Source organism: Peromyscus leucopus, chromosome X, assembly GCF_004664715.2.
Source record: "Peromyscus leucopus breed LL Stock chromosome X, UCI_PerLeu_2.1, whole genome shotgun sequence".
Lineage (NCBI taxonomy): Eukaryota > Metazoa > Chordata > Mammalia > Rodentia > Cricetidae > Peromyscus > Peromyscus leucopus.
The window spans coordinates 105,547,897-105,836,254 of NC_051083.1; the positions used below are offsets into that span (position 1 = coordinate 105,547,897).

Genomic DNA, 288,358 nt, shown 5'->3' on the forward strand with positions numbered 1-288,358 from the left:
CTTCGTGGGATTAAATGTGAGTCACCATGCCTGGCTGCTTCCAGTGTGGCTTTAAACTCACAGAGATCTGGATGTATCTCTGCCTCCCAAGTGATAGGATTAAAGGCGTGTGTGCCACCATTTTCTGGCCTGTATATCTAGTGGCTGTTCTGTTCTATGACCCCAGATAAGTTTATTAGGGTGCACAATATTTTGGGAAACACAATATCACTACAGTGAGTAGTTTCCTTTGACATGCTATTGTCTTCCATGACATACTATCTCAGCACAGGCTCCCTTTTCCTTTCCTCCATCCCCTCCCTTCCTTTACTCCTAGCCACTGTGAAATAGAGCAACAGCTTCTGCCCCCACATTCCCCTCTTTTTTTTTTTTTTTGGTTTTTTCGAGACAGGGTTTCTCTGTGTAGCTTTGCGCCTTTCCTGGAGCTCACTTGGTAGCCCAGGCTGGCCTCGAACTCACAGAGATCCGCCTGGCTCTGCCTCCCGAGTGCTGGGATTAAAGGCGTGCGCCACCATGCCCGGCCCCCACATTCCCCTCTTATGGTGGTATTTTATTTGTACTGAAATAATAAATAAATAAAGTTGCTTGGGGGTCAGAGCTAATAGCAAGCCATAGCAGAGCTGGACACACACACACACACACACACACACACACACACACACACACACACACACATCTCAAAAAATTATACCCATAAAAATCAGAATTTAGTTGGATCAGTCTATAGAACAATTTATTCTCCAGAGTATTTAGAAAATAGTAGAACAATCAGGCAACAATTAGCAGCCCAATAGCAGGGTAGGTTCAGGGAAAGAGAGAAAGTGACCCCTGCCAAAACAATTTTTGTTCCAGTTGCAAGTGGCTCTGTACATGCCAAACAACTTCCTCTGAGAAATATCAGAGGCTTCACACTGTGGGAAGCAAATACAATTCACTAAAATTATCCAGCTAGCTATCAAACAAATAAATGTGCAAATAAGTATAACAACCCCCTCAGGGGGAAGAAAAAATACCAGTAACCAGAGTTGCTAGAACATATTATTCAAAATGTCTCGTTTTCAACAAAAATTTATAAGATATCCAAGATGTAGCCCACATATGTTGAAAAAAAGGAAGCAGCAACAACTGCCCATGAGAGCAAGCAAATGTAAAACTTAATAGATTAAAAAACCTTTTAAAAAACATGCTACGTTCTTAACTTAGATCTTCCAGCTTTAAAAAATATGTTTTAAAAGTATGTTCCAATGATCCTCTGGATGTCATTAGAATCTGTTTCAGCATTCCCCTTTATATTTAATTTATTAATTTGGGTTTTCTCTGTCATTCTTTTGACAAAATTGGCTACAATTTGCTATGCTAATCTTGTTTATATTTTCAAACAACCAACTTCATGTCAGGCCAGTTTAGTGTCATCCATATACTCATGGATATGGGGCATTCCACTGGAGTGTGGACCACACTTTTGAAGAAAAACGACTCTTCTTCCCTCATAAGCCATTAATGATTAACAATAGCTCTTCAGTTAGGGCTCACGAGTCTTTCCACCCTCCAGTCTAGAATGTTGATTGGTGTGATCTTGTTCCAGCTGTCACAGCTGCTGTAAGCTCATGAGTAGTTTTCCTGCCATATCCAGATGACACTGTTTTTCACTGGTCCTCCCTGACCTCTGTCTCTTAAACACTGATCCCCCAAGACTTGGTGGATGGTAATACATGTATGACTCATTTAGAGACAAACAATCCATAGTCTCTTATTCTCTCTGAACTTGGATAAGCTGTGACTTTTTATGTTAAACACTGCCCACTACACAATGAAACTCTGATGAGGTCTATGGGTATAGAGGCATGACTTTAGACGGCAATTTGACACTATGTTTATTTCACAGAATAATAGTAGTAATTTCACATTTGTGGCTTGTGAGTTCCCCAACCATGGGTTCTTGGCTAGATTTACTGTACCAGGCATGTGTTCAAATCTGTGGAGTGTAGCTAAAGTTTTCCTGTGTCCCGGCCAGTCAGCAATCAGAACAAATCTCTCCCACTCACATCCCCCAAGTAAACACACAGAGGCTTATATTAATTATAACTGCTTAGCCATTAGCTCAGGCTTATTACTAACTAGCTCTTACACTTAAATTAACCCATAATTCTTATTTTGTTTAGCCATGTGGCTTGATATCTTTTCTCAGTTTTGACTTGTCATCTTGCTTCCTCCGTGTCTGGATGGTGACTCCTGACCCAGCCTTCCTCTTCCCAGAATTCTCCTCATCTGTTTGCCCCACCTATACTTCCTGCCTCGCTATAAGCCAATCAGAGTTTTATTTATCAACCAATTAGAGCAACACATATTCACAGCATACAGAAAGACACCCACAGAACTTCCCCCTTCTGTCTAATCAAAAAGGAAGGCTTTAACTTTAACATAGTAAAATTGCATATAATAGAACAGTTATCAAGTAAGAATTACAGTTACAGAGACACTGCCATGACAAGAAGCATGTGAAGATGCTGGTAAGCCATGAGTCATGTGGCAAGGTATAGATTTATAGAAATGGGTTAATTTAAGATATAGGAACAGTTAGCAAGAAGCTTGCCACAGCCATAAAATTTGTAAATAATATAAGCATCTGTGTGTTTATTTTATAAGTGGGCTATGGGACTGCTGGGGATCAGCGGGTTCAGAGAGAAAACTCTCCAGCTACAAATGGCACCTAACGGGTTGGCAAGAATTTCCACCTAAAACCTGAGAAAAAAGATTCTAAAACGGAGCTAAAAACAGTTCCTTGTTGTCTTATCATCAAGTTCTGGTAGGCAACCAAAGCCATGAAAATAACCTGTATTGTCTTAGGAATCTCTGCAACACCCATAACTAACAACTCAAAATAAATTATCCTACACCTGGCACTGGACTTTTTATTTTACAACCTATTGCTTCTGGAATGATCATCATCCCTTGTGTCCAAGAGGACAGACTCTGCTTGATTGATTATGATTATGTGCATTGTTATTTAAATTATTTTTATTATATCTTTTTTTTTGTGTGTGTGTGCATGTATGTATGTGTACACGTTCTATGATATGAATCTGGTGATCACAGGACAACTTGCAGGAATCAGTTCTCTACTTCTAACATATTGGTCCTGGGGATTGAACTTGGGTTGTTAGGCTTGGTAACAATTGTCTTTATCTGTTGACACATTTAATCCATCTTATGAATCTCTATTTTAAAAAAATTATTTTCACTATTTCTTTGAGAATTTTATACAATGTTTTTGATCATATTATCCCCACCCCAACTCATCCTAGATCCAACCTCTTTCACTTGCAACCCAACCTTATGTCCCATTTTTAAAAAAAACCCAACAAGTCTGATTTATGCTGCCCACACATTTTTGGATGTGTGGCCCTCCATTGGAGTGTGGTTAACTTAACATGGGCTACACTCTTAAAGAAAATTGATTCTCTGTCTCTTAGGAGCTACCAGTTGTCAGAGATTCATAAAGTATTACTTTAAAAGTCTATATTCCACCAAACTTGAAAATCTAAAAGAAATAGATTAATTTCTAGGTATGTATGGATTATCAATGTTAAATCAAGAGGGGCCAGAGATAAGGCTCAGTGGGTAAGAGCACTGGCTGCTCTTCCAGTGGACCAGAATTTTATTCCTACATAGCAGCTCATGGCTGTAATGCCAGCTCCAGAGGCTCTGACCTCCTTCTTCTGTCTTCTTGAGCATTAGGCACACATGTGGTACACAGACAGGCATTCAGACAAAACAGTCATACACATAAAATAAGATAAAAATAAAATTAAAAACTTAAATTAAGTTGATGTAAACAATTTAGAGACCTGTAACATCCAATGATACAGAATCAGTAGTTTAAAATATGCTAATTAAGAAAATTGGCCAGCCTCAAGTTTCATGTGAGCCTTTATTTCTAATAGAAAATTCAAAAATTAAAACTAAAATTTTTCCTGCATCAAAACTGTTTTATGGAAATTGGGAGTCATATTTGTCATCTTGTTGATGGACCTGTCTCAAAGCTTAGTTTACAGACTCTTCTGGAGCAGAGATAAGCAGGGTCACTTGCTTTGGTTTTTTTTTTTTTTTTCTTTTCCTTTTTCTCTGACCCATGTACTCATCTGTAGAGAATATTGAAGAAAGTCAACAAAATTTTGAAGTCTTTTGTGCCCTGGCTTATACCATATTTGTTTGTTTTTTAAAATATCACAATCAGCCAAAAGCCTTTATAGTCATTAATTCATTTAATTCTTGCTATAGCATTCTCTAAAAGATGACCTATTTTGTCCATTTTCAGATGAAGAAAGTCAGGGATAGCAATTTTCTTGCAGGTCATTCAACAAATTTATAGCAGAGCTGGAGTTCAAGCCCAGATCTCGAGGTGGTGGTTTCTTTAGCACCAGCTTAGGTCTCCATGTTTCTTGTCTTACAGTCATCTTAAGCTCTCCATTTCTCAGTCTTGTGCTTTAGTTCCTGCCACCCTCCTTGTTCTGGCCAGTTATTTGCCTCCATGCCTCACTGGCAAACAATGAGATAATGTATGAAAGTAACAGAAAGGAACCCGACACATAATTATGTGCTCAATAATTGGAATTTTACTATTGTATCTCATTTAAGCTTCATTGCCAAACTATAAAATTGATATTATTTCCCATTTTGCAAATAAGTAAATAGGTTTAAAGTAGCTAAGAATTCCTAACAGCAGTGAACTCAGCCCATCTGTACTAAGGAACAGAAATTGTCAGGAACAAAAGATGAAGTCTTAAGTTCCATAGCTAATTCTACTCTGTGTGATGTAGATAAAAAGCAAATGGGATTTCAACAAAACTTTCTTCCTCGTATTACCAGCTTTATCCACCAAACCTTTAGCTCACAGTGACTCTCAAAACAATTCTATAAAGCCTCAAGACCCCAGGAAACACTTTGAAAAATCATTGCACTATAAACTAAGCTGCCTATCATAGAAAAAAAGAAAAATCAAAGCTTCATCTTTTCTACCTCCAGCAAGGTTACAATCTCATTGCCTTGGCATGGTTGTTTCATTTATGTCTGAATTATGCCCTCTTTAAAAATATACATACTGTAGTAGTTATTCTTGCCTGAACATCATAATGAGACTGACCCTAGAAAAAAATATAATCTCAATCCTTAGTGGATGTGATATCATAATCATTAGCAAACACCAATGATATGTATGATCCCTCAGTATCCTTGACAAATTTCCTATGATATAAAGATATGTAGATGTTTGAATTCTTTTCAAAAAGAATTATTTTATTTTTTATCTTATATACTACTTACCTTTATTTTATTTCTCTTTTAAATTTTTTTATTCATTTTACATACCAATCACAGACCCCCCTTTTATCCCTCCTCCTGTCCTCCCACCCCACATTCTCTTCTCCAAAAGGGTGAGTTCTCCCATGGAGGGGGGACAGCTTTATTTTTATTTTCATTAAAACAAGTGTTTTGTTTTCTTGTTTGTTCATGTACCATATGCATGCAGTGTCTGCAGAGACCAAGAGAAGGCACTGGATCCCCTAGAACTGGAATTACAGACAGGTGTGAGCTGCCATGCCAGTGCTGGGAATTGAACCTGGGTACTCTGGAAGAGCAGCCAGTGCTCTTAACCGCTGAGCCACCCCTGCCCCTGAATTTATTTTATAAAATTTCACAGTATGTACATTTAATTTTTACACATATTCTGTATACTTTAAATTATCTCTGGATAATTTTATGCATACTACAATGTAAAGGTATATAAATTATTGTCATACAATAGTATTTATGGAATAATGGCAGGAAAAATATCTGTACATGTACATGTTCAATATGATCCATATAGGCACATATCTTCTTCTCTTTATTTTCCAGTGCTGGGGTTAACAATCCCAGAGCTTTATACCCTTGTTCATGCTAGGCAAGCAATGTAGCACTGAGCTAAACCCCTAGCTGAGACAAATAGTTTTTCAAATGTTTTCTATATGAGATTGATTCACTCCATGAACATGGAACCCACAGATACTGATGGACAACCATGTTTAGTGATGATTTCCCAACCAAGCTCCCTTTAAGTCTATAAAATATAAACTATAACTTTGGATGAAAATATAAGTCATGGTACTGGATAAATAGATCCATAAAATATTTATTAAGATAGCAGCCAGAATCCAGTAGTATATTATAGAACACTTCCCTGCAACAAGAGTATCCAAAACAAAGAGGTTTTTATTTTCAATGTATTTTTGGAACTGATATTTATGAACCAAATCTATGTTGTTCATTGAAAAGCAATTGTTTGGGAATTTGTTACACTCTACTAAATGAGAACATAAAGGGAAAGAAATATAACCCGTTGTGAATGCAAACACTTTTCAGCTCACTTCCTATGGTTTTCCTTGTAGTGTTAGACAAGACCCTTGGGGCTACAAAAAGTTAAAGGAATTGACCCTGCCCAGAGATATTTCTTTGTTTTGTTAAAAGACATGTCTGGGAGGTAAAATAATACAATAAATATGACAAGGTTGCTGATGAAGTCTATAGGAACTGGGGAGACTGAGAGATCCCTGTGGGCTGTTTGGTAAGGGAAGTCATCAAAAAAGAAACTAGAGCAACACCAGGAATTAAGGAAGGGCTATCATTCAGAGAGGCAGAGATTCAAGACAGGACCTTGCTGCCAAATGGAGCGAAGTTATTAAAAGCCCAGTAGAGTCAAGAATTTGTAATGCATTTGGGGGACAATGTTTTAGAATGATCTATATTGAAAAATAGGAAAGATGACCATGAAAAGTCAGTATCATGATTAATACCATGGAGTTATGATATCCCATATTAAGGAGCTCTTTGTGTGGGTACATTTGGAGGTCAAAGGTCACCATCTGCTGTCTTCTTCAATCACCTTTCCTTATTCTTTTAAAATTTTATTTATTTATTTATTTAATGTATTTATTTATGTGTATGCACATATGCCATCTCACATATATGGAGATCAGATGGCAACTTTTGACAATTAGTTCTCTTCCTTCACCACACGGTTCCCAGGGATCAAGGTTAAGTCATCAGGCTTGGTGACATGCTTCTCCAGCTGCTGAGCCCTCTTGTCATCCCACCTACATTACTGAAGCTCACTAATTTGGCTAGAATGGTGAGCCAATAAGGCTCAGGAATTATTCTGTATATATCTCCCTGACCTGAGAGTTTAGGTACACATTTCCATGTCTGGCTTTTGAAATAAGGACTATGGATCTAAACCCAATTCCTCACACTTGATTGGCAATCATTTTATGGACTGAGCAGATTCCCTAGCCTCCACTTATGCATATCTAAAAAATATAACCAATCTCATAGAAGCAGACAGTAGCATGTGGGTAACAGAGGCTGGGACTTAGTGGGTAAGAGGGATATTGTACAAAGAATATAATATTTCAAAAAGATTTCTAATTGAGATTCTGAGTGTTCTTACCACCCACAGTAAGTATATAAGGTGATTTAAATATTAATTAGCTCAATTTTGCTGGTCAACAACATGTACTTCTATCAAAATTTCATGTTATTTACCACAAATATACATATATTTAATTAAAAAATTAAAATTCTAATGCAATACATCTTATGATTTTTATCAAAAATACAATAATGAAAAGGGAGAAAAACCCACTTTCATACCTAGTTTTGAATTTTTGAACTAGATGAGGATCCCAAACTTTGTACTAACTCATGGGTCACAGGTTGGATTTATTTCTGCATTCAGTGTTTGCTGACTTGAGCTTAAAGACAATCTTTGAGGAAATTATTTAAGGGATCCTTTCTCTTTGTTACAAGCCCTTTAACCATAGTTTATTCTCAACATAAGTTTTCCACACCTTCTTTTTCAAAAAAGAATTATGTAATTTCTCTACTATTTTATTTTTAACTTTTCTTTATTTTTAAGTTATTTCTTCATACAGTAGATTTTGATCATATTCTTTCCCCTTCCCCAACTTCTTCCAGATTCTCCCCACCTTCCTTCTCACCCAAATTCATGTTCTCCTCTCCCTTCATCTCTCAAAAACTTCCCTTATAGCTACAGGTCCTACCCGTTGGATTCTCATTGCCTTTCATATCTTCTCACTCTGTTCATTCTGCTAACTTCTTTGTTGTTCATTGAACACATCCAATGTATTATTTTATTTGGGCTATTGTAATTTCTGTTCTCTGGAACGTTCTCTCTACATATTTTCATGTAGCTTTCAGAACTCATCTCAAATTCCATTTTCTCAATAAGGCCATTTCTGACCATTCTGTCTAAATTACAATTCAATACATATACTCTCTGCTCATCTTCTCTGCTTTATATATTATTCAACAATTGTTGCTATATAATGCTACTTAAATTTTAATTATTTGTCTCTTTCCATTAGAAATGTGAGCTCTACCAGAGCACATATATTTTTCAATGGCTTCTTGCTATGTACCCACATCTTAGAATAGTACCAGGGCCACCATACATGTTCAAAAAAACTTCATTTAATGAGTAAAGGCTATGTATTAGTTATGTGACCATAGATAAGTAACTCAAAATGAGCCTTCATTGTCTTATCTGTTAAACCAAAAGATTGGATTTGCCTCCCAGTTTTGTGATGATTAAAATGAGATAATGTTTATATCTTTCACACAGTCTTAACCAGATCAAGTGGTCAGTAAATGTTAACAAGAATCTTCAGTAACTTAATTTAAACAACACTGTTCTACTTCCATAGATGGCTACGCTGTCTAGGCAGAAACTATGTAGTTAGCCCTGATCAAGGTAATTAGCAGAACTGCAGCTTCAGAAGCACCTTTCATTTCAGCTCTTGCCCCACTGATGAATGTTAATGAGTGCAGAGGCTGATTAGTTCAGTCTGGGAGGAAGGTGTAACACACCAGAGGCTTAGCCAGTACATGGTACCAGGCAGAAACTAGAATCTGTGTGTTTTTTTTCAGACAAGCCATGGAAATCAAGTAATATGCACATTTTGATTTACTTGTGAGGAGTCAATCACAGCAGAAATACAATTTAGATGCCACTCTTCTAATATATACAACACTCTGATGTGCATGTAACAATTGAGTATTCTTATAAGTCCTTAAGAGTGAAATCAATTTGTATTAGAGTCAGTTTACTCACACAGACCAATGGGAAACATAATTATCAACATCATATGATCATTACCCTTTCGATTTAGAGATACGACTATTCTTTAAGTTATATCTATTCCCTTTCACCTACAAACCCAGTGAATTGTCAGGACTTACTAGGGCCCATGCTGTTTTCATCACCGATGCCTGGACTCCATCTTGACTCTTCTTCACCTCACAGGGTGCTGAAATGGGTCTTCCTGAAATGAAAGGGGAAAGTCTTTCATACTGTCATGTTGCCATATGCTTCTAACAAATGTGTAGTTTCACCTTTAAGATTATAACTCTTGCTTCTCCATATTCTTTTACATCTATTAGCATGTAGTGTTCTGTACATACTGACTATTCCTATTACTTTCAATGTCATGTTATATCAGTGTGCATTATTGTGTACTATTATTTAATTATATATGCAATACCATATGTTTCAATTCAGAATCTTGCTAAATAGCTTGGCCTGGACACAAACTCAGGGTACTCCAAATGCTGAGATTAGAAGCATGTACCTCATCCTTATCCCAATAATAGGATCTTTATACTCACTGTTCTTAATTTTTATGAAAAACATTGTTGGATAGGATCTATTGTTCCAATTTTATGAAAGGGAAACTTGATTGATTCAGGAAAAATTTATCTTAGCTACTAATAAAAGAACAGTGATACTTATTTCTGGATTATGCACCCACCTTTGATTCAGCACTTCCAAGACTGTCACCTTCCCATTGTAGTTTCCTTCAATTTGGTGGCCAAAGGAAGGCCTGTCTGCTGAGTACAGCTAAGCAGCCACATTATTAGTATCAGTCTGGGTTCAATTAGGGGAAATAATTGACACAGTAATTTTAAATACACACACACACACACACACACACACACACACACACACACACACAGTCCTTAGAGCTGAGATATAGTGTGAAAGGGAAAGTTTCCCCACCTCTATTTCTGTATCTATACCCACAGCACCAGAGCTGAGATCCAGATATTGATGATTTGTTAAAGATGCTTTTATATTTCCATTGTACACTTTTGGCTTCTTTGTCAAAAAACATATGTTCATAGGTGTGCAGATTAATATCAGGGTCTTCAATTCAATTCCATTGGTCCACACTTCGGTTTTTATGCAATACCAAGCTTTTTTTTTTATTACTGTAGCTCTATAGTAGTGCTTGAAGTCAAGGATCATGATGCCTCCAGAGGTTGTTTTATTGTACAGGATTCTTTTGGCTATCCTGGGTTTTTTGTTTTTCCATATGAAGTTGAGTATTATTCTTTCCAGGTCTGTGAAGAATTGTGTTGGTATTGTGATGGGGATTGCTTTTGGTAAAATTGCCATTTTTACTATGTTGGTCCTGCCTATCCATGAGCATGGGAGATCTTTCCATTTTCTGACATCTTTCTCAATTTCCTTTTTTAGGGACTTAAAGTTCTTGTCATATAGGTCCTTCACTTGCTTGGTTAGTGTTACCCCAAGGTATTTTATATCATTTGTGGCTATTGTAAAGGGTGATATATCTCTGATTTCCTTCTCAGCTTCATTGTCCATTGTATATAGGAGGGCTACTGATTTTTTTTGAGTTGATCTTGTATCCTGCTGTGTTGCTGAAGGTGTTTATAAGCTGTATCAGTTCCTTGGTGGAATCTTTGGGGTCACTCAAGTATCAACTATCATGTCATCTGCAAATAGGGAAAGCTTGACTTCTTCCTTTCCAATTTGTATCCCCTTAATCTCCTTATGTTGTCTTATTGCTCTGGCTAGAACTTCAAGTACTATATTGAATAAGTATGGGGAGAGCAGACAGCCTTGCCTCGTTCCTGATTTTAGTGGAATTGCTTTGAGTTTCTCTCCATTTAATTTGATGTTGGCTGTTGGCTTGCTGTAAATTGCCTTTATTATGTTTATGTATGTTCCCCGTATTCCTGATCGCTCCAAGACTTTTATCATGAAGGGGTGTTGGATTTTGTCAGATGCCTTTTCTGCATCTAGTGAGATGATCATATGGTTTATTTCTTTGAGTTTGGAAAGCTCACACTTTTAATCCCAGGGTTTGGGTGGCAGAGAGAGAAAGTGATAAGGTGGGGCAGAGGCAGGATCTCAATCATTTTGGTCTGAGGATCTGGAGAGGTAAGAAGTCACTGGTGGCTGATCCTCAGCTTCTCTGATCTTTCAGGTTATTACCCCAATATTTGACTCCTGGTTTTTACTGATAAGACTAACTAGTTTCATGCTCAAAGAACCAGTAGTCTCTAAGTCTCAGGAAGTGGCTGTGGTCTCGGGCAGATAGGCGTGGGGGCAGGGCGTGGAGATTGCAGGGGCTGCTAGGGGTCTTGGAGAAGGGGATCCTTCCCGGTGGGGCTAGAAGGGAACCTGCCTGGTGGCCAGAACCTGGGGCCAAGTTGGGCAGGTCTTCCCTGGAGTGGCTGGTGCCCAGGGATGGGGGCCCGGATGAGGTAGGACAGTCACCTCTGGTCCAGAATGGCATATTTAATTATATTTTCATTTTTTGAAAATTTATACACTGTTTTGACTATATTCACTCTCCCCCAATTCCTCCCACATCAATCACCTCTACCTTTCCTTCCCTTCCCATCTAACTCTGAGTTTTGCTCTTTTTTTTGTTTTTTGTTTTTGTTATATATATATATATATATATATATATATATATATATATATATATAATACAATACCATTCAGTTCTACATATCAGCCATGGGTTCCCCTATTCTCCCCCCTCCCACCCCCTCCCCTTACCCCCAGCCTACCCTCCATTCCCACCTCCTCCAGGACAAGTCCTCCCCCGAGGACTGCGATCAACCTCGTAGACTCAGTCCAGGGAGGTCCAGACCCTTCCTCCCAGACTGAGCCAAGTGTCCCTGCATAAGCTCCAGGTTTCAAACAGCCAACTCATGCAATGAGCACAGGACTTGGTACCACTGCCTAGTAGCCTCCCAAACTGATCAAGCCAATCAACTGTTTCACCTATTCAGAGGGCCTGATCCAGCTGGGGGCCCCTCAGCCTTTGGTTCATAGTTCATGTGTTTCCATTCATTTGGCTATTTTTTCAGTAATTGAGTAAAACTGAAATTTATTATAAGCCACAGTCATCCTAGGGACCTCCATGCTATATATATAGCCTCTATGGTTCTATGGCTTGTGGTCTGATTGTTCTTTATTTTATATCTAGAATCCACCTATGAGTGAGTACATACCATAACTGTCTTTGTGGGTTTGGGTTACCTCACTCAGGATGATTTTTTTCTAGTTCCATCCATTTGCCTGCAAATTTCATGCTTTCATTGTTTTTCTCTGCTGAGTAGTACTCCATTGTGTATATGTACCACATTTTTTTTTATCCATTCTTCTGTTGATGGGCATCTAGGTTGTTTCCAGGTTCTGGCTATTACAAATAGTGCTGCTATGAACATAGCTCAGCATGTATCTTTATGGTATGAATCAGCATTCCTTGGGTATATGCCCAAGAGTGGGATGGCTGGGTCTTGAGGTAGTTTGATTCCTAATTTTCTGAGAAACCGCCATACTGATTTCCACAGTGGTTGTACAAGTTTACATTCCCACCAACAGTGGAGGAGTGTTCCCTTTGCTCCACATCCTCTCCAACATTGGTTGTCATTGGTGTTTTTGATCGTAGCCATTCTAACAGGTGTAAGGTGGTATCTCAGAGTCATTTTGATTTGCATTTCTCTGATGATTAAGGATGTTGAGCATTTCTTTAAATGTCTTTCAACCATTTGTAGTTCTTGTTTTGTGAATTCTCTGTTTAGCTCTTTAGCCCATTTTTTAATTGGACTGTTCAGTACTTTGATGTCTAGTTTCTTGAGTTTTTTATATATTGTGGAGATCAATCCTCTGTCACATGTGGGGTTGGTGAAGATCTTTTCCCATTCTGTTGGCTGTCTTTTTGTCTTATTGACTGTGTCTTTTGCCCTGCAAAATCTTCTCAGTTTCGACAGGTCCCATTTATTAATTGTTGTGCTCAGGGTCTGTGCTGTTGGCATTTTATTTAGGAAATGGTCTCCGGTGCCAATGCATTCAAGAGTGCTTCCTATTTTCTTTTCTATTAAGTTTAGTGTAACTGGATTTATGTTTAGGTCTTTGATCCACTTTGACTTGAGTTTTGTGCATGGTGACAGATATGGATCTATTTGTAATCTTTTACATATTGACATCCAGTTATGCCAGCACCATTTGTTGAAGATACTTTCTTTGTTCCATTGTATAGTTTTTGCTCCTTTGTCAAAAAAAAGGTGTTCATATGTGCATGGATTAATGTCAGGATCTTCAATTCTATTCCATTGATCCGTATGTCGGTTTTTATACCAGTACCAAGCTGTTTTTATTACTATAGCTCTATAGTAGAGTTTGAGGTCAGGGGTGGTGATGCCTCCAAGGGTTGTTTTATCGTATAGGATTCTTTTAGCTATCCTGGGTCTTTTGTTTTTCCATATAAAGTTGAGTATTTTTCTTTCCAAGTCTGTGAAGAATTGTGTTGGGATTTTGATGGGGATTGCATTGAATCTGTAGATTGGTTTTGGTAAGATTGCCATTTTTACTATGTTAATCCTACCTATCCATGAGCATGGGAGAGCCTTCCATTTTCTGATATCTTCTTCAATTTCTTTCTTTAGAGATTTAAAGTTCTTATCAAAAAGGTCCTTCACTTGTTTAGTTAGTGTTATCCCAAGGTATTTTATATTATTTGTGGCTATTGTAAAGGGTGATGTTTCTCTGACTTCTTTCTCAGCCCTTTTATCATTTGTGCATAGGAGGGCTACTGATTTTTTTGAGTTGATCGTCTATCCTGCCACTTTACTGAAGGAGTTTATCAGTTGTAGGAGTTCCCTGGTAGAGTTTTTGGGGTTATTTATGTATACTATCATAGCATCTGCAAATAGTGAAAGTTTGACTTCTTCCTTGCCAATTTGTATCCCTTTGATCTCCTTTTGTTGTCTTATTGCTCTAGCTAGAACTTCTAGTACTATATTGAATAAATATGGGGAGAGTGGACATCCTTGTCTTGTTCCTGAATTTAGTGGTATCGCTTTGAGTTTCTCTCCATTTAATTTGATGTTTGCTGTTGGCTTGCTATAAATTGCTTTTATTATGTTTAGAAATGTTCCTTGTATTCCTGATCTTTCTAAGACCTTTATCATGAAGGGGTGTTGGATTTTGTCAAAGGCTTTTTCAGCATCTAAGGAGATGATCATGTGGTTTTTTTCTTTCAGTTTGTTTATATGGTGTATTACATTGACTGATTTTCATATGTTGAACCATCCTTGCATCCCTGGGATGAATCCTACTTGGTCATGATGGATGATTGTTTTGATGTATTCTTGGATTCGGTTTGCCAATATTTTGTTGAGTATTTTTGCATCAATGTTCATGAGGGAGATTGGTCTGTAGTTCTCTTTCTTTGTTGCATCTTTGTGTGGTTTGGGTATCAGGGTAATTGTAGCCTCATAAAAAGTGTTTGGTAGTGTTCCTTCTATTTCTATTGTGTGGAACACTTTGAAGAGTATTGGTATTAGTTCTTCTTTGAAAGTATGGTAGAATTCTGCACTGAAACCATCTGGTCCTGGGCTTTTTTTGGTTGGGAGACTTTTGATGACTGTTTCTATTTCTTTAGGGGTTATTTGTCTATTTAAATGGTTTATCTGGTCTTGATTTAATTTTGGTATGTGGTATTTATCCAGAAAATTGTCCATTTCTTCCTGGTTTTCCATTTTTGTGGAGTACAGGTTTTTGAAGTATGATCTGATGATTCTCTGGATTTCCTCATTGTCTGTTGTTATGTCTCCCTTTTCATTTCTGATTTTGTGAATTTGGGTGCTCTCTCTTTGCCTTTTGGTTAATTTGGCTAGGGGTTTGTCTATCTTGTTGATTTTTTCAAAGAACCAACTCTTTGTTTCATTGATTTTTTGTATTGTTTTCTTGTTTTCTATTTCGTTGATTTCAGCCCTCAATTTGATTATTTCCTGGAGTCTATTTCTCCTGGGTGAGTTTGTTTCTTTTTGTTCTAAAGCTTTCAGTTGTGCTGTTAATTCATTGGTATGGGATTGCTCCTTTTCTTTATGTGTGCATTTAGAGCTATGAACTTTCCTCTTAGCACTGCTTTCATAGTGTCCCATAAGTTTGGGTATGTTGTACTTTCATTTTCATTGAATTCTAGGAACTCTTTAATTTCTTTCTTTATTTCTTCCTTGACCCATTGATGTTTCAGGTGGGCATTATTCAGTTTCCATGAGTTTGTGGGTTTTCTATAATTTTTGTTGTTGTTGAGGTCTAACTTTAAGGCATGGTGGTCTGATAAGATACAAGAGGTTATTCCATTTTTTTTGTATCTGTTGAGATTTGTTTTGTGTCCAAGCATGTGGTCAATTTTTGAGAAGGTTCCATGGGGTGCTGAGAAGTAGTATATTCTTTTGTGTTAGGATGGAATATTCTGTAGATATCTATTAGGTCCATTTGAGTCATAACATCTGTTAGGTCCTTTATTTCTTTGTTAAGTTTCAGTCTGGTAGATCTATCTTTTGGTGAGAGTGGTGTGTTAAAATCTCCCACTACTAATGTGTGGGGTTTGATGTGCGTTTTAAACTTTAGTAGTGTTTCTTTTATGAATGTGGGTGCTTTTGTATTTGGAGCATAAATGTTTAGAATTGAGACTTCATCTTGGTGGATTTTTCCCGTGATAAATATGTAATGTCCATCCTGGTCTCTTTTGATTTATTTTAGTTTGAAGTCTATTTTATTAGATATTAGGATAGCTACACCAGCTTGTTTCTTAGGTCCATTTGCTTGGAAAGCCTTTTCCCAGCCCTTTACTCAGAGGTAGTGTCTGTCTTTGAAGTTAAGGTGTGTTTCTTGTATGCAGCAGATGGATGGGTCCTGTTTTCTTATCCATTCTGTTAGTCTGTGTCTTTTTATAGGTGAGTTGAGACCATTGATATTGATGGATATTAATGACCAGTGATTGTTAATTCCTGTTATTTTTTGTGTATGTTGTGTTGTGTTGTCCTTTTGTGGTGTATGTTGGTGTGGGATTATCTATTGCTTGATTTTTCATGGATGTGTTTAGCTTCTTTGGGTTGGATTTTCCCTTCTAGTGCTTTCTGTAGGGCTGGGTTTGTGGACAGGTATTGATTAAATCTGGTTTTATCCTGGAATATTTTGTTTACTCCACCTATGGTGATTGAGAGTTTTGCTGGGTATAATAGTCTGGGTTGGCATCCGTGGTCTCTTAGTGTCTGCATGAGATTTGTCCATGATCTTCTAGCTTTCATAGTCTCTATTGAGTAGTCTGGTGTTATTCTGATGGGTTTGCCTTTATATGTTACTTGGTCTTTTTCCTTTGCAGCTCTTAATATTTTTTCTTTGTTCTGTGTGTTTAGTGTTTTGATTATTATGTGGCAAGGGGACTTTTTTTTTGATCCAGCCTATTCAGTGTTCTGTAAGCTTCTTGTATCTTCATAGGTATTTCTTTCTTTAGGTTAGGAAAGTTTTCTTCTATGATTTTGTTGAATATATTTTCTGTGCCTTTGAGTTGGTATTCTTCTCCTTCTTCTATCCCTATTATTCTTAGGTTTGGTCTTTTCATGGTGTCCCAAAATTCCTGGACGTTTTGTGTTACGACTTTTTTTTGTCTCCAGTGTTTTCTTTGACTGATGAATCTATTTTCTCTATCGTGTCTTCAGTTTCAGAGATTCTCTGTTCCATCTCTTGCAATTGGTTGGTTATGCTTGTTTCTGTAGTTCCTGTTTGTTTAGTCAGGATTTCTATTTCCAGCATTCCCTCAGCATGTGTTTTCTTTATTGTCTCAAATTCATTTTTCAGATCTTGGAATGTTTCTTTCATCTGTTTAATTGCTTTTTCTTGGCTTGATTTGATTTCTTCCCATTTTTTGTTCGTTTTTTCTTCCATTTCTTTAAGGGAGTTTTTTATTTCCTCTTTAAGGGAGTTTTTCATTTCCTCTTTAAGGGAAGTTTTTATTTCCTCTTTAAGGGAGTTTTTCATTTCCTCTTTAAGGAAAGTTTTTATTTCCTCTTTAAGGTAGTTTTTCATTTCCTCTTTAAGGAAAGTTTTTATTTCCTCTTTGAGGGAATATTTTATTTCTTCTTTAAGGGCCTCTATCATCTTCTTAAAGTCATTTTTAGGGTTGATTTCTTCTGTTTCTTCTGTCATGGTATGTTTAGGTCTTGCAGGTATAGAATCACTAGATTCTGATGTTGCCATATAGGTCTTTATGTTGTTGCCTGTATTTTTGCACTGGCGTCTACTCATCTCTTCCTCTGTGTGGTGCAGGTGGTGTCTGTGTCTGAGAGTGCCTCTCTTGTTCTAATTTTTAGTTTTGGTTTAGTAGGGGTTCTTGGTTAAATTGGTGCTATTGGGGTATTTCTTCAGGGGCAGCTGATTTCAGTCGGTGAATTATATATTTATGATTCTGGTGATCTGGTTTGGTGGCTGGGTAGCGCATTCTTCTGTGTTCCCAGGTCACGTTTTGTTCATTTGTCAACTCCTCAGCTGATCTTGTTTCTTCAGACTTCAAACTGTAGGCATCTGAATCCTCTCCCAGATGGGTTTCAGCTGAGCAGGGTAGTCTCACCAATACCTCCAAGTTGTTGGGTTTCACAGGATCAGCAGCTGGGCCCTGGGTTGTCCTCAGACGGAGTGTTCAGATTCATTCTGGTTCCGACCCATGGAGATAGCTTCTTCCCCAGGTGTTGGGTTTAGGGGCATCCCTGTTCCAAGCTGTGTCTGCTTATCTCCGTCCCTGGGCCTGTATGTCCCTGTCAGCTGCCACTGGGTCTGTCTGCCTCTGCGGGTTGCCAATGGGCCTGTATGTCTCTGCCGGCTGCCGCTGGGCCTGTATGTCCCTGTGGGCTGCTGCCACCGGGCCCGTCTACCTCCGCGGGCCGCTGCCACAGGCCTCCCTGCATCTGCTTGTCTCCGCCACCGGGCCTGTCTACCTCTGTGGGCTGCTGCTGGGCCTGAATGTCTCTGCGGGCTGCTGCCGGGCCCGAATGTCCCTGTCTGCCACTGTCGCCAGGCCCGTCTACCTCTGTGGGCCACCGCCGCAGGCCTACCTGCGTCTGAGTTTTGTTCTTTTATCTCTCTAGTCAAGTCCAGTTTGCATATGAATACTATTCTCAACATTCTTTTGACTTGGTAAGAGTGAACATTTGATATATCTCCTCTAAGAATATAAGGAAAGTATCTTGGTTATTCTCTACATGTGAATCCTTAATCCTTAACTATATGGTGGTATTTCATGGTGGTTAAGAGTAGAGTTGACAAACTATAACCCACAACCTATATCCTAGCAGCCACTGACTTTGTAAATAAGGTTTATTGGGACACAGCCACACGAATTCTAAGATATGTTGTATATATAACTTTTTTTTTTAATATAGCAGCAAATTGTAACAACCAATTGTAACAGAGACTATATGGCTAATAAAGTATAAAACATTTAGTATCTGGCCTTTTTATAGGAAATATTGACACCATCTGTTTAAGACCATGGAATTTATAGTTAAGCTATCTGTAGTAGAATTCCAGCTGTGTGCAAGCCTGGTGACCTAACTCATTCTTGTCTTCCACACACATGCTCTGGCATGCTAACACCTGCAGGCTCTCAGCACTTTGTCTGTCTGTCTGTCTGTCTGTCTGTCTCTTTCTCTTTCTCTCTCTTTCTTTCTCTCTCTCTCTCTCTCACACACACACAATAATAATAAGCAACAATAAATTAAAAAAAATTGATCATGACAAATTTCCAGCTCCCAAGCTGATGGTGTGCCTTAAGTAAGTAACTTTAAGTCTCTGAAGCTGTTTTCTCACTTTTATAAAATAGAAAAAACTGTACCTACTCCATAGATTTATTACAATAATTAAATTACATTTAACATGTTTATGACAGTTACAAATTTAAAGCCTAGTGAATGTATAATATTGTTACCTTTTAATAAACATGATGCATATCAAAGAAAACAATCATGAAAGCAATCACACATGGTGAATTTTGGTCCAGTACCATATGCTGAAGGGATTGGCCTAATCAACTGTATCTTTCTTTTATTTTTTGTTTCAGTGCACAAAATGGAGGTTTAGAGAAACAGAAAATTGGACTATTTATAAAAAAATGCAAGTGTGTCATCCATTTCCCTTAGGAGAAGCCATAACATAGAGGCTGAATCCCTCACCCATTCAGTTGGCAAAGCCAAAGAAAGAAAAGCCAAAAGGATTTGAAAGAAACCTAATTCCAGACATAAATACATAATATGCTTGAGTACATACAATCTGCTGGAATGTCCCCAATCTCTTATCACAGTTCCATTTCTGCACCAGTGAAGAGGATTTCTGTGCATCAGGATGATACCTTGCCAGCAATATTAATACACCAAAGGTATGGTACCCCACTACCATTATCTACTGACTCATTTCAAGTCAGCAAAGAAGTGATGAGCAATGCCAAATAAAGAAGGACGTTTGATTTGTGTTTAAATCACAATTTATTTACTCAAGCCTGTTAAAAACCACTTTTTAATTTAAATTTAGAATGTTCATTTTACTTAATATTTTGAGTACTACAGAGGTATAAGGAAGATTTTGATCATTGGCTTTTGAAAAACCAATTCAGGAACCCTAGAGATGAAATTGTTTCTGTAAAAAGGTTTTTTGATCAGCTGAGGAGAAATAAACAGGAGTTTTGTTCTCTTCCCTTTGGTAGCATGTTCTTCCCTATAGGCATAGGTAGGAGGAGCCTGGAGGAGTACAGTTTAGTGGGATGCTGTCTATAGTGGATAGTCTCTCCATAAGTTTATGCTCATAGTTTGCTTGTGGGTTTCTAGTTCCAAAAATTTGTAAATAAATTTTGTTTTCCCTGTGACTTTTTCATACACCTTTCATTGTGGTTGCCATTCATGTGTTTTCAATGACAAGACAAATAGAAAAACCACTTGTTTTACAATAGTAAATTCATATCTTTATGTCTCTTATGACTAGCATATCCAACCCCTTTTCTCTCTGGAATATGGGGATGTATGTACCTTTGGGCTACTTCAGGCTCAGTAATAGGTGGTACAGTAAGTTCTCTTTCATGAACTCTATGTTTAGTAACAGTCTATTTCTCCAGCATCCAGGAAAAATATGATCTTAAGTTATATTACAGTATCTATAAGATATTTCATGTGCACCCAAACAGCATCCTCAAAACACTGTTACACTGTTAGGCACACTGTACCTTTCCCAAGGGTGACTGTATTTTGTTGTTTGTCATGATCATCTAGAATTCCCTGTGCAATCATTTCTACCAATGCAAGTCTCGACTACATTTTAGTATTTCCATAGAGACTTTCTTGTTCTAGAAGCTATGAGATGGGTTAAAGTAAATAACTGAAGCTCAGGCATGCGCAGGGGAAACTAGGACAGATTTTGTGGGATAGATGGAGTTGCCCCCCCTCCTTTGCAAATGTATTCTGTATTTGGAAATATTATTTGGCATTAAAAATCTTTCTTTCTTTCTTTCTTTCTTTCTTTCTTTCTTTCTTTCTTTCTTTCTTTCTTTCTTTCTTTCTTTCTTTCTTTCTTTCCTTCCTTCCTTCCTTCCTTCCTTCCTTCCTTCCTTCCTTCCTTCTTTCTTTCTTTTTTAGACGGTTTCTCCGTGTAGTTTTGGTGCCTGTCCTGGCACTCTGTAGACCAGGCTGGCCTCAAACTCACAGAGATCCACCTGACTCTGCCTCCCAAGTGCTGGAATTAATGGCCTGCTCCACCACTGCCAGGTGGCCTTAAAAATTTCTAAGTGAAAATCTATAGTTATGAATTGGAATTGTCACTTGAACAAGGCTACTACTGTTCCAAGAAACATTAGTTCAAAACATTTCTTAGTGCACATTAATTGTATAAATAATGAATTCCTTGTTACATAGTCATTCATATATTTTGATTTTATCTACCCTTCCTACTAGCCGCTTATATTTCACTTCCCTCTTCACTATGATCACAGTCCCTTTCTTCTTCAATGTCTTTTCAGCTTTCTAGTCTTCTTTTCTAGATTCCACAGGAAAGAAAATGTACAATAGTTGTGTTTCTGAGTCTGGTTTGTTTCCTTTAATCTCCAGTTACATTCATTTCTCAGTATCAAAAGTTTTAGTTTCTCCTTAAGGCTGAATGATACTCCCCCCCTCTCTCTCTGTGTGTGTGTGTGTTATATTTTCTTTATTTTCCAATTGATGGGAGTGTGGGCTGACTCAGTTGTGAACAGTGCTGTGAAAAATACAGGTAGGCTGGTTTTTATGTTTTGAAAATGAAATATCTTCCACATTTCTATATACTATAGGCTGGGTCCGCAGCTTGTAGACCTATTTTGGGAGGTTCTGAAGTTAGGAGGTGGGTCTTAGATGGAGGCACTAAAAGCAAGTTCTTGAGCTAGCTTGTCTATGCTCTCCTCCCCTCCCCCCCTTTGCTAATTTTTGGCTGTTATGATGTGAATTGCACTGCCCTGCCAGGTCCTCCCAGCCATGATGGATTGAAATCTCTGAAACAAGAGGCCAAATAATCTATCATTTTTTAATTTGTGAAAAATAGTGAGTCTGGAATTATGGTTTCTTAAACACCTGGAAAAAATGAAAATGGCATATATAGCAAATAACAAAGTGACTATTTCTACATGTTGAGATTAATGGTGTTTTCTTAATTCAGGTTCTGCTCCTTACTGATTATATGATGTTTAAAAGGCTGGAGAGATAGCTCAGTGGTTAAGAAGACTATCTGCTCTCCAAGAGCACCCAGGTTCAATTCCTAGCATCCACATAGCAGCTCACAACCATCTGCACCTCCAGTTCTAAAGGATCTGACTCCCTCTGAGCTCTACAGGCACTGTACACACATAGTGCATAGACATCCATGTGGGCAAAACACTCATACACATAAAATAAAAATAAAAATGCAAGAAAATGCAAAGGATATTAAAACTCCCTGTTTTTATTTCCTTGTTTGCAAAGACAGATAATATAAATGCTTCTCAACTCAGGAGGGAACATGTCCTCCACTCATAAAACAAAGCAAAACAAAAGAAAACAACAAGAAAACATGTAAGAAATTAAAAGAGTAATTAAAAGTGTGCAAAATGGACTCAACATACATAGTGCACTGCAGAGTATGTGTTGTTTACCATGTGATCTCATGGCTGCCTGTGAGCTGTGGCTCACTGCCAGGGCTCAGCATGGGGAAAGCATAATATCACACCTCACTAGCCCAGGAAAACATCAAAATTCAGAATATGAATTTCACTGACTATGCATCAAATTTGCACTATTATAAAGCTGAGAAACCAAAGTAAAGCCATAGCAAATTGGAGACTATCTGCAATAGTCTCAATATTATAGGGTTGTTGGGATTGAAAAAAGTATCAGTTTTTAAACAGGCATAAAGTCAAAGGCATTCAGCACACCGTTTTGCACTTGAATTTCTGTATTTTGCCATGCCTGTTACTAATTGCTCACAAAGATTGCAATATTCAAACAAAATAGATACAAGAACCTGTGTCAGTTAAGAAATAATAGCACGTTAATTCCAAATTGACAATTTAGATCTCTTTAAAATTACTTGTTACAATGAAGAACCCATTCACCTAATCTGTTATTTCCTTTCAGCGTATTTATAGTAGAATCTTTTAGGTGCTTCTTTAAGCTTTAAAATGTTTTTCTTTTTAAGTTGTCAAAAATGTAACAGATTCACTTATGGAATTTTAGAGTGGACTTTGATTTGGTTAATCCTCCCTGCTTCCTGCTCCTCACTCATCCCATAGCTCCCCTCCTTGTATCTGCAGTATTCACCTTTCATGACCCATGTATTCTGTTATACATTCTGCACCCTTCTTCCTTAAACTTATTTGCCCTGGCTCTTGGTCCTTTTTATAGTTTCATGTCCTGTGCCCATATCATCTGTCCCATTAGCATACACACACACACACACACACACACACACACACACACGCATGCACGCACACACGCACGCGCACACACAAATACAAAGTAGGCTCCTCCTATAAGAGAGAACATGAAGTATTTATCTTTATGAACTAGAATCATCTCATTTCATAATTTTCAGATCTACCCATTTTCCTGAAATCAATAGTAATTTCATTTTTCTTATTGATAGCTGACTAGTGTTCCATAGTGTATATGTGTTATATTTTCATTATTTTTTCATCAATTGATGGACAGCTAGGCTCTTTCCATGTCCTGGTTATTGCAAATATTGTGACAATGAACATGGATGAGCAAGTGTCTCTGCAGTAGGCTATAGAGTTCTTTGCGTATATATCCTGAAGTGGTATTGCTGGATTATATGGCAGTTCTATTTTTAGGTTTTTGAGAAACTCTCACACTGATTTCCACATGGCTGTAACAGTTTTCACTCCCCCCAACACTAGATAAGGGTTCCATCTTCCCCACATACTTGGCAGAACTTGCCATTAATTTTCTTGATGATAGATGTTCTGAAAAGGTGAGATGGAATCTCAGAGTAGCTTTAATTTGTATTTCCATGATGGCTACAGAAGCACACTTTTAAAGATAGTTATTTGTCCATTGGTGTTTCTTCTTTTGGCCCATTTATTAAGAGACAGTTTTGGATTTCTACTGGGGTTTAATTTTTGTAGCTCTTCATATATTCTAGATATTTACATCTTTTTTTTTTTGGTTTTTCGAGACAGGGTTTCTCTGTGTAGCTTTGTGCCTTTCCTGGAACTCACTTTGTAGACCAGACTGGCCTCGAACTCACAGATATCCGCCTGCCTCTGCCTCCTAAGTGCTGGGATTAAAGTCGTGTGCCACCACCGCCTGGCATTATTTACATCTTATTTAAAGATAAGATGGCAAAAATATTATCCTGTTATGTCATCTGATTCCTTTGCTGTGAAGCAGCTTTTTACTTTCATGTAATTCTATGTGTCAATTTTTGAGGGAGATATCCTGTGCTAGTGGGCTTGTATTAATAAAGATTTCTTCTATACCTACATCTCAAAGTGTTCTTCTATACTTTTTGTCTAGATGCTTCATCACTCCAGGTTCTTTTTAAATGTGTGTGTGTGTGTGTGTGTGTGTGTGTGTGTGTGTGTGTGTGTGTGTGTTTGTGTGCATACATGTTCCTGTATGCATATGTATTAATACTAAAGACAACATTGAGTGTTGTGGTGTGAATACCTACCATAGTCTCATATATTTGAATGCAGTTGGTGGAAATGTTTGGGTAGGATTAGGAGGTATGGCCTCATTGGAGGAAGTGTGTCACTGGAGGGTGGTTTTGAGGTTTTAAATCCCATACCATTCCTAATCAATATTCTCTCTCTCTCTCTCTCTCTCTCTCTCTCTCTCTCTCTCTCTCTCTCTCTCTCTCTCTCTCCCTCTCTCTCTCCTCTCTCTCTGCCTTGTACTTATGGATTAGAAGTAAATGTTCAGTTACTGCCCCAGAGCCATGCTTGCCTACCTGCTTTGATGCTTTCTACCATGATGTTTATCTGCTTTGATGCTTTCTACCATGATGGTTATGGGCTCTATTACTTTCTGAAACTGCGAGCTCCCAAATTAACTACTTTCTTTTATAAGTTGTCTTGGTCGTAGAGTTTTGTCACAGCAGTAGAAAACTAAAGCAGGTGTCACATTGAGAAATATCCCCCAAGTAATGTAGACTAGCTGGCCAGCAATTTCCAGGATTTTCCTGTCTTATACTCGGTGCTGGTATTATTATATGTATGCAAGCCCTGGCTCTAGTTTTCTTTTGAAGTCTACTTCATCAGTTATGAGCATCACTATGCTACCAATATTAATGATTTCCATTGCTATGTACTTTTGATATCTTGATTTTGATATCGCCTGATGATATTCTTCTATGATCATATCCATTTGGGTTCTAAATGCTGCCTGTGTTTGGGTGTCCTCTAGATTTGGAAGATTCTTAACTATCACTTTATTAAATAGGTTGAATGAATTTAAAACTTCTTAGAGATTTTGCTCATGTTCACCTATCATCTATCTATCTATCTATCTATCTATCTATCTATCTATCATCTATCTCTGTATATTTGTGTGTGTGTGTGTGTGTGTGTGTGTGTGTGTGTGTGTGTAGAGCTTTGTTCTACTTGGTCTTATTTGCCTTCTGCTGTGTTTTCTTATTGAACTAGGTGATTATTTCCAGAATATCTGCATGGTGCTTTTCAGCATCTCAGTTTCCTTGCTAAATTGTTGTTCTCTGTATTTAAAATTTTCCTCCAAGTTGCTGATTATTTCATCCTCTTTGGTAAATTTCTTGTCTATGTCCTGAATTTATTTAGTAACTTTCATGTATATATCTTGAATTGACTTCTGTATCTGTTTGAGTGCTGTATGGAATTGTTGATCCCTTTTAAAGTAGGAATCTGAAATGTTTATCTTGCATCTCAGCTATCTCCTTATCTTTCTTTTCCAGTATTGAGAAGTTGTCACTTTATAGAGGTGTCATAGTAGAATGCTGTCTCATGGCTTTTTTTTTGTATATATTTGTTGTGTTATGCGCATCTGTTGGGATGCATGTGTCCTCTGATTTTTAGTTTTTCAGTGGGAAAGCCAGCTGCAGTAACAACTGTGATAGTTTGGCAGCAGTCTTAGTGTTAGCTACTTAACTTTTTATTCCCTATTGAGTTCAGAGACAGCAGCAATAGGGTACTCTGGTTGGAGAAATCATAGTTAACAGCCTTTTAAATAGGGCTAAAGGTATCAATGTCTAAGTTAGTAAAGTGAGGAGGGAATGTAAAAGGGGGGAGAAGAAGTAAAGTACGGATGAGAAGGAAAGTATATAGGTTAGAAGAATACAAAACAGCAGAGAAAATATTTGGTATTAGCTTTAGAGAACAACAAGGACAGATAAGAACTTTTTTTCTGAACAAGATACAGTTTAATACCCAACAACTGAACTTATAAAATGCTAAAGTGTATGTACTAAATCAACTTAAAATGTAAGTATACATTTATGTAATAAAAACCAAATAAAATCATAAATGTACCATATACTATCCTAACTCTACTATTACCTCAATGGGTGTTTTGAAGAAAAAGGTCTACTTTTCTGGGTAAAGATTTTAATGAAGAGTTTATGAACCCTTCCGCTTTAAAGGCCCATCCTACACTCTGCCCAATGCTCCAGATATTTTGTTATCCAGGACAAATATATGTGTGTGCACATCCCCTATACACACAACACAACACACACACACACACACACACACACACACACACACACACACACACCCCTCTGCCACTTTCATAATGCTTTTTTTTTTTTTAGCTCCAGCCACCTGTCACTTCTGTTTATTGCCAGCTGTGCTTCTAGTCAGTAAGCTGAAATGTCTCCAGCTGAGCACTTTCCTATACACCAAGGTATCTTTCTTGCAGGCCTCCCCACCGTAGCTGATCTTTCTTTTTCCTGAACACCCATAGCACATTGTCCTTATCTCTATTGGAGTGTTGGACATGACTTAATGTCACCCAAATGTCTGTTTTGCTCTGCAGAGCATGGACTAGATAGAACAAGCCATGAATCTTAAGTATGTTTGAATTCTGATCCATTGACTTTACTCCTGTGATCAGGACATGCTCAGTGAATGAATGAATGACTACAATATGGAGAATTTATCTTACAACTGCAAGTGGAGAGCTGAGCTCTTCTTGAAGTGGCAACATACTTGTATGGGCTTGGAATTTATATTTTTTATATCATGCTGACCCCTGTGAAGTATTAGTGGAGCTGTTGAAAGTTGCGAAGGAAGAATGATTGAACAGAGACAGAAAGGAGACATAGAAAGTAAGATCACTGATGATGTATTTAAGCATTGCTCTGTGGGTACTGAGTGAAAAAAAATGAGGCAATCAGGGATATAGCCATGTTGGAAGAACCAGTGTACTATTAAACACCTTCCTCACCACAGGATTTCCATCACAACCCTTTGTTCTAACACTGTGTCCTTTACTTCCCCCAAGTGTTAGGCTTTTGTAAGTTTGTGAGTACCTTATAAAAAACTATGCATAGAAAACATTTTTCCTCTACTATTGTCCTCACTTTGGATGTGTTATCCACATTTGGAGTGCAAGTTCTCTGTCCTCTGTGAAGATGGCCATGAGAAACGACTACCTATTTTGTGATATCTTCTGACTCATTGTCTGTGTTACCACGTTACAGGGTAAATACAGAAATGTGATTTTTTGGGGGGTGATTATTCTCTATCCAATACCTACAAGGAATATACTTGTAGTTGTACAAATTGGGTTGGCTACTCAATTCAGTAAGGGAGAATCAACTTAAAAAGGAAAATTAAATCAGAAGTTAAATATCTTAAAGATTTCGTTCCATCAACCCATCTCCCTGAAGTGACTGGGCACAAACTCCACTGGGGAATGAGCATATAATTCCACATGTCTGTAAGAAATGATTTCTCAAGAACCAAATTATGGAGTTCACTGAAGTTATGTAAATTTCCTTCATAGTTTCTTTCAAAAAATTCAAGGATAAGAAAAATTTCTTATTGATGCAATAATATACATGCATAGCATTGCACAGTGTAACATGTGTTTTCAATCCATTATTTTATACTCAGAATAATCTTTATTTCAATCTTTGGAGGTATAAACTGAATGTGGTAGGATTCACTAAACACTTTTCAGTGCATCATCATCCACCTCTTCAACACTGAAGTCTCCCTGCTCCTTTTCAACCGTGCCCTTTCTATTCAACGTGGCTTTAACTATATTACTTCATCAGAATCTCACTGTCTTCATGGGAACTTTTTACTTCTGCTGAAAACTAAATGTTTTTATGACTATTCCTGCCTGCAGGAGCCATTAGTAATTGAGCAATTAGCCATTGCTCAATGGGTCATGTCTACCTTGAACCACTATGCTCTTGACTGTAAATATAAAAAAGTGGTAGTATGGCTATGAAACTAATAGGTACAGCTGATGATAACCAAGGTTCGGAAGAAAAAGTAGCTGATTCTGAGTAATAGTAGAACCTGATGGCCTTGTCATTTATTGGTTGCTAAGTGTGTCAGTCTTGACTCTGGGGGAAGTCAGAGCTTGCTGCATATAGATATGATGACCATGGCTGGTGTAAACATATGGACTTGACAATGTGGTTTTGGATAGAAGGTCTCTGTTGAAACTTCACTATCTTATTCCATCACCTATGACACAGAACCCTTATAGGATTCTTCTGAGGCAAAGCCCAAGTTGGTTCCTGCTTTAATTGGGTCCTTGTTTTCCCTATGTGGCCTCTGCAGATCTACTATTGTTCTCTCATTGTTCAACCTGTCTGAGTTTTCCCCTCTCCTTATGCCCAAGTGTTGACCTGCCCTCTTATAGCAGCTCACTGGCCACAGTCTCTACAGTGGTGGGTAGTATAGTCATAGACCCTGGTTGTCAAATCCCAATTGCAGCTCTGTAGAAGGATCTATTGTCATGTCTCTCCCACAGGACCAAGACAAAACCCAAGAGTGTCAAAATGGCTGCATGAGCCCAGCAGTAACTTGAGTAGTGGGTGGGCAAAGGTGATGTTAGGAGAGGGTATGGGGTAGGTTGAGACGCTATCTTAAATGGGGCAGTTTATGGCCCACAGGTGTGAAAGGCAGCATCTGTGGCCAGAGAAGAAAACACTATCTTTTGGAGAACACAGAGACCAAGTAATAGTCCAGGAAGGGAGTAGATTAGCAGTCTTAGTTTTACCCAGAGACCAGGAGGGCAGCAATACTGATGAAGCCTGGGATATGGAACCCTCAGAGTAGGAGGAGGGTTGGGATCTGGCAGTAATAGACAAGACCTACTTTACATGTCTATAATTTCTCCATGTTTAGCTTCTTTTTATGTCTGGATCTGGTCTGCTTCCTTCTGTATTGCATCTGGACAACTACTACATCCTGATTCAGCTCAATGGTGATCTACAGTCATGAAACCCCACTTCCATAAGGTCTCGGGCCAGTTTCCCCAGAGGTGAAGAGTGAGGGCTGTCTCCCAGAAGGCCACTGTGCACGGCCTCTTCCTGTACATTATCCTGTTCTTTGGCCTGGGCCTGGGCTTTGGTTTGGGCCTGGGTTTGAACCCAGGTTTTAGCTTAAGCCTTGGCCTGGGCCTGGATATGGGCCTGAACATCAGATTGGGCCAGAGCCTTGACATACCCCAGATGACCTCCTTGGATACAATGCACCAGGAGTCAACTAACAATGTTGCCGTGGGGGCAGTTCTGTGGGATCTACCATGGAAGTGATAGATGAGAACCTTGGGCAGATCTCAGATGTAAGGAGTAAGAAATCAAAGGGGAGGCCTCCACCACCAAATGTGAAGTGGAAAGCAACTGTAGGAGATGGGAAGTGGGAAATGAGTTCACAGGATGGTACACAGAGGCAGGGATGCTGTGGGTTTTCTTAAGCAGTCTCTGTAGAGGTGCCAGGTATAGGTCATACCCAGTGTTGATCTCAGATGGGGAATTGGTGGGTGGGATCTCCACCAACGTAAGGCTGGATGCGCTGGAATAAATGCACAGTTCACTAAACACTTTTGCAGTTTTGAGGGAATATCTGCTGCTCTCTACGAACCCATGTTTAATAAGAGCAGAGATTCTCAGTGCTGAGAGATTCTCATGAGCCCACACATGAATGTCAGTGGGAAGTTGGTGTTCAGCAGGAAGCCTGGCAGAAAAAGGAAAAGAAGGCTCAAGGAAAATCAAAACTGCTCTGCCTCATTTTGGTTTATAACTTCTAAAAGGGCAAAGATTGTTAGAAAGTTGATTCACCATGTGATGAACTAGTTCAGGAACATTTAGTGGAAAGAATATGCAGCAGTTTGAGGAAACAACCAGCTTTACTGTAGAGTTTGTCATTGCCGCAAACATTTATCTCCCTACAACTTTCTGCCAAAGTCTAGAGATTAACAACCAGCTCCAGTGACTGATCCCTTCATCCTCAAAGGAGAAATTTATCAATGGTATTGACTGGGAGACTTACTGGGAACCATAGAGAAACATCACTATGGAAATGATCATGCAGCAAAATGTAATCATGCAGAAAAAAAGTTAGGGTAGGTAGTATCAACAGTAGGAAGGTGCTCATCTATTATTCTCTTAGTTCTGTCTCATTGCTTCTCTTGAGGGTAGAGTATGGATGCTGCTACTAGCTTTGAATTAGGTTATTTTGTCTATGATGAACTCTTCCCAAAGTTTATCTTATTCTTCACTCTAGCAGTCAGGAAATATGAGTATGACAATTGGGAGGATGTTCATGAAGATGCTGGAGATGAGGCAGTGAAAGAAGGAGCAGAAGATGGGCAAGGTAACCATCAGACCACAGAAACCTGAGAAAATCCAGCAGGACAGCAATAGCCCAGATATCTGTGTATTGCTTTGTGGGTTCTCAGTCTTCTTGCATTTGTTTGTTGCTTGGAGCTTTATTACTTATTAAATTCAAGTAAATTAAGAAAAATCTTTAAATTTGGAACACATTCAATTTAATCTAGATTATTTCCAGTGTGTAAAACAAATCACACTGTGTTCCAAAACATATATCGGAGCTACTCATTGGTTCTTCAGAGGTTGTTTTTCCTCTAGTCTTAGGCTATAAAAATGGTAAATACCATTGACTGAGCACCTCTATCAGTGTTCTCTAAAAATGGCAAACACTATAGACTGAGCACCTACACCAATATGTATTTAGCATAAATGGCTGGGTTAGGCACTAGTTGGGTCTCTTGTACTAGTCCCAGGTTGCACCTCAAATGACTCTTAAGACAGTGGCTCTTAAGAGTACCCTCAAAGAGCAAAAATGTTGAAATTTTAAGTAGAACCACATTTAATGGGTGATGAGTATGACTTTAGTCATAGATGTTTGTGTTTTATGTTAGTCAAACAATAGAAAGAGTCATAGTATTTTTAAATTAAGCATTTTAGTATACAAAATAATAGATTTCATTTTGATATTTTCATACATGTGTGTACTCATATTTTTCTCATATTCTGCCCCCCCCAATCACTCTCTCTTGCTGGTCACCTTCCTCCTCTAAATAGTTGTTTTTGTAGGGTTTTGAGGGTCCTCCACACTGGACATAGTGGTGGCACTAATTTATGTCCCCAGAATCAATGTTGTAAGGCTTCTTTGTTCTCAACATTCTCCCCAGCATTTGTTCTTTTGAGGGTAGCTGTTCTCACTGGGGGAGGGGGGGTAAGATAAAATCTCAATGTAGTTTTGATTTGCACTTTCCTATTGACTGAGGATATTGTACTTACAGGCCATTTGCATTTCTTCTTACAAAAAATTTCCTTCGCATTCATCTGCCAACTCATTTATTGGATGGTTTGTGTGGTTATATGTGTATCACAGTATTTGAGTCATTTACATATTCTAAATATGAATCACATTTCAGGTGTTTAGCTAGCAAAGATTTTCTCTCATTCTGTGGTCTATTTTCCATTCTTTAGTTTCCTTTGCAGTTCAGAAATTTTTAATTTTGTGCTGTCCCAGTCTTTTCAGTATTATTTCCTGAGCTATGTGAGTTTGTTTAGGAATGTACTTGCATATGGTTATATCTTGAAATATTTTTCTCTTGCAGTTTAAAAGTTCCAGACCTTAGACTATGGCTTTTGATATGTTTGGAATTGATTTTCATATAGGGTGTGAAACAAGGGTCTGTATTCATTCATTTATATGTGGATATCCAGTTTTGTAGCACCCATTCTTTTCGGTCTCCCCAAAGTCAACCCAGTGTTTGGCTGTGGGTCTGCATCTGTTTCCATCAGTTGCTGAATGAAGCCTCTCTGATGACAATTGGGCACCAATCTGGTCACAGGAGATGGCCAGTTCAGGCTACATATCCACTATCACTAGGAGTCTTAGCTAGGTGATCCTTATAGATTCCTTGGGAGATTCCCTTGTGCCAGGTTTTTACCTGACCCTAAAATACTCCTACTTGTCAATAGTCTTTTTCAGTACTCTCCCCCTTAACTACTTCCCAACCTGATCTTTCATGTTCCCATTACCATTCACTCTCAGTCCACTCAAGAAATCTCTTCTATTTCCCCTTCCCAGGGAGATCCACGTATCCCCTCTTGAGCCCTTGTTACCTAGTCTCTTTTTGTCTGTGGATTGTAGCATAGTTATCCTTTATTTTAAAGCTAATGTCCACTTATGAGTGAGTACATTCCATGTTTGTCTTTCTTGGTCTGGGTTACCTCACTCAGGATGATTTTTTTCCTAATTCCATCCATTTGTCTTCAGATTTCCTGGTGTCCTTGGTATTAACAGCTGAGTAATACTCCATTGTGTAAATCTTTATCCATTCCTCAGTTAAGGGGCATGTAGGTTGTTTTCAGGTTCTGGCTATTACAAATAATGCTGCTATGAACATAGTTGAGCAAGTGTCCTTGTGGTATGACTAAGCATCCTTTGGTTATATTCCCAAGAGTGAGGTAGATCAGTCTTGTGTTAAATTGATTCCCAGTTTTTTGAGAAACCACCACACTGACTTCCAAAGTGGCTCTACAGGTTTACATTCCCACCAGCAATGGAAGAGTGGTCCCCTTACTCCACATCCTTTCCAACATAAGCTGTCCTCAGTGTTTTTTATCTTAGCCATTCTGACAGGTATAAGATGGTATCTCAGAGTCGTTTTGATTTGCATTTCTTTGATGACTAAGGATGTTGGGCAATTCCTTAAATGTCTTTTCACTATTTGAGATTCTTCTGTTGAGAATTCTGTCTTTAGATCTGTACCCCATTTTTTAATTAGATTATTTAGTATTTTGATGCCTAGCTTCTTGAGTTCTTTATATATTTTGGAGATCAGCCCTCTGTCAGATGTGGGGTTGGTGAAGATCTTTTCTCATTTTGTAGGCTGTCATTTTGTCCTGTTGATGGTGTCCTTTGACTTAAAGAAACTTTTCAATTTCATCAGGTCCAATTTATTAATTGTCAAACTTAGTGTCTGTGCTATTGGTGTTTTGTTCAGGAAGTAGTCTTCTGTGCCAATGCATTCAAGAGTATTTCCCACTTTCCCTTTTATTAGGTTTAGTGTATCTGGATTTATGTCAAAGTCTTTGATCCACTTGGACTTGAATTTTGTGCAGGGTGATAGATATGGATCTATTCACATTCTTCTACATGCCGACATACAATTAGACCATCACCATTTATTGAAGATGCTTCCTTCCTTCCTTCCTTCCTTCCTTCCTTCCTTCCTTCCTTCCTTCCTTCCTTCCTTCCTTCCTTCCTTCCTTCTTCTTTCTTCCTTCTTCCTTCCTTCCATCCTTCCTTTCTTCATTTCTTTCTTCTTTCTCTTTCTTTCCTTCTTTCCTCCCTCCCTCCCTCCCTCCCTCCCTCCCTCCCTCCCTCCCTCCCTCCCTCCCTCCCTCCCTCCCTCCCTTCTTTCTTTCTTTCTTTCTTTCTTTCTTTCTTTCTTTCTTTCTTTCTTTCTTTCTTCTTTCTTTCTTTCTTTTTTGAGATATGGTTTCTCTGTGAAGCTTTGGAGCCTGTCCTGGAACTTGCTCTGTAAACCAGACTGGTCTTGAACTCACAGAGATCCTCCTGCCTCTGCCTCCTGGGTGCTGGGATTAAATGTGTTCACCACCACTGCCCTATGAAGATGCTTTCTTTTATTTTTTTCATTGTATAACTTTGGCTTCTTTGTCAAAAATTGGATGTGGATTTGCATCTAAGTCTTTGATTCAATTCCACGGATATACCTGTCTGTTTTTATGCTAATGTCATGTGGTTTTTATTACAATAGCTATGTAGTAGAGCTTGAAATCAAGGATGGTGATACCTCTGGAAGTTCTTTTATTGTACAGAGTTGTTTTAGCCATTCTGTTTGTTTTTTTTCCATATGAAGTTGAGTATTCCTTCAAGGTCTGTAAAGAATTGTGTTGGGATTTTAATGGGGATTGCATTTAATCTGTAGATTGACCTTGATAAATGGCCATTTTTACTATGGTAATCCTACCAATCCATGAGCATGGGAGATCTTTCCATCTTCCAATTTATTTTTTCAAGACTTGAATTTTTGTCATATAGGTCTTGAACTTGCTTGGTTACTGTTACCCCAAGATATTTTATATTATTTGAAGAATTGTAAAGAGCATTAATTTTCTGATTTCTTTCTCAGCCTGTTTATCATTTGTATATAGGAAGGTTATTTTTTTTTAATTTAATCTTGTATCCAGCCACTTGACTAAAGATATTTATCAGCTGTAGGAGTTCCCTTGTAGAGTTTTTGGCATTGCTTATGTATACTATCATATCATCTATGAATAATGATACTTTGACTTCTTCCTTTCCAATTTGTATTCCCTTGATTTCCTTTAGTTGTCTTGTTGATCTAACTAGAACTTCAAGCACTATATTGAATAGGTATGGAGAGAGTAAACAAACTTGTCTTGTTCCTGGTTTTAGTGAAATTGCTTTGAGTTTCTCTTCATTTAATTTGTTGTTGGCAATTGGCTTGCTGTATATTGCTTTTTATTATGATTAGGTATGTTCCTTGTATTTCTGATCTCTCCAAGACTTTTATCATAAAAGAGTGTTGACTTTTGTCAAAGGCTTTTTCAGCATCTAATGATATGATCATGTATTTTTTTTTTTTTTTACTTTCAGTTTGTTTATATTGTGGATTACATTGACAGATTTTCATATGTTGAATCATCCTTGCATCTCTGGGATGAAGCCTAGGTGATCATGGTGGATGATTTTTTTTTTTTGATATGTTCTTGGATTCAGTTTGCCAGTATTTTATTGAGTATTTTTTGCACCAATGTTCATGAGTGAAATTGGTCTGTAATTCTTTGTTGAGTTTTTGTGTGGTTTGGGTATCAGGGTGACTGTAGCCTCATAGAAAGAATTTGGCAATTTTCCTTCAATTTCTATTTTGTGGATAATTTGATGAGTATTTTATTAGCTCTTCTTTGAAATTCTGGTAGAATTCTGCACTGAAACCATCTGACCCTTGGCTTTTTTTGGTTGGGAGACTATTAATGATCACTTCTATTGCCTTAGGGGTTATAGGTCTATTTAAATTGTGTATCTGATCTTGACTTAACTTTGTTAAGTGAAATCTATCAAGAAATTTGTCCATTTCTTTTAGATTTTCCAATTTTGTGGAATACAGGTTTTTGAAGTATGACCTAATGATTCTATGGATTTCCTCAGAGTCTGTTGTTATGTACCCCTTTCCAGTTCTCTCTTTTTTTATGTGGATATGCTCTCTCTGCCTTTTGGTTAATTTGTAAAACGGTTTTTCAATTTTGTTGATTTTCTTGAAGAACCAACGCGTTGTTTCATTGATTCTTTATATTGTTCTGTTTCTTTCTATTTTTATTGATTTCAGGCCTCAGTTTGATTATTTCCTGCTTTCTACTCCTCTTAAGTGTGTTTGCTACTTTTTCTTCTGGAGCTTTCAGGTGTGCTGTTAAGTCACTAGTGTGAGATTTCTCCAAATTCTTTATGTGTGTGCTTGATGCTATGAAGTTTCCTCTTAGCACTGATTTCATTTTGTCCCATTAGTTTGTGTATGTTCTGCATCCATTTTCATTAAATTCCTGGAAATCTTTAACTTATTTCCTTATTTCTTCCTTGACCCAGTGGTAAATTAGCAGAGAGTTGTTCAGTTCCCTTGAGTTCGTATGCTTTCTGTAGTTTCTGTTGTTGAAATCCAGCTTTAGTCCATGGTGGTCTGCTAAGATACAAGGGGTTATTTCATTTTTTTGTATTTGTTGAGACTTGCTTTGTGTCAGTTTTGGAAAAGTATACAGTCAGTTTTGGAGAAAGTTCCATGTGTTGCAGCACCTATTTTTGAAGAGGTTGTCTTTTCTACGATGAATATTTTGGGTAACTTTATTGAAAATCACATGGCTGTAGTTCTTTTTTCCTACAAGCCTATTTTGTGCCAGTACCATGCTGTTTTTTGTTACCATGTCTTTGTAGTATAATTTGATTTCTCACATTATGATACTTCCAGTAACAGGCTCTTTTGTCTCTTTTGTACTTCCATGTGAATGTGTGAATTTTAGGATTTTTTTCTTCAGTTCTGTGAAGAACACCATTGGGGATTGCATTGAGTCTACAGATCGGTTACATAATATAGTCTCAGTTATGCTGATAGATGAGAATGGAACATCACTCTATATTACAGTGTTTGCTTAAGTTTATTTCTTCAGTCTTTTGTAGTTTTAATTGTAGATGTGGTTCACCTGCTTGTTTAGGTTTATTTCTACTTTTGTTATTTTTGTTTGAGGCTATTATGAATAAAATTATTTTCTTAATCAATTTTCAGCAAGTTTGTTTACTAGCATATAAAAACCTAACTGATTTGGCCATATTGACTTCGTATCCTGATACTTTTCTGAATGTATACATCAGGAGTAACACAATTCTTGTATACTCTTTGAGGGATCTTTTATTCATATAATCATGTCTTCTAAAAATATAGATAATTTAACTTTTTCCTTTGCTATTTGCAATTGTATTATTATAATTAAATTGGTAAAGAAACCCCAAGGGACAAATAGCCAAATGAATGGAAGCACATGAACTATGAACCAATAGCTGAGGAGCCCCCAACTGGATCAGGCCCTCTGGATAAGTGAGACAGTTGATTAGCTTGCACTGTTTAGGAGGCATCCAGGCAGTGGGACCGGGACCTGTCCTCAGTGCATGAGCTGGCTGTTTGGAACCTGGGGCCTATGCAGGGACACTTAGCTCAGCCTGGGAGGAGGGGGACTGGACCTGCCTGGACTGAATCTTCCAGGTTGAACTCAATCCTCGGGGGAGTCTTTGCCCTGGAGGAGATGGGAATGGGGTTGGGCTGGGGAAAAGGCGGTGGGGGTGGGGGGGGGAGCACAAGGGAATCCATGGCTGACATGTAAAATTAAATTAAATTATAAAATAAAATTAAAAAAAGAAACCCTAAGGTATATTTTGGCTTTAAGCATATTTAATGAGTCAGCATTTATTATTTGTTTTTTCCCCATTTTCACAGCTATGTATTTCACGACAGCCTGCTTTTCACATTGCAGATCTGGAAACCAAGAGTCTGGGAGTTTTCTTTTAATGACAGAATGAGCTTTCAAGAAATATCACCACACACACACACACACACACACACACACACACACACACACAGATCTTTCTAGTGTTTATCAAGAAGGAGACAAGTTGGTGTGATCACATGATCAAAATCTATAAACACCCTGATATTCAGTTATACAAGTTACAACTTATAAGAGGAAAATGTGTTTTCTATTGGTTCAGATTTACCACACAGTTGCATAGCTTACATGTCCACATGTATAATTTCTTACTGCTTTACATTTAGAAAATCACTGATCTTGATTAATGTATAATTGTTCTTTTTTTACCATTTGATTCTTCAGTTAGGAAGAGTGAACAGAAGAAGGAGAATGAAGAAGGAATATGTAGTGTTTACTGTTTTTTAAGGTTATCATTTCTTGGAAGGCCATGAAAATTTTAATATTGACATCATTCCAAAGTTCATCATATCCAAAATGGTATCCAAAGACAACTGCCTTTTCTCTTATTTGTTATAAATATACGTGACCTTGTTTGGCACTGTTAAAAATAATTTCAATTAATATAGGTATTTTATTTAAATAATCATTATACAAATATCCCTTTTACCCATTTAGCCAACCTTTTTCAATGAAATGTAAACGTATTTTAAATCATTTCGCCATTATTCAAAATACATAGAAATACCACATTTAAATGAGGTTTCTGATAAGAGAGATGGGGAAGGCCTTGCTAACTGAGCTAATCATTGCATTAGTGACTAATCACCTGTATTTACTAGCCATTTGAAATATGGCTGGTCTGATTTCATATGTGCTGTAGTTGTAAAAAGTATAGTAAGTTAATATACTGTAGACATGCTAAAATAATAGTAAATGTAATAAATAAAATGCAGCACTTCAATGTTACCAGTTTCCTTTTATTTCTTCAGATGGCTGCTGGAAGAGTTATATTTCTACATGAGAGTTGCATTAGATGCCTACTGCACAGTGTTACTCTAGTAAATAGTTTTGAAGGAATTGTTATAGGTGTCCAGGCTATCTGGAGGCCATACAGTGCTGCTAAGACTGATGGAGTCTTTAACTTAGTCCTCGTAGTAGCATTATAATATTTTCTGGGATTTCTTGGCCTCTATCCAAGATGTACTGAATCAGCCACTCTTGAACTGTGGGCTAGTCTCCCATGTTTTGAGCGGCTCCCTAGTGGATTTTGTGCACATTAAAGCTCGAGATTCTGGTTTAGAGTCAGAGAAGATTCATCTGAAACTCACCTAAGTAGGACCAGCTTTACTTCACTGGCCTGGCACTATGAAAAGCAGACTGGGATGGCAAGGGCTGGAATGGGCAGCAGTCCCATTGGGACCAAGATAGGCCAGGCCTGTGGAAAAATACATACGTTTCCAAAAGGGTATAGATGTGACATCACATAAATCAAATCTAAGGAAACAAACTATTCCTGTAGACTGACAATGGATACATGTAGAGAGACTGAAATGCATACCTAGAAATATAACAGAGAGGAAGGTGTATATTTATAAAGCAAAGTTATGAATATATACATGTATCTAGTAGTACTTTCTATAACTTAAAAATACTACCAAGGAGGGAACCGTTCTTCCTAGACTGTGAGGCAGATCTTAGAAGAGTCTAAGTATCTTAAAACCTACCATGTGTCATTTTGAAGACTCATTTGTCATTGGAGAATATAAACCATGAAATAAAACATATTGTATTGGTTAAAATAAGGATAGATCTTAAACTGAACTATTGTTTTGAACGCAGTTACATGTCTGTTGACCAAACAAAATATCTAATCGGTACCCCTTTTTCTTCCTTACTGTGTGTTATGGCTTATTTCTTGAGCACAGTAGCTCCATTCTGAAAGTGACTGATTTTGCAATAATTTTGGCTACTTACCTGTAGATGTGATGGTCTTATTAAATAAGAAACACAGAGCCAAATGCAGAGTTAAAAGCCCAAGAGGTCAGAGCAGTAGCTAAGAGCTTAACTTAAAACTGCCTTCTTATCCTTCGTTGCCGTCCTTCTCTGAGAGAGACCTACTTCCTGTGTGTCTGTCTTTTTATTGACTTTCTGTTCTCCTTTCTCATTGGTTGTAAACCCAACCTCATGACCTCCTTGTCACTGCCTGTCTGTACAGACCTCCAGATCTTCTATGGTTGGTATTGAGATTAAAGGCATGTGTCTCCATGCTGGCTATATCCTTGAACACATAGAGATCTGCCTGTCATGTGATTGGGATTAAGGGCATGTGCTACCACTGCAAGTCTCCTGCTATGGCTTGCTATTAGCTCTGACCACCAGGTAACTTTAATTATTAACATACAAATAAATTACCATACTTACCTTTTGGGAGGAGGGATGGTTGCGGGGAAGGGAGAAGGCTGGGGAAGAGTGTGAGGAGGGAAGAGAGGGGGATCTGTGGTTGGTATATAAAACGAATAAAAATTTTCTTAATTAAAAAAAAGATTTACCTAATCTGAAGCTGGTCTAGAGTATCCATGGAAACTTCTGTGTCACTTCTGTTCACTCAGCTGTACCGTCTTCCACCACTTGTCTCCCTTTGATCCCCACACACTAATGCAGACTATGTAACCTCAATATCAAGACTGACACAGAGGCTGTTAGTATGGCCAGGCACACTTGTAGAAGACCATTTCTGTGCAATGCAACCTTTGAAAACTATTTTGAGGGATGAAGAGAGAAAGTGGTAAAGTGCTTGTCATATAAGGATGTGGACCTGAGTTGAATCCACAGCATCCACATAAAGAGTTGGGTGTGGTGGCATGCAGTTTTAATGTCAGCTCTAGGGAGGTGGAGACTTGGGACTCATTGATCAGCCAGCCTAACCTGCTTGGCCAACTCCAGGTAGTAAGAGATCCTGTCTCAAAATAACAACAAAAACAGCAGCAAAACAAAAACAAACAAACAAAAAAAACAGAAACAAGTTGTATGGTGTCTGAAGAATGATATCCAACGTTGATCTCTGGTTTTCATATGAAGATACACACAATGAGAGAGAGAGAGAGAGAGAGAGAGAGAGAGAGAGAGAGAGAGAGAGAGAGAGACAGCTTTTTTTTTAGTTACTGTGACAACCTTCATTTATGAATTGTCAATATCCTATTTCACTTTATCTTCCCATGTAACAGCCTGAGATGGACTATAGAACTGTTTTGTTATATTTGTTTGTCATATCCTAAACCTTCAAGAATTTACAAAGACGCTGAAACTCTATTAGAGTGCATCTTTGAACATTAAAAATGTAACTTAACCTCTTCATTCTGGAGCAGAGTTTTGTTAATTACTCAATAAGTTGTTAATGGAAATTTATCCCAAAGAATCACCCACCATAAGACAAAACAGACGTGTGACAGCTTACCTACCAGCACTACCCAGGCAAAAGACATCTATTTAAATGAAATGGTCACTGTATGATTAAAAATGGAATAAAACCAATTAAAAATATAGCGTTGTGAAAAAGCAAATATATGGTATTAGAAAAAATAGACATTTTGTGTGCAAATGTGAATTGAAACATGTGTTTACTTACATCTATTATTCTATTATCATGAAAATCAAGCAGCTGTTGGCTTAAGTGAGGAGTTCCTCTCAGAATATAAAGGCATAATAAAATGTCTTAGAGTTGTATTTCTGTTCAAGCAAAGTAGGCCCACGGTAACAGAGGCCACTATCCTTTTTTCTCTCTAGGAAAATGGACTAGGTTTACTGTCCAGGCATGTATAACAGCTCTCCCTTACCTAATGCTGGTCTTGAAGAGTGGAGTTAGGGGAAGGGTGTGAGTCAGAAGACATCACTAACTTCTAGTCAACCTGGGTGAAACACTTTGGACATCAAGCCATTTGAGGAACTGGCTGCAAAGGTGCCCACATCTTAACCGCCAGTCTGGGAGTTCTTGGTAGAGGTGGCGACACCAAAGAGAAAGACTACAGCAGGATGGGCAGGGAGAGGTCACAGTATGCTCGTGGTGAGCAGCCCTCTTATACTGGCTGTCCTCTTCCTACTATCCCCTTTTAGCTTTTCTGCTTCCTTGAGGATGTGAGGAGGTGTTTCAATGGGGATATAGAGGCTCCCATCCTAGTAAGTGTAGGACAGTGTAGCTCTAGGAATGAGAGTCAGGGAGCCTGGTATCCATTACTGAGACCTCCATGGGGCAAAAAGTTCATTTCTAGGTGGTTGTGTTACAATTCGCCAGAGAACTCAACTTCAAACAATGCCTTTTAAATTATCTTTGCAGGATAACATTGAATCATACCTGTGTGGGTGTAAAATATCTTGTACCTGATTTGTGATAATAGCAGTGACTTTCTTTATCAGAGTAGTTTTTTTTTAATATTTACTGTGGTATGATTTTTTTCTAGATGATAGTTGAGAAACTAAACTATAGTGCCAGATATGACAACAGTAATAGAACTTTGAAAATCTTTTTTTTTTTTAACTTTTAAAAATATTTACTTTGAAAATTTTTGGAGGGTTTGTTCACCTGTTTGTATGTGTATAGTCCAGGGTTTCACGTGGAGGGGGGTTCTTCTTTAGTCATTCTCCACGTTAAATTTTGAGGCAGTGACTCCATGATCTTTTAGTGCGTTGCTTTAGATAGATTGGTTGGCCAGTGAGGTCTGAAGATGTGCCTGGTTCTGCTTCCCCAGCACTGGGGTTATAGCTATGTACTTTAATGTGAATGCTGAGGATATATATTTAAATAACTACAGAATCTCAAAAGACATTGCTAGATTCATATGTATCATACTGCTATTACTAATATTTTATAAAAAGTTTCAATAAAGTTTTGTACATTTATAAATATATTTACATATGTAATTTGAGGTTTTCAAAAATAACTGTGCCGTGGACATTGGAAAACAGTATCACAGTTTTCCTTTTGGATTGTACAGAAATTTAATAATCATGTTGTTAGAGAAATTAGACTTAATTTTTCTATTTGTATAGAGATAATACACTAAATTGAACACATATAGTCTTATCAACATTAGCTTGATTATAAAAAGTATTCTATCAATAAGTAAAAAAGGATTACATCTTCTTAACAACATGGACAAAGGAAACTGAGCTACATACCAATTTATTTAGTGGTTAGTTCTGTATAGTGAAATTAATGGTGATTGTTTTGTTGTTTCTTTTTTAAAAAGATGTCTTTCATTTTTGTGTGTGTGTGTTTGAGAGATAGATAGATAGAGTCAGCATTATCTAAAGGAACATAGATGTTAGAATGAACACTACACATACACACACACACACACACACACACAGGATTTATTAGAGTGACTTATAGGCTGTGGTCTGAGTAGTCAAACAATGGCTGTCATCTGACAGAAAAGCTAAAGGACGCAGTAGTTGTTCAGTTCAACTGAATGCCTCAGTAGTTCCAATCTAATGCTGAAGTCCCAGGCAATTCCCAGGGAGCTCCTGGTCTTCAGTGTATGTTAGAATCCAAAGAAGTAGGTACTAATACCAGTGAGGGAGTGCCTCAGGAACAGGATACATGAACTTGCCAGTGAAGATGAAAGCAAGCAGGCAAAGGCTTCATCCTTTCTTGTTCTTTTATGTAAGGTGCCACCAGCAGGTGTGGCTCAGATTTAGGGTAGATATTCTGACTTCATATGACCCAGGTTTAGGCATGGTATTCTCACCTCAAATGATCCAATCAAGAGAATGCATCACAGGCATGCCTGACTGCTTAGGTTTTAGTTTATTCCAGATGTAGTCAAGTTGACGACCAAGATTAGCTGCTAGAGCATATGACTATGAGTGTATGCCATGTGTACACGTCTTCTGAAGAGGCCAGAAGATGGCATCAGATCCTCAGTAGTTGGAGTCAGAGTCAATTGTGAGTTCAAGTCTTCTGGAAGAGTAGGAAGCACTCTTTACTGCTGGGCTATGTCTCCAACCCCCTAATTGCTGTTTGATCCTCCTATCCCTTCAGCCTCCTAAGCGCTAGCATCTACAAGCATACTCTACCAATCTTGGCTTTAAGAGCAATTTTTGTTTTCTTATACCAAGCCCTGTATCTTACTAATTCTGAATTTTTAGAAAGGTAACTAAATCTGTTGTTGTTTCTATGTTTCAAAAGATATATTATGCAGCAGTTCTCAACTCAGAATGGGTTTATGTCCTAGTCAACCTGTATAATCTAAAAATTATGAGTCAAATTTGTGTTTAAGAGACCTAACATAATGGATACCATAGATTAGTCATGCAATGCAAGTACAGAATATCTCTTGTTTTACTAATAAGATCACACTACTGACTGGTAGTTGTGGATCACTGCCATCACTCAGCAAGGAGAACATGTTACTGCACCTCACTAGCTCAGAAGGTCAAAATTCAAAATTCAAAGAATGATTTCCAGTGAATATTAATCACTTTTGAAAAAAGTTCAAATATCCTAAATCAAACCATGCTAAGTAGGCAACAGTCAGTAATGGTACAAGCATCATAGGGTCATTGTAAAGTCTTCCATCCTCTGGGAAGCTTGTATTAGGAATAGCTGATTGTTCTGTCTCCTAACTCACTCGTATGTATCAATTAATATGTTACAGGCTAATGACAGAGATGTTTACCTTATAATTGCCCTTCTGCCAAAGACTACTAGTATTATATCTGTAGTTTGTTTATTGCTCATTGCTTTAAGAGAGAACACACAATTTGTGTTTGTTTTAGAATCAACAAGTTGAGAAAGTAGGGGTAATTCTGATAGGTAGTTCAAAATAAATCTTGCCTATAGAGAAGAGGTCATAACTAGCTTATAGTTATATCTGCTAAAGAAGTGGTAGATACTTACTTGCCAAAGAGGAAGAAGTTTAGGGATTAATGGCCTCATTTTAAAAGACTTTATCTAGTGTTCATTTCTCATGGACACAGAGTGCTCTTGTTATGGTAGATATTGCATGAAGTTGTTTTGTCTATTGGGAGAATGAAATGGTCTAGTTGTGAGTGCCAGCCTAGTATTCCATGGCAAGAGCTGTTTGTCCTTCTTGTTCCACCCCCAATATGCACTCCTTTCTCCTAGTCAGTCTGTGAGTTTGCTGTAGCCAATATAGCTGTACCTACTAATCCATCTCTGGGAAGGTCTGGCCCAAGCTGCTACATTCAGGTATTTAAAAAGTTCTGGCTGATTGATCAGGAACCAGGATGAAAGGCTGGTCTCCAGTACTAGACACTGAATTCATGATCACTTACTTCCCTGGTTAAATGAGTTTAGGTTGTCAAGGTTCCAATAATGTTGTATGTACAAGAAGCAGGGATGTCTCCACTTCAGATTAAAGGTGAAAACATATCAGTTCTAGTCCTGGTCCTTCATTAAGTAGTATAACTTTGGCCAAATCATGAAATTCCTTTATGCCTTAGTTTCTCAATTGAAAAAAGAATGGGCTCAGACTAGATATCATCCCAGAAATTTGAGCGAAACATGAATTTTCTTTTGCATCATATCTACTTTTATAAAAAGTGCTAAAGAGATTGTGGCTGCATGACAGTATATTGATGGATGATGTCATTCTGTATGCTGTGAATATGTGTTGCTCTGATTGTTTGATAAATAAAGCTGTTTGGCCAATGGTGAGGAAGAATAAGGTTAGGTGAGACATTCTAAAGAGAGAGAGGAAGAAAGAAAGAGAAAGCAGAGGAGACGCTGCTAGGTGCCGCCAGGAGAGGTAATATGTAAAGATACGGGTAAGCCACAAGCCACGTGGAAAAGTATAGATTTATAAAAATGGGTTAGTTTAAGACATAAGAACTAGCTAGCAAGAAGCCTGCCATGGCCATAGTTTAAAAATAATATAAGCCTGTGTATGTTTATTTGGGTCTGAGTGACTGTGGATTGGGCAGGACACAGGAAAACTTTCAACTACATTATACAGGGTAAGAATGATTAAACAAATGGTATTATAGGTGAGCTGTTTAAAACAAAAATCAGCTGAAACTGTACTGTCACATTATGGATTAAGGAATTAAATGCTAATGTTCAGGGGTCACCCCAAAACAAAATATAACATAGAATTTTGCTGGATGCATAAGAGAAAAAATATTGCAGTTGGAATGAAGGTATAACTGTAGAGGATTAATATCTAAAATATATAAAGACTACAGAAAGATAAATATCAAGAATCCAAACAACCCAATCAACAAATGGGTACTGATATAAACAGTTTTCAAAGGATGAAGTACAAATGGCAAAACAATATGAAAAATATTCAACATGGATAGCAACTACAGTAATGCAAATAAAAACTACATTGAGCCTTCCTTTTACCCCATTCAGAGTGGTGGTCATTAATAGAGCAAATGGTGACAAATGCTGGTAAGCATGTGTGGAAAGGGGAATCATTATTCACTGCTGATGGGAATGTCAATTAGTCCAGCCACAGTGGAGATCAGTATGGAGGTTTCAAAACATGAAAAATAGATCTACCATATGACTTAACTATACCATTCATGGATATTCATTCAAGGTCCTCTATAACTCAATATTATCTCAGAGATACTTGCAAATAGATGTTTGCTGTAGCATTATTCACAACAGCTATGCTATGGAGCCAACCTAGGTGTTTATCAGAAGAAGATGGGTAAAAAATAATGTGATACATATATACAATGGAATCTCTATTAAGCCACAAAGAAAAATGAAGCTGTGTCACTTGGAAGAAAATGGATGCAACTGGAGATATTCATAGTAAGTGAATTAAGTCAGGCTCAGAAAGACAAATATTGTATGTTTTCTTTCATTTGTGGAGCCTAGATTTTATATAAATACATAAAGTGTGTACATGTGACATGAAAGTAAAAATGAAACTATTTAGGGGAGTGAAGTGGACTAGCAGGAGTGGGTGAGTGAGAACAAAGGAGGGAGGAAGAGTTATGGAGGAAACGTGGTCAAAGTATACAATGTACCTGTATGAAGATGTCCTTACAAAAGCCATTACTGTGTATGATGAATATTCACTAGTAAAAAAGCATGAAATAGAAAGCATTGTTAGATTTTTGAGAGAGAGAGAGAGAGAGAGAGAGAGAGAGAGAGAGAGAGAGAGAGAGAGAATGAGAATGAGTGAGTTGTTGCTCTTATTGCATGTATTATTTTTCTTGCTTTTGTATGGACTCCTCGGATGGCATAACATAAAAATTCAAAATGACACACTGAGAAACATTAAGTCAAGTAAAAGTAGGATACCATTTTCATCACATGGTTAATATTGTAAATACAATGTTATCTCTCTCCACCTACTTATCTCACTGAATTGACTGAAGGCAGAGTATAAACCCTGGCAGCGAGGCAATATCTAATCCTATGTGGAGAAAAAGCTCAGTTTTTTTCAGAAGCAAATTACAATGTTTTCTGAAAGACCAAGAAATTACTTGATAGCATCACTCCAATAATTTAAAGATAAGGAAAAATATTATTGATACAACAATATGCACATATAACATTTCACAATCTGCTGTTTACACACCATTATTTTTATTTTAGTCTGAAAGCAACCTTGTGGTGACAAGTTAATCATTTCCCTAACTTTATGGGTGATAAAACTGAGGTCTATACATAAGTAATCTCCCCCATAACACATCAGAGAATAGTTGCTAAGGCTACTTCTAGTCGCATATTATAAGTCTACCTTGAATTTGCAGCCTTTGTGGGAACATTTTGGATTTGAGATTTTCTCCATCGTGTTATAGATTTAAAACAATGAATTATCATATCACCATGTTTCAGTTTTGAAATGACACCAGAGGGAGAAGAAAAATATTGAAATTTGTTATGTCAATGAAAGGAAAATATTCCCTGCTTAAGTTGATAGGATTTAATGGTATTATCTTTCCTAAACATAAGATATGAGATCTTTTACTTGGTATGCTTTTCAAAAGCTAAATTTAGTGTTACAATTTTTGTAGGATGATAGAAAATAGAAGTGGATTTCTTCCTCCATCTCAGACTCAGATTTTGAGTATTCATTATGCCTCAAATCAACAGAAGTCTTGATGTGTTACTTCACAACCACCCTTGCCACCTTTACCATGTAATGTCCATTACAGTTACCTCTTTTGCGAACACTCTGCCTTTAATTTCTTTTTAAAAATTATTTCTTTTCCCACTCTTTGGAAGTGTGAACTGCATTGGGCAGAATTCATTAACTACCTTCTAGGGTATAACTATTCTGACAGCATTCTCTTTTTTTTCTAGGTAACTTTAACCATATTTAATCATCTGAACGCTTACTGTCTTTGGGCAGGGTGGGACTTTTTACTACTACTAAAGACTGAGCCATACAACACTTTTTAAAAATTACATCCCATCCATCCATCTATCTATCTATCCATCCATCCATCCGTCCGTCCATCTGTCCATCCATCCGTCTGTCTGTCTATCTACCTACCTACCTACCTACCTACCTACCTACGTACCTACCTACCTACCTACCTACCTACCTACCTACCTACCTACCTACCGTGTGTGTTTGTGTGGGTGTCCATGCATGGAGGTCAGAGGACAATTTGAGGGAGTCAGTTTTATCTTTCTACTGTATTATAGGGATTGTACTTAGATCATCTGACTTGGTTGCAAGAGCCCTAACCTGCTGAACCATCTTACTGGCCCCGCACACTTTTATGGCTATTTCTGCTTGCACTAGCCTTTACCATGTAGAGATTGTCAAATGATTGGCTGTAATCATGTCCCAGAGTTATGTCCATGATATACGGATATGCTTTTGCCAATGAATGAAAATTTAAAAAAATACAAAGGCAAGACTGGTGTGAACCAAAAGTGTTTCATTGGTAACCAAGGTATGAATGTAGTAGTGTTAGCTTCTACAAATCTCGATCATTTATTGAATGCCAAGCACATAAATCCTTCCTTTTGAACAAAGTAACCTATTGCTTGATGTATGGCAATGTGAGGACCTGAAGACGTCAATTTAGCAAATGTGTTTCTTTCATTGGTTACTGACTATACTAAAATTGACATTGTATTTTCAACAAATCAGCTTCGAGCTTGCTGTGCAAAGAGGAGGGGAAATGGCTCTTTGCTGATTATTCACAATCCACCTCCTGTCACTGCCACACAGTATCTTTCCTGCCTGTTCCAGATCTTCTCAGATAAGGATGGAGTGCTGGCATCTGAGATCACTGCCCCTGTTCTTTCTGTGGTACTCCTCAAGTACCAAAATAGACCCTTAGCTGTCATATTCTCTCCAGACCCCTTACTACCCTATAGCCCCCACTGTTCAGTTTTCCCTCAGAGGCCGCCAGCTTATCAGCCAGTATATTGACTGTGAAAACTGCCACTTTCATATTTGTCATTTCCCCGAATGAATCACATTCACTTGGGTAGCCCTTCTATATCTGTAAGGGTTTGAGATAGGAACCACGAGGGTCAGAATGGCCAGCTAGACCTGGTGGGAGTTGATTGGGGTGGCTGGAAGTGGTATGGGAAGGGCCCAGATTCTTGTACTGTCATTAGTAAGAAGCCATTGGTGACATGGGCAACTAAATCACAGATTGTGATGTCTAGGCTGGAGTATAGTTACCAAGCACCATGTTCCTTTTACTCACCTAACCACAGTAGTACACAAACTTAACAATAACACTTCTCCACACTAGAGCCCAGCTGGAGGCCATCAGCTCATCACCTACCCATGTGGAGGTTCCTCTGTGCAGTACAAAATCTTAAGAACAGTTTGCTCCTCTGATGCACTCAGTACTGAATTGTCAGTATTCTGTTTGACGTCCCTCCCATGTCTCTGACAGACTGACATAGAATACAGAATAGGCTTTGTTATACTGTATTTATTTGTAATACACTAAATAAAGATCAAGAAAGCTACAAAGGAGCTGAAAATCTGTCAGAATGTGTCTATGTGGTCAGCCCCGAAAACATACACACAAGTATTATTACATAGACTGAACAGGTTGTATTTATGCATTTAGGAATATGTATGTCTATGCATATACATATATGCATGTAACAACAACTAATAAACAAATAGGACATGCATTTGAAAGAGAGAAAGGAGGGATATATGTGGAGGTTTGAAGGGGGAATGGGAAGGTGGAAATGATATAATTATAATATCAAAAATAAAAGAAAATTTAAAATGTAACAAATCTTCATTTGAAAAGGCGGCTTTTGGGGCTGGAGAGTTGGCTCAGTGGTTAACAGCATGTGTTACTCTTGTAGAGGACCTGAGTTCAGTTCCTGGCACTCATGTCTGGAGACTCACAGCAGCCTGTTAATACAACTTTAGGGGATCCCTCTGGCCTCTGTGGTAACTTGTACTCAATGCATATACTCATACATAGACACACATGTCTAAACATTATTTTTTAAAAATAGTAAAACACAGCTTTGTTGACTACAGAATAAATTGTCAATGGAGTGTTCTCAGTGTGAGAAGTACCTAAAGGGCGAGTGAAGTGCATGATCTAACTTATGAGGTGTACCTGGTAAAGGACATTGATTCAAACTGAGGTTTTCTCAATGGAAATGAAAAGGGAATAAAATCTAGCCAACTGAAAACTTAATGTTATCAAAAAGACAAAAGCAATGGTTCCAGGAAAATAAACATTTCATATAGAAAATGGAAAATGTGTCATACGGTCAGTTGCATTTTGTCCTACTGCTGTTAGTAAAACCACGCAGCCATTGGTTATGTGAGAAGTTGCTGAGAGTGCAAAGGCACATTAGATGTCCAGGACTGCATGTCTCTTCAAGGAAAAACAGCCAATGACAAAGACACCTATCTTTTTGTGTCTCTAGGAAAACGGACTAGGGACTAGATATCGAAAGGAAGGTCTTCATTAATGTTTGATGGGCTTGAGGAATGTCGTAAAGAAGAGGGCATGACAAAGATTTGGTTAACTTTTAGTGAATCTATATGATACTCTAAAATGGTCTATTGCTTTTGGTAAGATTGCCATTTTTACTATGTTAACCCTGCCTATCCATGAGCATGGGAGATCTTTCCATTTTCTGACATCTTCTTCAATTTCTTTTTTCAGAGATTTAAAGTTCTTGTCATATAGGTCCTTCACTTGCTTGGTTAGTGTTACCCCAAGGTATTTTATGTCATTTGTGGCTATTGTAAAAGGTGATGTATCTCTAATTGCCTTCTCAGCTTCTTTGTCCATTGTATATAGGAGGGCTACTGATTTTTTTGATTTGATCTTGTATCCTGCTATGTTGCTGAAGGTGTTTATAAGGTTTATCAGTTCCTGGGTGGAATCTTTGGGGTCACTCAAGTATACTATCATGTCATCTGCAAATAGGGAAAGCTTGACTTCTTCCTTTCCAATTTGTATCTCCTTAATCTCCTTATGTTGTCTTATTGCTCTGGCTAGAACTTCAAGTACTATATTGAATAAGTATGGGGAGAGCGGACAGCCTTGCCTCGTTCCTGATTTTAGTGGAATTGCTTTGAGTTACTCTCCATTTAATTTGATGTTGGCTGTTCGCTTGCTGTAAATAGCCTTTATTATGTTTAGGTATGTTCCCTGTATTCCTGATCGCTCCAAGACTTTTATCATGAAGGGGTGTTGGATTTTGTCAGATGCCTTTTCTGCATCTAGTGAGATGATCATGTGTTTTTTTTCTTTGAGTTTGTTTATATGGTGTATTACATTGATGGACTTTCGTATGTTGAACCACCCTTGCATCCCTGGGATGAAGCCTACTTGATCATGGTGGATAATTTTTCTGATGTGTTCTTGGAGTCTGTTTGCCAGTATTTTATTGAGTATTTTTGCATCAATGTTCACTAGGGAGAATGGTCTGTAGTTCTCTTTCTTTGTTGCATCCTTGTTTGGTTTAGGAATCAGGGTAATTGTAGCCTCATAGAAAGAGATTGGTAATGTTCCTTCTGTTTCTATTATGTGGAACAATTTAGAGAGTATTGGTATTAACTCTTCTTTGAAGATCTGGTAGAATTCTGCACTGAAACCATCTGGTCCTGGGCTTTTTTTGGTTGGGAGACTTTTAATGACTGTTTCTATGTCCTTAGGGGTTATTGGACTATTTAAATAGTTCATCTGGTCTTCATTTAACTTAGGTATGTGGTATCAATCCAGAAAATTGTCCATTTGTTTTAGGTTTTCCAGTTTTGTGGAGTAGAGGTTTTTGAAATATGACCTGATAATTCTCTGGATTTCCTCAATGTCTGTTGTTATGTCCCCCTTTTCATTTCTGATTTTGTTGATTTGGATTCTCTCTCTGTCTTTTGGTTAGTTTGGATAAGGGCTTTTATATCTTGTTGATTTTCTCAAAGAACCAACTCTTTGATTCATCATTTTTTTGTATTATTCTCTTAGTTTCTAATTTATTAATTTCACCTCTCACTTTGATAATTTCCTGGTGTCTATTCTTCCTGGGAGACTTTGCTTCTTCTTGTTCTAGAGCTTTCAGGTATGCTGTTAAGTCACTAGTGTGGGATTTCTCCAAATTCTTTATGTGGGCATTTAGTGCTATGAATTTCCCTCTTAGCACTGCTTTCATAGTGTCCCATAAGTTTGGTTATGTGGTGTCTTCATTTTCATTGATCTCTAGGAAGTCTTTAATTTCTTTCTTTATTTCTTCCTTAACTCATTGGTGATTCAGTTGAGCATTATTCAGTTTCCGTGAGATTGTAGGTTTTCTGTAGTTTTTGTTGTTGTTGAAATCTAACTTTAAACCATGGTGGTCTGATAGAACACAGGAGGTTATTCCAATTGTTTTGTATCTGTTGAGATTTGCTTTGTGGCCAAGTATGTGTCGATTTTAGAGAAAGTTCCATGGGGTGCTGAGAAGAAGGTATATTCTTTCTTGTTAGGATGGAATGTTCTGTAGATATCTATTAGGTCTAATTGGGTCATGGGCAGGGTGCAGGGATTGCAGGGGCTGCCAGGGGTGCTTGGAAAAGGGGATCCCTCCTGGTGGGGCTAGAAAGGGACCTGCCCAGGGGCCAGAACCTGGGGCCAAGTTGGGCAGGTCTTCCCAGAGTGGCTGGTGCCCAGGGATGGGGTCCGGGTTGGGCCCGGATACTCACCTGTGGTCCAGAAGGGAAGTTGAGGGCCAGTATTCCCCCTTTAAAATGGAAGAAAAATATACCTCTTATAACAACAAGTTGGATGGATTTGGAGACCCTTTCACTAATTGAAATAAAGCAGGAAAGAAAGATACATTTTGAGTGTTCTAATGCATGTGTGGATAGAAAAAAAGATCTGAAAAGCAGAGATGTTTTTATGTTTTTGGGGGTGAGAGGGCCATAAAATGGGAAGATCATAGTCAATGCTATGAAAGCTCTCAGAGGAAGCATGAATTAGGTCTTCAGGTAAATTGCCATCATGATTACTGCAACTAGTAAAGGAATAAGGAACATCACAGTGTCTGTCACCCAGAGTCAATTTCAGATGTTCTCAGCGCGCGCGCACACACACATACACACACACACACACACACACACCCCAGCCAAGACAAAACAAAACCCCCAAACATTAAATGCTTGAGATGATGGGCAATTACCTTTATTTATTCATTCAATATTATATGCAAATATGATATCATCATCTTGTACACATAAATACATATTATAATTTTCAAACACAAAATTACAGTATTTCAACCTGACAAACATCTGAATGAATGCAGAAGGGGAAATGGTGCTAAGAGGCTGCAGGTACTGCCAGACTCCCACCTTTCTTCTGCTAAAAGTCACCTTAACAAGAAAAGGGAATTTGCATTCCTTCCTCCCTCACAGTGCAAACAAGTGATGGCTTTCATCTTCCCTCACAACCTGCATTCATCATCCTAAACAAACACACAACCCAGGTAGTGTGCGTTCTTTACAGTGCAGCTGCAATACACTGTGTCAACATTACCACCACCCCAGAGATTTCTCCAATAAAGACGTTTGGGAATCATTCTTTCCCCTCTCTTCAGAAACTTCCCTTTCTTATCTGATGCTAAAATGATAAAGAGATGCTTCCCAAGGAAGAACAAAGATGATGATTGCAAGGAAGATTCAAGAATCCTAATAATCATGAATCTTACCTCGGGTATTGATTGAATAAATAACCCCAGGTGTAAAGGCTTCTTTGTCATTTATGCTTCCTCAGAGGCTTCAGGGAATGATGGTGATTTTGATATCGATCAGTTAAACCACAGTTCCCAGTTCTTGCTTCATATTACAGTCTACCAGGGGACTTAAAAAAAATGCTTGATTCCCACCCTTAGCCATTCTGATGGAATTGGCACAGGTCCACAGCAAGTATTAGGAATTAAAAAAATTTCCCTGAGTTTCTATTATGGTAGTTTGGGGGTTTCTGACATAAATCCTCAGTTCTCTGTGTATAATATTTCCTGAATTGTTCTGCTTTGTTCTATATAGCTTTATGTAGTTTGTGTGTATGTACATGTTTGTGTGTGTGTATGTGTGTGTTTTGTGTGTGTTGTTTTCTGGTATATGTGTAGCTTTCTTTGATTTAAAATTAGCCTTACATCAACTTTCTATTCATTTGCACTTATTTTCATTATCACTTTTAGTTATTATCCTCCAGCACAAACACAGCAAGGCATATCCTTGAGCTAAATACCTATCCCTGGACATTTTTATAAGACAAAATTGCTCCCTCCTGACTTGCAAAGACCAATTTTAATTTTCTTTTCAGCGTTATGACCTTCCTTAAGGATGTAGATTTTGTGGACCACATCTTGGATAGGAACTCTGCAATGAAGCCCTCTTTTTGAGAGTATTCTCAGAGTCTTTGGCTATAGGAATACTCAGGTATCCTCAGCTAAGCTCAGGCTGCTCCCCATCCTTTTATTCCTTTATTAACCTTTGCTTTACTTTTGGTTTACATCAGGGATGCTAGTGCAAAGTAAGGCTATGAAAGAGTTTATATGCTCATAAATTACAAGGACTTTGTGCTGATTTCTATACAAATATGAGATTTAGAGTCGAAAGTGATTTCAGAGCTTATTACTCTAGTGCATCCTTCTCTTCCAAATGTGAAAGCCAGGACCCAGGTAGCTACGTAAATGAGCTCAGTCATTAAGATACCCAGCAAAATTTTGGAGGTCTTAGGATTAGAAGTCTCTCCAATATCCTTTTTCTGTAATAAATACTAGTTACTGTTTTCTTGCATTGCTCTGACTGCAATACAGGAAACTACATAGGAATGTGGACATTATAAACAGAGTTCTAACATTCCAATACTCACCCTCCAACAGAAACACAGCTAGACATATCCTTGAGCAAAATACCCATCCACAGACATCTTTACAAAACATTATTGCTCCCTCTTGACCTGTGAAGACCAATTTTAATTTTATTTTAGTGTTATACCCTTCCTCGAGGATGTAAATTTTCATTGACTGGCGATTGCTCTCTATTCCCTGTTTTACCTATGTCTCTTTTAGTCTGAATTTCCTTCCAGCTGCTACCTTTGGATACAGCTTACTTTTATTTTTCTGTCTTCTAGCCATATAAAATTAGATTATTGATTTTGTGATATAGCTTCTCTTTATGTACTTATTTCAAGCCACAGCTATAGCTGCTTTCTTGTCTATATTTTTGTCATGCTGTTTCCATTTTTATTTTTATGAAACCATTGTCTGATTTTACTTGTGAGTTCTTTGGACCCACTGATTGCTTAAGGTGTTTGATGGTCATCTCCAGCTTGTGCTTGGAACATAAAGTCATAGATGGATGGGCTATTTGGAGGTGGAGCTTACATGGAGGAAGTAAGACATTGTGGCATGCCTTGAAGAATAATATCTTGTGTCTGGCCCCTTCTTTCTTATTTATTTCAGGTCTCTCATGATGTTAGAAGCTTTTTTGAGTCATACCATTCTGTGAGGAAGTTTCTGCCTCCCTATAGGATTAGATGCATGTAGCCATCCAGCTGTGGACTGAAATTGGTTAATGTGTTATGCTGGTGGGGCTCAAAAGACTAGACTGATGATAGGAGTACATAGAAGTACAGACAGAAATGACTGTGCTCATGAGATTTCAGATCAGAAGGAAGATTCTATATTTTTTTGTTATTCATGTTACATTATTGCCATTAACTTATCTACATTTGTCCATACATTGAGGCTTTTTAGGATACTGAATTTAAACACAAGCAACTAATTAATATGGTGAATAAAAGTTACAGCACCATAGCCCTCAAGCTGTGGCATGTGCCTTTGCAGCTGTGTGTAGCAAAATTTGCAATGAAATTGAGAGCAAAATATAGTGGGCTGATGTACAAAACTTAGTTTGGCCAGAAAAAAGAGCATGTGTAATGTTCAAGGGTCAAGGAAAGAGTGTCTTTGCATCTGGGTAACAGGTATTAACTGTATACCAGCTGTTGCAAATTCAAAGATGTAAAGATGTAACCTTACTTGAATGGTTTTGCTTTGAGAAGAACACTCCAAGTTGCTCAGGTCAAACAGGATCCTTAGGGAAATATTTCCCCAAGTTTATTTAACCAGCTATACAGAAGCCATTGCAACTATGGTCCAAGGGGTCTCAATGCTGGTTTTGCAGACATGCAGAATACAATAATTATGGAACACTAGAAGCATCCATACAGATTAAAAAAAGACATGGAAAGTCAATCATTGTGTTCTAGGGTAAGAGTCCCAGGAATCAGCCCCCAGGAGAGCAAGGTCTGAAGCTATGAGATTTCATCAGATGATGCAATGTGGACTCCAGGAATTTAGAGATACCAGCAATGTAGAAAGCCTGCTAAGAAAAGCTGTAAGCATTCAGCAGAAGCAGTTCAAGGAAGAGGTCACAGGAATGAGGCCATGCCCTTTGGTGCTCATAGTATATCACTATGTACCCTGAATTCCTTATGTAGAGATTCAGGATTAAATGCCCTAGTGACTTTTAGTATTGCTTTGGTCCTATCCTTCTTTTATGCCCCTGTCTTTTCCTTTTGTATTGCTAATATTTTACTTTGTGTTCATCTCACCAGTGTATATTTTAGGAAGCTTCTACAGTAGTAGATTTTCATACCTTTCTCAGACATTCTTGAGGAAGGTAGAGATTCTCCGAGCCATCTTGGTATCAATAGCAGCAGATGCAGAATATTTTTGTTTAAAAAATATGTATCAAATCCAGAGCTTGTGTGTCTTTAGCAAGGACTCTACCATTGATCTACACCCTGAGACAGATAAGATTTTTGTAGAGGGGAATGGGACAAGGTCTTACTCTGTAGTCCAGGTCTGCCTGACACATACTATTTAGCCCAGGGTGACCTCAAATTCTCAGTGATCCTCCTATCTCAGCCTGAGTGATTATATATGTGAATTACCATACCCTTTCAGATGAGTCATTTTCTAAAACATACTACTAATGTGTCTTTTAATAGGTCTATTTTAGCAAATTTGTGTTTGAAGTCATTATTATTAATATGGAAAGATTATTTCTGTCATTTGGTCATTTTTTGACTGTTTCTCATGACAATTACCTTCCTTAGTCATTCCAATTTTGTCTTTTGTGATTCTTCCCTTTTATGCCATTTTGATGCCTTCCCCATTTGCTATTCTCTGTGTATGCTAGCTTATTATATTATTAATATTATTATTATATTTTGTTATCCTGATACTTGCCACTAAGTAGGCAGTTGAATGTACAGGCCTGAGTGAGGTTAGGCTTGGAGAAACCATTGATAATACTTGGTGCCCAGATTATATCAGTGCTATGTGACCTGGTAGAGAAGAGCCTAAAATGCAGTGCTAACATCTGAGAGCATGAAAGCATAACCTTCTTATTGATGGATGACTTTATATTTACTCATTACAACTGCTGTTTGGGTATTGGCATTAGTTCTCATTGCTAAAGGCTGTAAGGTTAAAAAAAGGCTTTCCTATGTTTTCTAAGTAATAAAACCAGATGAATCCTGTTACTTTATTATTTTATTTTATTTTTTTACCTGTAAGGTTCTCTTTTAACCTCTCCTTGATTATATCAATTCATTACTTACTCACTAGTTTCAAAAGCATTAATTTTCTTTCCAACTTAAAATAATGACCTTCTTTTTCCCATGGAGATCATCTATCTTTAGAAAAAGTAATAAATACTACTTTGTATTTCTTGATTACCTACATAGGCCAGATAAGGTCAAATATTTTGTTGATGAACTCGAAGGCATGCATATAAACCACGTAAGTGGCATATGTCAGCTATATATGTTCTATTGGTCACAACTTTTATACTTTCCTTGACCAACTTTCTCTCAAAAGTATATCTTTAATCATAGTGTCGGGGAAGTGGGGATGATTCTTATGGAGAATCAAGCCTATATTCACATTTTTTGAGAGAAGGCTGGAATTCTGACCTTTATGTCTAGATAATGTTATACCCTGACCCTTAAAACAGCAGTTTGTGGGAGGCAGATGAGTTATGAATAATGGTGCATGGCTACGATGAAAAATTGAAAATTACGTTGTAATATAAGCTGATGGAATACAGTTAAAATTTGCCTCTCTGCAATTGTCTGATTCTCATTATTTTCTCATGTAGCTACTTTAATCCTTACTTCTATGGTTGTTTACTGTCTGCAAAACAGATCTTTCACCAATTCTTGATATCTGACAATTAGAAATTTTACTTTGAATTCTCAATTGCATGGAGCAGAACTGAGCTGGTATGTCCCTCCAGTGGATCACAAGTATTTCTGAGAATACTTGTAAGACACCTTGAACACTGTGGATGACATGGCCCCTAAAATTTGGATAATCCTGCAGAGAAAATGTAGTTTTCTTGGACCATTTTCTCCACACTGATTTCTACTTCTACCTGACTTACAAAAGCTGAAAAACAAATTCACTAAACTTCTGTAAGTCTCATTTCCTAATTGCTTCACCATGGCAACCCTATTTGCCCAGACATACAAGGTATATAGTTCTTTTTGAGAAACTAAGCATTTGTTAAAGGAGCCCATACAAGTTTTCTGTTGGATTTTTAAAGACTGTACCCATGCTACTTTTTTTCAGGATTGGAAGGCGGCTCAGGCTTGGTCTCAGACTCCTAGTTTAGCACAGCAAGTAGACTAAAATACTCATAGCTGTTCTTAGCATTGTTTCACTGATAGTCTCTGAGGACCCTGTGAGCCGTCATAAATGTAAAGCATATGTATGCTTTTGCCGTACCCTCAGAAATTACCTTCAGAAATCTGCTCTGCTTCCCTTGTACCTTCGAGAGCTCTTGTTTTATCCCATCAGCTAGGTATCTCCAGAGTTTTCTGTGCCTCCTCTTTGAACTTCATTGAAATACTGTGAAGACAAAAGGATCAGATTAGGATTTAAACTAGCATTAAAACCCACAACCCACTTGCTGCTTTATCATACTGGTAACTGACAGGCCACACACCACCAACTGTGCCTTCCCATAAAGCCAATTACATTAAGTGGCACACAGTGTTCATTGGAAAAGGGTGCTGCCTTGAGCTTAGGAATGGCTGGAGGAAATGCTCATTGCTGTTAAGGGATTGATTTGACATTGACTCCAAACCAAATTATGAGTCTGGTGCTGTGCTGTGTAACTTCATAAACTAAACTCAATTTTCACAACCATTTTGTGACGTAAATATTGATATCTTAATTCCATAAGCTCAGAGGAGTGAAATGTCAGAAGTGAAAATGAATCTTCCTATTGCTGCTCTTGCCTAGGGTATAATGGGAGTACCAAAGGTGTCCCAAGGAGTGTTTGGGTCAGATTCTCCTCTTTGAACTTGAAAAGAAATTCACTTCCCATGACTTGATGAGAGGTGAAATAGTCTGCTCTAGGGTGCCTCAGTGACTTAGGAAAGTGCAAGTCCCATTGCTGGGGAGGCCACTGTTCTGTCCCCTGGTGCAGTTTGAAGTCTTTCCTTGTATGTTCTCTAAATAACACTGGCATTAGCCCACATTGAAACCACCTCCTCAGGATTCTGAAGTGCTGTGCAAACAGCTAGGAGAGAGCATTGTCTAAAGCCATATGAAAAGACTGGGATTTGTCTGGTGAACAAAAATTTTGCAATCATAACACCTTTTACTCCCACAGCAAGCAGAACTTTTTCTTTGTGAAGCAAGCAAGCAAACATTTCATTTTTGGGATAATGATGCTCTTTAAAGGGACAGTAACAGCAGTTTAGCTCTTGATTTCCTTTGCGTTTAATGCCATCAGAGGAAAAGGGCAGGCTTTCAGATGCATAGTCTTCAAAGTGCTGAATTTCTTGTTACTTAAGTGGATACACGTGGGCTGTATTGACAAGCTAACAGGCATGGCATTTCAAAGTAAAGTCTATTTCATCCACAAGATTAGAAACACCTTAGTGTTATCAAAAACGTAGAGTTTTTTAGATTCCACCATAGCGCTGCTGTTTCAGAGTCTCGAGTGGGAGGAGGCATAGAGCTTAGGCATATGCATTTTAGAAGCACCTTTGGAGATTTTTAGATCCATTAGTCTGAAAATAATTGCAGTGGAAGGACCACCTCCATGAAAAGATGAGTTAGAGTATTTTTGTTCTAATGGCACTTGGTTAAAATGAATCCATTAACTACTTACATTCTGGGAGGGAGAGCCAAACTAATTTCTGTGGTGAATTTGTGCACAAAAAAGAGTTGGGAAATATTTGTGGAGAGGAAATTTATTCTTTTCGAGGGCTTGAAGGGAAAGTAGACATAGTCTGTGACACTCTAGGAATCATATGTATAAGTGTGTGGGATTGTCACATTTTAATACCATGTAGCTCAGGCCTCAAATTCACAGTTCTTTTGACTTAGCCTGCTGAGTACTAGAATTACAGGTGGGCACAATTGCTATAGAACACAGTCCTCTCATCATAATGGCCACTACCATCTTCATCAGAGCAACTATGGCTACTTGAAGGAGTATCTTGAGATTTGGCCTGGTGACATTTGCCCAGAAAAATAAAAGAGGATGTGAGGGTAAGCAGACCCATACCTTAGATCTAAGCAAGCCATTCCCTGGAAGCAACTCCCTCTGCAAGTTGTAGAGAATTCTGCCCAGTCCAAATTGCACATGGCTTCATGGTCTAGAGATGCTAGAATATATAGAGGGGAGGAGGTTAAGTGAAGCAGAGCACTCTGGCGATACAACTAGTCGTGGAAGCCGTCATCCATGCTGAAGTGAGACTTTATTGTGCAGCTGTTTTGTGGTCTCCCATACCCCATCAAGAAACTCCTCACTCATGCTGTCTAAACAAGCCAGGTGAACTCATTGGTTCACTAATGGCCCATCCAGGAGTTCACATAACACATCACCACACTCCGATAAGTAGACTGACATAACTGGGTGAGGCAGGCACAAATCCGCATAGAGTTTCTCAGAGGAATTTATCAGTGCAATGGAAAGAACACATTACCTAAAATATGGGACTAGAGCATTTGAGAGGTTAGGTCAGCGATGAACTCTCTCTCTCTCTCTCTCTCTCTCTCTCTCTCTCTCTCTCTGTGTGTGTGTGTGTGTGTGTGTCTGTGTGTGTGTCTGTGTGTGTGTCTGTGTCTGTGTGAAAGTATATGTTTATGAGATGAGGTGAAGTAACTCTACTGGCAAATTAAGGCTTAGACCATGAGGAATGATGAGGTCTAGAGGTAACTAATTAAAAAAAATACAGCTGAGTCTCAAGGATACATATTTGAATATCTTTTTTAAAAATGTGCTTTTAATTGAAATAGAGTTACATTACTTTGCATCCTCCCTTTACTTCCTAGATAGTTTCACTTGGACCCCTCCCATACTCCAACCTCTCAAGTGGCTTCTTTCTTTTCTTTTCTTTTTTCCCCCTCCCTCCCTCCCTCCCTCCCTCCCTCTTTCTTTCTTTCTTTCTTTCTTTCCTTCCTTCCTTCCTTCCTTCCTTCCTTCCTTCCTTCCTTCCTTCCTTCCTTCCTTCTTTCTTCTCTCTCTCTCTCTCTCTCTCTCTCTCTCTCTCTCTCTCTCTCTCTCTCTTTCTTTCTTTCTTTCTTCCTTGTTTTGTTTTTCGAGACAGGGTTTCTCTGTGTAGTTTTGGTGCCTGTCCTGGATCTCGCTCTGTAGACCAGCCTGGCCTTAAACTCACAGAGATCCACCTGCCTCTGCCTCCTGAGTGCTGGGATTAAAGGCATGTGCCACTGCCACTTGACAATAGCTTCTTTTTCTTTGATTGTTGTTGCTGTATGTATATGTATGTTTATACACAAATACATACACAACACACACACACATATATACAGCCTGCTGAGTCTACTTTTTTGTAATTTAATCAAATAAAGATTTAAAAAATAATATTATTACATCATTTCTCCCTTCCCTTTCCTTCCTCCAAACTCTTACATATACCCCTCCTTGTTCTCTTTCAAATTCTTTTTTCTTTGATTTTTGTTACATGCTTTCATGCATTTTTGAAAACTAAGTTATCTTTAACTGATAGCTAGCAATTGTGTATGTTCATGGTTGAACATCTCATTTTATTTTGAAATATTTATTTGGGTTCTATATACTATTGATTCCCCATCAACTGCAGTACTTTGATGTTAGCCATATTAGCACTGCCATCTGAAGATGTAAATTTTCATTTGTCCCAGTGGTTCTGAACCTCACAGCTGGTGTTACTCACCTGATTATCGGGGATGAAAAAGCCTTTTACTTGCAATTCAGAGTCAAATTTCTATTGGAAGTTTCCAGATAGTTCTAGCTATTGTCTTGTATTATCCTGTTTTGAGAACCTTTCAACATGGTGGAAAAGTATATCCATGGAGAAATGTAGTCTCAATTTTAGAATACAAAGTGATAGATTTTTGCCCTAATTTATCTATGGAGGCATGCATACACACATACATTGTGTGTGTGTGTATGTGTGTGTGTGTGTGTGTGTGTGTGTGTGTGTGCGCACGTGCGCACACACACATGCTAACAAATAATCAAGTAACCAGACAGGGTATCCAAGTTAAAAACATTTAGTCAGGACATCAGCATGTTGCACATTTTCCCTTTATGATACTCAGTGACCTTGGCCTACCTTGGTAAAAACAATAGTGATAAGATTTTAGTCTCTTCCGTTCTTGGGAAAGGACAATTTCACTTCTTATGATTTTGAATTTGAACTCATGTCTAACTCAGGACTCAGTGAAATTGAAAGTGTGGCTTTTGAAAGATTTGGGTAGGCTGAAGGTTGAACGTGAATCACTTGTAAGAATTCATCCTAAGTGAGTTGAATTTTGTCTCTTTGACTTTTCAGTGTTTGAGTTCTTGTATTTAAGCCACAATTTAAAATAGTGCCAAGAATATATCTTTAAATTTGTTTTTAATCAAATATATACTCAGAGTTTAAGAGAATTGACATGTAGCATAAGACATATGTGAAAGCAGTAGACATTCTGCCCTGATTTCTTTCTTTCCTTTTTTTAGGGATATAATCTTTTTTTTAAATTTATTTATTAAATTTAATTTTACTTATCAGCCACGGATTCCCTTGTTCTCCCCCCTCCCACCCCCTACCTTCCCCCAGCCCACCCCCATTCCCATCTTCTACAGGGCAAAGATTCCCCCAAGGATTGAGTTCAACCTGGTAGATTCAGTCCAGGCAGGTCCAGTCCCCTCCTCCCAGGCTGAGCCAAGTGTCCTTGTATAAGCCCCAGGTTCCAAACTGCCAGTTTATGCACTGAGGACAGGACCTGGTCCCACTGTCTGGATGCCTCCCAAGTAGATCAAGCTAATCAATTGTCTTATTTATCTGGAGGCCTGATCCAGCTGGGGGCTCCTCAGCTATTGATTCATAGTTCATGTGTTTCCTTTCTTTTGCATATGCTATACCTATACTTATTTCATATTTCTAAATGTGTTTAATTCATTTTGATTGGTTTGGAACTTTGAGACATTACTTGTACTTTAATATGCCAATTTTTTTTTTATAAAGCTCTTCAACTGCATGTATATAAAACTCTTCCTGCTATTTCTTCAATATATTTAGTGATTCATGGTATAGAAATGCAAACATTGTGAACTACGTAATATATGACTCTATTTTCCTCTTTATAAGTGCTGCTTTTATTTGGAATTAATAATGGTCTTTTATTTGCTTTCAGTTCTGTTTACCTGTTATAATCCACTAGAGCAGTATAGGAAGAGCCAGAGTTACCCATCACCCTGTCTGGACACCCCTTGGAGGAGGGGGTGAGAAGGTGTGGTGTCAAAGACACAGACATACAGACACCTAGAGTCAGGTGAGAAGCAAGCAGTGGACTTGTTTATTGCAGATACAGGGTGAACCTATATATCCCTTCCCAATTTCCCATTAGCAGACTGCTGTGGGATGGTCTGTATGTCAAATTGCTCTGATTGGTCAATAAATAAAACACTGATTGGCCAGTGGCCAGGCAGGAAGTAGGTGGGACAAGGAGAGAGGAGAATTATGGGAAGCGGAAGGCTGAGGGGAGAGACACTGCAGCCGCCGCCATGACCAGCAACATGTGAAGACGCCGGTAAGCCACCAGCCACGTGGCAAGGTTTAGATTTATAGAAATGGATTAATTTAAGCAATAAGAACAGTTAGCAAGAAGCCTGACACGGCCATACAGTTTGTAAGCAATATAAGTCTCTGTGTTTACTTGTTTGGGTCTGAGCGGCTGTGGGACTGGCGGGTGACAAAGATTTGTCCTGACTGTGGGCAAGGCAGGAAAACTCTAGCTAACAGCAGACAGAGACTCTCTTAACTGTGTTGTCTCTTTCTTGTTGGCCCCCAACATTCTGATGGTTGTGCATCACCAGGTGCAGCAGCAGACTCTAAGTTGTTTCAGTGGGAAGTAGCTTTTAAGCATGCCTATGCGCACTACCCAGAACAGGGCAGCTGTGGTTTTATCAGGCTAGCTGGTTGTGCTTTTCCTATACAGAGTCATTAATCAGTTAGTTGCTCATGAATCTCCTGTTCACCCAGCTCAGTCTGAACAGTTTGTGAAGTCTGCTGAGCAGCTGTCCTCTTTCCGTTTCCTTTCACCATCATCAGACTTGGCTTCTCACTTTTGCTGGTTCTGGATTTGGGATACTGTGGTGTCATGTCTGTTGGCTTACCTCCTTCTTTCTAATGGAGCTGATTAATCTTTGAGACTTTGCATGTCTGGAAGTGTCTTTAATCTATTATCAATTTGACAGGAAGTATGGAATTCTGGGTCTGAAAGTGTTTTGTCTTCAGAATTTTGAAGGTATCACTCCTCTCTTACCTTCTAGAATTGCTGGCAAGAAGCTTTGTTATTTTCTTTCATACTTCTTTACACTTTTCATGTTCTTTCTCTTTGAAAGTTTAAAGCCCTTTCCATCCATTTAGGGTGTTCTGTGGTTGCACGATGATGTGTCTCCTGTATGTTTCATTAATCATTGCTCTGAACTTTTAAACCTGCAATGACATGGACCTTAAAATAGAAGCATTCTTTTTTGAATTATTTCATTTCTTCCCTTTATTTCCTCCTTCCTCTTAAAGCACTATCCATTGGCTGTCGAATGCCTTGGCCTGACCATATATTTTACTATTTCCTTTTTACTGCTTATTTCGTTGTCTTTTTGCTTTAATTTCTAAGAAAGATTTTTCAACTTTTCTCCCAATATGTGTAAGTACATATTTATATAGACACACATATCTAATTTCTAAGACATTCTCAATCTCTTTATTTTTTTATTTTCTTGGCAGTATTTTATTTAGTGTATAGAATAGCTTCTCTTAACTCTCCAAAGATATTAGTAGATTACCATGTTTTTGTTTTCTGCGTTGGTTTTCATTTATATTTCTCTTGTTTGTATCTCCCCATGTTATATCCTGTCCTTAGATGTATGGTGGTATGGGTGGTTAGCCTTTCATTGTTGTCATGAAATACAAGAGGAGAACTATTTAAAAGAGGGCAGATTTATTGTTGCTCATGGTCCCAGAACTTTGAGCACATGGTAAACTGTCTTCATTGTTATGGGCCTCTGCCAAGGTACAACATTGTGCCAGAAGTGTTTAATGTAGCACATCTGCTCATTTCATGGTGGGCAGGAAAAAAAGAGAGAAAAGGATGGGCCAAGCTTCTTTCAAATGCGCATCCCAAATGACCTCACTTTCTAGTATTCCTATCACCTTTCAAGAGTGCTTAGAACTTAGCCTTCAACACATGAGCTTTTGAGGAACATTCCAGATCCAAACTATAACAGTGATGTATGATTATAGGTTCACATTTAGCAGTAGATCATTTAACACTGAGAGATACTTTTCTTTTTTTGGAATGTTAAGGATCAAACTCAAGGATTCATGCACAATAAGCAAATAGTTTATCATTGAGCCATACCTACACACTAAATAATCTATACTAACTACAGCATAGTACTTTTCTTTTTAATTTCTTTCTTTTCTTTTTTTGCTCCTTATGATTAAAACTAGAACTTTGTGCATGTTAAGCGTATTGTCTACCATTGAGTTATGTTCCCACCCAGGAGGCACTTCTGCTGAGATGGAATGATTGATGTGTTCTTGCTTTCTGGTAATTAATTACTAGAAAACTGAAGACAGGGCATGAAATAACTATTTTTGGACTTGAACTACAAATAGCACAACTGTGATCTCTGAGGGAAGGGAAATAACTCAGTGATCTTTACTATCCCCTCAGCTTTCTGCTTGGAGGCACTTTCCATACCTAGACACAAAGTGAAGAATACTCATTGTAGTTGGAGAGTTTTCACTGTAAGATACATTGAAATTGATGATGGGTGGAGAATTTTTTACCTTGGCTATCAGAAAATGCTACAAATCAAGGCTGTTTTTCATGAAATGAGAGTAGAGAAATAGATGTATGCATATATGTTCAACAGTGTTTTTTTTTATTGCTAGTTATTGAACTCAGGGCTCTGCACATGTTAGATAAGAACTCTACCACCGAGCTACAGCCACAGACTGTACATTGGCAAAATAGTTCATTGGCAGAGCCAGTTTTTAAGGGAAACTGTAATGGAATAACTGGATAACCACACGAAGAAAAATGAAAATGTCCATTACTGTACATAATACACTAAACTTACTTAAAATGATTATAGGAATAAAAACTATGACATTTCTAAAGGAATACATACAGGAAATTCTGTGCTATTTTTCAGTAAACAAAAAAGGAGGGACCAAGGAGATCAACTATTCAGTAAAGTTCTTGCCTTGCAAGTATGAGGAACTAGAAGAAAACACCAGGTGGATGGGGTGGTAAGATGCTTCACTGCTAAACCTTACCAAATAAAGGTACTTGTCGCCAACTTTGATGACCTGAGGGACCCACATGGTAGAAGGAGAGGACTAACTCCTGTCTCCTTACCTCCACAGTTGCACCGTGGTACACACACACAAAATAAATAAAATAAAATGATTTTAATTGATAACGTGGAGAATCTTCAAAGAAGACACATGACAAAAGAAAGGAAGGAAGGAAGAATGGAGGAAGGAAAAGAAAGCAATTTTCTGAGTGTAGTGGTGTGCTCTTGCAATCCCAGCATGGGCAAGGTGGAGATAGATGGATCTCATGGCTACCAGGTCAGCCAGCTTAGACTATTTGGTGAACTCTAGCTCAGTAAGAAATGCTATCTCAAGGAAAGATGGGTGTTGCATGAGGAATGATATGATACCCAAACTTGTCTTCTGGCATCCATATGCATACATGCATATGTACACTTGTACCTGTAGTCAGAAATTTTCCTGTGTCCTACCTGGTTCCATAGTCTCTTGGACCCAAGTAAATACACAGAGGCTTATATTATTTACAAATTGTATGTTCTATAGCAGGCTTCTTGCTAGCTAGCTCTTATAACTTAAATTAACCCATTTCTATTAATCTATGTTTTGCCACGTGTTCCGTGACTTACTGGTCTGCTGGCATGTTGTTCCTTGGGTGGCAGGCTGGCATCTGTCTGCCTCTGTCTTTCTCCTTCCTATCTCTTGGATTTCTGCCTGGCTATAACTTGACTTACCATAGGCCAGAGCAGCTTCTTTATTAACCAATCATAGCAATACATATTCACAGTATACAGAAAGACATTCCACAGCATATACCCACACTCATATCCACTTACAAACATGCAGGCATGCACATACACACAAATTAATGAATTAATTAAAAGTGTATTTTCTTTTTTGAAAACTAGAAGACAAGTTGTTTAGAAGGAGAAATATTTGCAATCTCTACAGCATATAGAAGTTTTGTCCATAATATGAAACACTCATATTTTAATAAGGCAAGGGACACAGTATGTGTTTAAACAGATACATTACAAATGAAGGTAGGAATATATAATAAGAATATTAAAAGGTGCTTAATATCATGGGTCTACAGGAAAATGAAGAAAAGGCAAAATGGTATATAACTTTACGTACACCTAGAATAGCAAAAATTCAAAGCCATATCTTCAAACATTACTGGTGGGTATGTAAAATAATACAGGGTAATAATAAGACAGGGTTTCTCTATGTAACAGTCTTGGCTATTCTGGAACTCACTCTATATGTAGACCAGGCTGCCCTCAAACTCAGAGATCTGTCTGCCTCTGCCTTCCTGAGTGTTGGGATTAAAGGCGTGCACCACCTAGCTCAGGTACTGCTAGTCTTGAAAATAGTTTGGCAGTTATTTTTATAAAGTTCAACTTTCTTTTTCTTTTCTTTTCTTTTTTTTTTTTTTGGTTTTTCTAGACAGGGTTTCTCTGTGTAGCTTTGCGCCTTTCCTGGGACTCACTTGGTAGCCCAGGCTGGCCTCGAACTCACAGAGATCCTCCTGCCTCTGCCTCCCGAGTGCTGGGATTAAAGGCGAGCGCTACCACCGCCCGGCCATAAAGTTCAACTTTCTTATTATGGTAATTTTTTTTTTTTTACGCTTTGGGGACCTACCACCCAGCTCCCAAATAAATACATGGAGACTAATTCTTACTTATGAATGACTGGCCTTAGCTTGACTTGTTTTTAGCCAGCTTTTCTAACTTAAATTGTCCTGTTTCTTTTTTTAACTATGTTCTGCCCTTGGGTTTTTCACCTCTCCTTGTTCTCTATATCCTGCTTTACTTCTTACTCTATGGCTAGCTATGTGGATAGGTGGCTGGCCTCTGGTGTCATCCTGTTCTTCTTTTCTTGCTCCTCCCTCTTCTCATTCTTGAGTGAGATTTCATGTTCTATTTATTCTCTCTGCCTAGCAGCTCCATCTATCTCTCTCCTGCCTGGCTGTTGGCTGTTCAGCTCTTTATTAGACCAATCAGGTGTTTTAGACAGGCAAAGTAGCACAGCTTTACAGAGTTAAACAAATGCAACATAAAAGAATGCAACACATCTTTGAATCATTAAACAAACATGCCACATCATAAATGAATGTAACACATCTTAAACTAATATTCCACAACAATGCTATCTAGTATATTTGAAGTATACTTCCTTATAAATTACAAATAAAGGGGAGCATAGGATCACAGAATAATTTACAAATGAATGCTCATAGCAGTTTTACATATTATAATTCCAAACTAGAAATCGCTAAAATGAACAAAATGATGTATCATATTAATATAATGTGATACCCTGCTACAATGAAAGGAATACAGTGTAAATGTAAGCAATATTAGTACAATTTAAAGCACACCAAGCAGAAGGAACCAAATACCATATATACACATTGTAAGATTCATTTGGATGAAATATTCCAGATGATCCACACCAGAAGGTAGACTGGAGACTGCCTGAAGCCCATTGTGATTTTGTGGAGACTGACTGCAAAGTTTCTTGAAGGCACTTTCTGTGGCATAGAAATGCTCTGAATGTTGATTGTGGTATATACTAGTATGCACATTTTTCAAAATTGTTAACTTTACACTTGAGTCTGTGGATTTTACTCTTGAGAGATATATCCCAATAAAGGTGCTTTACAAAGAGAAGCAATGCCAATGTGACTCATCCTAAGTATGCAATTCAACTTGTGACAGCTGAAGTGAGAACAAATCCTAGGACACAGTCTATGTGTTTTTAGCATGCTGAAGGCTTCCATGTGTTTTAAAGTTGGAACTAAGAATCTATTTTCCCTAGTTGGAACTAATAACTTACCTTTCTTATTCAAGTAAAACAGTTTCGTTAAGAAACCTAGACACTCTGCATATATGTGACAGTTGTATAGCTTGGTCCTCTTGTGGGACTCCTAACAGTGGGAACAGGGGCTGTCTCTGACTCTTTTATTGCCTTTTGGGACCCTACTCTTCATACTGTGTCTCCTTGCTCAGCCTTAATTTAAGGGGAGGTGCTTAATCTCACTGCAACTTGATAGGCCATGTTTTGTTGATACTCATGGGAGACCTGCCCTTTCCTGAACAGAAATAGAGGAGAAGCAGATTGAGGGGGATTAGAGGATGGGGGGGGGACGACTGTGGCAGGGATGTAAAATAAACAAATAGATTTGTATATAAAAAAGAAAGCTAAAATATTATGCGCTGAGTGGTCTAATGTAGGTGAAGGCATCACTGCTTGGCAGTGCTTTAACACTGAGATGAGGAAGGACGACATCTAAGGAAGGTGAGTGGTGATGGGGACACATGGTTAAACTTAAAATCTCCCTCCAATCTAGTAAAGACTTTTCCCCAAAATGGGGCAAATAACAGAACAGTATTATTAACTGAACATTAATCCAGACTATGTTTTGCACCAGAGGCAACCACCTAAAATGACAAAAATGAACTTTTATTCTTTTAGAGTATGGTGTGTGTTAATCAGATGTACTCATCAAAAGGAAACTAAAATTTCTTGTATATTTCTGATAAGCAAGAAATTATATCTTGGAGCTAAGTTTCCAGAAGGGAAGAGGGCACAAGCTAAGAGGGAATGCTCTTTCATAATTTTACGTGTGTGTGTGTGTGTGTGTGTGTGTGTGTGTGTGTGTGTGTGTGTATGTGCTTGCATATGCATGGACATGTGTATATATGGCTTCATATGTGTGTATGTGCATGTGCACAAGTGTGCACAGATGTGTGAAGGCTGGAGGTTGACACCTGGTATCTTTAATCACTCTCCAGCACATGTATTGAGGCAACGGAATCCAGAGCTCCCCATACAGGCTAGTCTAGATACCCAGATGGCTCTTAAAATGCCCAGTTGTGGTGATATTTTATTTGTGCTGAAATGTGGTGATATTTGATTTGTGCTTAAATGAAGAAAGTTTGCCTGAAGATCAGAGAAAAAAGCTAGCCACAACACAGAAGCCGTGTAATGTTAGCACACACCTTTAATCCTATCACTTGGCAGGCAGGGATCTCTGTGAGTTCAAGGCCACACTGGAAACAGAGCCAGGTGTGGTGGCACACCTTAATTCCAAGACTAGTTAACCATGGAGGTCTGTAGATCTGTACAGGCAGACAGAAAGTGACAGAGCTGTGTAGGAAGAGGAAGTGAGGTAGCTGGACAGAGAGCAAACCAGATGGCAGAACAGCAAGGCATATAGGCATGGGTAGACAGGAAATAACTCGCATTTGGAAGCTGAAGAGTTGGTGAGATGAGGTTAGCTGGTGGCTTTCCCTATTTCCCTGATCTCTCTAAGGCTTTCACCCCTATATTTGGCTCAGTGTTTTTTTTTATTTAATAAAACCATTTGGAAATTTGTCTCAAGAAACTAATCAACTAGTCCACCGTGAAATATAAAACAAAGCAAATGTAAGAATTACAATGGGATAAATTAAAAATTAGTACAACATTCACCTTGGAAGAATAATCTATAAGTGTAGCATACCAATGATGAATGATTAAAGCAGATTCTTCATTAGCAATACATAAATTTTTCTAATCATGTATTAACTTTATGGAATGTTGTCATATATTTATTGTTTCTGCTTTCAAATGATTACTTGGGAATTATTTTGCAGTTTTTAATGAACCTTAATGTGTAGCATAAATCTGGAGTCTGATAATCTAAGTTTTTAGCTGAGTTTTTCTTATAAAGCCTAATAAATCTCCCTAGAGTTCTCATTGGTTATAAGAAGGAGAAGTATACTTATAAGCTAAATTACCATTAAGTAGTTATTCCATCATCCCAAATAATTTCTCCCAGGTGTAAGACACAAGGGTAGTGGTGAGCACTCACTGAGGGGAACAGGTTGAATTTGCAGTGTTTTATGTTCTAGGTATTAAGTTTTGATAACAAATCTAACCTGTGGGATGTTTTTCACCTTGGTCCAAACCATTAGTTACATTAGTATTATAGTTATTTAGGTAATTATAACTCCAGGAGTTACATTTAGCTTAATAGTTTATATATATTATAATATATATAATATATATAATCATATAATATATAATATCCACCTTCACTAATGTATCCTTACAAAGGCTGGAGAAAATTTGTATCCCCAAACTAAGGATGTGACATCGAAGTCATATTCTACAGTCTTTATCTGTAAATGACTAGATTTTTTTTGTTAATTAGGTGCTTTTCTATACTATCCTTACAAAGAATCTTTATCAAAATACTTCTGTGTGCAGTTGAGAACTTGAGATTCTGGATGTATATTTGTTATTTTTACCTCAATATTATTAAAACAATAATCAATATGGTTTTACTTTATTCTTCTCTTAACCTGATTGCTAGAGTTATATCCAGGCCATGTATAGACTAGAAGAACCATTTAAGTAGATTGGAAATATGATGATAGAAACTACTAGGGATATAGAAAGAAAGAGAATTTTAACAAGTAGTGTTCATTTTCTAGAAAAAAAGTGTAATTTTTACTATGATTGAAAGCTAACCCATGCCCATTTGGAGAGCAAAACAACCAATGCTAACCACAATACCTCCTTTCAGCTGAGTTCAATACCAGTACTAGTCACTCAAGATATTGCAGCCTCAAGTGATCTGTAGAAAGAGTAGTTTAGTTCTGGAGATCTGGCTTCATGTGGGAAATATGAGTCCATGTGTATTTTATTTCAGTCTTATAACCATATGAATAAGTAACAGTACGTGAAAGGAGTCTATCCAATATGGTTAATGATAGACCCCAGACCCAGGGTACTGCTTTCTCAGGTGGGCACCCCAAGAATCCAGACTCTGGTCCAGTTGATGCAAACAGCAAGAGGTTTATTGATGGGGCTGTACAGTGGGGCTACTTTCCTCCCAAGAGCAAGAGTCACGCCTACTGCAGCCACATGGGTACTTTTAAAGGAAAAAATCCACAAAAGCCTTAAGATTACAATTCCCATACAATTTTGTTTTGATTGACTTATGTTTAGAGGCTAATTTCACAAGATTATGGCCTGATCACAGGGTGGGTACAATCACTTCCGCATGCACATTCTTCCCAAAACCTCAAGGTGGGTATCAGGGTGGGAGTGAAGGTTACACAAAGGTTACAGTGGTCTTTCCTGGAACACTTGCAATTATCCCAGTCACAGTTGAGTGCATCTCTTAACAGAAATCTCTTTACATTGTTACATTGTGGCAGGGGTGGTTGAGTAATGGCTGAGTCAGTTTGCCCTTGGAACTAACTTTTTAGTTCCTCATTCTCCTGGGGCTTGGGGGGTGTAAGCCTGAAGGGTTAGGGTCTTTCAGTTAAAACGGTCACTTTCCCTCTAGAATAGTCTTATTATGGAAAACTGTACAGTTTTATTTTTGTTATTGTTACCCAGGTTGGCTTTAAACTCTTGGCCTCAAGTCATCCTCAGTTTCCCACATAGCTCAGAATACAAGTACATACCAGCATTCCTGGCTTACTTTCCCAGTTTGATGAAGCTGATAGATTTCTTCCAGTAAGTCTCTCCAGGTCCTTTTGACTTTGTCTTAGTATTTCTAGAAAAAAAGAGAAGGCTTATAAAGTATTGAATATGATTATGAGAAGAATGAGTTAAAAGAAGACATTGTGAGCATTTCAGACCCAAATTCACAATGCTGTGAAAGAGAAATTCCAAGAGCTACAATGTTGTTTTTGTAAGAGTAAATCTAATTTTCAATAAAACTAGTATAAACAAAGCAAGAGGCAAGTCTCCAGAACATTAACCCAGTGGATTGCTGAATATCGGCCAAGGAATTTTGAAGAATTTGAGTCATCCATTCTTCCTGGAGTGTGACAGTTTCTTGCTTTGTTTTAAGATGGGGTCTTGCTATATTGTTAAATGGCTGGGTTCAAATGAGCTTCCTACAGCAGTCTGCCAAATAGCCTGGGCTGTAGGCATGCACCATAATTCATGACTGTAGAATGACAGTTCAATCTGCAGACATTTGTCTTAATTCCTGGATAATAGAGACAAAGAAAAATTCCCTCCATCTATTTCAGTAAGCCCTAGGATCCTAAAAGTGGGGATTAGCAGTCGGGTGGTGGTGGTGTACCCCTTTAATCCCAGCTCTCGGGAGGCAGAGCCAGACAGATCTCTGTGAGTTCAAGGTCAGCCTGGTCTGCAGAGTGAGATCTAGGACAGGCACCAAAACTACATAGGGAAACCCTGTCTCAAAAAACCAAAAAAAAGTGGGGATTAGCATTTTTTTAATATTTTTTCTTTTATTGAAATTAGATCCTTTTCTCATATAATATATATTGATTATAGTTTCTTTTCCCTCTACTCCTCCTAGTTCCTCCTCCCCATTTGGATCCACTCCCTTTCTGTCTCTCATTAGAAAAGAATAGGCTTCTAAGTGATAACAACCAAACATGACAAAATAAAATATAATAAGGTGAAGCACAAACTATATTATTTAAGTTGGACATGGCAACCCAACAGGAGGAAAAGAGTCCTAAGAGCAGGCACAGGAATTAGAGACCCATCCATTCTGTCAGGAGTCCCATAAAAATACTAAGCTAACTAACCTCTATAACATATATACAAAGGACCTGGTACAGACCCATGTAGGCCCTTTGTTTGCTGCTTGAGTCTCTGTGATCTCATATGTGCTTTGCTTAGTTTGTTCAGAGGGCTGTCTTTTCCTGGTGTCTTATATCCACTCTGAATCTTAAAATCCAAAGGGATTTTCTTTAAGGGAAGCAACATGTAGGGGGAGGGAGGTTAGGAAGGATGGTTTGTGGGACCCACAAGAGATGTGTACAGCAGTGAGGGTAGGCTGCAGCTGGTGTTTCGTTACAGCACTAGGAAGAACACTCACTATTAGCATATTAAGAAAGCCTTTACTACTGCCTAAGAAGCCTTGGGAGCAGCAATGACTTCCAGCTATTCAGACATCATATATTCTATGGCTAGAAAAAATTCCCTAGTCTTCTATAGACATGAGTTCTCTGAAATCTGTCATCATCTTTATTGTGATGTGAATTGGGAAATTTTTTTCTATACTTTCAGAGTGGGCTGTAAAGAATTTTGCTAAGTCTATTTAACACAGCATATTTTGAGCAAGTTTATCTTTTTTAACAGGTATGGTAAGAGTCTAGTGTATATAAACTGTTACTTAGATAATTTTTGATAACAAACCAAAAATAAAAAATAAGGACTGTTGCATAGGAGTTGTTTGTAGAAAATGCCTGTAGTTTAGGTGAATTTATTTTAAGCCTCTTTCAATTCACTTGTCTATTTCCCTTTCTAAACCTTATTTCTGAAAATTAACAAAGACTTCTCTTATTGAAAAGATTGCTTCCAAGTCTGGAGTCTTTCATGTTTTAACAACTGTTGTTATAACTGCCAGCAAAATTGTGGCTTTTAGAAAAAAATTCTGTCATAAGTGGTCTATCTCTATAGTAGGTTACTGATAGTTGAGTATTTGTAAAGCCACTAACAAACCATCTTCAATTTTCTGTGAGATGCTTTAGTTCTCACCAAAGCCAACACTCCCATTTCTGTTTTGCAAATGTGAATTATTGCATCACAGACACTCGTCATCAGTGTATGTTATATATTGCTATGGATCCAAAACTAAGAATCACAGCCTCATTAGCTGCTTGTGTTAACATAATTCCAGACATAAAATAAACCTCTGATATTTCATGATCAGATACCTCAGCCAAGGAAGTAAACGTGCATTTCTGAAAGGAATATCTTATTTTAAAACAGATTCTGGTCTAGTGTTTGCTAAATGTACCACTGTATAATACTAGTCATCTGTTTGATGGGCAAAAAGCAGTAGGGTTTAGAAAAATGTGTCTCTAAAACAATGAAGAGGACTGAATAGAATGCTTGTTTGTAGCCAGTCTAGTAGTGCATCAACAAAGGTCGAGCATTATACACTTGTGGCTGTCATCATGGGTGGAATATACATAGCAAGTGACCCTACTGCAAGAGATCTTGTTTCTGATAACTGGCTGTCCCCATGACTCAGATATAATCAAATGTTTGTGTCATGGCATTTAGATACCAACTTCAGAGTTAAACTTCCACTAGCAATAGCTTTTTTTTTCAAAAACTGTATTTCTCACAATTTTGAATTCCCAAAGCTGGAGGAATTAGCTAATTCTAATTGTTCAAACACCTGTCTGGATTCAGGGACAAAACCAGGGGATCTGGAGGATTATGATGCAATTACACCGTCAGAAATGTCAGAAGTATTTGTGCGTGTGTGTGTGTGTGTGTGTGTGTGTGTGTGTGTGTGTGTTGTAGTAGTAGTAGTAGTAGTAGTGGTAGTAGTAGTAGTTGTTGTGGTGGTATTCTAATTGTACTGAAATGTGATTTTGATTGTATGTTAATAAATAAAGTTGCTCAGGGGTCAGAGCTATTAGAGCCATAGACAGAGTGTGGCGGTGGTGGCGCACACCTTTAATCCCATAGATCTCTGTGTGTTCAGGGATACAGCCAGCATTGGAGACATATGCCTTTAAGACCTGGGGAGCTGTACATACAGACAGTGACGAGGCAGTCACGTGTTTGGGTTTACAACCAATGAGAAGGCAGAATGACTATGAAACGAATTACACACAGGGAAATAGCTCTCTTTCGGGAAGCTAAGACCACCCCAGGAGGAAGGATGAGATTTTAGCTCTGAGCTCTGATCTCTTGGCTTTCTCTTTTACATTGGTTCTGTGTTTCCTTTTTAATAAGACGGTTGGTTACATCTACAAGTAGCAGCAGCAGCAGCAGCAGCACCAGTAGGCCCTTCATCTGTATAACTGGCTGACTTTCAGAATACGCCAGGTTTCAACATTTACCTGAGAATGGGTGGACCAAATATTTCTCTAGCTTGTCTAGTAAGGCCTCAAAAGTCCACATGACACTAACCTAATCAGTTTGTACTGTAGTTTCTAAGACTACCAGCCAACTATATATGTATTAAATGGTTGTTTTCCTATAAACTACTGTAAAGAGACAGTCCTAAAAACCTCTTGGGAATCTCTAACTGCATGAACTTAGGACTCTTTTATAAGTGAATATGACTAGAGTCTAGATTTAAACATAGAGAAACAAAGAAAAAAGCACAACATAGATTAACTAGAGAGGAAAACTTTACAAAGGATGACACTGAAGTGAGAAAATTGTAGGTCTGGGATTTACCTCATTTTATTTATTGTTTTAAGATCTTGTACAAATCTATTTAGCATTTGACAAGTTTTTATCAAATTTATCTTTCCTTCTTGTGGGAAATATGAGAAGATTACAGAATGATTGCACTTTAAATGTTATTCATTTTTCCACCTTAACTTTTTAATAATAGGCTTTATTGCTTCAAATTGAACCCTAAATAAAGAATATTGTTTTACACATCACCACGGCTTATCTTTTGGTTAAGGTATTTATATTGACTTCTAATATCAAATTAAACCAGTGTTATTACTCTTCAGGACTCACAATGATGCATCAACTTATTTCTTCCTTGGCAGGAGGAAGGAACCAATCCAGATGCACCTTTGCCAGGAAACTCAGCAAGCTATAGCATCCAGAGTACAGAATACTCTAGACTTTAATATGTACCACAGGACCCTTCCTAGCTGATTTCAGGAGAGTCATAAGAAAAAATCCTGTCCTTCAGTCAGTGGACTAGTCTGTCTGAGGACCATGGTGGAGAAGAAACAAGATGAAGGGAAAGTTATTGAAACATATAATCGTCCATGTCTTATCCATAAGATTTGTTCTATTCTCTCAAAGTATAGTCTATTTACCATTTATAATCTAGTTAAAATGTTTGTCCTATTTTGTTATAATAATGGGGATTGAACTCAAGGTCATATACATGCTAGGCATACACTATTATCACTGAACTAGACCCCAACCTATGTTCTGGAGTTACTTGATTCCCTTGTTCCAATGTCCTGGCATTTTTTGCAATGACAATATACATTTTTTCCTTTGCTTCTCTGGCTAGAGTAATCGCCTTTAGTAAAAGCCTCAACTAACACTGCCTGCCTACCTATCTGCCTGCCTATCTGCCTGCCTATCTGCCTGCCTATCTGCCTGTCTGTCTGCCTGTCTGTCTGTCTCTTTGCTTGCTTCTTTATATATGTACAGGACTGCATGTGCTATGGTGCAGTGTTAAGAGTTTAGAGGACAACTTGTAGGAGTTAGTTCTTTCCTTCCACTATGTAGGTTCTGGGTGTTGAACTCAATGAACTGGTTCCTTAGCCTTGAAGAATGACATTTCTGGAATGTAGTACTGGTGAGAGACTTGCTGAGTTTTGAAAGAGATTTACATACATTTCAAGGGGCAGTGTTTTCTGATCACTTTTTTTTCCTGAAGGAAATTCTGAAAGAAAGTAGAGGGAGCAAAGTTATCTTTCCTTTTTTTAAGAGCAGGAAAAATTTAAAACAAATTATATTTGTATTTGCACTTATACTTAGAAGGAAAAGACAAGGTCACTCCAACATAATAAATTGCCTAGACAGAGATTCCTGTATAGGGAGAAGAAAAGGCCTTAGTAAATGAATCTGGAGTATGAGTTGAAAGCTCATTGTCAGGGAAGGGGCTGTTACCTGTATACAAGGTCAGAGTTAGAGATGCAAGAAAAAAATTGGCACTGTTTTGAGTGTGTGTGTTTTAGAATATACACTACAGTTCAAGTTGTATATGGTTTGGCTCATAAGGCTTCTTTCAGAATAAGAAATAACATTTAGGGCTAGAAGCAGTTACATTGAGATAGACAGGTACACAATGGTCTTATTTTTTTTTTTTAATTACTAAATGGAGCCAACTTGTTCATTTAGGTAACAATATGTCACAAGAAAAAAGTAAATATTGGGTTCAACAAAACCCAATAGTTTAAAAATTAGAATAGGTACATTTTTTTCTAGAAAAAGATTGCAAATGGTCACTTCTAGGTCAACTTAGCACAATAAGGAAGAAAGTTGTTAAACCATATCTATGCTCAACAGAGACTCTTTTTCCCCCATTTTTCTTTATTAAGAAATTTTCTACTCACTATACATACCACCCACAGATCCCACCTTCTCCCTCCTCCCATTTCCCAGCCCTCTGTCCCAAGCCACCCCATATCCCCACATCCCCCAAATCAAGGTCTCCCATGGGGAGTCAGCAGAGCCCAGCACACTGAACCTAGGCAGGTCCAAGCCCTTTCCCACTGTACTAAGGCTGCGCAAGGTGCCACACCACAGGCACTGAATTCCCAAAAAGCCTGCCCATGCACCAGGGACAGATCCTGATCCCCCTGCTTGGGTGCCCCAAACAGTTCGAGCCAAACAACCATCTTCTGTATCCAGAGGGCCTAGTCCAGTCCCATGGGGGCTTGACAGCCACTAGTCTACAGTTCATGAGCCTCCAATAGTGTGGCTGGCTGGTCATCTCTGCACTTCTTCTCATCATGATCTCAGCGTTCCTAGCCTGCAGAATCCCTCCTCTCATCAATTGGATTCCTGAAGCTCAGCCTGGTGCCTGGACGTGGATCTCTGCATCTGCCTTCATCAGTCACTGGACAAGGGTTCTATGATGATAGTTAGGGTATTTGCTAGACCGGTCACCAGAGTAGACCAGTACAGGCACCCTCCGGACCACTGCCAGCAGTCCAAGGTGGTGTCATCCTTGTAGGTTCCTGAGAGCCTCCCCAACACCTTGCCTCTTCCTTTTCCCATGATGTCCTCATCTATCATGGTATCTCCCTGCCTGCCCTCCCACTCTGTCCCTGTTCCAGCTCGACCCTCCCATTTCCCTACGTTCTCATCCCCCACTCCTTGCCCTCTGCCACCCCCCACACCCAGTCCACAAATGTAGATCTCATCCACTTCTCCTTTGCTGGGTCATCCTTGTGTCCCTCCTAGGGTCTTTCCCTGTTAGCTAGCCTCTCTGTAGCTGTGGGTTGCAGTCTGGTCATCCCTTCCCTCATATCTGGTATCCACTTATGAGTGAGTACATACTATGTTTGTCCTTCTGAGTCTGGATTACCTCACTCAGGATGATATTTTCTAGTTCCATCCATTTGACTGCAAATTTCTTTTTTTTTCATTTTTCTTTATTTCTACTCACTCTACATGCCATCCACAGATCCCCTTCCTCCCTCCTTCTCCCCCCAACCCTCTTTTCCAAACCACCCCGCATCCCCCAAATTGAGGTCTCTCATGGGGAGTCAGCAGAGCCTGGCACACTGAGCCTAGGCAGGTCCAAGCCCCTTCCCACTGCACCAAGGCTGTGCAAGACATCACAGCACAGACACCGGATTCCCAGAAGCCTGTCCATAGACCAGGGACAGATTCCGATCCCCCTGTCTGGGTGTCCCCCAAACAGTTCAAGCCAAACATCTTCCGTATCTAGAGGGACTGCAAATTTCTTGATATCATTTTTTTTACTGCTGAGTAGTACTCCACTGTGTACATGTGACACATTTTCTTTATCCATTCTTCAGTTGAGGGACATCTAGGTTGTTTCCAGGTTCTTTTTATTTTTAAAGATATTTATTTATTATATATACAGCATGTATGACTGCAGGCCAGAAGAGGGCACCAGATCTCATTACAGATAGTTGTGTGCCACCATGTGGTTGCTGGGAATTGAACTCAGGACCTATGGAAGAGTAGTCAGTGCTCTTAACCTCTGAGCCATCTCTCCAGCCCTGTTTCCAGGTTCTTGTTATTACAAATAGTGCTGATATGAACATAGTTGAGCATGTGTCCCTTTGGAAAGATTGAGCATTCCTTGGGTATATGCCCAAGAGTTGTATAGCTGGGTCTTAAGGAAGACTTATTCCCAATTTTGTGAGAAACTGCCATACTGATTTCCAGAGTGGCTGTACAAGTTTGCATTCCCACCAACAGTGGAGGAGTGTTCCCCTTGCTTCACATCCTCTCCAACATAGGCTGTCTTCAGTGTTTTTGATCTTAGCCATTCTGACAGGTGTAAAATGATATCTCAGAGTTGTTTTGATTTGCATTTCCCTGATGACTAAGGATGTTGAGCAATTCTTTAAATGTCTTTCAGCCATTTGAGAATCTTCTGTTGAGAATTCTCTGTTAAGCTCTGTAGCCCATTTTTTAATTGGGTTGTTCAGTATTTTGAAGTCTAGTATTTTGAGTTCTTTATATATTTTGGATATAAACCCTCTCAACAGAGACTCTTATCTGTACTTGGAAAAGCACTTGAAATCATTCCTAAGAGTAAGATTCAACTTGTTTTATGAGAAAATACACTGAGTATTTTGTAGGCACTTTTCTAAGAGCTCTATTATCTTTCTGAAATAATCTAAAAAATTTAATTAGAAAATTGGTGATACTTATCTTTGTTCCCTTATCATATCTTCTCTTCACAACATTATCATTGGTATCATGATCTGTATCATATCATACCTTGATGATTTGGTCCATAATCCATGAAGTGGCCTTGGGAAGGCAGACTATGCATTAATGAAATATGGTGTCCCTTTAAATACAATCTATTGGGGAAAATTATAAAGGCCACTCCACGTAGTTAAAAGGAAGATTTATTTAGTGGATGACTTACAAATGAAGGAATGGATAGGTCGCGGGGGTCTGGGGAAAGTGTATCGCAATCCAGCGGTGTTCTCTGGAGCTCTGCACAATCAATCTCCACTATCCAGGGTCCAGGCGCAGAGAGCGCGCCCAGAGCGAGCGCTTGCCCATCCAGCTCTCAGGTTTGCAGCACCTCCCCTCGCCCCGCCTCGTAGGCGTGACAGTTGCCAGAGTCTCAATGGGGGTTGGAGCTTCCAGATCCAAGCTGGAATGGCTACCTACTACAACAATCTGTATACGATAAACTGTAGTGGGTACCTGTTCCACCTATGATCTTGAGGTACCAGCCCTTAAGGCGTGGCCTTGGGCTAGCTTAAGATCAGAGGGTCACATATGCCTCACTCTCTTTTCTCCCTTGTGGACTTGGATGTTGTGGACTGATTCAGAGACAGAAGCCATGTGAGACTAACCATTAGCCTTTCAGGACTCTGACAATTTTGCCTATACTGTTTAATAAGTTGTTCTCCCCCAATTGATATCATAACAAACTCCCTATACCCCTTAAGCAGACTCCCTTGAATTTCTCATTATAATAAACCACTTCCAGTGGTTTCATACTGGAGGGCTCAGAGTTTTTTGGTCTTCATTGAACTGGGGCAAACAGGATTATAATGGTGGCTACCACTGAGGTGAAGCAGGTGCTGAAAGAAGATATTTTATTGGAGCTGGCATCTGGCAAATGACAAATCCATGGTAGAGGCCATTGGCTGACTTAAAACTTGGTTACAAGGCAGCAGGAAAACTAGAAGCCAAGGGAAGATGTGGTTTTAGGTTGTGTGCTGAAGAATGTGGCTATAGAGGTACTGTGTGACTTCAGTTCCACTGTTGACCTCTATGTTCAGGATGATGGTGAACAGGTATAGAGGAAGGAGTTTGCAGTTCTAAGCACTTGGGTTTAAGTCATCTTGAATAGGGGTAGTAATTCAATTGTGATATCTTTCTTCTGATATATGAAAGTTCTCTGATTCACTGGAGGAGTCAAGGTGAAGTTATAATGCTGGATAAGGCAAATGTTTGAAAACAGTAATGGTATTGTTCATGTTCATGTGGTACATTGTGAAAGATGTACAAATATAACATATTGCTTTGGTGTAATATGGTTCATAAGATGCTGGTCTGGCTGCATAATAAAATAATTAGGGATTTCAGTTCTTGCTGTACTATCGAGAAGAAATGTTTTCAAATTAGGCACATGTTTTAACTGTTCACATGGTGCAAGTGAACAGATCCTCTACATCTCTCTGAGAGAAATACATTCTCTTTTACCCTTGAGTAGTGTGACATATGAAGAGATTAGCTTGAATATGTTTCCGAACATACTTCACAGGTTTATCACAGCTTGACCATATCCTTTTGAACTCATTTTATGTGAAACAACATTACATTACAAAACATGCTTACAATGACTCACCTGACCTTAAATTTTAATCAGCAATTCATATTTGTTAGAGCAATTCATATATCAATGTTTCCACCCAAATCATTATCTTAAAGTCCCTGTAAAGCTCCTAGATACATCGTTGTTGATTTTTAAGTGTTTCACCCTGATCTGATACTCTTCTTCATTGTGATTGACTCTTTCACCTGGATCCATGTTCCAGCTTTCAAAACATAGCTTGAGAGTGGCAGGGAGTCACCTTGATCCTAAGAAATGCCCAACTTCTACAGCCTAGGAGGAGGTGGTCCAAGCCAAATGCATCAGTTTTGATCTGCTCTCTCTGGCCTTTCTAGTGAGGGAACCAGGTACAAGGAGAGCTGGTAGATGAGCTTTGGTGTTGATGTTATAAGGCTGCTATTCTTATGCTTCCACAAAAGGTAAGCTTTAACTGTGGAAAAAGATACTCATTCACTCTGCCCTAGTGGATGTCCCCATACCCATTCACATATAGGCACCACTAATTGGATCTAGTGGGTTATTTAAAAAAGAGGAATGACCTTAGGAGGAAAATATATTGGGAGGGTTCTGAGGCAGTTGGAAAGAAGAGTGGGTGTTGGATGTGACAAAAAAATTATATATATATATGCTCAGTGTGATATTTCTGTCCATGAATACAAAGTACAGGCTGACCTGGAACTCATAGAGATTGTCCTGCCTCAACTGAGTGTTGGTATTACAGGCCTGAACCATTATACCTTCCTTTCGACAGCCCTTTGAATACTAAAATGTTCTGCTTTTGTTAAAAGCTGCTTGCTAACCTGAACTCTTCAAATAGAGTTTGGACAGTTCCTTGTTAGAGATGCTGTGAATCTGGTTTCTAAGACTTTTCTGTCAAAATCTCCCTAACTTAAGAGTTAATTTTGCAACCATGAGAATAAGGGACAGAGTTCTAAGTACCATTTGAAGACATTTGAGTTCCTATAATTTACTTTAAGTTATATTGAATATGTTTGTTTCAGGAGGTGTTCATTTTAATTTAAAGCATTGACTTTTGGGGATTGTGTCTTACTCTGTAGCTTAGACTGGTCTCATACATTCTTCCTGCCTCCTAACTATTGTTTTTACTGGTCAACTACCATATGAAGCCTCAATAATATTTTTAATTACTTAAATCATTTATATTTCTCCCTGTGCCTGATGTCTTCAAGTAATATTAAAATCTCAGGAGAAATGCCAGGATGTGTGCCAAATGCCATAGCATACTACTATACATTTATTCAGTGTTGATACCCCAGCTTGTGATGGGCTGCAAGACAGTAATTGCTATATTGAATAATGGGTCATTCACAAGGCCTTAGAAATTCAGTTTTAAATTTGATTTTGAACTAATACATAAAACATGAGGAATGTACATATTTATGGGGTATCTTGCTCTCTCTATATAGTTTAATATATATATATATATGTGTGTGTGTGTGTGTGTGTGTGTGTGTGTGTGTGTGTGTGTGTAGTTTAAGTTAGGCTAAGTAATTATGTGATTTATTTAAGTTCAGAATCCTTTTTATAATGGCATTTGTGTGTATTTATCTGTGAATAACAGTTCAACATTACAAATGTCAGTAAATTAGGAAGGTGATTAGTTGCTTTACAAACTGCCTACCCAGCATTCCTAAATTTCATATTTGTTTATAGAAATATAAACCTAGACTTACAGAAATGATATATGTGCTAATATAATCCTAGACTTACAGAAATGATATATGTGTTCACATTTTAAGAACCTATGTCTACTGGAAAGTAAGGTGAATCCTCTCTGTGACGGTTTTATTCAGTACAGTTCAGAATACATGTACTTTTATTCTCATTTACAATGAAACTTTTCAAAACAAGTGATGGACTACCATGCCAAACACACCCCATACATGATTAAAAATAATTAAAGAGTAGGTTAGCACAGGAAATTGCTCTCATTAAACATATTATCCATTGCTGCTGAAACACCAAGGCACAGTCAAAGCTGACCTTTGCCAAACAAAAAGACAAAGTCAGCAGGGAAGTTTCACCAGGTTGAAAATGCTCCAGAGAAAAGAAAAATAAATTAAAAGCCATAAAAAACTTTGGTGGTATCCATTTAGATATGGAATTGCTGAAGCACAGAGTTAAAGTATTTTTTCAATAATACTCTGTGATTGATGCTAGAGATTTGGAGAGACTGTGAAATAGTGGGGAGCTGATGAATTTTCACATTTGCTGACATACTTTATAAAAGAAAAAATTTATAGCCACATAGGATGTTTCATTAGAGAGAGTGAACAGCTGAGGCAGGGGAAATAGAAGAGTAGGAGCCAAATCCCTTTTTGATGTTAGAAATCATTATGGAGGTTACCAATGTTTTGAAGAAGGGACCAAGGGCAAAGCCTTTGAGAACAGCTACTCTTTACCCACTTCTTATTGATGAAGTCCTCGAAAGTTGAATGTAAGTAGATACTACTTTTATCCAAGTCCACAGTATCATTTCATTTCACTGCTGTCTCTTTCTTTGGAATTCTGATACTTGAACCTCTAACTTCTTTGGCTCTCTGCCAAACAGCTAATGGCAATCAATAAATACCAAAAATATACAAAAGGGACCTTGCAATTCATCATGCACTGTTCCTTTCACAAAAACAATTCTTTTCAAAATGAGGCACTTTCAGAGTTTCTCTATATTCAGATGAGCACAGCTGCACTGATTGAAATTGGAGTGGGAGAGCCATTCTTCCATCCCTAACATTCCTACCCCTTTCATTCTGCCCTGAGTGCATTTAGGCAGCTCAGCAATCATGGTTAGAACATGACTACTCATATGTGTGCTTTGTAGGATGATTCATAAAATATTTATAGTGACTTATATTATGCATCTAAAACAATAAAAGGGCACTCACTGATCTACCACCTAGCTTAAGAAATAGAATATTATTAGACAGTTGTTATCAATCTCTACAGCACATTTTATCTGTTATCAGTGTCTATTCCCCTCAGAAGAAGAAACCACACCACACTGAATTTTATGTTCACAATTTTCTTGCTATATGAATTTTAAAAATTGCATGTATGTAAATTACATGTATGCTGTGAGATGTTCTGTATGGCAAATATGTTGTTCTGATTGGTTAGTAAATAAAACACTGATTGGCCAGTAGTCAGGCAGGAGGAAGTATAGGTGGGTCAAGGAGGAAAAGAATTCTGGGAAGTGAAAGGCTGTCTCAAAGACACTGCCAGTCACCACCATGACAAGCCGCATGTGAAGATGCCAGTAATCCATGAGCCATGTGGCAAGGTATAGATTTATAGAAATGTGTTAATTTAAGATGTAAGAATAGTTAGTAAGAAGCCTGCCACGGCCGTACAGTTTGTAAGCAATATAAGTCTCTGTGTTTATTTAGTTGGGTCTGAGCAGCTGTGGGACTGGCAGGTGAGAGAGATTTGTCCTGACTATGGGCCAGGGAGAAAAACTCTAGTTACAAATGGCGCCCTATGTGGGGCTCGAGTTTCCACCCAAAACCTAAAAAAAGATTCTAAAACGGAGCTAAAAACAACTTCCTAATTGTCTCTCTCAAATGAGCAACAGCTTGCCGGTTTAAGCTACTTGTGGGTTTCTGGCGTGTGCGCTTGACCTACAGTTTGGCGGGAATAAGGCCTCTACAAGTGACACATTAAGCTGTGTGGTGGATTTATCCTTTACTAATGCAAAACAATAAAAAAGAGGTTTCTGGGCTATGCGCTACTTGGATAAAAGCATAAACCCATGATAGCTCCCAGAGCTGGCAGTAAACGTACCACTGCCATGTTGGGAAGCTGAGGTGGGCAGAGCCAACAGCCATAATGCTGTTTCAGTCTTACAAATACTACAGTTTAAAACAATAGATTCACAATAAGACAGATTCAGATGTAATAGTTTACAGTGTATATAAAATATACATAGGCTTAAAAGAGACAAAAAAAGTTAATATATACAGTTATATAAACAAATACATAGTTTTAAAAAATAAAGTCTTGCCGGGCGGTGGTGGTGCACGCCTTTAATCCCAGCACTCGGGAGGCAGAGCCAGGCGGATCTCTGTGAGTTCGAGGCCAGCCTGGTCTCCAAAGCGAGTTCCAGGAAAGGCGAAAAGCTACAGAGAAACCCTGTCTCGAAAAACCAAAAAAAAAAAAAAAAGTCTTTAAAAATACAATAAAATTAATATAAAAAAATAAAACACATAAAGATAAATATTACACAAAAATCTAGATTATGTTGTCTTTAAAATTTTTAACTACAAAAAAACATTTGATCATAAAAAATGTTAAGTTAAACCAATATATATATATTTTAAAGATTCCTTGACTTTAAAATTTAGATATAAAGATATGTTACTTTAAAAAGGAGGCTCTGCTTTTGTTTCCACAGAAAGCAAGAGGCTATAGATTTGTTCCAGATTAAGATACATCAGGTTTGACCAGCCAAGACCCCCTAAAAGGTCTCTGATGACACCATGGCCCAGATGATCTAACATCCAAAATGGTTTAAAGACAACTGGTTCAGACAATACAGCCTCATAGACTACTCCATAATCCTAAAATTTTCTTTGTGTCCCCATAAGATATAGAACCCCCTCCAACAAAAAATAGTAAAAAAAGCTACGCCCAAATTCCCAAATTATATATAATTTTACTTTGTTAAGTTTAAAACCTTCCTTTTTTTAATAAAAAAGGGGAAGTGCTGTGAGATGTTCTGTATGGCAAATGTGTTGCTCTGATTGGTTAGTAAATAAAACACTGATTGGCCCAGTAGTCAGGCAGGAGAAAGTATAGGTGGGACAAGGAGGAAAAGAATTCTGGGAAGTGAAAGGCTGAGTCAAAGACACTGCCAGCCGCCACCATGACAAACCGCATGTGAAGATGCCAGTAAGCCATGAGCCACATGGCAAGGTATAGATTTATAGAAATGGGTTAATTTAAGATATAAAAACAGTTAACAAAAAGCCTACCATGGCCATACAGTTTATAAACAATTTAAGTCTTTTATTTACTTGGTTGGGTCTGAGCAGCTATGGGACAGGCAGGTGAGAGAAATTTGTCCTAACTATACACCAGACAAAAAAAAAAAAAAAAAAAAAAAAAACTCTAACCACACATCTATTTATACATAAAAACATTTTTAAGTCTTGCATGTTTTAACTTTCTAGGGATAAAACAATACTTTGAATTACTTTATTCCCTTAACCTTATATCTGTGAGATAACTTCATCTTTATGTAGCTATATTTTATTCACATCTATTATTGTATTCCACTGTCTAAGTTTGTTCATGCAGTAAGTACTGGGTATGTGTACAGAGTTAGTACTAGCAGATCATGAATATGAAATTTATTGAATGTTTTCAAACCAATTATTAACAGACCATAGAAGTTACCATCACATTTTGTCAATACTCATTAACAGACTTTATTTATTTTGACCATTGTAAAATTCTTATTGCTTTTTATTTTGTGTTTCTTTGATCATATATGAGGTTGAGCACCTTGTCAAATGTTTTATATGTCATTCTCTATGTCCTTCTCAATAATTTGGGGATGTCAAATAACTTTATTGAATGTTCATTTTTCCCTATGAACTTCAATGACTAGATGTGTTGCATTTCAGGTTTTCACACTTGCATTCATATACTTTTGTGTTCTTTGTTGGATTTATTTCATTTTCATATTCCATCTTAATTAGTGTGACTTTATGAGTGAGATTTAGGAGAGATGAGTAATTAAAATATAAAATTTGAGAATAATTATTTTCAGGAATATCTTGATCATTATTGTGTTTCCTATAGCAGTATGCCAGGATACCAGAGTGAATGAGTGAGGGATTGGTGACTGAAAAAAGGGGGGCGATTATAAATTATAAATATATATAGCCACCTAAGCCATAGTAATCTTAAATATCATTTCTGCTGTGTTTTTATCATCTCTGAAGGGTTGTGATTGTATACAGCACCTTTGCATAAAAGGCAAGTACTCTACCATTTACCTATAGCCACAGTTCTAACATTCTAAAATGATACACAATTGCATGTACTTATGTAGTCGACTGTGATAGTGTGACATAAGCATACAATGTGCAATGATAACACCAAAGCAATTAGCATTTACACATCTTTAAACATCAAAGTCACATGGTTCTGAGAGTAGAAAAGCTCGAAGGCCAGATGTATTAGTATGGCTGTCAGAACAGTATGTGGTGAAGCACATGATTTTTATTTCTTTGAGTTAGGCATACAGCTCAGTGATGGTGTTCTTATCTAGTAGATATGAGGCCTTGAGTTTGGTCAATTGCCATGAAAAAATAAATAAATTTAGTTTCTTTAGAGTCCTATTTCTTGGCATGAATATACAACATTATGATAAAACACCTGGGTTCTAATTTGAATCATAATTCTTGTCAAATTCCTATTCTACTGCTCTTAGGTGTTCTCAGATATGTAACTTACTCCTTCCAAGACTCTTCTTTTGGTGTGAAAATGGTAATATATCTCTACTGTATTCATTTTCTATTGATGCAATAATGAATTTCCATAAACTTAGCTATGTACAGAAAAAGTAACAATCTTTAATCTAACAAATTAGTAGGTAAGACCATGTTGTCAGTTTTGAAGGTTTCAGGGGAGAATTATTTTTCTTGCTCATTCAGAATTTGGAAAGAATTTAGTTCCTTTTGTTTGTATGCCTACGTTTCCATTTATTTTACTTCATTTTTGAGATTATGACGTAATTACATTTCCCCCTTCCATTTCCTCCCTCCAAACCACTCCATATAAACCTCCTTGCTCCCATTCAAATTCATGGTTTCTTATTCACTAATTGTTATAATATACTAAATATAACCTGTTGGGTCCACATGATGTTATTTGTATGTATGTTTTCTTGTTGGCTGTCCTCTAGACTATTGCCAGCTTGCAGGTAACATCTACCTACTTTCCATGTTATATGTCCCTTTAAAAAGATCTTCAAATACAACAAAATTCATTCCAATCCTTCTGACTTTTACATCTCTATTGAATCTTTTTTTAAGAAATTAGATCATAGTGCCTGTTTGTCTTTCTCTTCTGTTTCCAGAAGTCTAACACCAGAACTTAACCATTTTATCTAACAGTGTTTTGGTATATGTTATTCAACCTTCCTTTATCTCTACTCTCTAATTCCCTTCTGCTGAGATTACTAATTATGATTCTACTCCTTTCTCCTTTGTGAACATCATTTTTTATTAGATATTGAAAGAGACCACATAGTATTTGTCTTTCTGTTATTGGCTTATTTGACCTAACATATTGTCTTCTAACAGTTCAGTTCATTTTTCACAAAATATCAGGATTTCATTTTTTATATTGATAGTCTATTGAGTATGTATTCTACAGTTTCTTTATCCAATCATCCATTCTTGATGTCATTTGATTCTACATCTTGACTTCAATAAGCATGTTGGTAAAGGTATTGTGGATATTTTGATGGTTAATATCAACTTGACAGGATCTACAGCCAGCCGGGTGGTGGTGGCACACGTCTTTAATCCCAGCACTCGGGAGGCAGAGGCAGGAGGATCTCTGTGAGTTCGAGGCCAGCCTGGTCTCCAAAGCGAGTTCCAGGAAAGGCGCAAAGCTATACAGAGAAACCCTGTCTCGAAAAACCAAAAAAAAAAAAAAATGTAGCCGGGCGGTGGTGGCGCACACCTTTAATCCCAGCACTCGGGAGGCAGAGCCAGGCGGATCGCTGTGAGTTTGAGGCCAGCCTGGGCTACCAAGTGAGCTCCAGGAAAGCCGCAAAAATTACGCAGAGAAACCCTGTCTCGAAAAACCAAAAAAAAAAAAAAAAAAAAGGACCTGCAGCCAAAGCTTCTGGGTGTGCCTATGAAGGGTTATTTAGCTTATGTTAGTTGAGGTTGGAAAATCCCTGCCATTGCATTGGCTGGAGTCCTGGACTGAATAAAATGGAGAAAATAAGTTGAGCAGAAACATTAATCTCTGATTCCTGATTGTAGTTACAATGTGACCAGCTGCTCCCTAAGCTCATGTTTTCATGACAGCAACAAGGTAAGTAACTAGTCTAGATATATGCCTGGAAGGTATCAAATTTTAATCAAACTTGGATATGGTCTTTTGTCATTCAAAGTTACTCATAGGTATACCTAGAGGCTTACCCTCCTTTTATCTCCCCCTCCCTGTTTGATCCTCCCACTCCAGTCCCCCTGCTGGTTCATCCATAACTATCTATTCGATTTCCCTTTCCTATGGAGATCCATCCATCCTCTCCAGTCCTTTACTCTTGACCTAAACTCTGTGGTTATATAGATTGTAGCTTGCTTATCAATGAGTTAACAGCTAGCATCTGCATATAAGTGAATATATACCATATATGTCTTTCTGGGTCTGTTCACTTCCCTCAAGATGATTTTTTGCTAGTTCCATCCATTTACCTTTGAATTTCATGATATCATTTTTCTAACTGCTGAATAGTATTTTATTGTGTAAATGTACCACATATTCTTTGTCCATTCATCCATTGATGGATATCCAGGTTCTTTCTAAGTTCTGGCTATTATGAATAGAGCAGTACGGTGGTTTGAATAGGAATGACTCCTATAGTTTCATATATTTGAAATCTTTGATAGGATTATGATGTGTGGCCTTGTTGGAGAAAGTGTGTCTTTGGGGATGGGTTTGACATTTCAAAAGCCCAAGCCAGGTCCAGTGTCACTTTCTTTCAGCCTACAGTTCAGGATGTTGCTCTCAGTTACTTATCCAGCACCACACCTGTCTGTGGCCATGCTCCCTGCCATGATGATAATGGGCTAATCTTCGGAAACTGTAAGCGAGCCCCTAATTAATTGATTTCTTTTAGAAAAGTTGCCCTGGCCATGGTATCTTGTCACAGCAATAGAACAGTGACCAAGCCCAGTGGCAATGGACATTGATAAGCAAGTGTCTCTGTAGTAAGATGAAGGATCCTTTGGTTATATTCCCGAGAGTGGTTTAGCTGGATCTTGAGGTAGATGGATTCTCATCTTTCTGAAGAACTGCAACACTGATTTCTTCAGCAGCTGTAACAAGTTTGAACTCCCACCAGCAATGGGTAAGTAGTTTCCTTACTCTGCACCCTTGCCAGCATGAACTGTCATTTGTTTTATTCATCTTGGCCATTCTGATCAGTGCAACATGAAATATCAAAGTAGTTTTGATTTGATTTGCATTTCTCTGATGACTATGGATGTTGGATAGTTCTTTGTGTTTCTCAGCCATTTGAGTTTTCTCTTTTGAGAATTTTCCACTTAGATTTTTACCCCATTTTAAAATAGGAATATTTGGTTTGTTAACGTCTAGTTTTTTGAGTTCTTTATATATTTTTGTTATTAGCACTCTATCAGATATGTAGTTGCTAAAAATATTTCCCATTCTGTAGGTGGCGGCTTTGTTTGAATTATGGTGTCCTTTGCCTTTAGAAGCTTTTTAGTTTCATGAGGCCCTATTTATTAATTGTTGATCTTAGTGACTGTGCTTGTGATGTTCTATTCAGAAAGTCTTTTCTTGTGTCAATGAGTTCAAGAATATTCCTTACTTGGTTTTCTATCACATTCAGTGTATCTAGTCTTACGTTGAGGTCTTTGATCCATTTGTGCTTGAGGTTTGTGCAAGAAGATACATATGGATCTACTTGTATTCTTCTACATGCAGCTATCCAATTTGGTCAGCACCATTTGGTGAAGATGCTGTCTTTTTTTTTCCAGTGTGCATTTCCAGCTTCTTTATAAAAACTCAGGTGTTCAAGGTGTGTGGACTTATTTCTGGTTTTTCAATTCTATTCCATTGATCAGTCTGTCTGTTTTGGTGGCAATACCATGCTATTCTTATTATAGCTCTGTAGTATAATTTGATATTGGTGATGGTCTTCCTATCTTCAGCTGGGCTCCTGGGGCTTGTTGGCTGTGGATCTCTGCATTTGTTCCATCAGTTACTGGATGAAGGCTCTATGATGACAGTTAGCGTATTCAACAATCTGATTACAGGAGTAGGCCAGTTCAGACACTCTCACCACTATTGCTAGTAGTCTAATCTGGGGTCATCCTTCTGGATTTCTGGGAATTTCCCTAGCACCAGGTTTCTCCCTAACTCCATAATGTCTCCCTCTATCAAAATATCCCTTTCATTGTTCTTCCACTTTGTCCCTCTCCCAGCTTAACCATCCCGTTCAGTCATGTTCTCACCCCACATCCCCTCTCCTCTATTGCCCCCATCCCCAGTTTACTCATGCAGATCTCCTTTTTCCCCTTCCCGAGGTGATCTATGCATCCCTCTTAGGGTCCTAGTTGTTTCCTAGCTCCTCTGGAGCTGTGGGTTGTAGTCTGATTATCCTTTGCTTTATATCATGTATCCACTTATGATTGAGTACATACCATGTTTGTCCTTCTGAGTCGGGGTTACCTCACTCAGGATGATATTTTCTGGTTCAATCCATTTGCCTGCAAGTTTCATGATGTCATTGTTTTTCACTGCTGAGTAATAAATACTCCATTGTGTATATGTACCACATTTTCTCTATTGGTTCTTTGGTTGATGAGCATGTAGGTTGTTTCCAGGTTCTGACTATTATGAATAATGCTTCTATGAACATAGTTGAGCAAGTGTCCTTGTGGTATGATTGAGCATTCCTTGGGTATATGCCCAAGAGTTGTATAGCTGGGTCTTAAGGAAGACTTATTCCCAATTTTGTGAGAAACTGCCATACTGATTTCCAGAGTGGCTGTACAAGTTTGCATTCCCACCAACAGTGTAGGGGTGTTTCTCTTGTTCCACATCCTCTCCAACATAAGCTGTCATCAGTGTTTTTGATCTTAGCCATTCTGACAGGTGTAAGATGGTATCTCAGAGTCGTTTTGATTTGGATTTCCCTAATGACTAAGGATGTTGAGCAACTCCTTAAATGTCTTTCGGCCATTCGAGTTTCTTCTGTTGAGAATTCTGTTTAGATCTGTAGCCCAATTTTTAAATTAGATCATTTGGTATTTTGCTGTCTAGTTTCTTGAGTTCTTTATATATTTTGGAGATCAGCCCTCTGTCAGATGTGTAGTTGATGAAGATCTTTTCTCATTCTGTAGGCTGTTTTGTGTTATTTACTGTGTCCTTTGCCTTACAGAAGCTTCTCAGTTTCAGGAGGTCCCATTTATTAATTGTTGCTCTCAGTGTCTGTGCTACTAGTGTTATATTTAGGAAGTGGTCTCGGGTGCCAATGAATTCTAGATTACTTCCTACTTTCTCTTCTATCAGGTTCATGTTGAGGTCACTTGGATTTTGGGTTCTGTGTATGGTGGTAAATATGGATGTATTTACAATCTTCTACATGTTGACATTCATTTATGCCAACACAGTTTGATGAAGATGCTTTCTTTTTTTCCATTGTACAGTTTTGGCTTCTTTGTCAAAAATCAGGTGTTCATAGATGTGTGGATTAATGTTAGGATCTTCAATTCAGTTCTACTGGTACACATGTTGGTTTTTATGCCAATACCAAGCTGTTTTTATTACTATAGCTCTATAGTAGAGCTTGAAGTCAGGGATGGAGTCTTTATGTGGTTTGGTTATCAGGGTGACTATAGCCTGCCTCATAAAGTAAATTTGGCAATGTTCCTTCTCTTTCTTTTTTTGTGGAATAATTTGAGGATTATTGGCACTAACTCTTCTTTTAAAAATTGGTAAAATTCTGTACTAAAACCATCTGACCCTGGACTTTTTTCTGTTGGGAGAATTTTAATTTCTGTTTCTATTCTACTTTGGGTTTTATATATATGTTTAAATTGCTTACTTGATATTGATTCATCATTGGTTTGGTGTATGTATCAAAGAAATTTTCCATTTCTTTTAGACTTTCCAATTTGGTGAGTACAGGTTTGTAAAGTATGTTCTTATAATTCTGTGGTCTTCCTAGGTATCTGTTGTTAAGTCCCTTCTTCATCTATAATTTTGTTAATTTGCATATTCTCTCTCTGTCTTTTAGTTAGTTTGGGAAAACAAGAAATAACACCCAAAAGTAGCAGATGGCAAGAAGTAATTAAACTCAGGGCTGAAATCAATAAAATAGAGACAACAATAACAACAACAAATTCCAAAGAATCAATGAAACAGAATTTGTTCTTTCATTCTTTTTTCTTTTCTTCTATTTTTTTTAACTTTTTCTCAAGACAGTGTTTCTCTTTGTAGCCCTAGCTCTCCTGAAACTCACTTTGTAGACCATTCTAGCCTCAAGGTTTAAGATCTGCCTGCCTCTGCCCACTCAGCGCTTGGAATAAAGGCATGTATTACCATGCCTGGATTCAGGTTGATGATTTTAAATTATTCAATCATTTAATTAATTAAAGTTTTATTATGGTAATAAAGGAAAAATAAATTTTCATGTGTCAACAAAAGCTAAAGTCTGAATTGGTGCTTTACTATTTAAATGTATATAAGAAAATTATAGAGAACTCTTATCAATATTTTCAGTATGAAATTTGTAGAAGAATAATATAAAGGCACTTCTACAATTATTCATAATGCTTTAGTTAAATAATAATAATAATAATAATAATAATAAATAATTGTCCAACATTCACCAAGTATTCTCTAAGTGACATAAGAAATATTAAAGCTAGACATGGTAGCAAACGACTTTGATCCCAGGAAGAGGCAGTCAGATCTCTCAAGGTCAGCCTGGTTTACATGGCTACTTCCAGGACAACCAAACCTACATAGAGAGATCCTTCCTTAAAATAGAAAGTAATAAATAAATAACAAAAGATAGACGATATGATAACTATCCTATTTTATTTTATATAATTCTTGGGGTAAGCTTTTGTAGTGTAGACTTCTAGATTTCTGGTATCTATTTTCCCCAACAATATCCAGACTTTCCCTTTTGCATTCATCCCTGCCTTTAACAGGAAACTTGTATCAGGTTATAGAGTCAGGATGAAATTTGGTACCCTTATTTATTTGAAATTCTGGTAAGAATCTCTTCATGCCCCTCTCGGTGTTAAAAACACATCTAGACTTGATCATAATTTACAATTATGGTATTGCCAATAAGAGGTCTATCTTAGAAGGAAGACAATTCTGTGTAGGGCAGGACAGAAAGGAGCAGGGAGAAAGTGGCACCGAGTTACTGAATTGGGCAGTGTCTAGATGTTGCAGGTAAGTAAGAAAATAAATTTCTTTTTTGTTCAGGCCACTTTGCATTAGATATTTTAGAGGTTTTTTTTGCAGCATGAAATACTATTTAGCAGATAAATATGTTTACAACTCAACTGAAGAATGTTATAATAATTCTCAAGTTCTAGGTGTATTGATGATAAACATTGTGGATTGTTGGTCTTTAAGGTATGGCCCCAGGCCAGCAGTAATGCTATTATTTGGGAGGTTATTAGGAATACAAACTACATTTATATACTCTGGAATTTCTGAATCAGAGACTGTGGGAAGGACCAAGTAATTTGTTTTTAATTTCTTTTGTTTTTAAAGCCCTCTAGAAGATGATGCTGCATATTGAAATTTTGAATTGCTGCTTTGGAAGTTTAGAAAATGAAAGATTAATGCTTGTTGTAGTTTGAATGTAACTGGCACCCATAATCTTATAGGGAGGCACTACTAGGACATGTGGCTTTGTTGGAGCAGGTATAGCCTTGTTGGAGGAAGTGTCACTGTGGGGGCAGGCTTTGAGGTTTCCTATGCTCAGGGTACCACCTAGTGTGTCAGTTGACTTCCTGCTGCCTTATGTTCAAGATGTAGCCAGTACTACATCTGCCTGCATGTCACCATGCTCCCTGTCATGATGATAAAGAACTGAAACTCTGAAACTGCAAGTGAACCACTCCATTTAAATATTTTCTTTATGCTGTGGGGGCTGGAGAGATGGCTCAGAGGTTAAGAGCACTGACTGCTCTTCCAGAGGTCCTGAGTTCAATTCCCAGCAACCACATGGTGGTTCACAACCATCTGTAATGAGATCTGGTGTCCTCTTCTGACCTGTAGTCATACATGCTGTATACAAAATAAATAAATAAATCTTTAAAAAAAGAGTTGCTGTGGTCATAGTGTCTCTAAACAGTAATAATAACCCTAACTAAGACAATGCTTATTGGAGGATACTGTTAAGACTTCATGGAGAAAAAAAGCAATCTAAAGCCACAAAAATGATATGAGAAGAAGTAGTAATGAGTATAGTGTTTATGGGATGTTAACTGAATATATTAATAAAATATAAAACATTAATATTCTGTGGGTAGTGGGGATAGTGAAGTGGTGAGGAACTGGTGGCTTAGAATGCTTTTAATTTTGCCCTGTTGCTTACATTTCACCCATATCCCATTTTTTTAGAAATATGAGAAATATAATTCATATTGATATTGTTCATTTTAGGTGCTTATATCAGTGTTTATATTAGGTGCTTGAGATCAGTCTGTCCAGAGTTTTGTAACAGACTAACATCAAATAATAGAATGGAAATGAGCTAATATGACATGTAGTGGCATTAAATAGAAAGTCTCCTTCCTGAATTAAAAATGTGTTTGGGAGAGTTCCTTTTTCCTTCTGGTCAAAATTTAATATTATCTGGATGGCACTAAGTATAAAGATCTTAAGTTACTAGGGCATTGTGAGATGTTTGGTATAATTCCTTATCTTCTTCCTTTCATTCTGTATTTTATGGGTGAAGTTTCTACATTAACAATGATGTCACTGTCCAATGTTGTTCATTACCCACCCACTCTGTCTGCTTGCTCTGATAATGTGTGCTTAGACAGAACTGTTTACACTCTACCTTTTCCCTAAAGCTCTATAAGCCATGCATAATGATGCAATCTGTGAAATAATGGTACTGGAACTGACTTTAGCTCAGAGAAGCTACTGGAAAATGAGAGGTAAGCATTTTATAGCTGAAGAGCTAATGGCTAAAACACCAAACACCAGACCCTTTAAGTCTCTTTTTTGAACTTGCTATTGTTGTTGTTGTTGGGTATGAGTGTGTAATGGTGGGTCTGAGGAAAAGAAGAATGTTTTAATGTAAAGATGCAGATAGCTTTTCCTTGTTCAAAGTCTTTGCTAAGCCATGCCAGAATGGTGAATAAGCATTTCTAAAGTATAGACATTGCTCAGTGAATTTAGATGTTATTTAATTAGTCTTGATAATGGGGCATCATTTTATAGAGTTTAATGATCTTGATATTGAATGACCTTGGTATGACAAAGACTCTCTCTCTCTCTCTCTCTCTCTCTCTCTCTCTCTCTCTCTCTCTCTCTGTGTGTGTGTGTGTGTGTGTGTGTGTATGTGTGTGTGTGTGTGTGTATAAAATGCAAATAATGCAAGTGGCTTTTGGAGTTGGGCCAGAAATCCCTGAGCACCGAGCTAAGGTTACATTAAATCTGCTTGCTTTGCAGGTCATATTGAAGGATGCCTGAGACAAGCAATAAATTCTTCCCCTCTGCCACTCTGGAAGGACAAATCAGCCAGTGAATCACCTCTTGTTTGTTTAGCTAGACAGAGCCATCATTTGACTTGTATGAATGGTCAAAAGCTTAACTTTCCCCCCTTTTTTTGGCACTTGGGTAAAAGGATGATCATAGGCAGAAGCAGTTTGAGTCAAGGGATGCTAGTGATTCAGAGGGGCTGGAAGAACCCTCATACTTTTGTTAAAGGAGCAATGCTAGCTTGTTTTTCCTATAAGAAAATTTCTATAGGTAGAGATGTTTCCAATGGGCACAGGTTTATGGTCACTTGCAAAGCTTTTTTGGAAAGGTGAAATGTTTTGCTAGTCTTATCACAGAGTTGATAAGGCCTATTGGAGTCTCTAACCAGTTTTCATAAGCTATGTGTAGCCTTGGAGATGTTGGTTAATAGCAAATCTGTTACTTTCTTTCTTTACTCTGGAGATTGCAAGTTCTCCTATATTTATAATATACTCATTTGAATACCTTATTTGGAGTTTATTTTCAACCACGAAATGCATCTCTGGTCCTAAAGTCAAAGAAAATATATATGATCTGAAATGCCCTCTTGTTTTCTTGTGTGAAGTATTTAAAGTAAGATAAGACCCTACTATAGCCAACATACTCATGAGGCAGCTGATAAGTGCATTTTACCTATCTACTGACAGAAATTGTTAGAGTGAAGATGCAAAGATAGTAAATATTCTCTATGGAGTCTACATTCAGTTGGCTTGCTGACACTGTGAAACCATCATGTTTCTTTATAAAATGTACTGCTTATTGGTTGTAGCTTCTCTACTGTAGAGTACAATAATAATTACCCAGAATATGTATATACTGCAGTCCTTTGTAGCTGGAGTTTTCTCCAGTCCCGCTGGGACCCACAGCCGCTCAGACCTGAGTAAACACACAGAGGCTTATATTAATTAAAACTGTATGTCCAAATGGCTCAGGCTTCTTGCTAGCTAGATCTTACATCTCAAATTAATCCATTTCTACAAATCTCTATCTTGCCACATGGCTTGTGGCTTATTGGTATCTTTATATCTTGTTTCTCATGGCAGCAGCTGGCAGTGTCTCCTGACTCAGGCTTTTACTTCCCAGGATTCTCCTCTCTGCTTATCCTGCCTCTACTATACTTCCTGCCTGGTTACTGGCCAATCAGCATTTTATTTATCAATCAATCAGCGCAACACATTCACAGCATACAGAAAGACATCCCCAGCAGTCCTTTTTCTGCATTCATTCTCTCTCTCTCTCTCTCTCTCTCTCTCTCTCTCTCTCTCTTTCTCTCTCTCTCTCTCTATCTCTTTCTCTCTCTCTCCTTTCTTTTCTGTGTGTGTGTGTGTGTGTGTGTGTGTATGTGTAGGGCAGACTCAGGTGTCATTTTTCACCTTCCACCTTGCTTGTGACATCATTTCTTCTTTGCCAATATCTATACCAAGATAACTTGCCTGAAAGCCACCATAGACTCTCCTCTTTCTTCCTCCCATATTCTCGTAGGAGTGCTGGGAATACAGGTGTACACCATTGCACCCAGATTTATGTGGCTTTTGGGGATATAGCCTCAGGTCATCATGTTTATTTGAGAAGGGCTTTATTCACTGAGACATCTTGCTAACCCCATATTTTCTTCATGGTGTATCCTTGAAGTCTTATTCTCTCAGTTTGAGTTAACTCAACTGTAATATACAGATAACATTTGATTTTCCTCATTCATAGGGTCATTATAAGTGTAGTGATAGGTCATTTGACTTTAAACTAGAATTACCTTACCAATCACCAGATACCCCTAGATACATAGAGAAGGACCATGAAACAGATTTGTAAGGAGTCAGTTGTTATGAAAGATTAGTGTCTCCTAGAAAAGAACTCCTCAGTGTGTGCATATGTGGGGGGTATTCAGACACAGTTTCCTTCTAGAACTGAATTTTTTATTCTGGTCCATTTCAGGTGTGTCCTTACATGGTAAAAGAAGCAAGACAAGCAGGACATAGTAGTGTGAACCTGTGATCTCAGCTACTCAGAATGTTGAGAGAAAAGGATTCTTTGCTCTGAGTATTTTTGAGAGAGCCTGGGGAACACAGTCCATCTCTACAACAACAAAATAGCAAAAAAAAACTTTCTGGTACATCATGTGTAAGAGCATACTGGCCCTTTAATTGGGGCTCTGATGGTTAATACTGATTGTTAACTTGGCATGCTCTAAAATCAGCTGGGGGGTACTTCTGGGTATGTCAATGAGGGAGTTTCTAGGCTGGGTTACTTGAAGTGGGAAGATCCATCATGAATGTGGGTGGTACCATTCCATTATCTGAACTGAATAAATAGGAGCAATCAAGCTGAGCATCAGCATTCATCTCTTTCTGATTCCTGACTTTAGATGCAATGTGACCTGGCATCTCCTACTCCTGCTGCAATGCTGCCATGATGGACTCTACCTTGGAACTATGAATCTTTCTTATGTTGCTTTCATTGGGTATTTGGTCACATGAAAAGTTACAACAAAAAAGTGGCACCAAGAAGTGGAGCCATTACTGTGATAAAACTGAACATATCTTTATAAATGGTTTATGGGAGGAATATGGAATATTATGGAACTTTGACCTAGAAAAACCCTAGAGTTCTATAAGCAGAGCTTAATGGACCATATCAGTTGGAATTTGGTCGAACAGAAGGCTTAGAGAACTATGGATAGTAGAGTTCTGGGTTCATGTAAAATAAGTCCTTCAAAGTAGAACAAGGACACTGTCAGGAATTGTGCTAGAAGTCATTCATGTTTTACTGGAGTAAATAATCTGGCTGTATTCTGCTTGTGTCCTGAGAATTTGAGAGGTAGAATTTAAAGGCAGTAGATAATTTGTTTGGTAGAGGAAATTCCAAGACAGGAAAGCATACAGACTGTGTGGCGGTTACTGATCACTGTTCTTATCCAGGTTTACAGTGCAAGAGAACCACAAAGACAGTAAAAAGATATAAAAGCCATGTCACTGGATGGAAAAAGACAATTCGAAGCACAAGGCAAGTGCTTACCTGTAATTATTAAATCAGGTCCAGTACAGATGAAACTGCTCCTGCAAGGCCACTGGGAAACAATCTCTTCTAGAAATGGCTGTATAAATAAGAACAAAGTGATGGCAATATCCATGGACATGTTCATGTGCAGGGGAGAAAATCTCATGGGGTCATATCCCTTGACAAAAAACTACAGGGAAGTAATGACTTTTGGGACAGGGAGAATTCACCTCTCCCTGGCACAAGCTCCCTATTGGTTGTCCAATGCAGAGTGGTCCAGCTCTGAAACCATATACACACAATTAACAAATCTATCTATCTATCTATCTATCTATCTATCTATCTATCTATCTATCTATCTATCTATAGTATGTAACAATATTAATCAAATAAGATGCTATGAATCTGAGAGTGTGAGGGAACATGGGCAGGGTTTGGAGGGAGGGTATTTCTGAAGGGCTGGAAAGGGAAGGGGGGCAGTGTTATAATTCTATTTTAAATTAAAATGTATTAAAAATAAAAAAGTACATCAAGACTGCAGATTATATGTTTAGTAAATACAAGCCTAAAAAGTATCTAAGAAGCATATATACATATGAAAATTTTGTCACCAAATATGCTTTCTTGTATTTGTTATTTGAATAAGAAATCATTTTTCTTAAACTAATTCATAAATTCACATAAATGGCTACTGTAATTATTAAATAATAAATCTTCATGACTATAGAAAAGAGAAAAACTTCCTGCTTTGCACTGGGACAATAAGAAAAGTGCCCTAAGGGCAAGAGTCTAGGCATTGAAGGCTCTATCTTGTGAAAATGCAAATTTATTTAAATGAAGAGAGCCTGAACTAAGAATACTGTATTAGGGGTTTCCTGTTCTAAAGTAACTGCGTAGGAAAGCATTTTTTGCAGATTTAATATTCAAAGCACTCCACAGAGGCCACTACAGAATTGGCATTGGTCTAAGAACGTGGGCCTCTATCCCAAGCTTATAGCAGAAGTTGATAGCATTGACCACATGGTACTAGTTTTGCAGTCATAAAATGAGCATGATTGATGGGATCATGGATTCTAGTACTACAGTTACAGAAGGCTGCTTAGGGCAGACAATGTTTGACAGGATTGGAGTCTCTGTAAGGAAATCTTTAGAATATATTATGAGAAGCTGTGAATATGAAGCCTAGGTTGCACTTGAGACATCAAGATGTTGGAGATGCCAGAGCTGTGGGAGATCCATCAAGGAAAGCAGAATGTGCAGAGGGGAGCTAGCCCTAGGGAGAGGCTCTACGTGCTTTAGAAGGCAGAGAAGGAAGGACAGGGCTACTGAAACCATTGGAACTCTGATAATTCTATAATGAGCTCCAGATGCAATATATGAACTTGCTTTGGTCCAATTCTGCTGTGGGATGTTCTGTATGTCCTGTGGGAGCCCGTTCTTGGGTTCCTCGTGGCTTTACCCAGCAGGTCCACATAGATGATGATTAGGACCACGGGCCTGAGTTCAGGTGTCTGAGATGGTCTCTACTTGGCTGTGCTTGGGGATGGTCTGTATGGCAAATGTGTTGCTCTGATTTGTCAATAAATAAAACCTGCTTGGCTGTGGCTAGGCAGGAAGTATAGGTGGGACTAACAGAGAAGAGAAATAAAAGAACAGGAAGGCAGAAGGAGACTGCCTGCCAGCTGCCTGCCAGCCGCCCGCCAGGACAAGCAGCATGTGAAAATGCTGGTAAGCCACGAGCCATGTGGCAAGATATAGATTTATAGAAATGGGTTAATTTAAGATGTAAGAACAGTTAACAAGAAGCCTGCCATGGCCATACAGTTTGAAGCAATATAAGTCTCTGTGTTTACTTGGTTGGGTCTGAGCGGCTGTGGAACTGGCAGGTGACAAAGATTTGTCATGACTGTGGGCAAAGCAGATAAACTCTAGCTACACAATTCTTCCTTGTTATGCCACCATTCCTCCTTTTTGACTAGTAAAGTTTATTCTGTGGCATTGTACATTTGAAGTTACAACTTGCATTTTGATCATATAGGGGGTCAAAGTTAAGAGATTTCTTGAAGTCTTAGAACAGACTTTGAAGTTTTGAGTAATAAAAATCTATGGGAATACAAAGATGGATTAAACACATTTTACATTCTGAGATAAAAATGAGACTTTTGGAGTCCAGGGGTAGAATATTGATAATTTGAAGTGATATGTTTGATTTTAAAATTGACAAGGGTAATATTTGTTACATTGACAGGATCTAGGGCAGTGGTTCTCAACCTTCCTCAAGCTGCTATCCTTTAATATAGTTCCTCATTTTGTGGTGACCCCCAACTATGAAATTATTTCTTTGCTACTTCATATCTGTAATTTTGCTACTGTTCTGAATGTAATGTAAATATATGATATGCAGGGTATCTGATACGTGACCCCACAGGGGTCTGGGCCACAGGCTGAGAACTGCTTCTCTAGAGTAATCTAGGTGTCAGAGCTCTAAATGTGATTCAGTTAATTGAAGTGGAGGACCCCCCCCCTTAAATGTGAGTAGTATCATTCTATGAGCTAAGGTCCTTGACTGAATAACACAGAGGAAGCAAGCTGAGCTCCAGGACCCATAACTCTTTTCTTCCTAAGTATAGATGTAGTGGGACCAGCTGCTTTCCAATATTGCTTCCACACTTTCCCTTCCACAAAACAGTAACCCCGAAAAGACCTTCCCTCCTGTTAGGTATTTGGTAAGAGCAATGGGAAAAGTGACCAATGCAAGAGTTTCATGGTTATGATCTAGTCACTTCCTGAAAGTCTAAGTCCCAAGCGCTCTGACACTGGCGATTAGGTTCCAACATGTGCATACATTCTGCCCCCCTACTCCATGTTCCTGGTTTGAGGGGTGATTGTTAGGTATATTGTCTAACTGTGGAAACCTTCACCACAGCAAATGCCACTTTCCCCAAAGCAACATGTACCAAGATTCCTGAAGGAAATATGAAAAATAAAATCAGAAAATACTCCCTTAGATCTCGAGGATAGCCTCATCATTCTACCCCACCTTTTCTTTATAGAGCCCAGTTTGCTAACCCTGGACTTTCTTCCATTCACATATTTCTAAAACAGTACAGTAAAGCCAGCAGCTTTATGAAATCTATAGATTTTCTATTAGTCTTCATATCATCCAGCATTTATACTTTCAGAAATGTGAATACAGTTAAACACAAGATGCTTTTATAGGTTTATCAGGGCACTGATGTCATCTGGGAATAACATACTTCACTTACACATCATATGTGAAAAACAGAATCAGACACAAATCACAAAGAAATGTAGTTAATGTTTTATGAGTTCATAAATCTGAAGCTACGACCAACCTCAGGATCTCCATTGGTAGCCTCCAGCCTTATAATTCAGGTACTCCAAGGATTAATTTTACCATTCAGAGTTTAGGCTGGGAGCTAAACTATATTTGCATGCAAATCCAGACCATGTAGAATAACTAAATACATTTTTACATGGAGATTTGTAAAAATGCAGTGGCAAAACATCTATACAAGGGGCCTTTGAATTGTCACTTGCTAGTTACGTGCACATTGTGCAGTATTTGGTATAGTAAGCCTTCTCGTCAATCAATGTTTAGTGAAAACTAGATTTGTGAAATTAACAGGCCCTCTGCCATGTGACTGATTATGTAAAATTATATGTCTATTTAATGTTATTTATGCGTTCATTTATCTTTATATGGGTGTATATGATGTGGTATGAAGGTGTATGTGTGTGTGTGCACTGTACAGTGTGTGTGTGTTTTGGTCAGAGTGCAATCTCAGGTGTCAATATCACCTTCTGTCTTGTTTGAAGCAGGGTTTCTTCATTGATTTTCACTATAGTGACCTGTGAGGTTCTGGGGATTCTCCTGTTTTTCACCTTCCACTGCCCTAGCGGAGTGCTAGGTGTCTAGAAGGTCACACTATGGGTGCAGTTTTACATGAATCCCAGGGATTTGAATTCAAGTCCTCCTGTTTTCTCTGCTTGTGTTTTTACCAAGTGAGTCATCTCTCTAAACCCATAAGCCTATTTTATAGATAAGAAACTTGAAGCTAACCCATGGCAAATTAATTGTTTAAGGTTATTAAGCTGCAGTTGTTGAAGTGGGCCCCAAATCCATGGATAATTACCTTCCTATACAATCATACCATATGAAAAAGGAATCCCATAAATCCATGTGTCTTTTTTTTTTGCCCCTGAACACATGTAGACTATATAGACAGTGACATCCACACCTGATAAGATACAAGGATCTTGACGGTTGTGGACAGTAGAGGTCATATAGTGTGTTATGCCTAAGAGGAACACTGTTGATAAAATTAAAACTTCTTGTCAACTATGCATCATTTCTAGGGGAAAAATTAAGCTTCTGCCCTTCTTTAAGTGGGTGAGTTTTTACAGTATGGAAATGAATTTCTGGCAGCTCCTTTGTGATATGACTTAGAGGGACTGGAGTACCCAGATTTTCATATATACTACTGCAAGCTTATTATTCCCATTATATTTGTTCATGATAGATGTCTGTTTAGAGACTTGCTTTTTAATTTCTTATTTTGAAATGTTTATAGTGTCACATAAAGTAATAAAAATAGCAGAGTTCTATGTACTCTCCACCAAGGTCCTTGTTAATATCTTCCATAAAATATATTATTCTATTAAAGACCAAGAAATTGATGCTGGCACAAAGCTGTTATCTAAATTATAAGGCTTCTTCAGATTGTACCGTGTTTTACATGTACTCATTTATAGAGGGGTGTGTGTGTGTGTGTGTGTGTGTGTGTGTGTGTGTGTGTGAATTTATATGTAATTTGTATTTGTAGGTTTGTTCCTTAAGTTTAAAAGCTCTAATACCTATTGAAATACAAAATTTCTCTCACTTAGGTAAGTATTTTGCGGTGACAGAAAGAACACAGGCTTTGGAACCCGACAAGCTTAAGAATTAAGCCTAGGTTTGCCTTTTCTGGGCATACAAGTGACTGATATATCATGAATTCTTTCATCTCACTGGGTTTCAGTTTTCTCTTCTGCAAAATGGGGTTAATAATTCCCACTGATGTGACATTTTTTTTGGAAATTCAATGTCAAAGTGCTTAGTCCAGCAAATGCTGTTTCTCTTCTTACTTTCGTCCCCCTTTAGAAGGGCAGCATTTTAAGCTGTTATTGCTTCCTTCTGATTCCATCTTGGTTAGAGCAAGTTTTAGTCAGAAGAGAAGAAATGAGTAGTGCATGAAAGTATTGTATGTCTAAATTGAATTGGAGAGGGAGCCAGGATCTGAAAAGAGGAAGCATAGAAGCACAAAGGAACATTTCAGCAATTTTGTAATTTTGTTGGATAGCAATCCTGTAATAGGTTGTGTGCAGGTTCCTTAATGTGGTTGTTTATTATATTCTTACTCTGCTTTTACTTTTAACATGAATTACTGATATGAAATATTTAGTAAATGTCAAGTAATTTGTTTGTTTGTGTCTTACCATTAATAAGATAAGGTCAGAGGAATTGATGTTATAAAAGTCACACCTTTCTGGTTGCTTTATACATGTGAAGGCTGTTCTTGATATACAATAAAGTTGTTTGTTTTCCTTTCTGCATAGGTGGAGAGAATGACCACAAAGATTAGAGATACTGCTAAGTTGGGGAGCCTGACCTAAGGTTTTTTTAGTCATCAGGGAAATACAAATCAAAATGACTCTGAGATACCATCTTACAACTGTCAGAATGGCTAAGATCAAAAACACTGATGACAGCTTATGTTAGAGAGGATGTGGAGCAAGGGGAACACACCTCCACTGTTGGTGGGAGTGCAAAGTTGTACAGACACTTTGGAAATCAGTATGGTGCTTTCTCAGAAAATTGGGAATCAATCTACCTCAAGACCAAGCTATGCCACTCTTGGGCATATACTCAAGGAATGCTCAATCATACCACAAGCACACTTGCTCAACTATGTTCATATCAGCAATATTCATAATAGCAAGAATCTAGAAACAACCTAGATGCCCATCAACTGAAGAATGGACAAAGAAAATGTGGCACATATACACAATGGAGTACTGCTCAGCAGAGAGAAAAACAATAACATCATGAAATTTGCAGGCAAATGAATGGAACTAGAAAATATCATCCTGAGTGAGATAACCCAGACTCAGAAAGACAAGAATGGTATGTGCTCACTCATAAGTAGATACTAGATGTAAAGCAAAAGATAACCAGACTACAGCCCACAGCTCTAAAGAAGCTAGCTAACAAGAAGAACCCTAAGAGGGACACGTGGATCTCCCTGGGAAGGGGAAATAGATGAGATATCCTGAGTAAACTGGGGATGAGGGGGCCAAGGGAGGGTAGGGGATGGGACATGAGAACATAAACGAATGGGATGGTCAAGCTGGAACAGGTACAGAGTGGGAGAGCAATGAAAGAGATATCTTGATAGAGGGAGCCATCATGGGGATAGGTAGAAACCAAGTGCTAGGGAAGTTCCCAGGAATCCACAAGGATGACCCCAGCTTAGACTTCTAGCAATAGTGCAGAGGGTGCCTGAGATGGCCTACCTCAGTAATCAGATTGGTGACTACCCTGTTATCATAGAGCCTTCATCCAGTAACGGATGGAAACAGATGCAGATATCCACAGCCAAGTACCAGGCCGAGCTCTAGCAGTCCAGTCAAAGAGAGGGAAGAGGGATTCTATGAGCAAGGGGTGTCAAGATCATGATGGGGAAACTTACAGATATTATTGGATCAAGCTAATGGGAACTCATAAACTGTAGACCAACAGCTGTGGAGCCTGCACGAGACTGGACTAGGTCCTCTGCATAAGCGAGACTGTTATGTAGCTTGGTTTGTTTAAGGGGCCTCTGGCAGAGGGAATGGGATCTATCCCTGGCCTTGATGCAGGGGGAGGGGCTTGGACCAGCCTCAACTGAATATACCAGACTTTGTTGACTCCCCATGGGAGGCATTACCTTTTGGGAGGAGGGGCTGGGGTGTGGCATGGGGGGGAAGGCTTGAGGGGAGCAAGAGGAGGGATGAGAGGGGGATCTGTGCTTGGTATGTAAAAAAAATTCTTAATTAAAAAAAGGGAAAAAATCAGGGTTATAGAGGCTGGAACGATGGTGCTATGTATGGATAAGACTGCTTGTACTTCTTGCAGAGGACCAGAGTTCAGTTCCTAGAACCCATATGGCAGCTCACAAAGGTCTATAATTCTTCTTCCAGAGTATCTGACTCCCTCTTCTGGCCTATGGGCCCTGCATGCATGTGGTGCACTTACATACACACAGTCACAAAAAATCAGACATATAAAATAAATAAAATCTTTAAAATGTCAGGCTTATTGATCTATAACTCATACATCAAAAATTTTGCCATTCTGCTATATAGCCATACATTTTGACAAATAGTTGTATAACAATAATAATCAAGCTACAGAATATTCCTATTGCTTCTGAAACTATCTGTATGCCCTATTATAGTCAATTTTTCCCACCCCCGAACTCTTGGACACTATTAATTTATTTTTATTATATAATTTTACTTTTATAAAATTTTTTAAAAATAGAGTCATATAGTTTGTTAAAATTTGAATCTGGTCTCTTTCACTTTGCATAATGAATTTGAGATTGTTGCTGGAGTTATCTCTAATCCTGCCTGCGCCTTCAGCCACTCAGACCCAAATAAACACACAGACACTTATATTATTTAAACTGTTTTGCCTAATGGCTCAGACCTATATGTTAAATTAACCCATTTCTATCAATCTATAAGTTGCCACGTGACTTGTGGCTTATCGGTACATTCACATCATTCTTCTCATGGCAGCTATGGCTGGCAGCATCTCCTCACTCAACCTTCCTGTTCCCAGAATTATCTTTTTTCTTTGTCCTGCCTATATTTCCTGCCTGGCTACTGGCCAATCAGCACTTTCTTTATTAACCAATCAGAGTAACACATTCAAAGCATACAGATATCCACAACATGAGATTTATCTGTGCTGCTGTTAGATTGTTAGTCTTTTTCCTGGGTAGTATTTCAATGCATGGAATACTAAAGTTTGTTTATTCATTTACCTGTTCAGAATATTTTGATTGCTAGGTGGTGGTGGCACATGCCTTTAATCCCAGTACTTGAGAGACAAAGGCAGGCAGATCTCTGTGAGTTCGAGGCCAGCCTGGTCTACAAAGCGAGTTCCAGGACAGGCACCAAAACTACACAGAGAAACCCTGTCTTGAAAAGACAAAAATAAATTTGATTGTTTCTAGTTTGGGGATATGAACAAAGCTGCTCTAAACATTGTGTACATGTTTTTGAATAAAAATGTTTATATTTTCTTGGATATATACTTAAGGAGAGGATTGCTGGGCCATATTATATGAAACTGCCAAACTGTTCTCCAAGGTAGCTGTCAGTTTTTGCACCTCACCATGAATGAATAGCTCTAGTCACTCTGTATCTTTGATAACTCTTTATATTATCATGTCTCTAACCTTTTTCTTATTCAGATAAGCTTTTATCTGTATATCATTTAATTTGCCTACTTTTTATTCAGTTGTTTGCCTGGTTCCTAATATTTTGATTTGGCAGCTGTTATATATTTTGGATACAAGTCTTTGTCAGATGTTTGACTTGAAAACATTTTCTCCAAGCATTTGGCTTGTTTGCACTTCCTCAGCACTGTATTTGTAGAGCAGTGATTTTAAATTTTGATATAGTCCAAGATACCACTATTTTTGATGAATTGTCTTTTCAGTGTCCATTTTAAAATGTGTTATTTTAAACCCTAGTCTCAATTATTTTTTCTTATGATTTCCTTTAGAATTTGTTGTATAGCTTTAAGTTTTATGCAGAGATGGTTTACAAGTTTTGAGTTAACTTTTATATGTAGTGCAAGGAATAGGTTGATGTTCACTTTTTTGCATATACATGTTCATCTTTTTCAGCACAATGTGCTTAAAAGATTGTATCATCTATCCTTTCACTTCTACTCCAAGATAAGTAAACCATATATGTATGGGATTGGTTTCAGATTATTTATTCTGTGTAATTTATCTTACCACCTACATTTCTTTCAATATCACACCGTTTTGTATACTGTGAATGTGTAGAAAGCTGATACAAGGTAGTATGTGTATGTTCTCCAACTTTGTTCATTTCAAAATTTTTCTGGCTATATCAGATCCTTTGCTTTTCTATGTGAATTTTATGATCATCAACTCCAATGAAAACACATCCTCTGGAATTTGAATATGATTGCACTGAATCTACAAATCCATTTTGGGGAAAGTTGACATTTTTACCATGTCATTTATCCCCATAATTTTAGATTGTCTTTCACTCTTTACTATTTTCCTTTACTAGCATATTAGTTGTAAATTTTCTTAGAGGTGCATTTAAGCAGTTAATATTTGGTGCCGACTGTACATGATACTGCTCCATTGCTAATGTATAGGATATATTTAATTTTTTTCTGTATTATTTTTATTATTTATTCTTTCTATTAGTTTTAGCAGCTTAAAAAACCTCTTTGGGTTTTTTGTACTGTTATGTTACTTGTGAATAACATCAATTTTATTTCTCCTTTTCTATTTGTGTGTATTTTAATGTTATTGCTATTGTCTTTCATTTTGACCTTTAATGTTATATTGAATGACACTGATAAAAGTAGATTATATTTATTTCCATTTGATTTTAAGTAGAACTTTTTTTTGTCATTTAGATTATTCAGAAATGTCCTCTAGCAAATTTAGGGACTCTTCTTTAATTTTTAGATTTTTAGGACCATTTTAATCATGAAAAGGTATTGAATTTTCTCAAAAATGTTTTTTGCAAAGAGGGTAACATAGTAAAATGACTTAAGTCTTGTTCATCTTTTATCTTTTAGAAGCATTTTTGAAGACTTGTATTTTAATTGTTCGCTATAATTCACCAAAGCCATCTGCCTGGATGCCTCTGAAACAGATCAAGCCAATCAACTGTCTCACCTATTCAGAGGGCCAGATCCAGTTGGAGGCCCCTCAGCCTTTGGTTCATAGTTCATGTGTTTCCATTCATTTGGCTATTTGTCCCTGTGCTTTATCTGACCTTGGTTTCAATAATTCTCGATCATATAAACCCTCCTCTTTCATGCTAATTAGACTCTCGGAGCTCCACCCGGGGCCTAGCTGTGGATCTCTGCATCTAGATCCCTCAGTCGTTGGATGGGGTTTTTGGTATGACTATTAGGGTGTTTGGCCATCCCATCACCAGAGTAGGACAGTTCCAGCTGTCTCTCGACCATTGCCAGAAGTCTATTGTGGGGGTATCTTTGTGGATTTCTGTGGGCCTCTCTAGCACTTTGTTTCTTCCTTTTCTCATGTGGTCTTCATTTACCATGGTCTCCTATTCCTTGTTCTCCCTCTCTGTTCTTGATCCAGCTGGGATCTCCCGCTCCCACAGGCTCTCTTTCCCTCGACCCTTGCCCTTCATTACTCCCATGGAAAAAAGAAAGCATCTTCAGCAAATGGTGCTGGCACAACTGGATATCAATGTGTAGAAGGCTGCAAATAGACCCATATCTGTCACTGTGCACAAAACTTAAGTCCAAGTGGATCAAGGACCTCAACATAAATCCAGCTACTCTGAACTTGATAGAAGAGAAAGTAGGAAGTAGTCCTGAACACATTGGCATAGGAGATCACTTCCTAAATATAACACCAGTAGCACAGACACTGAGAGAAATAATCAATCAATGGGACCTCTTGAAACTGAGAAGCTTTTGTAGAGCAAAGGATACGGTCAACAAGGCAAAGCGACAGACTACAAAATGGGAAAAGGTCTTCACCAACCCCACATCTGACAGAGGACTGATATCCAGAATATATAAGGAACTCAAGAAATTAGACATCAAAACGACCAACCGTCCAATTAAGAAATGGGATATAGAGCTAAACAGAGAATTCTCAACAGAGGAAACTCAAATGGCTGAAAGACATTTCAGGAATTGCTCAACATCCCTAATCATCAAGGAAATGCAAATCAAAACAACTCTGAGATACCACCTTATACCTGTCAGATTGGCTAAGATCAAAAACACTGAAGACACCTTATGCTGGAGAGGATGTGGAACTAGGGGAACTCTCCTCCACTGCTGGTGGGGATGCAAGCTTGTACAACCACTTTGGAAATCATTATGGCACTTTCTTAGAAAATTGGGAATCAATCTCCCCCAAGATCCAGCTATACCACTCCTGGGCATATACCCAAGAAATGCTCAATCATACCACAAGAGCACTTGCTCAGCTATGTTCATATCAGCATTGTTTGTAATAGCCAGAACCTGGAAACAGCCTAGATGCCCTTCAACTGAAGAATGGATAAATAAATTGTGTCACATATACTCAATGGAATACTACTCAGCAAAGAAAAACAATGACAGCATGAGGTTTGTAGGCAAATGGATGGATCTAGAAAAAGTCATCCTGAGTGAGGTAACTCAGACTCAGAAAGACAAATATGGTATGTACTCACTCATAGGAGGATACTAGATGTGGAACAAGGATGACTGGACCTCTACTCACATCACCAGGGAGGCTACCTGGAAAATGGGACACCAAGAAAGACACGGGGATCGCCCAATGACAGAGAAATGGCTGAGATCTACATGAAGTCTTATTAAAATACGAATTGAGAGCTGGAGATATGAATGGCTCAGTGGGCAAAAGGAAGTGATGCACAGTATAAACACTTGAGTTGGTATCCTTAGCACTCATGCATAAAAACCAGTCCACTAAGACTTTTTGTCAGTCAATCTAGCTGAAAATCAGAGAAGTCAAGATTCAGTGACAGGTCCTATCTCAAGGGAATAAGGTAGATGAATTATATCGCAGAATACCGAATATATTCCTCTTGCTTCTAGATGCATGCTCATGGGTACACACATACACACATGCATACAACACACACACACACACACACACACACACACACACACACACACACATGCACTCACGCACGCACACGCACACATACAATGTAGGTTAATTTTTTATAAAGATATAATTATTTTCAGTTTTATTTTGATTTTGTCAGTTTTAAAGACCTATAGAGTTTTTTACTTTTGTATTTGTGGGCTATATTTCTGTTTACACTACTGTAAAAGCACCTCAGACTGAGTAGTTCATAAGCAACAGAAATTTTATTGCTCCTATTTACAGAGGTTTCAAAATCCAAGATCAAAGTTCTAGCAGATTCAATATGTGGTGAGGTTCATAAATTTGTGTCCTTTCTTTCTTTCTTTCTTTCTTTTTTTTTTTCTTTTTTGGTTTTTCGAGACAAGGTTTCTCTGTGTAGCTTTGCGCCTTTCCTGGGACTCACTTGGTAGTCCAGGCTGGCCTCAAACTCACAGAGATCCGCCTGGCTCTGCCTCCCGAGTGCTGGGATTAGAGGCGTGTGCCACCATCGCCCGGCGTGTCCTTTCATAGTACTAATAAGGTCTAGAGAACTAATAAGGTCTCTCCAGCCTATGACAGTACAGTGACAATTATATTGATGAAAAGAACTCTTCCTTCATGGCATAATCACCTCTAAATACTCTCATACTGTAATGACTAAGCTATGATATATAATTTTTGGTTTGAGATATTAGCATTTAGGAAACAGTAAATATATGATTTTTTTCATAAAATTTCTGACTTCTAATCTTGATTATCTACTATGGGTATGATTGTGAAGGGTACTTCCAGTCAGGATTAAGAGGGGATTAAGAGGGGATGACTCTCCCTAAGTAGGCTGGATGTATGGATAAAACAACAACAACAAAAGCCCACTAGTTAAGGTGTATCTCCTTTGATTCCTGGTTGTCGTGATATGAACATCTCTCATTTACCATACTCTTCCCCTCTGACATTCTGCCTTACAATTAGCCTAGAAACAGTGGAGCTAGATGAACAGGAATCATAAGCTATGGAAATCATGACCCAAAGTAATTATTTTCTCCTTTTAAATTGGTTCACCCAGGTACTTGTCACAGTGACAAATTTCTGAGTTTGCATCATATGGGAATTTTGCATTGCTCTTTTTGAAGAAATACCCAAGTGTTTCCACAGTAATAGAGTGCCTCGGATGTAAAAACAGGGGTCCCTATGAGATTACAGTTGACCTTACTGGTCAACCACAATCCAGAGAAGAATGTTTGCTGAGATAGCCTTTCTCCCAAGATAGTCTGTTTTGCCTGAAACAAGTCCCTATGAATTTTTCCCTTTGCAAGATATTTTTTTTTTCTGTGAGAGAGAAGCTGCCCCTCTTTCTGTGTGTCAATAAACAGTCTTGTCTGTTGAGGTCAGACTTTAGTTTCTTTCTTGCCTTCTGTCTCTTCACCCTTGCTTATCTCTTGGGAAGACTAATTCTCCATCTCTCAGCAGTAGCTAATTGGCTGTGGCTCTTCATCTAGGAGCCTGTAGGATCCCAGGCCACTTTCTTTAATCACATTGGCATATCAACTGATGTTTCATTGTTCAAGTCTTGTTTAAGCAGCATACTGTAGAGATCTCACACTATAGCTTTTCTGTCCTAGATAAGACACATTCTCACTACAGACTTCTTATCCCTTCACTCTTCCATCATGGTTCCTGAGGCTTAGGTGTTGAGGTTGCGTTGTAGATGGTTCAGTTGGCGCTGGGCACTTCATGATCAGTTTCTGCATTTTGACCAATTGTTGCTTTCTGTAATGGTCTCCTTTTGCTGCAAAAAAAAGCATATTTGGAGAGTGAAAGCTACACTTATTTGTGGGTAAGGATAAGTATTAGATTGCATTTAGGAATTATACTGGTTTAGGAAATTGGCAGTAGTCAATTCTCCTCTAAGAACCCTCACTTCACTAACTATTTGTGGTTGGCTAACTGTCCACAACAAGGCACAATTTCCCTCTTATTGAGAAGGCTTTAAGTCTAATTAGACAGATTTTGGTTACTGCCAAGATATAAATGCTTTTATTTTGCCTTTAGGGTTATCTTGCCATTTTCTGACATCTTCAATTTCTTTTTTCAGGGACTTAAAGTTCTTGTCATATAGGTACTTCACTTGCTTGGTTAGTGTTACCCCAAGGTATTTTATATCATTTGTGGCTATTGTAAAGGGTGATGTATCTCTGATTTCCTTCTCAGCCTGTTTGCCAATTGTATATAGGAGGGCATTTCTCTGAGATTTACCTGTGCAGGCCTTTCCATTCTTATGGATGAGGCATTGAGGTCCTTTACATGGCCGTGCTGTGAGTAATGCACATTCACCCAGGACTTCATTGGCTCTCCAAATGAGAAAGAGCTTGCAACATTTGTCTTTCTGGATTTGGGCTATCTCATTCAGTATACCATTTTCTAGTTCCACCCATTTACTTGCAAAGTTCATTATTTCAATTTTCTTTAAAGCTGAAAAATATTCCATTGTGTATATGTACCCCATTTACATTACTTGTTCATCAGTTGAGGGGCATTTGGATTGCTTCCATTTCCTAGCTATTGTTAATAGAGCAGCATTGGACATGGTTGAGAAAATAGCCATAGAAAATAACTATAGTTTCCATAGTGGTTAGTTCAGTTTGTAATCCCACCAACAGTGAGTAAGGCTTCCCTTTCCTCCATACCTTTTCTAGCATTTGTTTTTATTGGTTCTTTTGTTGATCTTTCACTTTCTGATTAGGATAAGATGAACTCAGTTCCCCTATGCTAAGGATGATGAACATTTTGTAAGCTATTTCTTAGTCATTTGTATTTGTTCCCCTATGCTAAGGATGATGAACATTTTGTAAGGTATTTCTTAGTCATTTGTATTTCTTCCTATAAGAATTCTCTGTTTAGATCCTTAGCCTTTTTTTTGACTCTGTTTTTTGAGTTCTTGATACATTCCACTTGTTATCCGTAATTGTTGGGCAAATGGAGTCCTAGTCAGAAAGACCTTATACTTATATCAATAGGGTACTGCTTTGTTTTCTCCTAGCTGTTTCAGCATTTCAGGTTTCACATTGACTTTTTTGTCTATTCATTTTTTTCTTTGTTTTTACATCTAAACCAAAGTTTCTCCTCCTTCCAATTCCTTCCCACACCTTCCCTATATGCCTCCCATCCACTCCTCCTCCACTGTTTCAATTCAGATATAGGCAAGCCTTTCATGGGTATCAGCCAGCCAAGGTATATTGAATTGCAGCGAGACTATACTTCTCCTCTTCTATTAAGGCTGGATGAGGCAATCCAGTAAGAGAGATGGGTCTCAAAAGCAGGCGTCAGAATGAGAGACAGCCCTTGCTTTCACTGTTCAGAGTCTCAGAAGAAGACCATGTCGCACAACTATAACATATATGTAGAGGGTCTAGGTCAGTCCTGCATAAGCTACCTGGTTGTCTGTTGGTTCAGTCTCTGTGAACCCCTATGAACCCAGGTTAGTTGATTTTGTGGGTTTTCTTGTGGCTTCTTTGATCCCCACCGGCTCCTATAATCCTTCTTCTGCTCTTCCACAGGATTCCTAGAGCTCCCCCTAATGTTTGGCTGTGGGTCTCTGCATTTGTTCTCATCAATTACCATGGGTGTAGTAGAATGTCATTAGGAATCATTTCATTGACTTTTTTTTTTTTTTTTTTTTTTTTTTTTTTTTTTTTTTTTTTTTTTTTTTTTTTTTTTTTTACCAGTCATGTTTGATTCTATCTTAGGTCTTTGGGGGTATCACACCTCTAGTTCCTGGATCTCAGGAGTGAACTCCCTCTCAGGGTATGGATCTCCAGTTGAGCCAGTCATTATTTGGCCACAATTTCTTTGCCATCTTTACCCCAGCACATCTTGTAGGGAGGACAAATTTGTGGCTGGGTTGGTGTCCCAATCTCTCCACTGGAAGCTTTGCCTGATTAGAGGAGATGGCTGGTAGAGAATTTTTTGATCCATTTGGAATTCATTTTGTGTAGGATGATATATATGTTATAATTTAATTCTTACACATGTGGACATTCAGTTTTACCAGCAGCATTTGTTGAAGATACTGTTGTTCAGTGGATGTTTTGGGCACCTTTGTCAAACATCAGATGGCTAGCATTACATGTACTTGTGTTTGGGTCTTCTATTTTGGTCCATTGGTTTACATGTCTGTTCTTATGCCAGCATCACACCATAGCTCTGTAATATATCTTGAAATCTGGAATGGTAATCTCTCCAGTATTTTTCCCCCTTAAGATTACTTTGTTTATCTGGGATCCTTTGGATTTCATATGAATTTTAGGACTTTTTTTTCCATTTCTGTGAACAATTTTGGGGAATTTTTTTTATTGGGATTGCATGTGTAAATTGTTTTTGGAATATGGTCCTTTTTGCAATATTAATTATCAATCCAAGAACATGCGATATTTTTTCCATTTTCTAATGTCATTCTCAGTGTTTTTCTTCCAAGACTTACAGTGTTCATTGTAGAGGTCTTCTATAGACTTTATTTTATTAGCTCTTAAGTGTAAATATTTAAGACATTTTGAGTAAATTTTGTACATGGCATAAGGTAAGGAGACAGTTTCCTTCTAGAATGTTTTTCCCCCAGCCTCAGGTGTTGAAAATAGTCTCTTTCGCCCTACATAATGGTCTTTGAACCTAGGTCAAAATCAATTTATTCTATGTGTGATGATACAATTCTAGATTCTTTAATCTTTATGCTAATATCATGAAAGTTTGATTACTGAATCTTTGTTTTAAGTTTCAAAAGAAGGGAGTATAGATAGCCTGATTCAAGTCTTTCTCAGGACTGGTTATTCTGGATTCCTTGAAAGTCCACATAAATTTAAGAAGAGAGTTTTCTATTCTGTCAGAAACATCATTGGAATTCTGACAAAAGTTGCTTAATTTATGGATTGATTTGTGTTATTGTTATTCATCCTATGTTTTAAAGTATTTATTTTTATTATATGTATTTTATTATATATATATATATATATATATATATATATATATATGTGTGTGTGTGTGTGTGTGTGTGTGTGTGTGTGTGTGTTTGTGTGATGGGGGACTATTTGTATGTGTGCCTATGGAAACAAGAAGAGGATGCCAGAATCTCTGGAGCTGACGTTACAGGTTGTGATCTGCCCAGCAGAGGTGACTCTAGAAGAGCAGCAAGCACTCCTAAATGCTGCACCATTTCTCCAGTCCAGCATTAGAAATTTTTCTAATATATGAATGTATCATGCCTTTCATTTATTGAATTCTTTGGGCTTCATTGTACATTGGTCATCTTATTTTATATCATCATATTGTACATCTTATTTCTTATTGTATACTTTTAGTGTTTACTTTTGGCTTGAGATTTCGAGAAGCTATGTATAAACTATATTGATTGGTACTTGCTTCTACTTTCAGTATACAGTGCTGAGGTTTTAGTTCAGCAAAGTTTTCTTGTGCTATTTTCTCTCTATTTTTTTTAAATCTCTATGTACTATCCAGTTATATTTTTCTATCCTGAGGTCATCATATTTTTAATGTACAACTTTTCTTGTTCTTTGCTCTTCCATTTAAGTATCAGAATATATTCTTTATGGATGTGGTATATTTTACCTCTGTGAGTATGTTAATTAGAATTTTGAAAAAATTCTATTCTCTGAATTATTTCTATTAGTTTTTAATTTATTAATGATTTCTATTACTTTTTAACTCTAGAGTTTTCATTTTATTGATCTTGATTCTTTTTCTCATGTTACATTCCACAAATATCTATATAACATTTGTTATCCATTATGAATAGCTAATCATTCCTCTTAGTATACTATAGTCTTGTTTTATTTGTTTATCATTTCAAAGAAAAGATGCCTTACTGGATTGTCTGATCACATATTGGTAGTCATGTATACCTATATGACATGGGACTATGGATCAGGCAGGTAAATTCAGAAATGTCAAAATAAAGAAACTGTCTCAAAGAAACTTTTTAAAGTCATATAGCTATTGTGAATTGATTTAAAAGGTATTCTTCCTAAATAGAAAAACAAATCTTTATTTTCCCTTAGTTTTCAGTTCTGTGCTATGTTGCTTTAAATGATAACATTAGAAATTATTCCTATCTAGATTTAGCACATTGTTTCAGTGCCTTCAAATCTTTGTACTGTGTGTTTATCATATGTTCTTGACACTCATTGATTTGTGAACTGTTAGGCTAATGCTGTACTTATGATATAACAAATAAATTCAAGGTAAACATTGGCAGGAAGCAATGATCCCCACTCCTCTGGAATCTGAAATAGGGGAATTCTTGTGTCTATTTCAAGCCTAGGCTGTGGAACATAGTGAGGGCTTTAGTTCCTAACTCAAAGACATGTAGGATCTTTGGGTTTCATAGTATCATAGAGGTTATTAAAGTGTATTCCTTACCCTCATAACACCAGCTCATGTGGAACTTGGTATTAATTTAAATTCTCAGGCATAGGCACCACCATCACACAACTACTGAATGGGGAATTTTTGAGAAGAAAATTTTAAAGAAGTGCTAGTAAGTTCTTCAAGTAATTTTGATACGTGTTCAAATTTGAGAATTATTTTAAGGACAAAAGTTTATATTGCCAGTTACTCATTTTATATCTGTGAGGAGACAGGCTCCCCCTGCATTCTTGTTTTGGATGCAATTTAATGAAACAAGGTGAAGAATACTCAAGGACTAAACCTCTGCTCATGGTTTTGTTCATTCCTCTTTAAAATTTCATTTGTGACTCTCTGAAAGAATTGCATTTATCTTGTGTGTTCTGGGCTGAGGTTTCATTTTTTTCTGGTTCATCAGTTCAGCATTATTTGATTTTCAGTTCTTAGGAATTCCTTAAAGTTTGTTGATGGCCCTATTTTTCATCTTCAGACTCACTACAGTTTTATTCTTTAAAATTTTTTTTTTTCGTTTTTTTCCTATCAGCCATTGACTTAAGGATGAGGACCAGAGGTATTGTTTATTCCTATTAAAATGCTAACACAAACCTTTTCCAACTAAGGGTTCATTAGAAAAGGAAATTGGTTTTCTGACTTCTTTTGATTTGGCAGAATGATATATATTCATAGCTCTAGGTATTTATTAAATACTAGAATTAAAGAACAAATAATGGCCATATTGTGTTGAACTTTAGAAATCTAGTTTTATAGACCCATTTTACTAAGGAGAACATTGCAAGAGGGGAGAAGCAATTTGACCTAATTCATACAGCATGTTGTCTCAGGGATGGTGCTAAAATCCTGTGTGTGGAGGCAATGTGGAAGAAGATGAAGCAGTAGGACAACTTTCTGCCTTTGGTTGATTTGCATCCAACCATGCCGCCAGATTGGGACTTTATTTCCTTGAATAGAATACCTTCTACATTTACACTGATTCAACTTTCAGAAAACCAGGCAGTCAGAAGTCAGAAGGAATTAGCAGCTGTTATAAGAAAAAGCAGAGGGCTTATTGCCAGCCTTCAAAAATCTTGGCATATTTGAGAAAATGTCCCAATATGTTACATATGCTCATTCATGTGTGCAAAACTTTGGTTTTAGTGCCTTGCCAATATAAATATGTTTTGCACTGTGAGTTGGTCTGTGTGCTGGATTGTGTGTTTCTTGTCCCCCAGAAGCACAGGGCTTCCTCTTTGTTTCTGTGCATTCTTTGTTCCATTTTTCCTACTCTTGCTGTTCCCATTTTTGGAGAAAACAGTGGGCGGGGTGTAGGGACGATGTTAGTGCTTCAGTGAATTCACTGTGGTTCTCTCCATCCTTCTCTCCCTTCCAACTCTAGTGACAACTATCTTTTAATCTCCATCTTGGCCAGAGTTTTGAGATCGAGCCATGTCAGCTATGTCTCGGTAGAGTGGAAATGTGATTTTTATAAAGCTGGGAAGCCAAAAAATTCTGTAAGAGGATCAAAGTGACAAAGTAACATGGCAACTCTCTAAGCTGCTTAGGCCCAGGCTCTTGTCCTGTTGAAAGAGATGCTTAAAGGAAGCAGTGCCTAGGCATGCACACAGCAGTGAGATTGCTTTATTCAGCCAGGTTACAGTTCAACAAACTTCTCTAAGACATCAAGAGCTGAGGAAAATGGACAGTTGATCTGTAAGGAGATTCCTCTTAGAGCTTTGTCTGGTCATTCTTTTAGGTGTGGGACTATGCCACCAGACATGGTGAAGGGCATAGTGCTAAGCAAAGCAACTGGGATTTATCAAACATAGGATGATTCTGAAATAGTTGCTTCATTGGCTTGCCACAGTATACCAATGGTTTCCTTTGATAAGATACTAGTTTTAATGCTTATTTTTGACCAAACTATTTGATTTATTGATAAAATCTTATCTGATGTTCTACTTTTAGTTATGGTGCTAGGAATCAAACCCTTGGCCTCACACAGTAAGTCATACCTGCAGCTCTGAAAACACAGCATATAGAGCAGATGAATGCTCTGGTTGAAGTGTCTCCATAGGTAAAGTTTAGAAAGCATTAAGTTGTTAAAGCATTCAAGACACCACTGAAGTGCAGTAATAATCCCTAAGAAATAGAACATTGTTGGAAAAATGAAAGAAACCACACGAAGAACACCGAGTTAACTTCTGGGAGTTATACTTTAAGAAAGGCATGAAAATCTAGAGATTCTTTCACACTCTGATTTCCAGATTTCAGTGTTATGTGCTCTTAGGCTTGACATAATGGGACTTTAATTCAATATTTAAGTCTCTATTGCTTAATAGCTATATGACTTTAAAAAGTTTCTTTGAGACAGTTTCTTTATTTGTATAATGGGGTACATGATAACTAACAGAATTTTGAGGATTATTAATATGATAATTAAATTTGTCAACTACAAAGTGCTATATAATTTTGGATTTACCTGCCAGCCTGGACATGAATCTGAGCTGGAAAGTAAAGGAACCATAGATTCTTTTTTTTTCCTTTTATTTTATTTTACAATACCCCTCAGTTCTACATATCAGCCACGGATTCCCTTGTTCTCCCCCCTCCTGCCCCCTCCCCTTCCCCCCAGCCCATCCCCTATTCCCACCTTCTCCAGGGCAAAGCCTCCCCCAGGACTGAGATCAACCTGGTAGACTCAGTCTAGGCAGGTCCAGTCCCCTCCTCCCAGACTGAGACAAGCGTCCTTGCATAAGCCCCAGGTTTCAAACAGCCAACTCATGCAATGAGCCCAGGACCTGGTACCACTGCCTAGATGCCTCCCAAACAGATGAAGCTAATCAACTGTCTCACCTATTCAGAGGGCCTGATCCAGTTGGGGGCCCCTCAGCCTTTGGTCCATAGTTCATGTGTTTCCATTCGTCTGACCTACTCTGGTGATGGGATGGGCAAACACCCTAATAGCTGTGCCAGAAACCCCATCTAAGGACTGAGGAATCTGGATGCAGAGAGCCACGGCTAGGCCCCAGGTGGAGCTCCAGGAGACTAATTAGCGAGAAAGAGGAGGGTTTATATGATCGAGAATTGTTGAAACCAAGGTTGTATAAAGCACAGGGACAAATAGCCAAACGAATGGAAACACATGAACTATGAATCATAGATTCTTAAAGAACACAAATTTGGAAATATGTGATAATTTTTTTTCAACACTTTGAGGCCAGCATATAAAATGTTTGTTTTTGTTTCTTCTCAAAGGCACAACTGTAACAAACATGCATCTACTTTATAAGGAAAGATTCAGCTCATGACAAAGCATTGTTTTCTAATCCTGAGTTAAACGGAATGTCTTATGAGATGAATTGTAGAAAACCTTGCCATTGTGGTTTTAGCAAGGTGGCTGAATGTCTACCATTCTGGTTACAGAATAAGAGATTTTGGCATAGAACAGAATGCAACACTAGGCATTTTCAAATGTCTGTGACACTATCCCCTTTCAGTTCATTTTATAAATATATTTAAATATTCTTTTCTGTTCACCATCTTAACAGAAGACCAGCCTCATGAAAAGTCATGTGAAACAGCTATACTTTATCATTACATTAGAGGCTTAAAATTTAGGTGACTGATTGATTTCATAGTGGATAGGTTGCCTAAGCTAAGCACAAAGAACAAGTCTGAATTTTGAAACATTCATTGAGCTTTTAGGTAGGAAAATATGCTGCTTTGCAAGCAATGCTGATGATGTGAATAAAGCCACAGACATGAGTAGCTGTCTTCTCCATCTAAGGGGAGATCTGATGAGAGATGGAGACTGAGATTAAGGTCTTGGAAGGTGATTTGAGCCCATAGAATTCAATCATCCTGAAGTACAATTCTAGGCTTTGTCTTTTATATAAACCACAAAAGTTTGATTTTGGAACAGGTTATTGGTCACTTGCCACTTAAGGAGCCTTAGTTAACATATCTCATCTCATCTCATCTCATCTCATCTCATCTCATCTCATCTCATCTCATCTCATCTCATCTCATCTCATCTCATCTCATCTCATCTCATCTTTGTCCCTAACACAATCTCTTTTCTTCTTTGCAAAGCAGCAGGCTTAGAGAAAGCTATGGTCATAGATACGAACAAATCCACAGGTTGGAGCTGACCAAGTTTGAAGGACAGAACATTCCTGTTAGTCACTTAACAGTTAAATGAAAAGTCCCCAAATCTACGCTCATGTATTTTAGGCAGGGGAGACAATATGTTTTTTGAATTGCCCACTTTCTGCTTACAGTGCACTTGGCAGGGCAGGGAGTCCTGTGTCAAACTGTTATCCTGCAAATTAGAGAAAAGCTGCAATTGCAAAAACGTTTGCTCATTCTTTGTGTTGCTCAGTGTGCAAGGAAAGTAATTTTGTTTATGAAAACATCTTGATGGAACTTTGCTATTATACATGAAAAGGTTGGATTCTAGGGCAAAATCTGAAATGAGAGATTTGATAGGAAAAGGCAAAATTGACCTTTTACATATAAGAATTTTGTGCCAGAGGAACTTTACAGGTGAAATAAGGAGAACCTGTACCCTTGTAGTGTGACACTATGGTCAGAGACCACCCAAAGCTCTGGGGTGCAGGAATATGAGACGGTAGGAGGAGAATAATGAGAGTTGACTAGGAGAATGCAAATCTGAGCACAATTCCTCACCCTGAGGAGTTGCTTTACCTTTCCAGAGATTTTCCAGATAATGTATATTTTCAGGGAAAAGATAATTCAGAAGCTGGAAGTGTTGAGAAAGTCACTCATGGAGCACATACTTATCATCTGTGTCCCTTTCAAGAATTCTGGCCTGTCTATGTAAATATATCTCCAGCTACTGAAAAACAAAATTGCCTCTCAGGATGTGTCTCTTCTTTGAAATTAGTCCAGACCACATCCAGCTCCCCCATCTTTTATTTATTAAGAAATTTTCTACTCACTCTGCATATCATCCACAGATCCCCCTTCCTCCTTCTTCCCACTCTCCAGCCCTCCCTCCCAAGCCACCCCACATCCCCACATCCCCCAAATCAAGGTTTCCCAGGGAGAGTCAGCACAGCCCAGCACACTGAGTCTAGGCAGGTCCAAGCCCCTTCCCACTGCACCAAGGTTGTGCAAGGCGTCACACTACAGACACTGGATTCCTAAAAGCCTGCCCATGCACCAGGGATGGATCCTGATTTCCCCTGCCTGGGTGCCCCCCAAGCAATTCGAGCCAAACAATTGTCTTCTGTATCCAGAGGGCCTAGTCCAGTCCTATGGGGGCTCCACAGCCACTAGTCTACAGTTCATGGGCTTCCACTAGTGTGGCTGGTCATCTCTGCACATCTTCCCATCATGATGTCGACGTCCCCTGCCTACAGAATACCTCCTCTTTCTCATCAATTGGATTACTGGAGGTCAGCCTGGTGCCTGGCCATGGATCTCTGCATCTGCCTCCATCAGTCACTGGAAAAAGGTTCTATGATGACAGTTAGGGTATTCACTAGACCGGTCACTAGAGTAGACCAATCCAGGCACCCTCTGTACCACTGCCAGCAGTCCAAGGTGGGGTCATCCCTGTGGATTCCTGAGAGCCTCCCCAGCACCCTGCCTCTTCCTATTCCCATGATGTCCTCATTTATCATGGTATCTCCCTGCCTGCCCTCCCACTCTGTCCCTGTTCCAGCTCAACCCTTCCATTTCCCTAGGTTTTCATCCCCCACTCCTCACCCTCTGCCACCCCAGACACCCAGTCTGCTCATGTAGATCTCATCCACTTCTCCTTCGCTGGGCCATTCATGTGTCCCTCCTAGGGACTTTCCCTGTTAGCTAGCCTCTCTGGAGCTGTGAGTTGCAGTCTGGCCATCCATTCCCTCCCATCTAGTATCCACATATGAGTGAGTACATACGGTGTTTGTTCTTCCGAGTCTGGATTACCTCACTCAGGATGATATTTTCTAGTTCATTCATTTGAATGCAAGTTTCATGATGTCATTTTTTTTTTTACTGCTGAGTAGTACTCCACTGTGTATATGTACCACATTTTCTTTATCCATTCTTCAGTTGAGGGGTATCTAGGTTGTTTCCAGATTCTTGCTGCTAGGAATAATGTTGTTATGAACATAGTTGAGCATGTGTCCTTGTGGTAAAATTGAGCATTCTTTGGGTATATGCCCAAGAGTGGTATAGCTTGGTCTTGAGGTAGATTGATTCCCAATTTTCTGAGAAACCACCACACTGATTTCCCCAGTGTCTGTACAAGTTTGCATTCCTACCAACATTGGAGGCAGCTCCCCCATCTTAAACTCAGTCCTGACATTACCTGTTTTCTACTCCCTACTTAGCTCAGTGTCTTGGTTTCTGCAAACCTTGTTACTTTACCTCCACATCTTGAAAGCAGATCTTTGCTATTCACTTCTGGTTTAATAATTATACTTCTAGGGGCTGCAGAGGTGGGAATCAGTAAAGAGCATGCTGCACAAGCACAAGGCCAAAGTTTAGCTCTCAGCACCCATGTAAAAAGCTGTGCTCAGTGCTGAGGAGGAGGAGGAGGAGGAGGAGAGGAGGAGGAGGAGGAGGAGGAGGAGGCAGGAGAATCTCTGGAGTTTATTGGCTAGTTATCCTAGTCAAATTGATGAGCTCCAAGTTCACTGTATATAAACATGCACATTGCCATATGAACATACACAGACACACAGAGAGAAAGAGACAGACAGAGACATAGACAGAGACAGAGATGGAGAATGAGACAGACAAGCTTCTGGGAAGCAGCATATATTTCATCTATTCTGGACTTTTTATAACACTAGGTCATGCCTATTCTACCTCATAATTCCTGTAAAGGAATGAAGATTAGAAAATTCTCTCTATTTCAAATGTTTCAGTTGCTCCATCTGTTTTGAACTATCCTGTGTGATATCTTTAGCTTTAAGTCAAAGCATGTTCCTTCATCTTTGCTTTTGTACCCTAATTAAATTAACCATGTTTGCCCTAGAACCTGAGAAATAATTTAATGATAAGAAAGGTATATGATGTAGTTAATGTTGTGCACAAAATGGGTATCTATATGCTGGTGATGAAATGCTTGCAGGTACTCTGCTGAATGTAAGATGTTTATGTTAATTATGTTACATATACATTACAGAATATTGCTTCTGCCCATTGCGTGTCTTTAATATATTTTGATCCTCCAGATCTCTTCAGAACTGGGCTTTGTCTCCTGGGAGTCCAGTTTTTATGGACTGCATCAATTAGTTCCCTTTCTCACTGGCTTTTGATTTGTTTTATAACTGGGAGGAGTTGGTGGGAGCTGGAAGGTGGGGGAAAACACTGAGGCATTTAGTCTAGGTCTCCTTCCTGATGTAATTTGGAATTGACTTTGTTCTGTTATGGAAGGGGACAGTTCTTACCAGGTACCTCTCCCCTAATGTTCTTTAATGGTTGGCTAGTCTTTTAGATAAGCATGACATTAACGTTTCCTGATTTTTCTACTTTATCACTCCTTTAATCTTTTTACATCATAAATAACTCCAATTATTTTTTTCTTTTTGTGTGTGCCATCTGTTTCCTGAGGTGAAACTCTAATTCTGTATGAAACAATGTACCTAACTATTACGATGTGTGTGCATCTTTAGAAAATACTCTCTGGAAGGGAAATGAGTGTGTTGCTTTCTTACACATATTAGAATATGCCTATGTCATTGGTATTCAATTATCATGGACTAACTGTGGTCTTTTCTTACTTCTATCTGTGAACTGCTCAGAACTTTGTATTCTGAACATATATATCCTAATGTACAGCACTACAATGTTGCTATAGGGCTTAGATGAGTTAATGGTAACCTAACTCTGGTTTGCTAATATTGTGGGGCTAAGGAAGCCACTTCCAATGTTTTTTTCCTTGTGAGAACCAGACAAATAATGTTCTTCCACTGTCACTCAGAATGCTTGCACTATCATATACAAATAAACATTCTGTTTTCCCCCATTTTTAAAAATTGGTTTTTAATGTTAGCACACAATTAAAAGATTTTAATATGGCATTTCATACAGTGTTCTTTTTAAAAATATTTATTTTTTAAAATTTTATATTTATATGTGAGTTCCCTATGTATTTATGTATGTATGTATGTATAGCATTATATATATAATATATATATACACATACCATGTGCATGCCTGATGCTCATGGAAACTGGAAGAAGTAATCAGAACCCCTAGAACTGGAATTATGTGCAAATGTGAAGTAAACGATGTGAGTGATAGATATCAAACTGGGATCCTCTGCAAGAGTAGTAAGTGCTGTTAACTACTGCACTCTCTCCAGCCCTCCATACATTGTTCTTACTGGTCTCTGTAACCATTAACTTCGTCAACTTAACACAATTACTTAGGAAGAGATTCACAAGGAGGCATTGTTTACATTTGTTTAGCCTGTAAGCATGTTTATGGGGGCAGTATAGAAGGAAGGTCCAGTCCACTGTGGGTGCCACCATTCCCTAAGGAGGTGATCCTGAACTGTGTAAGAGTGGAGCAGCTGAGCTGAGCACAAGCAAGCAAGAAGAAATCAGCTTGCACATATTCATTTCTTTCTGCTCTTTACTGTGGATGTGCAAATTTCTGCCTTGACTTCATATTCTCTTTCTGGAGGTGCATCTTGACGGTGCTGTACCTCTCTTGTCTTGGCTGTCAAGATATACAAGATGGATTTCAAAACTTAACCACAGTAAAGATTTTTATTTGTATTCTCCAATACAACTGTAGCTCCCTTTTTCATTAATGATGCCCAATTCTCCTTACCCTTTATTGAACTGGTTTTGTGGCTGTTTAAATCTTACTAAGGCTACTTTAAATTCTTTTGGCTATAGAGAGCATTATGAGTGAGAAGGAATGAGACAAACATCTGTTGGCATCCTGGAGTATGCTCATTTCTAACATCTCTCCAAATGTTCCAGGCTCCTAGGCCTTAGATCCTTTCCAGTTATAGTTTTGCCCATAAAATTACTCTTAGAAACACTTAGGATGGGTTTAGTGAGGTGCTTCCAAAAACATGAAAAATTAGGGGATGTTACCTTCTGAAATGAACATCTGGGTCAGGTAGATTTATATAACCATTTAAAGTTAAGTGATTCACAGATTAGTATTAATGTGTATACTATATTAATATACCAGATAAAGAAATCTGTAAGAGGGGCATTAATCCAATGAGTATAAAAGACTTTCAGGAAGTTACATGGTAGCTGTGTCTACCCAAGCCTACTGAGAAGGGGAGAGAGCTTGGGCTAATGTCCTTCTGGTACTTTGACCAATTATTGAAAGCATCTCAATAAAGCCAATATATCAGGCTACAAATAATGCCTTTAAAACTTAGATCCTTTTGGTTTCCTTTGTGATAATTTCAAGCTCGTTATGTAAACCTTCTGAGTATTATGTGGCTTTCCATGCACTATAACTACAGGGAGAAAAATATCCTGTTCTTATAAACTATGAATAATCTTGTGCTGGTGACAGTTAATTCTCAGTGTAAATTTAATAAAATAACTTTTTATTATGATTTGACTTCCCACATGGTATGACTACTAGGAGAGAATTCTTTTATCATGCTGACTTAATTATGTGAGGCTTATATTTTGCTTTGTCAGTTAATGAACTGGCATTTTGGTGTCTGTCTCAGTCTGGGGAGCTTAATTAGTGTGCATGTATTGCTGAGATGTGGATTTGCTGTTGGTGAGCTGATAATATCTGGTTTCAGAGGTTGCAAGGCATAGGGCCAAACCCAGCACCATGGTAAGTTAGCCAAAGTAATGAGCACCTTCCTGTGAGGTCTTGTGGGAGCCAGCATGTAGCCTTTTTCTCCTAATGGTATGCTATGTAGCTGAGATTGTGTGTTTTTATTTTATTAAATCATAGGGCTTCTAACAGTCTATTAGCCATGATTCCTATATCTTGGATACCTAGCACGTGTTCAGGCACTATCATGAGCCTGTGGTAAAAAGTGTTTACATTATTTTTTTCCATTTTAAAAATTCTGTACTAGAAAACTAGCAAATTGTCAGTATTGTTAAAATTCTCATTTTCTTTGCTCGTTTGTATTTTGTATTACTGCTTGTCTCAAAAGTAAGTACTGTCCTGAATTGTACATTTAACATTTCATTAATGTTTTCAGAGATTTATCATTTATGTAGATGGTCCCAAATGATGTTTTGCCTATTTTATTTTGTGAACTTTATAAAAATCTGTGTCATGCTATTGTCTTAGTTACTTCTCTATTGCTGTGATACTATATTCTGACAAAAGCAATTATAGAAGAAAAATATTTATTTGAGGCCTACAGTTTCAGAATTGTATATCTTGATGCTTTTATGTATAGTTAAATCATTTTCATTGTGAATAATATTTCTTTTTGAATCAGACAATAGCTCAGGCTTATTGCTAACTAGCTCTTACATTTAAATTAAGCCATTTCTATTAATCAATGTATTGCCACATGGCTTGTGGCTTTATCTGTCCTCTAGCAGCTTGCTTCCCTGAAGGCTGGCTTGCATCTCTCTGACTCCACCCCTCTTCCCCCCAGTATTTTCAGTTTGGCTTTCCTGCATAGACTTATTCTGCCTTGCTATAGGCCAATCAGCTTTTTTATTAACCAATGAGAGTAATATCTACTCATAGCATACAGAAGGATTATACCACAGCAACACACTACCCAGTTTTGAGCACTAGGAGAGACTAGAAGCATGGCACTCCAGCATGTAAGGACATTTACTGGTCAGAACATAGTTTTTTTAAATTAATTTTTAAAATTTGTTTTATATTACAACCAGTTTCCCCTCCCTCCTCTCATCTCATTCTCTCCCCCCATCTGCCTTCTAACCTCCACACATCCACTCTCCATCTCCATTCAGAAAGGGTAAGGCCTCCCATGGCAGTCAGCAAAGCATGGCATATCAAGTTGAGGCAGGTTCCTCTCTCTTGTGTCAAGGCTGAGCAAGGCATCCCATCATAGAGAACAGGTTAAAAAAAGCCAGCTCATGTATCAGGGACAGGTCCTGGGTTTGCAGACACTAAGAAACCATGGATGCCAGCCAAGACTATTACACCCAGCAAAACTTTCAATCATCATAGTTGTAGAAAACAAGATATTCCATGACAAACCCAGATTTTAAACAATATCTATCCACAAATCCAGCCCTACAAAAAGTACTAGAAGGAAAACTTTAACCCAAGGAAGGTAGCTGCACTCACAAAATACAGGCAATAGATAATCTCATACCTGCAAATCCCAAAGAAGGGAAACACACATATCACCACCAACAATGACAAAACCAAAAATAACAGGAATTGATGATCACTGGTCATTAATATCTATTAATATCAATATCTCACTTAATTGCAGCCAAGAGGCAAAACAAAACAAAACAAAACAAAACAAAACAAAAAAAGAACAACGGATTGTGCACAAGTTATACTCTTTAAAGGCTTGTTCTTACCTTTCTTTGACTAGTTTATTTATCTTCTAATATCTTTCTTTGTCTAGTTCCTATCTTCTATGAGTCCTTTTAGCTATGATGTCATTAATGGATTGATATACTGCTGAAGAGTCCTTTCATGGTTCAATAACTTATCAATATTACCATTGACTAGAAACAAAGCCTTTAATACATGCACTATTTAGGAGAATGTTTCATATCAAAACCCCAATAACAATAATTGCCTTCTGCACACATGCAGAACTTCTAGAAAATATGCACTGAGTGTGCTTCCAAATGTGCTGCCCACTACTATAGTTACATTTCAGCTGTTGCATTTCTTTCTGATTCTTCTCCCCATCTAGCCAGTAGCTACTGCCCTTGAAGCAGTTTACTAGAGTCTCATTATAGTTCATATTTGGTTATCATTTAGAAGATTCCTAGTATCCATGCCTAGAATCCTATTTTACTGAAGTACCTCCTTTTGCAGTGTCAGAGGAGTGTTGGGCTCTTCATGGAGATGGGGAAAATGACTAAATATTTCTATACATTCACTTTATTCTTTAGTTTAAGCTTCTTACAAACTTCAGTGTTAAAACCACCAAGGAGACATACCTCTAGACATACCTATGAGGGTGTTTCCAGAGAGATTTTACTAAGGAAGAAAGATCCATCCTGAATATGATAGCACAATCCCATATGTTTTCACTCTAAATAGTATTTAAAAAGAGAAACAATAAGCCAGAGGGGATAGAGGACACCATGAGAACACAGCCCAGAAAAATCAAGTAATCAGGGTTCAAAGGGGCTCATAGGGACCAAAGAGGTAATCATGGAGCCTTCATGGGTCTGCACTAGGTCCTCTGTATATATGTTATGGTTATTAGCTTGATTTTTGGTGGAACTCTTAACAGTGAGAGTAGGGGCTGTCTCTGACTCTTTTGCCTGCTTTAGGGACCCTTTTTCTCTTATTGGGTTGCCTTGTCCAGCCATGATATGAGAGCTTGTGCTTAGTCTTATTGTAACTTGTTAGACTTTGCTCAGTGGATATCCCATATCCATGGGAGGGCTGCTCCTTTTTGAAGGGGAAACAGAGGAGGATTGGATCTGGGGGAGAGGGGAGGTAGGTGCCGTGGGAGGAGTGGAGGAAGGGGGAACTGCAGTCAAGATGTAATGTATAAGAGAAGAAAGAGAGAGACAGAGACAGACAGACACAGACATACACACGCACACAGATAGATAGAGAGATAGATAGAGATAGAGATAGATAGATAGATAGATAGATAGAGAGAGAGAGAGAGAGAGAGAGAGAGAGAGAGAGAGAGAGAGAGAAAGAAAGAGTGAGAGCGCTGGGCACCAGCCCTCTTTTCTTTCTGCTTACTGATGTGAATACAATGTGAACAGCTACCTCATTTTCCTGCTACTCTGATGAACTGTATCCTCTTAAACTGTGGCCTGTTACAAACTATTCCTTACGTTGCTTTTGTTACCTATTTTATTACAGCAACAACAAGGTACTTGATGCAGACATCAAAACTATATTGCTTTTAAGTTGCATAAAGATTCAGAAATGTCCTTCATGAGCATTGTTTATATTTCAAACCTAGAACACATAACCTATGTATTGAGTTCACTTGATCTTTCCAGCCCTTATTCTAGTATGTAAGGAAGATATTATTAGACCTATAGCATATTGTCCTCCAAATTTCCTAGAAGCAAATATTTGGACAAAAAGACCCATAGAATTTCTCTGTACATAAGCTAGTTTTCAGAGACAATTGAAAATAAATACATGTTAAAATATTCTCCAATTCATCATAGTTCATCTAAAGATAAATCTAACTTATTAAATAGCACAATTGAAATTTCACCTGATAGTACCCACAGACAGCATACTAGTAATTATGTATTTTCACCCACAATGAAATGAATAAATAATACATCTAAAAGCTGATTGTGTTTTTCATATCAAGAGTGAGAGAAAAGCTCACTCAAGTCCTTGAAGTGATGGGAAAATTTGTCCATCCTATGGATGCATTACATATTTCACAAAAGGTCTTAATACCTGATTGTCAGGCTATTTACTTCATTTGAATTATCAGTAGGACTCTTATGGCTGTAGCCACTACTTCAGGTGTCAAATCATGTGGAATAAACAGGTTGCATACTGACTATTAGATAAAGTGTGACATAAGACTCTTAGCCATTTGTTTAGTGTTTATAAAGAACTGATACAATTTTCAAATGCTTTTATAGTTATTTCATCAAGTGTTGGTATCTATTTCCCTACATTGGAATTTGGCTAGTGTTGTGTGACACTGTTCTTGGGGACACACGAACAAGTGTTAGAGAACCAAGAATGGATACCACCAACATCTAACTTGGTGAGCCATTGAGTTTTATATGCAAGAGGAGTTACTTATAGGAACAAAAATGATTCAAAGACAGCTGTCTCACCAAAAGCCCACACTAGCATGGGTGACAGCTCACAACAGCCTGCAGACAGTTCAACAGGTTACAGGTATCCTTTACTGGTAGTGGGTCAGTTGGTCTGAGTCTCTTCCAGATAGGTTGGCTGTTTTCTGCTTCTTTCAGGCTAATTTTCTTTTCTTTCTTTTCTACTTAGGCTGCTGAGTAGGGACTTCTTCTAAGCAGCTCAGTTTGTCTGTGAGTCTTCTAAGGAGGTCGGTGTGTCTGAGAGTGAATGAGTAGTTTTTACTGCTTATGAGTAGTTATGAGTACCTCAAGAGTGCTTGAAGAAGGAGAGGCCTAGTTAATCTGGTCAGTTTCAGGAACTTCCTGAAACTATTTGAATTGTCTACTTCCTGTCTTAATGAGCTTTCCTGCAGGATGAAGAGTTTCACCTCCCTTTAGTAAACCTATTATTTTACCTATCTGTGAACATCCTATCTCAAATACACTGTTGTTTTACGTCCCTTTTCATATTCTACACCTTAAGGAGGTTCCCTCTAAGATTAAAGGTTTTATCTTCAGAAGCTCCTGTTATACAACAACTGGTCGGAGCTAGCTAGTCTCTGATGCTAAAGAAAATGATGTGTCTGTTCTGGGCCTTATAGTTAGAGGTTTAACAGCTTTCACCTTGGTTTCATGAATCCTTAAGCTACCATGTGAGAGGTTTCAATACTCTGCTAAGGAATTACGTAGAGAAACTGAAATGCCATAGAGAATGGTAAAGTTCACATTGAGCTGTCTTTGACAAGATGCTAGGAATATGAGTCAAGCTATCTTATACAAAGCCTATTCAGTAATATAAAACCACCAAGTGGTTCCAGTTGATAGCATAGTGGATCCAGTTGAAACAGAAAAATCAACTAGTCAAGCCAAACTCTAATTCCTGACCTGTAAAGTCCTAAGAGAAAATAGAATGGTAATTAAGTTTTGGGCTAGCTTTCTAGGACACACATGGTTAACTAGAATATAATTGTTACCAGTTACATTAGTGAGAAAAACTAGCAATATAAATGAACACTTGTATTCTTTGTTGTGGTAATATTTTATTTGTGTTGAAATGTGGTAATAATTCATTTGTGCTTTAATAAATAAAGCTTGCCTGGAGATCAGAGGAAATAGCAAGCCATTTTAAGTAAACAAAGAGGTCAGGCAATGGTAGCACACACCCTTAATCCTATCATCTGGCAGGCAGGATCTCTGTGTGTTCAAAGCCTCATTGGAAACAGAACCAGGTGTGGTGGCACACGCCTTAAATTTGAAAACTAGTTAACCATGGAGGTCTGGAGGTCTGTACAGACAGACAGGAAATGACAGAGCTGTGTAGGAAGAGGAAGTGATGTAGCTGGGCTAAGATAGCCAATGAGAGAACAGAACAGAAAAGGCATATAAATGTCAGTATACAGGAAGAAGCTCTCTTTGGAAGCTGCAGAATTGGTGAGATGAGGTTAGCTTGTAGTTTGTACTATTCCTCTGATCTTTCTCTCAGGCTTTAACCCAGATTTCTGGTCCTGTGTTTTTAATTTATTAAGATCATTTAGAAATTCGGCTATACTTTGTAGTTCAGTGCATTTAGACTTAAGAGTTAACTATATATAGTTTTCATTGCAGACATTTTGTGCAATTATTCTAAACACTTTCTTTTATTACTTAAATTTCAGAAATCAACTCTCTAAGCCATGTTTAATATGATCTGAATAAACCTGATCAGATTTAATAAAGCATTGTGTCCAAAAGGAAAACACAAATTCACCTAAGATTTAAAGATATTGTTTTTTTGTGTACATTTCTGGAAGAGGCACCAAAGGGGTGACAATTAAGAATGAACTCTCTACTCTAATTAAACACAGTGAATCATACACACACACACACAAAAGACATAAAAGTAGGAAGGGGACTTCTTGAAAAGAATAAGAGATTCAGCAGTGTTGGAAAGGGAATAAGAAACAGTAATGGGAGAATATTATCAAAGCACATTATGTATTTATGGAATTGTGAAGGAATAAAAACATCTTTAAATGTCTTAAAAACAAGAGCTCAATATTCAAGGAAAACTTCACTTATAAAAATTAAATTAAATTAAAAATGTAATTGAAATATGGCTTGTTTGTAAATGTCTATATTGTACCCAATACATCCATGAAAAGGAAGAGGGGTTACATGGTTCCTTCCTCTTTTTTTTTTTTTTTTTTTTTTTTAGATCCTGGCATGATTGGACACCAGACAGCCTGGGAATTGAACTTGGGTCTTCTAGCACATCAGTCAGTGCTCTTAACCACTGAGCCACCAGGACCCACATGACCCCTCTCCCTTTCCTTTTAAGAGGCCACATACAGCAGCAAGAAGCACTGCCTCCTTTGGCCCTATAGGCCAAAGTCATGGGCAGAGCAAATACCGCTACACACCTGGAACTTTATGGTACTTAAGGACAGCCATATTTAGAAACTCTTGCTCTTTTAGTCTAGATCATTTCCTCTAGTGACTCTTCTATTAAAATTTGTCTACTGCCATTGGAACTCAACTTTAAGTTAGATGGTGCTTTGAAAATTGGCTTAACTATATTTTTAAATTTTATTTTAAACTCCTATATAAAATATATAAAAATGTACAGGCTAATGGGGTACCATGTATTATATATATATATATATATATATATTATATATATATATATATATATATATATGACACATGTACTTACATATCATACACACACACACACACACACAATAGATATGTTTAAATCAGATTATGTCTGCTGAATATTTGACATTTATTTATGGTAAAAACTTTCAAAATCCTTTCTTTTCACTTTTGGAATGTTGGCTACACTACTGTTACCTATGAAGTCCTTAAGTATAATAGCATTCAATAACTTCTTTCTATTTAACTGAAACTTATATACTGATCAGCCTTTCTCCTGGGACTCTCTCTGACCTGATTTACTTCAAAACCCCTTTTCACTAAATTGTTAAAGTATTTTCTCAGGGACATTTACATTTTAGGATCAAAATGTTGTAAGACTATTCTTTGAACAGGTTTTTTTTTCACAGCAAAATTGGCAAGAGGCATTTTTAACAAGGTACTGTTGGAAGCAATGTGGAAATGTCTTTAAGGAACAGCAATATTCAGACTTCAGTAGGAACAATAATTGACTCATTTAAAGATCAGTCATTTCTCAATTGCTCCAGAAAGTAGCAAAGAATTACAGAAAGTGTAGTTTTGTTATATTATTTCTCTGTTAATTGACCACACACATTAACACTAGGTTAGAACTGAAGGATGTAATTAGAGAGAAACTTCTCAAATCATGCTACAGAGAAAGTTAAAAAAATCAAGGTCTCTAATGACACCAATTCTGTTTTCTACCAGGGCAAGCTGTTTGTAAGTGGTTGTTAATGGGCCAGAATCAATAATTTGGGAAGCTTTAAAAAAAATCTCCTAAAAAGAGAGAAGACCCAGTCTGAAAGTTTCCTTATAGGATACAAGAGAAAACAGTGCCAAAGCAATTTGATTACAGTTAAAAGTGAAAGGTATATAATTTCTAAGTATAGTCTAAATACTTCTTATACCCACAGAGATGTGTAGCTCTTATCTATTATTGAAGAAACTTTATTTCTTTTCTTCAGCAAATGGAGACTGTCATAGAAAACCACAACTGGACATAATGCAGAGATTAATAGACCTTGGGGAGTCAAGTCCAAATAGATACATCTATATCACAGCTCCTGAATCTATGGATCAGGAAATATGGCTGAAGAAGGGATGGAAATATTGTAAGAGCCAGAATACAAGGAAGTTTGCTGTGACACCGTCTCTCCTAGAAATGTGTACATAAACAAGACTGAAACAATGGCAGTATCAATAGATATGCAAAGGTGGAAGAGGAAATTGAACAGGATCCTACCCCAAGGCAAAGAATTACAGGCAACTTGTGACTGCTAGGGGAGGGAGAATTAGCTTCTTTCAGAGATGAGCCTCTTTATTGACTATTCAATACAAAGTGGTCAGCCCTGAAAGCATATAGATACAAAAATTAAAATTGGACTCATCAGGTTGTATTTATATATTTGTGCATGCATCAAAGTAAAAGAGGTTATTAATTTGAGAATAGGCAATGAAATGAGAGGGGTACCTGGGATAGGATGGAAGGAGAAAGAAAAGGGGGAAATGTTATAATTCTATTTTACTAAAAATATATTTTAAAAGTTAAGAATGTCATCAGAGAACCCCTGAGGCCTATAGCATAATATTTCCTGCATTGCTATAACCCATCTGTGGTTGTTTGAACAGGAATGGCCCTCATACACTCATGTGTTTAAATATTTGGCTCATAGGAAGTGGCACTATTCGGAGGTATGACCTTGTTGGAGGAAGTGTGTCACATGGGAGGTGGGCTTTGAGGTCTTATATACTCAACTATGGCCAATGTAGCATGCAGTCTCCTTCTGCTGCCTGTGTGCAGATCCAGATGTAGAACTCTCAGCTCCTTCTCCAGCACCATGTCTGTCTGCAAGCTACCATGTTTCCCACCATGACAATAATGGACTAAACTTCTGAATCTATAAGCCAGCCCCAATTAAATATTTTCCTTTATAGGAGTTGCCATGGTCATGGTGTCTCTTCACAGCCATAAAACCCTAGCAAAGACACTATCTGTCTGATGTTTCCACAAATTTATTTATCAAAATGGTTTGATTTATTATTATCTTTTGTTTTGTAACTAAAAAAAATTATGAAACCATTTCTATGTTAAAATATGTTATTTGAACAATCTGAATCAGTTCCTGTGCCACTGTCATTCATATTAAGCTCAAAAATCAACTATTTATTATTCCCTTAAAAAGTGAAAAGGTATCATGTGGTGCTACCAAATTCCTATCAATTTTAAACATTGATATGTTGCATTGTTACTATTTTAAGTATTCATGACACTTCTATAAACGACTTTACATACTACTACTGCTCTTTGCTGTTGGCTTTAAAGTATGGTCAGGAATTAAGATCACTTTGGCATATTCAAAAGGCAGTTAGATTTTTGTGCCCAAACACGATTGAATTAGAGTCTCCATGGCTAAAATTTCAGAGCCTATCTTTTGAAAAAGTTCCTTCAGGGAATTTGGGTGCCCCACTAAACTTGGAAAGTGCTAAGTTTGCCTTTCTGCAGTGACAACCTCCCTAAGAGAACATGCCTTTCACAAAGTATCTCCTTCATTCCTCTCCAGAAGAGAAGAGGAAACACAAGAAAAAGCACCTAGTGCAGAGCCCCCATTCCTGCTTTCTGGATGTGGAATGCCCAGGATGCTATAAAATCACCACTGTCTTTAGCCATGCACAACATATATAAGCTGATTATAAACTTCCTATAAGGGTGTATGCCCATATTTCTAGAACTAGAGAAGTTGAGGCAGAAAAATGATCACAAGTTTAGGAAAGCCTGGACTACATAGCAAGAACGACTAGTGGATGAGCCCTATTTTAAAACCTTGTCTCAAAGAATCACCTAAATCAATAGTTCTCAACCTTCCTAATGTTGCGACCCTTTAATACAGATTCAATACACATTTCATCATTTCTGTACAGATTTAATACAGTTCCTCATGTTGTGGTGACACCAAAACATTAGTTTCATTGTTACTTCATAACTGTAATTTTGCTACTGTTATGAACTATAATATAGTGGTTGTTCGATGGTCTTAGGCAACACCTGTGAAAGGGTTGTTCAATACCCCCAAAGGGGTGGCAACCCACAGGTTTTGAACTGCTGATCCTAAACCCCCAAATGAAAACAGAATAAGTTTGGTGAATATTAATCTGACATCAAAGGTCACCTGGTGATATTTGCTCTGTAGAACCGTGGTTGTTAATGTTGGCTACTTACTGGAATCACCTGGGAATTTGTAAAGTACTGACCTCTCTGTTCTATATCCAGAGTCTTGGGAGTTGTAGCTTGGGCATTTTTGATATTCTTAAAGCTTCGTAGATAAAGATTATGTGCAGACAAGTTTTCGTACCTAACTGCTGGTGGGTGGGGCTAAAACGGGGACTCTAAAGCTATAATAAGATGATGTCTTTTATGACTTTCACATTAACTAAGTGAAGCAAAAGAGAACTTATTAACTTACCTAAGATATCTAAGGTGTTTGATTTTGAATATGCCTGGAGTTAGAAGTGAAAAAATATGGAACCTGGAGTGTAACTTTCTCTGGACTGTCTTTCACCTCTGTTTATATTCTTAATTAAATTTTCTTCGTATGTTAGGAAATACAGCTAAACTAGCTACATGTCTTCCTTCCTTCCTTCCTTCCTTCCTTCCTTCCTTCCTTCCTTCCTTCCTTCCTTCCTTCCTTCCTTCCTCCCTCCCTCTCTCTCTCCTTCCCTCTTTGTACACCCCAACCACAGTTTCCCCTCTCTCATCTCCTTTCATTCCCTCCCCCCTCCTCTCTGCTCCCTTCTCTACTTCTTCTAAATTTCTATTCAGAAGAGGGCAGGCTTCCCATGGATATCAACAAAACATGGCACGTCAAGTTGCAGTAATACTGAACTCCTTCCCATGTATTAAGGCTGGACAAGGCAAAACAGTATGAGGAATAGGGTCCCAAATCCAGCAAAAGAGTTAAAGACAGCCCCTGCTCCCACTGTTAGGAATACAAGAGGAAGACTAAGCTACACAACTGTAACATATATGCAGAGGGCCTAGGTCAGTCCCATGAAGGCTCCCTAGCTGTTTGTCCAGTCTGTGGGCTCTGATGAGCTCAGGTTAGTTTTGATTTTATGGGTTTTTCTTGTGATGTCTTTGACCCCTCTGGCTCCTATAATTCTTCCTCCCCATCTTCCAAAAGTTTCCCAAAGCTTGGCCTAATGTTTGGCTGTGGATCTCTGTATCTGTTTCCACCTGCAGCTGGATGAAGACTCTCTGATGACTATTGAGCTAGGCACCAATCTATGAGTAGAGAAGACTATCGTTAGACATCATTACATTACATTTTTTCCCGTCATGTTTGGTTCTATTCTAGGTCTCTGGGCCATCCAGGCTCTAGATCCTGATGCTCCAGGCAGTGTCAGGGGGTGGGTTTATTCTCACGGAAGATGTTCAGACTGGATCAGTCATTGGTTAGCTACTCCCACAACCTCTGTGCCACCCTTACCCCAGCACACCTCATAGACAGGCTAGTTTGTAGGTCGAAGTTTATATGGTTGCACTGAAAGTCTTGCCAGGTTATAGGAGATGACCAGTTCAGGCTACATAACCATTATGGCTAGGAGCCTTAGCTGGGGTCATCCTTATAGATTCCTGTGTGTTTTCTTTGCGCTAGGTTTCTACTTCACTCTGAAATGCCCCCTTTCCTCAATCATCTTCTTTAGTACTCTTCCCCTTTCCACTTCCCCACCCACATCCATTCCACCCATGAAATCGATTCTATTTCCCCTTCCCAGGGAGATTCAAGCATTCCCCTTGAGCCCTTTTGTTACCTGGCCTCTCTGGATCTGTGGATTGTAGCATAGTTATTCTTTACTAATATCCACTTATAAGTGAGTGCATACCATATTTGTCTTTCTGGATCTGGGTTACCTCACTCAAGATGAAATTTTCCTAGTTCCTTCTTTAAAGAATTGTGTTCGGACTTTAATGGGGATTGCATTTTGAGAAAATCAACAATATAGACCAAACTTTGTCCAAACTAACTAAAAGGCAGCGAGAATGTCCAAATTAACAAAATTAGAAACAAAAAAGGTTGAAGCATAACAACAGACTCAGAGGAAATCCAGAGAATCTTTAGGTCATACTTCCAACACCTGTACTCTAAATAATTGGAAAATATAAAAGAAATTGATAATATTCTTGGTAAATACCACTCCCTAAAGTTAAATCAAGATCATTTAAACAATTTAAATATCCATAACTCCCAAAGAAATAGAAGCAATCATTAGAAGTCTCCCAACCAAAAATGCCCAGGGCCAGACAGTTTTAGCACAAAATTCTGCCAGACCTTCAAAGAAGAGCTAATACTAATACTCCTCAAATTATTCCACAAAATAGAAACAGAAGGACTATTACCAAATTCATTTTATGAGGTTATAGTCACCCTGATAACCAAATCACATATATATTCAACGAAGAAAGAGAATTACAGACTAACATCTCTCATGCATATTGATGCAAAATACTCAATAAAATACTGGCAAATTTAATCCAGGAACACATCAAAAAAATATCCACCATGATCAAGTAGTCTTCATCCCAGATATTTAGGGATGGTTCAACATATGCAAATCTGTCAATGTAATCCACCATATAAACAAACTGAAAGAAAAAATAACACATGATAATATTGTTAGATGCTGAAAATGCCTTCAACAAAATCCAACACCCCTACATGATTAAAATCTTGAACAGATCAGGGATACAAGGAGCATATCTAAATATAATAAAAACAATATACAGCAAGGCGATAGGCCAACATCAAATTAAATGGAAAGAAACTCAAAGCAATTCCACTAAAATCAGGAATGAGGCAAGGCTGTCCATTCTCCCCATACTTATTCAATATAGTACTTGAAGTTCTAGCGAGAGCAATAAGACAACATAAGGAGATTAAGGGGATACAATTAATTGGAAAGGAAGAAGTCAAGCTTTCCCTATTTGCAGATGACATGATAGTATACTTGAGTGACCCCAAAGATTCCACCAAGGAACTGAAAAAGCTTGTAAACACCTTCAGCAACAAGATCAAGGATCTTCAGGATACAGGATCAACTCAAAAAAATCAGTAGCCCTCCTATATACAATGGACAAAGAAGCTGAGAAGGAAATCAGAGATACATCACCCTTTACAATAGCCACAAATGATATAAAATAACCACTAACCAAGCAAGTGAAGGACCTATATGACAAGAACTTTAAGTCCCTGAAAAAAGAAATTGAAGAAGATGTCAGAAAATGGAAAGATCTCCCATGCTCATGGATAGGCAGGACCAACATAGTAAAAATGGCAATCTTACCAAAAGCAATCTACAGATTCAATGCAATCCCCATCAAAATACCAACACAATTCTTCACAGACCTGGAAAGAATAATACTCAACTTCATATGGAAAAACAAAAAAACCCAGGATAGTCAAAAGAAACCTGTACAATAAAACAACCTCTGGAGGCATCACAATCCCTGACTTCAAGCGCTACTATAGAGCTACAGTAATAAAAACAGCTTGGTATTGGCATAAAAACCGACATGTGGACCAATGGAATCGAATTGAAGACCCTGACATTAACCCACACACCTATGAACATATAATTTTTGACAAAGAAGCCAAAAGTGTACAATGGAAAAAAGAAAGCATCTTCAACAAATGGTGCTGGCATAACTGGATATCGACATGTAGAAGGCTGCAAATAGATCCATATCTGTCACCGTGAACAAAACTTAAGTCCAAGTGGATCAAGGATCTCAACATAAATCCATCTACTCTGAACCTGCTAGAAGAGAAAGTAGGAAGTAGTCTTGAATGCATTGGCATAGGAGATCACTTCCTAAATCTAATACCAGTAGCACAGACACTGAGAGAAACAATCAATCAATGGGACCTCTTGAAACTGAGAAGCTTTTGTAGAGCAAAGGATACAGTCAACAAGGCAAAGCGACAGCCTACAGAATGGGAAAAGGTCTTCACCAACCTCACATGTGACAGAGGACTGATATCCAGAATATATAAGGAACTCAAGAAATTAGACATCAAAACAACCAACAGTCCAATTGAGAAATGGGCTTTAGAACTAAACAGAGAATTCTCAACAGAGGAATCCCAAATGGCTGAAAGACATTTAAGGAATTGCTCAACTTCCCTAATCATCAGGGAAATGCAAATCAAAACAACTCTGAGATACCACCTTACACCTGTCAGAATGCCTGAGATCAAAAACACTGAAGATACTTTATGCTGGAGAGGATGTGGAACTAGAGGAACTCTCCTCCACGGCTGGTGGGAATGCAAGCTTGTACAACCACTTTGGAAATCAATATGGTGCTTTCTTAGAAAATTGGGAATCAATCTCCCCCAAGATCCAGCTATACCACTTTTGGGCATATACCCAAGAAATGCTCAATCATACCACAAGAGCACTTGCTCAGCTATGTTCATATCAGCATTGTTTGTAATAGCCAAAACCTGGAAACAACCTAGATGCCCTTCAACTGAAGAATGGATAAATAAATTGTGGCACATATACACAATGGAATACTACTCAGCAGAGAAAAACAATGACATCATGAGGTTTGAAGGCAAATGGATGGATCTAGAAAAAGTCATCCTGAGTGAGGTAACCCAGACTCAGAAAGACAAATATGGTATGTACTCACTCATAGGAGGATACTACATGTGGAACAAGGATGACTAGACTGCTACTTACATCACCAGGGAGGCTACCTGGAAAACATGACCCAAAGAAAGACTCGGAGAAATGGATGAGATCTACACGAACAGCCTGAACATGAGTGGGAGCAATGAAGGGTGAGGGTCAAGGGAAAGAGAGCGGGAGATCCTAGCTGGATCAAGAAAAGAGAGGGAGAACAAGGAATAGGAGACCATGGTAAATGAAGACCACATGAGAAAAGGAAGAAACAAAGAGCTAAAGGGGCCCACAGAAATCCACAAAAATACCCCCACAAAAGACTGCTGGCAATGGTCGTGAGACATCTGGGACTGACCTACTCTGGTGATGGGATGGCCAAACACACTAATAGTTGTGCCAGATACCCCATCCAAGGACTGAGGAATCTGGATGCAGAGATCCGCGTCTAAGATCACCTATAAAAAGACATAGGCTTACAGAATGGATACGAAAGCAGGGCCCATCTTTCTGCTGCATACAAGAAACACAGCTCAAATTCAAAGACAGACACTACCTAAGAATAAAAGACTGGGAAAAGACTTTCCAATCTAAAAGTCTTAAGAAACAAGCAGGTGTAGCCATCATGATATCCAGCAAAATAGACTCAAACTAAAATCAATCAAAAGAGATCAAGAAGGGCATTACATACTCATCACAGGAAAGATCCACCAAAATGAAGTTTCAATTCTGAACATTTATGCCCCAAATACAAGGGCACCCACTTATGTAAAAGAAACATTACTAAAGCTTAAATCACATATAAAAACCCACACATTAATAGTGGGAGATCTCCACACCCCACTTTCACCACTGGACAGATCTCCTGTATCAAAACTTAACAGAGAAATAAAGGACTTAACTGATGTCATGACCAAATGGACCTAATAGATATCTACAGAACATTCCATCCTAACAAAAAAGAATATACTTTCTTCTCAGCACCCCATGGAACTTTCTCTAAAATCGACCACATACTTGGCCACAAAGCAAATCTCAACAGATACAAAACAATTAGAATAACCTCCTGTGTTCTATCAGACCACCATGGTTTAAAGTTAGATTTAAACAACAACAAAAAGTACAGAAAACCTACAATCTCATGGAAGCTGAATAATGCTCAACTGAATCACCAATGGGTTAAGGAAGAAATAAAAAAAGAAATTAAAGACTTCCTAGAGATCAACGAAAATGAAGACACCACATACCCAAATTTATAAGACACTATGAATGCAGTGCTAAGAGGGAAATTCATAGCACTAAATGCCCACATAAAGAAGTTGGAGAAATCTCACACTAGTGACTTAACAGCACAACTGAAAGCTCTAGAACAAGAAGAAGCAAAGTCACCCAGGAGAAATAGACGCCAGGAAATTATCAAAGTGAGAGGTGAAATCAATAAAATAGAAACAAAGAGAACAATACAAAAAATTAATGAAACAAAGAGTTGGTTCTTTGAGAAAATCAACAAGATAGACAAGTCCTTATCCAAACTAACCAAAAGACACACAGAGAGAATCCAAATCAACAAAATCAGAAATGAAAAGGGGGACATAACAACAGACATTGAGGAAATCCAGAGAATTATCAGGTCATATTTCAAAAACCTCTACTCCACAAAACTGGAAAACCTAAAAGAAATGGACATTTTTCTGGATAGGTACCACATAGCTAAGTTAAATCAAGACCAGATAAACTATTTAAATAGTCCAATAACCCCTAAGGAAATAGAAACAGTCATTAAAAGTCTCCCAACCAAAAAAAAGCCCAGGACCAGATGGTTTCAGCGCAGAATTCTACCAGATCTTCAAAGAAGAGTTAATACCAATACTCTCTAAATTGTTCCACATAATAGAAACAGATGGAACATTACCAAACTCCTTCTATGAGTCTACAATTACCCTGATTCCTAAACCAAACAAGGATACAACAAAGAAAGAGAACTACAGACTGATTTCCCTCGTGAACATTGATGCAAAAATACTCAATAAAATACTGGCAAACAGATTCCAAGAACACATCAGAACAATTATCCACCATGATCAAGTAGGCTTCATCCCAGAGATGCAAGGGTGGTTCAACATACGAAAGTCCATCAATGTAATACTCCATATAAACAAACTCAAAGAAAAAAACCACATGATCATCTCACTAGATGCAGAAAAGGCATTTGACAAAATCCAGCACCCCTTCATGATAAAAGTCTTGGAGCGATCAGGAATACAGGGAACATACCTAAACATAATAAAGGCAATTTACAGCAAGCCAACAGCCAACATCAAATTAAATGGAGAGAAACTCAAAGCGATTCCACTAAAATCAGGATCAGTGTAAGGCTATTTACTCTCTCCATGTCTATTCAATATAGTACTTGAACTTCTAGCTAGAGCAGTAAGACAATAATAAGGGAATTCAAGTTGGAAAGGAAAAGGTCATAGTATACATAAGTGACCCCAAAAATTCTATCAGGAAACTCCTACAGCTGATAAACACTATCAGCAAAGTGGCTGAATACAGGATTAACTAAAATAAATAAACAAACAACCTGTAGTCCCCCTATATATAAACAATAAATGGGCAGAGAAAGAAATCAGGGAAACAACATCCTTCACAATAGCCACAAATAATATAATATATCTTGGTAAAACTCCAATCAAGCAATGGAAAGACCTGTATGAATAAAGAGATTGTAGAAAATGTCAGAAAATTGCTCATGGATCAGTAGGTTTAACATAGTAAAATGACCATTTTACCAAATGCAATCTACAGATTCAATACATTTTTTATAGTCCTTATATCTTCCAGTGTAGTAACTTTAAAAGAGCCTTATTTACTGCTATAATTTACACATTGGCTGAGGGCCGTGGGAGTATACAGCCGGTGACACCTAGTGTTTACCAAGTTGACCCACCAGTATAACTCCCTGATGGGAAGCCCCACCTGGCAAAGCCGTGGGGTCACTGACTGAGGAAACTGGTTATTTTCTGTCTGCAACTTTCCCAGGTGCCACTGATATGCCTCCCTAATAAGAATAGCTTGGGGGGGTGGCTCTCCAGAGCCCTTTGGTAATGTGTTTTACATCTTTGAGCATACTTATAGCTGTGGATAGTCAGGTTATGATTTCTGTTTAAGCTGTATAATTTTGATGTATAGAAATAACACTGGGATATTTTACATTACTCAGACTGACATAGGATTATCAGTCACAAAGACAACCTTTTATATAGATAGCTAACTTTAGACTTCAGAGCAGATGCAAAGCACACTGGTTGCCCCTAGAGACAAATACATGAGGTCATTTTTTCTAGGTGTTGTTTTGCTTATTCAAGGTCAGAGCAGCTTTAGACATGACTTTCTCAGTAACTGACTTTTTGCATGTAGTCTCAGCCTCAGTTGATGCTATACAGGCTCAAGGTTCAGCCAACTGTTTACTTACTGTCTGGGATCCCTCACAATATAGAGCTACAGGCATGGGTCAATGTGACATTACTAGCCTAAGAGAAACTACATGACTTATATTGTGTTATGAGAATGGGTAGGTCCCTGAAAATGTAACATAATTGTCCAGAATTTGGCTATTAGGGATCAGCAGTGTTAGTATGTAGAGAGACAGCTGTGTAGAGCCATGTGATAGCTGCTGCAAAATGTGAGTGAAGTGTGTGTGTGTGTGTGTGTGTGTGTGTGTGTGTGTGTGTGTGTGCTGAGTGAGAGATGAAGAAGGAACATGATAGAAGTATGAGGAAGTAAGTGGGCGAAAGAGTGAGTGAATGACCTAGAAGGTGAATGTGTATGTGAATGAGTATGAGAGGCAGAGAGAGCTGTATGTAAGAGCTGCTGCTATGCAGAGGAGCTATGCCTAGGAACTGAGCCTAGGAACTATGTAAAGTACTGTATGGTGAAAGAGCTATGCAAATGAGGTGTTTAGCTGTGGCTGTGTGGAAATTTGTAACTGTGTGGAGGCAAGGAAGATGAAGCTGTATAGAAAAGATATGTAGAAGAGAAATGTATGTAAAAGATAGATGTGTAGCCATGTGAAAGATGTATGTATGCAGCAGTGTAGAGATATGTAGCAGTGTGGAGACAGAAAATGTCAGAGATCATTTCTAAGATGAAGTAAAAGGGAAAGTTATCATCAGAAAGCATTTCACCAGTCATGGATATATTAAAATATAGTCCTAAATACCCTCAGATAAAAAACTTTCCTATCCCTTGCTACTCTGAGGCATTCCTTTTGTTATCCTGAGCTGGTCATGGGAGCTGATTTGCCCTGGTCCACGATATACATCAGTTCTTAAGGGAAACTTTGGTTCTTCTACCTTGCTTCATACTTGTATCTTTTTGTTTTTTTTCCTTCATTTTATTTTACATACCAACCACATTTTCCCCTCCATCCTCTCCTTTCGTTCCTTTCCCCCACCTCGCTTCTACCCCCCATCCACTCCTCCTCCCCCTCCATTCAGACAAGCAAGGTCACCCTTGGGAATCCAAAAAGCATGGTATGTCAAGTTGGAGCAGGACTAAGCTCCTCCCTGCTGCATCAAGGCTGAACAAGGCATCCCACCATAGGGAATTCCAAAAAGCCAGCTCATGCACCAGGGACAGATCCTGGTCCTATTGCTAGGACCCCTACAAACAGACCTAGCTACACAACTGTCACCCAGATGAGGATGACCTAGGTCGGTCCTATGCCACCTCCCAAGCTGTCTGTCCAGAGTCAGTGAGCTCCCACAAGCTCAGGTCAGCTGTCTCTGTGGGTTTTCCTGTCATGATCTTGATGCCCCTTGCTCATATAATCCCTCCACCCTCTCTTCACATACACCTACTTTTTTAATAATTCAAATGTAATATTTTTGTTGGATGGCTAACTTTCAGTTCCATATCATACAATTTAAATTTTAATGTTAAGTTATTGGTTAATCTATTTTAAAAAATAATTCACAAACTACAATAAACTCTTATTATCTATTATGACATTGAATACTCGGATTCAAGATTATTTTTGGAGCCTGAATATGTTTCCTTTAGATTTTTTCCTTTAAAATATTTAAGAAGAGTTATTTCACATTTTACTTTGTTAACTATGATCATAAAGCTACTCTTTATATACAAGACATTTACTTTATGACAGGTAATGAAGGGACACTAGCCCACTTGTGCATGTGGCTCTGGCAGTCCTTGTCCTCCTTCCCAATTCCCTCTGCTTGCTAAAATCCATTCCATTCCTAAAGTTAGTACTCAAGTTCTGTTCCCTTATTTGGTCAATCCCTCCTCCTGAGGTAAACTACCAAGGTCCAGCTATCAAAGTATTGAAGTATAGCAATCAAAAGCCCCTTTAGGCTCATCTAATTAACATGCTCAATTAAAATTAAACACCTCATTCTAATACAGTGTTTCCTCTTGTACTTTTATAAACTGCCATTTTCCTATGTGTCACATCTGTCTCCTCTCTATACAAAGGCAAGTCCTTTGTCCTCTGGGACAAATACCTCTGCCCCCTCTCCCTTGTTCTCTTCTCCTTCTCCCTCTATCATAAGTCTGTTGTGGAATATTAGTTTAAGATGTGTTGCATTCATTTATACTGTAGAATATTTGTTTAATTATGATGCAAAGATATGTTGCATTTGTTTAACTCTGTAAAGTTGTGTTACTTTGCCTGAAAAACATGATTGGTCTTATAAAGATGTGAATGGCCAATAACTAGGCAGGAGACAGAAATAGATGGGGCTGGCAGGCAGAGAGAATAAATAGGAGGAGAAATCTAGAGAAGAAAGAAGAGGGAGGAACAAGAAAAAGAGGAGAGGAGGACACCGGGGGCCATCCACCAATCACACAGCCAGCCACCAGATAAGAAGAAAGGGTGAACAATTTATGACTGTGTTCCAGTCTCCAAAACCTCTTTAGATAGATACATTTGAGCAGCCAAGAATTAGTGAATGGGTTTTTTTCAGGCTAAATTTAAATGGTGTCTGTTGTTAACTTCAGGTATGTCTTATAATGACATCTAAATCACAGGGTCACATTATTTTTTTTATAGTTACACTTTTGTAAAATTTTGACAGGCAGTTGCAACAAATCTTGAAATGAAAAATTCAAAACAAGAAGAAAACAAGCTCAATTTGTATAATAGTTTTGAACCAAGAATCTATTTTTTATCTTGCCACAATAGCATTTACTAAAGATAACCAAAGACAATATAATTTACTTGTAAAATGAGTTTGGTTTTGTGAAAAATCCTGTATTTAAGAGTAGAGATGTAGTGGCTGGAGAGATGGCTCAGCAGTTAGGGGGCTGCTCTTCCAGAGGACCCAGATTTGATTCCCAGTATCCACATGGCCGGTCACAATTTTCTATAATTTTAGTCCCAGGGGCCTTCTAGGGCACCAGCCATACATGTGGTGCTCAAACATTTATGAATAAGCGAATTCTAAAAAGAGAACTTCAGCTGTCTAAAGTCTTTTTGAAGAACTTGGTTGCTAGTATTTAGAAAAACATCAAAATTGTAGATGATAAAAGCCTTAGAATATTACTAATAAAATTTTGATAGAGTTTAGTAATTAATAAGAATATTTGATATTTTGCTTCTAACATTATTTTACAGTAAGAGTCATGATGGGCCTCATTAATCTAGGGCTATAATATTTTATACATTTTACACAATGTTTAGAACATTTAATATAAAATAGGACCACAAATCATTGTTGAATTAATAGCCATTTATTTCACATGTGTAGCTAATCAAATTTAACCCAAATGTAAAGTAACTACTTAAAAAATTCAAAGACATTTAACTCTGTCATTTTGTTTAAATAGCAAAGTAACTAATAACTATAGTAGAAATTATAAGACATTACATTGATTTGAAACAAAATGTTTTTTAGTATGCTTCTGTAAATTTTATTAGGAACTTATTAATATGTAATAGAATATTATTTTAAGGTATGTTACTTTTGTTTATGTTGCATTTGTTTAACTCTGTAAAGCTGTTCCTGTGCCTGTGTAAAACACCTGAGGGTCTAATAAAGAAATGAACAGCCAATAGCAAGGCAGGAGAGAGGATAGGCAGGGCTGGCAGGCAGAGAGAACATATAGAAGGAGAAATCTAGGAGAGGAAGATCTAGGAAGAGCAAGGAAGGAGGACATCAGGGGTCAGCCACCCAGCTACACAGCAAGCCATGGAGTAAGAGTAAGATTTACAGAAGAAAATGGGAAAAGCCCAGAGGCAAAAGGTAGAAGGGATAATTAAAGTTAAGGAAAGCTGGCAAGAAACTAAGCCAAGCAAAGGCCGGGCATTCATAATAATAAGCCTCTATGTGTGATTTACTTTCGGGCTGTATGGCAGGCCCCTCAAAAGAGTAAGAAACCAACAACAACATTTTGGCCTTTCAATGTGGCACTCCAATTTTCATAGGGCCTGAGAATCCTGGAAAAAAAAAAGGTACAGCTACTCTAAGAGGCACTGCTGTTCAGCTGGTAGTACTAAGTAAAAACTGCCTGTGGCAACACAGGTACTGGCTTCCATAGCTAGGAAGATTGAATGCAGTTTTCAGTCACAAACCTCTGACAGGGCCATGCAGGACACACAGGAAAAAGACTGTTGAACTTTGCCAAAACAAGGAAGGACAGTCCTTCAAAATTCCTGCTTCACAGAAAACTCTGCCAAATATTCTGCAGGACATAGAGGAAAGGGACTGATGTACTTTGCTAAAACAAGGCAGGACAGTCCAAAGTTCCTGCTTCATAGAAAAGTCAGCCAGATACTCTAGGCCTGTAGGCTGAAGATGGATGCCCCAACATTGCAGAGGAACTTTGGGTGACTGTCCAGGCAGACAAATGTATCTGTTGTTAAATAATATTATATCCTTCTGTGACTTTGATGGGGTTGAAGACTAAATAGTTACAGTTGCAATTATGTAAGATAGTAAATTAGCTATAAAACTTTAGGTTCACTAAGATAGGAGAGATAATACATTATTTTCTTTGAATATGCTAACTACAAATGGACTGAATATTGTAAGTTAATTCTTACTTGATAACTGTTTTTGTTGTTTATACTATGTTAAAGTTAAAACTTTTATTTTTATTTAGACAAAAGGAGGAAATATAGTAGAATACTATTTTAAGGTGTGTTACTTTTGCATATGTTGTACTTGTCTAGCTCTGTGAAGCTGTGTTACTGTGCCTATGTAAAATACCTGATGGTCTAATAAAGAACTGGCCAATAGCAAGGCAGGAGAGAGGATAGGTGGAGCTGGCAGGCAGAGAGAACTTATAGAAGGAGAAATCTGGGAGAGGGAGACCTAGAAGCCAGAGAAGCAGGACATCAGTGGTCAGCCACCTAGCTACACTGAAAACCATGGATTAAGAGTAAAAATTACTGAAGTAAGAGAACAGGAAAAGCCCAGAGGCAAAAGGTAGATAGGATAATTAAAGTTAAGAAAAGCTGGCAAGAAAATAAGCCAAGCTAAGTTCAGGCATTCATAAGTAATAATAAGTCTCTGTGTGAGATTTACTTGGGAGCTGCGTCACAGGCTCCCCCCAAAAGTAAAAACCCCCAACAACATTATATCTTAAGAAAACTTGCATTAAGCATAAAGAATATGTTTCTGACTCTAGATTTATTAGTTTTCAATTGTTAGAAAACTCTGCAAGCAGTTTCTTTAGTTATAGCTAACTTGATCACAAAGACATTTCTTTCATAAGAGTCACCTTTACAAACTTATAACATGCATGGATCCCTTTAACCCTGTAGTTTTGTCCTATTTTTCCTTCTTTCTACTAAGGGAAAAACCAAATATTCTACAAGACAAAAGTCATATGCAATGCAGAACTTCTTTTTATATAAAACGATCTCTTTTTAACCAAAAATCTATATGTATACTGATAATTTTATTCATATAATCTCATTCTTTCATAATGGCTTTTGTCTGTTCTGTATCATTTCTTAAATTTACATTTTCACCATCTCTTAAAAGTCTCCAAACTTAGAGAAATTTACTTTTTCTCAATGAAAGAGCTTATTTTGTATTTCATGTGATCTAATAGCATAAAAACACAACTTAATTTCTTTGTGTTTTTAAATGTATTTATTTATTTATTATGATATATGTGTGACATGTATCATACAACATAAATAATATATAATATAATATAATATAATATAATATAATATAATATAATATAATATAATATAACATAACATAACATAACATAACATATGTGGGGATGTAGTGTGTGTGTGTGTGTGTGTGTGTGTGTGTGTGTGTGTGTGTGTGTGTAGGTCAGAGGACAACTTTGTGGAGTCAGCTCTCTCTTTACATCATGGGTTCCAGAGCTGGATCTCATGTCAACAGACTTATGTGGCAAGCACGTTTCCTTACGGGACAATCTCTGTTTACTGACAATGGCCCTCTATTCTTATATTCTTTGCACACACAGTTACATATTGTATTTAGCATTTTTTGATTGTTACTCACCTTACCTTTTGCTAACATTTATGAAACCATTCTTACTGACTACATCAGGTCTTAGTCCTGAGCTATTGATCAGCATGTGGCAGAGCAAGAGGCAGAATCTAGAGAATATTCCTTCGCAAAATTTGAGACAGCATATTCAGCTAATTACTCTGCTGGTGGTAATGTAAATTAGTGTAGACACTATGCAAAGTAGTATAGGGGTTCTTCAAACAACTGAAGCTAACATCATTATTTTGAAGTCTACTCACTTTTACAAATGTATAACAGGGTGATATTGATATCATGAATATCATGTAGACACTTAAGCGAAATCTTTAGTTATGTTTCATCACCGAGATATTGAAATCTTTTTCTTGAAGTGATTTTCTCTATGTATTTGTGCATATAGATATTCAGTGTCATGTTATCACAACTGATTTTTGTATTATTGTTTTCTATTATGACTAAAGATATAAAAATAGACTGTAATTTCCAACTTAGAAAAACACTAAAACTTGTAGCTGGGGAGTTTTTCTCCAGCTCCCACCAAACCCCGCCAGTCCCCGAGCCCACTTATAAAATAAACACACCAACTCTCATATTACTTATAAACTGTATGGTTGTGGCAGGCTTCTTGTTATCTACTTCTTCTATCTTAAATTAACCCATTTCTATTCGTCTATAAGTTGCCACGTGGCTCATGGCTACCTTACATCTCGCTTGCCATGGTGGCGGCTGGCAGGTCTCTCTGCCTTAGCCTTCCACTTTCCCCAATTCTCTTCTCTTTGTCTTGCCTATACTTCATGCCTGGATACTGGCCAGTCAGTGTTTTATTTATTAATCAATCAAGCAACACACATAACATACAGAACACCTCACAGCACTTCCCCTTTTCTTTTTTTCTAAAAGGAAGGTTTTTAACTTTTGCATAGTAAAATTACAGATAACAAAACAATTACCAAGTAAGAATTATAGTTATAATATCTAGTCTATTTATAATAACTAGTTTATTTGGCAAAATTAAAGAAGATATCCTATCTATCTTATATTTGTGAGTCTTAGGTTTTATATCTAACTTACCTTTTATCATAACTAAGGAAAATTGTAAGTATTTAGCTTCAACTACATCAAAGACCTCAGAAGGATATAATATTTCCTGAGAAACGGGAGATGGATGCAAGCAACTTTTGGGAGTCTTGCAGGGTAGACAGAGACAGCTGGCAGCCTGGACAGTCACCTAATGTTACTTTGTAAAGTTGGGGCATCTGTCTTCAGCCCACAGGGCTAGAGTCTCTTGGTTACTTTTTCCAATGTCCTGTAGAATGTCTGTCAGTTTCCTCTGCAAAGCAGGAACCTGAAGGACCATTTCCCCAAACAAAGTTCAGTGGTCACCTTTCTATGGGTCTTGCATGTCCAGTTGATCAAGCAGTCCAGGCAAGAACAGTTTCTTGCCCAAATGGCTATTTTTGCCAAGGTGAAGATAAACTCCTTATGGAGTGTCTTCGATGCCCAACCTCCTCTATGAAGTAAATCAGTGCTGCCAGGAACAGACATGTCTCACTGTCCAGAAAGTCTAAATTTTTAAAATATTTTAAATGCCATATTCTATGGGTCTTTGAACTATTTGAAGATTACCTATCTATCTGAAATATATCTATGTATACCTAGAAGACTTAACTAACATGGCTACGAGTATGATTATCATAGATGACTAATTATTAATCTATTTTTTAATTATCCATTACAATTTTAAATGAGCTGTACAAACATAACACCTTAAACAAGAGTAGAAATAGGCACACAGTCTAAGAAAATTAAGTTTGTATCAATAAACTAAAATCTATACCAATGTAAAACATTTTAAACAAGTTGTTGCTCTTTTAATTTGTTCAACAATTTACCCTTTTATCCTATCATATCTATATCATATCCCCTTTTCTTCTTTAGAAAGAGATTGTATTTATAATCAACCTGATTTAAATAAAAATATTGGTTTTTCTCTGTCCCACACCAGAGGGCTCTTCTGATTTGGAACACAAAAATCTCTTAATCTCTTAACTTTTTATTTATTTATTTTTTTTAGCAATATGCCTGGGTTTAGAGAGGGAGTGAACCAATTCCATCTTCAAAGCCAGCTTGGAATATTTGGAAATTTGGGTGTAGCTTCTCTTTTTTTTAATTTTTATTTAGTAAATTTATTTTACAACATCATTTAGTTCAACATAATAGCCATAGATTCCCCTGTTCTCCCACTCTCGCCCCCTTCCCCCTCCCCCCACCCAACCCCTCATTCCCACCTCCTCCAGATCAAGGTCTCCCCCGAGGACCGGGATCGACCTGGTAGACTCAGTCCAGCCAGGTCCAGTCCCCCCCCTCCCAGACCGATCCAAGTGTCCCTGCATAGGTCCCAGGATTCAAACAGCCAACTCATGCAACGAGTCCAGGACCTGGCACCAACACACAGCTGCCTCCCAAACAGATCAAGCCAAATGACTGTCTCACCCGTTCAGGGGGCCTGATCCAGTTGGGGGCCCCTCAGCCCTTGGTTCATAGATCCTGTGCTTCCATTCATTTGGTTATTTGTCCCTGTGCTTTATCCAACCTTGGCTTCAACAATTCTCGCTCATATATACCCTCTTCTTTCTCACTAATTAGAATCCCAATGCTCCACCCGGGGCCTAGCCGTGGATGTCTGCATCCAGATTCCTCAGACCTTCCTTGGATGGGGTTTATGGCACAACTAACAGGGTGTCTGGCCATCCCATCACCAGAGTAGGTCAGTTCCTGCCGTCTCTCGACCATTGCCAGCATTCTTTTGTGGGGGTATCTTTGTGGATCTCCGTGGGCCTCCCTAGCTCTCTGCTTCCTCCCCTTCTCATGTGGTCTTCATTTAACATGGTCTCCTATTTCTTGTTCTCCCTCTGTTTTCTTTTTTTTTTTTTAATGCTTGACTCAGAACCTTGTTTTATTTAAATGTGTTCTTCATGCTACAATACAACCCTTCAGAGTCAATCAAATACGTAACGTCAACAGTTTCCTCAAAACTCTTAAAAACTCACAGCCACAGTCCTACACCTCTATAAGGCAGCTTCAGTATGCAAAAGATCACAACACAGTAATTGTGGAATTAAATCCCATTTTTATGCAAATCAAAAGAAAAGCAAACAAGAGTATCAAATATCAAACTACCAAAAGCCAGTGACATTCAGTATGTGTATTTCTCAACCCCTTAAACTCCGTTCTCAACACTGGGGAGTTGCTCCCCGCCAAGTTTTTAGAGACAGGGTTTCTCTGTGTAGCCCTGGCCGTCTTGGAACTCACTCTGTAGACCAGGCTAGCTGCCTCTGCCTCCATAGTGCTGGGATTAAAGTTATGCACTACCACCACTACCACTGCCTGGCCTTTTTTTTTTTTAATTCCCCAGCAATTCTCATGACAGCTAGAGTTGGAAATCACTGCTCTAACAGAACATCTAATTAAGCAAAATCACGATTAATTCAAAAGCACAGCACAGGAAAATTGCAGGCACGTGGGGGATAGACTTAGAACCAACACACTCTGCTTTTGAACAGTCTTTATCTCTTCTAAGGCTCAAAGATTACTAATAGCATAATTTACACCATAATCCTACCAACTACTACAGCTAGGGGCAGTAGTCAGCAGTAGGGTGCTTGTTCATCATGCAGGAGACTCTGTTACTAAAACAAAGACCCCGGAAAACACAACCTGGACAGAACTTTGTCAACTATCATTTATCATCCATCGTTATAATACTATTTGTCGGTGAGGGAAGACTGAGATTTTTAGGCGTAAATAAGAAAGACACAGTCTCAGGGCACTGGAAGAGGGCGAGACCTTCTGGTGCTGGATTGTCCTGGTCCCATCCCGGAAAAAGCTAAGAGCAAAGGGTCACCTGTGGCAAGGGACTGAGCACTCAATTTCTAAGAGCCTCGCTCATTTGAGCTCACTGGTCTTCCCTTCCAATTTCAGATAACAGAAGACCAAATAAAGGGAGTGGGTCACGGAAAGTGTGGGCCCTTGCGTTTTGACAGCAACAACTGTCCTTCACCATGGAGCCACTCACAGATGAAAACATGAAAAAAGAGACCATTTTCATTTTAGAGAGGTTCATGATATGTGTGCTATAGCAAAGGCTGGTTGTAGTGAAGTTTCACTTCAAACTTTCACTCATTGACAAATCAGACATCATTTTGGAATGTTTAACTTCTGCTAAAATGTAGATTTAACCCAATATAGTATGTACTTTAACATTTACTTGTAGGCCCTATATTAGAAGTTGAGGTTAAATTCATCACCAAAATGAGAATATTCTTACAGCTACTACTAAGGTAATGAGCTACGAAATTAATTCCCTAGTATTGCTTTGAAAATATACCCCTAGACATTAAAAGAAATCCCAATTCCATCCCAAGGCATTGTTTAACTTGGATTCTTCAGTCATCATCTACAGTTGGCTTAATGGTCACTCCTCTTCTTATCTGACCCCAACCAATTAAACGCCAATGTTTCTCAACTCTTCGGCTAAGGGCAATTTTTTCTCCTACTTCTGTGCACACAGGATTAGTCAAAACAATCTTGCCCAAATCAGCCTTGACGGCACTGACTCTTCCTCCCGTTGACAGGGATCCTATGTTGACCATAAGCACTTCATTCTTAGACAGCTTTTGGACCTTTGCTGCTTTCTTGTCTCCTTCAGTTCGGACGCCCAGAAGACGTCTAAGCAGGAAATAGGAAATTTCCAGTTCTGTGAATATTTCAGGCAAAGCTCCAACTGCACCAAGCACTTGTCCCACCATTCTGTCAGCTCTGCACAAAGTGGGGTCAATCTTTGTGCCAACTCCAATGAGGCCACCTGGGGCAGCATACTGAAGATCATTATGTTCCGCAAAAAGTGATACAATTTTGGAAAAGATTGGTTTACACATGAGTTTTCCTTCACTATCTTTGGAAACAATACCAGGTCTCACTTCTATCTCCTGGCCTACCTTTAACACTCCTTTTAGAATACTACCACCAGCTACACCTCCCTTAAGGTCATCAACTTCACAGCCAGGTTTGTTGACATCAAATGACCTGATAACAATGAGACGGGGTTCTGAAGTAAAGTCTCTTGGGGGCACTGGTATTTTCTTCACTATGTACTCACAGACAACTTCAATATTATATTTCAGCTGAGCAGAAATTGGAATAATTGGTGCTCCTTCTGCTACTGTTCCTTGTACAAATGCAAGAATCTGCTCATATTGTTCCTTAGCCTGACTTTCTTTTACCAGATCAATTTTATTTTGTAAGATCAAAATATGCTTGAGTTTCATGATTTCTATGGCAGCCAGGTGTTCAGAAGTCTGAGGCTGAGGACATGATTCATTACCAGCTATCAACAGAAGAGCTGCGTCCATCACTGCTGCGCCGTTCAGCATCGTAGCCATCAAAATATCATGGCCAGGACAGTCAACAAAGGAAACGTGCCTGACTAGTTTGAAGTTCCCTTTGGTCCCTGGAATGTCTGTAGGAAACTCATCTGGTGTACTACTTCCGCATGACCTGTAACATTCTGGTCTAGGACAACTTGGGTCATCAAGTTTATAAATCTTAGCATTAGCATATCCAAGCTTGATGGTAATATTTCTTTCTAGTTCATTTTTGAATCTGACGGTGTGAACTCCAGAAATAGCCTTTACCACAGTGGACTTCCCATGAGCTACATGACCAATTGTACCAATATTAATTGTAGCTTGTCTGCTGATAACTTCATGTGAAAGTGGTGTCAACTTGGTGACATCCAATGTGGCGAGATCCTGTCGGGAAAGATGTGGCTGACCGAGAGTCACTCCAACCTCACCCCCAGCCATCTTGCTCAGAGAGGAAAGCCCCTCTGTTTTCTTGATCCAGCTAGGATCTCCTACTCTCTTTCCCTCGACCATTGCCCTTCATTGTTCCCACTCATGACCAGGTTGTTCATGTAGATCTCATCCATTTCTCCGTGTTTTTTTGGGGTCTCGTTTTCCAGGTAGCCTCACTGGTGATGTGAGTAGCAGTCCAGTCATCCTTGTTCCACATTTAGCATCTTCCTATGAGTGAGTACATACCATATTTGTCTTTCTGAGTCTGGGTCACCTCACTCAGGATGATTTTTTCTAGATCGATCCATTTGTCTGCAAACCGTATGATGTCATTGTTTTTCTCTGCTGAGTAGTATTCCATTGTGTATATGTGCCACAATTTATTTATCCATTCTTCAGTTGAAGGGCATCTAGGTTGTTTCCAGGTTTTGGCTATTACAAACAATGCTGATATGAACATAGCTGAGCAAGTGCTCTTGTGGTATGATTGAGCATTTCTTGGGTATATGCCCAAAAGTGGTATAGCTGGATCTTGGGGGAGATTGATTCCCAATTTTATAAGAAAGCGCCATATTGATTTGCAAAGTGGTTGTACAAGCTTGCATTCCCACCAGCAGTGGAGGAGAGTTCCCCTAGTTCCACAACCTCTCCAGCATAAAGTGTCTTCAGTGTTTTTGATCTCAGGCATTCTGACAGGTGTAAGGTGTTATCTCAGAGTTGTTTTGATTTGCATTTCCCTGATTATTAGGGATGTTGAGCAATTCCTTAAATGTCTTTCAGCCATTTGGGTTTCCTCTGTTGAGAATTCTCTGTTTAGTTCTAAAGCCCATTTCTCAATTGGACTGTTGGTTGTTTTGATGTCTAATTTCTTGAGTTCCTTATATATTCTGGATATCAGTCCTCTGTCACCTGTGGGGTTGGTGAAGATCTTTTCCCATTCTGTAGGCTGTCGCTTTGCCTTGTTGACTGTATCCTTTGCTCTACAAAGCTTCTCAGTTTCAAGAGGTCCCATTGATTGATTGTTTGTCTCAGTGTCTGCGCTACTGGTGTTATATTTAGGAAGTGATCTCCTATGCCAATGCATTCAAGACTACTTCCTACTTTCTCTTCTAGCAGGTTTAGAGTAGCTGGATTTATGTTGAGGTCCTTGATCCACTTGGACTTAAGTTTTGTTCACGGTGACAGATATGGATCTATTTGCAGCCTTCTACACGTTGATATCCAGTTATGCCAGCACCATTTGTTGAAGATGCTTTCTTTTTTCCAATTGTACACTTTTGGCTTCTTTGTCAAAAATTATATGTCCATAGGTGTGTGAGTTAATGTCAGGGTCTTCAATTCGATTCCATTGGTCCACATGTCCGTTTTTATGCCAATACCAAGCTGTTTTTATTACTGTAGCTCTATAGTAGAGCTTAAAGTCAGGGATTGAGATGCCTCCAGAAGTTGTTTTATTGTACAGGTTTCTTTTAGCTATCCTGGGTTTTTTGTTTTTCCATATGAAGTTGAGTATTATTCTTTCCAGGTCTGTGAAGAATTGTGTTGGTATTTTGATGGGGATTGCATTGAATCTGTAGATTGCTTTTGGTAAGATTGCCATTTTTATTATGTTAACCCTGCCTATCCATGAGCATGGGAGATCTTTCCATTTTCTGACATCTTCTTCAATTTCTTTTTTCAGGGACTTAAAGTTCTTGTCATATAGGTCCTTCACTTGCTTGGTTAGTGTTACCCCAAGGTATTGTATGTCATTTGTGGCTATTGTAAAGGGTGAGGTATCTCTGATTTCCTTCTCAACTTCTTTGTCCATTGTATATAGGAGGGCTACTGATTTTTTTGAGTTGATCTTGTATCCTGCTAAGTTGCTGAAGGTGTTTATAAGCTTTATCCATTCCTGGGTGGAATCTTTGGGGTCACTCAAGTATACTATCATGTCATCTGCAAATAGGGAAAGCTTGACTTCTTTCTTTCCAATTTGTATCCCCTTAATCTCCTTATGTTATCTTATTGCTCTGGCTAGAACTTCAAGTACTATATTTAATAAGTATGGGGAGAGCGGACAGCCTTGCCTCGTTCCTGATTTTAGAGGAATTGCTTTGAGTTTCTCTCCATTTAATTTGATGTTGGCTGTTGGTTTGCTATATATTGCCTTTATTATGTTTAGGTATGTTCCCCGTATTCCTGATCGCTCCAAGACTTTTATCATGAAGGGGTGTTGGATTTTGTCAAATGCCTTTTCTGCATCTAGTGAGATGATCATGTGGTTTTTTTCTTTGAGATTGTTTATATGGTGTATTACGTTGATGGACTTTCGTATGTTGAACCACCCTTGCATCCCTGGGATGAAGCCTACTTGATCATGGTGGATAATTGTTCTGATGTGTTCTTGGAGTCTGTTTGCCAATATTTTATTGAGTATTTTTGCATCAATGTTCATGAGGGAGATCGGTCTGTAGTTCTCTTTCTTTGTTGTATCCTTGTTTGGTTTAGGAATCAGGGTAATTGTAGCCTCATAAAAGGAGTTTGGTAATGTTCCTTCTGTTTCTATTATGTGGAACAATTTAGAGAGTATTGGTATTAACTCTTCTTTGAAGATCTGGTAGAATTCTGCGCTGAAACCATCTGGTCCTGGGCTTTTTTTGGTTGGGAGACTTTTAATGACTGTTTCTATTTCCTTAGGGGTTATTGGGCTATTTAAATAGTTTATCTGGTCTTGATTTAACTTAGGTATGTGGTACTTATCCAGAAAAATGTCCATTTCTTTTAGGTTTTCCAGTTTTGTGGAGTAGAGGTTTTTGAAATATGACCTTATAATTCTCTGGATTTCCTCAATATCTGTTGTTATGTCCCCCTTTTCATTTCTGATTTTGTTGATTTGGATTCTCTCTCTCTGTCTTTTGGTTAGTTTGGATAAGGGCTTGTCTATCTTGTTGATTTTCTCAAAGAACCAACTCTTTGTTTCATTAATTTTTTGTATTATTCTCTTAGTTTCTAATTTATTAATTTCACCTCTCACTTTGATAATTTCCTGGCATCTATTCTTCCTGGGAGACTTTGCTTCTTCTTGTTCTAGAGCTTTCAGGTGTGCTGTTAAGTCACTAGTCTGAGATTTCTCCAACTTCTTTATGTGGGCATTTAATGCTATGAATTTCCCTCTTACCCTGCTTTCATAGTGTCCCATAAGTTTGGGTATGTGGTGTCTTCATTTTCATTGATCTCTAGGAAGTCTTTAATTTCTTTCTTTATTTCTTCCTTAACCCATTGGTGATTTAGTTGAGCATTATTCAGTTTCCATGAGATTGTAGGTTTTCTGTAGTTTTTGTTGTTGTTGAAATCTAACTTTAAACCATGGTGGTCTGATAGAACACAGGAGGTTATTCTAATTGTTTTGTATCTGTTGAGATTTGCTTTGTGGCCAAGTATGTGGTCGATTTTAGAGAAAGTTCCATGGGGTGCTGAGAAGAATGTATATTCTTTCTTGTTAGGATGGAATGTTCTGTAGATATCTATTAGGTCCAATTGGGTCATGATATCAGTTAAGTCCTTTATTTCTCTGTTAAGTTTCGATTTGGGAGATCTGTCCAGTGGTGAAAGTGGAGTGTTGAGATCTCCCACTATTAATGTGTGGAGTTTTATATGTGGTTTAAGCTTTAGTAATGTTTCTTTTACATATGTGGGTGCCCTTGTGTTTGGGGCATAAATGTTCAGAATTGAAACTTCATCTTGGTGGATCTTTCCTGTGATGAATATGTAATGTCCTTCTTTATCTCTTTTGATTGATTTTAGTTTGAAGTCTATTTTGTTGGATATCAGGATGGCTACCCTTGCTTGTTTCTTAAGACCATTTGATTGGAAAGTCTTTTCCCAGCCTTTTATTCTTAGGTAGTGTCTGTCTTTGAATTTGAGATGTGTTTCTTGTATGCAGCAGAAAGTTGGGTTCTGCTTTCGTATCCATTCTGTAAGTCTATGTCTTTTTATAGGTGAATTAAGTCCGTTGATATTAAGGGATATTAGTGACCAGTGATTGTTCATCCCTGTTATTTTTGGTGGTAGTGTGTGTGTACTTCCCTTCTTTGGGGTTTACTGTTGTGGCTTTATCTATTGCCTGTGTTTTTGAGTGTGTATCTGACTTCCTTCGGTTGGAATTTTCCTTCTAGTGCTTTCTGTAGGGCTGGGTTTGTGGATAGGTATTGTTTAAATCTGGCTTTGTGTTCGAATGTCTTGTTCCTTCCGTCTATGATGATTGAGAGTTTTGCTGGGTATATTAGTCTGGGCTGACATCCATGGTCTCTTAGTGTCTGCATTACATCTGTCCAGGTCCTTCTGGCTTTCAAAGTCTCCATTGAGAAACCGGGTGTTATTCTGATGGGTTTACCTTTATAGGTCACTTGGCCTTTTTCCTTGGCTGCTCTTAATATTTTTTCTTTATTCTGTACATTTAGTTGTTTAATTATTATGTGTCGAGGGTACTTTTTTTGGGGGTCTAGTCTGTTTGGTGTTCTATAGGCTTCTTGTATCTTCATAGGCATTTCCTTCTTTAAGTTGGGAAAGTTTTCTTCTATAATTTTGTTGAATATATTTTCTGTGCCTTTGAGTTGGTATTCTTCACCTTCTTCTATCCCTATAATTCGTAGGTTTGGTCTTTTTATGGTGTCCCAGATTTCTTGGACATTTTGGTTCATGACTTTGTTGGCTTTAGTGTTTCCTTCGACTGATGGAACTATTTCTTCTACTGTATCTTCAATGCCAGAAATCCTCTCTTCCATCTCTTGCATTCTGTTGGTTATACTTGCATCTGAAGTTCCTGATCTTTTACTCAGGTTTTCTATTTCCAGCATTCCCTCTGTTTGTGTCTTCTTTATTTTTTCAATTTCCCTTTTCAGTTCTTGGACTGTTTCCTTTGTTTGTTTCATTGCTTTTTCATGATTTTCTTTCAGTGCTTTATTGTTTTCTTCCAGGACTTTAATGTTTCTTCCAGGACTTTATTGTTTTCTTGGAGGGCTTTATTGTTTTCTTCTAATTTGTTTGCCCTTTCCTCTAGTTGTTTACAGCGTTCTTCCAATTTTCTTGTCTTTTCCTCTACACAAGCCTCTACCTTCTTCATGAAGTTACTCATAAGGCTACTTTCTTCTGCTTCTTCCAATTTTTGGTGTTCAGGTCTAGATGTTGGAGGCGGGCTAGGTTCTTGTGATGCTGTATTGCTCTTCATTTTGCTGTATGTACTTCTGCCTTGACGTCTGCCCATCTCCTTGTGGTTCCTTCTTGGTCTTATCAGTGTACTTGTTTCAGAAAGAGCTGACAGATTCAGGAAGACTCTCTCTCTTGTCCAAAAGGGAGTTCTCTTGTCCAACTCTCTGGTCCAGAAGGGAAGTCAGGGGCAGTCTCTGGTCCAGAATGGCAGTCGGGGACAGGCTGGGAGCTGGGGGCCGGTCTCTAAGTCTCAGGAAGTGGCTGGGGTCTTGGGCAGATGGGCATGGGGGCAGGGCGCGGAGATTGCAGGGGCTTCCGAGGGGCCGGAAAAGGGGATCCCTCCCAGTGGGGCTAGAAGGGGAGCTGCCCGGTGGCCAGAACCTGGTGCCAAGTTGGGCAGGTCTTCCCGGAGTGGCTGGTGCCCAGGGATGGGGTCCGGGTTGGACCCGGGTACTCACCTCTGGTCCAGAAGGGAAGTCCGGGTGTAGCTTCTCTTATTACTTCCTGCTGGAAGGGGCTGCTGTATCTTATGGGGACACAAAGAAAGTTTTAGGATTATGGGGTAGTCCGTGAGGGTGTATTGTCTGAGCCAGTTGCCTTGAAATGGTTCTGGATGTTGGATCATTTGGGCCTTGGTGTCATCGGAGACTTTTCAGGGGTCTTGGCTGGTCAAACCTGATGTATCTTAATCTGGAACAAATCCATAGCCTCTGGCTTTCTGTAGAAACAAAAGCAGAGCCTCTTTTCCAAAGCAACATATCTTTATATCCAAAATTTGAAGTCAAGGTACCGTTAAAATATATATGTTGGCATAATTCAACAGCTTTTGCAATCAAACGTTTTTCTTCAGTTGCGGATATCAAAGAGAACATAATCCAGAGTCTCTGTGTGATAGCCATCTTTATGTGGCTTATTTTTATACTACCTTTACTGTCTTTTTAAAGACTTTATTTTTAAAAACTATCTATTTGTTTATATAACTGCATATATTCCCCTTTCTCTCTCTTTCAAGCCTGTGTACATTTTTACATACATTGTAAACTATTCCATCTGAATCAGTCTTATTGTGAACCTATTGCTTTAAACTGCAGCATTATAAGACTGAAGGCACTGTGGCTGCTGGCTCTGCCCACTTCAACTTCCCAACATGGTGGTGGTACGTTGTCTGCCAGCTCTGGGAGCCATCAACTCTCAGAAATAGTGGGTCTATGCTTCTATGAAAGCAGCACGTAGCCCCCAATTTTTTTTGTTTTGTACTAGCAAAGGCTAAATCCACCACGCAGCTTAATGTGCCACTTGCAGAGGCGCACACCAGGAACCCGCCATAGTAGCTCACTGGAACAGTCATATGGTCCACTCCTGGAAACATTTTTTTAAAAAAAGACTTTATCAATATACCACAGAGATTTCTTCTCATCCATACTTATTGAGGCACTGTTCACAGTGGTAAAGTTATTGAATCAAACTACAATCTATCAACCAATGAATAGATTTTTAAAAAATGGCATTATATATGGAGGTTTACTGGCAATTTATTAATGGAGATTTATTTATCCATAAAGAAGAACAAAATATTGTCATTTTCAGGAAAGTGAATGGAATTGGATATTATCATATTTAGTGAAATAAGCCAAATGCAGAAAGACAAATGCCATGTTTTCTCTCATATGTGGAAACCAAAGAGTAAACAAAGAGCCTACAGAATGGAAAAAATTGTTAGCTGTACATCTAGAATATAAAAAGAGCTCAAAAATTAAACACATAAATACCACTGAGGTAATGTAGTCAGTATATGGGAAATGAACAGTATTTCACATATTTACATATATGCATATATGATCTGAAAATAGAATGGGGCATGTTTGGGAAGAGGAATGGGAGTGAGGATGTGGCCAAAATACTTGCTATATGTAAAAATGTCATTAGGGTACACATCACTATACAATGACTATATACAGATAAAAATTTAAAAATATTTATTTATACATTCAAATATATGTTTTTCAAATAAAATTTAAGAGGCCAATTATGTTGTACAATTGACATTTTAGCCAAAATGAAATTTTAGCATTTCAGTTTACCTAGAAAATTATGTTTTACACCTGTTACTTAATGTAGCATAATGTAATTAAAATGTCAAATGAATACATATTAATTGTACATCTTAATGGATTAAGTATAATATTTCCATACATCTGTCAATCATGCACTGATTAAATCAAGCTATAGTACTCTTTCCTATCACTGGTAATCAGGATTCTACTGCAAGGTGGAACTTTTTATTTTCAGGTATAAGGAAGAACATATATTACTTGTCTTTCTGATTCTCAGTGTTATTGCACTTAATACAATGTTTCACTAAATTTGCTGCTAATTAGAGGATTTCAAGTTTTCATGACTAAATAACGCTTTATCACTCCATGTTAATTACATGTTGTTGTATAGAATGATATCCTTTGACTATAACCACCATCATCTTCATCAGGATAGCTGTGACTTGCAAGAGACCAAGATCATCAGGCTTGCAGGATCTCACCTGAGATGCCAGCCACTTCCATCTGCATCTCCCAGCCAGCCCTATATAATTTTCTCCTAATTGCATTTGGTCTCATGGTCTTGGGAGGTGCTAGAGTATATAGAACATGAATGATTAACTGAGAGAGAGGACTCCATCTGTTCAGCAGTGGAGAAAATATCTAACATGCTAGAGTGAGACTTGGTGTCTCAATTGCTTTATAGTCACCCATGCTCTTGTAAGTAACCCCTCATCTATGCTATATAAATAAGCCCAGTAATCTCATTGGTTTCCCAAGATTGACCTTGGTGAAGTCATATTTGGTCTGCTACTGGTGTCCTATCATGGAGGGGAGACATTTGTTCATATTTCCTCTGGAAAATGTTCATGTAACATATGTTCCTCTGTTGATGAGCATGTAAACTGATTCTGTATGTAAGTTATTGTCAGTACTGTTACAGTAAGTACGAGTGTATAGGTGTCTCTTATACAGGGAATTCACTTCCTTTGGGTGTATACCTAAAAGTGGGATAGTTCGGAAGTGGGAATTCAGTTAGTTCTATTTTTAATTTCTTTTCCAAGAAAGTGACACACTGTCTTCCACAATAGTTTGCTTTCCTTCCAAAAGCATGCAAGGGTCCCCTTTCTTTCCCAACACCCTTGCTAATACGTCTTATCTTTTACCTTATTCTAAAATAACAATTCTAATGGGGATGTTGCAGTTTGGTTTTATTTTGTTGATAGCCACTGATGTTGAACATTTTAAAAATTTACTTGTTGGTTGCTTGTATGTCTTTTTAGAAATGTTTATTCAAATAATTTGCCCATATAAAAATTAGATTATGCCGGGCGGTGGTGGCGCACGCCTTTAATCCCAGCACTCGGGAGGCAGAGCCAGGCGGATCTCTGTGAGTTTGAGGCCAGCCTGGGCTACCAAGTGAGCTCCAGGAAAGGCACAAAGCTACATAGAGAAACCCTGTCTCGAAAAAAAAGTAAAAAAAAAAAAATTAGATTACTTCATATTGTTGAGTTTTCTGAATTATTGATATATTACTGATATGTTACTGTTATCAACCCTCTGTCACATGGATGGCTGACAAGTATTTTCTTCCATTCTGAAGGTTGTCTCTTCATTTTGTTGTTTCCTTTGCTGAGTAGAGGCTGTTTGGTTTGATGTAATCTTATTTATAGATTCCTGATTTTGCATCCTGTGTGTCTTGGGTCCTATCTTGAAATGTTTTCTCTGTAACATAAATATTAGACTCAAAATTACATGAAAAACTAAGTGCCTTCATGATCCAATTACCTTTTCCTATCGCATCCACTTGAGGCCAAGCCTGCAGCACTTGCTGACTCCTTTTGTGGAATATCACTTATTCAAGCTGCAGCAGTAGTCTTATGAAGTGTAAAGAAGTGTCTCTATTGTGACCTAACCTCCTAGCCATTGTTACTGGCTGCCTGTGCTGTATTTTCTCCTATGGGAGATACCCAAAAGAGGTTGCAACTAATAATACTCTTACTTTATCAAAATAAAACATAATTTTTCAACTGAAAAAATAGTCCTATTGTAGCACAATTTCTCTTTGGTAGTACATAGATGAGATTGTTTACTCTCTCAAATATATAACATTTCAAATTTGAAATTAAGTTGTTTTAACCATATTGCTTAATATGTATTTTGATTTTTTATTTATCATTATTGTTTGTGTGAGTGCCAGCACACAAGTGAAAGTCAGAGAACAATTTCTTTTTCTCTCTCCTTCCACCATAGGGTTAAAGACTCAAACTCAGGTTATCAAACTTGTAGAACAAATGCTTTCATGCATTGATTAATGTCACTGGCCCCACTTTACATATTTTATATTATCTAACTCTTAACAGTTAATTAAGACAACATTAATTTAAATTATTTTATCTTTAAGTCTTTTTGTTTTGGATACAGAGTCTCACTATGTAGCTCTGACTGTCCTGGAATTCACCTTGTAGACCAGGCTGGCTTTGAACTCAGAGATCCACCTGCTTTGTCCAGAGTGCTGGAATTAAAAGTGTGTACCACTATTCCAGGCCTTTATCCCTTTATCTTAATACTAAAGATGAGAATGATTTGTGCACCATAGTTAAAATTATAGAATGTCTTCACTTTGAATAATTATTATAACTCATGCTTTTTGTTTGAGGAATTCTCTTTCACATTTATTATAAGACAAGAGCTGTGTTCTTTTTGACATTTTTCCCAGAATCTTCACTTTAAAAGGTCAGCTTGGGTTGGTACAATATTCTTGCTTGGCTGTTTAGATTTTTTTCCCTTCAGTACTTTGAAAATGTCTGGTCATTCTCTTCTGGATGGTAAGGTTTCTGCTAAGAAATCTCATACCAGACAAAATGATCTTTAAGTGCCTTGGGGTAGCCATGCTTGAGTAAAATCTGCCTGGTAACTTTTGACCTCTCTCTATGTTTGCATCCTTCTGGCATTTGAGGAGTTTTGTTAGTTTTCTTTGAATAACTTTTCTATTCTCGAGTCTTTTCAAACTCAAAATACTTGTTCTTTTCTTTCTGTTCCAAAGTTTCTCATAGTTTCTGCACCACTTTTCATCTTCTTTTTGGATTATTTTTTCCCTTGTGTACTTTCAAGTTCACCAATTCTATCTTCTAATCTGACCTGGTATTACTGCCCTTTGTTCTGTTTTTAATTTTTCTGAGTGTGTTTTTTTCTGGCTCACAAATTTCTGTGAGTTTTTTCTTCTGTTTGATTTTTTTAATTGCTGCCACCTCTTTGTTAAGTTTCTATGTTAGGGCACTGAATAATAATGTCCATGTTTTCTTGAAACTCATTAAAACAGCTATTTTAAATTTAAGAATTCTTCCATGCTGAACACTGTTTGGTAGTTTCTTGTCATCTCCTTTTTTTGTTTAGTGAGATCATGGTTTAGTGAGATCATAGTTGAAGGGTATTAATGTGGGATTTTTCTGAAGGATTTGATTTTTATTACTGCTCCTAATCTAGAGTTCTTTGTACCAATATTCCTAATAATTCTAAGCATGTACTTTGTTTTCTCTGATCATGTATTTCACCAGTGAGTATAGCCCATGTCCACATTTTCTGGGAGTATGCTGGTTGTGATGTTTCACTATATCAGCTTTAGACGTTCATCCAAGCATGAGTTTGTTTCAAATCCATAGTTTGTGTGTTGTTCAGCATGAATGTGGGTAGTATAGAGAAAGAAAGTAGAAAATTTGGTATATATATATATATATATATATATATGTTTGAATATTACTCTCTCTCTCTCTCTCTCTCTATATATATATATATATGTTTGAATATTACTCTACTCTAAAAAAATGAGGTTAAAAATTTACAAGAGAATGAATTGCCTTAGAATGTATAACATAATCTCAGAAAGAAAAAAAAAAACCTTCATATTCTCTCTCATGTGGAACTAGCCAATAGTATATGTACATATGAAGACAAATGAACAAGAAAGGCTAAATGAAAGGGAGTAAAGAATGGTTTAGTAAAGGAAATGACCACAAATTATGATGGAAGAAGACATAAAGTTAATTGATTTTCTAGTTTTAATTCTGTCACAGATTTTTTTGTTTCTGGTGGTGGATAAATACATGAAATATATTTGATACAGATGGTGTAAAATTTAATGTAAAATTCCTTAGCTTCCATTCCAAATGCATATTCTCCCTGTATAGAAGTATATTGAGTTGTACAGGTTTTGGATCTGGTTAATCTTGGTATGTTAATTTTTGTTTATCTGCAATATTTTACAAGAAAATTTAAAATATTTAAAAAAAAACAAAAAAAGAGAAGTCTGTTACTGCCTTATGATCAGGACCTGTGGGATTCTGTATACTCTGAGAAGAATTACTGTGGATACACCAGCTCCAGCCTCCTTTGTCAATACTACCAAGCTGTGCCATATACTTAATCTCTAGTCCACCAAGAGTCGCACAATATGGAGGGAACATTGAAGGTCTACACTGCTATTATCTATGCACTGATAAATTAGACTGTTTGTCCAAGACATCTAGTCATAGATGATGGTGGGTAGGTATCCACCATACTGGGGTCTAGGTAATAAGGCTATTCTTGAAACTTTGTCTTAGACCATGTTTGTTAGTATTAGATTTTTATATCCCAAGTTTCTAGTAATCTTCTAAGCTTTCTACCCCTTTGTTCACTTCTTGGTGAAGTTTTTCTCCAAACTACTGTTGTTAAAGGCAGACTGTTAGCCATTTGAGTTGATACTAAATTGGATTGTGCCTGAATCTCATAACCTTAGGGACCTGTATGTTCTTAACGGTCTTTCAATGTTTATAGTGATACACTTTAAGAGTCCATTGTACTGGAACATATGCTTCTTCCTTCATGGCAGGGAAGACTCAGAGCTCCTTCTAGAGCATTGGTGTGGAAAGAGCTTTACTGAGTAGGGAGATAGGTTTGGGAGACAATCTGTCATCTACTTATGCTGATGCTAATCTGAGTCACACCTACATTTCACAGCAGTATAGACCTAATCTCAGGGAAAGAAGTATATGTACCCTAGTTCTGTTCAAAGGTTAGAACTTATGTAGCTGGAAATGTGTGTGTTTATCATATGATGTTTCAGCAGATCTAGAGGCTCTGTATGTAAAATTTGACCCTTTTTATTGTGTGTTTGCTTTCCCAGAGACTTAGTCTCACCACAGCTTGGCTCTGTGATAAAACCCTGTGTTCATGCTATATTCCCAGTGGATGGGTTCATGTTCCTGCTTTTCAGAATAAGGGTGGAAGAAGTGTGGTAGAGGCATTGTGTACTAGGACTTAGATATTTGCTGTGGATATCTCTCTGTATAAATAAAATGCTAGCCGTGTGGCGGCGGCGCACGCCTTTAATCCCAGCACTCGGGATCAGGCAGATCTCTGTGAGTTCGAGGCCAGCCTGGACTACCAAGTGAGTTCCAGGAAAGGTGCAAAGGTACACAGAGAAACCCTGTCTAGAAAAACCAAAAAAAAAAAAATGCTGATTGGCCAGTAGCCAGGCAGGAAGTATAGGTGGGACAAGCAGAGAAGAGAATTCTGGGAACAGGAAGGCTGAGTCACGAGATGCCAGCCTGCCATCCAGGGAGGATCATGTAAAGGCAATAGGTAAAGCCACAGAACATGTAGTGACATATAGATTAACGAAATGGGCTGAGTTTAAGTGTAAGAACTAGTCCGTGGTAGGCCTGAGCTAATGGCCTAGCAGTTTAATTAATATAAGCTTCTGAGTGATTATTTTGTAAGCATTTGTGGGGTCCATGGGGCTGGGCAGGACTGGAGAAAACGTCAGCTACAGGTATTACCTGGGTGTAGTAGTGTTGTGTTCTACTTGGCATCAGGATTCAATATGTTGGGCCTGTTATTTGGTTTCAAGTCTATGGTCTGACTTTCACTTCCTTTAAGTAGGAGGCAACTCTTTCCATGTTGTGATGGTTGAATTTGCTGAACTTTTTTTTAAATCTGCTATATGTTATTTTTTTGTTTGTACCCAAAACAAGCAGTATTCCTCTTTATGGCTTTCCCGTCTCTTATGATGATAGTATGGTATATGTATAGTTATTCAGCTTTCTCTGTGGGGGAATGATTTTCAAATATCTCATCAGCTGCCATCTTCTTCTGCCTTCTTACCTCTTTTACCCCTTTCTCTCATTTTTTCTTGGTACAAATGTTTGCATTTTCCCCAGAACTGGCTGGAATAACAAGCTTTGAAACATCATTGAATATGAAAGTTGTCTTAACATAAAGAAAAATGGTCATCAGATTGAAGTAATTGGAAAAAGGAAATAAAAAATAGATGCTAATGTAAAAGTCCTTAAATGTTAATCTAATAATTGAAGTTTAAGGGCTATATTAAAAGTGTTTATAAGAAACTTTTATGTTAGGTTTACAGATTTAACAAATATTAAGAGAGGCATACCCAAGATAAGGTGAATTCATCCAAATTGTCCACAAGATGTTACTATGAGTTTGAGCACTGGAGAAATCCTTGGCAAAGAAGAGGTGGCAGTTAAGGGAATTACGTCAAAGTTCTTCCTAAGAATTCTGGGTGTATCATACTTTGATGGACTTGATTAGAATTCTGTTTAGTGGTATCTCTAGAACCCAAAGAAAATGAAAACTAACTTTACTCAAAAACTTGTTAACAAAACAAATGGTGAGAATCAAAATAGCCACAAGGAGGTATGCCTATGTTCTTAATGAAGGAACCTATTTACCACTCCAGAGGCAGAGGGACCTGGGAGAGTGGAGCCAACAAATGAAGTGAACTAAAGTCTCATACAATAGCCAACTTATCAATGTTATAGCCAATTTATACTCTGAGGTTAAGAAGAGTTAGCTGAGTAAAGTGTATAATCAGAAGGACAAGCCACACAGGGCAAAAACATGTTTTTTTCCATAGACAGATATAAACAAATAGAGCTGATTGTAATGAATAACCTAAAGTAAACCCACTCCTATCTGCTACACTTAGGAGGAGCACAAAACTACATTTCAAGAACAATTCCATGTTTTTATCTTTTTCCTTGTCTTGTGTTCTTGGCATTTTCTCACAAGCACTCAGAATTCTTGCATGATTCCATTCTTGGACCATGTTCCAAGAGGAATCTTTCTAAAATATCTCAAATCAAGTCAGAAAGGAGACTTGATCTAAGAGGACTTAGTCTGAGAAGACTCACAAGAGCTCAAATTGAGTCAGGGGAACAGAAAGTGCAAAAGCCTGGATGGTGGTACCTTATAATGGGGTTGCCTATTCTCTCTGAAGATTATTTTGCTTCAGGTCTGTTCATAGTTATGCCTAAATGAAGAAGAGGAGAAGGAGGAGGAGGAGGAGGAGGAGGAGGAGGAGGAGGAGGAGGAGGAGAGAGATTATCTGAATACTAATGAAATTTATCTGGGAATAGAATTGCAATCAACATAGTAGATAGAACATTACAGTATAGTAAATTGGACAAGGTATGAGGTAAAGGTATATTCAGAAGAAAAATGAGGAGGATTTTATTTCATATTTTGAAAACTTCTTGGTTCTAGTGATTAATATCAAGAATAGCCAGTCTGAAGTTGAATGGACAGTTTCTAGGCAAATGTCCTTGCAAAAAGTACTTTAACATATAAAATTTTATTTTTAGATTAAATATACTTTGTGTACTTGTGTGCACATCACAATGCACATGTGGAGGTCAGAAGACAATTTTAGTAGTTGGTTTTCTCCTTCCATATTGTGAGCCCTAGGGGTCAAACTCAGGTTGTCAGGCTTGGAGGCACATTTACCCACTAAGCCATCTTACAAGCCCAGAAGTATTTTCTGTAAAAGATTTTTATGACTCATGAAAGTTTTTGGTTCTGAAAGTCTCTAGTGATAGTAACTGTTGTGCCTGCATTGCATGATTCCTGAGCAAGACCAACACAGACTGATATCAGGGGTTTACTGATTACAAGCAAGTCCAGGCTTTGTCCGTGTCCAACTCCCCTGACACAGCAGGTAGAGGAGGATGGTCCTGAGCAGGGTGGTATAAGCCTTTGCGTCATATGTTAGGTGAGGTTATGTAACCCTTGAGTTTACTGGTTGGGGGTTACTGCTGTGGATATTGCTCTTTATGCTGTGAATGTGTTGCTCTGATTGGTTACTAAATAAAGTGCTGATTGGCCAGTAGCCAGGCAGGAAGTATAGGTGGGACAAAGAGAGAGGAGAATTCTGGGAATAGGAAGGGTGAGTGAGGAGTTACCAGTAAGACACAGAGGACGCAAGATGTGAAGGCAGAAATGGGAAAAGGTACCAAGTCATGTGGCTAAACATAAATAAGAATTATGGGTTAATTTAAGTATAAGATCTAGCTAGCAAGAAGCCTGAGCCATTAGGCCAAACAGTTTTAATTAATATAAGCATCTGTGTGTTTATTTGGGTCTGAGCAGCTGCGGGCCCAGGCAGGACTGGAGAAAACACCAGGTACAATGTTCTAAAGCAGAGGAGTGTTGATTTAAAGATGAATATATTGATTGTATAAAGCTGCTGTTTTTCCTTGAAGTCAACATACAGCTTATTGTATAAATTCGTGGTAATTTCTCTTCTCAGTTTAAGTGCCAACTGAATCCTACCTTTTGAATTTGCTAATTGTTCTTCCCTGTTGTGAACAGTAGCGGCTGAGGTCTTAGACAGAACTGGTTTAATTTAAATGAGACACAGAGTGTTCAAGGAAAATCTTATTTTTTTAAATATTCAGCCAAGAAATTCCTTTTCAGGCTATTGATATGTACATGATAAGATATTGCCTTTGCTACAGTGTTCAAGGTAGTGAAAACTGTAGGACTAATAGAATCTGATATTCTCCAAATTTATACTATATGACAGCCTAGATCATGGTCTCTGCTTCAGAGAGAGAAGTATATTCACAGTTGAAGCTGGCCCTGAAAATCTGATTGTCAATTGAGAAAATCACGCTCAGAGTCAGCCTTCTCTGTAATTGGTTAACACTCCTCTTTCTCCATGTAATCAAGTAATAGAAAAATAAATGCAGAGTAAATAGAATTTCATGCTTGTGCAAGTCACTGGCAGAATCATCATTGGGTCATGCAAGAAGAGATGTTCTGTGTAGAGAAAAATTGTTTGGAAAGGAAACATTTTATTTCAATTTCTTTTATTTATCCATTTTGAAGTTCTGGTCTTAAAATGCTGATATTTGCAGACAAACTGGGAAGGAAACATTTTGAACCCATCTTTTGGTTCAAATGAGTTATTTCAGCATTATCATAACTGATTTATTTATGCAGATTTCAAATGCTAGAAAATTCACCCAGGGTTATTTATACATAATGGCACAAGGAAATATTACCACCATACTGCTAACAGAATGATTATGAATTATATTTGTTGAGGAAAAGGTGAAATACACAAAGTTAATATTAGCAGATAATGACCTCAATTCTGTCAGGCTTTTGTCCATTTCTTTCTCCTCATCACCTCGCCTGCCAAATTATACTAGTTTTTTATTGTTGCTGTAAAAAATTGTGTAACTAGTTAACTAGCTGTAACAAAATATCCAAGATAGACAGCTTAAAAGGAGATAAGATTTATTTTGGCCTGCTAATAGTTTGTTGTTGTTGTTGTTCTTGTTTTCTGAGCCAATGGTGAGTCAGAATGTCACTACAGCAGGGGACATATTGTGAAACAAAGTGGCTCACCTTATTGGGGGTAGAAATTAAAAAGAGTGAAATAACAGGACAAGGTCCAAAAGTACCTTTCAATGTCATGCTCCAAGTGACCTAGTTACTCTAAATACTTCCCACTTCCTAGGGTTTCCAGCATTTCCCAATAGCACTATTGGTTGAGGACTAACATAGCAATGTAGGGTATTTGAAACTGGAACTAACACATTATATCCTTCTGTGGTAATTTGAATGAGAAATGTACCCCATGATCTTGGGCATTTAAACAGGTGGTCCCCAGTTGGTGGTGCTGTTTGGGAATGTTGAGTAGTGCTTTGTTGCTGGAGGAAACATGTTAATAGAGGACAGCTTTGAGACCTTAAAGCAGTGGTTCTTAACTTGTGGGATTGAAGACCATTAAAAACACAGATATTGACATTATGGTTAATAATAGTAGCAAAATTACAGCTATGAAGTAGCAACAAAAATAATTTTATGGTTGGGGAATCACCACAACATGAGGAACTGTATCAAAGGTCACATATTAGGAAGGTTGAGAACCACTGTCTTAAAGCCTTGCCTATTTTCAGTTCATTCTCTGCTTCACAGAGGAACAGGCATCCTGTTACAGTAAATCTCACAAGTTTAAGCCCAGTTGTCTCCAAGGTTCAAGGCAAACTTTTAGTTATAAGACTTTGCAAAAATTAAAAATAACCAAGTTACACTGAGTGGTGGTGGTACATGCCTTTAATCTCAGCACTTGGGAGGCAGAAGCAGATAAATCTCTGAGTCTGAGGCCAGTTTGGTCTACAGACCGAGTTCCAGGACAGACAAGGCTGTTATACAGAGAAACTCTGTCTTGAAAAAAAAAGGATTACTTCAAAAACAACCAAGTTACAGGATTCAACTATATAATGATAGGAAAGATAGATATTCTTATTCTAAAAAGAGAGAACTAGGGGCATAGGAGGAGGAATTTGAAGAAAGCACATCTGAAATATAACAAAACTTAAACATCAGGACAAACATTAAATCTTGCAGTTACCAGAAGGAAGGGCTCTGGGAGCTCAGTATACTCTTCAAAGACAATGCCCTTAAGAACCTATATCTTTATCTTGAGCCCTGGCCCCCACTTACTCCTATAATCCCTTCTCCCTCTCTTCACCTGAACTCCAGGGACTTGGCCCAGTGCTTGGCTGTGGATCTCTGCCCACGGAACAGCTGATTGAGTTAGTGGGAGCTCATGGAGGACTCTGGACTGACAGCTGTGGTACCTGCATGGGACCGAACTAGGCCCTCTGAATGTGGGTGGCAATTGTGTGACTTGGTCTATTTGTGGGGTCCCTGGCAGTGGGACCAGGACTTATCCCAGGTTCATGAACTGGCTTTTTGGACCCCATTCCCTATGGTGGGATATCTTGCTCAGCCTTGATGCAGTGGGGAGCGGCTTGGTTCTGCCTCAACTCGGTGTGCCAGCCTGTGTTGACTCCCCAAGTGAGGCCTTACCTTTTCTGAGGAGTGGATGGGGGGTAGGGGCAAGAGGGGGAATGGGAGAAAGGGAGGGAGGGGGAACTGGTTGGTATGCAAAATGAAAAAAAATAAATTAAAAAAAACCCAGAACCTATATCTTCTAAAAGCCTGACCTCCTAACCTCCTAATGTTTCCATTTCCTTCCAAAAGCACTGTTAGCTGCAGAACAAGCCTTCAATACATTCTATAGAATGAGTAATTTCCAGACTGTAATATATTAGTATAATCTTACTGGATTAATTAATACAAATATATTATAATGCAGTTCTAGAGGCCAGAGACCAGAAGTCTAGGACAAATTTCATTGAAATAAACTCAAGGTTTTGACAGGACTGAATTCCTTCCTAAAGTTTCTGTGGCAGAATCTGCTTTTTTGCCTTTTCCACTTCTAGATACCACCCACATTTCCTTAGCTCATGTCCCTTCATTTTCAGAGTTTGCAATGCCTAGCCAAGGTTTCTTCATGTCACATTATTCTGAGCTCGTTCTTCTACCCTTGAAGCCCATCCTTAATACAGTGAATCAATCTGTACAATATAAGCTAATCTCTGCAAAGTTGGCTTATTAAGCACCCTTATTTACTGTATTATTTCTATTTTGCTCTAGGTTCTAACATATTTAAAGGTACTGGAAGTAAAGGTGTGGATATCTTGGGTGGGGGCTTTACTCTGTTGCCAAAGAGGCCAAGTGTTCTAGGCTTTTAAAAAAGATTTAAGTATTTGTGTGTATATATCTATGTGAGTATAGAAGCCAGCATAGGGTGGGTGTGTCTTTCTCTATTACTCTACAACTAGTCTTTCAAGGCAGGGTCTCTCCCTGTACTTGAGCTCATGTTTTCTAGGCTATGCTAGAAGCCAATATGTTCTCTTGATCCTCCTGTCTTTACCTCCCTCAGTTCTGGGGTTACAGACATGTGTTAAATGCCCAACTTGTTACATGGGTACTGGGATCCAAACTCTGGTCCTCATGATTGTGCAGCAAGTGTTCTGGACCTCTGAAACACCTCTCTAGCCCATGTTCTAGGCTTCTATTATATTCATCATATACCAAAAATGTATACTATCTTATCTAGGAATGTTACCCTTCAAAGATATTAGAGTATATTTGGTAGGACACTAGATTAGGCAGCCAAAGTTAGAAAGCAGCGGGGAGAAAACAACCTGTTCACTTTTGAACTGTGTCACCTTGGACAAGCCTCACAGAGGCCCAGCTTCCTCATTCATGACCTTTTACTCCCTCCTCTATAAAATCAAGCTTGTTCTGTATCCTAATTAGCATTTCTCAACTAAGAACTCATTAATCTGGAAAAGTAATTCAAGCTAAGATGTTAATAAGTAGTAATGGATTCATGTATCACCATCACTCCCTTTCTCACCCCGCCCTTCATTTGCCCTGAAAGGCAGCATTTATGTTAGTAAGATAAATTCATAAGTAAATGGAATTGGCTAGTGAATACTACTTAAAATTTGGTAGTCCCCAAACATTTAAGAAGACAGTATGTGAGGATGATCAGAGGGCCTAGTTTTCCCATGATAGTGTAGTTTGTGCTCGTGGCCTTGCTGACATATTATATAGTTACTATATTTGGCACTTGTTTTCAGTATATTGAGTGTATTATAAACTTTCTACCATGGTGGATTTTCACTGGTAGGGTGGCTACTTCGAATGTTGTAAAACCCTGTGTTACATTTTTTTCTACCTTGGATGTCTATGAAAGCAAATTCATTTTAATTACTTTTAAAAATAATTTTCTAAGATGCATAGCCTAAACTTTGCATATCATGGATTCTGGATAGCTATTTATAACTGACTATACACTATATTTTATATTTCAGTCATCTTATAAACCACTTATTATTAACCAATCTCTATGCTGAAGCCCTAACTCTCAAAGTTACTATATATAAGGAGAAATTCCTTAAAGTGAAAATGAAAATTAAATGAGGTTGTAATAGGATAGAACCTCAGTCTAACAGTGTTTGTTTTCCTTGTACAAAGGAGAATTGCCAGGAATATGTAGGAGAGAAAATTCCAAGTGCAGGCAAGAGAAAGACAATGGCCACTTGTAAGTAAAGAAAAGAAGCACCAGGAAAAACTCAAACCAACATGACCTTGGTCTTGGACTTGGACATCTTTTGTCTTACTGACCTTTTGCTTGTATATTATGATTTCCAATTTTGTGTGTTTATGGATATGTATGTGTGTGTCTTATGTTTTTTCTTTGTTTTAATTTTATTATGGTTTATTTTTGCTTGCCTGTTTTCTAAAGAGAGAGAAAGAAAGGGCAAGAAGATGTGTGGGTAAGGAGGTGGGTAGAATCTGGGAAGAGTTGGGGGCGGGGAAACCATGATCAGAATATATTGTATGAAAACATTTATTTTCAATTACAAAAAGAAAAAATATTAATATATTCAGCCTATAATAATTTGTTATGACTGACCTTGCAGACTAATGTACCATTTTGTATGAGAAACATTTTGTTAAAAATCCAGTTTTCTGAGGCTATCCTACTTGACTTAATCTAATGGGGTTTGAAGACATGATGTTTTCCTAAGGTGACTCTTATGTCTGCTAAAGTGGACAGGGAGGAGAGGCTTCAATCCTATACAAAGAACTCTGAGCAGCCGAGGAATGCTGAGAGTGGGAGATATAGTCTTCTCTGGGGAAGAGCACACCAATTGGTTATCCAATACCAAGTGGTCAGCCCTGAAAACATACATTCAAGTTACATTAGAAAAACCCAGCAGGCTATATTTAGGAATATATATGTATACACATACATACACGTTCCGGGCAGTGGTGGCACTCGCCTTTAATCCCAGCACTTGGGAGGCAGAGCCAGGAGGATATCTGTGAGTTTGAGGCCAACCTTGTCTACAGAGCGAGATCCAGCAAAGGCACCAAAACTACACAGAGAAACCCTGTCTCAGGGGGGAAAAAAGACATTTGTGAGCTGCCCAGTGTGTGCCCTGGGTTCTGCACTCCAGTCCTCTGACAGAGCAGTAAGTGCTCTTAACTGCTGCACCATCTCTACAACAACCATACTGGGTGTTTCAAAACTCACACAAAACACATACATACACATGTATGCATGTAACAACAATGAAAAAAGAAGCCATGAATTTGAAAAAAGGCAAGGAGAGGGGTGTATGGAAGGGTTTGGAGGGAGGAAGGGGAAGGGAGAATGATGCAATTATATTTTAATCTCAAATAATAAAAGAAGTAATTAAAATAAAAGTAACAAATTTTAAAATGAACAAGTTTGAGAGCCATCAAATCAGAGATTAATCATTAAAATGCTTCCTTTTTTTCTTACAGTACTTCATCATGTTGAAACTTTGCACTTTCTTTAGGGACTTTCTATATAGGTGTAAAGATTGACTAGCTTGTTTGTCTTTGGAATATGTGGAGTTATCACTGAAAATTAAGAAAATTGCAAACTATATATTGGTCACATATACATGAAAAATCAGTGATTTGAAGAGCATATAACTTTGGGGGAAAACTAGTATCCAGAGTAATTTAGAAACCTATTGAATCTGAGTTTGAGCATTGCTTCTTACCTTAAACTACTGAGAAATATTCAGGCATAATTCTTCATCTATTTACTTGGGACACTTAAAGGGTTTTGGCTTTCAATACTTTATAGAAGAGGCATCTTGACTGCACATTTGACCCTGTGTCTCAAATATGGAGTTACTTAATCCCCACTAATTGAAGCACATTTGAGTGTAGTTAGATTAGGGTCAGAAAAACTAAGAGGCAAGGAATCGGTTGGTAACTTATTCTAGAAAGATGTTCATGCCAAAGAAGTTAGGTGCAATCTAACTGTCAGATGTAGTTAGAATTAGCTTGTAATTTTTGCCAATTTCATGTTTGGTGAAAGTCCAAAATTTTCCCCTTGATCCCTAAAATTCAGAAATCCACCAGTAATTCATTCAGTTTACAGAGTACCTCTAAGCTATAGAGATCTTACTGAACTATTATAGAAGATATGGAGAGCCATTCACATTGTATCCATGTAAAAAATATTAGCATTCTCTATAGATACTGCTACTCTTAATTGCCAGACACATTTTACTGCTCTCCATCTAAATCCAGCTCCTTTCTATTTTGCTATTTTTTTTCACATTCTTCCATGTCTTAAGGTCAAAACGATTAAGTTCCCATCTCATGGAGAGCAACTTCTTCCCCACGCCTAAAATATGCTGCTGCCTGGTTACTCAAGTATTTTATGGCAGGAGAGAGGATTGATTGAGAAGATTTATTTTCTATCCTTCTACTTGAATCACATACCAAGGCAATCAACCAATCCAAGATAATATTATTATTCTTAAGAAAGTTCAAGTGATCAAATTTGTCTCCATCTTATTTCATAAGAATATTATTGAAGTTATTTCCATGGAACAGATATGGACATGACATGGATAAATGAAAAGAATATTATACCAGAGAAGAAACTAGTTTACTAAAACTCATCCTATATGCTTAGAACAAAGCTAAATAATAATTTATATATGCTACCTTACTTGATTTTCAAAATAACTGTCTTTGGTATATCATTACTAATCAGACACCACAGATTAGGGGCACGAGAGTCAAAGACTGTAAATGAAAGTGACCTGAGCTAGTAACAAGAAAATCTAGTATGTAAATTCAGGTTTTATCACTTTGAACTGTATTATTTTCATTATAGAGATTGTGTGTAATGAGTCTGAAATCCAAAATGTTACCAAGTCATAATGCCTTAAAATAGGATCATTTTTAAACAACGAATTTCAGGTTTTGGACATTGTGTTGTTAAATTATAGACAGTGAGACAATAAAGTCTATGTATATATTCCCAGTTGTGAAAAAGCCCTCTGAATTTTGGAAGACTGTCCTCATTTCTTTTGGATAAGGGATATTCAGTCTTCAGCAATATATGCTTCTGCATTGGGAAGCCTGGATTCCAAATTTTACTAGTGGCTTGGGTGACCTTGAGGAGGTTATGATCCATCTGAGCTTTAGTTCCTTCTCTAGAAAACAGAAAGGTTGAGTAGTAAATTGGTTTCTGAAGTACAATATGATGTACTGTTACCTGTCCTTACAAAATGCAGAAAGTCAAATATACTAACCTTGCTTAATTAAGGCAGGGTCTTATGAGCCAAACTCTGGGGTTTTCCTGTCTTGCTTCTGAAATTGATATGAGATATATACTTATTTTCATACTGTAAAATTACTGGGCTTTATATGTGTAGGACCAAGAAGTCTTTATAAAAAGAAGGTTAACTTTTACATTTCATGTCAGTTCCCTTTTTCCCCATAATTGTCAGCTTTACCCTGAAAAGAAGGCTAGATGGCCACTGAAATATTAATGAGTTGTGTGACAGCCCTGTCCTTGATTATAAGAAGTCATAAAAAGATAGAATGTTTCATATTCTTCATCTTGGATATCATTCCCAAACCATGAAGGTTATTTTTCCCTCTAAGTGCCATGGCCTAGGTTCCTGTGATCTTTTATGTAATATGTGCTAGAGAAGACATGGTCAAAGACAAAGAAACCTGTCATCATAACAAATGCTGAGAAAAGGTTGCAGCACACCAGTGGCAGATGTAAATGTGATCAACTGGTTTTAGGACACTTGTGTGTAGTAAAATGACTTAACATTATATAAAGTTTATTGTTGGAGGGTTTTGCTCTTTTGGAGGACCCGCCATCCAGCTCCCAAATAAATCACACACAGAGTCTTATTACTTATGAATACCCACCCTTAGCTTGGCTTAGTTTCTTTCTTTCTTTATTTTTTCATTTTTCTTTATTAATAAATTCTCTACTCACTCCACATAACACCAACTGGCACTGAGCTCCCAAAAGCCTGCCCACGCACCAGGAATAGATCCCGATCTCCCTGTCTTGGTTCCCCCCAAACAGTTCAAGTTAAACAACCGTCTTGCATATCCAGGGGGCCTAGTCCAGTCCCATGGGCCTCCCATAGCCACTAGTTCACAGTTCATGGGCCTCCACCAGTTTGGCAGGTTATCTCTGCATGTCTTCCTATCATGACCTCAATGTCCCCCACATGCAGAATCCCTCCTCTCTCTCATTGATTGGATTCCTGGAGCTCAGCCTGGGGCCTAGCCATGGATCTCTGCATCTGCCTCCATCAGTCACTGGACAAAGGCTCTATGATGGCAGTTAGGGTATTCAATAGACTGGTCACCAGAGTAGACCAGTCCAGACACCCTCTAGACCACTGCCAGTACTCCCGGTGGGGTCATCTTTGTGGATTCCTGAGAACCTCCCTAGCACCCTGCCTTTTCGTATTCCCACGATGTCCTCATGGTATCTTCCTCCCTGCCCTCACACTCTGTCCCTGTTCCAGCTCAACCCTCCCATTTCCCTAGGTTCTCATTCCCTACTCCTTGCCCTCTGCACCCCGCCCTCCCAGTCTGCTCATGCAGATCTCATCCACTTCTCCTTCGCTGGGCCATTCATGTGTCCCTCCTAGGGTATTTTCCTGTTAGCTAGCCTCTCTGGAGCTGTGGGTTGCAATCTGGCCATCCCTTCCCTCCCATCTAATATCCACTTATGAATGAGTACATACCATATTTGTCCTTCTGAGTCTTGGTTACCTCACTTAGCATGATATTTTCTAGTTCCATCCATTTCTTGGCTTAGTTTTTTGCCAGCTTTCCCTATCTTAAATTATGCCATCTACCTTTTGCTTCTGGGCTTTTCCCTTTCTCTTACTTCTGTAAGTCTTAATCTTACTTCCTGACTTGATGTGTAGCTGTGTGGCTGGCCCCTGGAGTCATCCTCCTTCTCTGGCTATTCTTGAGCCCCCTTCCTTCCCAGATTTCTCCCTCTTCCTGCTAGCCCTGCCTATCCTTTCTCCTGCCTTGCTATTGGCTAATTCTTTATTAGCCCATCAGGTGTTTTACACAGGCTCAGTAGCACAGCTTCACAGAGTTAAACAAATGCAACATAAACAAAGTAACACACCTTAAGATATTCTATTACAAAATCATCATGGGTTTAAATGGCTAGTACTGGCTAAGTTGTTATCCAAGTGAAGAGAATTTTGTGAAGTAGCATATAGACCCTGCTTGGATTTGGTTGATAAATGCAGCAAGAAATAGGGTTTCTTAGGAATGATCTTAGGATTTGTGCAAAGTTTACAGAATTCAGCGACTTCTGCTATACTATTCTTATATGGCAAAACACCTGCTTCCAAAAATACATAAGCAAACAACATTACCACTTATATTTCCAGTGCTTTTGACATGTCATTTTATTCACCATCACAACCCTACATAGTCATTGTTTTTGTTCAAACTGTATAGATGAGGATCCCAAAGCTTTGTAGGTTTAAATAATACTGCAAAGGCCATATTGCTAGCTGCTGTATGAACAAAAATATAAACTTTTGAGTATCCTCTGCTCCTTCTGGTTCCCTCCCTCCCCTGCTTTCACTGTCCTCTCTCAGCTTGGATATCTGCTAAACATCTTACCGAATAATTTGTGGTTTTGTTTCTATAGACATTTTTTTCCAGGACAGTTGACACCAGTGAGCTAAGTGAAAGTCAATAGACTGATTAGTTAATCAAGTAATTAAGTATTCATTCACTGTTGCTATATACAGGCACTGAGGATATGGTATCAGAGATACCAGAGTAACCCTTGCCCTTATGAAACACAAGTTAACTGCTGATACTGTCCACAGAAATTACCAGTGTCAGTTTAAATTTAAATGAAATGAAAAATTCAGTTTCTCTGTCATGCTAGGTGCATTTCAAATGTTCAATGGCCATATGAAATTATTGACTACTCTCTTGGACACCATAGATACAGGATATTAACATTTTCAAAGAAAATTCTAAGTGACAACACTTAACACAATAGCATTTTTCTTTATATAAAAAGAACATATGCATGATTGAAATTGTTCATTAGAATTGTATGGGAGCCTTTCTTGAGGAAAGTGACATATGAGCGGTGCTTTTCATCAGAAATAACTGAGTATATACTCATGTCCAAGTGATGACTCATCTATAGATACTCCGTGCTGTGACACTGTACTGATCCCATAGTAATAGAAATAAGGTCAATTTGCTCAGTTTGCTTTCCATATCAGGGAACCTTAGTGGACGTGACCTTGCATAAACAAGAGAGAACAGAATAGAGAGTTCTAGGGAGCTATTTCACATGTCTGTTAAGATCAGGTTGATCAAACCTGGAGCCTTGCATAGATTACTATGAGTGAGGACCTCTATGTAGTTTAGTTCTTTGGTTACGTTTTCCTTTGAAATGTGAGTATATATCAACCTGTGTGACAGCATTAAGTTTTATAGGCCTTACATGATGATTTACAGTTTCAGAGCATCTTGAACAAGGAGAGAAAAATGGGCTAAGCAGAGAAGAATCTAGCTGTGCCTGAGTTCATGTGGTATCAGGAGCTATATGCTCTAGGAGACTCAATAGCCAGTACTAGAGAGGAAAAGGATATTTAGATGTCCATACATCTGTAGGTAGGGAGTTAAGTTCAAGTTTACAACCTGGCTAAGAAGTACAGCAGTTTGATTTATCATAAAATCAATTACAACAGGAATGGATCTTCTCTTCCCTGTCATTCTCTGCCACTTCTCTGTTACTATAATCTATCTAAATACATTTTTCTAGAAGTCCTAGGTAGAATTTCCAGTTGTACCATCCCAATACAGACCCCGATTCTCTCTCAATTCGTGCATCATGGATTGAAATGTGGGAAAGCTAGGCTGTTCTCTCCAATGTCAATGGCATGATATAAGCATATTTTATGTTTAGTGTGCTGAGAAAGAAAACAAAGTCACCAAAATGGGAATTGAAAAATTTTATCACTGCTACTGGTTCTGTCAATAAAAACAGGTGGTAAAAGTTATCTGTTTGTATCAGAAGTATTAAAAAAGTGAGGCAGGCTGTATGAGCTTCTAGCCTTCATCCATCTATATTAGCATCATGGGGGTGTCATGGTGTTTGGAATGGGAATAAGTAAATTCTTCAAACTCACCCTTGCTTTTAAATCTCTGGAAATGACTCCATCAGTCCTTTATAGCTACCAGATTATTTTTACTTGTATATTGAAAAATTTTGAATGCATGATGTTATTCTATTTGAGGGTTAGGATTTGCTTATGAATATCACATTCTCTTTAAGACTTACTGAAACTTTTCCTTTGGTGTTAAATCATGCTCTCTGCCATCCTTCAGATATCTTGACTCACTGGCTATGGCTGGAATCCAAGTCCTGTCCCTTTCAGTTTTTGTCATTTATTCTGAGCTTTGTCAGAGGAATGCTGTATTTGATTTTTCTTCTGCCAGGATGGTGACTCTGTAGTCAGCCTGTGTGCCAAGCATTCCTGTGGGAACCTTTCCAAAGCAGATAATTTAATTTCCCTGTTTTCAGAAAGCAAAGAGCGAGCCTCCTTATTAACTAGAAATGTGCTTATTTTGTGCTGAAGAAGGGCTAACATTATCCTTCTGAATGTTCTAAAGAATCTTAGCCTGTCCTTGAGATCTCATTCTCCTAGTGTATCCCTGAAACTCTCCTATTCTTTACCAGTATATACATCCTCACATATAGATGTGTACTTCCAACTCCAAATCCTGTGAATCCTATGAGGCCTAGTTTGTCTCATCACCATCATGGAGTCTTCTTTAATTAAGGAAACTGAATTGCTGTTTCTCTTCTTCTACAGTATCTATTTTACACAAGACACAATTGGATTTTTTTTTCACTGTACTAATTTGTACTATCCTTCTCAATCAGAGAATAAATTCTTTGAGAGGGCCTAGTTCACATATAACAAATCTTTACCAAGTGATTGTCTTTTCTAATATTCTAGTCAACAAACATTTACTAAGCACTCACTACATATAAGATCTTAGGTTAAACAATAGAGCTACAAAAATGAATAATAAAAAGATGAATAAGACTTTATTCCTGTCCTTAAAAAGAACCTTGTAGAAGTAACCATCTTATTCAATAAGAAACACAGAACCAATGCAAAGGTGAAAGCCCAAGAGGTCAGAGCTAAGAGCCTTCTCCTTCACTCTGCAGCTCCTCTTCAACCAAGAGAGCTACTTCCTGTGTATTTGTCTTTAAAAAGACTTTCTGTTCTGCCTTCTCATTGGTTGTAAACCCAACCACATGACTGCCTCGTCACTGCCTGTCTGTACAGACCTCCAGGTCTTCTATGGTTGGTATTGAGATTAAAGGCATGTGTCTCCATGCTGGCTGTATCCTTGAACACACAGAGATCAGCCTAGCTCTGCCTCCCAAGAGCTGGGATTAAAGGCATGCACCACCACCGCCCAGCTTCTGCAATGGCTTGCTATTAGCTCTGACCCCCAGGCAACTTTATTTCTTAACATACAAATAAAATCACATTTCAGTACAAATAAAATATCACTGTAGAACCTGGTCCAGTAGAAAGAATTAAGAAGTAATTATATAGGTACTATGACAGAAGTTGAAACAAAGTTACTTAATATAAACACATATGAGGGATGGGGCAGTTCTACTTAAATTAGGTGGGAAAAGGCTGATAAAGTAATTGATGTTTAAGCCTTGTCTTAAAAGCTTAGTCCATATTTCCTTGGCAGAAAATAGGGAGAAGTGTTTTCCAAACAGTAAGATCAGCAGAAGGAATGCCAGAAGCCTGGAAATTTATGAAATGTTCGGGAGATTAAAAATAGCTTGACAGGAGCAGATGGTCATTGGGTTGAAGCAGGTCAAGTAACTAATAAGAGAGAACACTAGAAAGGACCAGATTATGGAGGGTCTTGTCACTTTAAAAATATTGTAGCTTAAGCTGCAGACAGTGATGAGTCATTGTAGAATTTTGTGTGGAGTAGATACATGATCTAATTTGTATTTAAGAATGATTAGTAGATAGTATTGAGTCTAATTAGAAAGCTGAAATAATGGAGAGTAATAGACTGAGTTCTGTGGATATACGGATTGTGAGGAAGCATAGATGTTAGAGGTGTAATGAGGTAAGCATGGCAGGACTTAGTGATTGATTGCACAGGGAGGATTGAAAACAGAGAAGTAGCCCAGGATACAATTAGACTACTGGGTATGTGATCGTTATGGTTTCTTATTGAACTGTCTCCTAAAAGGCCCATGAGGTAAAGCTTGTAGATCCAGTCATTGAGAGGTAAACGCATCCTGAAGGCTCTGACCTAATCAGCTGATGGATTCATAATTTCACAGCACGATTGAGAGGTAATCGAACCTTTTGGAGGCAAAACCTAGTTGGGTAAAGTAGGTTAACTTGGAGTGTGCTCTTGGGACCCAGTAGCTTATCCCTGATCTGTTTGTCTAGCTGTCTCTGTTTCCAGTCCACCCCGAGGAACAAAGTAGCAGCCAGCCAAGCAAGTACAGAGAACTCTGCGCCCAGGAGCTAAAAAAAAAATGTTTCTATTCAGATTCTTTTGTTCTGCTCTTCATCATAGTGATACAACACTGCCTAACAAAGTGAGAGTGTTACTCACCAAGGCAGGAAACACATGACCAGGTCCTCCCCTCCACTGGAGTCCTAAGTAGTTACTCAATAAACATAATGATGCTTATCAACTCTTTCTCCATTAAGACATAGGAGGAAGTCTTGACCTGTCTTAGTGTCTATGAGATGTTCCCTGTATGAAAAGTTGCTTGGCCTGTTTGATTTTGTTTCTTTATGATACTTCTACTGTTCTGATCTATCTTCACCTTTCTTTGGTGCAAGTTTGAGGCTCATTACTCAGCTTGCTTTTATTGTTTGTGCTACACACCTCTGATCTTTGTCTTTGTGTGTGATTTAATAATAGTAATTGCTCACATTTGAACAATGATTTGGAGTTTACAAGGCATGTTCAAATATATCTCCTTTGATCCCTATTACTGTTCTGTAAAGTAGGCAGTGAGGTAAATTTAATTGTCCTGTTTCATATGTGAAGGAATACAGGCAGTAGTGATGTGAACTGCCAAAGATCACCCAGCTGGTAAGTGTTATAACTGTGTCTTGGTTTGCCTCTACATCCATTGTACTTTAATTGTACAATCTTGATCCTCGCCTTGCCGTCTGTTAAGCAAATGGTTCCAGACTCCCCTGAGCCTTTCTCATATTAACTCCCTGCTTTGTTACATTTCGAAGTGCTTATTTATGCCTCAAGTGCACTGGGAACTTCTTCTAGCACTTTTCTCTGTCAGACCCAAACAATGCCCTATATATGCAAGTGTGCTTTGACTCTCCAGGTCAGTCCTTTTGCTCTGTCTCCAATCATTCTAACCAGTCTTGACAGTGACACAGCAGGACTTGCAGATGGATCTGTCGCACTAGTACTTTTCTTCTCAAGAACATAGTGGGGGCACCCATGTTCAGTCTGTTGGAAGGAAAGCTGACCTGAAGAGATACTGGCCTTTGGCACTCTGTTACTTAAACAAATATTTAATTTGTGTACATGGTCAGCTAAAGAATAAAGACAGTACTCAAGAAAACGTTTCCAACTCACAGTTCAACTTCTTGCCTACACAAAACTCACTTAAGGTTGTTGCTGGACTCCCTGTATGTGCTTCAATCTGTCTATGAATACATGCATCTCCTGACTCAAATGTTTTAGGCTGTGGTAGCAGCCATCTCCTGTCGAGATCATACCACTTGTTGACAGGTACTTTATATCAGCAGTGGTTGACCCACTAAGACTCAGGGTTACCTAAGCTTCTTTAGAACTTCAGCATTTTTGAGTTGAGCAAATACTTGTGAAATACCTACTCATAACAAGTAAAGCATTCTCAAAGAACTAATCAACACAGATTAACCAAAGATCCCCCCAAAAGTAAACAAAGATGTTTGTTACAAACTCCTTTCTCCTCAGTCTAATGTCTGATTGAGGTATCCTTCAGATTTGTCCCAATGTAACTCACAACGTAGCACACAAAACTCTTATCCAATGTTAGGAATTTGGAACAGAAGATAAATTAGTTGAGGCACTACCCTGGAAGCAGTAACATTTTAAATCCAGTCTTCAGGAAGGATTAAATTGCTGAGTAGCAGAGGGTTTGAGTCAGCATTAATGGCAATATTCTTGGTTAGCATAATGGTGCAATATAAACGAAAGAGGATTTCCATTTTAGGGAGTGAATTCAGGAGGGCACCTGTCAAACAAAGCAAGATCTTACACCATACATTCATTAATTCTATAGTCTGGTTCTTTTGCAGTGTGATTTCAGGATATGGTGTGAACTCAGCCCAGGAGACTCCTTTTTCAAGTTAGATTTCAACTCAGGTAAAAACTGAGTTTGTACTTTTGAGATAATTGTTCTAAGAAGGGAGTGCTGCTAAAACACAGGCTAGAATAGAAACGTTAGCTTTGTGTCGCTCTGAGATGCAATTATCTCTGTTCTTCCTTGGCAAAGATGATGCTGTGACTGGGGAGCCTACTCAGAGTGACAGATCTGTGTGGGCTGAAGCCCCAGTTTGATCGCGAGGAGGCGGAAGATGGAAATGTCTTTCTTTTTTCCTCCTCTATGATGGATTCTGATGCAGGCGACTATATGCTCAAGAAGCTGTTGTTGGGGGTCGTGTTACTGAGCAAGTCACATCTATAGCATGCTTTGGCACATGGGGCAGGGGGCAGGGCATGCATAGAGAAACAAAAATTGCTGGAGTAAATTTGTTGCAGTCATGGCCTGCAAACATGCTGTATCTGATATCAAATTCAATTGATTCACCTAGTTTTCCACGTTTTTTTTTCCAAAGAATTTCCTAGATACTAGGGTCACCTGAGGTAAGATATTCCATCTCTCAATTTGGGTGGTAGTGGGAGATTGCTAAAAAATGTTTGGCTTATCTGTTTATGATTTACTTTGGGATTCTACCCTGAGAATTCTAGAATACCTATGAACTCTATGATGGGATTTCAGTAGTGATGTATAAAGAGAGAGTATTCTTGAACTGTAAGAATGGTGGCAATGCTGTCTCATTTAAGGTCCCCATCTCAAGCAAGTGTAATGTCTTGAGAAAATATCACATTCTTGTACAGCATAGGTTGTTGTCTGTGCTCCAGGAGAGGAATTGATTGTCATGCTCATTCTGGGGATTTCCCTGGGGCTTACTTGACAAAATGCATTTGAAGGACTTGCTTAGGATGGCTTCAGTGGTGGAGTATTTAGTGTATATATGGTAAAAATAACACCTACCATTTATTGATTCCTTATTATATGCCAAACTGTTTATGTGAAATTCTCATAAAATTTTCATGATAACCATATGACATAGATTATTTTGTTATGTTTCCATGCATAGGTTAAATAAAATTCTATAATTTAAGTCCACAGGGTTGGCAAATAGAACAAGATTGATTAGTTAATTTTTATTGTGATAAATACACTAAATTGACCATCTTGGACACTTTCTAGCAAGATTTAAAATTTCTATTAACTTTTTTTGCAATATAATTTGACCATTTTCCCCTTCTTGACTTCTCCTAGATCTTCCTTACTTTCACTACCCTCTCAACTTCATGTTCCCTCTCTCTCTCAAAAAAGAAAGAAAACCAAAACCAACCAACCAACCAAAACCAGTAAGAAAACTAAATTCAGACCAGTAAACAAATTAAATTGAAACAAAAATCCCACAAAAACTGTGGAGTCTATTTTGTGTTGTCCAACTACTCCTGGGCATGGAGCCTGCCTTGGAGTGTGGTTGCTATACCCAGTGACACTCCATTGGAGAAAACTGAGTTTCCCTTTGGCAGTGGGTATCAACTGCAAATAGCCTCTTAGTTAGGGGTGGGATCTTGTATCCATTTTCCCTTCTTAGTGCTGGGATTTTGTCTGATGCAGGTTTTTTTTTTGTGCTGTCATACTCTTTGTGAACTAATATGTACTTCAGTCCTGCTGTGTCTAGAAGACACTTTTTCTTTGGAGTCATCTGCCACCTCTGGCTCTTAGAAGCTTCCTGCCTCCTCTCTCACATACATCCCTGAGCTTTGAGGGGAGTGTTTAATGAACACATCCCATTTAAGGCTGAGTGCTCCAAAGTCTCTCCCTCTCTACATATTGCCCAATGGTGGGTCTCTGTGTTAAGCTTCTATTGAAAGAAGCTTCTTGGATGAGGGTTGAGATTTCACTTAGAATGATTGTTTCCAGCTCCATACACTGACCTGAAATTTTCATTTTTTAACAGCTGAATAATACCCCATTGTGTAAATGAACCACATTTTTTTCATCCACTCATCAGTTGAGTAGTATCTAGGCTGTTTCCAGTTTCTGACTATTATGAATAGAGTAGCAATGAATATGTATACCAACATAGGCATTAAGACCAATGATTAACAAGTGGGACTCATTAAGTTAAAAAAAAAATCTATGTACAGCAAAGGATACCATCATTCAAGCAAAGTAGTGGCCTACAGAGTGGAAAAAGTCTTTGCCAATTATGCATCTGATAAAGGATTAGTATCTAGGCTATATAAAGAACTAAAAAAGATGAACATAAAGAAAACAACCCAATTTTAAAATGGGATAGAGATAAGCAGAGTATTCTTAAAAGATGGAACACAAATGGCTGAGAAATGCATCTAAAATTTTCAACATCCTTATCCATCAGGGAAATGAAAATTAAAACTACTTTGAGACTCAGAACGGCCTAGATCAATAAAACAAATGACATCACATGTGGATTTCCTAAATGGCTAATATACTGAGATCTTTGAATTGTTGATTGATTTGAAGGTTTTCGGCCATTCTCTTCATGAAGTACTCAACCAATTCTTTTTTTATTTCTGAGTTTGAGAGTTCTCTATATATTCTGAACTTATGTATTTGGTCAGATATATGATTTCCATGCTTTAGCCTTGGGCTGTGGGTTCTTCTTTTATTCTTTCAAGAATGTGTTTTGCTTCCCTTCTACCAATACTAAATATGATAAAATGTTCCTTATCAAAATTTACTTTCACCCATCACAGTTTTGTTATTTTATTTTAAGAACCATTTGTAATAGTATAAAAGCAGAAAAGAGATTGCTTAAGGGTATTCTGTATGTATAAATTTTAATGAGAAATATTATACATTTCATGTAATTCACTTATTTGTTGTTTTATGAAATGGGGTCTCCCTATATAATTTAGGCTGACTTGAACTCAGGATCCTCATGTCTTAGTCTTTTCCAGTATGTCATACAAAGACTTTAATTTACTTTTTAAAAACACAATCTCATGTGGCATAGGTTAGCCTGAACATCTGATCCTCTTGCTGCAATTTCCCTAGTGTTGAACTGTGGTTGTGCATCATGATATTTGGTTTGTACTGTGCTGAGAATCAAACCCAGGGCTTTGTACATGCTAAACAAGCACTCTACCAAATGAGCTGCACCCATAGGCTCTGCGAATTTTAAAAGTGTACATTTCAAAGACTTACTAAAGATGAGTGTTAGTAAAGCTCTGAAACCCTCATTTAATCAGTTTTAGAGCATTTTCATCACCCCAGTATGGTATCTCAGATACATTTATTGCGTTTTCTTTTGATCTGTAACCCTGCTCTAAGAAACCACTAATATGGTTTCTATGTAGTTTTCTGAAACTATTTAATTATTTGTTTGTATTATATTTTGAAAAATGTGTGTGTGTGTGTGTGTGTGTGTGTGTGTGTGTGTGTGTGTGTGTGTGTGTGGAGGAGGGTGGGAATGATTGTACACTTGTGTGCACATGTGGAAGTCAGAATACAACTTGTGGGAGTGTGTCTTCTCTTTCTGCATGTAGTTCCCAGGGATTAAACTCAGTATATTACACTTGGCAGCAAGTACTTGATCCACTGAGCAATTTTACTGGTCTCACAACTTATTTTTAAGTGGCAGAATTTAATTATGATAAAAAGACACTACCAATTTATCATACAATTCAAAAGTATTGAATATAGTTATGTTACTATGGTAACCAGTTCTGATAACTTTTTCATCTTTTAACTAAATCTGTACCCATCAAGTAACAGCTCATTTTTCTTCCCCCAACTTCTTGATAATCACCATTCAACTTCCTTGTATATACTGTGTAAATATGGGATCATGTAGCTTTTGTGCTTTAGTTTTGCTTTATTTCACGAGGCACAATTTCCTTAATGTTCATCCATGTTGTATGGCTCAGAAGTGTCTTCCTTTTTATTGTTGAATAATCTGTTTAAAATAATATTTTGTGTATGTACTCCATTTTGTGTATTTATTCATCTGTTGGTGGACATTTAGGTTGCCTCTACCCTTTAGCTATTGTGAACGATGTTACTGTGAGAACAGAACCATGAATATTTCCCATAGGACCATTTAAAAATAATACATTTGAGATATATATTGCAGTGCTGGGGATGAATGCAGGGCCTTGTGCATGCCAGAAAAATATTCTATTGCTTAGCAACACCAGTGGTCTGTTAAATTATTTTAAAATCTATTATCTTTTAAACCTCAGTTTCTGATTGTATATCCCCAGTGTAAAGATGTCATTTTATTGTGATTTCCTATTGGCACTATATTTGTATTTAGATAAGCACATTGTTAGCAAATGGAGATAATTTTAATATCTTCCTTTTTAGTTGGTATGCATTTTATTTATTTTCTTTGACTAGGAATGATGAAAAAGGCATCCTTGTCTAGGTACCAATCTTAGAGGGAATGTTTTGTCTCATTAGGAATAACATTAAATCTCAGTTTCATGGATAACTTATTTAAGAAAATTACACTCTATTTCTTATTAGTTGGATTAAAAATTAAAAAAACAGCTACCAACAACTGTTTTTTTCAAATATTGCTTTTGTATCCAATGATATGGCAATATGTTTTTGTTTCTTTGATCCTTTTGATGTGTTGGACTGCAATGATTGATTTTTTTGAGCATTGAACTTGCCTTGTTTTTCTGATATAAGCATCTTTTGATTATATAATATTAGTATTTTAATACTGTCTGACATAGTTTGCTAAAATTTTATCAGGTATTTAATATTTATATTCACAAGTAATCTTGGCTTATTATTTCCTGTTTCCAGTTTTAAACAGAGTGTTGCTTTATATCCCAGGCTAGTGAAACTTGCTGTGTAGCCCAGGGTGGCCTCAAACTTTCATCCTTCTGACTCAGCTTTATGAATACTGGGGATTATAGGCATACGCCATAATGCCTGGCTGTGTTTTTATGCTCTTGCACTGTTGTCTGTTGATATCAAGATACTGCTACTCTAATCTAATGAAATATGTTAGGAAGTCTTCCAATTACTTCTGTTTCCAAGGATTCTATAGAATCCATGTTATTTTTTCTTCAAGTGTTGTACGTAATTCTCCAGTGAAACTACCACATATTGGCAACTATTGACTGCTGGAAGAAGAAGAATTATCTTCTCGAAGGAATGAGTCTACCAGACCTTTTCTTTCAGGCCACCAACCAGCTCTCAAATCATGACACAGATACTTATTATTAGTTTTTGCATGCTTGGCCTTAGCTTAGCTCTTTTCTGGCTAGCTCTTTTAAATTAACCTGTCATTCTCTGGCTCATGGAGGGAGCATTGTCATCCCAGATGGGAAAACTTTATATTTATATTTATATTTATATGTATATATATATATATACACAAAGACTTACGTGTATTATAGGCATTTTAGGTAAGTGTGTGATAGTATGAGTTCTTATGACTTTTCAGGTATCATTATTGTTATTTTACTTTCTTTCCTTCTTCTGCAATGATCTCCCATTGGATTCTTAATTACTCCCCACCCCCAAACCCCATTTCCCCAATTCTTCTCTTCAAATCCCTTTCCCTGTTCCTCCCTCTATTGCCCCACATTCGTGAAATGGTCCTTTTTCACTTTTCTTGTTTCTGTGGTTATTTCACTCTCTGTTCATCAGGTATGTTGGCCTATGGTTTTCTTTTATTCTTTTTTGGTTGTTATATCTTTACCTAGTTTTGGTATTAGAGTGATACCAGCTTCATAAAAGGAGTTTGGGAATGCTCCTTCTGCTTCTTTTTTAAAAATAGCTTTAGACTGGCTGTAGATCTTCTTTGAAAGTCTGGTAGAATTCTGTTGTGACTCCATCTGGTCCTGACTTCTTTTTTAGTTAAAAATTTTTTTATTACTATTTCAATCTCCTCATTTTTATGGGTCTGTTTAGGTTGTTTATATCTCCTTGGTTTAATTTTGGTGGTTTGGCAGAATCTAGAAATTCATGCATTTCTTTTTGATTTTTTTTTTCATCTTAGGGGAATACAGAGTTTTAATGTTTTCCCTGATAATATTCTGAATTTCTTCAGTGTCTATTGTAATGTTTCTCTGCTAATTTCTGAGTCTGTTAATTTGGGCCCTCTCTTTCTTCAATTTGGAAGCAGCTTTTAGGTTTGCTGATTCTTTGTATTGATTTCTTTGTTCCTAGTCCATTAATTTCAACTCTGACTTTTATTATTTCTTGCCACTGACTTTGTTCTTTTTCTTCCAATTTTTTGGATTGCATCATTAAGTCATTTACTTTTGCTCTTTCTGAGATTTTTAATATAGGCACTTATAGCTATAATTTCCCTGGTAGAACTGCTTTCAATGTATCCCAGAGGTTTTGTTGTATTATGTTTTCATTTTAATTTAGTTCCAGGAAAATTTTTATTTCTTTCTTGATTTCTTCTGTGACTCAGTCATCATTCAGTAATGAGGTATTTAATCTCCATGAATCTGTGTACTTACTAGAGATTTGTTTGTGTGTGATTTTAAGTTTTTTTTGTATTATGGTCAGATAGGATACACAAAGTCATTTCAGTCTTTCTGACTTTGTCAAGATTTGTGTGGAACATAATTTAATATTGATTAAGGACAGAGAAATTGACTTATCAAATTGAATGGAGAATTATAAAATAATATAGGCATAAAGCTTTTGTGCATGATAGCATAGTAACATTTTTCTTGCAGCAAAAATTATAACTAACTCAAATGATTATTAGAAGGAGGATGGTTGTACAAATTGTTGCATACTGGCATGATGGAATATAGCAGAACATTGAAAATGAATAAACTACTACTTTCATGTGCAAATATTGATAATGTAGTGACTACAAGTATTAATTCCCAAAATGTTTTTTTATAGAATTATACCCTTTATAAAGAGTAAATTCCAGATAAAAATCAAATATTATATTTTAGTTATAAGCATGCATACTGTAAAATTATGGAAAAAATGAAGAAAGCATAAATGTAACATAACAGTCAGATTGGTCATTATTTCTGAAAGTGAAACAGAATGATGAGATGTGGAGAGGGCAGTTAATAGTATGTTTATAATGTTCAACTTCTCAGACTGTGTTTGGTGATCAAATTGTTTATGACATTTTAAAAGTAATAAATAAGCTAGTAGATAAATAAAATAGTGCCATGTACACACCTATTGTGATAATATATGGCTATATAGGAACCAATTTTGTGCATCTGTGGTACCCCAGGCCAGTGAACCTCCAATGAATGATAATAACCAAAGTACATCACAGCAGAAGTTCTTATAGGTTCTATGAATATTAATTTATAATCAACCATTCTCCAAATATTTTTTCTTTCCATTTTTTTCTTTATTAAGAAATTTTCTACTCACTCTATATATCACCCACAGATCCCCTTTCCTCCTTCTTCCCACTCTCCAGCCCTCCCTCCCAAGCCACCTCACATCCTCACATCCTCCAAATCGAGGTTTCCCATGGGGAGTCAGCAGAGCCAAGCATACAGAGCCTAGGCAGGTCCAAGCCCCTTCCCACTGCACCAAGGCTGCACTAGCCTGTCCATGCACCAGGGACAGATCCCGATCCCCCTGCCTGGGTGCTCCCCAAACAGTTCGAGCCAAACAACCATCTTCCATATTCAGAGGGCCTAGTTCAGTCCCATGGGGGCTCCACAACCACTAGTCTACAGTTCATAGGCCTCCAATAGTGTGGCCAGTCATCTCTGCACATCTTCCCATCATGATCTTGATGTCCCCCTCCTGCAGAATCCCTCCTCTCTCTCATTGATTGGATTCCTGGAGCTCAGACTGGTGCCAGGCCATGGATCTCTGCATCTGCCTCCATCAGTTACTGGACAAAGGCTCTCTTAATCCAATTGGGTGCTGGCCCAAATATTTCTTTTCATCTTTGAAAAGTCCATGTATATGTATATGTATATGTATATATATATATATATGCACACACACATACATACATATATATGTGTGTATAGTATACTAATATATATATATATTATATACTAAATACACACACACACACACACACACACACACACTAAAATACTTAGTAATACATGAAGAGTTAAATAGTGTTACATGAAATATGAAGTGCTTTCTTAGTGGCCTGTGAGTAAATTAGGCACAGTAAGTACACAAATTTAAGTGTTTTTGAGAATCAATGTGGACTACTCTTTGTAATGGCATGGCTGGCTGTATAATTTCAATGGCTATATTAAGGACTTAAGTGTTCCATAGCTATTCTGTATCAGAAGGAGAAATAATGAATCTAATTTATTGAATATATATTTTTGAAATATGATAAGATTCAACTGCCTAAATTTTTTTTCTGCCATGAATATTCTTGGCATGATATAAGCAAAATTCAACCTGGATTAAGCCCAGATAAGGTAAGTCACAACAAAGCATAATTTCACACAAGTCTACCATGGTATACCAATACTTTTATTTATGTTTAACAACATATTGGTGAAAGGTTGCTTACAGGAGTGTGGGTGACTGCAGAACAGTAGCGTCATTGCAAAGTTCAACACCTTCATGGATGATGACCTCATGGAAACTTCATCATGGAGTCCGACATTCAGTTAACCTTCTTTCTATAGACTCACTTGCAGCTGAGGATTGGCAGGGAGGCATAATGGCTGGAATCTCAGGTGAGAATCTTATGACCCTTTCTCCTCTGTTTTTATTATGGAGTGTTAAGAGCTTCATCACTATGAGCACAGACTTATCATTGTATAACTGCTCAGTTAGTTGTTGTCATTACTGAGACAAAAATAATATCTACTTTAGAATGGCAATTGGCTAACTACGTATACACTCAAGAAAAAGGCCATATACACAGACCACAATTCAAACCAAATATTTGATTCATGGTGAAAACACAAAATGGAGCTGTTCTGAGTTTTTAATTAAGAATTTAACATTGATCTTTCAGTAAAAGCTTCATGGTATGACAAAATATTCATGGAGGATTGCCTAATAGATATACACTTCCTCACTATAATTGATTCTGAAAACAATTAGAAGTCTGACAATATTATAAGCATCATTTGGTATGAATTGGAGAAATCTCAGGTTCTATTTCAAATCTCTCAAATCAGTGTTTGACCATGAGCCTGCCCCTATGAAACACTGAACTCTCTAAGAGGCCAGATCACACAGCCTGAAGAAATCAGGCTATTTCTTCTGCAGCATTCAGCACCCCACCCTCCTTTCTTGGACAGTTAAGAAGCTGTACTGTACTGTGATTTTTACAGCTACTAATTTATGGTCCTGTCTAGTGTCTGGCTCCTGTGTAGTCTTTGTCATGTAGGCTATGTTGAAATAAATCATGTGGTATGGAACTTCCAGCCAGCTCCTGAAAGGGTATAAAAATCATACATTTTCCTTTGTTTGGGAAATCTCTCTGAAGGCTCACTTCTCTGAACCTCTCCCTGACATCCTGTCCACAACAGTTTTCTCTCTCTGTCTGACTTTAAGATATCCCTCTTGATGAAATTCCTTGCCAGGTTCTTAAGGGAAGACTGTCTCTTTAAGGCCCTGTTCATATTTTCTCTTATAATATACTGTTCCATTTCAATGTGCTCCTACCGCAAGGTCTGATCATGGCTTCCATGATCTCAAAGCCATTTCTCCTAATTAAGCTAATTCTTGAAGGGCAAATTAGGTGTACTTTCCTTTTCCAAATCAATTCACGTGCCCCCCACTCTTCTTTGTAGCCATAAGTTTTTGCAGTCCTGCTGGCCCCATGGTTCCACAGATATTTATAAAATAATTACCCCGAGGCTTAATATTAATATTAATTGCAAATTCTATGGCCCATTGGCTTAGGCTTCTTGCTAGCTAGCTGTTACAACTTAACTCAATCCATAACTATTAATCTATGTATTGCTACGTGTTCTGTGGCTTTATCTGCAACCCATTACATGTTGCTCCTTGGACGGCAGTTTGGCGTCTACTCCCATTCTCCTTTCTCCTCTATCTCTCTTGGATTTTCCCACCTGGCTCCATCCTGCCCTGCTATAGGCCAATGCAGCTTTATTTATTAGTCAATGGGAGCAACATATATTCACAGCATACAGAAAGACATCCTAGAGCACGTCTTCTCTACCTACTAATCAGAATCCTCATTTAGCAGATTCTCTAAGCATTTCCTTGCATGAAGATTTGAGAAGTAGTAGTGTAGAGGATTATGGATTGAGGCTCACCCTGGGCTGGGCATCATAAGTCTCTTAATTTATTGAAACTTTGTACAAAATTTTGAGTTTGAGTAATTTTTTCTGGGATATACAATATAGCTTACTCTGAGATTAGGTTAGATCATTGAAATGTTTAGTTGGTCCCTAAGCTTTCACTGGCTAATTATTTCCCAGAGTGTGCTTTGATTTCATACTTTATTTCCTTGCAATGAGATATACCATGAAAAGCAGCTGTTGAAATTCATAGTATTTTACTTACTGTTAGGTGCAACAGAATATTTTCCATAGGTGGTTGCAAAACTTGGTTGCTATATATAGTCATCTGAGAAAATTTTAAACAGAAATATTGAAGTGCAATCTGGGAATATGGATTTTTAACAAATCTTACTACATATTTGATGAAACAGCTCCACCAAATAGTAGGATAGGGACAGTTTCACTAGTGCCTCTTCACCAATATGTACAGAGATATTTCCCCCTTTATTTTTTTGAGACTGATATGCAGTTATCATATGGATAATACAGATATGTGAATTGCCATTGTCACACTAGATCAGAAACATAAATAAACACATTTTTCTATACTGTCAGAATATAATGGTGTCAGTGGCAACTATTTGCCACATACTTTTTTCTTAGTAACCCTGGACACACAAAACAGATTCTTTTAATCCAGTCTTAACCACTAATATTAAGTATCATATCATATATTATACCATAAATGTATCTATATGTATATGTAGATTGCAGATTGGCTATAATGGATTACAAAGCAATGGCAGAATTCAAGAGGTTTTAGAGGTAGGCTGATAGAAATGGAAATGGAATCCATGTTAATAAGAACCAACCTTAGCTATAGAGAAGACACCGAAGAAGTAGGGGTGGCTGAGAGTGCCGCTGGTTGAGAGCAGAGCTACACAGCACATCTGATTACAGAAACAAAAGGATAAAATGGATGGTGTCCGGGTGAAGGAATGAATAGATAGCTAGATGGTGGGCTCAGAAAGATGAACAGGAAGATGAACAGGTAGATAGATAGATGGCAATTGACAAGGCCAAGTTAACTGTAGGGACTAAACTGAGATAATGCCTTGAGGACAGTCATAAATTTTCTGTCTTCCTATATGTTGGTCCTTGATGCACACACTGAATGATCAATGGCAAATCTGTAGGGGGTTGGCACAATCAGAGTGCTGAGACTCTGACTATTTATGGTGTCCAGGTGAGGGTGTGTCCTTTCTTTGATCTGGTATGTTCAATAAGTTATCTGATATTAATTTAATACTCTTATATGCTTCTACCTTCTTAATTCACTCAGGCATAAGCAATTTATCAGTTTGTGCTTCACGGACGGTGCTGGTCAGACAGTAAGGTTTACAAGCCTACCTAGGTGCTAAGTCATCCTGTGTCTTCACACTGGACTCAAAATCTGTTTGCAAAATGGAGTCTCAGTTTTAGGCCAGTTATAGCACACACTTTTAACCCCAGCATTCCAAGGGCAGACAGATACAGGCTGATCTCTGTGAGTTCGAGTGTAGTAAATCCTAGACCAGCTAGGCCTGTACAGTGAGACCTTGTTTCAAAGAGTTCCTAAAACATCCCCATGTTATATAATATGGAGTAACTTGAGGCAGAGTACAGCTTGATCCACAATATGAACTTTATGTGAATTCTGCTTTTCTTTGATTTCCAAAGCTCACATTTGTGTCCTACTTGTGGCAAAATGTCTGTTTATACACTTTCCTGTGCTAACTTTACCATTCCTTCGTTTTCCTCCCTATATTCTCTGTCTCTTTCATCTTTTTTTACTCAATTCAATTTGTATAGTTTTTAGTTGCTTCACCTTATTTTGTAATGAGATAGGCTACATGTAAAGTATAAACCAACATATTTGAAGAATTTGCTTATTGGATCCACTTAAACATGTTTATTCTTAAAATTTTACTTGGAAGAACACTAAAATTTGACCTGTAGGCCTGTATCTACAGATCAAAATCACAATAAAATATGACACCTAGTAAACTTGCTATAATAAAAAAGACAGGCATGGTGGCACACACCTTTAATGCCATCACTCAGGAGGAAGAGGCATATGGAACTATATGAGTTTGAGGCCAGTCTGGTCTGCAAAGCACGTTCCAGGCTATATAGTAAACCTGTGTCTTAATAAACCAACAATAAAAATAAAAAATACAGTGATGTAGATAAATTGAACTCTTTAATATATTACCGATAGGAATGAAAACTGGTACATCTGTGCTGGAAAGCAATATGACACTTACTCAAAAAGTTAAAGATAATTGTATAAAGCCAAACAATTCCATTCTATGATATGTATGTTTAAGAGAAATAAAAATATAGGTCCATAAAAATCTTGTACACAAATATTCATAATACCTTATTTTAATACAGCAAGGAGTAAATATAATGTATGTGTGTGTTTTTATATATATATATATATATATATATATATATATATATATATATATATATTCACATAATGGAATATAGCTATTATTTGGCCATACAATGAACATACCACTGTAGCTTAATTGATCTTTGAAAATTGTACCAAATAAAATGAGCTAGATAGAAAAAGTCACATTATTATTCCATTTATAAGAAACACCAGCAACATAGGTTCATTTCTCATTCTCACTACAGATTTTTGGTTGCCTGATGGTACTGACTATAGTTCTGACTATGTCATCAGAACTCTACTACCTGGTTAACAGAGTAACTGTGACCATGGGTATTGTTGGTTACTTTGACAGAGGGATATATAGTATGTGTTGTGTTAGGATGAGTAAAGGGAACAACTAGATATGGGTTAAAAATGCAATTCTACTGTATAATGCAAAGGAAGAAAATATAAATATTTGGTAAGTAGTCCTTAGTGTCCAGTAAAATGTTCTCAAATGTGCTTATTGATATCAAACCATCGCTCTGACTTTGAATACTGTTCTTAGCCAAAAAGCAATGAGATAGGTTTACATTTTGGGCATAGGTTACTCTATGAATAACACTATACATTATTTTTGTATGTTATAGTTTAATAAAACAATATATGTATATATAATGAAACAGCAATTAAGTGAATGAGTAAGAATCTAAATTGTTTTGATGGATATAATTAAATGTAGCTTTTCTTTGTAAAAGACTATGTTTTTGTCTTTATGAAATGTAGTAGGAGTATAAAAATCATACTAAAAGGAAGGAAAGAATAACACATAGAGTTGTGTATAATCGGAACAGATGTAGCAAACACTTCAAAGAGCTTTGTTATGCCTCTTGGGCCTGGTTGATTTGAGAGACAGTGGGCATGCATATATGCCTACTTTAACATTTTATATAATGTTCAAGGTGCTCATATTGAATTAAATGAAATAATACATTTCATTAAGGGGCTTTTGATGAGTTTTATGTACTTTGGGCATTTTATAATTGTTATCATCATTGTTGTCACAGGATTTAATTTGATTCATAGCATTACTCTATGAGTTAGAACAGATTATCTATAGTTAGGGAGGCTCAGGAGTGTTAAATCACTGTCCATGGCTATGTGGTTAGTAAACAGAGGCCTCATACTAGAAATCACTATGTGTCTCTCAGGCCATCACTATGCAGTCCTGCCTCTCTTGCCAAATTATTGGATGCAACTTAAATGCACTAGAGAAATTTAAAAATGCCCCAGATGAAAGAGGAAAGGAAAATTCTCAATTTCCCAAGATAAAACTGACATTGCACCAGCAAACAAGTAGAGAAAAGAGAAGGTGCTATCTTCTGATAAGGGCTGCTTCCTTCTAAGGCCTAAAGTTAATGGTGAGAAAATGGTCTTTCCAAGGGACCAATTAGAGGCTTGGTAGCCTGATGTATTTCACAGATTGTCATCGCTCAAGGAAGCCGAGAAAGGTGGTTATGCCTGCCTTGAAGAATTGTGCAAAGTGGGCTGGCAGTGTTGCTTCCATTTTCGTGACAGACAATGCCTTTCTAATTTTAGTCTTTTAAGGGGTGGATAGGCTTTTGTGTGAAGGGAAGCTCTGCTCAGTGCTCATTTTGAGCAGTGCCTATGAATGCATTTTGTATCCTGTTTGGAAAAGGAAGACAATGTGGTGCAAGTGTAAGATGAGTTTGTATATGAAGTTATGTTGTTTGGTAGAGATGGTGTAAATAGCACTTGTAACTTTGTCTCTATGTTATAGAGGCATGTGTTATTGGTTCAGTGCAGATTTTGGAACACTTTGATCATAACATGTCTGTAGGAGTGGAATGTTGAGCATGGTTTACTTAACAGATTGTTTAAGAAGAGACAGGACTTCCCAGTCTTGGTCCAATGTTTGGCCTTGGGTCTCTGAATCTGCCTCCATCAGTCACTGGATGAAGGCTCTCTGATGATGACTGGGGTAGTCATCAATCTGATCACAGGGGACAGCCAGTTTCAGGCTATGCATCCTCTGCTTCCAGGAGTATTAGCGGGGGCTTTTACCTGGATGAGGAGAGGGAGGAGGGATTGTAGGAAACAGTGGTGTCAGATCATTGCAAGAAAACCCACAGAAACAGCTAGCCTGGCTCATGGGAACTCACAGAGTCTGAACCAACAACCAGGGAGCCTGCATGGGACATACCTAGGCCCTCTGCATATGTGACAGTTGTGTAGCTTGGTCTATTTGTGGGCCTCCTAACAGGGGGAGCAGGGGCTGTCCCCAGTGCTTTGACTGGCTCTTGGGAACGTATTCCTCATGCTAGATTGTCTTGCTCAGCCTGATACAGGGGAAGTTGCTTGGTCTTTTTTTCCTGAATTATTATTATTATTTTTTTATATTTTACATATCAACCACAGATCTCCATCATTCCTCCTCCTGATATCCCCCCCACATTTCATTCTGGTCTACTCCCCCATCCCACCCTCCAAAAGGTTAAGGCTTCCCATGGAGAGTCAGCAAAGCCTAGTACATTAAGTTGAGACAGGTCCAACCCCCCCTCCCCCCGCATCAAGGGTGAAAAAGGCATCCCACCATAGGTAATGGGCTCCAGAAAACTAGCTCATGGAGGTTCTTTGTCTTATGACAGCTTGATATGCCATGCTTTGCTGAAGCCTATAGGAGGCTTGCCCCTTTCTGAGCGATTATAGAGGAGGGGTGGAGGGTGGGGGCAGAGGAGAGGAGGGATAAGGGAGTGGGAGGAGGAGAGGGAAGGGAGATTGCAGTAGGGATATTAAATAAATTAATAATAAAAGAAAAAGGAGTGGGGGGATGGCTTAGCACTTGCTGTGCAAGGGTTACCTGAGTTCATTCTTGGAACCCACAATGAGATGAGAAAACTGATTTATGGTGATATTTCATTTCTACTGAAATGTGATTTTATTTGTATGTTAATAAATAAAGTTGCCTGGGGGTCAGAGCTAATAGCAAGCTGTAGCAGAAGCCGGGTGGTGGTGGTGCACACCTTTAACCCTGATCACATGACAGAGAGATCTCTGTGTGTTCAAGGATACAGCCAACATGGAGACACATGCCTTTAATCTCAATACCAACCACAGAAGACCTGGAGGTCTGTATAGAGGGGCAGTGATGAGGAGGTCATGTGGTTGGGTTCACAACCAATGAGAAGGCAGAGCAGAAAGTCAATAAAAAGACAGATACACAGGAAGTAGCTCTCTTTCTCAGGGGAAGGACAACAACGGCAGCGAAGGGTAAGAAAGGTTTTTTAGTCTCAGCTCTTAGCTACTGCTCTGACCTCTTGGGCTTTTAACTCTACATTTGGCTCTGTGTTTCTTATTTAATAAGACTGTTACATCTACACTGATCCCACAGTATCATCCTCTGGCTTCCACATATACACTGTGGCACACCTGGTGTAACCAAGATGACTTAGCTACCAGAACAATAACTGGCAGTAGTAAGCACAACTATTGTGGTAAGCATGCTGAATCTAATCTGAGATTAAGACATTTTCTTCTTGTATACGTGGTTACTTTCAGCTTAACACATATAAAAATAACAGTAACAACAACAATGAAAAATATAAAACACACACATAAAAGAGAAGTGACGGATTTTTCCTCCTGGAAGGGTCCTTGACTTTTTGTCAGATTCTCATGCTCATCAAGGTTATGTACTTTGCACATTACAGTTTTTAAAGTGTCAATTATCTTATAAATCACCTTTTGATGATTAAGTCATTTTTTTTTGCTTTTGATCAAACAGCAAATAGTATCAATAAAAATGCCTGATATTGGGCAGGTTGCAACCAAGGACCCAGGATCTTTTTATTTGCAAATGCTTGTTTGTAGTTTTGTTTAAGTAACCAGGTTGCATTATGTCCTAAGCAGGCACTTGTTAATTTTTTTAAACAAAGAACTTACATGGATTCTAAAAGTAGAAATTCCATCTAAGATAAAGTCTTCAACAAATCTAGGGTCTAAATCTAGGTTTTTCTAAACCTTTATCTCACTGACAAGTGCTTTTATTGCCAAATCTTAGAATGCTATATTTAATTTAGATACCAATTTGAAAATGGGCCACATGTGGTAGTTTATGCCTATAATCCTAATTGCATGAAAGGTTGTTGTGGTTTCAAAGACAGTTTGGGCTAAAGAATGAGACCCTTTCCCTTCTTCCAAAGTAGGAGACAGGTTTTGTTCTGGACCAAAGTCTGTAAGATTTTTCTGCATGGGTACTATAATTAAGCCTTCCATGATCTTCAGAGCTGCTTAAATGAAAGGAGAGAAAAGAAGAACTCTAATAAGTATTTGAGCTGAGTAATTGCCACTCTCTCTACCTCTATCTCTCAGTATGACTATATGAACATCCTCTTCTGATATTGCAAAAACAAAATCTCCAGTCTTCCCCCTGAAATCTACTTTCCTTCAAATAACTTAGTTTTTCTATTTATAAATGACTACCCAACCAAGTAATGCACTAAACAGAGTTTCAGTTATTTCCTGGATCCTTTAAAATATTTATTTATTCTTTATTTCACTGATTCATTTTTTGATAGAGTGGTGGTTTGAATGAGAATGTCCCCATAGGCTCACATATTTGAATACTTAGTCTCCAGTTGGTAGAACTGTTTGGGAAGGATTAGGGGGTATGGTCTTGTAAGAGGAGGTGTGTCCCTGGGGGCAGGCTTTGAGGTTTCAAAGCACACAGCACTCTCAGGGTTTCTCTCTCTCTCTCTGCCTTGTATTTGTAGATCAAAACATAAGCTCTTAGGTACTGCTCCAATGACTCCCTTACTGCTGCCATGCATCCTGCCATAATAGTCATTGACTCTAACTAACTCCCTATAACTGTGAGCTCCAAATTAAATAGTTTCCAAGATGCCTTGGGTTTTATCACAGAAATAAAACTAAGATGGACAGGGTCTTACACTGAAGTCTAGGCTGGTGCCAGAATCACAATTATCTTCATACCCCAGCCTCCCAAATGCTGGGATTATAGTTAGGTATTACCACCTCTACCTTACATGTTTCTGGGTATCAAATACAAGGCTCTTTGTGTATGAGAGACAAACATTTTACCAGCTACAGTTACATCCCAATCCCCTGAATAATTTTAATAGTTCCCAAAATTAGTGGTCTTCCTTCTGTTCCTGTTTTTCTCTAGAGTTTTCTCTATCTAGAAATTTAAAGAACTTTGTAAAATAAAAATTGATCACATCTAATTCCTGCCTAAATCTTTCAATGATGCCCCTTTGTTATTAGAATAAATATATATTTTTCTCTTAACATGGCCATAAGGTCTCAAATAATCTGCCTAGTTCTATTTTCTCCACCTTTTTGTTTACTTTACCCATGCATTACCCAGCAATAGTCATGAATATTTTGTCTTCTGTATTTTGTATACATCTATTTATTTCTCTCTCCAGTGCCATGAGTACATTTCAAATTGCCATTTTTCTTTACCTTGTATTCATTTTATGATGAATAGTTCATTGATTTATCTGATTCCCTTATCCTTGTTCTCTTTCAATTCATCTCCACAGAGCAGTCAAAACACTCTGTTTAGTGCAGATAGTCTGAAGCTGCTCCTTTTCAACTTTTCTTTCATCTGCAGCATATAGACAAGGAGATGAATTAAATGAGTAAATGATTATCTGTCATCATTTTTGTGGTGCTAGATATCAAATCCAGGTCTTTATACATTCAATGGTAGCAAAGTTCTCTACTACTGAACTATATCCCAGTTCCTAATGTTATCTTTTTAGTGTAGCACATAAGGCCTTTTAGCATCTGGCTTAATCTTTATTCTCAGCTGTGCTTTAGTATTAATTTTCCCTGTGTGGTATCTTTAGCATAAATTATTATAGTAATAACAATACCAAATAATACTAGCAATTATCAGTTATCAACCATCTTTAATATACTACCTTTGTGATAATATATAATTTTCAAAATAGTTTTCTAGTTATTATGGAAGCAGTACTTTAGGTTCACTATTAGGATGATGGGTAATGGTTTGAAATCAAAGATGTTCTTTACTATATTAAGTGATTTTCTTTTCTGTGAACCTATTATTCTATTTCCTGATTCAATTTCCACAGTGGAGTAAACAGTTCTAGATGTAGGGCTGAGAGTATCATCCTTTTCCTGAACAATTATGTCCTGGATTTGTCTGTTGGTTCCACTTCTTTCCATTTCTGGGGCTTTATGCTGTGAGAGTCAATCTCTGATGTGGGACAGGGATGCAGATATGCCTTCAAGGCTGAGATAGTCTTTACGAAAAGGGTTTCCAAGCATGTTTGGAGAGTCTGGCTGTTCTGTGGTCAGCCAGGAGGCCCATGCTCTGAACCTGCAGTAAGCTGCCATGTGGAATCTGGAGTGTAGTATTTCATAGAGAACATGACCCACCTCTTGTTGAGAAAGGATACTCCTGTTGTACTACATAAACTAGCCCAGGAAGAAAATGTTCAAATAGCTACCTATTGGTGGTGATTCCATTTTATGTGCCCTGGTGTGCTCAACACTGGGCTGAAAATACTACTTTAACCCATTCCATATGGTGGGATGCCTTACTCAGCCTTGATGTGTGGGGGTGGGGGACTTGGTCCTGCCTTACCTAAATGTGCTAGACAATGTTGGTTCCCCATGGGAGGCCTTACTCTTTCTGAGGAGTGGATAGGGGTGGGTGGGAGAGGTGGGAGAGTAGGAGGAGGGGAGGAAGGGGGAACTGTGGTTGGTATGTAAAATGAATAAAAAGAATAAATTTACAAAAGAGAATACCATTCTAAAGCCAGAGATCTCTATTTAAGCTCTATGTGCACTGGAGGGAATGAGTAGAGTTGTCTCACAGGAGAATAACACAAACGAGGCAGAATGGGATCCTAAGAGAGCTGGTCTTACTAATCCCTTCATCCCTGGTCCCCCCATCCCTGGTCTCCCTACCCTTGCACGGAAAAACTCATGGCCAACATGAACTGTATATGTTTTTGTAACCTACCCTATGTGCTCTGCAGCTGTTTGAATGCATCAATAATAAACTCAGAGTCAACAGTAATGCATCAGTGCTATATTAAGGAAGGATATCAAAGTATTTCCCCTTGATGTCAGTTAGCCAGGAGCCAGCACAGATTTGAATTCTCTAGTTTGCTCTCCCTGTATCTTCTGTCATCCTCCATCTGTCTGTCTGTTTTGTAAGTCTGAAATTGTGACTTCCTGAAGGCTGTCTTGTGAATCTTTCCCTGTTTCTGTGTCTGTATCTGTCCCTGTGTGCCTGTCCCTGACAAAGAGCCTTGCTCTTTCTTTTATTAAACAGCACAGAATGCATTAAAACAGGAAGGAATGAGGGATGGTTCATACACACAAAAAACTTTAACAGAGTTTTAGAGGGATTAAGTCACTAACTCCAACTGACCCCAGCTGACTTAGATAAAAAAACAATATTACAAACATCATTGTTTATCAACCCAAATCCTTATGTTCAAATTTATGGTGGATATTCAGTTTATAAGAGTGCTTTCTACCTATATTTGCTGTTTTCATAGCATACATACAGGGTAATGGAAGAGTACATAATTTAAGGAGGCAGCTATGCATTAGTTTAGGTTGTAAAATGTGATTACATGGGAATTCCAAGGCAAGTAAGGTTGGTAGTTACATTGTTCCTTTAAAGGCAGGTTAAACAAACAGGCTGACTACACACAGTAGGATAGTGGTCTTAAGTGACCTCAAAATGTACTATTCATTCTGCCTGGGAGGCAAAAGTTTCAGTCTCTTAAAATGTAAGATTTTAATAATAATGCATCACGATGGTGCTCTCCCAGGATTTTCACTTTACTCCCTAGAATATCGTCTCCCTCTCTGCTCATCAATCCTTTGAACTTCAACTGAAACATTATCTTCACTGCACAGAGGCAATTACTCTTCTCTGTGTTCTTACACCAAGCTCTGATTTATTTGTGGCTGTACTTCACTCTCATCCATGGCTGCCCTACTTTGTTCTTCAGTCAATGGGCACTTATTAAGTGGTAAACACTCCCACTCAAAATAGCACATGCATTCATTTCCTTGTCTTCCTCTTTCCTAGACTGAAGGGCCTTTAGAAGCAGAGCTTGTGACTCATCATCAGGCCATGGTCCATATTATGTGTGATAAAAATATGAGAAAAACGTGTCCAGATAGGATGTGAAATGTAGTTATTCCAAGAAATTATCTGAACTGTTCTTTGTAGGGTGAAGGCCACCCAAGCCCTCTAACTTCATGAGGATTGGAGTCACCTGAGATACCACTGTGTTCTGAATCTCTTTAATACCACCCATTTTTAAGACCATGGGATTCTCATTTCTGCACTTAGCAGAGTTATAAATTGTAGTATCTTGAGTTTGAGGAAGGGATTGTTTCCAGAATCTAAGAGAGTGGATAGCAAAACCAATTCCAGGACTGGTAGCTCATGTGGAATCCTGTAAGAAATACCAGTCATCAGGTGGTTAATTCTGTTCTTCCAGAGACCTGAGGGCATGGCCCAAGATGAGTCCCTCCTATAGGCTTAAAAAAGCCTTCTTAGTGGTACTCAGAAAATTAGACAGACTAAATTCATAAGGTTTCTTGCCTGGGCTTCTGTCCAACTATGTGGACTCACTCAGTGAAACAATATTCCATGACCATGAAGCATAGGTGACATGAGGGGTTCTGTGGTTTGGGAACAGTGTGAGTATAGTTATTTAACCTCTCTGATCCACAGTGCCCACATATGTTCAGTGGCCATGATGGTATCCTTTACAATATTGTCAAAACACTGGGTCAATAAACCACAGGGGCTATTACTTTACAGTCTCCATCATAGGAACATACAAAAATAGACATTTCTACCAATGTCTAGGCTCTTCACATGAAGTTCAAACAAAGCCTTCAGACAGCCCACATAGTTTTGGGACAATAGAGAGTATTTCCATACTAGGAATTTATGTAGTCCAATAATCAGGTGTGGCAGTTGTGAATTTCCCAGTGGAGCTGGGACAGTGTTGGAAGGAGTTAGCAGTGGGCTGAGTCTCTGGGGGCACCAGAGCCACCAGAGAAGAGGAAAAGCTTTGCTTCAGGTATATCCACAGAAGTAATAAGATGGCAGCAGGCAGCAGTGCCATGTTTTCTTTGGAAAGCTGAGAGCCTCCCAGTTCCAGAGAGAGTGTCTCCTAAACTACTTGCCTAACTCAGAAGAAGATCTGGAGTCAGTGTGATAATCTATCTGCTTTTTACATTTACTAATCCTTTGTGGAAAAAAAAGTCATTAAGATGGTATCTTAGTCTATTCCAGTTGCTTTAACAAAATATCTTAGTTTGGGTAATTTGTAAACAATAGAGGTTTATTTCTAAGAATCCTGGATGCTGGAAAGTCCAAGATAAAGGCACAAACATATTCAGTGTTCCTTAAAGGTGTATTCTCTACTTACCACATAATATACTTTTTCCCTCTTTACTCATATAGCAGAAGAGTAAGGCAATTCATTTATACCACTTTTTATGCGTGCACCATTTCTGTCCCAATGGAGTCACCTGTTAAAAGGATTCACTTTTAAATACCACATTGGTTATTATGTTCAACAGATAATTTTGAAGGAAACATTCAGACTATAACAGGTAGTCATTGTTGTTGTTTCAGTCAGTTGATGTTATAAGCACTACAGTCAAAACAAATTTAGGGGAGGAAGGGTTTTATTTGGCTCACACTTCACTCAGTGAAACAAATATCCCAGGTCAGTCTGTTATTGAGGGAAGTCAGGGCAGGGACTAAAGCAGGAACTAAAATCAGAAACTGTGCAGTGATCCTGCTTGTTGGTTTGCCTTCAGGTTCATCCGTAGGTAGCTTTCATGTACAGCTTATTGTGACTTGAACAGGTAATGGTGCTGCCCACAGTGGGCTGAGCTCTCCTATATCAATTAAAAATTAAAGAAATACCCACAGACTTGAAATTGATAATCAATTGGCTCTCTTTTCAGATGATTCTCAGCTGTTTCAAGTTCATAGTTAATGCTAAATAGAGCCGTCATGTAGATATTTTTTATTTCTTTATTGATATGGTATATATTACAGTTGTAGTTTGCTAATAAGAATGAATGTGACATTTGAGGAACTAGTTCTATTGAATTCGGTGCTTTTTAATATACTGTTAAATTTGACTGCTGAATATTTTGTTTAGGATTTAGTTATATTTGTGACTCAGATGTCAACATTTCTATGTATGCATATATGAATGCTCACAATTACATATTTGATGGCTTTATTAGCTTTGTTATCACATTTGTACTACCTTCATAATAAAAACTAGTAAACTTCTCTCATAATTTCTTGTTTAATGTCTGTCTCTGCCATTAGATTATTTCCTCTTCAAAGTTAGGAAACATGTCTAGGGATAATTCTAACATGGCAATACCTGGGATGGTTAGAATAAGACACCTCCTTCATAGGTGTTAATTTGCACACTTACTTCCCAGTTGGTAGTGTAACCTTGCTGGAGGAAGTATGTCATTGGAGTAAGGCTTTGAGTAAGGCCTTTTACTAGCCATACCCTACTACCAGGTCATTCTCTGCTTCATGTTTGTGATTGATGTTGCTATCGCTCAGCTTCCTGCTTCAGTCACAATGCCTTCTTGCTGCCATGCTTCTCCGCCATGATTGACTCTTATCTCTCTGGAACCATAAGCCCAAATAAACCCTTTCTTCTGTAAGTTGCTTTGGTCATAATATTTTATCACAGCAAACAGAAAAATAATGAATAGAGTACCTGCTCCAGTTTCCTTTCTGTTTCTGTGTTAAAACATTCTGACCGCCATGGAAGGAAATATTTTATTTGGCTTATACTTTGAGGTCACAGTTCATCATTGAAGGAAGTCAGAACAGGAACTTAAACAGTAACTCGAAGCAGAAACCATGGGATAACAGTGTTTGCTGTCTTGGTTGCAGATTAGTGATTAATTAGCTTTCTTTCATATCCCAGGATCACTTGCCCAGGGAATGAGGCTATCCGCAGTGCACTGGACACTCCTATATCACTTGACAATTAAGCCTACCCCCAAAAGACATGCCCACAGGACAGACAATCTTATTTGAGTAATCCATGGGTTAAAATTCTCTTCTAAGATGATTCTAAGCTGTGTCAAGTTGACTATTAAAACTAACTAGTACAATATGCTATAATAATATGTACATGTTTACTGAATATTTGAATTAACCCACATATTATGCATGGGAAACTGAGGCTCTGAGTATTTAAACAACTTGCTCAGTACATTTAGTTGATGGCACAACCAGTCCAAGGGTAGTGATAAAGAATGTAAATTGATTTTTATGCTTCAGACTAGGTTAAAAAAGGTGGCTTGCATGAATTTTGTGACTAGAATTTCAAAATGGAAAACAAATTTCAAAATGGTCTTATTTTGATTCAGACTTACAGACTCCATTCTAAACTAGAGTCTGTCCAACTTGTGTTCTCATACTAACTTTCCCACTTTCCTGTAGTTCCTTGAATGTGCAGGCAGACTGTGTGATGTATTGTCTAAAGTAGAATAATTTTTATTGAAATTTCATACCATATGTTTTGATCATGTCTCTTTTTTTCTTCCCCAAATTCCTCTACAATTCTTTCCACTTTCCTGGTAAATTAGTGGAATAGTTTCGAAAATGGAAAAGGATACTACTAATAATTATGCCCAGATCATCTTTATAAATTGGGCTCTCTTGAACTAATGTAGACCATGTTGGACAGACACCAGGATGTCTGGCTTTACCGCTCACTCATATATGTCTTTTGCATGCCTAACTTTGCCCATGGTGGGCTTTCCCCACAAAGTTCAATTTCTCCTCCTTTGTCTAGCACATTCTATGTATCACTTGAATGTTTCCTGCTTTCAGAAGGTTTGTCAGGTTCCTAATTTCTTTTAATACTCACTCAAGTGTTTAAGTTTAGACATCTTTACCACTCTGTGATTATTCCACTGGAGCATTTATCATTTTCTCAAGTAAATGCATATTTAATGGTTTATCTTCTAATAGGCTGTGGGCTCCCTGATGGCAGAGATTAGATCTTTTTATCTCTGGATCCTGATACTGCTTGGCACATTGTATGTACTCACTGATTGTTGTGAGCAACATGAGATGAGTGAATGAACAAAAAAATACAATTGTATTGCCTATCTCCCAAGAAAGCTGTTATCTTTTGTGAAGAGAATAGAGCAGGAAAACATGATGTACATGGATAAGAGCTTTCCACTATCAACCCTTTAGGAAACAGTAGGGCAGGAACAGATGGCCTCACTATGCTGTGAAATGTGCTAAAAGGTGGTTTAAACAATACAGCTTCCACTGGTGTGCCATAGTGTTTGGAATACTGCCATCACAGCCATTCCTTTGGGGGGTAAACACTGTCTCCAGATGGCCATTCCTAAATGTGCATATGTTATCTGAGAGGGGTAGCCCTCTAAATTGTCACTCCTTTGCCTACACACTTAGATTTTCTAGAAACGGAATATCATATGTGGAATCTATAAATTTCAGTGAGAGTGGGTGAAGTATGGTGTTTGGAATTTACCTATCTGTATTTATTAATCTGTTTATGCAGTGTGTGTGTGTGTGTGTGTGTGTGTGTGTGTGTGTGTGTGTGCGCGCGCGCGCATGTACTATTGTATTGTAAGCTCTGTTAAGACAAAGAGAAATCTCCTTTGAATTACTCAGGTTGGTTATTAAAATGAGACATGTCTAAGACCACATAGTAAGCAGTGGGGAAAAATATATTCTCTTTCCTGAGCCTCAACTTTCCATTTTATTCCATGAGAAAAGGCTGTGTAGGTGGTAATAGGGTGGCAATTTGACGGGCACAGATGGGCGAGGGATGTGGTACAGGTACTGACTTATTTGCCTGACATATTTGCCTAGTACTTGTTCTGTTGCCCTTTGTGTATGAAGATGTTTCTGTATTACAAGAATGATCATGTTCACCTTTGAGAAGTGTCAGAGCATACAGAGAAGGTAGGCAGACATCAATTAGCTTTGCTAGGAGGTGGCTCTATTGTTCACCACCTGTTCCCTGCAGGCCAGCCAAGGTGCTAGCAGTTAGTATTTGCCAGATTTTAAAATAACAAGAATAGGTGTTTTAGATTGTTTGCTTGGTTTGCCAAGAGAAAAAAGTCAAATTAATTCGTGCATGAAATTGTTCTCTCTCCCTCTCCTCCCCTTTTTTCTCCCTCCATCCCTTTCTTCCCCTTGCTTACACATTATCTTGCTCCCATCTCTCTTGTTCTCACTCTTATAAATTGGTTGAATTTCTTTCAGCGTAATTTATTGTGTTTGAAATAATTGGGGGCATGTGAATTTAAAGTGAGTCCAAGGTGCAAAGGGAATTGTGATAAATTAAAACAAATCTCAAGACACAGAGAAAATGCTGATTTGTGGGGATATCAGCTCCCACCTGGTTTGAGCTAGGTTTGGTTCATTTCGAAGTACAGGATCTATGGGCTTAGCTGACATGTTATAAACTTTACAGCTTCTCATTTTCTACTCAGGGTATTAGAGGCCTCATTGAACTATATATAATACATTTCAAGAAAGACCAGGCCAGAATGCTGTGGGTAGAAGTTGCTGGTATGTCCACAGCAAGAAATGGTAATCTTAAATCCATGGAGAAGCATATGAAACAATCAGTTCAATAACTAGGACTAGTAGTAATCCTACCATAGCTTCAATCTTTTTTTCAAGCCAGTTGGGATTTGTCTTTTTCAAAGGGGCCATCAAAAAGAAAAATGTGTGTGTGCACGTGTGTGTGCGCGCGCGTGCGTGCGTGCATGCACACACGCATGTGCACGTGTGTGTTTTGAGACAGGGAATTGCATAGCTCAGACTGCCCTTGAACTTCCTATGAGGCTGAGAATGATCTTGATCTTCTGTTCTTCCTACCTCAAGCTCCGAAATGCTGAGATTACAGACATCTACCACCATGGCTATGTGGTGCTGGGATTGAACACCAGGCTTAGCGCATGTTGGGTAAGAGCTCTATAGTGCTACATTTCCTCCTCTATTTTAAATATTTGATTCTCTAAAAGGAGTGTGTACATGAAAAGCTGCCTTATTATACTCAGTATTTTTCTTCTGATTCAGTACTACTACTGAATTCATGCTTAACATACTCATTCTCACCTTTGAGTGTTTCTTTATACTGTTCCTTTTCCCTTCAGAATTTTCATCCACTTTCTACCCCCTGTATTACTTCCTTTTCATCTTTATTCACCACTTACCATTCCTATTACTCTGCATATACAAAATACCAATGAAAATGAAACAATGGATTGCCTATAATGATTACTTAAAGAATTGCTATGTAATGCTAAATAGGAGTTATTGCCATAATATCTTTTTAGAATTTTTTCTTTTACAATTTCATACATAACGAGATGAGCTGAAGTAAGATATGTATATGTTGTGCTCTAGGAAAGTGTTTAAATGATTTCTAACCACCAAAAAGAAGAAATATTACAGGTGTAATGGAGAGAACATACAGATTGCATTTAATTAGCATACACAAAGGTCCATTGACCACTTCGCAGAAAATAAGTCATTCTGTTCTTTAACCTTTATGATCTTGATTAATCCTTGTAACTACTCAATGCAGATATTGTTATTCTTGTTTTTAAAGGATATTACCAGAGTGTAGTTCAGAGCATTTAAATAACTGCTGAAATTCGTGTAGATAAGAAATAACAGAATTTGAACTATGCCACTTTTATTCAAAATCCTACTTTATACTGCCCCAAATCAGCCCAAATCCACCTTATAAAACCTTTCTTGAGAAGCTTTGATTTAAAAAAAAATTGGTTTCTAATCTGAACTCATAGTTGTCAGTTTTCCTTAATCTACAATTTGAGCATAAGCTATCAAAGAGATATTCTACTGTGCTAGATTGGGAGTAGGAAGCTCCCATATTATGCAAATTGCTTATCCAGTCATTCACTTCTTGATAGATTTTATTTGTATATTCAGGTAATGAGCATCAATAAAATCATGCAAATAGGAGGCCATTTTATCAGTCTCCAGTATTTTGTTCTATTCCAGTATTGACAGATTTATGTCTTTTCCTGTTGCCGGAGGACTTCTCTCCAGGTTCCACCAACCCCCGCAGTCCCACAATCAACGTATAAAATAATCACTCAGACGCTTATGTCACTTATAAACTGTATGGCCGTGGCAGGCTTCTTGCTAACTGTTCTTATATCTTAAATTAACCCATTTCTATAAATCTATACCTTGCCACGTGGCTGGTGGCTTACTGGCGTCTTTACATGCTGCTTGTCCTGGCAGTGTCTGCAGTGTCTCTCTTTCCTTCTTCCTGTTTCCCCAATTCTCCTCTCTCCTTGTCCCGCCTATACTTCCTGTCTGGTCACTGGCCATCAGTGTTTTATTTATATAGAACGATATCCACAGCATTTTCCCAAGTGTACTGCATGTTCTATTGGTTTCAGCCTGTTCTCCAGTGGCCTTGGTTTCATTTCCTTATATTCTGAAGGTAGGATCAGCCACTTCCATTGTCTCTACAGTTTCACATCATATTCCTTTTCTCCTTGCAAGATTAGTAAAGAAAACATTTGGCAAAATTCTTCAAAGCCTTTGTCATGGTCACAGTTTTAGTCTTCATGGCCAAGATATGGCTGTGTAGTGTTAAGAGGCACAGAGTTCCAGGTGGATTGGAAGGTTGCCTCCAGAGTCCTGGTAGGTGTTTTAGAGTATCAGTGAGGGGAATACAATTGACATTGTGGGTGGCTGAAGAAATTTGGTGGCAGAGATATATTGAGGGTCATCTTAGGTTGCTATAAAGAAGTAATGAAGGGCTGGCTGTTAGTGTTTGACCTGGAGTATAGTTGATCATTGCAATCTGTCCTAGTAGTGTTGATATATTGAACTCTGGTATTTATTGGACCTTTGGGGAAAGCTGCTTGAAACATTATTTATTAGCATTTATTCCTTGGCCCTTTGCTTCACTGGATTGCTATAAATTAGATAATGCCTCTGTACTAGATTTTCTCAACTTTGGCCAGCACTAACATTTTTGGTTCAGGAAATTATTTGTTTATACATTTTTCTTAATCACACTGACAGTCCAGATGGATAGTGTGCATGATGAGCTAGGGGTCTTACTCTCACTGTAGAAGACTTCAGATGATGGCTAACATAGTATGGTTTTCTTTTTTATAATATACATGACTTCAAGACATTTGAATCAACTTTCATCATATCAAAATGCACAATTCTAGCTCTACTGTTAGTTACTAATCACTTCTTCATTTATGTTAACTGACAAAATTATATATATTTATAGTATATAAAACATGCTATTTTTGGTTGTGAACCTAGCTGTTAATGGCTGAGCTGTACTGAAAGCTTACTTGGTTTGAAGGAGAATTATTATACTAACATTTAAGTAAAAAATAACAGCCACTCTGAAAAAATAAAACATGATATTTTGAAATATGTAAAATTTTGTGGAATGTTAAATAGACTTAATTAACACATTCATTGCCTCTCATAGTTATTTTTGTTGAAAAAAATCTTCAGGGAAAATCATCTTCTCTAGGGATGAACCCTCTGATAGTTCATCCAATTTCCAGCAGTCATTCCTAAACACATAGACATATGAACAACACTAATTTATAAATTTATATGTATATAAATAACAGTAATAATTAAAGAATAAAGGACTACAAATTTGAGGAGTGGGGGCATGCATGAGGAACTGGAGGTAGATGAGGGAGGGGAGAAATGATACAAATACAAAATTCTCAAAATAAAAAATATATTTCAGAAATTTTTCAATTTTGTTTCTGATTGACATGTATTCTAATATATATATATATATATATATATATATAATGGAGTCTACTATGATACTTCAGTACATGTACACCACATGCACTGTTCAAATCTGGTGGTTTGTTAACTTTTATCAAGGTTTGAATATCAAATACATTGTTTTAATAATAATACCATATTATACAATTAATCTTTTGAATTTACTTATCTTAAATGAAATTTTGTGGAGTATTTTCACTAGGGATCAAACCTAGGACCTCATGCATACTAAACACATATCAACTGCTCTACCACATCCCCAAACCTGAAACCATTTTTTTGTGAATCCAATGAAAATCCTGCTCTTTGACAGACTGTTCACGGTGTATATTTAGCAGGAGAATTCCTTATAGTCATTCTAGGGCTGAACACTGGTGATGGATTTTTTTAAAGTGATTTCATTAAGAAATTATGTAAGCCTTGTGCTAGCGAAATCCCCAAGAATCCACAAGGATGACACCAGCTAAGACTTCTAGCAATAATGGAGAGGGTACCTGAACTTACCTTCCCCTATAATCAGATTAGTGACTACTCTAATTGTCATCATAGAACCTACATCTAGTAACTGATGAAAGCAGATGCAGTGATCCACAACCAAGCACTGGACTGAACTCTTAGACTTTAGTTGAAGAGAGGGAGGAGGGATCACAGGAGCAAGTGAGGTCAAGATCATGATAGGGGAAGCCACAGAGACAGCTGACCCAAGATGGAGGGAGCCCTTGGACTCTGGCCTGTCCATGGCAGAACATGCATGGGACCAAACTAGACCCTCTGAATGTAGGTGACAGTTATGTGGCTAGATCTGTTTGGGGAGCCCCTGACAGTGGGATCAGGACTTATCCCGGGTGTATGAAATGGCTTTTGGAACACATTCCATAGGATGAGATACCTTGCTCAGCCTAGACACGGGGAGAGGGACTTGGTCTGCCTTCAACTTAGTATACCAGACTTTGTTGACTTCCCAAGGGAGGACTTACCCTCTCTGAAGAGTGGATGGGGAGGGTGGGATGGGGAGACAGGAGAATGGGAGGAGAGGGAACCAGGACTGGTATATAAAATGAAAAAAAAAAAAAACCTTTTTTTTAAATAAAAAAAATAAAAGAAATTATGTATTTTTTAGGTGAGCTTAGTTGCTCACATTGCTTAGAACCTATTTTTCCAGCTTGAAGAATGACGGTAGTTTCAAATTTCCAGAGTATTTTTTGGTGAGCAGTTATGCATGATTTCTATATATGAGCTTTAGGTTGTTTGCAGACAAAGAATAAACTGAAAAACAAAGTTGGGTTTATTTCGACTAAACAGAAGCTGACACTGAAAGCCTATAATCTGCTCACTTCCTTTTGATTTTATACTTGATTATTCTTTATGAGTAAGTAGCATCTACCCCTTGATCAGTCATAGTCTAAAGGAGAATCAGTGGCTAGAAAATTTGTAATGTGGAAGATAGTGTTTATTTTAATGTCTTATATTCCTTTCTTGATTGATTATAGAAAAATTAGTGTAGTATAATTGTTAAGACTATTGATTCTTACATTCTCTATATAGTACTTATTATTGACCATATCACACTGTAGAAAATATTTGCACTTTTAGGATATTATTTCCAATTTACAATTTTGCCTTGTGTAAACAATATTTATGTCAACAAAATGACTTTGGGGATTAAGCCAAATAATATGCATGGTGTACTTAGTACATGTTTAACATGTATAAATGATTGCTAGTATTATAAGCTATTCCTAGTGTTATGTACCTACTATGTCACTGTATGTCTGCTAGGCCTGTGAAAACAAAGATATAATTTATAAAGAAAAAAATGGCATATTGTGGAAAGGGGAATGATAAAAATGCTCTGATAGTTCAAAAATGTAATGAGGGTGTCCTTCTGGATGAAGAAACATGGAAAGAATGAGACAAAGTTACCTGAAATTTAAAGGAAGAATTAAATTAAGGCACAATGTGAGAATATTTCTGGAAACAGCTGTACTATCTGCAAGTATTAGATTGCAAATGATGGCACATCTTTTTTAAAAAAAATGATCTTAGCAATAGGTAGAGAGGAAATCTACAAGATAGAAACCAGTTCTTATCCACTGGTGCCCTCTTCCCTCTGCAATGGCGATCATAGAAAGGCAGTTTTATAGATGCCATTGATACGATGGACTCACCAGGTAATTAAGTGCTATGTAGATTTGTACTGGGTGTCTATTATAAGTCAATGTAGTGTGGTACTCAAAAAATTATGGCAATATGGGGAAATGAAATCAACATGTCAAATGTTATTATTTTAAAATTGTCTGAAATCAAATATCCAACTGTAGATTAAGGGCTCTCTAATAAGAATTTTGAAAAAAGGATTCCTGGAAAGGAGTCTTCATAAAGAAATAGGAACTTGAGTTAAGTTTTGGATTGGTATGGAGGAAGGCAGAATGAACATCTGAAGTGCGGGAATCTCTATCACAAAGCTGCAAAAATTGTTGACTGGTGAGTGAAGAAAGAAAGATAACCCCTTTTTAATACCCTGGTGGGAATTTCAGTAGCTTCTGTACCTCCTCATTTGTGAGATATTTGCAGAGATATGTTTGGCTCAGTTTTGGCATATGCCCCTGATCCAGCTTATTTACCAACAGTATGTATAATTGTGGTACTTTCTAAAATTCCTGCTCTCTCTGATGCTTTCCACCATCTAGAAACTACACATGCATGAGCTAAACAAATGTCATGCCATTGACAGGAATAATTTTCCCTTTTCTAGACATTTTGAGGAAATGAATAATATAGTTTCATTTCAAAAAGGAGTCTTCCAAAGTCAGCACATTCTCTGACACTTCTCCCTTCTCCCCCTTGCATGCATGAACCCCACTGATTTTTTAGGAAGATGCACTGGTTGTCATGGTAAAAACTACATTAATTGGCTGCCTCTAGTTGATGTTCTGTCAAACTCACTGCCCCACTGAGGATTTGGAATAGAGCACTTAACTTTTTGCTTCTCAAAGAACATGTTCTCAGCAGTCAGCTGCCTCAGCAGAAAATGGGAAGGTATTTGAAATGTCCAATATGTTATCCAAATAGTTCACCCTTCATGGGGCCAGACGTGCAGTTTCACTTTCTTTTGGTATCTACTTTCCGCAGAGAGCTCTGATAGAAACTCAGCCAGAGATTTTTAACTGCATTAAGTGGATTTGGGAGGACTTGTAAAGAAAGCATGTGGACAGACCATTGATTTGAGGAGAACTGAGTCCAGAACAGTGGTATATGGAACAAATCTTGACATCATCCCATTTTGTTATGTTCTTGTGCTGCTTTCCCAGTTCCAGTGAGGAATATAGGACAGAAAAGGAGGCAGAAAACAGGAATGACAAAGAAGGCTAGTATTTCCAATATAATGTATGCTCTCTACAACTTCAGACTGTTTGATTGTCTTTCTTCTATGCTCTGAATATTCTTGAAGCCCACTGAAATGCTATTAAGACGTGTAATCTACTGAGAAGTGATTAAATCATGAGGGTTTCAATTTCATAGAATAAACAGATGCCTTAAAAAAAGCTTCTGATAACTGGATTAAGCCCTACCCCCTCCCAGTTTTGACTTTCTGTTCTTTTTATTAAGTGAAGCCATGGTGTTGTTCCTTTAAGATGGAGAAACAAGGCGACATCTTGTAATGAGACACTCAACCTACTAATGCCTTCATCTTAGATTTCCTTGGGCTCCAAAACTTTTTGAAAAAGTTTTTTGTTGTTGTTGTTCGATTTTTAAATAGAACCTTTCTATAAACTCCAGGCTGCCCTCAAATTTCCTATATATTATAGGCTGTCTGTCATCAAACTCATAATCTTCCTGCATTAGATTTCTGAGTGCTAAAATTCTAGGTTTGTGCCACCATACCTAGCTTGTAAAGTTTTCTGTTCTTTATAAATTACTTAATACAAAGTATTTTGTTAGAGCTGGAAAAAAAACCCACAAGCAAGCAAAAAACATTATTTTTTGGGCTCTTCTATCAAAATGTATCTATTTAGTGGTTCTTACTATTGTCACTTTCTCTGTGAAGTTTTAGGAGAATCTGAACTGTTTTTCTTGCTTCTGAATGACATACCATATGACTTTTAGACTTCAACACTTAGAATTACCCCTGAAGTCCTTTGGAGTAGATATTTTGAGATTCCTGAATTAGGTCGGGTAAGCTGGTATCATCATCTACCTACTAGTTTACTTTACCGTAGATCTTGGTAATGATGACACACTTCTCTCATTTGAAGAATGAGGTTCATGTTTCCCTTTATTATGGAGGAGCTCTGAAGTGGTGTGGCAGGAGTTCTGGGAGATCTTATCATCTTCTAGAACATTCTTAGTGGGGTTAGAAACTCACCTGGAAACACTTCCTTTCTCTGTCTCTTTAGATCCAGTTTTAACTGCCACTGGCTTGCCATACTTCAGAGTAAATCGATGTAAGAGAAGGTTCTGGATTCTGTATACACAAGGGAAAATACTACGAAAGTAAAATATGCAATGGGTGTTAGAGAAAACACTTTGCCTTTTGAGCAATTTCTACTCAGTCTGATGGTGGGAATAATAATGATAATCATCATCATCATCAGGAAGTGGTGCCCAATTTAGCATTTAATTGGGCATGGTGCTGTACTTAGGGAACTCTGTAGACCTAGCCTGTTTTTGCATTGAGTCTGTGACATATTGTATCTTAGAGATTGTGTGGGCTATATGAAACATAGTTACATACTTCTGCATGGGGGAGATAAAGGACAGTGAGATTAAAGATACCTAGAGAAGAGGGACTTAAATATTGTTTAGGCTTTACTGTTCAAGTATTTGGAAATGTTTGACTCTTTCATGCTTTTGAAAGTATTGCTGCAGACTCTTTGGAGATAAGTGAAGTCCTTGCCAGGGTTCTGGAACATTATGCAGAAAACAGAAATTCTTAGTAACAGCAAGAGAGATGCTAAGATAAGTGAGGATGACACTAAAGCATTTCTGAAAGATGATTTTTGGAAGACATTACAAAGTAAAAGATAATTAATATATGTTAAAATTAGTTCCAGGTACTGTGTGAAAACCCCACATCTGTTATCTTAATTAATTCTCCTAATAAGCATTTTACAGGTAAGGAATTGGAAGAATAGCAAATAAAAAGTTTCAAAACTCATGTTGCAATAATACTGCATATATGCACTGTACTAAATTTCTTTGATAGGTTTTTAGAAATTTTTCTTATCATTGGGCACTCTAAGGAAAAAGTGGATGCAATTAGTTGAGGATTCCACTCCATTGGGTTCTGTTTAATTGAAATTGGACTTTTTCAGGGAGGTTGCAGATGACTCAGTTCAGGCACATTAGCCTCTGAATTTCTGCCAAATAATCACACCTCATGGTAGCTGGTTGCTAGAGATTAAGTAGGCTAATATTAATACACCAAAGAAACTTGCACCTGAGATAACAAAACAATTCGTAGTGCTGGGACCTTTGTTGAATTGAAGCTGCTCTCATAATTCCATTATTGTTAAATCCCTTCTTTCCAACAACCCACCAGCCCCCAAGTCTTAATGGCTTGTTTACGGAAGGGTTCCTTTATTTGAAAGGGAAAAGGAGCTTAGCAGCTCATGGGGTAGAGGTGAATCCTACCTAAGCTGTACTTCCTACAGTTTTCCCTTACCTGTTTCCATAGAAACGGAATAGTAGGTTGAACTAAAGAAAAATTAGATTTTCTTTTATTTTTTTTGTTGTTAGGAACGTGTGTTAACTTTAGTAAAAGTAAAAAGATTCCTGTCTTTCCATCCTACTGGGCAATTTATGGAGTCTGTACAGTCAGAGTAAAAAGAGGACACATGGGAATATTTAGTATCAGATATGCATTAAGTTGGCTTGGTGAAGAAAGTGTTATTTGGGTGTAAAAAATGCTTTCCATCCCCCTTTCTCACTCCAGGCTTCTCATTCAGCTCACCTATGTGGACCTAGGGTTTATTATTATTTTCAAAGCATGAGAGTACTTAAAAGTATGGGCTATACAGTTAGGCAGATTTGAGTTTAATTTCTAGCCTTCCTATTTTATAAGTTTATGTGAGATATGGCAAGCAGACTTCCCTTCTTTCCTTCATTCCTTTGTTCCTCCCTTCGGTCCTTTCTTCCTTCTTTTATTTTCTTTCTTCCCTTTTTTCTTTCTGCTGATCCTGTTGTTTTCTCTATAGGCTAAACACAAACAACACACTAGAATTAGCACTCTCATAATTCCATTATTGTTAAATACCTTCTTTCCAACAGGGTCTCACTATGTTGTAGTTCTGACTGGCCTAGAACTCCTTTTGTAGACCAGATTGGTCTTGAGCTCATAGAGGTACACCTGCTGCTGCTTCCCCGGTGCAAGGATTAAAGGCATGCACCACCACTCATGGTTACTAAGCAGAGTTTTAAAAATTCTGATCCTTTTCCAAAAAATGGAGGCTAAAACTGAGATTTGCTTCAAAAGAATGTTTTGAAGAATAAACAAACTGTTCATCCATGACATAGTGCCTGCAATATTGCAAACAGTTAATTGATAGCTCTTAGGAAACTCATGCAAAGAGTAGTGGCTCATACCTGCAATTCCAGTGCTGGGGAGATTGAGGCAGGGTTGCTAGCAAATGGTGTATTTAAAGCCAGTTTAGGCTGAAGTATGAGACTCTGTTTCAGTTAGCACCAATAAAGTTGATCTCTTTTCCTGCCTCAGACCTCACCAATCTCTCCTACTGTATCATTCCCTTTAAGGCCTTATCTTCAACCCCATCTCATGTTGCCTGCTGTGATTTTATATTGGTTGGCATCTTTGACTTGGTTGACAATTTCCTTTTATCAGAACACCAGCCTTGTTGCACAGCTACATTGCTATCACCTGGAGTGGCCTGGTAGACTGGTGCCTAATACAATATTGAGCACCCAGGAAGTGCTAATTCAATATATTTGCTAAAGAGTGAGCTCTTATATTCAGGCATTTATCTAGTGTGTTGTTTGTGTTTAGTCTATAGAGAAAACAGCAGGATCAACAGCAACAGTAAAGGATTCTTCCTTCCTTGAGGTATTTTAATCATCGTGACAAAAGTAACTAATAAAATATCTAATGCTCTCAATGTAATAGAGTCTGTGAGGATTGATGGAAATGAAAGAATTCACACAAACTAAGGTTTTGCTTCTCTGAGTTCTCCTGTATCCAAAGCTCATTTTCTTTGGAGGTCATACTGTGTTTAGTCAGCCAGCCTGAAGGGCAGATAGAGACACTTTTGAGTGTGAGCCTGCTTATAAAATCACTCAGAAGCTTATATTAATTAATACTGCTTGACCATTAGCTCAGGCCTACCACTGGCTAGCTCTTACTCTTATACTCAGCCCATTTCTGTTAATCTACATGCTGCCACGTTTCGTGGCTTTACCTGTGTCCCATTACATGTTGTTCCTTTTGCAGCTCACTGGTGTTTCTCCTGACTCAGCCCTCCTCTTCCCAGAATTCTCCTCTCTGCTTATGCCACCTATAATTCCTGCCTGGCTACTGGTCAATCAGCATTTTATTTATCAACCAATCAGAGCAACACATTCACAGCATACAGAACATCCCACAGCACCTCCCCTTTTCTGTCTAATCAAAAACTCTAGGCCTTTAGGCTGAAGATGGATGCCCTGCCTTTACAGAGGAACTTAGGGTGATTGTCCAGGCAGCCAGTTGTCTCTTCATTCTAGATTTTTGGAAGTGGCTTACAATGCATTTCCTGTTTACTTAGGTAATATTATATCCTTCTGAGGTCTTTGATGTAGTTGAAGACTAGATAGTTATAATTTTCCTTGGTTATGATAAAAGATAAATTAGATATGAAACCTTCGACTCACAAATATAGGATAGATAGAGTATTTTCTTTAATTTTACAAAATACACATAGACTAGATATTGTAACTGTAATTCTTGCTTGATAACTGTTTGCTATATGTAATTTTACCATGTTAAAGTTAAAACCTTCCTTTTTGATTAGACAGAAAAAGGGAGGTGATGTGGGATGTTCTTTACGCTGTGAATGTGTTGCTCTGATTGGTTGATAAATAAAAGCTGATTGGCCAGTAGCCAGGCAGGAAGTATAGTCAGGGTAAACAGACAACAAGAATTCTGGGAAGAGGAAGGCTGAGTCAGGAGACACCAGTCCACCGTCCTGGCATGTAGTGACACACAGGTAAAGCCATGGAACACATGGTGACATATAGATTAACAGAAATGGGCTGAGTTTAATTGTAAAAGCTAGTCAGTATTTAGGCTGAGCTAATGGCTAAGCAGTTTTAATTAATGTAAGCTTTAGATAACATAATTCAGGTAACTCTTCCTCTGAATCCCCCTTTTTTGATAACTTTACATGACACCAAATTTTCCCCTGAGTTCCATGATACTGACATCTACCTCTGTCTCATCATTTAACCTATAATATTGAAATTATCTATTTCCTTGTGTCTTTTTTATCCAGTAGAATGAGAGCTCTTTAAGGATGGGGCTAAAGGTACTGAAAATATTTCAAAGATAGGAGAGTTGTACAGAGAGAACAAAGCTAGTAGAAGTTTTAAAGTGCCTGCCAAGACACAGCAATTGTTTGAGCTTTCTTCCTTTTCAACAGGTGCCTGCTTTTACAATGGTTCACTCATTTGTGAAAAGTCCATTCATCAAACTATGGGTCTGTGGAATGCTTGCATTTGGAATACATGCCCTTGTTGTTTTGCCTTTAGGGAACAATGGATTTTAGGCACTGCAGCAGGGCTTGCCTAGAGACATAGTTTCCTTAACTCTTATTTAGTACTATTTAGTTAGGGTAGCTGTCCATTTAAATTGTGCTTAGTTTGGGTCAACCCATAACCCTTTTCCCACTGATCACCAATGATCACTCAATGTTAGTATTTTAAGATAATTAAATGTGAATGGGTGTGTTGATACTCAGGCATTAGCTAGAGTATAGATTTCTTGAAGACAAAGACTGTTTCCAACACAGCTGTGGTTTGAAGAAGACTATACAATTGGAGAAACTCCAGGGATGGGATGAAGCTCTACAAGTTCCAATGATCTATGAGAGGTTTCTCTTCTGGCATTTTGCTTAAACCAGAGTAGCAATTAAGATTTTAATATAATTTATCTAAGACTGATCCTATGCCTCAAATTCCAGAGTATTGTCTCAGGGGTAAATCTCAGGCTTACACTAAAGCTAATGCTAACAAAGTGAATAAAGCATGGATTGAGAACAACCCAGACCATCTAACTTATCCACTTTCATTTCTCAGAAATTTTGAATGATTCTTACTGAAAAAAAAATGGAAAAAAGTGAAGGAATTACATCTTATATTATCCAGAGGAAAATGTGCTCTAAGTAGCAACATCCTTATTGGGGAAATGCCAGCTAAGAAGACTGATGGGACAGTTTTGTTCAGACCATCTGTTATCAAAACAGTCTATATTTAACTCCTCTGTGCCAGGATGTAATCATTGATTAATCTAAAACAGTCTTTATTTAACTCCTTTGTGCCAAGTTATAATCATCAATTAATCTAATAGGTCACTGCATCAGGGACTGTGTTTTTTAAGAAGGGGAACCTGCCTTCAAGGGGCTTAAATTTTGATAGGAGAGACAAGATTTACGTGATCATGTATAAAAGGAAGCAGAATGTGCTAATGTAGCAAGAGAGTTACCACATGTGGTTTGAGGAAGCACCAGCAAGATGGAGGTTACTTTGGGCTAGGAGATAGGGAAATGCTCTAGGGGTGTCTGATGGCAAGGGGAGAGGATAGAAATTGTGGGTGTTCAGAATATAGGAAAAACATGTTGAATCTCATACAGGAAGGAAAATCCAGGGTAGTTTGTGGATGAAAATAATCTGGTGTGAAAGGCACAAAGGATGTGGAAATAAAAAGAGAATATCAGATAGATTGTTTTTAAGTTAGACAAAGGACACATTTGATGGTCAGATAAAGGGGTTAAGAATTTTCCTTTATCTGGTAGACAATAAGTTGTCAGTGTCTTGCTCATAGGTGTGCTTGAAGAGGATATTTGGAGCATCCTTGCCAGTACAGGTTAAGTGCAGAGCTATTTTCTCTAACCTCAGGGGAGGTAGAAATGGATCCATCGCTTCTGCTACTCAGGATGTAATGCATTGGGCTTTGCAGACTTGGAGCTATATTTTTCTTTTATTGGTTGCTACTAGATTGATAGCCCTCAGGTCATGGCTCAGGCCAAGAAAACTAGCCTGACTGGGATGTGAATGTACATTTTTCTTTTAGGTTTGGAACCTCTGTGAACTTTGTGGGATTTGTGTAAAATCTGGGCCAACTTTTTAGTGCTAGCTTAGTATTCTTTTGTTGTATGTATATATTTATGCACATACATACTCAGAAGAAGAGAGGAAGGGGAGACGGGATTGGGACAAAGAGGGAGCAGGTATATGTGTGTGTGAGAGAGAAAGATATATATATATTTTAATTTGGGGAGAGAACTATCTTTATGACAGCTCCCCTGATCTTTTCTATTGGTTTATAGTATATTAGATACTTTGTGATTATGTTTGTGGTCTTCTCTTCCATATAGTTCATGTTTTCTATATCACATTGTGGGATGACTTAGCCTTGACAGGCTTGAGAGCCAGCCGGCCCAAACCAGTAATGAGAGTGAGCATAAGACATTTCCTAAGAGCCAACCTGGGTCTGCTTAAGGGCCTTACCAACAGCAACTGAGCCAAGATCTGAGATGACCTGGACCAATGAGAGGCAGCCATGTCATATCAGCAGATGCATATTCATCAGACCTTCCCCTGGAGCAAGGTGGAGGGTATTTAAGGATTGCCTCTTCCTGAATAAACTGAGCTTGTTGTTTTCAACCTGAGTCCAGGGTCTGTGTCATTGACTCTACGCCTATTCATTCCCCTCCCCCAAGGGAACCTCACAGGACCCTATAAAATCATATTATTTAATTACTTTTCTATTGCTATTCTATTCTAATGAAAGCATTTAATTGGGGCTTACTATTTCCAAGTGTTAGTTCATGATATCATAGCAGGAAGCATTGCAGCAAGCAGGAAGGTATGGCATTAGAGCTGTAGCTGAGAACTTCTATGATCTTCAGGCAAAAGAAAAAGACAGAGATAGATAATTGGAATGGCTTGGGCTTTTGAAGCCTCAAAGCCCACCCTTGGCAACACACTTCCACCAACAAGGCCATACCTCCTAATCCTTGCTAAATAGTTCCACAAACTGGGGACCAAAGCAATCAAATATATGAGCCAATGGTGACCATCGTCACTCAAACCAACATACATATATATTAAAATGTCTGATGGTGAAGAGAACATGGAATTATATATGAAATACCCTTTATATTCTCCATTTTCTTCTGAATTAATACCATTGAAAGGTAAGGTTTATAGAATGAGGATACAGTTCTGATAGGAATAACAGCCAGTGTTTATACAAGTATGGCCCTCTTTGACTATTTGCAATAAAGTTTACCTGGAAAGAATCTAGGTGGCAGACCCAGTATTTGGGGAAGGGCTGGGGAAATGAATTAGTCAACAAAATTCTTGCTACATAAGTGTGAAGACTTGGGTTCAGATCCTCAGTACCCATGTAGAAAGCACACAACCTATATTCCAGCACTGGCGAAGTAGAGAAAGGAAGATACCATGTTGTTGTTTGTTTTTGTTCTTTGGGGGGGGGGAGGGGCTGCCACCCAACTTCCAAATAAATCACACATGGAGGCTTATTCATACCTGGCTTTAGCTTGGCTTGTTCTTGCCAGCTTTTCTTAACTTTAATTATCCCATCAACATTTTGCCTCTGGGCTTTTTTTCCCTTTTCATACTTCTGTATATTTTACTTTCACTCTTACTCCATGGCTGGCTGGGTGGCTGGCCTCTGGGGTCCTCCTCCCCTTATTCTCTTGCTTCTTCTTCTTTCCTCCCAGATTTCTCCTTCTATTTATTCTCTCTGCCTGCCAGTCCTGCCTATCCTTTCTCCTACCTCACTATTGGCTATTCAGCTCTTTATTAGACCATCAGCTATTTTAGACAGGCAAAGTAACACAACTTCATAGATCTAAACAAATGTAACATAAAATAATGCAACACTCTTTGCATCATTAAACAAATACTCCACAACATAAACAAATGTAACACACCTTATATAATATTCTACAACAATCTCTTGCCAGTTTATGAGCTCCAGGTTTAATAAAAGAGCTTATCTTATAACATAGTGCAAAGTGATAGAGGAAACACCCAATGTCAGTCCATGGACTACATACCCATATATATATGAAGCTCATGTGTGCACACAAGCACACACACACACAGACACACACAGACACACAAACACACACACGAGGAAGAAGGGAAGATAGAGGGGGAATGAAAGGGAGAGGGAGCAGGAACAAGAAAGAGCAAGAGTGAGAGCAGCATATGCTTCACAAGAGAGAGGGGAAGGAGAAAGAGACACAGAAAGAGCGACAGACACACACACACACACACACACACACACACACACACAGAGAGAGAGAGAGAGAGAGAGAGAGAGAGAGAGAGAGAGAGGCAAGACCTGGTATAAAGTTGTTCAATAAGCTCTTTAATTGATTCAGATAAATATAAAGTAACAAAAGAACAAAAACAAGAAATGGAGCTTTGAATTTGGAAAATTGTTGAAATGGGGCTAGAGAGATGGTTCAGTGATTAATAGCATACACTGCTGTTTCAGAGGACCCTAATTCATGTCCTAACACTCAGAACAGGTGGCTTACAATTGACTCCAGTTTCAGGGGACAGAGGCCTATTCTGGCCTGTGCAAGTACTTGTACTTGTGGCAAGCATAAACTCATAGAAGTATGTACATGAATAAATAATAAAAATCTTTTAAAACATTGAAAACTTGGTATTTTCAATATTTCGATTCAGTATGGTAGCGATTTTCATGTCAAAAGAAGAAAAATTCATGGTGGAAGGACCTACACGGTTTGGAACATTCTTTTTGCAATCCTAGTATAAGTCTGGCCATTCTTCAGTGATGCCTCAGTGCCCATCTCTTCCATATCTACTCCAGTTTGTTAGTGAAGGAGTTTTTTTTTTTTTTTGTGGGGGGGGATGGAGTAGGGAGTCAGAGCTGCCTTCACTCCCTCATTGTTCCTTTCATTTGTCATTTGTCATTGGGACTTCCTTAGGTATCAGCTTGCTTACTGTGATGACTTGAATTGGTTTCCCTTGTTTCACACCTATTGACATCATCTCTCTAACTAGTCTTTAAGTCCCTTATGGTAGAATACTATGTCATATTTCTTTTAATACTTTCCTCAATTCTGTAGCATTCAGTAGCATGTTTGTCTCCCAGTAGGAAAATAATAGATGCTTTCAGAGTCTGTGAAAAGATTTCAGAGGACATGATGTACCAAAGCTATATGGAGAGATAAAGTGGTGAAGTGAACCCAAATGTGTTCTTATATTCAGTAAAATAGTCAAACCCTTAAACATGAAGAACACAATGGTATTTCATTTCCTCCCAATAGTTTTAGAGAATTGTAGTGTACCAAATTTTCTTTTTCATTTATGTAAAAAATACCTTATTTCCATAACTCACTTTTCATTTTCAACATATTCTTTCAATTCCACCCATGACTCAGGCTCCCTTTATTTCTGAAAGAATTGTCATCTTTTAACAGGGAAGTGAAAGAAACTTGCAATAATGACTTTTGAACTTCCTCAACAATTCTCTAATAGTCCTTCTGAAGGACTGAGCTTCAGTCATCTGTGCACACAGCGATTCTATCATTCATTACACTAGTCCTCTGCTGGGATTCTTTCCATCCTTTGAGAATTTGATAACTGACCCCTGTTTAATTGCATTTGTCAAAATACATCTTACCCATCTATACCTGCCCACTCATTCTTCTTTGACGCCTCAGATTTTAGAGTGTGGGGGACTGGGGTGGGTGGGAATTGATGCCTGCTTGGGCTTTTTAAGTACCAGCAGCAACATTAGTTCTATAATTTTTTGTTCTGCCACTGAAATGCCTCAGCCCACACATAACGGGTTCTCATTCTCTTCCTGTTCCCCCGCCCACAGCATCTTCCTGCTCCCTCTGCCCAGATGCCTGCCCCCCTCCTTCTCAGCGGCCACTTGCATTCACAGTTCCAGAATGGTTCCATTCATCACTGTCACAGTCCCTGTTGATGGCAAACTCTTCCATTTTATCTGTGGCCGCCAGTAAATGAGTTTGCACTTAATATTTTAAGCAGTTTTCTTTGTTTCTGACATTTTCCCACCCACGGATACTTGTACTTATGTGGCTTACTGTCACTTTTTCTCCCTGCCAGTTGGCTGGCAGGAACCGATCTCCACCAGAAGATGTGAGAGGATCATCCTGTCACTTGGTAAATCTGTCTCATCTTCATCTGACATTGGCTACAAGTGCTCACTTTTTCTTTGGGTGAGAAAGACAGACTTGAGGAGAAGAGAGACAATTTAAGAATTTGGCAGAGGCTGCTAAAAGTTTTAAGTGATCAAGCTGGACACCGGGAAGTTTTGGGTTGAGTTGATGCCCTGAGCTGACCTACTGTTAGTTTTTCTCTTTCTTTCAGTTTTGTTAAGTGCTGGGAGTAAAACCTAGGGCCTCTCCCATCCTACCATGGAGCCACATCCTCATTCCTATCATTTTTAATTTTTTAAAAATTTGAGACAGAATCTTGCTGAATTACCCAGGCTTATCTTGAGTTTGATGTGTAGCTCATACTGGCCTAGAACTTGTGTTACTTGTACCTCACACTCCAAAGTAGCAGGGATTATTATAGTCCTGCATCACTAGGCCTGGCAAGAGGTTAGTTTCATTACATCTGTGTCTTCTACGCTATGGGAGTGATGCTGATTTCAAGATTGTGATGCAAAGTAGTAGATACATAGTTTCATAATATGGATGATATTGCTTATGTAATATTGTCGTGTGCAAAAGTGCTAGGTAATTTGAATATTTAGGATATTTGCACACATATCTACTCTATATATTTAGTGTCTTGTTGAATATAGGGAGGGACAGATAATAAAATAAAGACCTTTAAAAACCAGAGGAAACATACTACTATAGTCTCTTTCTCTCTCTATATATATATACATATAATATATAAGTATATATACATATATACATATATATGAAGCAAGGATGAAGCAGAGATTGGTAAAATAATGAGAATGTAGCTTCCCTGCTGTGGATGATTAATTGACAAATAAAACACTGATTGGCCAGTAGCCAGGCAGGAAGTATAGGCGTGACTAACAGAGAGAAGAGTTAAGAGAACAGGAAGGCAAAGAAAGATGCTGCCAGCCGCTGCCATGACAGGCAGCATATGAAGATGCTGGTAAGCCATGAGCCACGTGGCAAGGTATAGATTTATGGAAATGAATTAATTTAAACTATAAGAACAGTTAGCAAGAAGCCTGAGCCATTAGGCCAAACAGTTTAAATAATATAAGCTTCTGTGTGTTTATTTTATAAGTGGGCTTTCAGAATGCTGGGGTTTGGTGGGACCCAGAGAGAAAACTCTCCAATGGCTTAAGTTTCCACCTTAAACTTGAGAATATTTAATAACCAATTCAAGACTGAGCTAAAAACACCTTCCCAGTTGCCTCTCTCAAGTTGGCAGGTTCCTGGCTTATGCATTTGACCAGCAGTATGGGGGGAATGAGGCATCTGCAAGCAGCATATTATGCTGTGTGGTGGATTTAGCCTTTGCTAGTACAAAAAAAAAAGAGGTTTCTGGGCTACATGCTGCTTTGATAAAAGCATAGACCCACTGTTTCTAAGAGTTGATGGCTCCCAGAGCTGGTGATAAAGGTACCACTGCCATGTTGGCAAGCTGAGGTAGGCGGAGCAACCAGCCACAGCGGCCATTTTGGTCATACAAATGCTGCAGTTTAAAGCAATAGTTACACAATAAGGCAGATTCAGATGAAACAATACTTTAAGTGCTTTACAATGTGTGTAAAATGTACATAGGCTTAAAAGAGAGAGAAAAAGCAATATATACAGTTATATAAAGAAATAGATAGTTTTTAAAAATAAAGTCTTTAAAGAGACAGTAAAGGTAGTATAAAAAATAAGCCACGTAAAGATGGATATTACACAGAGAATCTGGACTGTGTTGTCTTTGGGATTTTTAACTGCAGAAAAACATTTGATTGTAAAAGCTGTTCAGTTAAACAAATATGTAAATTTTAAAGGTACCTTGACTTCAAATTTTGGATATAAGGATATGTTGCTTTGGAAAAGAGGCTCTGCTTTTGTTTCCACAGAAAGCCGGAGGCTGTGGATTTGTTCCAGATTAAGATACATTAGGTTTGACCAGCCAAGACCCCCTGAAAGGTCTCCCATGACACCAAGGCCCAGATGATCCAATATCCAGAATGGTTTCAAGGTAACTGGCTCAGACAATACACCCTTACGGACTACTCCATAATCCTAAAATTTTCTTTGTGTCCCCATAAGATACAGCGCCCCCTTCCAGCAGGAAGTAGTAAGAGAAGCTACGCCCAAATTCCCAAATATACCAAGCTGGCTTTGGAGATGGAATTGGCTCACTCCCTCTCTAAACCCAGACATATTACTAAAATAAAAGGTTAAGAGATTCTTGTGTTCCAAATCAGAAGAGCCCTCTGGTGTGGGACAAAGAAAAACCAATATTTTTATTTAAAACAGGTTGATTATAAATACAATCTCTTTCTAAAGAAAAAAGGGGATATGATATCGATATGATAGGGTGAAAGGGTAGATTAATGAACCTACTTTTAAAGAACAACAACTTGCTTGAAATGTTTTACATTGGTATTGATTTTAGTTTATTGATACAAATTTGAAGTTAATTTTGTTATACTGTATATATATATATTTCTACTCTTGTTTGAGATATTATGTTTATGTAACTCATTTAAATTGTAATAGATATTTATAATTAATCTTCTATGATAATCAAACTTATAGTCATGTTAGTTAAGATTTTTAGGTATACATAGATATATTTCAGCTAGATAGGTAATCTTCAAATACTTCAAAGACCTACAGAATATGCCATTTAAAATATTTTAAAAATTTAGACTTTCTAGACAGTGAGACATGTCTGCTCCTGGCAGCACCGATTTACTTTAGAGAGGAGGATGGGCATCGAAGACACTCTATATGGAGTTTATCTTCACCTTTGCAAAAATAGCCATTTTGGCAAGAAACTGTTCTTGACTGGACTGCTTGAAAAAATGTATCGACTGGACATGCAGGACCCATAGGAAGGTGATCACTGAACTTTGCTTGGGGAAATGGTCCTTCAGGTTCCTGCTTTGCAGAAGAAACTGAGAGACATTCTATAGGACACTGAGAAAAGTAACTGAGAAACTCTAGCTCTGTGGGCTGAAGACAGATGCCCCAACTTTGCAATGGAACATTAGGTGACTGTCTAGGGTGCCACATGTCTCTGTCTACCCTGTAAGACTCCCGAAAGTTGCTTGCAACCTTTTCCCGTTTCTCAGGTAATATTATATCCTTCTGAGTTCTAGAGATAGTTATAATTTTCCTTAGTTATGATAAAAGATAAGTTAGATATAAAACCTTAGACTCACCAATATAAGATAGATAGGATATCTTCTTTAATATTGTAACTGTAATTTTTGCTTGATAATTGTTTTGTTATATGTAATTTTACTATGTTAAAGTTAAAACCTTCCTTTTTGAAAAAAAAAAGAAAAAGGGGAAGTGCTGTGGATGATTAATTGATAAATAAAACACTGATTGGCCAGTAGCCAGGCAGGAAGTATAGGCGGGACTAACAGAGAGAAGAATTGAGAGAATAGGAAGGCAGAGAGAGATACTGCCAGCATCAGCCATGACAAGCAGCATGTGAAGATGCTGGTAAGTCACAAGCCACGTGGCAAGGTAAGATTTATAGAAATGGGTTAATTTAAGATATAAGAACAGTTAACAAGAAGTCTGAGGCATTAGGCCAAACAGTTTAAATAATATAAGCATCTGTATGTTTATTATATAAGTGGGCTATCGGACTGCCGGGGCTTGGCAGAACCTGGAGAGAAAACTCCAGTTACACTACCCTGTAACAGGGTACCAATAATTTTGTGAGATAGCAGAGACTAACAAAAGCCTAGTACAAGGGTTACTATTTTTAGTATTGTTGGCCAGTGAGGTACCCTAGACCCCTCAAACATTAGAACATTATTGCTCTTAGTTACCCCCTCCCTAGAACTTGACAATCAGATCCCATTACTGAAGTTATCATGTACTTGAGTCATAGAACTTGTATAGACTCAGAAGTTTCATCCCACTATCTTTCATAGTGTTGAAGGATCTATGTATGTTACTAGAGGAGAAAAACAAACATTAATGTTACAAAGCTTTGAACCCTTTGAGATACAATGATGACTGATCTGACAAGACATGGCCATTGATACATCACAAGATTAAATATCTTCTTTCTGATTGAATTTAATCCCTGCTCTGTAACACGAATTGCTAAATGGTTTTATTAATAAAAAAAATCCAGAGCCAGATAATGGGGTGAAAGCTGAAAGATCAGAGAAACAGAACAAACCAGCTGTGTTCTTACCTCTATGAAATCTGCAGCCTCAAGAGAGAGACTTCCTGTTTACTCATGCTTTATATATCTTTCTGTGCCTTGCCATCTTACTTCCTTCCTAGTGCTGGGATTAAAGGCATGTGCCACCATGCCTGGCTCTGTTTCCAGTGTGGCCTTGAACTCACAGAGTTCTGGATGGATCTCTGCCTCCCAAATGCTAGAATTAAAGGTGTGTGCTACCACTGCCTGTCCTCTATGCTTACTATAGTGGCTGACTTTGTCCTCTGATCCCCAGGCAAGCTTTAGTGGGGTACACAATATATTACTACACTGCTTCACAAAATGAATCCCATACTTGAAACCATTATTATTATCAGACCAAGAACCTATGGCTAGACATGTCATAGGCTTTAGTAGAGAAATTTCTAATATTACGTGGCTAAATAGACATACTATTAAACTGAATCCACTACTAATGGCTTCTCTTTATAAACGTATATTAAAATATTTATTAAACTTCATCAGAGAAACTTCTATTTGTAATAGATAGTGATTGATACAGAGACTGACAGCTGGCCATGGTGCAGAAAATAAGAGACAGCAGAATGTCAAATCCTAACTAGAACATATACATGGCATCCCCTCTCCCAGTAGCAGGGTATGAGTGATCTGATCAAGGAAATGGGAAAATAGGAGGGCTCTAATTAGGGAGGGGGGATTTAAATAGAGAAGTAGGTCAGAGTAAGTAACTGTAGTTATATCTGTATAGTATATCTGAAAAATTTACAACTGTAAGCATATCTGAAAAATTTATAAGCAAACATACTGTTAACTAGCTACCTAAAACATACTTAAGTCTCTGTATAAATAAACACATATAGTTTAAGTGAAATTTTCTCATCTGTGTTTATAATGCTCCCTATAAGAGTCAAAGACCATCTAATAAGAACCTCAACACCAGAGGTGTTGCCCAAGAGACTTATAAGACATGCAACTGGTTTCTATTGCCCTTGGCTGCGCCTCAGAAGTGGAATGTAAGTCCCTGCTACTGAAGACACCATGTACTTCAGGCACAGGACATAGAATCCTTAGAGCTGAGTCTGACATGAATGCTTTCTCACTTGAGGATTAGCTTTCATGGTACCACAAGGTGCCATGAAAACTTCCAAAAAAGGGAATCAAGTAACAGTCCTGCCAAGCTATGATGCCTATGAACCTAAGGGCTTAATAGTGGCAAGCATGCCTTTTGAGTAACTAATAGCTCTCTAATTGGGTTTGGGACCTGCTCAAGAAAGGGGAAACTGTACCTGGTACTGGAAAGTTAACCAGCTACCTAGGGACAGTGAAATCTTGGTTCTTGGAGAGAAATCACAATTGCCACATTATTAAACCATCATAATCCCTAACCACATTCTAAATATTTATTCTTATATTCATATATAAGTATATTTCTCACCATTCATCAAAGAAACTTCTCTTCACAAGAGATAGAGACCATTACAAAAATCCACAATGAATCAAAATGCAGAGTTCTGGAGCCTGTCCAGATAGATACACTTAAGAGACAACTACTGTACCTAAGGCTTAGGGGACATTGTAGAGGATGGGCTAGAAGAGTTTAAGAGCCAAAGGATCACGGAATTTATTTTGAGATTGTGTCTCCTAGGAATGTCAGAAGCTGCACCATAAACTCTTACCAATGTAACTGACTAAACAAGAATAATAGACAATCTAACATGACTAGTTGGTGAGGATAGAGTCTAACAGGCCTCAATTCCATACAAAGAACTATAGGCAACTAAGGAATGCCTATTGGGAGAAATAGTTTTACTCATAAAAGAGCATAGCTGGTTTCCAATACCAAATCATCAGCCCTGAAAACCTATGTACAAATAATATGTATGTACATATAAGTAATAACATACATGTAAAATATATGTAAAAACAATGAATGAAAAAGAGAACATGAATTTGAAAGATCAAAGATGGGAGGATTTGGAGGGAAAAGAGAAGGGAGAAATAATGTAATTACATTATAATCTCACAAATAAAAGAAATAATAAAAAAGAGTATCCTGTATCGTTTCCCATTTTAACTATAACATTTGAATAATGATGAAAATGTTTATAATATTATTATGGAAGTAAATGAATCATCAAAACAGAGACAATAAATAGTGCCTCATAGAGAAAAAGGACCATGGTAAATTGTTGACAAATGACACATATAAGTTGCGGGATATAAGGTAAGGATGCTAGTCTTTAAACACAGTGACTGAGGACAAAAGAGATGACTTCACAGTGAAGAAAGCATACTGCTCTCATAGAGGACCTGGATTTGGTTCCCAGCACCCAAGTTTGTTATGTCACAGCTGCCTGTAATTCCATCTCCAGGGTCAAATACCCTCTTTTGACCTGCACAAGCACATACACTCAGATGTACATACCAACCACTCTTACATTTGTATATAATTAAAAACAAACTTCTCAAAGTTTTAAAACTCCATGACATTGAAGTGAATTCTAGGAGCAGTCTGTACGTGACCTGATGGGTTAATATACCTTTCTGCATGACAGCTTTAAGGGCTATAGGCTCCTCCACATACATAGCTTTACTTGACACTCGGTCAAAATGATCCTGAGTAGTTTATTGAATCTGTGGAGTTCATGCTGCCTTCTGCATCTTGTAAAACTTTTATGCAGAGTCATATACTTCTAATTAGATCAGCAATGATCCTTCCAAAATGAGCCTGGCCAATGTCATATTTAAGTGGATGCTATTAGAATCCTCTACTGTAAGATATAGCAAGTTGTTCTGAACAGATGAGGCACTTTCATATTTAACTTTGTCAGCAGCTTTCTGAACCCTTTACAATACAATGTTTTTGATGAAATAAATCCCTCTCTGTGACTTTCTGCCTAATATGTTATAATCAAGGCTCATTGAGGTTTTTACTGTCTAAGAAAGTATCCCCATTAGTAGATGTCACTTCAAGTATTTCTGTTTGTTTCTAGGATACGAAATGTTCAAAATGTCTGCCACTTAAATTATATTTGGCAATGATTTTTGTCTTCTTATTTTTCATATACACATATGTATATGATAGGAGTTTATTTATATGGGTTCTCAGGATCAAACTCAGGTGCTAATCCTAGTATTGTAAGACATACACTAACTGAGCCATTTTTCTAGCCACTGGTATATATGATATGGTATATATTATATAAGAATATCATACACACATTTATTTATACAAATGACATGGCACAGAAAGGGAACCATGAAGAGGAAAGATCAGTAAGAGGGGAACAGATCCAATGGAGGATAATTGTGACAAATAGGAGCAAAGTACAATTACATATATGTTTGAGAATGTCATACAGAAACCCATGTTTTGAGATGTTGATTCAGTATGTCCCCTGGCTTTCCTGGAGCTTTGTATGTAGACCAGGATGGCTTCAAATTCACCAAGATCCATCTACTTCTGCCTCTTGAATGCTGAAATTAAAGACATTATTTTGTAAAAAAAAAAAAAAAAAAAAAAAAAAAAAGAAGAAAGAAAGAAAGAAAAGAAAAAGAAAAACCTTAAAAAACAGTATTTGTAGGAATGTGGACATATTATATGCACATACATTATATATAATATATAGTATTTATACACACACATGTAATGTCTCAATGAAACCCAATTATTTTGTAAAATTAATATAAATAATATTAGAAAAATGTTCTGGATTCCAGAAAAGAGAGAGAGAGAATATGAATGAATGAATGTATGTATGTATGAATTACAGCTTCTATGAGAAAAAAAACCCTCAAGTCAGTGGTCTTAAAGCATGTTACTACATAGAATACTGACATAGAGTTGAGGTTTGAGATGTTACTTTTGTATATTATTTCTTCTGGAAGTATCAAATATCTCCCCAATTTAAAATATCAAATTTTAGTCCCTCATGATAGATAGAACATCATTAATGAAATGCTTGAAAAGAGATGGTGTTTGGTGTATTGGCTTGGAAGCTAGTAAGGTTTTAAACTATCTGAGAAATCATTCCTGAAAGTATACAATAGCTTCTTGCTTGAGAACTTCTCAATATCCTACAGATTACATTTTATTAGGGGCTAAACCAACTCCTCCCCACCCTGCTCTCTTATCACACAAGCATCACTGAGTAGTGTGTCCATTCAGACTTATATTAGGATAAAGAAAGTGATGTGTCAACATGTTTTACTAAGCGAATTAATGAGGCATAGATGATAAAGAGAAATTAATCACTCGGAGTAGGCTGTTTTATTGAGAGTTCATCTTAAGTATAAACCCCTATTGGTGTTGTTGAGCAAAAGTCCAGATTGTCCTATTTTAGTACACACCTTTTATTTCCCTATCATCTGCTCTAGTAGCTGGGAGAACCAAGAGTAGATCAGAGAAATAGCCTGGAGCCTAACTTTTATCTGATTCACGTTGCCTCTCCCAAACACTCCAGAAATAACCAAAGAAGAATCAACTGAGCCCTGGTAGCAAAAGTAGCTAGTAGCTACCACAGTTAGTTAATCTTTCATTCTATTGGGCATGATAAATTTAATTCAATAGTTATATACATTTCGATTGGCTTTGAAAGTTATAAATTTATAAACTCAAGTTCCATTGTCCCTGGCCCCCGTTTTGGGTAGCTGTTGCTTTGCTTGCTGACCTTGACCTTGATGCCCTCCTTATGCTAATTCCCTGCTGGTGTTCCACCCTCCTGAATGCTTAAGGGAAGTTCCATGTCTGTGTATCCTGCACATTGAGCATTAACAGCTTAGATGCAAGATTGTAAAACATCAGTAGCGAAATTCTGCCCTCCGGGGTTCTCCCATTGTGCTGTAAGCCTGTATTTAAGGCCTCCTCCCTCCTTCAATAAATGGCATTCGGCATTCTGCTGAAGCGAATGACAAAAAAAAAAAAAAAAAAAAGAATCAACTGAGAGCCACATTAAGGGAGAGATGGCTAAATTATTTTTAGCATAGGAGAGGTGAAGTTATCACAGGCGCTGAAAGTGGTACTCCAGTTTTTACATGAGTTGATGAGGGAAGCAAGCTGCTTTGGAATGACTTCATTTTTCTGTATGTGTGATAAGGAAATGTGTATGAATCTGCAGGCTGAGGTCTAGGGAGAAGGGAAACATGGTGGTGTTGGGGTTCAGATTAGTTGAATTTTTCAGGGTTGCTTCTAACATTTGTTCTCTTTGCTGTCTTTAGTTGAAAGCATTTGTCAAACATTAGGAAACTATTTTGTATTCAGACCCAATTGAGTCAGTGCTTACCTAAATTACCCTATATTATCTTGATCATATATATGAGCAACCTGAAATTCAGAGGACTTAAGTACATTTTCCAAGGCTACATGATAGAGAAGTAAAGCAATAAGGATATGAAACCAAAGGTGTTTTCACTTACTCTGTCCTCTTTAGCATTTGAGGGTCAGACCAAGCCTGACTCCATGGGTGTCAGGAGGCACTCAAGTACTTGGGTTATCATCCCCCATATGTTTTCCAGAACCATGTCTCCTCACAGGTACTTTCCATTGAGTGCTGGTTGCTTCCTAAAAGAGGGGTCAAAATTCCTGTACTTGGGAACATTACACATAATAAGGAGTGACAGAATGTACTTATACATGTTAAGACTGTTGCTGGAGGGCTTCTCTCCAGGTTCCCCAAGCCCAGCAGTCCCACAATCCATTTATAAAATAATCACTCAGACGCTTATATTACTTATAAACTGTATGGCCGTGGCAGGCTTCTTGCTAACTGCTCTTTTATCTTAAATTAACCCATTTTTATAAATCTATAGCTTGCCACGTGGCTGGTGGCTTACCGGCATCTCTACATGCTCTTCTCCTGGCGGTGGCTGCAGTGTCTCTCCTCCTTCTTCCTGTTTCCCCAATTCTCCTCTCTCTTTGTCCCGCCTATACTTCCTGCCTGGTCACTGGCCATCAGTGTTTATTTATATAGAGTGATATCCACAGCACTTCCCCTTTCTTCTTTTTTTAAAAAGGAAGGTTTTAACTTTAACATGGTAAAATTACATATAACAAAACAATTACCGAGCAAGAATTATAGTTACAATATTAAAGAAGATGTCCTATCTATCTTATATTTGTGAGTTTAAGGTTTTATATCTAACTTATCTTTTATCATAACTGAGGAAATTACGACTATCTAGTCTTCAACCACATCAAAGACCTGAGAAGGAACATAATGGTACCTGAGAAATGGTAGATGGATGCAAGCAACTTTCGGGAATCTTGCAAGAGTAGACCAAGACAGCTGGCAGCCTGGACAGTCACCTAATGTTTCTCAGCATTGTTGGTGCATTCAAATTGGCTACCGGCCTAGAGTATCTGACAGACAATTTTTAGAAGCAGGAATTTTAAGAGACCATCTTACCCTGTCTTGGCAGAGTACAGTGGTCGCTTTCCTTGTGTCCCGCTTGTCCAGAAAGGACAGCATTGCATTTGTACTGTCAGCCATCAAGGCAAGGGCAGTTCTTTGCCCAGTAGGCCATTTTGTGCCAAAAAGACAAACTTTCAAATGGAAATGTCTTAGAAGCCCAACATTCTCTCGGGATCAAATTGGTGCAGCCAGGAGCAATTGTGTCTCACGTCAACAGAATTCTAAGTTATTTAAATGCCATATTTTCCAGGTCTATGAAGTGTTTGAAGATTACCTATCTATCTGAAATATATCTATGTATACCTAGAAGACTTAACTAACATGTCTACAGATATGATTATCATAGATGACTAATTATTAATCTATTTTTTAATTATCCATTACAATTTTAAATGAGTTATATAAACATAATACCTCAAACAAGAATAGAAATATATATATATATATATATATATATATATATATATATACAGTACAACAAAATTAACTTCAAGTTTGTATCAATGAACTAAAATTTATACCAATGTAAAACATTTTAAACATAAACTAAAATCTATACCAATGTAAAATATTTTAAACAAGTTGTTCTTTAAAAGTAGGTTCATTAATCTACCCTTTTATCTTATCATCTCTATATCCTCCTATATATCATATCCCCTTTTCTTTTTTAGAAAGAGATCACATTTATAATCAACCTGTTTTAAATAAAAATATTGGTTTTTCTCTGTCCCACATCAGAGGGCTCTTCTGATTTGGGACACAAGAATCCCTTAACCATTTTTTTTTAAAGCAATATGTCTGGGTTTAGAGGGGGAGTGAGCCAATTCCACCTCTAAAGCCAGCTTGGTATATTTGGGAATTTGGGCATAGCATCTCTTACTACTTCTTGCTGGAGGGGGGCGCTGTATCTTATGGGGACGCAAAGAAAATTTTAGACCAATGGGGTAGTCCGTGAGGCTGTATTGTGTGAACCAGTTGCCTTGAAACCGATCTGGATGTTGGATCATCTGGGCCATGGTGTCATCGGAGTCCTTTCAGGGGTCTTGGCTGATGAAACCTGATGTATCTTAATCTGGAACAAGTCCACAGCCTCTGGCTTTCTGTGGAAACAAAAGCAGAACCTCTTTTCCAAAGTAACATATCCTTATATCCAAATTTTGAAGTCAAGGTACCTTTATATACATTTTGGCATAACTCAACAGGTTTTGTAATCAAATGTTTTTCTTTAGTTATGAATATCAAAGAGAACATAATCCAGATTCTCTGTGTGGTAGCCATCTTTATGTGGCTTATGTTTTATATTACCTTGAGCCTTGAGCCTATTGCTTTAAACTGTACCATTGTAAGCCTGAAACGGCGCTGTGGCTGCTGGCTCCGCCCACTTCAGCTTCCCAACATGGCAGTGGTACGTTTTCCGCCAGCTCTGGGAGTCATCAAGTCTCAGAAATAGTGGGTCTAAGCTTTTATCAAAGCAGCGTGTAGCCCAGAAACCTCTTTTTTTTTTTTTTTTTAAAATACTAGTAAAGACTAAATCTACCACACAGCTTAATGTGCCGCTGGCAGATGCCTCATTTCCGCCATACTGCCGGTCAAACGCACCCGCCAGGAACCCGCCAGTGTCCAAACTTGCATTTTGCCGTATCTAGCTGCCCGTATGAGACAAGAAGCAGGAACCTGGTTTTGGCTCTGTTTAGAATTGGTTATTAAATATTCTCAGGTTTAAGGTGGAAACTCGAGCCGTTGGGCGCCATTTGTAGCTTGGGAGCTTCTCTCCAGGTTCCCCAAGCCCCGCAGTCCCACAATCCACTTATAAAATAATCACTCAGACGCTTATATCACTTATAAACTGTATGGCCGTGGCAGGCTTCTTGCTAACTGTTCTTTTATCTTAAATTAACCTATTTTTATAAATCTATAGCTTGCCACGTGGCTGGTGGCTTACTGGCGTCTCTACATGCTCTTCTCCTGGCGGTGGCTGCAGTGTCTCTCCTCCTTCTTCCTGTTTCCCCAATTCTCCTCTCTCTTTGTCCCGCCTATACTTCCTGCCTGGTCACTGGCCATCAGTGTTTATTTATATAGAGTGATATCCACAGCATAAGACTTTAAGAAAATCACTGCATATGCATTACACATGCAGAAATGAATCTGCATACAGATCTGACACTTGCTTTGTAAGCTTTCAAGTTCTAATTTTGAAGGTTTACCAACCACTTAAGTATCATTTCAGAGCTTTTTGTGTATAAATTAAAGCAGTATCACTGACAAGCTAGAGACTACTATAGATAGAACCATAAGAGTGTGCAGTCTCCACAATCCTACATAATGCCCTGTAAAAGTACAATGTGTAGTTTACTAGAAATTTTTTCAAGAAGTTAAATGATGAACACTACTTGATCTCTTGACTAAATTATTTTAAAGTTTGCTTGTGAAGTTATTATAAAATGCTATAATTCATATTTTTATTTTTGAGATGATAATTTGATTAAATTACAACATTGCTCCTTTTCTCCCTTCCACACCCTCACATATACCCCTCTCTAAGCTCCTTCAAACTCATGGCCTTCTAAAAAAACTAATTGTTATTGCATATATATATATATATATTCCTAAATTCATACTTTTAAAATAAAGGAAAGGACTCCCAAATCACATTGTTTTTTGTCTAAGTTTAGTTTTTATGTACTGATCAGCTTCAAATAGAGAAAATCAACACAAGCAAACACTCTGTAGTGCCTCAATTTAATGTAATGATGGTTGAACTTCATTTCAGAATAGATTCCCAAATCTCAAGGAATATGCACAAAGTTCTGGAAGGGGTTATTGTCTCTTGACAATGTAAGCTGTACAGATTGTTCTTTGTGCCCTGATGAAAAATGGCAGGTAAAATAGCTTTGAGTATGTTCTAGATTCCTGAAACATACCATTGATATTCTGATGGTTGGGTTAGGTCCATGAAGCATTTTGCCATTGACAACACAGTTAAGAATGTCTGAATAAGATATGCTGAATAAGGGAGAATGTTTTACACATGGTTTGTAGGGGCAAATTCTGTGTGTGATTTTAGAGTTTTTGTAAAAATACAGTTTTCATTGTTGGTGCCACATACTTTAGTAGTTACTTTAGGTAAATATGGGTCGAGGCAAGCTATTTTTATAGGGAAATTCAGATTCTTGTGTTTGTTTGTTCCCATTAAATATGAATGAGCTGATGAAAGAAAAGTAACTAAATCAGATTAAGTTTATTTTATTTTAGCCATTCTATTGTATTGAGAAAATGAATACTGAACAAAGGGTCCTGGATTCAGAAAAATGTAATGAGATTTAACCCACATAACTTTCAAGTATTTTAGAGATATTAATTTCTGTAGTATTATACAGTAAGATGAAAGTATTAATAGGTAGGTAGATCTTGAAAAATCTCATACAATTATAGCCAAATGATCTAGATGTATATTTTGACGTTCTCTTTTGCTCTAAAAGCATTAGAATCACTTCTTATAAAAGGAATAAATAGTGGGTGTATTCTCTATCCAAATTAGCCATGTTTTAAGAGAGAGAGAGGTTTGCTACTCTAAAGAAAGTGACTCATGCACCAAGGACAGGTCCCGGTCCCACTGCCTGGGGGCCTCCTAAACATTTCAAGCTCATCAACTGTCTCACTTATCCAGAGGGCCTGGTCCAGTTCCATGGGTGCTCCTCAGCTATTGGTTCATAGTTCATGTGTTCCCACTAGTTTGGCTATTTGTCCCTGTGCTTTTTCCTGTCCTTGGTACATGAGCTAGCTTTTTGGAACCTAGGGCCTATGCTGAGACACTTTGCTCAGCCTTGGTACAGGGAGGAGGGGACTGGACTTGCCTCAACTGAATCTACCAGGCTGGGCTGACTCCCCAGGGGAGACCTTGCCTTGGAGGAGGTGGGAATGGGGGGGTGTTGTGGGTGAAGGCTGGGGGTGGGAGGAGGAAGGACTGGGGAATATGAGGCTAATATGTAAAATTAAATTAATTATAAAATAAAAATATTTATTAAAAAAGTTACTCATAATAAAAAAATTTGAAATTACCCCCAAAACATTTCATTTATGAAAGCCAATATCTGTGTGTGAATTCTCAAAAGTGCCTTTTGTATATTCCAGTTTATTTATTAATGGTTGTTTTCATGCTATAGTCATAGAGCCAACTAGTTGCAACAGAGATTTTATGGTTTACAAAGTCTAGAATATCTATTTACTCTTTGTAGCAAAACTTTCCAGATACTTGCTTATATGTCTTTCATCAGAAGTTTCATGCTAACACAACATCCATTTTCTCTGTAATTAATGAATGCATTATTTATTACATTAATAAACTATATAAATTTAGAGTTACAATACTTATCTTTCTAACAGACTTACCAAGTCCCATATATGTCACCAAATTGCTTACATTCAGCCTATTATTTAATGTTCCATTCAGGATTTGATACTATGAATAAGCACATACACTAAGAATTAAAATTTAAAGAACATCTTCAGTATTTTCATAAGAGGTGCTAAAACACTCCATGGACCTGTTTAGATTCATAGAATTAGAGGTGTAGCTGAAATTCAAACCAAGATTTGGAAAAAAATATTGTTGTGTTAAAATGTATATAGTATTTCATAAGCATACAATGCAGTGACATTAAATATAAAATGTGTAGCTGTCATTACTACTGGTTATAACCAAGAAATTAAATTAAATCAGTTCTAGCCAAACTTTTGTCAAACCATAATTTCTTTCTTCTACTACAGTTGTTGATAATCTTTCTGTGCCTGTGTATTTATCTCTTCTAAGTACCTCATGTAAACGGAAGTAGAAGTATAAGGAGAGAGCCAACTCTTAACATTTGTTTTCTGGCTTCCACATGTACACTATGGCATACTCATGTTTCCCTTCACATCCATTACAATAAGAAACACACATTGGCTTCCATGGCCCTATGAAATATGAATGTAATAAATAATCAAATGTAATTACTTTTTTGTGATCATGGAATATTTAATCAAATATATCAGTTTGTTTACTCATCTCTCAGTGGACACTGAGGTTGCTTCTACTTTTTTGCTATTATGAGTTATGAATATTGTTATGTGCTGTGGGATGGTCTGTATGTCAAATCTGTTGCTCTGATTGGTCAATAAATAAAACACTGAATGGCCAGTGGCCAGGCAGGAAGTAGGTGGGACAAGGAGAGAGGAGAATACTGGGAAGCAGAAGGCTGAGGAAGAGACACTGCCAGCTGCTGCCACCATGACCAGCAGCATGTGAAGTCGCCGGTAAGCCACCAGCCACGTGGCAAGGTATAGATTTATAAAAATGGGTTAATTTAAGCTATAAGAACAGTTAGCAAGAAGCCTGCCACGGCCATACAGTTTGTATGCAATATAAGTCTCTGTGTTTACTTGGTTGGGTCTGAGCGGCTGTGGGACTGGCGGGTGACAGAAATTTGTCCTAACTGTGGGCAAGGAAGGAAAACTCTAGCTACAGTTATGCATATTTTTTTTCAAATTACCTGCTTCTAATTCTTTTATGTTTGTACCTAGGAGTAAAATTGTTAAGCTGTGTGAAAAATTCTTTTTCCTTGTGATTATATTTTACATTATCACCTGCAAAGCAAGAGTTACCAATTCTCTATATCCTCAAATATACTTATTTTCAGTTTTTAAGTTAGGGCCATCCTGAGAGGGTAAAATTGTATTTCACTGTGTTTTTATTTCCATCTTTCTTTTTCTGTGTGTCTGTTCATTTCCTCTTCCTTTCCTCCCTTCTTTCCTTCTCCCCTCCCCTCTCCTTCCCTTCCTCTCTTTGTCCCTTCTTTTCTTCCTTTTAGCTTTAAACTTTTAAATTATTTTAATTCTTTTTAATGTGTGAGTGGAGGTCAGAGCATAACTTTCAGAACTCGGTTCTCTCTTTCCACCATGTGGAACATGGGATTGAACTCAAATTGCCAGGCTTGGCAGCAAGCGCCTTTACAGATGCTGATTTGCATTTTCTTATGCTCCTGATTATTTTTATGCTTTCATTGAAGAAAATGCCTAAGTTTTTTTTGTCTACTTTTGGATCAGTGTTTTTAATTATTGATGTTAAGAATTCTATACATTCTAAATATTAATCCATATCACTTACAAAATTGACTGTCATCAGGAGATTGTTCTGTAGATAGTATGCTTGGATGGACAACAGTTTTCATTTACACCTTTTCTCTTCTTGCTTGTGCTTTCAGTGTCTAACTTCCTACGAAGATTTTCTACAATATTTTATTCGAAGGAGCATTATAGTTTTAATTCTTATGTTTAGGTCTCTGATCCATGTTGAGTTAATTTTTATATATGTACAGTGTATAAGTTCTGTTTGGTATGTATATATCTAGTATTACCACTACCATTTGTTGAAAAGACTTTGTTTCTATATTAATTGAACTTTCCACCCTTGTTCAAAACCCAGCTGGCAAACACATGATGTTCCATTGGTTCCATTTAAGTTCTGTTTGTCTGTGTGTCTCCTTATGCTGCTACTAAAATGTTTTGATCACTGTAGTTTTTTTTAAAATGAAGATCCTGTTCTTGTAATTAACTCACAAATAAAAGCATCAAAGAACCAGATTAACATAGTCACCCAGACAGGCCCATGCCTAGTCCCAAACTCTACATCTCAGTGAATTTCTGTATGTGTAGAACAAACATTTTGAAACCATGGAGCTTTGCTTAGTGTTTTATGCTTTCACTATTAATTACATTTTTATGCACTTATTTCTACTTACTGTAGTTTTATAGAAAGCCTATAAGCCAGCAACTGTGTGTCTTTTATCTCTGTTCTTTTAAGGTTGTTTTACTTATTCATGTCTTGTTGAAATTTCATGTGAATTTATGGATTGACTTTTTTTTTATATAAAAAGCTTTCTTGATGTTTTTTAGTCATTGCATTGAATCTGAAGATCATTTTAGACAGCATTGCCAACTTAAAAAAATCTTAAGTCTTGCTGTCTGTGAATGTAAATGTCTTAATATTTATTTAAATCTTTAACTTGATTCACTAATATTTTATAGTTTTCCTCTTATAAAAATTTCATTTTCTTGATTAGATTTATCCTTTAATATTTGATTCTTTTGAAAACTGATCATTTTAATCTTATAAAGCATCTCTGAAGTCTAATTGCTTAACTCGGGGTTTTGAGGCCTTTTTTATTGTAGGATATATGCCAGGTATTTTTATGACAGGAGTTAGCCTGATATGAAAACTTAGCATATTTTCAGTTCTTTAAGGAACCTGCCAGTTCTTCATTTTTCCTTCAGTGGCAAGCACAGGGGTGCCTTTACAGTAAAACAAAGCAATCCAAATACAAGAGTGACTTCTTTCCATCTTCCAAAAATGGCTGAGCAATCATGGTTTGAGGTAATAGTGGCTAGTTTCCATTAGAATGCCTCATCAATCAGAGTAGCAACTTACAATCAAAAAGAGTCATCAATATTTAGAAATCAAGGGCCTTATTTTCTATACTTTCACCAGGAGTCACTGTTGTCAATAGGCTAGGGATGGGAGATTGGCAGCTGGTACCTGACTGAGAGCTAAAATCAACTGAACTACAAATTACTAGGAAGTTCTCCCTAGAAGCCAAAAGTGTTGAAATAGACTCCAGACTTCCAAAATTATAACTTCAGGCTGTTTCTTTCAGTCCAAATATCCAGTAGGACAGGTGTGTTGCTTATTCTTCAATGCTGATGACTTTTCTGATATTGCACTGAAAACTCAGAGTTGTTGAATGCTGCCATCTAATCTGCTTTGCTTTTCATTTTTGATATGTGTTTAATTTTCTCACTATATTTAGGATATGAAATTAATATATTGTTATAAAAATATGGAAGAATGCATATAGAAAACAACTTCTTTTTCCTAAAAATAAATATGTTCTTATCTTGGTAATTTTTAAACAAAAATCAAATAACACTATAGACATATCTTAGTTAAGGCTTCCTTCTTCCAATTTTTAGACAGTAAATCATGCTTTGTTTAGTGTGAATTATGACCAGAGAACCCAACATTTCTGTATGATTCACTGATTAACTGATGTATAGTATATCATGCAACCAAAACCACAATTAGTTTAGTCTCTTCTGTGCTACTATGATAGAATTTCATAAACTAGGTAATTGATGAAAACAAGAAATTTATTTCTTATAATTACAGTGGCTGACATGGCCAAGATCAAGTTTCTGTCATCTGATGAGGGCTTTCTAGCTGTGAACCCCAAGCCAAGAAAGACAGAACCAAATCTTTTTTTTATTATGACATTAATTCATTATAGCCTCATAAACTAGACACACTGTTAGGACCACCTCCCAACACTGTTGCAATGAGATTAAGTTTCCAAAAAACATGAATTTTTCAGACACACCATATGTTTTATATCATTGTATTCACAACCCAAAGAAATCCCATAACCATAAACATTTACTACCCATTTTCCTTCAAAGTCTCCACTACAGTCTAATCTAATTTTCTTTTTCTTTTTTGTTCCCCAAGGCTTATTTTAGTCATAAATGTAATCTCATAATATATAGATGTCTATAAATGTGTGTATATAAATTTAATTGCAGAATACATAGTCTGTTGTTAGTGGCTACTTTCATGTAGATTATTGGAATACTGTTTCAAAGCTTCATTTATGTTGTAGAATTTACCAGTATTCCATTTCATATTTTTTTTCTTTTTTAATTTTATTTTACATATCAACCACAGTTTCCCCACCCTTTTCTTGCATCCCCCCTTCCCATCTACCTTTCTCCCCATTCACCCCTCCTTCACCTCCATTCAGAAAGGGGCAGTCTCCCACGGACTTGAACAAAGCATGACACATCAGGTTGAGGCAGGACCGAGCTCCTCCCCTTATGTCAAGGCTGAACAAGGTAATCCAGCATCAAGAACAGGTTTCAAAAATCCAGCTAACCACCAGGCACATATCCTGATCTCATTTCTAGGAGCCATACAAAGATAGGAACTTTACAAAGAGGCCAAGCTACACAACTGTCACACACATGCAGAGGGCCTAGGTCAGTCCCACAGAGGCTCCCTAATTGTTGGTCCAGAGTCCATGAGCTCAGGTCAGCTGTCTCTGTGGGTTCCCTATCATGACTCCCCTGGCTCATACAATCCCTCCTCCCTTTCTTCAGCAAGACTTCCAGATCTTGTCCCAGTGCTTGGCTATGAATCTCTGCATCTGTTTCCATCAGTTACTGGATAGAGTATCTCTGATGACAATTAGGGTAGTCACCAATCTGATTACAGTAGATGGCCATTTCACTATTGAGACAGAATCTCAGTATATAGGCCAGTCTAGCCTTTAGTTAGTATCCCTCCTGCCTGAGTCAAGTGCTGGGATTACAAGCCTATACTCCATTTCTTTAGTGGCTAACTAATAAAAAAAAAAAAACCAAAAAAAAAAAACCAAAAAAAAAAAAAACAGTATGTAGCTGGCTGGAGAGCTTTTCTCCAGGTCCCGCCAACCCCTGGCAGTCCGACAGCCCACTTAGAAAATAAACACACAGACGCTTGTATTATTTAAACTGTTTGGCCTAATGGCTCAGGCTTCTTGTTAACTGTTCTTATATCTTAAATTTACCAATTTCCATTAATCTATAAGTAGCCACATGGCTCGTGGCTTACCGGTACCTTACATCTCGATTGTCATGATGGTGGCTCGCTGGTCTCTCCTTTTCTCTCCTTCTTGTCCTTTTCCTCTCTCCTCTCTGCTGGTCCCGCCTATACTTCCTGCCTGGCTACTGGCCAAGCAGTGTTTTATTCATACAGAGCGATATCCACAACACCCGTATTATACCTTTGTTCATCAATTCATCAGCTGATAGGCATTTGGGTCTGGTTACTTTTTAAAAGTACAGTATTTATTTTAAAAACGTCAAATATATGTATAATGAATTTTGATCATATATTACCCCATTCCCTGGAGTTCTCTTTTAAAAAAATAAATAACTGAATACAGTTAGTGCTGCTTGTATGTGAATGGGAGCCATCCACTGGGACCTGGGCAACCTACCAGGGGACACACTCACACATAAAAGTAACTCTCTCCCCTAACAGCCATCAAATCCTAATTGCTCCTCAACTAGAGGTGCAGCTTTGTGAACTGTCCCCCATCCACACTGGAATTTTGACTGTTTTGATCCTGTGCAGGGCCTTGTACAGATAACCACCCCTGTGTTCATGAGTGTAGCATCCCTGTCATGTCCCCAAGACATTGTTTTGCAGCAGTCCTCCACAACTTCTGGCTCTTATGATGTTTAGGTCCAATCTTCCATGTTGTTCTTGCAGCCTTAGTGGGAGGAAAGTCATATGGACTAGCTCATTTAGACCTAAGCACTCCATGGTCCCTTATCTATATTATGCCCAGTTATGGGTATCCATGATAACCACCATCCATAGCAAAATGAAACTCAAGGTGGATGAGAGCTGCCCTGATCTATGGGTATAAAGCTAACTGTTTAAAAGACAGTTTGATAATATGTTTATTTAGCAAAAGATCAATAGCGGGTTTTCTCCTAGGGCCTATAAAATGCCTAGCCACAGTTTCTTGATGTGGTTTCCAGTACCAGGTATGAGTTCTGTCCTGCAGAGTGAGCCTTAAATCCAAGCAAAAAGCTGTTATCTTCATAATATTCATGCTACTATTGTAACTATTATTGCACTCATTATTGCAGTTCACAGGGTTCACAGATGGGAAAGACTTTTAATACTCCCCAGCTGCCTGCACAGCAAATCTGGTACTGTGAAATCTAACCAACAGTGAGGAAGCTTCCATGTCAGTACGTTTGATTTCTGTATGTCCCGTGACTAAAGTGTGTGGTATCTTCAGCCATATGGTCTTAACGTATTGTTTTCAAGCTTCATTTACGTTGTAACATTTGTCAGTACCCTATTTCATTTTTGAGACAGAACCTCAGTGTATACCCATACAGTTTTGTGGGGTCTCGGGAATAGATTCTCCCCAACCAAAAAATAGAGGGGCTCCTTCCAACACTTGGCACTGTGCTTTTTGTTTGTTAACCTTTGGCATATGGGAGAAGTATTATCTGCCCACCTCCTATAGTGCACCTTCATATATATGGAAGCTCATAAATTAGATTTCCATACGGCCTTTTCAAATGTCTTTTGTGTTAACTGTCTCTCCATCATGCAGCCTTTCTGCCCTCCCCTCCCCTTACCCTCCCAATTTAAATGTTTTCCAACATCGTTCCCCTTTCTTCCTGGTACCACCTCTATTTTATTATTCTTCTCCCTTAAGGTCTTTCTCTCTGATTGTCATTGGCTCCTTTCTATATTCCTGTCTTCCAAATGGCCCCAATTTAAACAAATAAATTAGATGGGGGCTAAAGAGATGGCTCTGTAGTGAAGAGCACTATTGCTCTACCAGAGTGCTTGAGTTCAGTACACACATGATGGCTCACGACTGTCTGTAACTCCAGTTCCAGAGAACCTAATGCCCTCATCAGGCTTTTATGGGCACTGCACACACATGGTACACAAACTTAACTACAGGAAAAATAGTCATACATATAAGTAATAATAAATAAATGTAAAAGATTCAAATAGTCTGCCTGTACAGGATACATACTATGCAAGTATGCATACATACTATGCAAGGAGCAAGTAGGTCTGAAGTAATCATTATTGTATTGTCTTTCACTGCTGCAATTTCCTTCTGGAAGGTTATCTGGGACAATAACCGTATGTGGTGATTGATCATCTGTTCTGATAACAATGCATTCATTAAGAACAATTCATGAGTGACCTACCAAATAATGTCTTAGAGTTCACTTATTTTTAATAAGCATACATGAATTCTAAATCAATAATTTAAGCAAATATTAGTAACAGTGGGTTATTATCAAGCATTGTGCCCTGCATATCAAAAGTATTTGCTATTCATTTTCTGTAAAGTTATATGGGAACTTGGTGGGATGGACATGATTAAGAAACATTGTATATGTATATGAAATTCTCAAAAGAAAAATAATATATTTAAAATATATTTACAAAGGCACAGTAATACAGAAAGTGTGGTACAAACATAAGTATAGTCAAATATGTAGTAGCACTTTCTTGTCAGACTTTCTTTTGGGGACCACCATCTCCCAAATAATGACATGGGGACTTATTATTAATCATGAAAGCTTGGCCTTTGTCTTAGTCTTGTTCCCAACTAGCTCTTATGACTTAATTAACATGCTTCTATTAATCTACATTCTGCCATTTGGTTTTTCACAGTGTTCAAAAATGTATATTATTTAAAGTTTTTATTTTATGCATTGTGTGTGAGAGGTGGGGCACACATACCATGGCACATGTGTGGTCAGAGGACAACTTCTGGGAGTCTGTTCTCTCTTTTCATCATATAGGTCATGAGGATTGAACTCAGGTCAGTTTGGGCAGCAAATGACCTTACCTACTGAGACATCTCTTGAGCTCTTTGTATTCATTTGAACACTGTAGACATTTGAAACTTGTGATAAAGCACCCTGATGGTTAGCTCAGGCCATTTTTGCCCTTTTTGGGGCAGAGAAAAAGCATCTTAAAGTGTTTTCCTTGAAAAATGGCAGCAGGTGAAACCACTGGAATTGAAAAACTAAATGTGTCATTGAAACAAATTGAAGGTTGATGAATATTTTATAGAAATGTTTTCAGGTGCTGAAAGAAAACTGTCCATGGCCTCTTTCTCAGCCAGCATAATAAGGCAGAAAGAAAATATCCAAATCCTCAAATAGCACTTTCAAAGTCTGTAAAGCTTAAGTTAAGGCTTTATTTAAACTCTGACCTTGAAGTAGGTAGAATCCCTCAAAAAGACAATCATTCAATATGCCCCTAAATTCATAAAATTTTAGTACACTTGGCCTCTAATAACTTTTTGATTTTTGGAAAATTATGGCTCTTTTCCTAGCAGAAATGTCTGTATTTCTATTTAGAAATTAGCATATGTGTATTCTTTTGATGTCATATAGAGAACTGTCTCAGATTCTGGGTACTAGCATCAAGCAGGAACTTAAGCGTAGCCATATGAACAGACAGAGTAATTAATTAGCAAGTTTTGTGACAAGAAAACAACAACAAAAAAGATGAACTAAATGACAGACTCAGGGATTACCTTAAAGAGAGTGTATTCTATTATAAATCATATGTATTTTATTTGTGCTTAGGATCCATGATTTCTTAACACTTCCAGGTAATATGTCACTCATCCCATTCCATCTTTTCACACCCTACTACTCCACCCCACCTCAGCTTACTTCACCCTGCCATAGCTAGAAGACACAATCTCACAACTGACTTCCTGGTCCTCTGGCTCTGATAGTCTTTACATGTCCTCTTCTGAGACACTCCCTGTATGGTACAGGAGTTGTGTGGTAGTTGTATCAATGGGAGATGAGCACCACATAGTGAATTGTTCTTTGCATTTTGACCACTTATGGCTTTCTGTAATGGTCTCCGTCTGCTGCAAAGAGAAACTTCTTTGATGAAGGGTGAGAGCTATACTTATCTGTGGACATAAGACAAAGTATTAGAATATAGTTAGGAATTATACTGATAGCTCTAACACAAATTCTGCTTGGGACAGAGTTCATTTTACCAGAGACGATTATTTACACACCAATTCCTTCTGCAAGTGTAGAGGGCTTCATACCTGTCCCCGTTGAAATCATTCAGAGTCCTGATCATGACCATAAGACCATGAGCAACCATAACTCACATACACGCACACTTTCAGAAAGCTTTCAGAAAACTGGACCCCATTTGTCACCTCCATGGAATGTGGTCAGGTAGGACAGTAGCCTCCCTTAGTGAACTTTTAGAGAAGTCCTAGAGGGGCCCAGGAGATCCTGATGCCTTTCTTCACCACATCAGGCTTCTTCCCATACAGAGAATCACATAGTATATTGAGAAATGGCTCCATTTAATCTTTGAGGCCTCATAATGGCAGGTCTGCCTTTGGACAAGTGGGTGAATAGACAGTATTCTCAAGTATGTAGAGGTAGCTGTAAACGTATCACATATTACCTTAAGATGTGGCTCTTTTAGTCACAAAAGAAACATCTTCCAGAATAGCTATGGGTAATTGGCTAGCTTTCTATTACCAGGCATGATTGTCCCTCCTGTTGAGTGGACCTTAGATCTAATTGGACAGCTGTTGGTAACCTCCAAGATAAAACTATCACTATTTCACCATTGTGGGAATGTTACCATTCCATTAAGTGTGCTTCATTGGAATTGCATATTTTATTAATTCTTTGAGAATTTTATATAGTATATTTTGATTATATGCATCCTCCACTTCTCCCAACTCCTCAAGATCCAACCTTTCTTTCCTACTTCCCCCCACTTTGTATCCTTTAAAAAACACTACCCTGAAGCAAATATCCTGATCATCTGACACTGACAATCTTCCTGCATCATCTTCAGCAATATTCCAAGTATTAAGTGTAGGGGACTGTGTTGTAGATGTATCTATTGGGAATGGGCATCCCAAGATCAGTTGTTCTCTGCATTTTGACTAGTTGTGACCTTCTGTAATGATCTGTCTGCTACTATTCTTTAACGAGGGGTGAGAGCTAACTTATCTGTGGCTATAGGGGTAAATATTTAGAACGCATGTAGAAATTATACTGGTTTAGGAAAATGACAGAAGTAGGCTCTCCACTAGATTCTCTGGCCTCACTAGCCATAGATATTTGGCTAAGTTTATAGTATCAGGCATGAGTTCCTTCATATTGAGCCTTAAGTCTAATTAGCACCACTATTGCAACCATGGCTTTTCTTGCCATTTTGGTTTTTGTTGTAGTTCATAGGTATTACATTTCTTTTCTCCATTGGCAGTTTTCACAGCTCCTTCCAATATTGTGAAAGCTAGATCTCAGGGGGGAAGATTCTAACTCATTTCCAGCTAGATTCCTTCCAGTTTTGGGTCATCAGTCTGTGGAATTTTCAGCAATAGGTTCTTACCCTTTTATTATGGAAGGCAACCAAGAGCAACTCCCCTTTCTAACAACTCAAAGGGAGGTTTCCTGTGCCTAGTACTGAGGTTTCTGTTAGTTTGAGGGAAGCCTTCTTTTCACCCCAAATGGATCAACTTGAATTAAACTCTATATCTATCTATCTATCTATCTATCTATCTATCTATCTATCTATCTATCTATCCATCCATCCATCCATCCATCCACCCACCCACCCACCACCCACCCACCCACCCACCCACCCACCCACCCACCCACCATCCATCCATCCATCCATCCATCCATCCATCCATCCATCCATCCATCCATCCATCTATCTATCTATCTATCTATCTATCTATCTATCTATCTATCTATCATCTATCTATATTGAGACAGGGTTTCTCTATGTAGCCCTGGATGTCCTGGAACTTGCTCTGTAGATCAGGCTAGCCTCTAACTCCAGAGATCCACCTGCTTCTGCCTCTCAAGTGCTAGAATTAAAGTGTGCGCAACCACTGCCTGGTTGTATATCTATATTTGTATCTATCTATATATGTGTGTATAATTTTGAACAAATATAAAATAATATGGTTCTCTATTACCTTTTCAAACATACTTATTGTTACTTATCTCTCCTCCTTCCTTCTCTGTGTTCTTCTCCTCCATTTTTCTCCTCATAAGTCTCCTCTACCCATTATTCCCACTTCCTCTTTCATAGTAATGCTGTGTGTCCTAGACCTCCCTTTCCCCACATCCCTGCTATGGTCCCTTTTTATTTCCGCAGTTTCTACAGTTATTCAAGTTTATCTATTCCTCATATCTAAAGATCTCAATCTAGGATTTACAAATAAGACAAAACATACTTCATTTGTGTTGACTTACTTAGTCCTCACAGTAAGTTTGTAGAATAAGTGCCATTATTATCCTCATTTTACAAATAAGTTGGCTGTGACACAGGGGAGATACTTGACTTACTTATAATAATTTATCCATACATCATATTGTGTGAATAATTTGCTTTTTTCTTTCATTTTTAATTAAAATTTTAATTTTTTGAACATTTAAAAAATTTTGAATACTATATGCACACCATTTATTTTTTATTATGAAAATTTTTTTTATTCATTTTACATACCAATCAAAGATCCCCTTCTTCCCTCCTCCCATCCCTCTAGCTTCCCCTCCCATCCCACCTCTCATTCCCTCCTACAAGAAGGTAATGCCTCCCATGGGGGGATACATTTAGTAGAGGCAGGTCCAAGCCCCTCCCCCTGCATTAAGGCTGTGCGAGGTGTCCCATCATAGGTAGTGGGCTCCAAAAAGCCTGCTCATGCATCAGGGATGGATTCTGATCCTACTACCAGGGGGCCCTTAAGAAGATCAAACTACACAACTGTCTCACTTACACAGAGGGCTTACTCTAGTCCCATGCAGGCTCCACAGCTGTTGATCTAAATTTCATGAGTTCCCACTAGTTTGGTTTGGTTGTCTCTTTAGGTTTCCCCATCAGTAATCAGATTGGGGAATACCCTAACTGTCATGTTAGAGCCTTTTACCCAGTAACTGATGGAAGCAGATGCAGAGATCCACAGCCAAACACCAGGCTGAGCTCCAGGAGTCCAGTCAAAGAGAGAGAGAAGAGGGATTCTATGAGCAAGGAGCATCAAGATCATGATGGGGTAATCTATGGTGGGAGGCCTTGCTCACCCTTGATGCAGGGGGAGTGTATTGGTGTTGCCTCAACTGAATGTACTAGGCTTTTCTGACTCCACATAGGAGCCCTTAGCCTTTGAAGGAGGGGATGGGGGAGGGGAGAAGGCTGGGGAGAAGTGGGAGGAGGGATGAGAGGGGGATCTGTGGTTGGTATGTAAAATGAATTTTTTAAAAAAGCCTCTCCCATTCCCATCTTTGAATCATTTGTATCATTCATCTCTCTATTGCTAGTCTCTCCCCTCTACCTCCTCCATGTTCCCTTTTTACTTTCCTGGTTTAGCAGTTACTCCAGATTATATACTCACACTGAAGATAGGGAACTAGGAACCTCAGATGGGAGGGTATGTGCTATATTTGTCTTTCTGGATCTGGCTTAACTCACTCAATGTATTTTTCTGGTTCTATCCATTTACCTGTAACATTCATGATTCCATTTCTCTTTACAAAGGAATAACTTTACATAATATATATGTACCTCATTAATTAATTAATTCCATTTGTTTGTTTAGGTTGTTTCCATTTCCTAGCTATTGTGAATAGAGCAGCAATGAACATGGCTGAATGTTTATCTATATAGTAGGATGTCAAGTCCTTTGGGAAATACATCAAGGAGTAGTATAGCTGTGTCCTAGAATACATTTAGTTTTAGTTCTTTAAGAATTCTCCACACTTATTTCCAGAGTGGTTGGACCATTTTGCACTACCCATAGTGAATGAGAGTTACCATGCCCCAATATTCTCTCCATCATCTGTTGTTGTTTGTTTTGTTAATCTTTGCCACTCTATCATGGATAAGATGAAACCCCTCTAGCCTTGTTATTTTCCCCCCTTGGGATTGATTTTGGAGTCTTGGGGTCCTTTGTGGTTCCATATAAATTTTTTTATTAAAAGATTTTCTATTCATTTTACATACCAACCATAGATCCCCTGCCCTCCCTCCTCCCACCCCCCAGCATTCCCCCCCAACCCACCTCCATTTCCCGCCTCCTCCAAGTCAAGGTCTCCCATGGGGAGTCAGCAGAGCCTGGTACATTCAGTTGAGGCAGGTCCAAGCCCCTCCTCCCTGCACCTAGGCAGTGCAAAGTGTCTCACTATAGGCACTAGGTTCCAAAATGTGGACTCTTGCACTAGGAACAGGTCCTGATCCCACTGCCTGGACACCACCTAAACAGTTCAAGCTAAACAACTGTCTAACTTATTCCATCATGATCTAAATATCCCTTGATCAGAGAATCCCTCCTCTCTCTCATTGATTGGACTCCTGGAGCTCTGCCTGGGACCTGACTGTGGATTTCTGCATCTGCTTCCTTCAGTCACTAGATGAGGGTTCTATGATGACAGTTAGGGTATTTAGCCATCTGATCACCAGAGTAGGCCAGCTTAGTCACCCTCTCGACTATTACCAGTAGTCTATGGTGGAGTCATCCTTGTGGATTCCTGGGAGCCTTCCTAGCACTCTGCTTCTCCCTATTCCCATGGTGTCTTCATTTATCATGGTTTTTCCTTCCTTACTCTCCCATTTTGTTCCCATTCCAGCTTAAACCTCCCAGTCTTCTAAGCTCTCATCCCTGTCCCTTGCCCTCCATTATGCTCCCTCACCCCCAGCTTTCTCATGTAGATCACACCCATTTCTCTATCATTGGGTGAACCATGCATCCTTCCTAGGGTCCTGCTTATTAGCTAGCATCACTGGAGCTATGGGTTGCAGTCTGGTTATCCTTTGCTTTATATCTAGTATCCACTTATGAGTGAGTACATACCATGTTTGTCCTTCTGAGTCTGGATTACCTCACTTAGGATATTTTCTAGTTCCATCCATTTGCCTGCAAACCCCACGATGTCATTGTTTTTCTCTGCTGAGCAGTACTCCATTGTGTATATGTACCAAACTTTCTTTATCCATTCTTCAGTTGAGGGGCATCTAGGTTGTTTCCAGGTTCTGGCTATTACAAATAATGCTGCTATGAACATAGTTGAGCATGTGTTCTTGTGGTGTGATTGAGCATTCCTTGGGTATATGCTCAAGAGTGGTATAGCTGGGTCTTGAGGTAGATTGATTCCCAATTTTCTGAGAAACGGCCATATTGATTTCCAAAGTGGCTCTACAAGATTGCATTTCCACCAACAGTGGAGGAGTATTCCCCTTGCTCCACATCCTCTCCAGTTTATGTTAAGTTGTCTTTGCTATTTTTGATCTTAGCCATTCTGACAGGTGTAAGATGATATCTCAGAGTCGTTTTGATTTGCATTTCCCTGATGACTAAGGATGTTGAACAATTTCTTAAATGTCTTTCAGCCATTTGAGATTCTTCTGTTGAGAATTCTCTGTTTAGCTCTATAGCCCATTTTTTTTAATTGGACTGTTAGGTATTTTGATGTCTAGTTTCTTGAGTTCTTTATATATCCTGGAGATCAGCCCTCTGTCAGATGTAGGATTGGTGAAGATATTTTCCCATTTTGTAGGCTGTCATTTTGTCTTATTAACCATGTCCTTTGCCCTACAAAAGCTTCTCAGTTTCAAGAGGTCCCATTTATTAATTGTTGTTCTTGGTGTCTGTGCTACTGGTATTATGTTTTGGAAGTGATTTCCAGTGCCAGTGCATTCAAGACTACTTCCTACTTTCTCTTCTATCAGGTTCAAGGTAACTGGATTTACGTTGAGGTCTTTGATCCACTTGGACTTAAGTTTTGTGAATGGTGACATATATGGATCTATTTGAAATCTTCTACATGTTGACAGCCAATTATGCCAGCACCATTTGTTGAAGATACTTTCTTTTTTCCATTGTACAGTTTTGGCTTCTTTGTCAAAAATCAGGTGTTCATAGGTATACGGATTAATGTCAGGGTCTTCAATTTGATTCCATTGGTCCACATGTCAGTTTTATGCCAATATCAAGTTGTTTTTATTACTATAGCTCTATAGTAGAGCTTGATGTCAGAGATGGTGATGCCTTCAGAGGTGGCTTTGTTGTACAGGATTCTTTTAGTTATCCTGGGTTTTCTGTTTTTCCAAATGAAGTTGAATATTGACTTTCCAGTTCTGTGAAGAATTGTTTTTGGATTTTGATGGGGATTACATTGAATCTGTAGACTGCTTTTGGTAAGACTGCCATTTTTACTATGTTAATCCTACCTATCCATGAGCATGGGAGATCTTTCCATTTTCTGACATCTTCAATTTCTTCCTTTAGAAAATTACAGTTCTTGTCATACAGGTCTTTAACTTGCTTAGAGTTACCCAAAGGTACTTTATATTATTTGCAGCAATTATAAAGGGTGCTGTTTCTCTGATTTCTTTCTCAGCCCTTTTATCATTTGTATATTGGAGGGCCACTGATTTTTTGAAGTAATCTTGTATCCTGCCACATTACTGAAAATGTTTATCAGCTGTAGGACTTCCCTGCTAGAATTTTTGGGGTCACTTATGTATGCTATCATATCATCTTGAAATAGTGAAAGTTTGACTTTTTCCTTTCAATTTGTATCCCCTTGATCTTTTGTTGTCTTATTGTTCTGGCTAGAACTTCAAGTACTATATTAAATAATAATATGGGAGAATGGACAGCCTTTTCTTGTTCCTGATTTTAGGGGAATCGCTTTGAGTTTCTCTCCATTGAATTTGATGTTGGCTGTTGGCTTGCTGTAAATTGCCTTTATTATGTTTAGGTATTTTTCTTGTATTCTTGATCTCTCCAAGACCTTTATTATGAAGGGGTGTTGGATTTTGTCAAAGGTCTTTTCAGTATCTAATGAAATGATCATGTGTTTTTTTTTTCTTTCAGATTGTTTATATGTTGTATTACATTGACAGACTTTTGTATGTTGAACCATCCTTGCATCTCTTGGATGAAGCCTATGTGATCATGGTGGATAAATTGTGATGTGTTTTGGAGTCAGTTTGCCAATATTTCATTGAGTATTTTTGCATCAATGTTCATGAGGGAGATTGATCTATAATTCTCTTTCTTTGTTGCATCTTTGTGTGGTTTGGGTATCAGGGTAACTGTCCCCTCATAAAAAGAATTTGGTAATGTTTCTTCTGTTTTTATTGTGTGAAACAATTTGAAGAGCATTGGAATTAGCTATTCTTTGAAAATCTGGTAGAATTCTGTACTGAAACCATCTGGTCCTGGACTTTTTTTGGTTGGGAGATTTTAATGACTATTTCTATTTCCTTAGAAGTTATTGGCCTATTTAAATAGTTTATCTGGTCTTGATTTAACTTTAATATGTGGTATCTATCCAGAAAATTGTCAATTTCTTTCAGATTTTCCAATTTTGTGGAGTACAGTTTTTTTGAAGTATGACCTGATTATTCTCTGGATTTCCTTATTGTCTGTTGTTATGTCTCCCTTTTCATTTCTGATTTTGTTCATTTGGATACTCTCTCTCTCTCTCTCTGCTGTTTGGTTACTTTGGATATGGGTTTGTCTATCTTGCTGATTTTCTCAAAGAACCAGCTCTTTGTTTTATCGATTCTTTGTATTGTTCTCTTTGTTTCTATTTCATTGATTTCAGCCCTCAATTTGATTATTTTCTGGCAATGATTCCTCCTGGGTAAGTTTGCTTCTTTTTGTTCTAGAGCTTTCCAGGTGTGCTATTAAGCCACTAGTGTGAGGTTTCTTCATGTTTTTTATGTGGGCATTTAGTGCTATGAATTTTCCTCTTAACACTCCTTTCATAGTATCCCGTAAGTTTGGGTATGTTGTACATTCATTTTCATTGAATTCTAGAAAATCTTTCATTTCTTTCTTTATTTCTTCCTTGAACCATTGTTGATTCATTTGGTTATTGTTCAATTTCCATGAAACTGCAGGCTTTCTGTAAATCTTGTTGTTGTGGAAATGTAACTTTAAGCCATGGTGTTCTGATAAAATACAAGTCATTATTTCAATTTTTTTTGTATCAGTTGAAATTTGCTTTGTGACCAAGCATGTGGTCAATTTTAGAGAAGGTTCCATGGGGTGCTAAGAAGAAGATATATTTTTTTGTGTTAGGGTGGAATGTTCTGTAGATATATATTAAGTCCATTTGAGTCATAACTTCTGTTAGGTCCCTTGTTTCTCTGTTAAGTTTCAGTCTGGCAGATCTATCCAGTGGTGAGAGTGGGGTGTTGAAATCTCCCACTACTAATATGTGGGGTTTGATGTGTGATTTAAGCTTTAGTAATGTTTCTTTTACAAATGTGGGTGCCCTTGTATTTGGGACATAAATGTTCAGAATTGAGACTTTGTCTTGGTGGATTTTCTCTGTGATAAGTATGTAATGTCCTTCCTGATCTCTTTCGATTGATTTTAGTTTGAAGTCTATCTTACTAGATATTAGGATAGCTACACCAGCTTGCTTCTTAAGTCCATTTGATTAGAAAGTCTTTTCCCAGCCTTTTACTCTGAGGTAGTATCTGTCTTTAAAGTTGAGGTGTGTTTCTTGTATGCAGCAGAAGGATGGATCCTGTTTTCGTATCCATTCTGTTAGCCTGTGTCTTTTTATAGGTGAATTGAGACCATTGATATTAATGACCAGTGATTGTCAATTCCTGTTATTTTTTCTTGATAGTGTTGTATGTTTCTCTTCTTTGGTATTTGTTTCTGTGGGATTATCTATTGTCTGTATTTTCATGGTTGTATCTAACTTCCTTAGATTGAATTTTTCCTTCTAGTGCTTTCTGTAGGGCTGCATTTGTGGATAGGTATTGTTTAAATCTGGTTTTTATCATGGAATATTTTGTTTATTCCATTTATGGTGATTGAGTTTTGCTGGATATAATAGTCTGGGTTGGCGTCCATCGTCTCTTGGTGTCTGCAATACATCTGTCCAGGACCTTCTGGCTTTCAGAGTTTCCATTGAGAAATCAGGTGTTATTCTTATGGGTCTGCATTTTTTATATGTTACTTGGCCTTTTTTCTTTGCACCTCTTAATATTTTCTCTTTATGCTGTATGTTTAGTGGTTTTATTATAATGTGTTGAGGGTTCTTTTTTTTGGATCCAGTCTATTTGGTGTTCTCTAAGCTTCTTCTACCTTCATAGGAATTTCCTTTTTTAAGTTGGGAAAGTTTTCTTCTATAATTTAGTTGAATATATTTTCTGTGCCTTTGAGTTGGCATTCTTCTCCTTCTTCTATCCCTATTATTCTTAGATTTGGTCTTTTCATGGTGTTCCAAATTTCTTGTATGATTTGTGTTATGACTTTTCTTGGCTTTAGTGTTTTCTTTGCCTGATGAATCTGTTTCCTCTATTGTATCTTCAACACCAGAGATTCTCTCTTCCATCTCTTGCATTCTGTTGGTTATGCTTGCTTTTGTAGTTCCTGTTAATTTATTCAGATTTTCCATTTCCAGCCTTCCCTCAGTTTGTGTCTTCTTTATTGCCTCTATTTCAGTTTTCAAATCTTGTACTATTTGATTCACCCTGTTTAATTGCTTTTTCTTGGCTTTGTTTAAGGGATTTATTGATTTCTTCCAATTTTTTTGTCTTTTTTTTGAATTCTTTAAGGGTAGTTTTCATTTCCTCTTTAAAAGTCTTTATTATCTTCTTAAGGTAATTTTTAAGGTTTATTTCTTCTGCTTCTTGTGCTTTGGGATGTTCAGGTCTTGCTGATGTATCACCACTAGGTTCTAGGTACAATATTGGTCTTTATGTTGTTGACTGTGTTTTTGCACTGGCATCTATCCATCTCTTCCTCCATTCAGTGCAAGTGTTGTCTGTGTCTGAGGGAGCCTCATTTGGTCTAGTTGATACTCTTGACCTAATGGGAGCTCTTGGTTTAATCAAGGCTCTTGGTCCAATCTATGCTGTTCCTAATTGGTGCAGGGTGTGATTATGTCTCCGGTTTTCACTTGTGTCCCAGGGGGCTGTTTTCTGTTCCCAATTAATGCAGGTTGGGCTTGTGACTCTAGTTTTAACTGATGTCACAGGGGGCTGTTTTCTTGGTGAGGGGGCAGGGGAAGAGGCAGCTGGCCGGTCTCTGGGGCTCCAATGGCTTGGCAGAAGGGTACAGGATGTACCCCCCAGGCCTATGGGCTAGGGACCTGGTCTGCCCAGTCCGGAGATGGGGCCTTACCTGTTCCCAGTCAGTGCAGGTTGGGCTTATGTCTCTGGTTTTTCACTGCTGTCACAGGGGCTATTCTGGTTCCATATAAATTTTAAGTTTTTTTTTCTATTTCTTTGAAGAATAAGATGGGAATTTTAATTGGTATTGCATTAAATGTATAAATGGCTTATTGCAGAATGATCATTTTCACAATGTTAATTCTACCAATCCATGAGCATGGAAGGCTTTCCATTTTCTAGTATATTTTTCTACCTCTTTCTTTAGAGGTTTAAAGTTTTAATTGCAGAGGTCCTTCACTTCCTAGGTTAGGTTTATGCCTAGATACTTTTCTTTTAGGTGAATGGAAGTGTCCATGATCTCTTTCTATAGATGTTTGTTGGTGGTGCCTAGAAAAACTACTGATTTTTGGAAGCTGATTCTGTATCCTGCCATGTTGCTGAATTTGTTTTTCATTTCTAGAAGATTTCTGGTGGAAAATTTGGGTCTCTTTTATGTATAGTATCATATCACTGAAAATAAAAATAGTTTGACTTCTTCTTTTCGTCTTGGTATCTCTTTAAATTACTTCTCTTGTCTTATTGATCCAGCTTGTGCTTCAAGCACAATATTGAAAAATAGTAGGGATAGTGGGTAACTCTTTCTCATTCTTGACTTCAGAAGAAAAACTTGTTTCAAGTTTTTCTCCATTCAGGATGACATTGGTTGTAGGTTTCTCATACATAGCTCTTATTATGTTTTTTAGGTATATCTCCTCTAGTCTTACTCCCTCTAGGACTTTTATTATGAAGGCATGTTAGATTTTGTTAAAGACCTTTCTCCACCTACTAAAATAATCATGTGATTTATGTATTTCATCTATTTATGTATTTCATTCATTTATTTACATTTGGGATTGCTCCTTTTATTTCTATTTTTTAAATGGTTTAAGAAGGATTTGCTGTATATATTCTTCGAAAGTCTGGTAGAATTCTGCTGTGAATCCATATGGCCCTGAATTTTTTTAAGCTGGATAATATTTTTATTACTTCTTTAATCTCTTCCATTGTTATGGGTCTGTTTAGGTTGTTGGTTTAATTTTGGTGCTTGGTTGAATCTTTAAAGTCATTCATTTCATTTAGGTTTTTCTACTCAGAATATATATTTTAAAGTATTCCCATATAGTATTCTGAATTTCTTTGTTATTTGGTATAATTCCCTATCATTTCTAATTCTGTTAATTTGGGCATTTTTGTTCTTTCTTTTGGTTTTTGCGGGCAATTATCTCTCTATCTCATTCATCTTGCTCTAAGAATCAGCTCTTAATTTTATTAATTATTTGTGTTTTTATTTATATTTTATTATATATTATAACATATGATACATAATATATCGCATATTTTTATATTATAGCATACAATGTATTACATATTTTATATTATATTTTTATTTATATTTCATTAATTTGCTCTGATTTTTATTGTTTCTTGAATTTGGCTGAGTTTGGATTTGATTTGCTCTTGACTTTCCAAAATTTTGAGTTGTATCATTAAGATATATGTTTGTGCACTTTCTGATTACTTTAATGTAGGCATTTATATCTCTATACTTCCCTTGTAGGATTGCTTTTAATGTTTCCCAGGGGTTTTGTTATGATGTACTTTCTTTTTCTTTTAATTCTAGTAATTTTTAATTTAATTTATTTATTCCTTGATCTGTTCAGTAATGAGTATTTTTCTCTCCATGACTTTGTGTATTTCTATAGATGAGTTTGCTGTCAATTTTAAGTTTTATTGAATCGTGGCAGGTAGTCTACAAAAAGTTATTTCAATCTTTCTGAATTTATCAGGATTGGTTTTGTGTCCAAGGTTATGGTCTATTTTAGAGAATCTTCCATATGTTGCCTAGTAGAATGTGTATTCTTTAGTGCTTGTTTGGCTGGAATATTCTGTAGATATATGTTAGGACAGTTTGATATATGATGTCATTGAATTCCAATATTTCTCAGTTTATTTTCTGTCCAGATATCCTGTCTATTGGAGAAAGTGGAATATTGAAATACCTATGATTACAGTTTGATATTAATTTGTGTCTTTTATTTCAGTAATACATATTTTATTAAATTGGGTGCACCACAGTTTGGTACATGTATGTTTACAATAGTGATGCAATCTTGATTAACTGTTTACTTGATTATAATTAAGTACCCTTCTTTATCTCTTCTGATTAGTTTTAGTTTGGAATCTGTTTTGTCAGTTTATTAAGATAACAATGCCTGCTTGCTTCTTGGCCCCTACTGATTGGAATAGTTTGTCCATTCTTTTACTCTAAGGCCTATCTGTAAATGTAGGGTGTGTTTCTTATTGATCCATTCACCCACCCTGTGTCTTTTGATTAGAGAATTAAGACCATTAATATTTTAAAGTTATTTTGGAAGGGTGTGTGTTGGTTGTAGTCATTTTTGGTGTTGATGGTTGTCTGCTCAGTGGTGCACTGTATTTTAGTAATTATAGGTTTTATTTATTTCTATAGGCTCTTGGCTATGCACGTTTTTCTCTTCAGGCCAAAATATTGCTTCCTATATTTTCTTTACATTTGATCCTTAGATATAATTTTTATGCTGTTTGTATCATAGAAAGTTTTTCTTCCTCCTTCAAGTATGGGTGATAACTTTGCTGTATATATTAGTCTAGGTTGGCTGTTGTAATCTTTTAGAATTTGGAATACATTTTCGTTTCAGCTTGAGTCCTCTTCAATGCTTTAAGTTCTTCATTGAATTCCATTTTTAAATCCTGGATTAGTTTTGTCATTTCCACCAGCCTTATCTTTGTATTTGTCACTCAGGTATTTATTTTCTTTAAGTTCTTTAAGCTGTTTTTGTATCTTTTTTAAAACTCTTTGAATTCTTTGATGAAGTTTATGTTTGTTCTTTATTTATTTTTTCATGAGCTAATTAATTTTTTGGAGTTACTTTTTCTTTATTCTCTTGTACATCCTAACTGCAGTTTCCCCACCCGCCACTCCTCCAATTTCCCTCCCACCTCCCCTCTTCTCCAGATCCACTCCTCCTCCATTTCCCTTCAGAAAAGAACAGGCCTCCCAGGGATATCAACTCAACATAACAACATACATAACAAGGTACAATAAGACTAGGCACATACCCTCATATCAGGACTGGACAATGCAACCTCATAGAAGGAAAAGGATCTCAAGATCATGCAAAAGAGTCAGTCACCAGCACTCTATTCCCACTGTTGGGGGGTGCTTATTCTTTCTTTTCTTTTCTTTTTTCTTTTTGGTTTTTCAAGACAAGGTTTCTCTGTGTAGTTTTGGTGCCTGTCCTGGATCTTGCTCTATAGACTAGGCTGGCCTCAAACTCACAGAGATCCACCTTGCTCTGCCTCCCAAACGTTGGGATTAAAGGTGTATGCCACCACTGTCTAGCTGCTTGTTCTTTTAAATTCAGTGTTGTGGGTTTCAATCTACATAGTTCTCATTGGGAAACTTCTCTATAAGACTTTTGGACTTTAAGTGGAATTATTGCCTTGATCTATTGTAGTATTTGTACTTTTTCAACTAGATCTGGACATGAGGGCTCTTTTGTTAGTTTTGTTTCTGATAAGGACTGCAGTTTGGGGCAGAAGATAGGATGTGTAGATCAGGTTGGACCTAGAGGTTGGATACGCCTTAGGTAGAATGAATTCAGTTGGACACAGAGGACTAGGCTTGTGTGCTATATGTGTGTCCTATTCCAAGCCTGTAGTTTGGGGATATGTCTTGGGGTTGAGGTAGGTGTGATAAGGGGGAGGACCAATAGACTGAGCCACCTAGACCCTCAAAAAGGATATGCAGGATCTGAATGGGTAGAGAGTTTATATGTGGCATGAGAGGGTTCCCTAGGTTGGGGGCAGGCAGGGTGAGTCCCAGGGAAAGCCTAGATGTTGGGGATAGCCTAGACAGGGGTGACTAGTCTAGGACAAGGAGTTGGATGTGGTACCTAGGCTAGATCTGAGGTATTGGGTAGGGTACATGAAGGGGGATGAATCTGGTAAACTCTCATGACTAGACCATTGAGAAATATCTTCTTAATTAAATTTATTAATTATTTGATGACTTCCTAAAATGTATTTTGATCACATTTACCCCCTTCTCAAATCCCTTTCACATTCCTCTCAACTTCCTGTGCATCCACCTTCATGTCCTCATTTTTAAAAAAAAAAAAATCCACGGAGTCTAATTTGTGTTGCCCAAATGCTTTTATATGTGGGGCCTACCCCAAAGTGTGGTTGACTTTAAAGAGAAAACCCACAGAACAACTAACCTGAGCTAATAGAGGCTCACAGCGACTAATTCAACAAGCAGGGAGCCTGCATGGGACTAACCTAGGCGCTTTGCATATATGTTACCATTGTGTAGCTTAGTCTTTATGAGACTCCTAACCGTGAGAACAGAGGCCTTCTCTGACTCTTATTTGCTTTTGGGACCCTTTCCTCTTGCCTCATGCAGCCTTAATAGAAGAGAAGGTACCTAGTCTCACTGCAATTTGATATACCATGGCTGGCTGATAGCCATGGGAGGCCCTCCTGTTTCTGGACAGAAACAAAGGAAGAGGAGTAGATGGTTGCAGGGGGAGAGGAAGTGGGGGGAGGAACTAGGAGGAGAGGAGAGAGGGGAAACTTTGGGGTGTAAAAACAAAACAAACAAAATAATTAAACAACAGCAAAAAAGAGATCAAACCCTTAAAGAAAACTGTCTCTTCTTCTTCCAGCAGCTTTCAGGTTGAACTTGTGCCCACCTTTCCCCTACATGCTGGGATTTCGTCTGGCTTGGGCTTCTGCAAATTTTTTTGGCATGCTATTACAATTTCTGTGAGTTCACAAATGCATCTACCTTGCTATATCTGAAGACACTGTTTCCTTGTAGTTATCCAGTGAAGATACTGTTTCCTTCTTCTTCTGGATCTTGTAATTTTTCAGACCCTCTTTTCACTAAGATCCCTGTTTCTTGGTGTGTGTGTGTGTGTGTGTGTGTGTGAGAGAGAGAGAGAGAGAGAGAGAGAGAGGACGGGAGGGAGGGGAGGGAGGGGAGGGGAGGGAGGAGAGAGAGAGAGAGAGAGAGAGAGAGAGAGAGAGAGAGAGAGAGAGAGAGAGAGAGAGAGAGAGAGAGAGAATCCCATTTAGGGTTGAATCCTCCACAGTCTCTGTTTAGAATTTCATTCTGTTGTGGGTCTCTTTGTTAACTGCCAACTATTACAAGAAGAAACCTGTCTAAAGAGGATTGAGAGATAAATTAATTTTGGGGTGTAGCAATAAATCATTAGGAGTCAATTTATTATACTGTAGGGTGACTGAGTTTTGAATAGAGCAGCATTATCTCTGAACACATTATTTTATCTCAAATTTCAATAATAAAATTTTCATCATATTTTTGTAATTATAGTACAAACAAAGATAATTTTACAATACAAACTGATTCATTTAAAATGTATTTTATGTAGTTTAATTTTGTTGTCGTGTCTAAAATCTTGTGTTCCTCTGGGTTGTTGCAATATTTTACCTTCAATAGTAAGGCATGGAGTAAGAGTGTGTTAGTCTCTGAAAATACTCTAAATCACTGTGTGTTTTTCATGTATCTAAATGCCACAGCCAGTCCTTGACTCCCAGTTTATGTCAATGCATGAAGGTTATTCCGATACATGTGCCCCAGCAGGTAATGGAATGTCAATCTCAGCAGATGCCAATTAGAAATTCCTAAGCCAGCAGAGCTCAAAGCTATCCAGTCTTGCATAATATGAAATTGTAATCAGTTGGCTGAATCTACTGAGTTCAAGAGCCATAAATTTTGTTTGAACTACTTTTCTCAGAACCAAAGGGCTAGTTCAGGAAAGGAAGAAACTTCTTCCAAAATGACCAGAGAGTAATACATGCCACTTTTAAAGCTGTCAGATGCATGATCCAAGCCTATAATAATAGCAGAAAATAGTGGTGAATTTAAGTTGACTATCCTTAAAATGATTGCTAATCAGAACTGGCTTTATGAATAATACAAGTTGAGAAAAATGAGGAAAAATAAGCTCTTGGTCTCTATATGTCTCCTTTATGGTGCATTTGCTGGTCATATTTCCACAATTTTAGTTATGTCTTGGATGGTTATAGTGTTGCTGCTTTGGGGAATTCAGTGACTTTGTAAATAGTGTGAGAGGGTAAACACTACAATAGTATTAGTCATGGCTGCTGTGCATAGAGGTTGTTGTAATTGGTATTGTATTTAATCAGCGATGTACTTTGGGAAGCAGGCTTAGAAGTTCTTAGGAATTGTGACACCTAGCAGAACTTTTCTAGAATATGCTGAGTGCATCTTGGTTTCTTGTTTTCAAAGGAGCCTAGGTTCTCTATTTCTTTGATACTGACATCATGGCAATAGCAGCAACCTAGTACAGGAGAGATAAACTAGGATGGGAGCCGAGAACTTCTCTTTAAGTTTCGTCCTGCCATACCTCAGCACAAGTTCAACATATTTTCTTTGGTTTTGAGTTCCCTTACTAAAAGATGAGGGAATATACAATACATATTCTCAAACCTTAGGGTGTATAAGAACTATGTAAAAGAGTTTGTCAAAAATGCAAGATTTGTTCCTATTCTCTATTTCCTTACCCTTTGTTTCAATAAGGTCAAAGAATATATAATGGCTGATGTCATTCCTGGAGAAGTTGGAGTAGATAATTTCCAAGATATTTCCAGCACTAAACTTTTTTTCCTGCTGTTATTTACTTTAATCTTTCTTCTGGTTTGCAATGGGAACAAATACCTTTTGTGCCTTCAGTATTCACGTTTTTTTTTCATTCTTTCCTCTTCATCCCACTTTCTCCCCTTTCTCCAATACTAGTGTCAATATTAGACAGTGATGGTAATTGATTCCAGGGGTGGTAAAATGATGATTCAATTTTGACTCTGATGTATACTGTTTGGTAGCTGTCTTGGAACCAACTCAGACCTAGTATGTGGTTGGGAGTTGAGAAATGTATTCACCTCACTGACAAGTGATACATGGAATGCCTGTTTTGACAGAGATGGAAAGTGCAGAGAGAGCATAGAGAAACAAAGGATGGAACAGACCTATGTGTCTATTAACACAGGAATACATAGTGAAAATGTAGTATATATACAGATTCATTTTTTTAGCATAATGAAGAACGATGCTATACCCTTTGTAGGGAAATGGATAGAACACAAGATAATTATATTAAGTGAATTACATCAGGCTTAGAAACACAATTAATATTTTCTCTCATTTGTGCATACAGATTTTAAACACACACACACACACACACACACACACACACACACACACATACACCATGTTTGTGTATATGACATTAAAGTAAAGCAAACTATCTAGGGGAACAAAACACTAACAGATGGAGGAGAGTTGAAAAGGGGAAAAGCTGAAAGAAATAGGGGATAGAATATGTTTGAAGGACATTGTATCCATGTATAAAAAAAGCCTTATAAATCCAGCTCCAATTAGTTAAAAACAAAAACAACAACAAAACAAACAAACAAAACCAGGGGCCAGAGATAGAAAGCTTGATATATGAATAGAAAGTAACTTCATTTTTTTAAAAAATGTCCATTACAGGGTAGGCCTAGGAAGAGTTTATTTCTAGATTTTCCTCTCTCTATTTGCTCAATTAAGGGTTAACTTCCCTTACAGCTCATGGGCCTGTGATGGCTACCTTCTTCTAAACAAACCAGATTCTCCTGCCTGTGTCACTTTGTATACTGGACTCAGTTCTTCAGACAGTGGAAAGGAGCAGTCTCACTGTCTCCGTGATATAGATTTGATTTGAACATGTGACTTTTGGCACTTTCTGTCATTGGGAACTTTGTGGATGTTTACTATTATCTCAATTTTAGTTTTGCATGTTCTCCCAATTCCTACAATAAACTCCAAATATATGAAATGAAGAAATATTCCCTGATTCAGCTTTATTCTCAATTCATTTACTCATCCCAGTTCTCGTTATTCATAAGGGAGAACATTTTGGTGTGTATCGATTGGTCTAGTTTTATATGCTTTTACTGAATACTTACTTTTGACCCCATCCTTTGAAACAACAGAATCTGCAACACACTCAGTTTCTTTGCTTTCTCACAGTAGTGAAGTGGTCACAAGATTTTCCTCTCTGTTTGATAAAGATTATATAATAATCTTGGTAATTACAATGAGCTTTACAATCCATTCTTTGATCCCCAGAGAAATGCTGTATATCATGCTTGATGTGAGTTATTAGTATTGCTTTAAGCTTGAGGAGACTGAGACACAGGGAGTTTGGGTATACCATTTTTTGTAAATGGGGGCTTTTTGGTTCCACTCGGCCCTGCACCAATTTCCAAATAAGCATTCAGAGGCTTATATTAATTATAAATGTTTGACTGATGGCACGGGCTCATTATTAGTTAGCTCTTACATTTAAATCAACTAATATCTCTTATCTATGCTTTGTCATGTAGGTCGTGGCTTGTTACCTCATTTCTATATGTCTTGTTTCCTCAGTGGCTGGATGATTTCTCTTAGACTCCACCCTTCTTCTCCTGTATCTCTTCTTGGATTTCCCACCTGGTTTTATCCTGCCTTGAAATAGGCCAAAGCAGCTTTATTTATCAACCAATGAGAGTGACATATGTTCACAGTATAGAGAAAGAATATCCCATAACAATTTTTATGAATATAGTCATATCTTAAAGTCTATTTTCTGCATAGTAGTATCAGGTAAAATTTGCTTGATTCTTGTTTGGTTATTGTCTGTCTTCTCTACTGGTGAAGTGCAAGTTGACATGAATAGAGCCTTATTTTTTGTTCTTTGTTTTTTGATTTGTATAGCTTTTTTAAAATTTTTATTATTAAGAAATTTTCTATTCATTTTACATACCAACCACAGGTCTCCCTCTCCTCCCTCCTCCTGTCCCCCAGCCTTCCCCTCAATCAACCCCCCCTTTCCCACCTCCTCTAAGTTAAGGTCTCCCATGCGGAGTCATCAGAGCCTGGTACATTCAGTTGAGGCAGGTCCAAGCCCCTCCCCCCTGCATCAAGGCTGTGCAAGGTGTCCCACCATAGGCACTGGGCCCAAAAAGCCGGCTCATGTACCAGGGATGGATCCTGATCCCACTACCTGGGGGCCCCCTGAACAGTTCAAGCTAAACAACTGTCTTGCCTATCCAGAGGGCCTAGTCCAGTACCATGGATGCTCCACAGCTATTGGTCCACAGTTCATGTGTTTCCACTAGTTTGGCTGGCTGTCTCTGTATATTTTCCCACCATGACCTCAATGTCCCTTGCTCATAGAATCCCTCCTCTCTCTCATTGATTAGACTCCTGGAGTTGGGCCTGGTGCCTGGCCATGGATCTCTGCATCCATCAGTTGTTTGATGAAGGTAAAGCCTTATTTTTCTGTTTTGATAGAGATAGAAAGTGCAGAGAGAACATATCTCATGCTTGCTGTTAGAACTCCTGGAGACTAGACCCGTGTATCCCATATATTTTTGTTGCATCTTGAATAAGATCTCTCTCTCTCTTTCTTTTTTGTTTTTTTGAGACAGAGTTTCTCTGTGAAGTTTTGGTGTCTGTTCTGAATCTCGCTCTTAAACCAGGCTGGCCTTGAACTCATAGAGATCTGCCTGGCTCTGCCTCCCGAGTGCTGGGATTAAAAGCATGCGTGCGCCATTGTCACCCGGCGCTTTCTTTCTTTCTTTCTTTCTTTCTTTCTTTCTTTCTTCCTTCCTTCCTTCCTTCCTTCCTTCTTCCTTCCTTCCTTCCTTCCTTCCTTCCTTCCTTTCTTTCTTCTTCTTCCTTCCTTCCTTTCTTTCTTTCTTTCTTTCTTTCTTTCTTTCTTTCATTCTTTCTTTCTTTCTTTTTGAGACAGGATTTCTGTGAGTAGGCCTGGGTGTCCTGGAACTTACTCTGCATACCAGGCTGAAACTCAGATCTGCCTGCCACTGCCTCCCAAGTACTGGGATTAAAGGGATGCGTCACCACTGCCCATCGAGATCTACTTTCTTGTCTAAAGTTCCATAATTTTTTATGTTTCCTACAGATATTCTTCATTTTTCTAGTATTCAAACACATAAATGAAGGATCACATAGCTAGTAATTGACAGAACATTAGGACCAGGGCCTAGTTTGCTTATTTCTAAGGAAAATAGTTTTATGATACTTCATTTTTGTACACTGGCCATCTACTGCCATGGTGTACCATGCTTTAGGAAGATCTTTAAATGGTGATATGCATATGCTGAAGGCTGCTATCATATGTAATGTTCTACAAAGTTGTGGAATAGAAGATGTTTGTCTCCTTTGATTGTATATCATCACCTACTTCTTTACCTGAGTAAAAGTTCAGGTTGATCTCAGGTTTAGTGTCCATACCATGAGGTTCCAACATAATGTGATCCTCAAGGTTTAGGATCTTTTCATATCCTTGTTCTCTCATTACATTTTCTCTATTCTTTCACTCATTGTTAATGCAGATATCTGTTGCTAGCTGGATGATCACCTTAACACTATGATTTTCAGCTTTGTTCAGATAGCTAGGATAATATATTCTTATTACATGTATCATATATGTAGTACAAATATGAAAAGAATGTTTAGATAATATAATATTCTGTGTTATGAGTTGGTGGTATTGACTCTAGTAGAAAAATGCTTAATATAAAAACACATTTCTATGGTCTTAATGTGTTTTTAAATACTAGTTTAAATTATCTATTTTATGATTTCCAGTTAAATTTTAACAACAGTGTTACATACCTTTAACCAAAATGTAGTTCCCAGGGTAGGAATTTTATGAGTCTTGGTAGGATTGTAGGAGACAGATTTTAACTTGGGATCAGGAGAAATTTTTGGAACTGTGAAATCTACTTTGAAACATGACTTGTCTTAAGTATTTAATTTTGATCCTATGTAACTGCTGCCTGTACGTATTATATGTATGTCAGGTATACCAATACCTTCTGGTGTCTGGTTTGACTGAAATGATTTGGGCTCATCCAAGCTAGTTAGAGTCCATTTGGCTCACTTTCAGAGTTTCCCATCATAGCATTCTCTTGTGTCTCAGTAGAGAAGAGTTCTCTACTGAACCCATGCTGTTAAATTAGCATAAAGTACTAATAGTCTGTGAGTAGGAAACCAATGCTCATGAGGTGAAATGTGAGGGTTATAGAGTTCACAGACACCTGCATTTGAGAAAGCTGAGGCCAAAGCAGAGAGAGTACTGCTCATGTGGACTCTTGCACCATTGTGCTCTCACTGAGGCCTCTTTGTCAAACTCTGACAACAAATGCCTTTTTCATAGTTATGAGAACCAGAGGTTGCTGTCTTTCCAGGCATTTTCCTGTCAGAACCGTCATTGCTGAAAATTATAGCATGCCAATTGAAACTAAGATTATAGGTTTAAAGAGTTCTTGCCTCTTTGCCACTCTGGACAGCCTAAGCAAAGCACAGAAGCTAAATTTGGCCTCAGTCATTATGAAAATTGAAAGTAAGGCTTGACAATTAAGAGTATGTAAACGTCCTTTAATTTAGATTCCATAAAACATTGATGGGGTAGGAGGGCACAATGCAGAGGTCCCAAGGAGGCAGTATTAAAGATGAGTCAAAGCTTTTAAAGCTGTTACTAGTTTAAATGTGATCTATGGGCTAAGGCAATGGGAAGATGTAGATTACTTATTCTGTCCTGTGAAATGCAACATTCAACATCTTTTTGTGGCACTTAGTGCCTTGGAGGGCAACCTTGAGACATTCAGTAAAGTTGAGGCTGGGCTTAATTATGTGGTGAGATCTTGTCTCAGAATAAAATAGTTGACCAACCTGATAATCATCAATCAAGACAAAAAAAGACTATATTTAAAAAAATATGGATAGTCTTAAAATGCCTAGGAAATTAGAATAGGAATATAAAATGAAGACCAAGCTTAGAATGTAAAGAAAGAACTGTCCAGTTGTAAAAGTAGAGTCAGATGGGAAGAACAGTGGAAATAGTGAAATCTTGAAATTGCACTCCAAGAATTTCAGCCCCAGAGGAAATAGAAGAAAGCTTATAGCAAAACAAACAAACAAACAAACAAGCAAACAAACACAAAACAAAAAACCAAAAAAAACCCCAAAAAACCAAAAACAAATAAAACCCCTCAACTTTCACAAATTGGGAAGGGCCAGAGCTACCTGGGAAGAGAACATGCCACCATAACACAGAGAACAGTCATAAACAGGCTTAACTTTGGTCAGAAATATAGGAGCTTCATTAAATAGAAAGAGGGAATGGAAATAACACTCCTTTTCTAGCAGTGCTTATGACTTTGGTATCTCCTTCATTACCATTAGTCTTTTAGGTTACACAGCCGTAAACTACTTTAAGTTATGTGTGAATATGATAAAAGATAATTAGAAGGAACTAAACTCACAGAACCTTCAGAAAGCTACTTTGAAGAAGACTATTCTTTTCTAATTTTCCATCATTCAATTCCTAGTGTATTTAAAAAAGATTTCCCCGTCTTTCTGAATGTCAGCATAGTAGCCAAGACAAAGATTTACTACAGTTTATTCAATCATATCTAATGTGTATTCACTATATTTCAAATTTTAGCCATAATCACTTAGGTGGCAACAATCATTTTAGTAGCATTTGAAAAATCACAATAAATTGCAGTAAAAAATGGTTAATTATAAACAAAAATGACATTACTGGCATATAGAAACTAAATTAACAGTAATATTGATCAGGTTTGATAATGCAACTTTAAGCTCTCTCAGAATGCAGACAAAAAGAAAAGAAAATTAAAATAAACACAATAGGAAAATTAATAGAAGACCAACATGTTACCAGTCTAGATGTCCAAAGAAATGAATATGTATCCAAGCAATAATAAAAATATTTCTCAGGTAAAGAATTAGCCAAATCTGCAGATGAAAAGGAATTACTTAGTCCTAGACAAACTAAAAATGACAGAAGTTACATCTATATAACCCTTGTGAATGTTCTGAATTTCAAGAATCAGGGTGAAAAATCATGCAATTATTCATTCTAAAAATTCAAGAATACATGGTGTGATATGAACAACTAAAATTGATAATGAATTATCTTTTAAAAACAGATAACCTTAGACTTTTCTATAATACTAAATATCATAAGATAATGTAATTGCAATTGCATTTTTAGTGGAAAAAATATTTTGATCAGGTAGTTTATATCCTGCCAATACAATATAAAAATATTTCCAGAATTGAAAAACCTTGGAAACATATCTTCTATAGATCCCTTGAAGAAGATTGGGGCAATTCCCAATAAATTACCCAAAGAACTCAGAAAATTTAAAAAAAAAAATTAGCTGGGCAGTGGTGATGCATGTCTTTAATCCCAGCACTTGGGAGGCAGAGGCAGGCAGATCTCTGTGAGTTCGAGGCCATCCTGGGCTACAGAGTGAGTTCCAGGAAAGGCGCAAAGCTACACCGAGAAACCCTGTCTCAAAAAACCAAAACAAAAAATTGAAATGAAAGTTCAAGCCAGGTTCAATTAAATAGTTAGGTTCAATTAAAATAAATAAAATATAATTCTCATTCATAGCAGTCTAGTTCCACTGTAAGTACTCAGTAGCTACAAATGCTTTCATTGCTGTTATATTGGACAGCAGAGATAGAACATTCTATTATCTGTGCTAACTTTAATACTGTAAAGGCATAGCATAAGATACATTCACATATGAAGTCAGTATGAGCAAACACAAAGAGAACTTGACAGAAGTAAGATGATAAAGGAACACATTTACAGATCTTTTTCTTTATGCAAAATAGAAACTAATATATATATATATATAAATCAGTGAATTATTTTAATTAATAAAGTTGAATTTATTAACAGAATTTTTAACATAATGAATGATATTTGGTGGTATACTTGAGACACTTAAAGAAAGTCATTATGTTTTAACTATAGATAAAATGCATCTCAAAAAGCAGGCATACTACACCATTTTGTAGTACTTACAACTTATTTAAAATAGTAAAAGCAAGGCTTCCATACACTTAAGAAAATACAAGGCTGGGTGGTGGTGGTACATGCCTTTAATCCCAGCACTCAGAGGCAGAGGCAGGTCTACAGATTGAGTCATTTCTCACTTCCTCTCCTCCCTCTAGTTACTGCCATGTTCCCTCCATCTCTAATTCATAGCCTCTTAAATTATTATTATTATACATTGTGTTAGTTAGAGTTTCTATTGCTATGATGAGGCACCATGACTATGTCAGCTCCTATAAAGGAAAACATTTAATTGGGGCTGGCTTATACTTTCAGAGGTTTAGTCCATTATCATCATGGCTGGAAGTATGGCAGCATGCAGGCAACCATGTTGCTGAACGAGCTGAGAGTTCTACATCTTGATCTGCAAGCAGCAAAAGGAGAGTGCCTTGAGCTTCTGAGAACTCAAAGCCTGCCCCCACATTGACACACTTCCTCTAATGAGGCCACACCTTCTCCAACAGGCCACACCCTCTAATAGTGCCACTCCTTATAGGCCAAGCATTCAAACATAGGCATCTATGGGGGCCATCAAACCTCCACACACATATATAATGTCAATAAATATGTAAATATAATTTGCTAAATCAATTTAGCGTTGCTTATATGCCTATGTTTTCAAAGCTGACCACTTGGTATTGGATAACAAATCAGGGGCTCATCCCTGAGGAAGACTGGCTTTTTCTATCTTAGCAGCCATTAGGCTTGAGGCTTTGTCAGATTTTTTTTCCTTCCATGTTAGCATGTCTACTGATGATGTAATTTGTCCAGGTCCTGTTATGATTACAATATTGTTCCTATTTCAAGGGTACAATGATTCTGTCATAAACAGACAACAGAAACTCATAGCAGACTTCCTGGTCTTCTGACTCTTAATCCCCTAGCCACAACCCCTTTCTGTGATGTTCTTCTAGTCTTGAGTGTAGGAGCTATGCTATAAATGTATTAATTGGGACTATTACCCCATGGTCAGTTGTTGTCAGTATTTTAACCAGTTGTACCTCTCTGTAATAGTCTTCTTATGGGGTTATAAGAAGCTTCTATGGTGAGGGATGAGAGCTATACTTATCAGACTGGACTTGGGCACAGTTATGAAAGTTTGGGTATGGCCTCGGGTTTGAATGTTTTCCACATTGTTTTTGATCACTAGTTTATTTTAAAATGTATAATCCTCTAGAATAAACACACACACACACACACACACACACACAAAATCTCATTTCAAGTTTATAGATCATGATATTAAATATATTAATTTTGTACAAAAGACTTCCATCCCCTTTTCATTTTGTAAACTGAAATTGTATCCTCTCTAAGCAACTCTCACATTTCCATGTAGATTCCCTTGTAACCACCAATTTATGTTTTCTTTCTATAGATTTTACAGATTTAGCTACCTCACATGAGTATAATTACACAGTAGCTGGCTTATTTCATGTAGCATAATGTTTTCAAGGTTCATCCATATTGTTCCAGATAATGCACATTTTCCTTATCCATTCATAAAGCAGTAGACCAGTTGCTGCATAAAGACCACATTTATGTATTTATTTATAAATTTTCTTATAATTTACATTGCTTTTCATGTTTCTTTTTGATATAAAATATGTAAGAATATAACTATGCATCTGTCTTTGGGCCCTCTTTGTTATCTAGCCTCTCTGGGGCCGTGGATTGTAGTTTCATTATCCTGTACTTACTCCTATTCACTTATGAGTGAGCACATACCATGTTTGTCTTTCTGGGTCTGGGGTACCTCACTCAGGATGGTATTTTCTGGTTCCATCCATTTGCCTGCAAATTTCATGATGTCATTGTTTTTTACTGCTGAGTAATACTCTGTTGTGTACATGGGCCACATTTTCTCTATCCATTCTTTGGTTGAGGGGCATGTAGGTTGCTTCCAGATTGTGGCTATTAGCAAATAATGCTGCTATGAACATAGTTGAGCAAGAGCCCTTGTGGTATGATTGAGCATCCTTTGGGTATATGCCCAAGGGGAAATAGAGGAGATCTCCTGGATAAACTGGGGCAGATGAGGAGGAGATGGAGGGATAGGAACTTGAGGGATTATGTTGGGAGGGCTGGATGCTGGAGGCATGTTGGGGGCAGGACATGGAGTGAGAGAGTAACAAAAGAAATGTGTCAATGCAGGGGGTGCGGAGAATTCAGGGTTGGAGAGAAACTTGGCACCTGGGGAACCCCCAAGAATCCACAAGGATAACCCCAGCTAAGACTCCTAGCAATAGTGGAAAGGTTGCCTGAACTGGCCATCTGCTGTAATCAGATGGATGACTACCCTAATTATCATCAGAACTGCTCTCTCTGTCCAGTAACTAATGGAAGCAGATGCAGCGCTCCAGAACAAGGCACCGGAATGAGCTCTGGGAGTCTTGTTGAAGAAAGGGAGGAGGGATTATATAACCCAGGGGGGTTCTGATGGGGGAACCCACAGAGACAGCTGACCTGTGCTCATGGGAGCTCATGGACTCTGGACCAACAGGTAGGGATCCTCTATGCAACTGACCTAGGCCCTCTGCATGTGTGTGACAGTTGGATAGCTTAGTCTGTTTGTAAGGCTCCTAGCAATGAGATCAGAACCTGTCCCTGGTGCTTATCTGGCTTTTGGGGACCTGTTCCCTATGTTGGATCAACTTGCCCAACATTTATACAAGGGGAGGATATTGGTCCTACCTCAACTTGATGTGTCATGCTTTGTTCAAGCCCATGGGAGGCCTGCCCTTTTCTGAATGGAGATGGAAGAGGAATGGAAGGGGAGAGGGGTAGAAAAAAAGCAGGGTGGGGAGGGGGGACATAGAGAAGGGGAAGGGAAACTGTGGTCAGTATGTAAAATAAATGAAAAAAATGTTATTTAAATAAAATAATAAAATAAAAAATAAAAACAAAAAATAATGTAACTATATTGGGAAAAATGATATTATTATTAGGTGGTGATTTTCGGAAGGTATTAATTGTATTAATTTAGATACATGTTCTATTCTGTAACCATAATTTTCAGGGTTATTTTTTTTATTCTTGTAGCTGGGTGGTTTCCATGCTCACTGCTCAACCTCTTGCTAGAGATTCTCCATCACCCTTTGAGAAATCAGGCTTTCATCTCCCAGTAGTTTCATCAAGAGACACATAATAGAATAGTTCCAAATTCTTATGTGATCCAAAAATCTTTTCCTTTTTTATGAAAGGATTATTGTACAATCTGTTGTATATTTTAATCTTTTTTAAGATTGTTGCTTTAATTTCTTCTAGTGTTAAACATTTTTAATTTTTTATCCATTGGAAGATTTAAATATCTTTTAGTTCCTTTTTGTTTTATTCCTTCATTTTATTTTATTGTGGTGCTGGAGCCAGGCCTGTGCATCCTATACCTTGATTGTGCTTATATTTAGATTTTTTTGTCTGTTTTTATATCTATTATGTCATGGCATTTTGAATTCTTTATAACTCCCTAATTATCTTGTTTATACTTCTATAGTTTCAAAATCTTATGTGCTATCCTCTATGGAAATTTTCTCAGTAACAGTTTTATTTTGTGAAATTACAATTTGGTTTTGCTATTTTTCTACTTTTTTTAGTTCAAGTAAGCAGTATATACATATACATACACATATAAACTTGGATATATAATATATGTGCACATATATATATATATATATATATATATATAATTTTATGTGTATAAATTTTTGCCAACGTGTCTATATACCAGATGTTTACCCAGTGCCTACAGAAGTCATAAAAGATATTGGATCCCTTGAAACTGGAGTTGTGAATGGCTGTGAGGTACCATATGAGTTCTGAGAACTTAACCCAAGTCGTCTGCAAGAGCAGGGAATACTCTAAACTATTGAGCAATTTCTCCAGCCCTAGTGAGTTAGTTTTATTATTATTTGTAATAGTTCATGCAATCAAATCATTACATAAAATATTATTTAACAATTTCCTTTCTGTGTGGTACTGGGGATTAAACACAGGGCTTCACATGTGTTATACAACTGTTCTATTAGCAACCACTTATTTTATCCTTTTTTTTTTTTAAATCTAGGGAATATTTCTCTCTAACTTCCAGTCACTTTTTATGGTCTAAATTTAGATATCACTTACCCTGTAGTGTTTTTAATACTCAGATCTTCAACTGCAACTCTTAGAGCTTCTAGTGATTTTGTGATTATAGTACTTGCTCTCCAGTTTTGTAAATTCTTGTTTACTTGTCTGAAAACTAGACTCGATGTTTCAGGAAGTCAGGAGTTGTGTTTATTGTTCTTGTTTAGTCATGCATTTCCAGTGTCTGGTCTGTAATAACCCTTCCATTTATGTCCTAAATTGTCTGGAAGGGCTTCAAGATGAAGCTCATCATCAGGAAGAATACAGCTTTACAAGTTGCTAATTATAAACATGCACTAAATCTTTAGCATGATGATGAAAAGACAGTTCTTATTCTTAGCTTTTCAACAAGTTGATACTCAGTTGAGATAAATGAAGCAGAAGTCAATTTTCCTGGTAAGGTCTTTCCTCCTTTGTATGATTCTTCCCATCCTCAAAATTTTGTTTTTCTCCATACAAATTTAAATAGGATTTTTATTTGATACACACATTTCATGGAGGGTTGAAACTTCAAAACATATTTGTGTACTTACAGTTTTCTTTGGACAGATTTAAATATTTCATTTTTTCCCTTTCTTTTCCTGAGGGTGGAAGTCAGGACCTTGAACATGCTAGGCAAATGATGTACACTATGCTGCATCTTTAGTCCTTCATTTGTTTATGAGTGGTTCATTCATACATTGTTGTTTTTATTATTAATTACCCATTATTTTTTAAGAGGGGATGATATCACAATAGATATATAAATTAGAAAGTTGGTACAGAGCTCAGAGGTGGAAAAATTATGCTCTGTTAGTGTTATGTTTAATGTTGATTATCAACTTGACAGAATCTAGCACTACCAGTAGCAAGCCTTTGGGCATGTATGTGAGGAATTTTCTAGATGGAGGTAACTGAGGTAGAAAGGCCCACTCTAGATGGAGGTAGTCTCATTCTATGGGCTAGGATCCCAGACTGAAGAAAAGGGTGTTTTTAAGTTGACAGCCTACATCTGTGATCCAAGGGGACCAGGTTACATCTAGAGTATGCAATAGAACTTGGCAGTATTGTTTATATGAGCCTGGCTAGCTCAGTTGGTAGAGCATGGGACTCTTAATCCCAGGGTCATGGGTTTGTGCCCCACGTTGGGCACCAGATATTGGTGAAATTATTAAGGCCACTCCACATAGTTAAAAGAATATTTATTTA

The 288,358-nt window shown here is 37.8% G+C and overlaps 1 protein-coding gene across 1 annotated transcript; it reads right to left on the minus strand.

Annotated features, from left to right (window-relative positions):
* Positions 1-157,253: 157,253 nt before the first annotated feature.
* On the minus strand, positions 157,254-159,041 carry LOC114709740 (eukaryotic translation initiation factor 2 subunit 3, X-linked). The gene has a single exon (XM_028893708.2). The coding sequence runs from the start codon at positions 159,014-159,016 to the stop codon at positions 157,598-157,600; it is 1,419 nt and encodes a 472-aa protein (XP_028749541.1). The 5' UTR covers positions 159,017-159,041; the 3' UTR covers positions 157,254-157,597.
* Positions 159,042-288,358: the final 129,317 nt, after the last annotated feature.

Coding starts and splice junctions, on each gene's coding strand:
- LOC114709740 (XM_028893708.2), bottom strand. CDS start 159,016: ATGGCTGGGGGTGAGGTTGGAGTGACTCTCGGTCAGCCACATCTTTCC.